Raw genomic sequence first — 247763 nt, forward strand, 5'->3', positions numbered from 1 at the left:
CCGAAAAGAATGTTACCTTTTCATCGAAATGCACATGCATCACAAAAACACATTGACAGAAAAAGTAAAATAGACATGTTTAAAGAACTGACGTAGAAATATCGTATTTGGCGTGAAGCAATGGGTATCAGTAAACGAAATGGTGATTCAAAGCGCCGCGCTGTGGACGAATCAGGATCCACGTATTGTGCATTAAAAGCACAGGGCCGTAGGTGCACTAACGGAAATGGAACGGTTTACACCATGAAAACCTTTCCCGATCCTTACGAAACTGATATTCCAGTATTTCCTTGCCTGTCGGATAAGTTGACTGAAACTTTATTCTTACGCGAGTGAACATGTGGCGACACGCTCACTTTGTTTAATATATTCAGGGTGTTAATTGCAGCAGTTGAAATTTTTATCAGTAACTTCAGTTAGTATAACTGTGTGGTGTGCAGACGGGTCAGGTACCTTTTGCTTAATCATCAAGTATTATAGCTCAACGGGGATATGGCCTCAGTACTTTACTCAAAAGACTGTTTTCCTGAATTATCCAGTTGCACGAGAGGAAGCTTGCGTGTGTGTGTGCGTGTGTGTGTGTGTGTGTGTGTGTGTGTCAAGTCTGTTAAACTAATGTCGCTTCTCTGTGTGTTCTAGAAGTCTGCTTATTTTCCATTCCTTGTGATCGCGGGTTGTTTGTGACGGCGGGTGACTTGGGGCAGGCTTGACCAGTCTGTGTCCGGCCCAAGGGAAAAGGGCGTACTCAAAACAAGCCTCTACTAGTTGTAAAAAAGGACAACCATTACTGCGATTGCAGTCTTTCTCGGCGTATTCCACTAATGAATTCTTCTCGGGTTATCAGCCGAGAGGTGGCGTCGTCTTGTCGCAACGTTTCGATGAGTTTCGTACCCATCATCTTCTGGCGAAGTGAAGGTGATGGGTACGAAACTCATCGAAACGTTGCGACAAGACGACGCCACCACTAGGCGAATAGCCCGAGAAGAATTCATCAGAAAAGCATTACTGTTTATGAACTGGATATGTTGGTTTCTGTAACTTTTTCTACAACTTTTTTACTCTTCTAGTGTAGTTAATGTCAATAATGCGACTGTTGGCTAAGGTTGAATGCCATGTTTGTGGCCTAAAGGTATCTAACTGGAATTCTACAGTAACTATGAGTTTTATTTTGTCATGTCTTGTGAGCTGTTATTGGCGTTTTTGAGAATCTCCTGAGAAGTTCTAGTTACAGAGGTTCTATGGGCAACCAGTGTTGGTTAAACTATCTTTGTTCGGGAGTAACTGGTTTTGAACTTTCTTTTATTATGACATTTGTATCCTTGAAATTCAGCCCAGTGCCAGATTTTATTTCAAGGTTTTTTTTAATTGTTAGAGTGAAAGCATGTATATTATATATATTTGCTTCCTGTTTTTTTTTTTAATTCAAAGTGAATCTTTCTTAATTATTAGAATGATGAATACCTTTACAATGATTGAAGCTGGTGTAAAATTCCAGTAGAAATTACGTGCCTTTGTGTTTGTAGCGAGTAAGTACCAAATAATGAAAAAAAACTCTATCATGAAGAGATTTTATAATAAATTTTATTTTTGAACATTTTGGTCCAGCACCTTTCCTCAATATAACCATGTTCACTAACGTTTATAAACGGAGCAGCCGTTTCGGCTATGAGAGACGTGGCAGCATCATCCCGGCAGATCGCACAGTTGACTGTATTACTAAGACTGCAGAACGACTGGTGACGAGAGCCACGCCAATGCGACTGTAGATGAAAGGTCACAGGAAGCAGCAGTCTTCGACGACCATACTTCTCCAGCATTTGGAATCATGGTGTGTCGAGAAATAGGGTATAACGATGGGTCTGGTAATTATTGAGAGGAGGCTAAATGCTCACCTAAGAGTGGTAACAATGGTAAATTCTGTTGCCGTACCTTCATGACCAGGATACCACGTGGCATACTCCTTAAGGATGATACACAACTCCACACTGCAGCGCACATCATAAACACATTGATAAATGTACAATTCCTGGCTGACCTGCATGGTCCGCATATATGACACCCGTAAATCGTGTCTGGGATACGATGGGAAGACGTACACTGTGGTACCAGCCCCCAGCCAACAATCACCACCACTTTGTCGAAAGCCGGGAGTGCTGTGAGCGCGATCTCTTGCTCATCAGGTGCTCCGTGGGTATGCAGATTAGATTGATGCTGAATTTATTACCCGAGGTCATATAAAATGATAGATTATCCCCATGATAGCCCGCCCGGTTGGCCGTGCGGTCTCACGCACGGCTTTCCGGGCGGGAAGCAGCGCCTCTTCAAATGGTTCAAATGGCTCTGAGCACTATGGGACTCAACTGCTGTGGTCATTAGTCCCCTAGAACTTAGAACTACTTAAACCTAACTAACCTAAGGACATCACACACATTCATGCCCGAGGCAGGATTCGAACCTGCGACCGTAGCAGTCGCACGGTTCCGGACTGCGCGCCTAGAACCGCGAGACCACCGCGAGTGCCTCTTCCCCGGCACGAATCCGCACGGCGGATTTGTGTCGAGGTCCGGTGAACCTGCCAGTCTGTGGATGGGTTTTAGGCGGTTTTCCATCTGCCTCGGCGAATGCGGGCTGGTTCCCCTCATTCCGCCTCAGTTACACTATGTCGGCGATTGCTGCGCAAATAAGTTCTCCACGTACGCGTACACCACCATTACTCTACCACGCAAACGTAGGGGTTACACTCGTCTGGTGTGAGACGTTCCCTGGGGGGTCCACCGGGGACCGAACCGCACAATAACCCTGGGTTCGGTGTGGGGCGGCGGAGGGGTGAAGTGGACTGCGGTAGTCGTCGTGGGGTTGTGGACCACTGCGGCTACGGCGGGGACGGAGCCTCTCCGTCGTTTTTAGGTCCCCGGTTAACATACACTACAATACAAGCCCCATGATGCTAACAGGTTACGCGAAAAATCAACTGCCGCGCACGTCGGAAAACATTATTTGATAAGTTCCTGAACTCGTCAGGAGCCTGGCCAATTGCTTATGGTTGCAGGACCTGAGTATTTCAGTCTGATAATTTTCTTTAATGGTTTCTGAACGATAGAGTTTGTTCTGGTAAAATAATGTTTATTCAAGCAATAGGTAAAGTTACACAGGACACATAAACATCGACGTCATAAAATAATGTCAGAAAAAATTTTGTTTAATTAGAATAGAACAATGATAAGAAAATTAATGGTTGTTGTGGTCGCCACCAGCATGATACTGGACGGTTACGATCGAAGTAGTGCCCAGACACTTTAAAGACACGAATTACATTTTCAACTGTGATTATATAATTACGCAAAAATGGAGTATGAACCCGAACAGAGCACACAACAGATCAATGAATAAACGGAGAGTCATAAAGAAACATCATCAGGTCAGTGAACTCCAATGAATTAACTCGATAACGAAACAAATATGAATTTTTATAGAAAAGATCCCCTTTGAAGTAAGAATTAGAATGCAGAAAAAGTTACATCCAGTGCGTGAAGCGCGTAGATCAAGATAGGAAGACTAGGAACAGAAACCAAAAATGACTCCTCTCCTCCCACTATATCGTGATTTCCGAAGAAGGAGGTGCGCATTGCAAATGCTGTCGTACCGTGACTGTAGTCGAGGCATTTGCGGAAAAGTCGCCGTGTGCCAAATTGCTGCTGTTAACTGTTGCTGGGGTGAGATGATGTGATGCCATTGCGAAACACAGATCTCACCATCTTCCTGAATACTCATCGCGGATGTGCGTTAAGTTCAAACTGTAACTTCGAAGACTTAGCAGAAGGCCGAAGTGAAACACCCACGAGCGTGGAGTTCAGAGTAGAGTTACCAAGCAGATGTTTGTCTCCTAATCGAATGCCTCTCTGATTTTTGATAGCCTTCCTTCAGATCTTGCAAAAGCATCCGGCACAATCTTCATAGCCAATACCAAAAACTGCCAAAGTGCTCTTCCAGTGACAGATCTGCACGTCCGTTCACTAGCTCCCACCACAAATTTAAAGCTGTATCCACCAATGAGATATGTGTATATGGAAAGGGGAAACGAGTGTCGCAACGTTCCCAAGTCCAGGCTTATTTGTCAGAAATTCTGGAAACTTAGTTGGGCGTCGCACAGTGTCCCAGTGGGAAGGGTAAAGTTTAGAAATTTGCAGATGCACTAGAGGCTATATATTTTCCTTGAGGATCCGTGTCTGGAGAACTCACGTAGTGAGATAACTGCAAGTGAACAGCTGAGGATTCGACACAAAGTTTATTAGCAGGCAGCTCTCACCCCTTCCACCAGTGGTTCAAAATGGCTCTGAGCACTATGGGACTTAACATCTGAGGTCATCAGTCCCCTCCACCAGTGGTTTCCTGTTCTGATGTAGAGGACACCAGTGTTCCATTCCGCGGCTCACTGTCTGCGGAGGCTGAGCCAGAAGGATAATCCCTGACTCGCTCGCTCAACTGTCCGTGTGATCTCCTGAGTGAAAGATGCTTTCTAAGTGAGCGGCAGCTCTTCCGGACTGTGCGAAAGTTCCTCGTGATTCGTCCCAACCAAAGGAATTCACCTGGTCAAGACCAAATGCATTTAATGCAAAAATGTATCATCAGAATGACAGGTTAGGTACAGTGAGGTGGGTAACCCACGTTGCTGTAAGCTACCCCTTAATCAATGATGTAATCAGCGTGCAATACAGGTAAAACGTCAACAAGTAAAAGCTGAATCACAAATTCAATAAAGCAATAGAGTCTTGTTTGCAATTAAAAATGCAAATTGCATAAAATGTGAAGAGAAAGGCCTGAAACAGGCCGCCACCTCGCATCACCCCATACTCCGATTTGAAATTGTTGCCAGGAGAGATTTCACTGGGAAACATGGTAACATCTTTCACAAAATAATTTATCTCATCCCGGCAATCAATGGAGAAAGAAAAGTAACGAGTAAAGTTTAAAACACAACAAGAAAAAGGAGAGAACATAGAGAGAGCGTCTTTTGTGTCTGCTCGATATCTTCCATTCATTCTAATTACAAGATTTCCCTATACAGTAATTCTGAAGTCTTACGTGAAAGCGATACAAATAAAACTCAACATATGCTTCAGATTACCACACATTCATCCTAATGATTGTGAACTAACTTAGATATGTGAGGATTTAATTTTTTTTCCTAAATGAAGGTTGAAACGCAGAACAGTAATGAAATATGCAACTACACTCCTGGAAATTGAAATAAGAACACCGTGAATTCATTGTCCCAGGAAGGGGAAACTTTATTGACACATTCCTGGGGTCAGATACATCACATGATCACACTGACAGAACCACAGGCACATAGACACAGGCAACAGAGCATGCACAATGTCGGCACTAGTACAGTGTATATCCACCTTTCGCAGCAATGCAGGCTGCTATTCTCCCATGGAGACGATCGTAGAGATGCTGGATGTAGTCCTGTGGAACGGCTTGCCATGCCATTTCCACCTGGCGCCTCAGTTGGACCAGCGTTCGTGCTGGACGTGCAGACCGCGTGAGACGACGCTTCATCCAGTCCCAAACATGCTCAATGGGGGACAGATCCGGAGATCTTGCTGGCCAGGGTAGTTGACTTACACCTTCTAGAGCACGTTGGGTGGCACGGGATACATGCGGACGTGCATTGTCCTGTTGGAACAGCAAGTTCCCTTGCCGGTCTAGGAATGGTAGAACGATGGGTTCGATGACGGTTTGGATGTACCGTGCACTATTCAGTGTCCCCTCGACGATCACCAGTGGTGTACGGCCAGTGTAGGAGATCGCTCCCCACACCATGATGCCGGGTGTTGGCCCTGTGTGCCTCGGTCGTATGCAGTCCTGATTGTGGCGCTCACCTGCACGTCGCCAAACACGCATACGACCATCATTGGCACCAAGGCAGAAGCGACTCTCATGGCTGAAGACGACACGTCTCCATTCGTCCCTCCATTCACGCCTGTCGCGACACCACTGGAGGCGGGCTGCACGATGTTGGGGCGTGAGCGGAAGACGGCCTAACGGTGTGCGGGACCGTAGCCCAGCTTCATGGAGACGGTTGCGAATGGTCCTCGCCGATACCCCAGGAGCAACAGTGTCCCTAATTTGCTGGGAAGTGGCGGTGCGGTCCCCTACGGCACTGCGTAGGATCCTACGGTCTTGGCGTGCATCCGTGCGTCGCTGCGGTCCGGTCCCAGGTCGACGGGCACGTGCACCTTCCGCCGACCACTGGCGACAACATCGATGTACTGTGGAGACCTCACGCCCCACGTGTTGAGCAATTCGGCGGTACGTCCACCCGGCCTCCCGCATGCCCACTATACGCCCTCGCTCAAAGTCCGTCAACTGCACATACGGTTCACGTCCACGCTGTCGCGGCATGCTACCAGTGTTAAAGACTGCGATGGAGCTCCGTATGCCACGACAAACTGGCTGACACTGACGGCGGCGGTGCACAAATGCTGCGCAGCTAGCGCCATTCGACGGCCAACACCGCGGTTCCTGGTGTGTCCGCTGTGCCGTGCGTGTGATCATTGCTTGTACAGCCCTCTCGCAGTGTCCGGAGCAAGTATGGTGGGTCTGACACACCGGTGTCAATGTGTTCTTTTTTCCATTTCCAGGAGTGTATATACAAAAATCTTATCGTTTATCACCACTATCACTGTGTAAAAAGGAGGTTATAAGTACATGCCAAGTACATACGTACGTTGTGTACAACAAAATATGAACATTCGGAACACATGGTGCACTGAGACATTGGTGTGTATCTCAAAAGCCACATGAATGTACAGAATACTAAAAGACTTAAATAACGTGGAATGATCGTGAGACATATGAATCTGAGCACATTTATAAATAGCAAGCATGAACACTTGATGTGACATGTGTCACTGTACTAAAATGTCGGCTAAGTGTGACGAAAACGTGACACAACAGCAAACAATAACAGGAACACAAGTCGTAACAAATGTACATATGTAAAAATGATTAACGAAATCACAAAACCGCAACATTCTATAGCCAAATATTTAGTACAAGATTCCTTTGAAAACAATTCGTGTGACAGCACGACAACAATTAAAAAGAAACAAAAATTTGGCATACCTCATAGTGAGATCCAAGATTTAGCACATGAATGCTTTGAAAAACAGATCGTAGAACAGAACGAAAGCAGTTAATGAGAATAAAAACTTGTAAAGCTTCGTAATGATTTCTCTTAACAACAGATCGGGGAACAGAACAAAAACAATCAAGGCAGCAACAATTTGTAAAGCCTCGTAATGAGGACCAAAATATAGCACGTGATTACTTTGAAAAAATATCGTCGAACAGCACGAAAAACAAATTAAAAAACGACTTGTAATGCCTCGCAATGAGGCCGCATATTGAGCTCTAAACCCTACGTAACAGTGTTTGAGGATAGGCACACGATTTAGTAACTGAACTATCACTGCACTCGCACATTTCGTTGAATCGACGTTGTGTTTGAACACAGTTTGTGGGATCGTGTGAGTGGCTAATGACATCTGGCGAGAAACGTCTAGCGACGTCAACTGGAACATCGAAACTCATCTTCTTTGGCAGAAATGAGTGTGGCAGCTCGCGTATGAGAACATTTGTATGGTGTGGTAACAGTGTAACTTGGACAGAAATAGCACGTTTGATATCAGGCAGTCAACTGTCAACAAAGCGCGTGTTTGTGCGTCTCTGCACATGATTACCACCGTGAGATCTCTCTGGGAGAAAACAACTTGCATTAAGCTATCGTTGAACTTGTGGCAAACCAGACATCAGAGAGGAGTTCTCTTACGAGAACAAACAATCCAACTTTGTTACTGCGTGACCATGGTGCGTGACGAGTAACATGGAATATACTTCTGAATCTGTGAGATAAACGATTCTTAAACGGTGTGGCGTGCCTACCGCCGTTACCTCACTGTTGTTGATGGTCGATGCATGTTGAGGAAACGTCAGTGGTACGGAACGGCTACGGTTTAAGTGTCCTGCCAACTTCTTAACATGTTTATTCACCAAATAGGTGGTTCTCATTGTGATGATATTAGATGCCCATTGTGAAGGCATGCACCGCAGATTTTGCTAAATGGGCTAAGGCCGGGAGAACTCACCTGTCTCTGGTGATAACACCACGTTCACGAGTGCCAATGCTCATGCCGAATTCCTCTATATGTACACACATACACAAATCAATTAACCGTCGTGCCTCCGATGTCTTACAAAAATATAGCGTACGAGCACATACTACTGAAAATCAACCAATCAATGAACTTCACAAACAAGAAAATTAAACAAAATCACCTTTATAATTACTGTATCATATTATTTAATTCACCAAAAATAAACTATACCATCTCGGTGAAATATTCTTTACTTTCACAGAAAAAAATTGTTAAACATACCTTGAGTTTACCAGGAAATTAACTTGATAATGAAACAAAATGTTTGCCGCCACCACTGTATACAGTCATTAATCGGGCTGACATAAATTCTTTACAGAATACTATGTGTTAAAATGAACGTGAGAGGATTTACAATTATGAAACTATAGGCGAAAAGATCTTTACAGCTTAAACAAAACACTTGCAGAGAAGTGAAAGGAACAGAAACGAAAACACCTGGAGAAATATATCACTCTCATACTCTCATCCATACATGCATCCACATGGTTAGTTGTGTAGTGTAGGATTTGTGTAATTAATCACATTTCGTAATAGTATCCCATTGATCATCCTCTTAAATCCAAGTTAGTTGCATATAGGCGTCGGAAATGTCTACTGCTTATCTTGAAATAAGCAATCTATTTACAACAGCGCTCGCGAGCATCACTGCTAAACATGCACCAAAGAAAGAAAACCTCAAATAATACTCCCTTGATGTAGCTCAAACGCGTTGCCTTATGGATTTCCCCTCAACTATTGAGCTAAATTGGCCAGCCAACCTCGACTTTTTACCATTCCCTTTTCCTACTGTTGTCGTTGTGAGCAACGTCGACCATCAATAACATATACTCGCATTCTCTTCCCCATCTGGAACAAAACTTAATCAAACACGCACGTACAACTTCACAATATCTACAAAAGTAACAACACTGATCCAGTCTCGGAAACTGACATACGGCCGGGAGAGCGGTGTGCTGACCACATGCCCCTCCATATCCGCGTCCAGTGACGCCTGTGAGCTGAGGATGACACGGCGGCCGGTCAGTACCGTTGGGATTTCATGGCCTGTTCGGGAGGAGTTTAGTTTTTACAACACTGAAATGGTACTTTTGTGACACCTATAATCACCCCGATTGCCACAAACATCAATGGGACAAAATATCTGCGTTTAAAATCATTGAAGAGATTCAATAAGTTCCGAAAAAAGGAAACTTGTCTATTTTTGATACCCATCTCTTTAGCCATGAAGTTGTTCGTTGCCTCCTTGTGTTGTGAATAATATTTCCTCGCATACCAGCAGGACTGACATCATGGCTTTGCCGGGGTCTTTCTTCCTGTCACCTAGGATTATCCCTCATAATGTTACGCTGCATATCGTCCTGTAGCAAAATCCTAAAACACAACTTGACAGAAAACACTTTAAAAAACTCTTACGTGTCCTGACGACAATGGCATCATCTTACTAATAGTATAACTTATGGCTAGGTGTTGTGCCTAATGTCCGTTGCAAATAGTAGTAATGGACCCTTGTTGTTTCTCTAGTGCAGTGCGCCGCGCGCGGTAGCCGCGCGGTCTTGGGCGCCTTATCACGATACGCGCGGCTCCCCTCGTTCGGAGGTACGAATCTTCCCTCGAGCATGGGAGGGTGTGTGTTGTCCTTAGCGTAAGTTACTTTAGGTTAGATTAAGTAGTGCGTAAGCTTAGGGACCGATGACCTCAGCAGTTTGGTCCCATAAGACCTTACCACAAATTTCCAAAATTTCCAGTGCAATAGGATCAGATAGCAGCAAATGAAAAACAAATCTCGTAATGGATCCCTAACCTTCTGGAAAGCTACTGATGGTTCCAATGCACAACGACGTGGATTGCACATAAACATAACCCTCATAAAAACCTCAATGGTCTAGGCACACTGTGAGGCGGACTAAAATCAACCCTGACACCTCATGGTGGTCCGCGTCACCTTCGACGTGGATACACAAAGGAACTTCCATATGCATCATCTATGACAGTGATCGAACTACTGTCCTGCTCCCCTATTAAACGCACCTATTGAGTTCATCCGCTCCTGCTAATCCAGCTTGACAGAGCCATATTCTGTTTTCTTTCTGTTACCCCATTATTGTGCAGAGTGAAACATGTGTCGTGCTGCAATATTTGTAGTGTGGATGTATCTCAAGTGCATACTGACCCCGAAATACACTCCTGGAAATGGAGAAAAGAACACATTGACACCGGTGTGTCAGACCCACCATACTTGCTCCGGACACTGCGAGAGGGCTGTACAAGCAATGATCACACGCACGGCACAGCGGACACACCAGGAACCGCGGTGTTGGCAGTCGAATGGCGCTAGCTGCGCAGCATTTGTGCACCGTCGCCGTCAGTGTCAGCCAGTTTGCCGTGGCATACGGAGCTCCATCGCAGTCTTTAACACTGGTAGCATGCCGCGACAGCGTGGACGTGAACCGTATGTGCAGTTGACGGACTTTGAGCGAGGGCGTATAGTGGGCATGCGGGAGGCCGGGTGGACGTACCGCCGAATTGCTCAACACGTGGGGCGTGAGGTCTCCACAGTACATCGATGTTGTCGCCAGTGGTCGGCGGAAGGTGCACGTGCCCGTCGACCTGGGACCGGACCGCAGCGACGCACGGATGCACGCCAAGACCGTAGGATCCTACGCAGTGCCGTAGGGGACCGCACCGCCACTTCCCAGCAAATTAGGGACACTGTTGCTCCTGGGGTATCGGCGAGGACCATTCGCAACCGTCTCCATGAAGCTGGGCTACGGTCCCGCACACCGTTAGGCCGTCTTCCGCTCACGCCCCAACATCGTGCAGCCCGCCTCCAGTGGTGTCGCGACAGGCGTGAATGGAGGGACGAATGGAGACGTGTCGTCTTCAGCCATGAGAGTCGCTTCTGCCTTGGTGCCAATGATGGTCGTATGCGTGTTTGGCGACGTGCAGGTGAGCGCCACAATCAGGACTGCATACGACCAAGGCACACAGGGCCAACACCCGGCATCATGGTGTGGGGAGCGATCTCCTACACTGGCCGTACACCACTGGTGATCGTCGAGGGGACACTGAATAGTGCACGGTACATCCAAACCGTCATCGAACCCATCGTTCTACCATTCCTAGACCGGCAAGGGAACTTGCTGTTCCAACAGGACAATGCACGTCCGCATGTATCCCGTGCCACCCAACGTGCTCTACAAGGTGTAAGTCAACTACCCTGGCCAGCAAGATCTCCGGATCTGTCCCCCATTGAGCATGTTTGGGACTGGATGAAGCGTCGTCTCACGCGGTCTGCACGTCCAGCACGAACGCTGGTCCAACTGAGGCGCCAGGTGGAAATGGCATGGCAAGCCGTTCCACAGGACTACATCCAGCATCTCTACGATCGTCTCCATGGGAGAATAGCAGCCTGCATTGCTGCGAAAGGTGGATATACACTGTACTAGTGCCGACATTGTGCATGCTCTGTTGCCTGTGTGTATGTGCCTGTGGTTCTGTCAGTGTGATCATGTGATGTATCTGACCCCAGGAATGTGTCAATAAAGTTTCCCCTTCCTGGGACAATGAATTCACGGTGTTCTTATTTCAATTTCCAGGAGTGTATATCCTCTCTCATTGTCAAACATACGAAAATGTACGGACCTGTGCGCCGTCTCATGCCTCCTGCCTCTTTCTCTAAAAATTCCACCATATTAGTTTGCTAAACAGCGTAGCGTAGAGGACATTGCCAAAAAACATCATTCATTCCCCTCAGCACTCTCATTTATCGAAATTGTTAAATAAGCAGACTACAAGAGCATAATGAAAAGAGAAACATAAATTATTGTTCATTACGATTCCAAAGACACACAGAGCAAAAAACGGAAAGAAAAACACGTCATAAAACAAATTACACACGATCCCCAACAATATTTCCCTGAATAAACTTACGTATATCGTAGGTAAACACAATGTACCAGTTTCCTGTGAACTGAAATTACGAACTGCGTACTCTAAACTAACTCCTCCACTTGTCCGCAGTCGTGTCCGCTGTAATCTACCACGGGTTCCTTTGTCGGCTCCGTACGCGTGGTCGATTCCAATCATTGTTAGTTTGTACCAATTTGCGGCTGAGTGCGCAGCGGGTCGGGCGCTCTCAGTTCCACAGTCTGTGCACCGCGCCTCTGGTGGTTGTGGTCCTGTGTGCTTTCATTCCCTCGATTACAATCATTATTGTTGCCACGACCGTTCCGCCAATTTCCTCTGTCACGGTGATTACCGTGGTACTTCCGTTTCGCCCGTGAGTGGAACCTGTCGTCCCGACGTTCCTTGTGGAAACAGTGTGGACTGTAACGCGTTGTTCAGTGTTGTGAGTTGGGTTGTTATTCCCGTTCCACCAATAATGTGTTCAAGTATTTGTAATAGGGCCTTGGATGTTTCCTCGTTGTCTACACAACGTTCTACAAGTGTGTACTGATAAGTGTGTGACAACTTGCCGTAGCAGAAGCGTATAAAATCAGTTCGTTCAAAAGTCGTGTTAAGAAACTGGTTCTTTTGACACATTTTCTCGAAAAATTTAAGGTTGCTGCGTATACCCAAGTTTCCAAAATTTTTGCCCAACATGATTTGGTCTTCAACAAATACTTGAGCCTCCTGCGACCAAGAAGTCTCGAGGAACTTCTCCCAATACTCTCGGGCAGAGTGGCAATTCTGTGCTACTGTACGCATCTTCGACGCCTCTTCACCTTCGAGAAAATTTCAAACTAAGTCTAGTTGAAAGCGAACAGGCCACGACGGTTATAATGAATAATCAAAATGTTCCGCCCAGGCTTTGGGATGGAGGTTTGAATTATTTTCCCTAAACACCTGCAATTAACGAATTTTCAGGCAGGAGTTACAGTCGAAGCCTTCCCCTTCCGTTGCACTCGAATCGTTGTTGAACGGCGGACGCGGCTCCTAGTTTGCGCTCTCGGTGTGTATGATGGTACGCTCCTATTACTTGTGAGCGAGCGATTTAGGCCATTGCGTACCATCACGTCAAGTAAAGACGGGATGCTGAACTCGGTTGCGCCGGCGCCACTCACTGCACCTAACGCTTGTCACACTTTCATTCGCAGATTGTCGAGTTCCTCGATCATTATTTCTTCCTGCTGCTTGCAGACACTGTTGATATTTTACTGCGCTTCTTTAAACTTCAACAGTTCACGCACTTCAGCTGCATCGAAAACCGGTACAGGGGACCACCTGTCGGATGCTGCTTCTTTGTTTTCTACTGCGTCTTTCACTGCGTGTTCTATTTCGCTCGGAATGGAGCGTACTGCCGCTTCCACCATTTCACTTCTCTGTACTTCATTTGCAATTTTACCTTCTTGTTCACGCTGACGCTCTTCTGTCTCATAAACCGTCAGTTCTGACACTTTCAAAATTTCTCGTCGATCTCCAGTGCATCTGAGATTTCCTTATTAATTTCGGTCTGTTTCGTCTGGAAAGCTTCGTTGGTTTTCTGGTGTTCCTCAGTGATTTGGTATTCATATTTACTTGTTTTTGTATCGTCTCAGTAGCTGGCTGTAGACTCGCCTCAGTCCTCATAGTATGTGCCCCCATGAACTCCTTATATTCCCTGTCTCGTTCTTTCTGTGACTTCTTATGCTCCCTGCTGTCAGCCTCCACATGCTGCCGCTGCCGCTTATGAAATCGTCACCGCCAACTGTGTCTATTGCAATTTCCGTGCGGTGCGTGTTTTCTACGCTATTGTTTGTCTCGACACTATTTTAGCCACCCATTGTGGCTGTCTGATCCTGATTTGTAGCAGATAGGGTATTTTCCACATTACTACTATCTTCCCCTTGAGATTGGTCCCCATTTATTGTCATATCTACGGTATCGCGTGCTTCCGCATGAACAAAAGCTGTCACGGTTTCCATATTGTCTAATTGTCTCGTCTGACTTCTACTCCCCATTCGCTAGAAAAAGCGATGCATCTGCCTATTCTTATGACATGCAGTGCGCAGAGACACTCACCCACCTAATTAGTGATACGCAGAAAGAACAAGAGAAACAATGTGGACAGCAACCATAAGATGCTAGGAAAAAATTTACACTTGAAAAGCGCTGCAGTATTAGCTAACATAAAAAGTACCCCAAAAAAATTTAAATATGTTCACTGACAGTTGCGTGCTGTTGTTCGTTACTCACCTGAGCATTGGTTCCACCCATTTATTTATCTGAGTGTGAGAAAAAATTATATCTGACTGTGGGTCAAAAGAAATCATGTTCGCATCCCTGAAGCAAAAGGAATGGCAGGGACGCCAATTTATGCCAGAAGCTCGGTGTGCTATGAACACGACCACTTGCTCATCAGGTGCTCCGTGGATATGCATAGATTATCCCCATGAAGCTAACAGCCTACTTGAAAAATCACCTGCCGTGCACATCGGAAACGACGAGGTTATATAGAAACGGGAAACGAGTGTCACCCCTTTCCCATGTCCAGACTTGTTTATCGGTAATTCTGTAAACTTTGTTGGGCGTCGCACAGTGTCCCAATGGGAAGGTTAAAGCGTAGAAATTAGCAGATGCGCGAGTGTTTATGTATTTTCCTTGAAGATCTTCCTGTTTTCGTCCCAGCGAAAAGGAGTTACTCTGGTGAAGACCTTGACCACTGATGTAATTAGTGTGCAGTACAGGTGAAATGTCGACAAATAAAAACTCAATAGGATAGTAAATGAAGCAAGAATGGCTCGTACGCAAATTCAATATGCAAATAGCATAAAATGTGAGGATAAAGACCTAAAACAGGCCACCGCCTGGCAACCTGATACTGCATGTGGTTCAAGCATGGCAAGAAGTTTCTCAAGATTCAGAGGCAGTTTGCTTCAGTTCCACAAGGAATGAGTACGAGAATTTATTCGTGACTGCAGGTGTCAATCCTCATAGTGATGTTGGCAATGCACATTAGTTCCAAATGGAATGGAAGTTTAGCCATCTGATTCCAGCTATGTGATAACAATGTCCAAAATGTTTGATAATGGAATGGATCTTCGTGATGCAATACTTTCCTTTCCTGTCAATGTATTATAGTTTGTATGTTCACAGAGCGGCGTGCTGCTTTGAGCAACCGCAGATATAGAAACACTAGACTTTCCAGGACGACTTAGACGAGCTCGGGCTGTGCAACCACTTAATTTCTGCGAGGTCCGCTATTCGAACAGCTCCACACGGAGGACGAGAGGTATCTATTGTTTATCTGTGTTGATGCTTACCGCTCGTGCCACATGGCCAGTGGCGTGCTTCCGGATGGCATGACGTCCGAGTTGCCCCACCAGACGAGCGGCTATTGATAATCTCTTGGCGACCGTTGCACAACTTGGTACTATTGTTGTATCAGAACTATGGGAAACACGTTTTACTGAAAATGGAGCAACGACTGAGTTTCACTTGCTGGGATCACTCTCATAACTGAACACAATGGATCGTGCCTACGGTCATGTGGGGAAATTAGCAGGTGGGGGACATGGATAGCGTCGTTTAATGAGAAGGGCTCGACCTCGACGCAGTAATGGTCGTATGCGTGCGCAGACTGGACGGAGATCGGCAGCCTTTCTGAGTTATATGAGACTCATAATTATTTGTTACATTTTCTCCGTTTCCATATGTATGCAGGATGAGCGCCACAATTACAGATGCCACCGCCAAGTATCCGGTATCGAAGGCTTTCACAAACGCACTGACAGGATAACGATCCACAGTTCACCTAGCAGACTTTTCGAATCTTTTGTAAACTGCACGAGACCACACATCTATTCGCAGCACCTTCCTACCCCTCGGCAAACAGCGAAGCTGGAAACTCCGTGAGGCTGTTTACAGAATAAGTTGTTGTACGTACAACGTAAGACAGCTAAGACAGACCTATCGAAATATGTCCAAAACGAGTAAATACATCGGGCTGTGTTTATAGCGGACAGGGTGGCAGTTTCTGACGTAGCCTACGCACCTAATTTTTAACATTCATAACTGCCGAACTGAACAACGATTTTTAAATGGAACTACATGTTTTCCCTGTAGCATTGGAAAGAAGCTTTGAAGAAGATATCAATGACGTAACATGCGTAGAACATGACGAGGTGGTAACAATAATAGCGCCACAAATCACTGTCACGATGCCAGCAGAAGACGTCCCACATTCTTCTTCCCTTTAGTATCAAATACAAGAAACCACGTAATTCGGGTACCACTTGGGTGTTCTTTTTTTATTATTATAAGTGTAGCATCAAATGACCAAAATGTTGATCTTGATATTAATAGGTGCTATAAAGCGATCCCTGAGAGACATTAATGCAAGCTGGATTTCATCTGACCTATCCAAGCACAGGCCAGTGTTACACGGCACACATGTCCTCGGACGTCGTCGGTGTTTCCCTGTAGAACTCTTGTTTTAGTTTTCCCCACATATAAAACTCGTGAGGTTGTAGGCCACAGTTTGTTTCCAAAATGACTCATCAACGATCCCCAAACTTACTGTTTAGAAGGTCTGTAACAATTTATGCGGAATGAGAGGGTTTTTCTTCGTGAAGGTGCAGAATGGATTGTTTTATGACCAGTGGGATGTCTTCCAACAACTGTGGCAACACATCTGTTAGGAACCGCCGATGCTTCTGGTTATCTGCAGTCTCAGAGACCAATAATGCTGTTTGTAAAACACGGGTACCACACTTGACAGACCAATTTCATTGGTTATCCACATGTCTCAGGAAGCTTGGATTTTCAACTGACATGTCGTGTATAGCGCGAAAGCTGACTTGCCCATGGTTTTTAAACGAAGCTTCATCCACATCACTTTGCAGTATTCACAGGCACTCTCGGAGAACCGTAATCGATTCATTGCCTTGAAGGTGTTGATGGAGCAAAATGTGGAGAGGATGGAATGCGTTGGAATGTAGAATTCGCAGAATACTCTTTTGGCTGATAACCTTCATCCACTCAAACCGTCTTGAAGTGGCATGTGAACTGAGTTGTACGTCTACTAAAATGTTAGTTGCATTTCTCTCATCGGTTACTATCCTAGTTTGTTGGAGTATTTTATCCTTTCACGCGTGAAGTCTGTTTACACGTTTTTGTACCTTTTACGAAGGTAGACCGTCAAAGGCTGGCTCGATCAGGATATCTTCCGACTTACAACCTCAGCGCTGCTCTAAAAGTTTGCCAACATCCGCCATAAACGAAAACCACATCCAGTTTTTCAAGTGTCGTGTACGTTTTAAATGTCTAAATACCTTCATGGGCATGTTGTCTGGCTGTTACAGGAGCAAAGCACAGAACGACGGACATGAACTACAAAGGTAGATACACGAACCACCCCTGAGTTACGTTTTAGTTTGCTCACATTTGGCACAGTATGGCCGGTGTCTGTGGTTTCTCTTCTTCTCACGGCGGAACAATGAATTGTGGAGCCATTCTTTTGCCACTATGTCTTCAAGTTCCACACATTATGAAGTCCATTTCTAAGGCTCTTTTTAATGTCACCAAATAAGTGTAGAATTCCATGAAAAACAGTGTCAGTGTCATAATTCAGTAGTTATAAACGTTAAAAGTTACTTGTGTATGTCAGAAAATTCTGCACATTTTCCGACAGCGCTTAGCGAAAGCCGTACTTCGATATGTTTACTGACGATAAAAATGAAGCAGCAAGAAGGAGAGGAGGAAGCGGAATGAAACTTCGCGTGTAGAGTGTGTATGCGATGTTATTTCACGGATTAAAAATTGAGGCAAAGTTATGAATAACTTGACAGTATGAGCCCACTTACCAATATGAACGCTGCGCCGGCCGGAGTGGCCGTGTGGTTCTAGGCGCCACAGTCTGGAACCGAGCGACCGCTACGGTCGCAGGTTCGAATCCTGCCTCGGGCATGGATATGTGTGATGTCCTTAGGTTAGTTAGGTTTAATTAGGTCTAAGTTCTATGCGACTGATGACCTCAGAAGTTAAGTTGTATAGTGCTCAGAGCCATTTGACCCATTTGAACGCTGCATCCCCTCTGGCCCGCATGCAAAAAACTGAAATTTGTGGTTAAGGTCTTAGGGGACCAAACTGCTGAGGTCATCGGTCCCTAAGCCTACACACTACTTAATCTAACTTAAACTAACTTACGCTATGGACAACACACACACCCATGCCCGAGGGAGGACTCGAACCTCCGACGGGGGAGCCGCACGGGCCGTGACAAGGCGCCCTAGACCGCGCAGCATGCACAGATACAGTTGGGAAGAGTGTCACAAAGCCGGTGTGTCCTCTCCTGAGGCAAGCTGGCCCACAACTGTCGTAACTGGTCCTCGATATCGTGGACGCTGGGACTGGGAACGAGTTGACGTCCGATCTGGTCCCACAGATTCGGGGTCTTGCTGGCCACTGGAGTACCATAACATCGCGCAGACACTTCATAGAGACACGGACCATATATGGGTTAGCATCGTCCTATTGAAAAGTGGTACCACGATACTGTCGAATGAGGAGGAACAGCCGGCCGGAGTGGCCGAGCGGTTCTAGGCGCTGCAGTCTGGAACCGCGTGACCGCTACGGTCGCAGGTTCGAATCCTGCCTGCCTCGGGCATGGATGTGTGTCATGTCCTTAGGTTAGTTAGGTATAAGTAGTTCTAAGTTCTAGGGGACTGATGACCACAGCAGTTAAGTCCCATAGTGCTCAGAGCCATTTGAACCATTTGAGGAGGAACACACGAGGAAGTAAGACGTCCGTGACGTACCGTTGTGGTTCAAATGGCTCTGAGCACTATGGGACTCAACCGCTGAGGTCATTAGTCCCCTAGAACTTAGAACTAGTTAAACCTAACTAACCTAAGGACATCACAAACATCCATGTCCGAGGCAGGATTCGAACCTGCGACCATAGCGGTCTCGCGGTTCCAGACTGCAGCGCCTTTAACCGCACGGCCACTTCGGCCGGCTGACGTACCGTTGTGCCGCCAGAGTTCCGTCAATCACTCCCAGCCGTGACCTGCAGTCATACTCGATGGCTCCCCACACCACGACGCTAGGAATAACATCACTATGCCTCCCGGAAACATTAGGAGGATGAGACCTCTATTCAGGTCGCCACCATACGCATCGATGATGGTCATCCGGTATAGTGTAGAACCTCGATTCAGCGGCGGACACAGTGCGACGTCATTCATTAGCAGTTCATGCTTCCCGATCACGGCTCCTCCAGATTCAGCCAGTTGTGTTGTAGAGTAAACGGCATCCAACTCGGGGACGGCAACTGCCTAGTCCGGATGCTGCTAGCTTTTGACCAATGGTGCGGCAGCACGCAGAAGGTTAATGAGTCCATTACTTGTTCTCGCATGGTAGACGCTGATGTGAAGAGGTTTTATGATGTTGTCGTGCACAATACAGCGATCTTCCCTTAAGTTTGTCAGACGTAGTGATCCGTAATTGGGCCACGTATGTGCCTGTCCTCACGTTCCCATCCAGTCCAACATCGGGCCAGTGACACATACGAATGCACCGCAAATCTGAACATTGCACGATCCGACTAATCGGCCAAATGGAAGCCTCTTTCAAACTCCTTCGGCCCTGATAACGCTGTCTCGCACGATTACGCAGCATCTCCATGTCCGTCACAGTCATCACTCAACATCTGTCGCTGTTCACGCACCTTATAAACCCTACAGGACCTGGTAACAACACCAAACGCGAAAACACTAATGCACTTTGCTGGTGGTCGCAGAGAATTGCACCTCTATTCTTTTACTTACCCGACGAAGCTGCGTACATTGAAACGTCCCCTTTGAACAATTATACAAGACTGTGCTTAAACTGACACACAATATTTTTAGCGCAACGCAATCTGACTTTCAAAAATCCCTACAAAAGAATGGCCCTGACTAACATTAACCTATACCTTTCACAAATCACTTACCTCACAAAAATCTTCGTTACTCGAACTACCGCAATACAGCGAGCGCCATTACTGCCAGCTAAATAAACGATTCAAACTGCGGAAGGCACTAACTACTGATAGGCATAGTTAGCAAATGAAAGATTTTAATAGAGAACAACAACGTATTTACCTTAATAGTGTTGATAAATCATAATATACACTCCTGGAAATGGAAAAAAGAACACATTGACACCGGTGTGTCAGACCCACCATACTTGCTCCGTACACTGCGAGAGGGCTGTACAAGCAATGATCACACGCACGGCACAGCGGACACACCAGGAACCGCGGTGTTGGCCGTCGAATGGCGCTAGCTGCGCAGCATTTGTGCACCGCCGCCGTCAGTGTCAGCCAGTTTGCCGTGGCATACGGAGCTCCATCGCAGTCTTTAACACTGGTAGCATGCCGCGACAGCGTGGACGTGAACCGTATGTGCAGTTGACGGACTTTGAGAGAGGGCGTATAGTGGGCATGCGGGAGGCCGGGTGGACGTACCGCCGAATTGCTCAACACGTGGGGCGTGAGGTCTCCACAGTACATCGATGTTGTCGCCAGTGGTCGGCGGAAGGTGCACGTGCCCGTCGACCTGGGACCGGACCGCAGCGACGCACGGATGCACGCCAAGACCGTAGGATCCTACGCAGTGCCGTAGGGGACCGCACCGCCACTTCCCAGCAAATTAGGGACACTGTTGCTCCTGGGGTATCGGCGAGGACCATTCGCAACCGTCTCCATGAAGCTGGGCTACGGTCCCGCACACCGTTAGGCCGTCTTCCGCTCACGCCCCAACATCGTGCAGCCCGCCTCCAGTGGTGTCGCGACAGGCGTGAATGGAGGGACGAATGGAGACGTGTCGTCTTCAGCGATGAGAGTCGCTTCTGCCTTGGTGCCAATGATGGTCGTATGCGTGTTTGGCGCCGTGCAGGTGAGCGCCACAATCAGGACTGCATACGACCGAGGCACACAGGGCCAACACCCGGCATCATGGTGTGGGGAGCGATCTCCTACACTGGCCGTACACCACTGGTGATCGTCGAGGGGACACTGAATAGTGCACGGTACATCCAAACCGTCATCGAACCCATCGTTCTACCATTCCTAGACCGGCAAGGGAACTTGCTGTTCCAACAGGACAATGCACGTCCGCATGTATCCCGTGCCACCCAACGTGCTCTACAAGGTGTAAGTCAACTACCCTGGCCAGCAAGATCTCCGGATCTGTCCCCCATTGAGCATGTTTGGGACTGGATGAAGTGTCGTCTCACGCGGTCTGCACGTCCAGCACGAACGCTGGTCCAACTGAGGCGCCAGGTGGAAATGGCATGGCAAGCCGTTCTACAGGACTACATCCAGCATCTCTACGATCGTCTCCATGGGAGAATAGCAGCCTGCATTGCTGCGAAAGGTGGATATACACTGTACTAGTGCCGACATTGTGCATGCTCTGTTGCCTGTGTCTATGTGCCTGTGGTTCTGTCAGTGTGATCATGTGATGTATCTGACCCCAGGAATGTGTCAATAAAGTTTCCCCTTCCTGGGACAATGAATTCACGGTGTTCTTATTTCAATTTCCAGGAGTGTACATAGCAGTTCATGACATCCAGTCTTACAAATTTCCAAACTCCGCCATTTCTCTCCCCACATCCACCACTGCTGGCGGCTTACCTCCAACTGCGCAACGCTACGCGCTGTTAACAGCCAACAGCCCAACACTACAGTCTGGAACCGCGCGACCACTACGGTCGCAGGTTCGAATCCTGCCTCGGGCATGGATGTGTGTGATGTCCTTAGGGTAGTTAGGTTTTAGTAGTTCTAAGTTCTAGGGGACTGATGACCTCAGAAGTTAAGTCCCATAGTGCTCAGAGCCATTTGAACCATTTTGAACCCAACACTACAATGGCAGACAACAATGCAAACTAGCCACAGACTGCACACAGCACAGCCAGTGATTTTCATACAGAGCGCTACGTGGCGTTACCAATAAAAACTAAACAGCCTACTTACATAGCCCCCATGCTCCCCACAAAAAATTTTACAAATTGTTTTGGGCCATGGCCAATACAGGTTTGAAGAAATTTTTCATAATTACAATAACAAAGATATCAAATGCACACACTTATTGATACAGTGTTGGTCAAAAGCTAAAATTTTTTTTCTCAAAGTCTGAGCAGTAAAAGAGAATGCACACGGAAGTAGTGGATTTCCATGCAGTCTTGAAGAAGTAGTGTTGTCCTTCCAACGGAAAGACAGTGCTGACTCTTGACATGCAGACAGGTAATGGGCCACAACAGAGCAAACCCACAGCAGAGTCAGTCGAAGTTTTGAAGAATATTGGTAGGTAGGTCATCACAGAGTAGACCCACTGTAGTCCTGGTAGAGATTACGGTATTGGTGGGCCACCAGAGGTGTAGACCCACTGCAGTCCTTGTAGAGACAGCCAGCAACCATCTGTTGCGACTGTGTAGGTGCACGATCACCATCGAAGAGTCTTGCGGACAGTATAGCAAGTCCATAAACCACCACTTGTGCACTCACAAATTTTTTTTTTGAAATGTCTTTAGAACCAGCAATGCTGTTATCCAGTCCCTTGCTGAATTATCAACACACGTGCAAGCACTAACAGTCCCAGCTTCTCACATACTGTGCATATATTATGACCAACAGAAACGTGTGCAGTGAAGTGATGCTTAATTTGAAGAACTGGTAACAATTAAAATTTGATAACATAAAAATACAATAACAAGGCACAAAATATATCATTAAAGAACATAACAATACAGATAACATTTGTAGTAACACAGGCTTTACAAAAGAATAGAAATAAACATATACATCAGTGTTACAAAAATAATGACATAAGTACATACATAAAGATCAGAATAACTTTTGAAACATCACCTTCACATATGAGCAACAAAACAGAATAAATAATGTCTAAACATCTTTACAAAGTAAATAACATATTATTAGAAAAGTTCTACAACATAGCTCTCATCAGCTAAACACATAAAGACAGGAAAACACAAATACACAAGGGTACACAAACACATAGAGGGATGACACAAAAGGAAAGGACAGGGTTTGTTTTACTGCAGTATTTTGCATGGAGATCTCCCTTCGTTCATCATTATTCCCAAAAGTCCTATCTAAAGTAACTAAGTCATTAAAAAATTATTTATGCAATTCCTGTGAAGGAAAATGTCTATTTGTGCTCTCTTTTCTAAGAAAGTACATCATAAACGTATTCTTTACTGGGTCTGTAGACAGAAAATAGTGATATTAGTACATCTATTAAATTTTATTTTAACCAATGCAGCAGTGCAGCTAGAAACTTGATATTAAACAAAATGAGCAAATATATATATGAAGCAACATATGAAACGTCATTCACTAGGCAAATGGCGTCTCCAAAGGCAAAAAAATTGTCTCAACTAGAAAGACAATAGATGTAAAATGTTTCTCATCATTTCATAAGGCATTTTAGTAAATATCATAAATTAAGAGCTCCACAGTGTAATCATATGTTTTCAAGTTTGAGCGTGTCGCATTTGCGATGCTTTCTACAAAGGAATGTCAATAGCGAGGTTAATGGACCCTTTTTTTTCACCTGTGCCTCTGAAAGGCACACACTAACGGCTTTTTTCCAGGCAACTGTCACGCAGCTGGGTGCCCACTACTCATTACGTGAAGGTGGTCACTTAACTTTCTTACTGAAATATTTACGACACCAGTTTGCATTACAATGACAGTCTCATATAAAAATTTCATAGGCCGCGAATTTGCGTTTCAAATCTGTAGAAACAAAATCCTGTAAATATAACAGTGTCCAAAAAATTTTCGTCGGCATTGTGGTACATTCACGCATTTACACAGATTACATAACTCTTAAAGTATGATTCTTGGTTTCCAACATCCTTTTTCACAAGTCAGACTCCCTAACCACTACTCATTATTCCTTACCTTATTACACATATAAATATTCGTCGACACTTCTTCAATATTTCATAATAATAAATATGTAGCATAATCAAATTCCTCATATATGGTAGCATCATCTTATTGATGGTAAACATACCTCAACAGCATAATACACATCGTCGTCGTAAAAATAACATCATAACACCTCAGTCAAATCTCAAAAACGTCATAGCTTTCTGCAATAATATCAAAACCTAAAAAAATTCTCTGCTCATTTCAATAGTGTCATCTACCTCAAACGTACTTTAAAAATCATGCTCCCATACCAAATACATCATTCAAAGCTCTCATAGTATTACAAGTGTCCAAGGAATAGAAAAGCAACTGGAATCACTCAACAGAGGAAAGTCCACTGGACCTGACGGGATACCAATTCGATTCTACACGGAGTACGCGAAAGAACTTGCCCCCCTTCTAACAGCCGTGTACTGCAAGTCTCTAGAGGAACGGAAGGTTCCCAATGATTGGAAAAGAGCACAGGTAGTCCCAGTCTTCAAGAAGGGTCGTCGAGCAGATGCGCAAAACTATAAACCTATATCTCTGACGTCAATCTGTTGTAGAATTTTAGAACATGTTTTTTGCTCGAGTATCATGTCGTTTTTGGAAACCCAGAATCTACTATGTAGGAATCAACATGGATTCTGGAAACAGCGATAGTGTGAGACCCAACTCGCTTTATTTGTTCATGAGACCCAGAAAATATTAGATACAGGCTCCCAGGTAGATGCTATTTTTCTTGACTTCCGGAAGGTGTTCAATACAGTTCCGCACTGTCGCCTGATAAACAAAGTAAGAGCCTACGGAATATCAGACCAGCTGTGTGGCTGGATTGAAGAGCTTTTAGCAAACAGAACACAGTATGTTGTTATCAATGGAGAGACGTCTACAGACGTTAAAGTAACCTCTGGCGTGCCACAGGGGAGTGTTATGGGACCATTGCTTTTCACAATATATATATAAATGACCTAGTAGATAGTGTCGGAAGTTCCATGCGGATTTTCGCGGGTGATGCTGTAGTATACAGAGAAGTTGCAGCATTAGAAAAATGTAGCGAAATGCAGGAAGATCGGCAGCGGATAGGCACTTGGTGCAGGGAGTGGCAACTGTCCCTTAACACAGACAAATGTAATGTATTGCGAATACATAGAAAGAAGGATCCTTTATTGTATGATTATATGATAGTGGAACAATCACTGGTAGCAGTTACTTCTGTAAAATATCTGGGAGTATGCGTGTGAAATGATTTGAAGTGGAATGATCATATAAAAGTAATTGTTGGTAAGGTGGGTACCAGATTGAGATTCATTGGGAGAGTGCTTAGAAAATGTAGTCCATCAACAAAGGAGGTGGCTTACAAAACACTCGTTCGACCTATACTTGAGTATTGCTCATCAGTGTGGGATCTGTACCAGATGGGGTTGACGGAGGAGATAGAGAAGATCCAAAGAAGAGCGGCACGTTTCGTCACAGGGTTATTTGGTAACCGTGATAGCGTTACGGAGATGTTTAATAAACTCAAGTGGCAGACTCTGCAAGAGAGGCGCTCTGCATCGCGGTGTAGCTTGCTCGCCAGGTTTCGAGAGGGTGCGTTTCTGGATGAGGTATCGAATATATTGCTTCCCCCCACTTATACCTCCCGAGGAGATCACGAATGTAAAATTAGAGAGATTAGAGCGCGCACGGAGGCTTTCAGACAGTCGTTCTTCCCGCGAACCATACGCGACTGGAACAGGAAAGGGAGGTAATGACAGTGGCACGTAAAGTGCCCTCCGCCACACACCATTGGGTGGCTTGCGGAGTATAAATGTAGATGTAGATGTAGATGAATGGTTCCGAAAAGTATGAACAGTTCACAAAGTACAGACAAAATACAATTTCATAAGTGTGAAGTTACCCAACTGTGTAATTGCGTAAACATGTGTCACTGATGTAGTAAAAAAAAATGTTTATCTCTCAGTTAAATGATCAGATAGCTGTTTAATTCTGTGTTAGAGAAATATGGTACCGATGTGTAAAGTTGTATAAGCAAATACCATATTAGCTAGGGCTCCTTGTGCTTGCCACACACATGGAACATAAAGTAAGCGTGCACCCCCCCTGAGGATTAATGTAATTATACCCTCAGGTGTTACAGATTACAGCAATGGAATGAGATGTATCACGGAAAACTTTCTTTGTAATTCACAAATCTTGAAAAATAAATGGTTTAAGTACAAAATTAATCACTCGAATACGTGTTCTTTAGCGCTAAATGTGCGTCTTGCTGTAAGATAATTCTGTGGAAGTGTCGTAGTTATCGTCCTCTGTAAGCAAAGTACTGTAGAAGTCAATGTACTTACCTCATCATAAACAAAAGTGAAATGCTATGCATATAGATATCGTAGTTATTACGTACATTACCGTGATCAAGAAAGTACTATAATGTAACGTATTGTTGTGCTACGGAAAAGGCTGCCTCATTGTAGCTATACCACAAAAGTTACTACTAAAACATGTTTTACTTTCCAGAAGAATTCAGGAAAACTGAGCAGATATAAAGCAGATACAGCACAAAAGCAACAATGTAAATTGTGTCACACATTAGTAGCGTCGTGATGTAATCGTGTAGCTGTCAAAGAAACCAAATACTAAGTCATCTTTAATCTCAGAAAAACTACTTCAAATAAGGAATGTCTTTTCAAGTAAACCAGAATGTTGCATTAAAATCTCGTCAGCAGTACTGGTATATGCTCTAAGTATGTGAGCCTTATGGTCGTTACGTAATCATACAACTAACAAGCAAGAATGTACACACACAGTAACACTGTGTCCTCTGTTCACTATGACAATGCAGTGGTAATTACTGTCTAAATAAGTTCTCTTGATTCTTGACTGGATATTTAACTTCAAACATTGTTGCATGTTAACAGATTCTAAGTTAGACAAAGCATACTAGTAATGTAAAGTGAAAAATTTTATAGCAAAGACTAAGTTAAAAAGCAGATTATCTCTCAATAAACAGTTTTACATGTGAAATGTGATGCAATCCTTTACCCTTTCTAGTACGCAGAGTTTCAACTTCAAAGTAATTATCATGTTGTATACGTCGGTAAGAAATGCTAAAATTTTTCTCAAGGTTAACGTCTATGTTATTTTTCTCTGAGCCAGCCGGCGCACGTGGCTGCCTACGGTGCGCGTCATTGTCTGTTTCTTTGTTGGCGTGCATCGTTATTGGGATTTGGAGATCTAACTTCTACAAATTCACCTTGTTGAGAGGGCCCTGCCCTGTTTGAATCCCGCCAGTTCTGATGCAATTCAGGTCTGTCGTTACGATTATATCGTCTGTCGTCATGTCGGTAGATTCCATTATTTCTTTCTTGTCGGTCACGTGGTGGAGAATTTCTCCCGGAATCATAACTGCGCGGTGGACCGTTGCATCTGAAGTTATTCTGTCTCCCTTGATAATAATTATTTTGGTTCCCATATTGTCTGTTTCTCTGATTGTCTCTGTGATAGTCATTACTGCGGAGAGGTGATCTTTCCCTGTAATTATTACTACTCTGCCAACGGCTGTCATTTGGGCGATGTCTATTTTGGTCAAGATTTACGTTGTAAGAATAGCCTTGTCGTGTCCATTTATTATTTCTGTCGTCGCGGAATTGTGACGGATGTGACCTGTAATTGTTGTGTTCCTGTTTTCGCATTCCGCGATTATCAGTGTCAATTTCTAATTCTTGTAAGAGTCCCTGAAAAGCTTCAATGTCGTCTTTGCAACGTCCTGCCAAAATAATATGTCGTAAATGTTCAGGTAATTTGATTAAGCAAATGCGGGTGAGTTATGAGGGGCTGTATGGGTTTGACAGGTACTGATTCTTGTGCAACATGTCTTCAAAATATTTCACAAGACTGGAAAATTCAGATTGTTCGAAATGTTTCATCATTATGATGCTATGTTTTACTCGGTCTTGTGTGGCTTGAGACCAATATGCTGAGAGGAAGGCATGGCAAAATTCTCCTTCACTGTGGCAATCGTGAATGACCGATCGCATTCTTACAGCTGGTTCATTCTCTAAGTAGCCACTCATAAATTCTAATCTGTGCTCTAATGACCAGTTGGGAGGAAAACAATGAGAGAATTGATGGAGCCATGCTTGTGGATGAATGTCGTTGCCAGAATTCTTAAATGTTTTGAATTTACGTGTAGTAATGAACAGCTTATAGTCAAAATCATCATGTCGGCGAGTCGCATGTCGGTCATTGTTACGTCGTTTCGGCGGTTCCATCTCAAAATTCGGCGTACCTTGCCAATTTCTTTCATAATTTCCGAAGTGCCCTGTGTTATTATTTTGTGGCTGTTCCGTATTTCTATGTCCCTCTTCCCGTATTGGAGCGCGAGTGTCCTCTGAAATACGTAATTCTTGCATTACCTGTGTCAGCTGATCTTGTGCTTCCCGAATTTCTCTTTGGTATTGCGTATTAATTTGATTCTGATTTTGTTTGAATTTCCTAATTTGTTCGCACTCTTCTGTGTCATTAAAGACTACCGGTTTTGTGTCATTCAGATTATCATCTACCTTCGTAGATAAATTATTTAGCTGATCCGAAAGTTCAACTACTTTCTCTGATAATTTCCTCCATGTGTCTTTCTGCACCAATTTCCAGAGTATGTACTGTGTCCTTTAAGTTTTCCTGAGTTTTTGCAAGTTGCGTAGCCCAATCGGTAGATGCAAGTGAGTCAATTTTAGCTTGCAAGGTCTCATGATTTTCATGAACAATAGTTTGCAGTTCTTTTATGGCTGCTTCGTGATTCTGTAATGCATTTTCATGCCGCGAAAAAATAGGTTGAAAATGCTCACCAATTTGTGTTTTTACGTCATTACAGACTTTTTCACATTTCGATTGAACGCTATGTAACTCAGTAGTTAAATCTTCACGTGTTTGTTCAAGTGTGGTGCCTAACTTTTGAAGATTTTGTTCCATTATATCTAACTTTGAAGCTTTTGCTGTGTTTGCCTCTGATTTTGTTCCATTGTGTCTAACTGTTGCTGTGTTTGTCTCTGATTTTGTTCCATTGTGTCTAACTTTTGAAGCTTTTGCTGTGTTTGTCTCTGATTTTGTTCCATTTGTTGCATTAATTGCAATAATAATGTATTAGTGTCTGGAATCTGTTTCTCTATGCTTTTTGGCAGTGCATTTTCACCGGTAACATTCACATTTTGACAAGCAGAAAATGTGTCTTGACTCATTTGAGAAAACGGTGAGGACCCAAAACCTGAGTCTACAGTATTTGCAATATTGTGTTCTGTCATTTCGGATTCCTGAGGCGAGCTGTTGCTGAACGATCGATCGATAATGCTTCCCTGTTCACTAATTGTTTCACTGCCTACACCATTATTTGCAGCCCGCTCCATTTCCCTATGCACAATTACCAAATTACTACTCTGAACATTAGTTAATTCATTACTCTGCGGCGCTAACACACTGCTTTCGTCTTCACTGTCATTTCTCAGTTTACTTTAAAGCCTAGTATTGCGTTTTTCACACGCCATTATTGTCACAATATTTCACACGACAACACAGAAAAGCACAATTTGAAGAGCAAAATAACAAAACACATTAACATAGCATTGAATATAATATCTAGTTAATTGAAAGCGCAGCTGCGAAATACTTGGTGCAAATCTACATGCATGCCACAACTGTGTACAACAATGAAAAACTACAACTACAAAGGAAATTATCTCTATAATTACGCGCTAGCAATAAACAAAAGCTACACTAATTACACAAACTAAAAGAAAAAATCAGACGATTCCAGTGAGGTATTCTCGGCTAAGGGTCGACATATGTAACGTCCCCTTAGAAAAATTATACATGACTGCTTAAACCGACACACAATACTTTTAGCGCAACGCAATCTGACTTTCAAAAATCCCTACAAAAGAATGGCCCTGACTAACATTAACCTATACCTTTCACAAATCACTTACCTCACAAAAATCTTCGTTACTCGAACTACTGCAATACAGCGAGCGCCATTACTTCCAGCTAAATAAAAGATTCAAACTACGGAAGGCACTAACTACTGATGGGCATAGTTAGCAAATGAAAGATTTTAATAGAGAACAAACAACGTATTTACCTTAATAGTGTTGATAAATCATAATATACATAGCAGTTCATGACATCCAGTTTTACAAATTTCCAAACTCCGCCATTTCTCTCCCCACATCCACCACTGCTGGCGGCTTACCTCCAACTGCGCAACGCTACGCGCTGTTAACAGCCAACAGCCCAACACTACAATGGCAGACAACAATGCAAACTAGCCACAGACTGCACACAGCACAGCCAGTGATTTTCATATAGAGCGCTACGTGGCGTTACCAATAAAAACTAAACAGCCTACTTACAACGTGTACGAGGTTACTTTGACGTCTGACCGTGTCTTCTTGGTGATTCAGTTTTTTTTATCAGGCTGTGTATTTTGGTAGGCATATCTTAGCTGCTTCACCTTTTGTGGCTGCGGAACTGATTACGAATTGGACATTAACTCTCGATGGACTTTGTCATGTACTCTGCCGATGCTTCTACAGTAATCTGTTCAGTACACTTCTTTCAGTGCTTCAAGTGTATTTTGTCTTGTGTTCAACAAATTGTGTTACGTACACACCACAACAGCAAATTCCGCTCCAAAAATATCAAAGGGATGTGTTCTTTGAACAGTGCAGTGCCCACGTACACCTTTCTGTAAGGGTTAGTCAAACAAAAATGAGACACATGGAAAAAGTAAGTAAACTGTTTATTATTTCAAAAATATTTGCCGTAACTGTTAATACATTTACCCTCTGTGGGATAAGTGGACTTGTGCACATGTTGCCAATGTTGTTTGGAATAACCTGCAGAAGTTTCGCTGGGGGGCCCTTGCACATCCCCCACATTTTCCCGATCCCTCCCGATGAGATTTCCGTATTTTTGGAGCCCTGAAGAAAGACATTCGTGGCCGTCGATATGCCTCAGACGACGAGGTGCACGTCTGCGTACGTATATGGTTTCATAGGCAACCACAAACTTTTTCTGTGGGATAAATGTACTAACAGTTATGCCTATTACTTTAGAAACAATAAACAGTTTCCTTACTTTTCTTCCATCCATCTCGTTTTCATTTGACTACCTCTTATATATCCACACTATCTGAGTACCCAGCATTGCCCAGATATGTATTTATTCGAATCTTTTATTAGTCCATCTCCCCTTTTCCTCTTTCACTGTCAAACTAGTCCTCCGCCTCCCTACTCGCAGTCCATTTCCTCCTCCCCCTCACCCTCTCTCCACCTCCTCCACCCACCACTCCTCCTTCCCCCCTCTGCCTCTCGCTTATCCTCCCTAAGTCCATCTCCTCCCCTCTCTTTGTCTATCTCCTCTTCCCACTTCTCTCTATCCATCACCTCAGCACACCCTCTCTGTCAAACCCTCTCACTACGCAGCACCTCCTCTCCGTCTCTCTTTCCATCTCTTCCTTCCCCTGTCTTTCTCCATCTGCTCCTCCACCTTCTGCCCATCTGCTCCTTCCCTCCTAGTCCATCTCCTCCTCACCCCTCTAAATACATCTCCTCTTCCCCCTGTCTCCTTCTGACCCCCTCTAAGCCCATCTCCTCTTCCTTCCTCTCTCTGTTCGACTCCTCCTCCCCTTCTATCCCCTCCTTACCCTCTCCAAGTCTATCTACTCCTTCCCTATCTTTGTCCATCTCTTCCTCCCCCTCCTGTGTCCATCTCCTTCCCCTCTTTCTGTCCATCTCCTCTTCTCCTCTCTCTCTATCCAAGTCCTCTAGTTTCCTTTCTCTGTCCATCTCCTCCTCTCCTCTCTCTCTATCCAGCTCCCCCTCATCACTTTCTGTCCATTTACCCTCCTGTCAAATTCCTCCTCCCCGCTATCTGTGTCCGTCTTCTTCTTCCACCTCTCTTTCTCTCCATCTCCTCCTCCCCCATTCTGCCTCCACGTTATCACCCCCACGCGAATATCAGGTTGCTGGTTCTTACCGCTACAGTATATCTTTCCACATACTAAGTAATATGTGTACCAAGGTTGATTGAACTCGATGCAGGGGGCTGAGAGGACCTTTTACTCGTGACTTTGGCTGCATACGCTCGTGTCACATACAGGTTGATTCAGGTGACGCTACCGATGTCGTTTTATACAACCCGAAATATTATACCTAGCCTTCATAAACCACACGTGATATTTTCGTATTCTCTCATTCACTACGGGCAAACTATTAGCCCTACACAAAAATGAATGCCACCTTTTCTTAGAAAATTTAATGTAGTTAAATTTTGTACTTGGATAAGTTATTGCTGGAGGGAGTAGTTTTCGAGTTATTCAAGAAAGACGTACAAAAGTGACCTTCAAACGCACCCTCACTTCCACACTCAGCCCCCACGAGTCACGATTCGCAGCATGTTGTTCATCGCACCCCCTTCTACCACTGTATAAACATTTTCGGCTGAACAAATTATTTCACACATTCGACCTCTTTTGGTCTTCATTGCCTCCCCTTATTATTCCACCGGCTCAGTCGACCGCTTACAAACTGTGAAACTGACGCTTGTGTAACTTTTACCTAACAGTTTCGTGAATTTTAACGCAGTTCTTTGTTTATGACGTCGTATCTCTTGAACGATGCACCGTACAGTGATATAATCAAAATGGTTCAAATGGCTCTGAGCACTATGGGACTTAACACCTGAGGTCATCAGTCCCCTAGAACTTAGAACTACTTAAACCTAACTAACCTAAGGACATCACACACATCCATGCCCGAGGCAGGATTCGAACCTGCGACCGTAGTGGTCGCGCGGTTCCAGACTGAAGCGCCTAGAACCGCTCGGCCACGACGGCCGGCGTGATATAATCTTCGAGTTACATCCAGTGGTATATGTAGATGTCGGTTGCTTAATCTGTTGCGAACAGAGTCGGTAGGAAAGATGCAATACATTAAAACGTCATGCATGATGCGGCAGTTTTTCATGCATCTCAGTCTTTACAGCTTCATATCTGCTGAGCTATGTGTCATACAACGACATGTTTTTGCAAGTAGTTTCAGTGGTATATGTGGATACTGTCAGCAAAATGTGTTGCAAGTAGAGTCAGTAGTAAGGAATTAGCAAATTAAACGGCCATGGCTGATGCGACAGTGTTAGTGCATAAAGAGGGAAAATGTAGAAAGAGATAAACTTTTTATCTTTCATCATTTTGTGGATGGGGCCAGCGAGAAAAAGTCTCGTAAAGGCTTAAATTGTGCGTAAAGTTTATTGCGAGTCACTAAGTGTTCTCATTCATAAATACACGATGGTTATAATTAAACTTTCGTTACTTGAGCAAGTGTAGATGGAAAACTATTTACCACGTGAGTACCCAACCTATAGGCATGATGTTCAGATTGTGCGCTGCAGGATTTGCGTTATTAGTAGTGTTAGTGTCATGTCTTACGGTACGCCGACATAGGATTAAAACCCAAGCATCTAAGTGCACTACAATTGCAGAGGCTCATTTTGTCGTCTTCCGTTCCGTTATAGTGGTGGTAAACGAGCATTTAGGCAGACAACTTCGTCCCATCAATTGATTTCACCTAGGACTGAATCTTTTTAGGGATTTTTGACAAAAAATCTTTGGAATTCATTGTACGCTTCTCGCATAGCTGTCCACGTCGCGTGGCTGCAAGTCTGCTGCAAATCGTAGAATACGGCGTCACTTCGATAGCCTGGGCATTAATTTCACTGCTTATATATTAGAGGAGTTACTCATCTGTCGTCACGAAACTTAGTGGGTCTGTTTCCAGATGTTTCCACCTCAGTAAAGTCGCAGTAATCAGTTGGAAGATCTGCTTTTGCAGCCAGTAACACAAAATACTACACCTCACTGAACAATAAGTACCGGTACTAACGTAGTAGTGTTTCTTCCGTAGTACGATTCTGTTAAACAGTGGTGCGTACATTCACAATCTTTTCTTTGTTTTAATTATAGATTAAAACTGTGTGCCGGACCGAGACTCGAACCTCGAACCTTGCCTTTCCCGGGCGGTGCTCTTACCGACTGAGGAATCCAGGCACACATCTTCACTTCTGCCAGTCACGTTTTAACCTGCCAGTCCGTCTTTAATCAGTCAGAAAGTTTCAAAAAGCGCACTCTCCACCGCAAAATGAAACATTCATTCAAAATATTAACGATCGGTTGCTGAGTAATAGCTCCGCGAAACGTTCTACCGCTTCTCTTGCTGCATACCGCCTTATTTCATCTGTCGCCATTTTACTCGCTACACCGCAAACCCCTCGACTTCGGCTGCCCGCTTCGGGCAGAGTTTCATATCTGTGGGAGTATTATGTTCGTTCGCGCTGTCCTCGCAGCTTTTGTTTCTGGTTTTGCTCGCTATTGTGCGAAGGCAGTGAATGGAAAGATGCGTCTCGCTGGAGCGCCGCTCGATTGTTGGCGGCAGCGGCAGCGGCAGCGGCAGCGGCAGCAGTGCGCATGCGCGGCTGGCTCGCGCCAGGGCTGCGGTGCGGTTGCGGCTGCCTTGTGCGCACGCAGTTGGCAACAGACGGTCGCACTGGCACGGGTCGACATGGCGTTCTTCGGCTCCCTTATGAGGGAGTTCCTCGATGATCCCTTCTTCAAGTGAGTCAGGCGGCACGGCTTTCAAATTGAAGCACGAAAACTGCTCCTGCCCTATCGTGTTTTAAACCGCACGTATTCGAAGAGAGCACCAGAGTCAACCGTGCTGATAACTATGCAGCGCGCCACGTCACAGTTCTTTGACCGCTGTCTGTTCGACCGGCTAGACGACTGCTTATATAAATCTCTGATTTCTTGCAAATAGTGTTACACTCTTTGTATTAGCGCTCAACTAAGACAATTCAGATTGCTAACTTATGTTATAAATTTCTCTTGCGAACAGCATCTAAAATATGCTGTTTCGTTTCTCATAAATCAGTAATACGTGAGTTTTGTATCTTCGAATTGTTCTTATAGCCTATCTTGTGTTTTCTTTCCACTGCCTTAATAGCTAATTTACTGCTCTACCAGAAGAGGTTTTTGTCGAACTGGAATCCGTATGATCCCGTCACGCGCAGCGATCGTTGAATATAGACAATGGCGAAAAGAGCAGCAATCGATAGCGAAATCCGTCGTTTCATTACAGCAGATGTAGATTTCAACTATTACGTAGTCATCTTCAGTGGACATTACAACAGATGACATTAGTGGACTAATGTCACCTATTGTTACATACACTAAAGAAGATTATGTTATAGTTGAAATCTTGATCACCTGTAATAAAACGACGGATTCCGCGAACGATTGCTGCTCTTTTGTCCACTGTCTAGAGGTTCTTATATTTCAACAGACGTTTTACGCGTTGAATCATTTTGTTCCAATTCGTCCTCTTCGTTTCTCTCTGTCTCTCTCTCTCTCTCTCTCTCTCTCTCTCTCTCTGTGTGTGTGTGTGTGTGTGTGTGTGTGTGTGTCTGTATGTGATAGGTGAGAGAAAGAGAGAGAGAGACAGAGAGAGAGATAAGAGTCTATGTGAACAACTTCAACCACATTACACGAGATAAAATTCGTACTAGGCTGCTACTAAGCTGTGTCAAACTGCAACTGAGTTATTAACTTTCCTATTTTCGCTTTTGTTCTCGGTTTCATTTAAAATATAACACAAATATCTTTTTCACTTGAGAAGATCACCTGCAACCTTCATCTAACCCGTATCGATACCAACAAAATCTGGAAAACAAATAGAACTACCATCTTTTTACTTGTTCGTGTTTAAAGTCAAATTATGACCCAATAATTCATTGGTTCAATGTTGGCAAGAACGAGCAATGCGCATGGCGCTAGTTGAAGCGCAACAATGTTTCTAGAGAATATTTCAGTAGGTTTAAGATGGTTATACAGCAATTATCGTCCATCAAATGATGAGATTTCTTAAAGAAAAATTTTGCGATTTTCAATTAATCATTTATTCTTTTTTTAATTTCAGCTCCAACCTCCTATGAAGTTTTTCATTAACTTCCCGTTTTATGACTCAATTTACATATGTTTTATATCCTTTTTACGTCATTTTATCGATGTTTTCAGGTCATTTTAGTATTAATTTTCCAGGTTTTTTAGGTCATAAGGCCCGCATCTCGTGGTCGTGCGGTAGCGTTCTCGCTTCCCACGCCCGGGTTCCCGGGTTCGATTCCCGGCGGGGTCAGGGATTTTCTCTGCCTCGTGATGGCTGGGTGTTGTGTGTGATGTCCTTAGGTTAGTTAGGTTTAAGTAGTTCTAAGTTCTAGGGGACTGATGACCATAGATGTTAAGTCCCATAGTGCTCAGAGCCATTTGAACCATTTTTTTAGGTCATAAGAATTCGGGGTTGCGGTTACAGGCCCTTTTTCATGTTCTTGAACTAAATGAATTCTCACTAGGGGAGCTCGCACCGCCTTGTGGGTACCCCTCGTGGATTTTCGCCTGTTGGGCTGGCACTTGCTACCGTATGGTCTCTGCAGCCGTCACTCAATAGCTCTTCATCACTCTTGTGGCTCTTTTTTCATTATACTGACAGCACGATGACAAGCACTGTGGAAGGCTTGTCTTTTTATACCTTGTCATGGTGCCATAATTCTGTGTGAACTGCTACTTCGGATGCTGCCAGCACTCGTATTTCACTCTAGTGCTAGGTAACCAATCATTCTTGTCATTGCCGTGTTTGTCAGCCGTCCAAGTAACCGTTCACTTAGTAGTTTCTTATCGTTTTTCAGCAAGATGCAATTTACGTGCGCTGGTCGCAAAGCGTGCCACTCAGCGAGTTGAGTACCTGACCCTCTCACTAGCGACCTGGCTGGGAAGCAGCTGACTTGCCTCCAATAAGATACACATCTGTCTCGCCTCACCGTTGCCTAGTTGCGTCTATTGATCCAGCGGTGTCATTGTACCGCGCTATATTTGCATCACTGAGTCCGGAGAGTCTTGCGACGACAGTATTGACAAAAACTGCGGCGAGATGGAAGATAATATAGCGTGGGTCACGATACCTGCCATCAGTCTTGTCTCATGTACTCGAACATGTTTCCTTCTTCACTCACTTTTATTCCTCTCTTATAATACAATGTTACGTTGCCTTTCGGCAGTACGCTGGTCTTCTTCGGTGCCTATAGTCACTTAATTCTCTTCCGTTTGTGCTGGTCTGTCTGCGAATCCTCTAAACCTTGTTCTGTGAGTTTACGAGTTTTAACGTGCCTTTGTAATGAAGATCGGTAACAGCCCCGAATGCACAGAATGAGTTGTAAGAAACTGGCGAGAAACAACGCGCCGACTGGCCGGTGTACCATTCCACCGATCGTTAATCCAGGCCACATATTAAATCCGTGCACGACAGTACGTATTAACTAATTACCGGCTGCTATCGGATACCTAATGGAGAGGTACTGGATGGCGGCGAAAAGAAATTTATGACACTACTAGACTAAAAGATGGGGTCGATTGATAGGACCCATCTGAAGGCATCATGGAATCGTTAATTTGGTGTTTTTTGGGGGAGGGGTGAGGGGGTGAGGGGGGGGAGGGTTGGGGAGTGGTATCACAACGGTGAGAAAGTTTAAAATGGCTGATGTTGTAGCAGTCACGCAGAGATGAAGATACTCGCACTGGATATCGTGGAGAGTTGCTTCAGACCATTCTTTGGAGTGAAGACCACACCAATAGTAACAATAGCTGCCCCAAAAAAAAAAAAAAAAAAAGACAGCCGGCCGGTGTGGCCGTGCGGTTAAAGGCGCTTCAGTCTGGAACCGCGTGACCGCTACGGTCGCAGGTTCGAATCCTGCCTCGGGCATGGATGTGTGTGATGTCCTTAGGTTAGTTAGGTTTAATTAGTTCTAATTTCTAGGCGACTGATGACCTCAGAAGTTAAGTCGCATAGTGCTCAGAGCCATTTGAACCATTTGCTCTAAAAACACTTCGTTTTGGTTTCGAAAAACAGTACTCCTGCCTTACGTGGAGTATGGCACAGCCGGCCGGTGTGGCCGAGCGGTTCTAGGCGCTTCAGTCTGGAACCGCGCGACCTCTACGGTCGCAGGTTCGAATCCTGCCTCGGGTATGGATGTGTGTGATGTCCTTAGGTTAGGTTATGTTTAAATAGTTCTAAGTTCTTGAGGACTGATGACCTCCGATGTTAAGTCCCATAGTGCTCAGAGCCAATTGAACCATTTGAGTGTGGGACATACACGTAGCTTTCCAGAACCTCATGTGTCGCTTAACACTCGGTCGACTTCTTGGCGGGTAACTTTCAAGCATCTACTAAAGAGACAGTACTCAGTTAATTTTAGTGTTTCCTTCGCAATTTCACTGGCAAGCTAGGTAAAAAACAATTAATTCGATTCTGGTTTCTAGAATTAGATATCTAACTTCATTATAACAGGAAACGAACAAGCATACTGTTTCTGAAAGGGCTGCTTTTAACAGCATAGTAATTTACGGTATGTCTTTTGTGGCACATGTAACACAGATATGTTGCTCGAAATATCGAAATCTGCATGTTTATTTAGACCGCAATCGTAACTGACAAGAAATATTTTCGTAGTCACATAACAGTAGCCTAGAGAAAGCATTCGCTCATATGTGTATACTACGTACTGTAGACGGACTTCTTAGCATGCTTATAGTCGCAGAACTGTGGTGGAAAATTGTAGGTACTTCTCCAGAGTGCACCAGTGCTATTATATGGAGATCTAATCTGCACGCAGATTTTGAGATATGCACAAAAGAAAAAGATTGGTACATATAATTCTTTAACTATCTGATTCCTTTAATTGTCGGCTGAACACAACCGTCTTCGTTTAGCACCTTTTCTAGATGGCATAGAGTGAGGTGAAAAAAGTCATGCGATACCTCCCAATATCATGTCGGACCTCATTTTGCCTAACGCAGTGCAGCAACTCTACGTAGCGTGGACTCAACAAGTCGCTGGAAGACCCCTGCATAAATATTGAACCATGCTGCCTCTATAGCCGTCCATAACACAGGAAGTGTCACCGGTTCAGGATTTTGTACACGAATAGACCTCTTGATTATGTCCCATAAATAGTCGATAGGACTTATGTCGGGCGGTCAGAGTGATCAAATCATTCGTTCGAATAGTCCAGAATGTTCGTCAAACCAGTCACTAACAATTGTGGCCCGGTGACATGTTTGGGAACATGAAGTCCACGAATGGCTACAAATGGTCTCCAAGTAGCCGAAGATAACCATTTCCAGCCAATGATCAGCTCAGTTGCACCAGAAAACCCAGTCCATTCCATGTAAATCGTGTAAGTATAGCCCACACAATTATGAAGCCACCACCATCTTGCACAGTGCCTTGTTAACAACTTGGGCCCATGGTTTCGTGGGGTCTGTGCCATACTCAGACCTACTCTATGCCATACTCAGATTTACCATAAGCTCTTACCAACTGAAGTAGAGACTCATGTGACCAGGCCACAGTTTTCCAGTAGTCAAGGATCCAACCGATATGGCCACGAGGCCAGGAGAGGTGTTGCAGGCGATGTTGTGCTGTTGCCAAAACCATTCGAGTCGGTCTTGTGCTGCCATAACCCATGAACCCAAAATTTCGAAGCACTGTTCTGAGAATAAAAATGTTCAAATGTGTGTGAAATATTACGGGACTTAACTGCTAAGGTCATCAGTCCCTAAGCTTACACACTACTTAACCTAAATTATCCTAAGGACAAACACACACACACCCATGCCCGAGGGAGGACTCGAACCTCCGCCGGTACCAGCCGCACAGTCCATGAACTGCAGCGCCTCAGACCGCTCGGCTAATCCCGCGCGGCCCTAAACAATACGTTCATCGTATGTCCCTCAGTGATTTCTACGTAGTGTTGTTTGTCTGTTAGCACTGACGACTGTACGCGAACGCTGCTGCTCTCGGACGTTAAGTAAAGGCCGTCGGCCACTGCGTTGTCCGTGGTGAGAGATATCGCCTACAATTTGATATTATCGGCGCACTCTTGACACTGTGGATCTCGGAATGTTGAATTCCCTAACGATTTTGAAATGGAATGTCCCATGCGTCTAGCTCCAACTACCATTCTGCAGTCAAAGTCTGTTAATTCTCGTCGTGCGACCGTAATAACGGTGGAAACCTTTTCAAATGAATCACCTGAGTACAACTGGCAGCTCCGTCAATGCACTGTTCTTTTATACCTTGTAAGTGGTACTACCAAACTTTACATGTACGTATAGCTATACCATGGCTTCCTCACCTAAGGGGATATGAGTCACAACGGTAGTGTTTTTCATGGCATATCATAGTGTGTATTAGTTGTTGCAAACGTGTTCGAGCCAGAAAGGAGCTAACCTTTTATATCTCAAGTGTAATAGGCGTTCCCATATGGCTGATACACTTTAAAGTTTCTCTTAGCTTAGATAAAGCTGGGTAACGTTTAGAGCTTAATATTCGGGAGAGAAAATGTAGAATTGAAAGCCGACGAGAAATACGTTTTTTTCAAAATTTTTATCACCGTCCCTAATGAAGTATAATAGTTGTAATATTGTTGATATTAACGTGCGAATCATTTCTTGTCTCCCATTATATTACTGTCTGTCTGCTGTTACTATTTTATTTAGACAAAATCATGTTCAAAATAAGGTACATCACATTAATGATTTAGAAGTCGATCATGGGAAACTGAATCATCGTAACTGAGAATTACACAGCCAAACTGAGTTCAGTTCGAGTACGAAGTAATTGACAAGTTCCATTGCCAGCACACTGCGGAAGAGTACCAGTCTCCTTCTCTTAAACTGATTATTGCGGATGTGAAAGCATTTCAACAGGAAATAGCAAACCCGGTGAGAGAGAATCCCTAAATATAAGTTGTCAACTACCAGAGTGTTCGCAACCAAGTTCCAGAGCTCACGTCTCTCGTAGAAAGCAGTCACCCCCAAATTACGATAGGAACTGAGAATTCGTTGAAACCTAGAGTACAGAGTGGGAAAATTTTCGACCAGCGTATGTCAGAAAGATAGATTAGGATCCTTAGGAGGAGGAGTGTTTATAGCAATAAGCAGATACACTAACTATAGTGAGGACCGAAATGAATCCGGCGTAACTGGAGTCGATACACATATATTAACAACGGGATGTGTCTATCGATCACCGGGTTCACACAGATCGGTCGTAGAGTCATTCAAAGGTAGGCTAAACACGTTAGCACGGAAATATCCCGAACATACATGTTATCAGTGGTAAGAACAGTCAGTCTTACGAAGTAATACTAAATACATTGTCTGACGAATTCCTCGAACAAGTAGTGCGATTGTTCGTCAACCCACACGCGAAGGAAACCCCATATTTTCGAGGATGACACCAATAAAGGAGGGATTACAAACCACCATGTCAGAAAAGGAACGATGGTCATCAATGGCAAAAATGTCAGCAACATAGCCATGAGAGTGTCCGTGGTCGGTCGAAATAATAAATAGTCACTAACAACTCCCTTAAAGGAACAACTGATAACATTTTCTTCAGATCCGGCAAACTCAGAACAATTGTGCTTAAAGCTGAGACACGTTACAAAACCGCGACCTAGATAAATACGTTCATTTTAAAGTAATAAAGACAGGAAAGACACCCAGCTTGGTTTAATGGTACCATTCGGAGAATGTTGCGAAAACAGGAACAACTCTACCCTCGCTACAGAACAGACTACAGAGAAACTGATGGAGAAAAGTTAGTAGCAAATTGTGCATCCGTAAGAAGAGCCGTGCGTGAAACCTACATTAACCTTCACGGTAAGATCGTGGCGAAAGGCGAATCAGAAAATGTTAGGACGTTCTGGTCATATGTAAAATCAGTAAAGGCTCCAAACCTTCCTAAACTCTGAAGAAAAATTTCAAATAGCCGAGATCGCTACTAAAGCACTTATTTCGATAACCGGTTTCGGTAAGATTACGTTACCATCATGGCTACTTGAAGATTTTTCTAAGTTTAATACCCTGCAGATCGCCCCCATTCTGGTGCAAAGTCAGGAATATACACACATCAAAAAAAGTTTTGCATCACCCCGGTTCTCAGAACTCCTGAAGACAGACATTGACTGTGGATATTGTATCACAGACACAGTCCATTTGACTGTTCAGGGATGTTACTAAATCCGCCCAAAGATGTAAACAACACTGCATGAGCAGCGACTGTTAGACGGAGGGGGTCCGACAGCCGAACAGTTCCAGTCATTCCACCACATTGCAGCACTCGCTGGACAGTGTGTCTAAGGCGTTCAGCCTGATCGGGTTACCTCCAAACACGTCTCCGACGATTGTCTGGTTGAAGGCATATGCGACGCTCATCAATGAAGAGAACGTGATACAATGCTGAGCAGTCCATTCGGAATGTTGGGCCCATCTGTACCGCGCTGCATGCGTCGTGGTTGCAAAGATGGACCTTGCCATGGATATCGGGAGTGAAGTTGTGCATCATGCAGCCTATTGCGCATAGTTTGAGTCGTAACACGACGTCCTGTGGCTGCACGAAAAGCATTATTCAACATGGTGGCGTTGCTGTCAGGGTTCCTCCGAGCCATAATCCATAGGTAACGGTCATCCACTGCGGTAGTAGCCCGTGGGCGGTCTGAGCGACGCATGTCATTAACAGTTCCTGTCTCTTTGTATCTCCTCCATGTCCGAACAACATCGCTTTGGTTCACTCCGAGACGCCTGGAGACTTCCCTTTTTGAGAACCTGTCCTGGCACAAAGTAACAATGCGGATGCGACCGAACCGCGGTATTGACCGTCTAGGCATGGTTGAAGTACAGACAACAGTACGATGTGTCAAAGCCAAATGCTAAGCATGATGGTCTCTCCTCTTAGTAGTCCCACGTAGCCATCGAGAGCCCAGTCTTCTTTCTACCGCACATTCTCGGAACCACCAGCAGTTATGTACAGTGGCTAAATTCCTGCGAAGTCCTTCTGGAATACCGCAGAAGAAACACCCAGCCTCTCGTAGCCGTATAACACCACCTCGTTCAAAATCAGTGGTTTGTTAATAATGTCGTCATTGTCAGCTTAAAGGCATTCTTGACTAACATCAACTCACCACGTCCAGTCTCAAAGAAAACTTACGCTCACCATCGTTGCTGCGTGTATTTAAAGCAAACCTGATTTGCAACCTCGTGATAGTGCTTCTTGTGCCACTCTTACGCGTCTGGCGCTAAATTTGAATAGACATCATCTTTCAGGTGTAGAAACACGCTTACCAACTCCTGTTTGTGTCACAGGACTCCTTTTGGGTGTTGAGTTTTTTTTCCATCAGTGTATTACACAGATGCGTGGGTGAAAGCAGGTCAGCAAAATGAAACATTCACCAACAGTCTAGTCCAGTTTGTCTCATTTTTACCTGTTTTCCAGCCAGTCCTTTCCCCTGGCCACCTTACAGAGCTATAATGGAGCGTAAAACGTCACATTAAATGTTCGCTCTTCAGATCCACTGAATCCAGCATTACTGACTGTAATCGCATCGCCTTTCCCCAATAAAAGAAGATAAATCAAGGGTTAACAATATATTCATATCTCTGTATATATACTTTTACCAATATACAAATCTATATAGCACATATTGTTACGCACTGCCAAGACCACCAGTGTTTTCTAATTTCATTATCATCTTCTTGAAACTTTTTGATGACATCCGGCCTCTCTTCAGACCTTTCAGTCGGCCATACTCTCTCAATACAGCACTGTAATTGCTACAGTTCACAGACAACCGTTTCACTAACAGTATACGGTATCTTTTTTCGGTAGCCATATCGTTCAAATGGCTCTGAGCACTATGGGACTCAACTGCTGTGGTCATCAGTCCCCTAGAACTTAGAGCTACTTAAACCTAACTAAGCTAAGGACGTCACACACATCCATGCCCGAGGCAGGATTCGAACCTGCGACCGTAGCAGTCGCACGGTTCCGGACTGCGCGCCTAGAACCGCGAGACCACCACGGCCGGCTAGCCATATCGTTCACACACGTTAAGGTTTGTCAAATAATATCGTGGATATCGTACCGTCATATAAACAGTGTACAGCGCCATATTTGCACCTGGTGGCCAAAGCTGAAACTAATTTTTTCCAGCGTAAATCAGTTCTTCATTAACGCGTGTCAAATCTACCAAGTTTCGCTACCATACGATAATTACAGCCCACACTGGACCTTCGTCAGTGTAATTATAACCACCAGGCATTTCGCGAGGCGACCCACTTTCACCGTCGCGTTGTCCATGGAGACAGCGGCGGGCGGAGAGCCGACGGCAGCCAAGGCCACCCGAGGGCAAATCGATATTGGTACTGGGGGAGCCAGCTTCCCGCGAAGACTGAAGAGACGGCGGCCACCGCGGCTGCAATTCGGCTGGGAGTCGTAAAGCGACGAAAACAGTTGCAGCAGAACCCGCCTCTTATTCCTGTAAACGTCCTCTTTCAGAGTTCCCACTCACGGGTATGAATTTATATGTACTGTGTCAGAAATAAAACTGTCCTTCGATGATATACATTATTTGTAGCTAGAAGGCACCTACCATGCCTTCCAACACGATGTTCGATTGCGGGTGGAATGGTGAGCTGAACAAGAGCTGGATTATATATCAGCGCTACAAATAAAAAATAAAATGTACAAATGAAAACTAGTTGCCTGTGTTGGTAAATGTAGATCATGGAAAGTCTGTAGCTGCTAATTTTTAACTGAAGACCTTGATCTTAACTTCACCTGTTCCAGAAAATATTTTTACAAATAAAGGGTAATTCAACAGAACATAAAGGAGAGCTGTATTGTGTCCGTCCGCAGGTCGTGGTTGTGCGGTAGCGTTCTCGCTACCCACGCCCGGGTTCCCGGGTTCGATTCCCGGCGGGGTAAGGGATTTTCTCTGCCTCGTGATGACTGGGTGTTGTGTGATGTCCTTAGGTTAGTTAGGTTTAAGTAGTTCTAAGTTCTAGGGGACTGATGACCATAGATGTTAAGTCCCATAGTGCTCAGAGCCATTTGAACCATTTTTTTTGTATTGTGTCCAAGACGAGCCTTGTAAAATCGAGATAATTCTAACCCAATTCTGGTTGGATGTGAGTTAGGGGTGCAAGACTGGGAAGGGATGGACCAATATCGTATTCAACCCACACTATACACTCAACTTGAATGGCATTCGCATAGTGCATTCATTTAGATCATTCTCCCGTGGCTCCTGATTAGCAGTGCAGGAACTTGTAGCACTGGATGACATCCTATGTCCAGCAGTATGATAACGGTGTATGGAGGAGAATGTTCAGGTTGGGCAGAAATATTGGTGGTCCAGTGATATGACCAGTCACATTTGGTGTAGTGGGCTACCTTGCACAAAACTGCGTCGTTCCTCATGACCTGGGTGATTTGCTGCAGCACAATGTGGAAATTTTCTACGGTTTTATGTCGGATTTCATCGAGTTTGAAACATAGTAGTTCTAGAATACGTATGAATCCCTAGTTCATGTTACAGGGCTTATAGTAAATTTTATAGTAGAATCCTAGATATAGAGCCGAAATTTGTAATATCTGTGCAGTTTAGTCTGGCATGTAGCAAGGAGTATTTTGTGACTTACGGCAGATGTTGAATTTTCACAGTGTCATTTGTTACGAGGACTTGTTTTCTTATTTGTGAGTAATTCTTTTGCGAGGGGGAAACTGTCTTAGAAACGAACTCCATTGATTGCAACGGTGCTGTACTGGGAGGACTGAACTGCCGGCAACAGTGACTTTCCTGCTGCGGATTTGTAAGCCAAGGGCCGACTATTGTTTACGCTTGAGCTAAGGAAATTGTTTTGCGAATATACTTAGTTTCTTTTTATTAGCAGTTGATACGAAGTATACATTTTGCGAGTAACCCATAGGTTGGTATACGTGTACCAGTCGATTTCTCCCAGGGACGACTAAAACTTCTCCATGTCGACTATTTAGACAGTCAGTGAATTGGTTCTATATGTTACAGAGAGGTAAATTTCCGTCTTTTGTTTTGAAAATGAACAACAAAAAAGGTGTAGAGCACTTGCCCGCGAAAGACAAAGGTCCCGAGATCGAGTCCCGGTCCAGCCACAGTTTTAATCTGCCAGAGAACACTCCGCTACACAGTGAAAATTTCATTCTAGAAACAAAAAAGTGACTGGTTGCAGTAACTATGTTAATATTTAAAACTGTGATCTACAGTCACAGAGGTATCTACAAATCCCCTATGCATAAAGATTATTAACTGATTTTGAAAGTGCTCTTGGCTTTATACTGACAATGACTGCGTCGAGATAATTTACACGGGCACATGCCCTACATGTGGTGCTAGACGAATCAGTGAAACCTGGAACGCTGAGAATACCAAATGGTTGTCCTTTATGACTCTACAGGACAAGCAGAGTGTTTATGGATAAACATAGGTCAGATTAATTTTCGGAAAACACTCACAGCCACATCATTTCGATTCGTTTCATTTACATATAAACTTCAGTGGTGAAATCCAATTCTACCCATATCGTCCTTAACTGCAAATCTCAAGACGTGGAGAAAGGGACGCGCTTGGGATAATGAAATTTATACGTGCTTCAAAATTGTTTGCTCAACCTAGAGCGGAAGAAAAACTATTGCATGGATGCCGTTATAAGCCGTCAAATTCTTGGATAGATATTTTATCCGAAACGACATGAAACTTCACCTGAATAGCAAAATTAAATATTAAAAAAACAAGACGACATACCTATCGTGTGATTTTTTTATTTTATATGCAGTCTCGTAAGTATCAACCACAACAACAACCACAACCGGTTCGGTCATACACTCTAAGATAAAAAATCGACGCGCCACGAAGAATTAACCTCTAAGGATGCAAATCGTCAGGCGTGATGTACATGTACAGACAAACAAATTATTACAATTTCAGAAAAGTTGGCTGATTTATTCAAGAGAAAGGGATTCAACTTGAGCAAGTCAATAACGCGTTGGTCCACCCCTGGCCCTTATGCAAGCAGTTACTCGGCTTGACATTTGTTGGCAGAAATGTTGGATGTCCACCTGAGGGGTATCATACCAAATTCTGTCCAATTGGCGCGTTAGATCGTCAAAATCTCGAGATGGTTGGAGGGCCCTGCCTACAACCCTCCAAACTTTCTCAACTGGGGAGAGCTCTGGCTGCCTTCCTGACCAAAATAAGGCTTGGCAAGCACGAAGACAAACAATAATCACTCTAGCCGTGTGCAGGCTGGCATTATCTTGCTGAAATGTAAGCCCAGGATAGCTCTCCGTGATGGGCAATAAAACGGAGCGTCGAATATCGTCGACGAAACGCCGTGTTGTAAGGCTGCCGCAGAAGACAACGAAAGGGGTCCTACGGTGAAATGAAATGGCACCCCAGACCATTATCCGTATGGCGGGTGACGGTCAGGCTGGTATCCCATCGCTGTCCAGAGCATCTCCAGACACGTCTTCGCTGGCCTCAAGCGCTGGAATGTCAATGAATGGAGTAGAATTGTCTTCAGTAATGAGTCCAGCTTCTAACATAGCCCTATCGAGTATCGAAGATGTGTCTGGAGACGCACCAAAAACATTTCCCTAGATGCTCAAGTTCCTTACCGACACAGCATAACCAGACAAACTGATTTTAAACGCAGGGTAAGAGTTTTCAGATTGAATTTTTCACTCTGCAGAGGAGAGTGCGCTCATATGAAACTTTCTGGTGGATTAAAACGATGTGCCAGACCGAGACTCGAATCTGGGATCATTGACTTTGGCGGATATGTAAGATGTAAGGACGAGTCGTGAGTCGCGCTTGGCAGAGCACTTGTTCGCGAAAGGCAAGGGTCCCTGGTTTGAGTCCCGGTCAGGCACACAAATTTAATCTACCAGGAAGTTTCACTGTAGGAGTTTTGTTTTTAAAGAAAAGGAAAGTGGAGACGAATCAGTTATTTAGTCGGAAATATGTATAAACATGTGGCTCATCCTTTCTTTTATTTTTTATTGCAAAGCCCGTACACAGTTTTCAAAGTCAGGTTCGCCAGGTTTTGCTTTGCCATTAGAGAATTTGCACTTCGGGCGGAAAGAGTAGGAAGAGCAAGCCACCAGTTGGGGTTTGTCTGCATGTGTTAGCGTTTTGTTCGCCAAATACAAACTTTTATTTTACTGTTACTGAAGATCGTCAATGCGAGGACGAAACCGGTTATGCGATTGTTATCAAATTATATGACTGTAACTCAAATTAAAAGAAGTGCATAAAACCGAGTACAGTGAACATATCGAACCCATAAAGTTATTCAGTTCATTGTGTAAAAGTATAAGTACAGAATTTCGCCAATAATAGTCGATCCAACACGTTATGCAGGGTGGTCAGAAACAGTCTCAAAAGCTTTTAAGCGTGTTGTAGGGGATATTGTGCTCAGAAATATTTGTTAAGAAAAAAGTTCGATAAGCTGAGCTGTTTCCGCGTTATTTCTATTTAGCGCTGAAGTTAGCCACTCAGCTTATTGGGCGCGCAGATTCAAGCACTCGCACGCGCTAAAATGCGGCATTATTGTGCCACCATGAGCTTGCACAGTGACTTATTGACAACCTGGGTCCATGGCTTCGTGGGGCCTGCACCACACTCGACCCCTATCATCAGCTCTTATCATCTGAAATCGGGACTCATCTGACAAAGCCACGTTGTTCCAGTCGTCTGGGGTCCAATCGGTATCGTCACAAGCCCAGAAGAAACGCTGCAGGCGATATTGTGCTGTTATCAAAGGCACTCGATCCGGTCTCTGCTGCCATAACCCATTGACGCCAAATTTCGCCTAAGTGTCCGAACGGATACGTTCGTCATAGGTCCCACATTGACTTCTCCGGTTATCCGACACAATGTTGCTTGTCTGTTATCACTGGCAACACTACGCAAACGCCGCCCCTCTCGGTCGTTATGTGAAGGCCGTCGGCCACTGCGGTGTCCGTGATAAGAGGTAATGCCTGAAATTTGGTACTCTCGGCACGCTCTTCACATTGTACACTGCTGGCCACCGTAAATGCAACACCCTGAAGGAAGCATCCGAATCGAGTGAAATTTACACCATGAGTTTGCAGCGATGAGATATGCAACTGATTAGAATTTCAGCGCAGACGCACATCACGCGCGCCTGTGGCGCCACCTCATAGCGCCATTTAAGGCTTGGCGATTTCGACGAGTGTACGTTCGGCACGTGTGTTTACCTTGTGGTTGTTTCACAAGACGATCAGTTATGCCTCGTAGACAACAGCGAACATCTTTTGATCAAGTATCCGAGTTCGACAGAGGAAGGATAGTGGCTTACCGAGATTGTGGATTATCATACAGAGAAATCGCTAGTCGTGTTGGACGAAACCAAACAACTGTAATGCGGATATGTGACCGTTGGATGCAGGAGGGTACGACGGACCGACGTGGTCGATCGCATTCACCTCGGTGTACCACTGCACGTGCTGATAGGCAAATTGTGCGCATGGCAGTGACGGATCGCTCAGTGACATCCCGAACTATAGCACAGCACATTGCGTCTGTAACGCAACATCCAGTGTCTGCGCGTACCATTCGACGCCGTTTACAGCAGAGTGGTCTGTCCGCAAGACGTCCATTGCTTCGTCTACCATTGACGCAGAACCACAGACGTCTCCGTCGCCAATGGTGTGATGACAGACGGATGTGGACGGCAGAATGGAATGACGTTGTCTTTACTGACGAGGCACGCTTCTGTCTGCAGCACCACGATGGTCAGATTCGAGTGTGGAGACACCGTGGAGAGAGGATGCTGGACAGCTGCATTATGCACCGCCACACTGGTCTTGCACCGGGTATTATGGTATGGGGCGGTATTGGATATTACTCTCGCACGCCTCTAGTACGCATTGCCGGTACTTTAAATAGCTGGCGCTACATATCCGAGGTGCTGGAGCCAGTTGTCATTCCTTACCTTCAGGGCTCGGCCACAGGCATATTTCAACAGGATAATGCGCGACCACACGTGGCACGCATTCTCCAAAGGTTCTTCGTCAATAACCAGATTGAATTGCTTCCCTGGCCGGCTCGCTCTCCGGATCTTTCGCCGATAGAAAACATGTGGTCCATGGTTGCTCAACGAGTGACCCAGATTACATCCCTAGCTGCCACACCAGATGATCTCAACGTGTGGAAGCTGCTTGGGCTGCTGTACCCCAGGAACACATCCAACGTCTCTTTGACTCAATGCCGAGACGTGTGGCAGCGGTGATCTCCAACAATGGCGGCTACTCTGGCTACTGATTCTGCCAGGAACCACATGTCACAGACGTCTGTAAACGTAATCATTTGATACTTGGTCAACATGTTATCTACAAAATAAATTTTGTTGTGCTACCTCTTGTCTTTCTTGGTGTTGCGTTTACGGTGGCCAGCAGTGTAGATCTCGGAATACTGAATTCACTAACGGTTTCCGAAATGGAATGTCCCATGCGTCTAGCTCTAACTACCATTCCGCGTTCAGAGTCTGTTAATCCCCATCGTGCAGTGATAATCATATAGGACACCATTTCACCTGAGTACAAATGACAGCCCTGTTAATGTTCTGCCCTTTCATGCCTTGTGCACGCTATACTACCACCAACTGTATATGTGCATATCGCTATCGCATGTCATTGTACGAGGGTTTTTCGGAAACTAAGGAACGATCGGTCGCGAAATGGAAACCACAGTGAAAATCAAAACTGTTTTCTTTTTGCACATTTAGCTACATCTTCCAGGTACTTCTCTATATAGTCGCCGCTCGGACTTGGACACTTATCGGAGCGTTATATCAAATTTCTAACACCATCGTCATAGAAGGCAGCCGCCTGTCCTTTCCGATAATTCTGTATGCTGGTATATAGCGCGTAGCCTGCGCCCAAGTGTTGCCTTCGTATCCAGCGTTTCATGTGAACAGAGATGATACTCAGGACGAGCCAATTAGGGCTGTGTTGTGGGTGATCGAACACTTCCCATCGAAATGGCTGTAGGAGCGTCTTCAAAAATAGTTCAAATGGCCCTGAGCACTATGGGACTTAACGTCTGAGGTCATCAGTGCCCTAGAACTTAGAACTACTTAAATCTAACTAACGTAAGGGCATCACACACATCCATGCCCGAGGCAGGATTCGAACCTGCGGCCGTAACGGTAGCGCGGAGCGTCTTCACTGCACCTGCGGTGGCTGAGAAATGCCATGAAGAAGGAAGTGCGTGGCAGTTGTGTTAGATGGGCTGCATTCATTAAGGCGAAGCCTCTCAGCAGGCCCTCCTACACTCCTGGAAATTGAAATAAGAACACCGTGAATTCATTGTCCCAGGAAGGGGAAACTTTATTGACACATTCCTGGGGTCAGATACATCACATGATCACACTGACAGAACCACAGGCACATAGACACAGGCAACAGAGCATGCACAATGTCGGCACTAGTACAGTGTATATCCACCTTTCGCAGCAATGCAGGCTGCTATTCTCCCATGGAGACGATCGTAGAGATGCTGGATGTAGTCCTGTGGAACGGCTTGCCATGCCATTTCCACCTGGCGCCTCAGTTGGACCAGCGTTCGTGCTGGACGTGCAGACCGCGTGAGACGACGCTTCATCCAGTCCCAAACATGCTCAATGGGGGACAGATCCGGAGATCTTGCTGGCCAGGGTAGTTGACTTACACCTTCTAGAGCACGTTGGGTGGCACGGGATACATGCGGACGTGCATTGTCCTGTTGGAACAGCAAGTTCCCTTGCCGGTCTAGGAATGGTAGAACGATGGGTTCGATGACGGTTTGGATGTACCGTGCACTATTCAGTGTCCCCTCGACGATCACCAGTGGTGTACGGCCAGTGTAGGAGATCGCTCCCCACACCATGATGCCGGGTGTTGGCCCTGTGTGCCTCGGTCGTATGCAGTCCTGATTGTGGCGCTCACCTGCACGGCGCCAAACACGCATACGACCATCATTGGCACCAAGGCAGAAGCGACTCTCATCGCTGAAGACGACACGTCTCCATTCGTCCCTCCATTCACGCCTGTCGCGACACCACTGGAGGCGGGCTGCACGATGTTGGGGCGTGAGCGGAAGACGGCCTAACGGTGTGCGGGACCGTAGCCCAGCTTCATGGAGACGGTTGCGAATGGTCCTCGCCGATACCCCAGGAGCAACAGTGTCCCTAATTTGCTGGGAAGTGGCGGTGCGGTCCCCTACGGCACTGCGTAGGATCCTACGGTCTTGGCGTGCATCCGTGCGTCGCTGCGGTCCGGTCCCAGGTCGACGGGCACGTGCACCTTGCGCCGACCACTGGCGACAACATCGATGTACTGTGGAGACCTCACGCCCCACGTGTTGAGCAATTCGGCGGTACGTCCACCCGGCCTCCCGCATGCCCACTATACGCCCTCGCTCAACGTCCGTCAACTGCACATACGGTTCACGTCCACGCTGTCGCGGCATGCTACCAGTGTTAAAGACTGCGATGGAGCTCCGTATGCCACGGCAAACTGGCTGACACTGACGGCGGCGGTGCACAAATGCTGCGCAGCTAGCGCCATTCGGCGGCCAACGCCGTGGTTCCTGGTGTGTCCGCTGTGCCGTGCGTGTGATCATTGCTTGTACAGCCCTCTCGCAGTGTCCGGAGCAAGTATGGTGGGTCTGACACACCGGTGTCAATGTGTTCTTTTTTCCATTTCCAGGAGTGTACTTGGCGGGAGACGTTGTTGTTCTAGGCACCTTTACTCGCTCACAGTGCGCTCATAACTGAAAAGAGCGTCTTGGTGCGATCGACGGGCATACTAGAGACACTGCCCAAAACGTCTGTGAAAAGCCTCGACGGATTTTCACAGTGGTTTCCATTTCGCGACCGATCGTTCCTCTCTTTCCGAATAGCCCTTGTATAATCAGAATCCACGAACTGGTTGGTCGACTCCTCGATGACCCCCTGTTCTACTGATATTGAATTATGACAAACAATGAAACTGTGTTATTGTTACGCTGGTACATGTTGGGTATAAGTCAAATGACCATCTGAGCAGCCGAAAAGTTTTGGTTATGAAGGATGAGCCGGAATTCCACCGACAACATTTCAGAGGTGTAAAAGGATATTTTCTGAGTATTTTGGTGTAAGGGACAGTACCGTCGGTGTCTCGTTACAGAGTAATAGCATTTCGTTTTATTCTTAACCCCACTTATCTTTTATATTTGTATTGCATTGTAAATCTGTGCACAGCAGTAAAAATACCGACAGTATGCTCTGCGTGCCTTGTTTAAAAACAAACTTGTTCTGTCCACTCACTATACTTGCTGTTGACGACAATAATGCTCGCTTTAATCTTCGTCTTCAATTCGCATTCAGTGCTGCTCGGTTCATTCTCGGGTTTGTTCTTCTGGTTATTTTGGTTGTACATTAACAGTGACACCTTGCAATGCGGATAGGTTTACTGATGAAGGGTTGACCGATACGCACTTCATGTATGGTTTCACTGATTACAATGGAAGAGCGGTACAACGACGTTTTGCTGAGCTTTTCTCGCAACGACGCCAGCCACATTTCGGTACTTCTGCATTTACACAGGGCGAGTCTAAAGGCGCATTTTCTCTGATGTTTTGGCAGATAACTGAAACATCGTTTTTGCAACGTGTAGCTGGTGTCAGCCCAAACGAATGCTGCTCATCGCGTCTTCGCGACGCCCAGCGTCGACGGAATACGTCGGTTTATTTCCCGTTTCAAACAAAATGATTTTTGAATCGGAAATTAAGGCCCCATTCGATAGAGCGCTACTAGATTAGTTTAGTACGATATTCGTTTCACCGATACTTATTAAGAGGAACAGTAAAACACGAAGAATAATTGGTACACCGGCAGCGACTGAGCACCGCCCTGATGCACGGAGGCAGCATCAGCGCTGGCCACAGCGGTGCTATCGCTGCTGGAATATTGATTAATCTTCTTGTTTGTTGTTGCGTTAATACATATAGTTGAAACTAACATCACACTAGCCTAATTTGATACCGCTCTGTCGAAATGGCACGAAAAATTACACTTTAAAAATAATTTTATTTGTAAGGGGGAAACAAACCGGCGCTTTCCATCGACGCTGGGCGTCGCCTGAAAGACCTGATAAGCAGCATTTGTTTGGGCTGACTCCAGCTACAAGCTGCAGAAACAAAATTGAAATTATCTGCCAAAACACCAGAGAAAATTCGCCCTACAAGAAATCGAATCCTTCATTGTTATTTTCACAGAAACAAAAATAATTGTGGTAACAAACCGATAAAGGGAAATGTAATTAACAGAACTAATGGTGGTAAATATGACAAATCAAAATGATATTACTCTGTTAAGAGCTACTAGAGATGACAGTTCCCTTACACCAAAATATTCCGGAACTGTCTTGGGAATTTTATTGTTTACAGTAGACATCTGCTCCTTCACTTTCAACAAATAAGAAATTAACATCTAAATTCCACATGACCTTACTTCTCTTGAAGATGATCCGTGTGAATAATGTCCAAATACCACAACCATAAATGAAATCCTTGATAAATGCACTATATATCATTGAAAGGTCGGCGATCTAAAACGTATATATGACCAAGAATAATAAGATTAACATAGAAATCAGTCTCCATGGGAGCGATACGAAGGGGCTGAAGTACACTGACGGAAAAAAAAAATCGCAACACCAAGAAGGATTTGTGTGACGTAACCGAAAGTTGGTAGGCGCGTACATATGAAAGACGACGTCTATACAGATTTCGCGCTAAGAGTGGCGCTAGTAGCGCCACTATGGGGATGCACATAAGGTTTCCTTCAAGTACACTCAGAGGTCTTGAGCGTTAGTTACCACTGAGACTGGACGTTCTGAGTTGACCTTAGTTAAGAATCCTTTTAAGGCGACTGAGACGTCATTATCAGCACCTCAGTGAGTTTGAACAAGGTCGCGTTATAGGGCTGCGAGAAGCTGCGATACTGCAGCCACAGCACACGACTGCTGGCAGCGGTGGTCACGAGAATGTATGTTCGCAGAAAGACCGTGCTCCGGACGGCCCTGTTCTAACACAACATGCTTTAAAGCTTGTCGACATGTTGCCTTGGCTTTCTCGATCACCAGATCTCTGTCCAAACAGCCACATATGGGACGTGATTCGCCGACGACAACTCCAGCGTCATCCGCAAACAGCATTAACCGTCCCTGTTATGACCAAACAAATGCAACAGGCGTGGTACCCCACGTCACAAACTAACATCCGGCACCTGTACAACGCAATGCATGCCTGTTTGCATGCTTGCATGCTTTCGTTTAATATTCTGGCGGTTACACCGTTTATTGCTGTACCAGCATTTCACATTTGCAGTGGTTTATCTCGCCCTTACGCTAACCTGTGATCTTGATATATTAATAAATTAAATATGTTACCTGAACAAACGTGTTCCCGAAACTTCATTACTCTACATTACTTATTTTTTGGTGTTACGATTTTTTCCGTCAGTGTATATTCTTAATGTAATGTTGTTTCTCGAAATTTTGCAAGTAGGCTTTTGTAGGATAGTTTACGTCTGTAGGTAGTTTCCCTTGTATAGGATAGGGGAAGGTACCAGTAATACACTGGACTCGATATACAGATATACAGCTTTTATTTGCACACGACACAGCACAATGCGTACACCTGATAACATTTTCTGGAGCGGACTACCAGTCACAGCAGCAGACATTCCACTCCTCCGTGCGAGAGTGCTGGTTGGCGATCCTATTGATGGCGGTGTCCCCACAGAGGCTTCCCCCTCCCCCGCCCACCCACCACCGGAGTGCGGAGCGGCGGAGGGTGTGCTGTGAAGTTGTCATCGAGTGGTGAGCGCCGCCGGCACTCGTCTGTGGCTTTCACCTGACTATAGAGTGGAGATGGCACGGCGCGAGCCGTGCTCGCAATGATGAGGTCGGCCGTACGTGCGGTACTAGGGGCTGGAGGCGATTCTACACCTGCCCTCGAAGGTGGTGGACCGCGTGTGGGCGCCGCAGGTAGCATTGGCGTAACCGTGAGCGGCGAGAGGCGCTGTAAGTTAGTTAGCACGCTGATAGAGAAATCCGGGAAGACACAGCAGCAAAATCCAGAATTTACGGTAGGTGAAAAGTACAGGTGAGATGGTAGCAACTTTCGTACACAGTGAGTCTGGCGCCACATGACTAGCTTCAACAAAAAGTATCGCATCGGCCAGTTTGACAACGACTTCGAAAGTCGCGGACGTCGCCTGTAATAGTCGCTGGTTCGGTAAGTCGCGAGCCTGCTGGGGCGAGTCGTCACAAGCAAAGTCGTCCTGAAGAGCAGCTGGATCGACTACGGTGGAGAGGATCCACGCAGATTTCAGCCTGTTGATGGACATCGTCATAGAAGTACCGTTTATGTCAATATCGAGGATGTGACTACCCCATTACAAAACCCGAAGTGGCTCAGTATAGATCAACTGTAAGGCCAATTCATTGTCATCGCAGAACATGACGCATGCACAGCCTGAGAGCTGCATGTGGATGAATGGCATGGGGTCTGAGTGTGCAGATGGGGGGGGGGGGGGGGGGGGCACTAGCAAATTATGGATGTGGTTTTTGAGATGCTGCACCAGTGTGAGGAGTTCCGTGGAGTCAGTTGTAGAAGTTAGTAGAACGAATTCCACTAGCACCGTGAGAGTCTCACCAAAAGTATTTCCTTTAGCGAGGTGTGTAAGTCGTCTCTGAACGCTGTATGGACGCCGAGTAGCACCCACAGAAGAGCCTCAGTCCATTTACCCCATTGGTCTTAATTGTACAGAGCCATCTTTCACGAGACCATTACTCTAGTGATGGTATACCATGGTACGATGGTGAGAGATGCCACAGAAGTGACAAATGATGCTGAAGAGCAAAGGTTAGAACTGATGACCCTGATCAGCGGTGATGGTATTCAGGAAACCAAAACAGGGTATCGAAGCTGCCACGAAGGCTCAGGCATTGGATTCCAGCGTGACGTCTGTAACCAGCACAGCTTCCACTCAGCGCGGAACACGATCAACCATGGAGAGCCACACGACTAGCTTCAACAAAAAGTCCTGTATCGGCCAGGAGGGGTCCAACGAGGTCCAAGTGTGTGCGACAGAAGCACCTGTGTGGCATGTCGAAGTTATCAAGAGGTGTTTGTGTGTCGCAGACCACCTTACTGTGTTGGCAGTCAGGGCATGGACATGTCCACACACAGCAGTTGTGCCTGACGCCTGGCCAAACAAAGTGCTTAGTGACAAGCTGGATCATCGATCGAACTCCTGGATGAGCGAGCTTGTGGAGATGATCGAAGATTTACCATCGCATTGATGTGGTGATGAGTGATCGAAATATGTGCTGGGACATGTCACAGAGGACGCTATCATCCAAATCAGGAATTCAGTTCTGAGGTTCGTGGAATTGTCATTGAGTAAGACAGAAATTTTCGGGTTCTGCTCTTGTTCCTCAGCCATTCTGCTGTAATTGGGAGTGAGGAAAATCGTGTACACACATGGTAGGTTATAAGTAATGATGTTTCCCACACTGCACAGATGACAGACATCAGTGGAGTACTGGGCAATAAAACTGAGATTATAAAATGTCATAGATTGATAGTTGATAACAGGTGACATATGACATCCACCAGCAGTTTGTGGTCAGTGTAGATGACGACGTGACGACCTCTGAAGCTTTCTCACAGTAGTGTACAGCCTCATATGCAGCAAGTAACTCACGTGCGAATTTAAACCATTCGTTTGAGAGGCTGTGAGTTTCATGGAAAAGGAATGGAGGGGTTGCATGTCACCTACCACCTTTTCCTGTAGGACTGCCCCAGTGGCCAAATTACTCACGTCCATGGTGATGGTTAGCTGGGTATTCAGCGTAGGGCGTGACAAGCAAACAGCCGTAGTGAGACACTACTTGGAGTGATCGAATGCCATTTTCATCTTCGTAGTACAGACAAGTTTCAGTTTGCCCTCTGTGTGTGAGCCTGCAAGGGCATTGCTCAAGGGTGCTTGAACCTCCGCAACGTGTGGTAAGTGTCAGCAGTGAAAACTGAGGCTGTGAGGGAACTGGTGAAGGTAGTGATAGGTTCGAGGCACTGCAGCCGGTGAACATGCTCAGCACGGTATGGTGTTGGTTTGATCTCATTACCATTAAGGGTGTGAGAGAAATATGTTGCCCCCAGCTTCTGCAATTGCGATTTTCCCTCATCGATGGTCACCCCCACATCATGAAGGGCAACGAGAATGAGTTCAAGGTGTTGTTCGTGGCTTTGAGAGTGGGTGGAGAAAATTAAGATATCATCTAGGTAGGGTAACAGCAATTGTGCTTGAAGAAAACCCCATCAATAAATCGTTGCCGCATTTGAGCCGCATTATTCAGTGCATGGGGCCATGACAAGGAACTCGAACAGGCCAAAGAGCGTAATAATAGCCATCTTGGCGACATCGTCAATGTTCATGATGATTTAAATAATAAGCCTTGCCGTAATCAGTCACACTAAAAATGGTTACCCCGCGAGCGAATGCATGAAGTCCTGAAAGTTTGACACAAAGTAGCTGTCATCAATAGTGAGGGAGTTAAAAGTCCTGTAGTCACCCACAATCATGTGGGTTCGGTTTTAAATTTGTCGTGGCTCAGCTACATCACTTTACTGCGTCACTCCAGACTGCAACGATTGTGTGAGTTCCCGGCTTCCGTTTAGCAGCTGTTTTTTGCATATTGTTACCATCAGAGCGCACAAATCATTCGAAACTTCAACTAGAAGACAAGGCCATGCGACACCGATATGAATCCTAACTATCATCAGTTTAAGGCAATTCCTGCTTATTTTAGACTAAGAACGTTTCATTTACCGTATGTAAGGTGTCTAAACACATGCATGAGGTGCCAGTCGGATTTAACACATGTTTGTCTTTTGAGTAGCATGATAACGTTAGTGAGTTCTTGAACAGGCTATCACCACATGAATTTTTTTCAGTATTTTTACCTGACGGGTCATAATGTACGGAAGTTGGTAAATACCTGATAAAGCTTCAAGAAATTTTCTGCCAGGGTGGAAAGGGATAGAGCCAGACAAAACCATTTTTCTTAGTAATCAGTTTAATGGCTGAGGCTCAAGCTCTGTGCAAAGGCCCAAAGATACCCAGGTTTCCACCTTTATCTTATCTGCAAGGAGGAGAGCAGGTGTGAGGCGCCATACTTTGTGATGAAAGAATGGGCAGGCTCAGGGTTGTATTGATGCAGCGTGTCATACCATGCGTAACCCATGTTGCGTCATGCTGCATATTGGAATGTGTTTGCTGAATTGGGAGGGATGACGCGGAAAGCACTGTACTGACCTGTGGCTTGTGTTGTCACGGCGGGTCTTGCGGGGTGGCTTCATCAGGCCATGGCAATGGAGCATGGCCAGACGTCAAGGGCATTGTAACGTTGTCTGAGGTAGCTGGAGCAAGTGATAGGCGTCGGAGTTGCTCGCGCACATGCGCACATCTGCCGATGTAGATTGTCATTGTCGTAGCATAGCAGCTGCGAGTCATTACGAGTTGCGAGGAGACATTCCTGGACTGTGGTGATAGCTTCCAACGCCAAAACACACTTGTGCAGAATTGAAGACTTAGGTCACGGGTGTTCGTGGGCATTGGTCATGGCTCATGGTAGAGCCGGAACAAAAAGCCCCGGGACAGACTGACGTGTTGCATGGTGGAATGAGGCAGCGTGTCAGATTGGGGGAGAGACGAAATCTGTGGGGAAGGTCGATCCCCAGGACAGGTTCAGCAACATCAGCAATGTGATAACTCTGAGGGCAGCGTATCTCGGCCACGAGTTGTATGGCATAATCCGCAATGACGTACATGCAGATGCTAGTGTCGTTAGCCATGTGAAGCTGCAATCCAAGGACTTCGTAGTGTGGTTTGAACATCTGTTGGGGTACGATGCATGCATCTGAACACGTGTCAGTAAGGAAGCATGTGTTTGTGGACTGACCACAAATATACAGACATCCATCAGAGGATGTCAACGTCATGGCAGAGAGGCGACTTGATGTTGTGGCATGAAACAGAGCGCCTGCAATAGCCACGTTTGTCATTTGGGAAAGAAAAGAGCAGAGCTGTCAGCAGCTGCGAGCAGTGACACCAAACTGCAAATGGCACTAGCAGCGGCGTGGCCGCGAGGCGGCGGAATCAACTGACACAGTGTGTGCATTCTGCACTCTGGTGCCCGGGAGATCTGTGTCGTGAGCTTCGAGTGGAATAGGGCGGCGTCGGGTTTCGTTAGGGCGTGTGATGGGTGGGTGGGGAAGAGCTCACCCATATTGATGTGCTGCCTGTGCTGCATAACCATAAACAATCCGTCAGCTCAGGCGAGTTTCTTGTCCAGTGGTTCCTCCTCACGGATGATCATGGCTAGCTGTAGTCGAGGCGGAAGTGTTGGGTCCAGTTTCAAAGTGGATTCCACCAAGGAACTTAGGCGGTGCCACAATTGAGTAGCAGACCTCCCAGCGAGTTTTTCATCACAAATCACTTGAGCACCTGTTGCTCTGGGTTGCGAGCGACCCATTGTAGCAAGGCTGCCTTCACTGTGTCATACTTTTTGTTGGTAATAGGGGAAAGTATGATGTCACTAATTAGTTTAACATGTTCGCCAAGACGGCAGATCAGCATAAAAAACTTCGAATTGTCATCCACAATGCCCAGTGAAGAAAAGACGCACTCTGCCATCGCAAACCGCAATAAGCTGTCGCTTGGTCCGCACGGAAAGGCGTAAGTTTAGGCTGAGGTGTAGATCGGCGTTGTGCTGTATAGTGACAGACGTACGATGGGAGCCGAACAGTAAGGTACCGCTGACGGAATCCGCTACCTGGTTGTAGCACCAAACATGGCGTCGACATTGTACAACGGTTGTGCGTGCGAAGTTGTTGTCTCGAATGACGTAGATCACGGCGCGGTAGGTTTGGAAGACGTGGTTGGCACGATATCCGCCCACACGGACACCACTGAAACTTGCAGGAAGAGGTTCAGGGTGCAAGTTCATTAATAATGGCTCCGTCGACAGCCATTATTGTATCACACTCACGGTGTCTTGCGCAACAACATTTTCCCCAGCATCCTGGTCGGTTTTCTATACTGTCTGCTGTTGAAGACAATGCGGACACTGAGCAGCAGCAGATTCTGATGAAAACAGAGCAGGAGAGGCGCGTGGAACGTCTGCGAAACACTCTTGATGTCCAACTGCTTCCATGTTAATACGCGATAAGGCGACTCAAGACTAAATTTCGCAGTTACTGCGGCGTTCACGATTGTCGGGGTCACCAACGTAGGTAGCTTCCCTTGTATAAGATTGGAAAACGTACCAGTAATACATGGGACACGATACATGAATATAAAGCTTTTATTCGCACATGATACAATACAATTCGTACACCTCGTAACGTGTTGTAGAAGGAACTTCCAGTCACAGTCGCTGACAAAAATGGTTCAAATGGCTCTGAGCACTATGGGACTTAAAATATGAGGTCATCGGTCCCTTAGAACTACTTAAACCTAACTAACCTAAGGACATCACACACATTCATGCCCGAGGCAGAATTCGAACCTGCGACCGTAGCGGTCACGCGGTTACAGACTGAAGCGCCTAGAACCGTTCGGCCACCACGGCCAGCGGTCGCTGACATTCCACTCCTCTGTGCGAGAACTCTGCTAAACGATCGTGTTTATTGGGGTCTCCCCACAAGTCAATCTTCAGGCGTCTGCCATTTAAGGTTTTCCAGCGTCTCCACGACGCTTTAATGTGGGTCAACAAACCAGTGTGCATCTGCCACCCTTCTTACAACAGAATGTTAAAAAAAATGGTATTCCATATTTTGGGAGATGGCAGCATGGACCAAAACAAGAAGAAGCTCCAGTAAATGTGGGCTCTAAAATGCATACCGTAAGAGCTATGAGCATTTGTTGATCTTCGCTACTGTGAATCACATCTACTGCAAGCTTTCTGCTGTTACGAACGACCTACAGAACTGCAGTAAACAAATGCAGACACATTTCTGTTTTATTTTCCATGGATTCAACGTGCAGTAAATATCTGTTACTGTTGTTACTGTATAAGATATTCACAGTTCTGGGTAAGTACATGCGCATTCATTAGTTTTAATGGAACCAGTGTGTGTTTTGATAAGTTTGTTAGTCTGTGGGAAAGATGGCTGAATAATTGTGCAGATGGTATCCTGCTTTCTGGATATTTTTCAGCACATAGGACACTGGCTGCACAGTTGCTTTCGTTTCCCAGATCATAACAGCAGATAATTTCTGTCCTTTGCCCTGTGGAATAATAGGCTTGAATTATGCTGGGAATTGCAAAGATTTAACTACGATGTAAAAGCATTTCACAAATTTATAAAAACACAAACTGGTTCCATCAGAACTAATGCATGTGCTGAACACTAGCCAGAATTGTGTATACGGTTTGCAGCAACAACACTAAGCAATGCTTACTGTATGTTATCCATGGGTAACAACCGTTAGTCCATACTACTACTCCTCAAAATATGAAATGCTTTTCTTTTAACATTCTGTATACGTTCCATATCCCGTGTGAACCATATCAGGTTTGTGTCCCAATATTCTAGGATGTTTCCCACCAATGATTTGTAAGCAATTTCCTTCGAAAATTGAATGTACAGCTGAGCCTGTGTGATCATTCCTCTTTATACAGCTACCAATCGCTACAGCCAGATATTTTTATGAGTTTGCTAATTGTAATTGTTATTTATTCATTCGGGTCAGAAACAATACAGTAATTGGTAATTACAATCAAAAACAAACGAAAGAAAGAATTATCAAACTACACTATTGTTGACCAAAATCTCGCAATTACAACTGCGCTCTGAGTCGCAACCAAAAGTTCTTCTATCCAAGATGCAGGTCACAGTTTGTAATCCAGGAGGTGTCCGTTGTCCTGTGCTTCCCTGCAGCCAGAGTTGGTGGTATCCACAGCTAAGTGCCATTTCCGGCGATTGTTTCTGGATCTTACAACTCCACAACGGGGACAACTGAGTGGCCACAGGATCCAATTCTGTTCATGCAGGATGGATTCAGAAGGGGTAGGCCGGGTAGAATAATTTCAAGTCAAGAAATCCATTGATGCTTCCTTCGTGTAGCGGCTGTTGTTTGTAGGACTGGAGTGGTGCTGATTCCTCGACGTCTAAGGTGCTACGCTGCATCCTCCCTACCAAGCGTCTTCAATCCAGTGACAAATTTGGGTTGAACTTAATATAATCGTACTTTCGTTAATAAGCACTGATTTGTTACTGAATCATCTGTTTTTCCTCATTCAAGTAATACTGCATCTACGTGACTGCAATGCTCCGAAGCCTCCCGGGTAAAATCTGATAAAAAGGGGAGTTTGGTTTCACATGAACGCTGCTTTCGGAATCCATGCTGCTTGACATGGAGGGAGTCACTCTGTTCGACATACATCGTTATGTTCGAATTAGTAATATTTTCTAAACGTTTGTTTTGTGTATACGTCTCTTATCCTTCTTATACACTGAAGAGCCAAAGGAACTGATACACCTGCCTAATATCGTGTAGAGCCTCCGAGAGCACGCAGAAATGCTGCAACACACGTAGAATGGAGTCGACTAATGTCTGAAGTAGTGATGGAGGGAACTGACACCATCAATTCTGCAGGGCTGTCCTTAAAAATGTAAGAGTGCGACGGGGTGGAGATCTTTTCTGAAAATAAAGTTGCAAGGCATCCCAGATATGCTCAACAATGTTCATGTCTGCAGAGTCTGGTGGCCAGCGGAAGAATATAAACTCAGAAGGGTTCCTGGAGCCACTCTGCAGCAATTCTGGACGTGTGAGGTGTCGCATTGTCCTGCTGGAATTGCTCAAGTCCACCGGAATTCATAATGGACATGAATGGATACAGGTGATCAGACGGGATGCTTACGTACGTGTCACCTGTCAGAGTCGTATTTAGACGTTTCAGGGGCCCCATATCATTCCAACTGCACGCACCCCACACCATTACACAGCCTCCACCAGCTTGAACAGTCCCCTGCTGACATACAGGGTCCATGGATTCATGAGGTTGTCTCCACACCCGTACACTTCCATCCACTCGATACAATTAGAAACGAGACTCGTCCGAGTAGGCAACATGTTTCCAGTTATCAACAGTCCAATGTCGGTGTTCACGGGCCCCGGGCGAGACGTAAAACTTTGTGTCGTGCAGCCATTGAGGGTACACGAGTGGGCCTTCGACTCCGAAAGCCCCTATTGATAATGTTTCGTTGAATGGTTCGCACGATCACACTTGTTGATGGGCCAGCATTGAAATCTGCAGGAATCTGTGGAAGGGTTGCACTTCCGTCATGTTGAACGATTCTCTTCAGTCGTCATTGGTCCCTTTCTTGCACGATCTTTTTCCGGCCGCAGCGATGTCCGATGTTTTACCGGATTCCTGATTTCACGGTACACTCGTGAAATGGTCTTACGGGGAAATCCCCACTGTAGCACTACCTCGGAGATGCTGTGACGCATCGCTCGTGCTCAGACTATAACATCACATTCAAACGCACTTAAATCTTGATAACCTGCCACTGTAGCAGCAGTAACCAATCTAACAACTGTGCCAGACACTTGTTGTCTTATATAGGCGTTGCCGACCGCAGCGCCTTATTCTGCCTGTTTACATATCTCTGTATTTGAATACGCATGCCTATACCAATTTCTTTGGCGCTTCCAGCTACTGACCACAGTTCTTGATCGAGGAATTTACGATACATTATCGTCAACAGAGAAGCTAACTTAAACGCAAATTCTGAATAGAATGTGACGGGGATTTTATCGGGATTTGGAACTTTTATTTCTTATCTACATCACTTATCTCTGCAGTGAGGCGTAAATTAATTTGTGGCAGTACTACTTGGTTTTCTTTCATAAAGGAACTTTTCAAAGCGTTTAGGAGTTCTGCTTTTGCTTTGCTACCATCGGTTTCAGTTCTTGTGTCAACCATGAATATCTAGACCCCAACTTTAGTGCCACTGACAACCTTTACATATCACCAGAATTTCTTTGAGTTTTGTGACACCTGACTGTAACAATGTGTAGGGGTGTGAAATGGAGCGAACAGGTAGTCGCAGGTAAAGGAAATGGCAGATCGCGATTCATTGGTTGAATTCTGGGGAAATGCAATTAGACTACAAAGGAGATTGCATGCAAATCACTTGGGTCATACATCATAGAATATTGCTCAAGTGTGTGGGAACCATACCAAATACGTCTGATAAGCGGTATTGAATCAACACAAAAAAGTGCAGTGCGAATGGCCACAGGTTTGTTTCATTCATGGGAATGTTCCACGAAGAGGCTGAAAGAAATGAACTGGAAAGAACTGAACTGGAACACGCTTGAAGATAGGTGCAAGCTATCCAGTGAAAACCTATTTTTAAAGCTGTTAGTATGAACATTAAGTGGCTAATCCAGGAATAATTTACAACGCTCTCCTTACCGCTCCCGTATAGATCGCGAGGACAAGATTAGCCTACTTACAGCGCGCACAGAGGCGTTCAAGGGATTATTCTTCCCAGGCTCCACAAGTGACTCGAAGAGGAAAATGACCTTATAACTGGTACAGTCGGACTTACCCTCTGTTATGCATCTCAAAGTGGTTTGAAGAGTAAGGATGTAGGTATAGATGTCGAGATAGTTAGTTAGTTAGTTTCACGTTCCATCGATTATCTACACGATAAATTGTAATGATGTGGAACGAGTTACTTTAAATTAACACCCAAATTATTTTGTAAATATGACTAGTTGCTAAGGATTTATAAGTTTTTTTTATTGTCTTTACAATGTGCAGTCTCATTAATTTGACTAACTGTCAAAAACCTGAGTAGCCACCTGTTGCAGCTAGGCGTGCAGGAAGAGTGTCAATGAATTTCTGGACGGTATCGACAGGGATGTGGAGCGATGCCGACTCCACTGGTGCAGCCAGTTACGCTAGGTTTCTCGCTTGAGAATCCATGGCGCGAACAATACGATCGATGTGGTCTCACACATTCTCGATTGGGCTTAAATCCCGGAAGTTTGGTAGCCATGGAAGCACGGTAAACTCATCCTGTTGTTCTCAGAACCGTGCACGAACTCTGAGAACTGTGAGACATCTCGTATTGCTCTGCTGTTAGATATCATCGTGTCGAGGAAACTCGAAGTGCATGGAGGGGTGGACATGGTCCCCGAGGATTCTGCAGACTATAACGTTCCCTCCTCCTGCGTGTATCCTTTGGTTTCAGACGTTTCACACTGTACATGCCAACGGCCATCTATCCGATGGAGCGTAAAACGTAATGAATCTGAAAAGGCCACATGTCGCAACTCAGTGGACGTCCATTTGCATTATTGGCGTGAAAATTCCAGCCTTCGTCGCCGATGTACAGCAGCACTGACCAAGCGTCTGCTGCGGGTGCCCATATGCAGCAGCTTGCACTGAGCAGTCGTTGAGCAGACACTGTTGGTGGCCCGAGAGTTCATCTGGTCGATGAAAATGACATTCATTACTTCAAATTAAGCTTGTCTGTAGCACAAAAAAGGGGCACAATGTCGCAACTAAAATTTTTGATAACTTCCCCAATGATATAAAATGTCTGGCAGTAGCAAAGTAAAGTTTGAAAACAAGCTGGAAGTTCCTCCTTGACCAATGCTTCTATTCCACAGAAGAATTTCTGTTATTGTAATATGTAGAACGTCGTGGGTGGGAATTACTAACTCTCGTCTGTATATTTAATAACATACGGTCTACTCAGATTAACGTGACTACTGTTTGTGCTCAACGTCGAAGTGCAGTAACCACTCACAGACGGCAGGTGTCAGCAATAGCGATCGACAGTATGTAAAGAATGTTAGGGATACGAGGAAAACAGTGTAGCCGTTGTCGTGATGCGGAAACGGAATGATTCATCTGCCGTCCAGAAGGACATGATCATTGGCTCTCGGGCTAAGGATGGAACCATTTCCGAAATGGCCAAGTTTGTAAACCTTTCTCGTGCTGCCGCGGTTAAAGTATACCGTGCATTACAAAATGGAGCTATCCTAAACTGTCCCCGACGCAACTGTGGTGCTTGGTTGGTTGGTTGGTTGGTTTGTTTGGGGAAGGAGACCAGACAGCGATGTCATCGGTCTCATCGGATTAGGGAAGGACGGGGAAGGAAGCCGGCCGTGCCCTTTGAAAGGAACCATCCCGGCATTTGCCTGGAGCGATTTAGGGAAATCACGGAAAACCTAAATCGGGATGGCCGGACGTGGGATTGAACCGTCGTCCTCCCGAATGCGAGTCCAGTGTCTAACCACTGCGCCACCTCGCTCGGTAACTGTGGTGCACTATCGGCCATAGATATGGGGTGAACGACGGCTGCGTAGCTATGCACAGGCGAATAGACATGCAATTGTCGCGCAAGGTTTACAAACTTAGCCATTTCGGAAATGGTTCCACCCTTGGCCCGAGAGCCAACGATCATGTCCTTCTGGACGGCAGATAAATCACTCCGTTTCAAATGGCTCTGAGCACTATGGGACATAACATCTTAGGTCATCAGTCCCCTAGAACTTAGAACTACTTAAACCTAACGAACCTAAGGACATCACATACATCCATGCCCGAGGCAGGATTCGAACCTGCGACCGTAGCAGTCCCGCGGTTCCGGACTGGAGCGCCTAGAACCGCACGGCCAACGCGGCCGGCCACTCCGTTTCCGCATCACGACAACGGCTGCACTGTTTTCCTCGTATCCCTAGCATTCTTTACGTACTGTCGACCGCTAGTGCTGACACCTGCCGTCTGTGAGTGGTTACTGCACTTCGACGTTGAGCACAAACAGTAGTCACGTTAATCTGAGTAGACCGTATGTTATTAAATATACAGACGAGAGTTAGTAATTCCCACCCACGACGTTCTACATATTACAATAACAGAAATTCTTCTGTGGAATAGAAGCATTGGTCAAGGAGGAACTTCCAGCTTGTTTTCAAACTTTACTTTGCTACTGTCAGACAATTTATATCATTGGGGAAGTTATCAAAAATTTTAGTTGCGACATTGTGCCCCTTTTTTGTGCTACAGACAAGCTTAATCGCGAAATATGGGAGAGAGTGTTACAGAAATAATACAGGATTTGGGCTGTAAATCATTAAAACAAAGGCGTTTTTCGTTGCGACGGAATCTTCTCACGAAATTCCAATCACCTACTTTCTCCTCCGAATGCGAAAATATTTTTTTTGACACCGACCCACATAGGGCGGAACGATCACCACTATAAAATAAGGGAAATCATAGCTCATACGGAAAGATATAGGTGTTCATTTTTTCCGCGCGCTATACGAGATTGGAATAATAGAGAATTGTGAAGGTGGTTCTATGAACCCTCTGCCAGGCACTTAAATGTGATTTGCAGAGTATCCATGTAGATGCAGATCTAGATGTAGATGTTAATGTGAAGTAATCAATGTAATTTTCTCTTCTGGTATAGTAATTATGTGCATCATTATTCCTTTTGAACTGCAGTGAATTGTTTACAACAAACTTCATGAGGGAATAAATATACTGTGAAGCAGAAGTCGGAATGATCAACTTCGTAACACATGTTTGAAAAGTGATCGTGGATGAGCACCAGTCAGTGTTCTTACGACGCCTCATTTAGCAATAAAACTTTCTTTCTTATAAATGAATTACCACAGAACATTATTCCATATGACATTATTCGAGGTAAGTATGCAAAATATGTCAAATTACTGATTTGTCTCTCCCTCAGATTTGCAATGATTCCAAGTACAAACGTGGCTGACCTAAGTTGTTGCAAGAGTTCCTAAATGTGCTTTCTGCAGTTTACATTCTCGTCAGTATGCACATCTAAGAATTTTGGCTTTTCCACCCCAGTTTTTAGTTCCTCACCATGTGTTACACTTATCAATGGTATAGTACCACTAGAAGTGTCGAACTAAATATGCTGCGTCTTTTTAAAATTGAGGGTGAGATCATTCGCAGAAAACAAGTCAATGACACTTTTAAGAACCTCGTTTGCCATTTCTTCTCCTGCTGTATATATGCTGGACTCATTACAATACTAGTATCATCTGCAGAATTAACTAATTCTGCTTGTTGGGTATTACACGGAAGATTGTTTACATAGATGAGGAATAATAGTGGACCTAAGACTGAGCCTTGGGATCCCCATACGTGTTTCCCTCTGTCATAATAATGCAAATAATAATAAAAAATAAAAAGTATATGGAATGTCTTCCGATACGGTTTTCTATGGTAGTCGTTGAAGCCTTCAAGTAGTACCCTTTTGACAGCCAAACGCATTCGTTTAGTGTTTCTCTAACGATACTCTTACGCTTTTTTTACGTCAATTGCGCAGTATTAACCGTTCGTTTGGAGGTTTTTTTACTGTGACTGTATACTCTGGAGGCTCCCTCCTATCGCGAACTGTTCTGCTAGGTACAATGCTATCCAATACTTTCATCTTTATTCATCTTTATTCGCCATTGACCACAAACACAACGAAATAGGTTTCATCTCTCATACATATCATCAGTGTGGTTTATTATATACACAATTACAGGCATTTACCATTCATTTTAAATTTTAACATATTTTCACAACTTTCTCATCAAAGAATTCTTTTACATTATACACTACTGGCCATTAAAATTGCTACACCACGATGATGACGTGCTACAGACGCGAAATTTAACCGACAGGAGGAAGATGTTGTGACATGCAATTGTTAGATTTCCGCAGCATTCACACAAGATTGGCGCCGGTGGCGACACCGACAACGTGCTGACATGAGGAAAGTTTCCAACCGATTTCTCATACACAAACAGCAGTTGACCGGCGTTGCCTGGTGAAACGTTGTTGTGATGCCTCGTGTAAGGAGGAGAAATGCGTACCATCACGTTTCCGACTTTGATAAAGGTCGGATTGTAGCCTATCGCGATTGCGGTTTATCGTATCGCGACATTGCTGCTCGCGTTGGTCGAGATCCAATGACTGTTTGCAGAATATGGAATCGGTGGGTACAGGAGGGTAATACGGAACGTCGTGCTGGATCCCAACGGCCTCGTATCACTAGCAGTCGAGATGACAGGCATCTTATCCGCGTAGCTGTAACGGATCGTGCAGACACGTCTCGATCCCTGAGTCAACAGATGGGGACGTTTGCAACAAGACAACAACCATCTGCACGAACGGTTCAACGACGTTCGCAGCGGCATGGACTATCAGCTCGGAGACCATGGCTGCGGTTACCCTTGACGCTGCATCACAGACAGGAGCGCCTGCGATGGTGTAGTCAATGACGAACCTGGGTGCACGAATGCCAAAACGTCTTTTTTTCGGATGAATCCAGGTTCTGTTTACAGCATCATGATGGTCGCATCCGTGTTAGGCGACATCGCGGTGAACGCACATTGGAAGCATGTATTCGTCATCGCCATAGTGGCGTATCACCCGAGGTGATGGTATGGGGTGCCATTGGTTACACGTCTCGGCCACCTCGTGTTCGCACTGACGGCACTTTGAACAGTGGACGTTACATTTCAGATGTGTTACGACCCGTGGCTCTACCCTTCATTCGATCCCTGCGAAACCCTACATTTCAGCAGGATAATGCACGACCACATGTTGCAGGTCCTGTACGGGCCTTTCTGGATACAGAAATTGTTCGACTGCTGCCCTGGCCAGCACAGTCTCCATATCTCTCACAATTGAAAATGTCTGGTCAATGGTGGCCGAGCAACTGGCTCGTCACAATACGCCACTCACTACTCTTGATGGACTGTGGTATCGTGTTGAAGCTGCATGGGTAGCTTTACCTCTACACGCCATCCAAGCTCTGTTTGACTCAATGCCCAGGCGTATCAAGGCCGTTATTACGGCCAGAGGTGGTTGTTCTGGGTACTGATTTTTCAGGATCTGTTGTTCTTGTTGTGGTCTTCAGTCCTGAGACTGGTTTGATGCAGCTCTCCATGCTAATCTATCCTGTGCAAGCTCCTTCATCTCCCAGTACCTACTGCAACCTACATCCTTCTGAATCTGCTTAGTGTATCCATCTCTTGATCTCCCTCTACGATTTTTACCCTCCACGCTGCCCTCCAATGCTAAATTTGTGATCCCTTGATGCCTCAGGACATGTCCTACCAACCGATCCCTTCTTCTAGTCAAGTTGTGCCATAAACTTCTCTTCTCCCCAATCCTATTCAATACCTCCTCATTAGTTACGTGATCTACCCACCTAATCTTCAACATTATTCTGTAGCACCACATTTCGAAAGCTTCTATTCTCTTCTTGTCCAAACTATTTATTGTCCATGTTTCACTTCCATACATGGCTACACGCCATACAAACACTTTCAGAAACGACTTCCTGACACTTAAATCTATACTTGATGTTAACAAATTTCTCTTCTTCAGAAACGCTTTCCTTGCCATTGCCAGTCTACATTTTAGATCCTCTCTACTTCGACCATCATCAGTTATTTTGCTCCCCAAATAGCAAAACTCCTTTACTACCTTAAGTCTCTCATTTCCTAATCTAATTCCCTCAGCATCACCCGACTTAATTCGACTACATTCCATTATCCTTGTTTTGCTTTTGTTGATGTTCATCTTATATCCTCCTCTCAAGACACTGTCCATTCCGTTCAACTGCTCTTCCAAGTCCTTTCCTGTCTCTGACAGAATTACAATGTCATCGGCGAACCTCAAAGTTTTTATTTCTTCTCCCTGGATTTTAATACCTACTCCAATTTTTTCTTTTGTTTCCTTTACTGCTTGCTCAATATACAGATTGAATAACATCGGGGAGAGGCTACAACCCTGTCTCACTCCCTTCCCAACCACTGCTTCCCTTTCATGCCCCTCGACTCTCATAACTGCCATCTGGTTTCTGTACAAATTGTAAATAGCATTTCACTCCCTGTATTTTACCCCTGCCACCTTTAGAATTTGAAAGAGAGTATTCCAGTCAACACTGTCAAAAGCTTTCTCTAAGTCTACAAATGCTAGAAACGTAGGTTTGCCTTTCCTTAATCTTTCTTCTAAAATAAGTCGTAAGGTCAGTATTGCCTCACGTGTTCCAACATTTCTACGGAATCCAAACTGATCTTCCCCGAGGTCGGCTTCTACCAGTTTTTCCATTCGTCTGTAAATAATTCGCGTTAGTATTTTGAAGCTGTGACTTATTAAACTGATAGTTCGGTAATTTTCATATCTGTCAACACCTGCTTTCTTTGGGATCGGAAATATTATATTCTTCTTGAAGTCTGAGGGTATTTCGCCTGTCTCGTACATCTTGCTCACCAGATGGTAGAGTTTTGTCAGGACTGGATCTCCCAAGGCCTTCAGTAGTTCTAATGGAATATTGTCTATTCCCGGGGCCTTGTTTCGACTCAGGTCTTTCAGTGCTCTGTCAAACTCTTCACGCAGTATCATATCTCCCATTTCATCTTCATCTACATCCTCTTCCATTTCCATAATATTGTCGTCAAGTACATCGCCCTTGTATAGACCCTCTATATACTCCTTCCACCTTTCTGCTTTCCCCTCTTTGCTTAGAACTGGGTTTTCATCTGAGCTCTTGATATTCATACAAGTGGTTCTCTTTTTTCCAAAGGTCTCTTTAATTTTCCTGTAGGCTGAATCTATCTTACCCCTCGTGAGATAAGCCTCTACATCCTTACGTTTGTCCTCTAGCCATGCCTGCTTAGCCATTTTGCACTTCCTGTCGATCTGTTTGTATTCCTTTTTGCCTGCTTCATTTACTGCATTTTTATATTTTCTCCGTTCATCATTTAAATTCAATATTTCTTCTGTTACCCAAGGATTTCTACTAGCCCTCGTCTTTTTACCTACTTGATCCTCTGCTGCCTTCACTACTTCATCCCTCAGAGCTACCCATTCGTCTTCTACTGTATTTCTTTCCCCCGTTCCTGTCAATTGTTCCGTTATGCTGTCCCTGAAACTCTGTACAACCTCTGGTTTAGTTAGTTTATCCAGGTCCCATCTCCTTAAATTCCCACCTTTTTGCAATTTCTTCAGTTTTAATCTACAGTTCCTAACCAATAGATTGTGATCAGAGTCCACATCTGCTCCTGGAAATGTCCTACAATTTAAAACCTGGTTCCTATATCTCTGTCTTACCATTATATAATCTGATACCTTCTAGTATCTCCAGGATTCTTCCATGTATACAACCTTCTTTTATGATTCTTGAACCAAGTGTTAGCTATGATTAAGTTATGCTCTGTGCAAAATTCTAACAGACGGCATCCTCTTTCATTTCTTAGCCCCAATCCATATTCACCTACTATGTTTCCTTCTCTCCCTTTTCCTACTCTCGAACTCCAGTCACCCATGACTATTAAATTTTCGTCTCCCTTCACTACCTGAATAATTTCTTTTATCTCATCATACATTTCTTCAATTTCTTCGTCATCTGCAGAGCTAGTTGGCATATAAACTTGTACTACTGTAGTAGGCATGGGCTTCGTGTCTATCTTGGCCACTATAATACGTTCCCTATGCTGTTGTAGTAGCTTACCCGCACTCCTATTTTTTTATTCATTATTAAACCTACTCCTGCATTACCCCCAATTGATTTTGTATTTATAACCCTGTATTCACCTGACCAGAAGTCTTGTTCCTCCTGCCACCGAACTTCACTAATTCCCACTATATCTAACTTTAACCTATCCATTTCCCTTTTTAAATTTTCTAACCTGCCTGCCCGATTAAGGGATCTGACATTCCACTCTCCGATCCGTAGAATACCAGTTTTCTTTCTCCTGATAACGACGTCCTCTTGTGTAGTCCCCGCCCGGAGATCCGAATGGGGGACTATTTTACCTCCGGAATATTTTACCCAAGAGGACGCCATCATCATTTAACCATACAGTAAAGCAGTATGCCCTCGGGAAAAATTACCGCTGTAGTTTCCCCTTGCTTTCAGCCGTTCGCAGTACCACAACAGCAAGGCCGTTTTGGTTAATGTTACAAGGCCCGACCAGTCAATCATCCAGACTGTTGCCCCTGCAACTACTGAAAAGGCTGCTGCCCCTCTTCAGGAACCACACGTTTGTCTGGCCTCTCAACAGACACCCCTCCGTTGTGGTTGCACCTACGGTACGGCTATCTGTATCGTTGAGGCACGCAAGCCTCCCCACCAACGGCAAGGTCCATGGTTCATGGGGGGATCTATGCACCCAAATTGCGTGAAAATGTAATCACATGTCAGTTCTAGTATAATATATTTGTCCAATGAATACCCGTTTATCATCTGCATTTCTTCTTGGTGTAGCAGTTTTAATGGCCAGTAGTGTATTATCTCGATATAAATCGTTCTGTCTTTAAATGTGTAACTTATTACCGCAACTTGTGGTCTGTTCAAAAAACAATAGATTCCACGTCTTTCCCCTAAGATATTATTTCTGTTACAGGAGATGTTCAGTCATATAACTGGTCTAGATTTTTTATTGCGCATTCGTTGTCCGAGCATACAGCAAACGTTCCCTCTGGCAATACTAACATGTGGTAGGCAGAGATCGGCAGTGCGCATTTAGCCGACTGGTTGCGGTGTTGCAGCCCGAGGTCGTCGCACTCGGCGCTGCACCAGGTGACGCGGATGATGGACGCGATGACGCTGCTGGAGCCGTTCGCCTTCACCAAGATGACGACGACGCGCTGGCAGCCGCACGCGCCGCCCCCGCAGCCACAGCGCCGGACAGCCGCAACGCAGCACCCCCAGCCCGCTCACCGCCCCCGCGCCCGCCTGCACAGGAACAAGTCACCCGCCACAGGTCAGCCGCCCGCAAACCGCCTACCCCCACTTTGTGGCTGTCAACAGGTACCGTACAATGTGCACATACACTATATGATCAAAAGTATCCAGACACCTATTAGTGGACGTTAATAAGGGATGCGTGCTTCCTTCGCCTTTATAACGACTTCAGTTCTTCTGGGAACACGTTCAATGACGTGTCTCAATGACTGTGGAGGAATGGCATTCTTCCTCGAGAGCCGAAACCAGAGATGGTAGTGATGTTGGATGCTGGGGTCTGGAGCAAAGTTGACGTCCTGACTCACGCTAAAGGTTTTTCTTTGCGTTCATGCCGGCACTCTAAGCAGGCCACTCCATTTTAGGCATATTATAGGCCACAAACCATTACCTCGCAGATGCTGCTTTACGACAGGAAGCATTTTCACGTTGATATAAACCAGGATTGTCTCCTAAGTGTTCCCCTAGTTTACGCAGTACAGCGTTTTCTTAAGTGCAGTAAGGAAACCACACCCTAACCACGAAAAATGCACCCATACGATCATCTGTAACCGTATTTCACCGTAGGCACTATATATGATGCCAAGCTACGTTCTATAGGCACTCACCAAACTAAAACCTCTCTATCGGATTGTCGATGAGTATAGCGTGATTCGTCACTCAAACTCACTCGTTTCCAATAACTCACTCTTCAGCGGAGTCGCACTTTACATCATCTCAAGCGTCTCTTTGGGCTGACTACAGAAATTTGTGACTTAATAGGAATTATTCCATCAGAGTACCCCCATTCTTTTCGACTCCTTACGCAGTCATTGCGCTAGCTGGACTGAGACTCATGAGTGATTTTTACCGCTGATTTCATACGATTTTTTACAATGAGCCTACCGCAGTTCTCGACGGTCCCTGTTGGTTGATACATTGAGTCTGCATGGTCTTGGTTTAGCTGTGGTTGTTCCTTTGCTTTTCCACTTCACAATCGCATCACCAGTCGACTTGTGAAGCTTTGGAAGGGCCGAAATATCCGTGATGGATTCGTTACTCAGGTGACATGCAATGACTATATAGTCCGTGTTTGAAGTCTCTAAGCTCTCCTGACCGAGCCATTCTGCCGTTACTTCTCCTCTACTGACAACACACTCCCCACCTCCGTTTGTACTGGCGGGTGACATCTAGTGGTCAGTTCCATATTATATAAGGGTATCCGTATACTTTCGCTCAGATAGTGAATGTTGATACTGCAGCTATTAGTTGGCCATTTGTTTTCTCTGGAACATGTTTCATGAAATCTCCAGTCACAGCCTTCGCTCTATGAATGATAGTATGCTGGAATAAATGAGAGGAAGGTGAGCGCTTGTGATCCGCCGTCTTCGAGTTCATTAAGATTATGGCAGTACCGTGAGGGGGATGCTGTCTCGGCCGTAGTGAAGCGTCTATCCCACTTGCTAGGGCCAAACCACGGAAAATCTAAATCTGAGCTGAGACTTGTAACTCGATCCTCCGACTCACCAGTCCAGTGAAGAGGGCATCAGCCACTTCCAGTTGGTTTCCACAGTGTGAGGTTCAAAAATGGTTCAAATGACTCTGAGCACTATGGGACTTAACAACTATGGTCATCAGTCTCCTAGAACTTAGAACTACTTAAACCTAACCAACCTAAGGACATCACACAACACCCAGTCATCACGAGGCAGAGAAAATACCTGACCCCGCCGGGAATCGAACCCGGGAACCCGGGCGCGGGAAGCGAGAAAGCTACCGCACGACCGCTAGCTGCGGACACAGTGTGAGGAGCAGACAACTGTTAAGTATTACCTCCAAATCTTCGTAATTCAGGATCCGACGAGTTATCATCAGCGGAACAAAACCAAAACATACTGACATACCATAGTGTCTCAACTGCGCTATTTCTCTCAGCGAGCAAGATACTCCAGTAGCTAGAACTAACCTGATTGAAACCCATCGTTGGACTGGTAGTAGCTGAAAAATGCATCCTCCTCCAGTGACACGATTTACATAGTTTTGATGCACGGCAGTTCTTTAGTTTCACTAACCTTATTCTATTTGCCGTCAACCTCTTTCTCTAATCGTTAGTGTTACTGATTGTTACTAGAAAGTTAGGTAGGAGCGTCATTTCCGGTAACTTTTCTTGAATGGAGAGGTCTGCAATTGGGTCCAAGCCGCGTGAAATGCTGCGCGAATCAGTAAGTGTCAACATTGACACATGAGCCGCCGAAATTGAGTCAGGCTGAAAGGACTTACACCAGGCTGGGTGGTGGGAGTGCTGGCGCCGCTTCCAAATGACAAATCTGTTGCCTGCGTTTGCCACGAATCTTACAAGTTTCTGGCCGGATTTCAACATACATTGAACGACTCAGATATTACTATTTGTCAGTTTTCCTGGATCCTTGATAGAACTTTGGGTTTGACTACATTCTTGCATTTGTATAAGGCGCAGACAAATGAAAACTAGACAGGTGGAAAAAAAGGAAGAAAACGCTTCATTATTTCAAAAGTAATCGCCATAATTGTTAATGCATTTATCCCACTGTGTGACAAGACGGTCAGTGCCTTCCCGGAATAAAGTTTGCGGTTGCTTACGGAACCGTGATTTTACCCGGGCTTGTACCTCTTCGTCCGAAGCAAGTCGACTGCCACGAGTATCTTACTTCAGGGAACCAAAATTATGGAAATCGCATGGGGAGAGATTGGGACTGTATGGAGCATGTGTAAGGGCATCCGAGTGAAGCTTCTGCAGCGTAGTCGAAACGTGTGGGGGGGCATTTTGTTGATAGGTTGTTTTGACTACGTTGCAGTCGTTTCGCTGTGAAGCTCTTACACATAGCCCATACAGTCCCGATCTTTCTCCATGCGATTTCCATATCTTTGGATCCCTGAAGAACGATACTCATGGCCGTAGATTTGCTTCGGACGAAGAGGAGCACGGCTGGGTACAATCATCGATTTGTAGGCAACCGCAATCATTTTTCCGGGAAGGTAGTGACCGCCTTGCCTCGCAGAGGGCTAAATGTATTAACACTTTGCTGACCGGCGACACCACTGTGGTGTCGTGTGCATAGTATCGCTGAGAGGCCGGCGACACCACAGTGGTGTTGTGAGCAGCATAGTATCGCGCAGTGGCTGGCGACAGCACTTTAGTATCTTTTTCATTCTGTTGGTGTTTTGTTTAGGTAACAATAAGTTACACACGTCAACAAGCTTTTTGTTTTTATAAGTACTTGTGCACTTTCATCATGGCGGGCGAAAGGGACGATACGATTATTTACGGTGAATGCGCGGACGTCTTGTCTGACGTTCCGGACGACTTCGGTGATTGGGAAGAAGACATTGGATATCAAAAAAATGAAAGTGAAGCAAAATCGTCAGAAGATAGTGAAATACGTCCAAGAAGAATTCGGCGAACGCTACGGTTGCCATCTGATTCGGATGAATCAGACGAAGAAGACAGACTGTGATTTACTGAGGACCAATAACGAATTTGAAGGATCTTCGGGTCCACACATATTTCCCAAAGATACACAGAGCGTCGTGGATATCATAGAATTCTATATTGGGAACGATCTATTTGAATATATTAGCAACGAAACCAACAAGCATTAAAATTTCAATAGAAGGACTGGATAAAAAAAATGCCAAATTTGTCAACGTTACGGGACCCAAACATCGTTGATAGACACACCGATATTTCGCAAAACGATGTCCCGCAACTGATTCAGACAAATATTATAATTTTTACATTTTTCCGACAGCAACAATAAACCGGATAATGCCGACCGGCTTTTCAAAGTGCAATTCGTAACTGATTATTTTACTAAAAAGTTTAAAGAAACGTTTAATCTAAGTCAAAACATCTCAATTGATGAAGGAATGAAACCGTGGCGTGGACAGTTAAATTTTAAAGTTTACAATCCGTCGAAAATTACCAAATATGGCATACTCATTCGGATGCTGTGTGATTCGAGTACGGGATACATTTCCTCATTCAAGATATATTCCGGCGCTGGGTAACCTTTAGCAAAAACAAAGATGGAACTATTGACACCTTCTTATGGTGAGTGGCATCACCTCTACATGGATAATTATTATAACAGTGTAGAACTTGCAGAGAAATTACTCGAAAAGAAAATTCGAGTTTGTGGAACGATACGGCAAAATGGAGGATTTCCGGAAAAATTAAAGCTCGCAAAAGTCAATGTGTTTGAAGCTTGTCATTAACGGAAAGGTGATAAGCGGCCGGCGACATGCCAAGTAATCCGAATTAGCGCTGCCGGCGCCAAGCGAGTAAATTTATACGAGGCGCGCGGACGGCAAAGTGTTAACATTTATGGCGATTACTTCTGAAATAATGAACACTTTACTTACTTTTATCCATCTGCCTCATTTTCATACAACTGCCCCTTATACTACATTGCGTGACTGAAGATGAACGTGGTATTTGACATTCCATCATAATCTCACGACTGAAATACATAGCACTTTCGACTGCTAATCTCCCCCTAGCCCCTTTTTGTGTTGGTCAGCGTGTCGAACGGTATGAAACATGCTCATTGCTGTGTTCGATCGCGCGATAGATTCAAACGCCGTGCCGGTTCATCTAGAGCCTCGGCGGCCAGAGTTCGCAGCGGATAAGCGTTAGTCGGCACGGGTGCACTGCTCACGACCACCGCAGCGCCACTGCCCGCTTCAGCGGACTTGGCTTGGCTTCACAAGGAGTGCCGGACACGCCTTCCGCCGCCAGATACCAATCATCTGTCGTACAAAGAGTGTGTGTTGTGAGGCCTCACGAGCTTGATGTCGTCGTTGCTGCCGTAGGGCTTGTTTGCCACGCTGTGTAACATTTTTCGAGCGCAATTGTCATGCTTTCGTGGTTGTTTTATTTGCATGTTGCGTTTTTGTGCATTGTCAGTTGTGTTATTTTCGTCTGTGGCGACTTCCTGACGAGTGTAGTTCCATTTGCGCAATTTGCAGGGCCAAGGGTAGCTGGCTCCGATCTTGCCGACCTACTTTCGTCCACTGCCACTGTGAGGCAACCTTTTTGTTCCACCTTAAGCCCATTTTACGCGGGCTACTTCTTGTCTCAGTTGAGTACTCGTGGCAAGTGAGTCTACTGCAGCAACTCGGACGTTTTATTCCTGTACTCTGTCTCGTCCGTCACGAGTGACCGTTTTCGTTTACACGGCAGCACTAAAATGCGTGTGTTGTCAGAGCTGTCTGCTGTGCAGTTTGGCACCTGGACGGTGACGGTGAGGTGACCATCCTTTTCACGGTTTTGTGCTGTACGTGTCCCATCGGAAACAGTGGACCTAGAGATGTTTAGGAGTGTAGAAATATCGCGTACAGACGTATGTCACAACTGACACCCAATCACCTGACCACGTTCGAAGTCCGCAAGGTCCGCAGAGCTCCCCATTCTCCGCTCTCACGATGTATAATGGCTACTGAGTTCGCTGGTATGGAGTACCTGGCAGTAGGTGGCAGCACAATGCATCTAATATGAAAAACGTATGTTTTTGGGGGTATCCGGATACTTTTGATCACATAGTGTATATGAGCAGAGCAGTGACGATTGGGAATCATTCTAGCGACGATAAGTAGCGCAAATGCAGAAATCCACTGACTTGAGCGATTTTGACAAAAATCAAATTGTTTTGGCCCAGTGCCTATGAGTGAGCATCTGGTAAACGGCGAAGCTGGTCGGCTTTTCGCTTCCTGTCGTGACCATCTATGTTCAAAAAATGTTCAAATGTGTGTGAAATCTTATGGGACTTAACTGCTAAGGTCATCAGTCCCTAAGCTCACACACTACTTAACCTAAATTATCCTAATGACAAATACACACACCCATGCACGACGGAGGACTCGAACCTCCGTCGGCATCATGACCATCTATGGAAAGTGGTTGAAGAATGATGAAACCACGAGTAGATTACAATAAGTTTTACAATATGTGGACAAAGAAAAAGCCTGTACAATGCGTAAATAATAACGTAAATGGCTAAACGTCCATACCTCATCACAGAACACAGTGATCGGAGGCTTGCCCGCTCTATAAAGCACGATAGGCGGCGATCTGTGGCAGGTCTAACTACAGAGTACAGTGCTGACGCAGGCACAAGTGTTTTGGAGCACACCATTCACCGCACAGTGATGTCCCGCAGCAGAGAACTCGCACGTTGACTCAACAACGTCGACGGTCATGATTACGGGATCATCGAGACTGGGCAGCGGGTCAATGGAATCGTGTCGCCTCGTCGGATGAATCCCATTTATTGATAAACCAGGTCGATGGTCGTGTCCAGATACGCCGTCATCCAGGCGATCTGCTGCTCGAAACATGCAGCGCGCCACGGACGCAGGCCAGTCTGAGTAGTATTATGGCGTGGGGAAGATTCGCCTGGGCTTCCATGGGACCTGCGGTAGTAGTCGAAGGCACCATGACACATCGGGACTGCGTGAACATTATTAGGGACCACCTGTAACCCCTTATACTTGATGTCTTCCTCAAAAGCGATGGCAACTTGCAGCAGGTTAACAGTACGTGTCAGAAGGCCAGAATAGTGCTGCAATGGTTTGAGGAGCATAACAGCGAACTCACGTTGATGTCTTGGTCATAAAATTCGGCTAATCTGAATCAGATTAAACCCAACTGGGACGCTATCGGGCGCCAGCATTTTTATAAGATTCTTTTCCCAAAACATTGCCTTGTACTTCAGAGTGCCGCCATTTTGTTAAAACCACTTTTTTAAATATCCGTACGTACTACGTTAAACAATATCATCAGTTTCAAAGCAGGCTTTGAAATTTTGTTCTAGATCGAAAATTGTGGCATTCGGAGGTCCCACCAGATGCCTTCGCACTCCGCGAAGATTTTTCGTCGATGTCGTGTAGCGACCTCTGGGTGCAAATCTTTTACTTAAAAAGACAGAAAACAATCTTAAGGGTGTACAATAAAGGTCTAAAGTCAGTTTGTTAATTTGTTTGTTATTTCGTTGAAAAAGAAAAGAAACGTGTATATAGGTTCCAAAATCGAGCGTCAGCCTGGTCTACCTCCCTTAACTTGTGATGTTAGCAGACGACGACATAATCTGTTCTGCGCATGCAAAGTCTGCAACATACTCGAGATTTCACAGCTCCTCACTAGGCACAGCCAGTTGGTCACCGACGTCACTGATCCGCTCCCTACTTGGCTGGCTGCTGATTTACACGCAAGCACAGAATGCGCACCAACAATGAGTAGTCGTTTTTGGTGAGAAAGTCACTGGTGTGAAATGGGGTTTGAGTGTAGGAAACCAGCATACCACAGCCCGTGGCACTACCTGATTACCCGCTTGACGGACTGGCTCTGCTCTGGAAACCTGCTTGCAGGTGCTAACGAAAGTGCAACCAGGTTCACTAGCAGCGTTGAAGTTGGCGACTCTGCCTCAGTTACGGTGGCTAAGAGGGTCTGTGGCCAAAGATTTATGACCTACCGTCCTTAGTTCACTCCTTCCTCCTTCCCTGCTCCAAACCCCCACCACCACTACTCTATGCCACTTGGACTGTTATCCATGGTTTTGTTTCGGACCTAATTTATTACCCTGGAGAGTATCTTATGGGTTGAAGGGCAAATGTTGGTGTTTATTTACAATCTAATATATTACTCAATTAATTATCCTTATCACAACAGTTTATTACCTTATCGCTGATATTTATTACCCAATTGGGATAATTTGTGACTCAATATGGCGGATAAGTACGGCTGACACTATGACATCACAATCAAACTTGACTGAGAGGGTCCTGGGGCAATGATTATGACCTATCATTACTATCTGCCCCCCTCTTATTCCCCCTCCGCCTTCCCCTTTTCCCTGTAGGTTGCTTGTGCTGTTTTCCTGTGTTTTTTGGGGATCTAACTTGTGAATCTGGCGTGTTATCCTATGGGTTGGAGTGCAAATGTTGGTGTGTACTTAGGATCTAATTTATTGCACAGTTTATTATGCCTGTTGCTATAATTTATTACCTTATTAGAACTACTGTATTCCTTGCTCCTATAATTTATCATCCTTATCAGTATTATTTCTTACCCAGTATGGCTGCCAGATTCAAAAACCGCTGCCCAAGAAAAGTCTGGCATTTTGACGTCAAAATGGACATCGCCGAATGTAATAACAGCGGAAAATTAAAAAAATACGAGTGGGATACCTTCAATATGACACAGACTGTTTACTTAGGAATGTTTCTAGGCCCCTCCAGACATGTGTGTATCAGTGTCACGTTAAAAACACGCCAGTACTGTGAAAAAAGCAGGAAATTTTAAATAATCCGAGAAACATATTTTGCATATTGCATAATCTATTTAAAACATTTCGGAATGTTTCTCTGAGTCCCTTCGACATAAATCTAGCAGTATTACTCTGATAGTCCCCTGGTTCTAGATTTAACAGTTACCACTACTTCCTTGGACATACAAGCGGTGATATTTAACTATCACTGATCGTGTGAAAAACCTGCAGCAGATGTATATTAGGCAGCTAAGAGCGCCATGGTGGAAATACATCGCGAGGGTAGCTGCTGCTGGTGGTAGTCTAAATGAAGCGCCCCACCCCACCCCACTCCCTGCATCAATTGTGCATTATATCTGCCCCCATCATCTCCACCGATCCCTGGATCACACACGCAAAATGCACAGCCAACTCCTACAGCCAAACCTGGTAACCTGCTTTCCTAATTATTACGACGAAACGATGAGCGAGTAATGCTGAAAAAGTGGTTCTGCCGAAGACATCGTTGCCACGCACTGCGTGCAACCAGAGTGACTCCAGCTTTGATCGCTGCCATGTGTAATTCTATTAAAATTTATCATTACTCAACACACATAATGTGCAACACATGTTAAACAATTATATATTACCATAACAGTAAGCAATCATGAGATGCAGAGCAATTCCATCATGCACTGTTAATTTTTTTCTCGCGTGCTGTTCAAGAGTGGAATGGTTTTATTTTAAGAAGACAGCATGGAAAGCATCACAATCACCATTGACAGGTCGAAACATGTGCGACATTTAAAAAATAAAATCGTGACAGACTTTGGAATACAGTTATTTTAGAAACAAATCCATTACTTACATTTCGATCCAGAAACGGAACTTCTGTTACCTCTATCATTTAACCCCCATCCCCGTTCCATTTGCGAATGGTGCAAGAAAAGAATGATTGTCGATAAACCTCCGTATTACCTCTAATTCCTCTGCTTTCCTCTATGTGAACATCCCACGAGAGGTATGTAGGAGGAAATAATACGTTGCCTAATTTTGCCCAGAACATACGCTGTCGGATTTTCTACAGTAAACCTCTCTGTGATACATAATGCCCCTCTTGTAATGTCTACCATTGAAGTTTATTTAGAATAACCGTGACGCCAACTAAACGATCGCGTGCATGCCGCCCAACGTTGTATATGATTAAATTTTATTTAATGTGACTTGGGAAAGGTATATGAAGCTTTATATTTTACCATAGACAGAATATGCCAGATAATTGATCAGCATTCAGTGACATGGTGGACAGTATAATACGACAGGAAGTTCGTGTGGATGTAATGTGCATTTTTATTGTGTGCAAGGGGTTACTTTGACAGCTAGGATTGTATTGAGAAACGTTTTCCTGAATAGCGATTTGGAAGAAGATGATAATGGTGAAGATGAAGAAGGAGTGTTCTTGCAAATACTTTGTAGGTACACAGCTTTGGTGGAAGAATCCGAATCTCAACTCGGTGTCAAAGAAATCAACTCATTCTTGATATTGTATTGAACATGAAAAAAAAAATTCTTGTACAAAATCTTTATTAATTGTCGCATACGTATTTACATACAAGAAACATTTCTTCCTTCATCTTTTTTGGCGTAATTTTGATAATGTCCAGCTTAATCTTTAAATTACAATTTAATCTACATCAGAATTTTCTCATTCTTTTTCCAACCAGTAATCTGATCCCGAGTTGTAATATGTACGTAATTATTTTCCTGTAAAAGAATTTATGCTGGAGCAGCACTCGAACTCGAATTTCCCAATGATGACGAGCGGCCGCCTTAACAGCTTCAGCTATCAATGCACACTGCCCGGACTGACCTAAACTTCCATATGCCACACTGTCTGCATCCCTATACCGTGGAAGTTTGGGTCGGTCTATGAGGCACAGCTGATGCCATGCTTTCTAATTAATTCCGGACGGCTGTAAGTCGTCATTAACGTCTGTTCATCCAGACACAGACAATATTACATGCCGCTGTGATCGCAAGGGTCTCGATTCCTCATAGTCGTCTCACCGGTGCGGGAATACAGAGTAAAGCTGTAAGCATTAAGTGATGAATGTACAGGACAATGTCATAGGGATATAGATAGCGGACATATGGAAGTTTGGCGACTTTTCGCGATAAGCAGATTCGAGTCCTTGTCCGGCACAAGTTTTCATCTATCACTAACATGTAGTAAGTCTATACCTGACATAGCTAATGCCAAGATATTTGCAATCAGTGAATTTATTTCGAATTAATTTCCGATGGCTTTCAGTCTTTATTAATGCCTGCTCATATAGACGTGCAAGTAAATATTGTTAAAGCACTCTACGTATTTTTTGATGTACGTTTGCAACTCTTCTTTCGCACATTCTCTTGGAATTTTTTTGTAGAACTGTAAGTTTACAACGTTTTCAAATGAACTACCATTAAATGTAGTTATTCCGTCAGGTTCAAACTCCACTGGTTTGCCTTTTTTATTTGTTTTGTCGCGTTTATTACGTTCTAAACACGTTCATTTCAATTGATCTTCGTATGGGCGCTGATAACCTCGATATTGAGCGCCAATAACCCACAAACAAACAAACACACACACACACACACACAACTCCATAAACAACTTCTGTGTTGCTAGATGCACAATATCAAATCCACCACATTCAAATATAATTTAACCACTCTTTTTTTTTAGGCAGATCCAAATTGGAATATATTTTTTGTGTATTCTTTAACATAGCAAACAGCAAATTTTTCCATAGCTGTGTTTAAAGCCTTGCTTTCAAATCTGCAGTGGCCTCCTCTTTTTCCTGTGTCAGTTCATATTCTTCCTCCATTGCAATTGTTTTTGCCATATGCTGCGATTTTCGTTTATTGACTGCTGGTTTCTCCATTTCCAATTTCCTTTTTCGTACACGTAACGTATTAACTTAGAGTAATTTCCTTAATATGTAATGATTTAAATCTGTTTGACACATTGGTTCTTTTTCTCAATACCTGTGGAATAAATTGGTTTGTGGCAAAAAATCCTAATTCAGTTATACACTGACGAAAAAAATCGCAGCACCCAAAAGTAATTAATGTAGACTAATGAGATGTCGAGAATATGTTTGTCTAGGTAACATATTTAAGTGCTTTACATTTCAAGATCACAGATCCCATGGAACAGTGACGGGGGTTAATGATAGACACAGACTCCAGTCTTTGGAAAGAAATGTAATATTTTTTCACAAAAAACTTTTTCTACTGTCAGTCATGATTTTCTTTTTTCAAATATGGACTACAAACAATTATAGATGCATGTTTTTTTTTTAAATACATTACCGCCCTCTTTCTTTGCATCGCTATTGCCTTTTTTAAATACGGTGTTTGTTCCATGCACTCTATGCCGTCTTCTCCGAATACAATCATTGCTCTCTCGAATAACACGTGAGAAAGAATGAACAATGCGTGTATTAAACACATAAAACTTACCTTAAAGTAGCTCTAAGGATAACAGGTGATAAATCATTGGTCTCGTACCTGCTTAGCGTCCATGCTGAATCACTAGCTGAACGCTACAGAAACTTTGTTTGCCGCGTCCCTTACAGGACTACAGAGCACATTAAGCACAAAGCGTGCGAAATTATTCAGTAAGAGATGGTGGCGTGAAATCGATATGCTGGCACCCAGGGAATAGAAGAGTCTGACTCAACAGACTCTGACGACAACATGGGCACACAGGACACTCCTCAGATGACTGACAACGTCCCAGCAACTAGTTATCACTCCTTGCTGTGGAGTGAATTAACGAAGAGATACGACAAAAGACGGCCGTTGGGAGGGTACCGCCACCTGTCGTACGCGCGACCAGCAACTACGTGCAACTCAGTGAGCTAACCCCTGGTCTCACTGGTCAGCTGAAGACAGTGTTCAAACCTAAAACGTTTCGGTTTCCGGCAGACACATTGAAAGACAATATATTCCTTCTCCAAGGTTTTGGGAAACAATGTTTCTAATTCTACATATATCCTACCGGACAGAAATACAAGATTCAGGTGGTCGTCCGTGACATCCGGCCTGACAGATCTTAAAACAGAGCCGTAGTGGCAGCGCCTCCCAAGAACTTCACCTTTGACAGCGTGAAAGTCATGACCAAGTGTCCACCCCTGAACGTCCAAATGAAGGCAGTATTAGGCAGCTTCTGTTCCTGGCGACCTAACCGAACAACCACAAGACCTTTTCGATCTATCAACTTATTGCACCTTAAGGTGACAGTTATGAACTACGCGGAATCTGAAGGTCCCACGCAGTGCTAACGCTATGAGGTATTTTATCATGACGCACAGCAGTGTCATGTGAAACCCGTGTGCGTAAAGTACGCAGGGAATCACCGGTCTCGAGAATTTACCACACTGAGGAATAAACCAGCAAACGTGCATGCCATGTGGCGAATCACATCCAGCGCATTATCGCCAGTGCCAAATTACGTCAAAATATTGGAAAGTTGACGTCATACCGGTACTGCAACTCACTGCAAGACACACTCACTACTGCAACACGCCTAACTATGTACACCTCAACCCCCTAACAGTTTCCCGCTTTAATGAACTGTCACCAGTCAACAGCAGCGGCCAGAACGAGTCCGCAGCGGACTTAACGCCGAAACTGCTTCCCCACCCCACCGTTCTCAAAACGACACAACTCCGGGACCCACTACCAGTTACAGATACCCTCAGAAATCGCAGGAACCCTGACATAAATCAAAGATTTGTTTAAAGAGTTGAAAATCCCCAAGTTCCGGCGCAAACCATCACGAAACTACGTGCTCTCACTGACAAGTTTTCCTAGGTTGTCACTGTATTCAAATGTGTGTGAAATCTTATGGGACTTAACTGCTAAGGTCATCAGTTCCTAAGCTTACACACTACTTTACCTAAATTATCCTAAGGACAAACACACACACCCATGTCCGAGGAAGCACTCGAACCTCCGCCGTGACCAGCCGAGCAGTCCATGACTGCAGCGCCTGATACCGCTCGGCTAATCCCGCGCGGCTGTCGTCATTGTGGCTGACGCTGTCATAACTTTCTTCAGTGATGGCTCAGGTTAGACTGAGGACATTCCGTACCCTAAAATGGATATCCGCTAGCGTTTCTGACAAGAATCATGAACTGGAGCACTGGCTTCGTCGCAACGGAATTGATGTGGCGTGCCTTTCTGAGCCGCGCCTGACCGACGCTGACAGAGTGACCATCCATAACCACGCACTGCATCGAGTCGACCGCGATGGCTGTAGAGGTGGCGGCGAGGCCGTCCTGATGAAAATATCGACGCCGCTTTAAGATGCTCAGTCCTCCCCAGACTCCCCATATTGATGCCGGAATCGCTTTTGGACACACCACAGTCCACATCATAGTGGCCAACAAATCCTCCTCTTACCCCTCCTAGAAAAACGGACCTTCAGCGTCTCCTGTGGGGGACGTATGATAGCAGCTGGGGCCTCAAACGAAATATGAAGAGTAGGACGGTAATACTGCGAACACGTGTAGCATGGAATTTCGTCAGTTTGTTGAGCTCCGCACTGGTGTTATTGTCATGGCGCCTGACGAACCGACTCACATTCCTCGCAATTCACAACATAATTTGCTGGCTGCAGCTTCTGTGATTCATTAGTTAAGCTCCGATCATAATACGGTTGTCCTGCAACATCCCAATGTTGAAGAAGACACAGGGAGAGCGACAAAACCTTTTTACGTCATGAACTGAGAGAATTATAATAATCCACAGATAGCCCAGTCTGAAGTCAAACGGGAATTATGCCACATGGAACTTCTGTGAGTTTTATCTCACCGATACGTATTCCACTCTCGTGTGTACTGTGCTGCTGACTACTTACCTTACCACAGCGAAGTATTATGGCGATATCTGGATTATGGACTAGTACATATCTTGTTTAGACTTCGAGTTGAACCCAACAGTTTTGTCCTTCTATGTGCCCGAACTGTTGGACACTCGGTGATAACCTATTGTTATTTATACTAAAAAGCATAATCAATTAGCTGTATATGTTTTTGTGCGTTTCATTCAATAAAAGAGGTAGTGGACTACTTCACTCATCAAATACCAGAATCACATATGCGATCAGCTTCTGGAGGATATTTTGTCATTAATGGCGGTCCGTTTCACGGAGGACTTGCGTCCTGTAGCACGCATCCCGTTTTATTTCATGCATTTTCTCTTGTCAGAGACCAGATGACGCTGCTGCTCGTGGTATGTTGTCTCTGACTTGCAGCAACTTCTCTGATATCGCAGATGTGTACGTTTGGTTGTTGTCTGGAAAAACATAACCGAAAATAGTAAGCCCAAAATTTGTAAAGTTACAGGTTGCAAGATGTCTTCAGCAAATGGTTAAGATGCCTTGAATGAATAGCGAAGGTGACTGACATGGTAGCTAGTCGTGTGCCACACACTGGACCTGGTTCTTCGAAAGTGTGGTACTTGACGATCTGTCTCGTCACTTTGCGTAGACCTGGATGCCTCCACATAGGGCTCCACTGATCATCTCCGCCCAGACATAAGCCTGTTCAGAGTAATTCCTCGTTATATATATTCCTAGTTATTGCGCCGCCACAACCCCAGGAAAGTGGGTCGCTCCGATGGTGTCACGAACCGCCTCCTGAAGTTACTGCCCCCGGAACTCCATCAATTGCTGGCGGACACCTTCAACTGCGTTCTCCAATCCGTGATCTAACCTTCCGCGTGGAAACACGCGGAAGTGATGGCTATCCCCAAGGCCGGCAAGGATCCGCGTCGGGCAGAGCACTACCGGCCGATCAGCCTGCTCCCGTCTCTCTCCAAGATCTTTGAGAGACTGTACGTGGAGCGGCTGTGGCGCCACGTCACTGCCGAAGGGCTCCTTCCGGAGGAGCAGTTCGGGTTCCGGCGGGGCCACTCGACCACGCCACTACGCCTGGTGGAACAGGCGATGCGGGCGCTGGAGTCGCGGGAGTACCTCGGGGCGGTGCTTCTCGACGTCTCCAAGGCGTTCGACTGCGTGTGGCACGAGGGCCTCGTGTACGAGCTCCTTGTGCACGGGGTCCCGACGTCACACGCCCTTCTGCTGCGGTCCTACCTCGCGGGCCGCACCTTCCACGTCCGGGCCGCCGGAGGCACCTCCGCCGACCGGCCGATTCGTGCGGGGGTACCGCAGGAGTCGCTTCTCGGCCCCCTGCTGTACTCCTTCTACATCGCTGACGCACCGCGGGTGGCGCACGTGGAGTTGGCTCTTTATGCCGACGACACTGCGCTGTTCACCCGCAGCATGAAAGTGGTCGCGATGTGCCGCCGACTCCAACTAGCGTGCGACGTCCAGGGGGCGTGGTCCACCAAGTGGAGACTCAAGTTTAACGGCGCCAAGAGCCAGGCGGTCGTCTTCACTCGGAGACGACTGCCTCCTGCCCTGCCTCCTGTCACGATCTCGGGAGGTCCCGTCCCGTGGTCACCATCAGGCAAATACCTCGGTGTGACGCTGGACAGGCATCTCACCTGGCTGCCGCACATCTGTGACATCAGGGGGCGAGCGATTGGGCGTCTCCGTGCGCTCTACCCGCTGCTGAACCCCGCATCCACCCTCCCACCTCGGCACGGCCTGACTGTGTACTTGGCCCTTTTCCGGCCAGTACTCGAGTACGCCGCCAAAGTGTGGGGGAATGCAGCCCCGTCGCACGTTGCGATGCTCCAGCGCGTCCAGAATCGGACGCTCCGACTCGCTCTCCACAAGCCGCCTCGTTACTCGACGAGGCTCCTTCATGAGGAAGCAGGCGTCCCGCTGCTGCGGGATCGCTTCAGGCAGTCCGCCAGGGTGTTCTATGCCTCTGCCGACCACTCTGGCAGTCGTCTTATTCGTCGACTGGGACACCAAGTCCACCACAGGCCGACAACGTGTTGGCCTGATCTGCTGCGGGAGTAGTTACTTCCGCAGCCCCGATGTCACTTTTGACGAAGCGTCCGCACCCACGCGGCCGCTCACATAGGCCAATCCTACCCGTGAGGTCAGAAATAGATCTTGAGGTATAAACAGGAACAGCAGCTTCGCTGCTTAGCCTGTCTCACTCCTGGTAGATGTAACCAGAGATTTGCAGTGCAGTGCAGTGCTAGACGCGAAACCATTCATTACTACTCCCGCTGTCGCCTAAGTATCAAAAAAAGGTGGTACACAACCCACTCACATCCTGAGACACACTTCTTCGCTTATCTCTGCATCTGCTTTCCGATGTATGGCGCTCGCTTTTTCTGAACCATTGCTTCCAGCATCGTCAAATGGGCCCATCTGCAAGGTTCAAAAATGGCTCTGAACACTATGGGACTTAACTTCTGAGGTCATAGTCCCCTAGAACTTAGAACTACTTAAACCTAACTAACCTAAGGACATCACACACATCCATGCCCGAGGTAGGATTCGAACCTGCCACCGTAGCGGACGCGCGGTTCCAGTCTGTAGCGCCGAGAACCGCTACGGCCGGCCCCCATCTGCAAAGCTACGGTCGCAGGTTCGAATCCTGCCTCGGGCATGGATGTGTGTGATGTCCTTAGGTTAGTTAGGTTTAAGTAGTTCTAAGGTCTAGGGGACTGATGACCACAGCAGTTGAGTCCCATAGTGCTCAGAGCCATTTGAACCATTTGAACCAACCCATCTGCAAGAACCATGCACGGTACAACATGTGGAAAGGTCATTCCAGTTTTCTAGGAATCCAGGATGCGGAGGCCTCGAACCCATTCACCTGTCCATATAGCGTGTGAACTTCCCTCCAAGGCATGTTCCTCATGAAACGTTGCTCCCACAGTGGACTGCTGGTTCATAGTGATACGAGGGGCGTTCAATAAGTGATGCAATATATTTTTTTCTTGGCAAATTTCAGTTGAAAAAATACGGAATTTGTTGCGGGACATTGTGGAATGTTCACGCTTGGGCCCCTGTAGTTTCATGAAGTTCCTATTATTGGCGGCGCTGTACGTAGTCTTCAAACAGGCGACTGAAACGGAAGTGCGTTCCAAGCAGAGAACTGTTTTGACTTTATTTTGGTGGTAGACCAGAGCATCGCAGATATTCATAGACGCTTGCACCCTAGCAGTGAGCAAAAGCACTGTGAGTCGTTGGGCGAGGCGTCTGTCATCACTGCAACAAAATCGCGCACACCTGTCTGATCTCCCGCGTACCGGCCGGCCACACACAGCTGTGACTCGTCCACTGTTGGAACGTGCGGACATTCTCACTAGAGGTGACTGACAGATCACAGTCAAACACCTCGCTGCTCAACTGGACGTCTCTGTTAGTAGAGCTGACACAATCGTCCACCATTTGGGCTACTCAGAGGAGTGTGCCCACTGGATTCTTAGCCGCCTAACAGAAGACCACAACGAGCAACGAACATCCATCCGTGTGGAATTGCATGCGCGTTAGGAGACTGATCGCGACAAGTTTTTGTCGAACGTCGTCACAAGAGATGAAACGTAGGTTCATCACTTCTAATCGGAAGGAAAATGGCAATCAACTGAATGGCGCAACACCACCTCTCCTCCGAACAAAAAGTTCAAAGCGGTGCCGTCAGCCGGTAAAGTCATAGCGACTGTCTTCCGGGACTCTGAAGTGGTTATTCTGCTTGATGTCCTCCATTATGGTACAACGATCAACTCTGAATTGTATTGTGCTACCCTCAGGAAATTGAAGAAACGACTTCAGCGTGTCCGTCGTCACAAAAATGCAAACGAACTTCTGCTCCATGACAACGCAAGGCCTCACGTAAGTCTGCGCACCCGAAAGGAGCTCATAAAACTTCATTGGTCTGCTCTTTTTCATACACCCTACAGCCCGCACCATCCGACTTCCACCTGTTTGAGCCAAAGAAGGATACACTCCGCAGGAAGCAGTGTGTGATGATGGGGAGGTTATTGACGCGGCAAGACGTAGGCTCCGACGTCGACCAGTAGAGAGGTACCATGTAGGCATACAGGCCCTCCCAGTAAGCTGATGTAAGGCTGTCGCACTGAACAGAGATTGTGTTGAAAAACACGGTTCTGTAACCAGAAGAGTAGGGAGCAATATAGTGTATTGGAATCCCAAATATAACTAAGCTTCTTTCAGAAGAAAATGTATTTCATTACTTATTGAACGACCCTCATACATACATTCCAGTAAAAATCGTCATTGACTACATTTTTATTTATCTACAAATAGAGGATGTGTTGTCCCGAGTGCTAAGAAAGTTAAATTTTCGTGCTATCTCTTCCGAATTTTCATTGTTGGTGATTTTCTCTCATCTTTCCTTTTGTTTTTCGGTCCTTGTTGTATGACTCTTAAACAAAAAATAATGAAATTACAGTACCGAATATCAAGGTTAGTTCGCCCACAGTTGGCGCTACCTTGTAAAGCTGAAGCATTGTATACGGGGCGATCAAAAAGCTTCCTTTCGAGAGCGTTGTTGTAGCACATACGCAACCAAGCGCGATGCCGATGCCGGTACATAAGCACCGACATGTAGGCAAGGGTTAGTGTGACCTTCGAACGGAAACTTTTTGATCATCCCTTATGCTAAGGTATACGCATAGGGGACACTTTGGTTTTGTTGTGTTTCAGATTTCTCATAGAAATCGCACACCTTGTGTCTTAAGGCGTTTACTCTAATTTGCTCCCGCTCCATACGGTCGAAATGGCCATAATCTGCGTCACTCCAGACTACTGAAGGGAAGATTACAGCATAAAATATTGGCGACAAAGTTCTTAGAGACGGTAAGTTAGCTCAGATGAATGTCGAGGAAGGAAAGGGGCTACCCAGGCTTTCGCCCTAATTTGCTTAGGAACGGCGTGGAAAAGCTAAATCAGGGTAGCCAGACGGAGATTTGAACATAGCTCCTACCAAATACGAATCGAGTGTCTTCCTGGTCTGGCACAAAGCTCAGTCCTAACAGTACATACTACCAGGACTGGATGTAGAGATGCCATATAAATGACTTACCCAAGAACTGATGCTGTTATCGAGGTCACTGCGTTGCTATGTGACACCAACTAAGAATCAGGTGATCACATGAAAGCTACTGTTAGCAGATACACACAACGCGACGACCTTTTGTAGGTGTGCTGAGACACGGAGGATGCGCGTACAGGCGTGCTTTTGAATATTCAGGCATTGAATCTAGTTGCAAAGTTTAATATAATTTCGTCTAGTCCTTCGGGATGAACAGTTTCTCTGCCTAGGTACTTATATCATCTACATCTACATCTACATCCATACTCCGCAAGCCACCTGACGGTGTGTGGCGAAGGGTAGTTTGAGTACCTCTATCGGTTCTCCCTTCTATTCCAGTCTCGTATTGTTCGTGGAAAGAAAGATTGTCGTTATGCCTCTGTGTGGGCTCTAATCCCTCTGATTTTATCCTCGTCGTCTCATCGCGAGATATACGTAGGAGGGAGCAATATACTGCTTGACTCCTCGGTGAAGGTATGCTCTCGAAAATTCAACAAAAGCCCGTACCGAGCTACTGAGCGTCTCTCTAGCAGAGTCTTTCACTGGAGTTTATCTGTCATCCCCGTAACGCTTTCGCGATTACTAAATGATCATGTAACGAAGCGCGCTGCTCTCCGTTGGATCTTCTCTATCTCTTCTATCAACCCTATCTGGTACGATCTGGTACGGATCCCACACCGGTGAGCAGTATTCAAGCAGTGGGCAAACAAGTGTGCTGTAACCTACTTCCTTTGTTTTCGGATTGCATTTCCTTAGGATTCTTCCAATGAATCTCAGTCTCGCATCTGCTTTACCGATGATCAACTTTATATGATCATTCCATTTTAAATCACTCCTAATGCCTACTCCCAGTAATTTATAGAATTAACTGCTTCCAGTTGCTGACGTGCTATATTGTAGCTAAATGATAAAGGACCTTTCTTTCCATGTATTCGCAGCACATTACACTTGTGTACATTGAGATTCAATTGCCATTCCCTGCTCCATGCGTCAATTCGTTGCACATCCTCCTGCATTTCAGTACAATTTTCCATTGTTACAACCTCTCGATGTACTACAGCATCATCCGCAAATAGCCTCAGTGAACTACCGATGTTATCCACAAGGTCATTTATGTATATTGTGAATAGCAACGGTCCTACGACACTCCCCTGCAGCACACCTGAAATCACTCTTACTTCGGAAGACTTCTCTCCATTGAGAATGACGTTCTGTTATCTAGGAACTCTTCAATACAATCACACAATTGATATGATAATCCATATGCTCTTACTTTGTTCATTAAACGACTGTAGGGAACTGTATCGAACGCCTTGCGGAAGTCAAGAAACACGGCATCTACCTGGGAACCCGTGTCTATGGCCCTCTGAGTCTCGTGGACGAATAGCACGAGCTGGGTTTCACACGATCGTCTTTTTCGAAACCCATGGTGATTCCTACAGAGTAGATTTCTAGTCTCCAGAAAAGTCATTATACTCGAACATAAGACGTGTTCCAAAATTCTACAACTGATCGACGTTAGTGATATAGATCTATAGTTCTGCACATCTGTTCGACGTCCCTTCTTAAAAACGGGGATGACCTGTGCCCTTTTCCAATCCATTGGAACGCTACGCTCGTCTAGAGACCTACGGTACACCGCTGCAAGAAGGGAGGAAAGTTCCTTCGCGTACTCTGTAAAATCGAACTGGTATCCCATCAGGTCCAGCGGCCTTTCGTCTTTCGAGCGATTTTAATTGTTTTCCTATACCTCTGTCATCTATTTCGATATCTACCATTTTGTCATCTGTGCGACAATCTAGAGAAGGAACTACAGTGCAGTCTTCCTCTGTCAAACAGCTTTGGAAAAAGACATTGGAGTATTAAAATTGAAACATTCGCAACAAATTGACAGAGTTAGAAGGGCTCCTAAGAAATAGTTAAGCTCACATTACACTAGGCAGAGAAAGTTGTTAGAAACATGAAATTGGCAGCAGAGATGTTTGGAGAAAATTTCACCATATATCGAAAGGATGGGCAAATGGGAAATAGAGATTGTGTATTCGTTACAGTAGTCAAAAACTCAAATCCACTAAGAGAGAAAGTGTAGTGCTATGCGAAATTGCTGTTGCAAGAAACAGTATCAGGGGTGTGAATAAAATTGTAACTGGATCCTTCTATCGACCACCAGACTCACCTTCTGATGTAACCAAAGTCTTTAGGGGAAACTTCAGTTAACTGGGATCATTACAGTTTTATTAGAGGTGGCACTGATAAGACATTCAGTGTAACATTCTCAGAGAAGTGCCTACAAGATACGGTTCGGAACCCTATTTTTTTTCCTTTATTGTTCTTTTAAACACCTTGTACAAGGGTGGGCTGTCAGCAACATAGTACGCTGCTCTTCAGCCGCGAGTGGTACAATGTATGACATAAAGGAGGTACAGATAATACAATACAAATGGCGGGCAAGAACTGTAGACACGGAAAACAATATACACGAAGCCGTTCACGCTGGACAAGAAAAAACACTAAAACCTGTTGACATGGCGCACAAAACACGAACGACGGTGACGGCACAGGTGAACGGTGACCTACCAAGTGGGGAAGAAGGGTGGGGGGGGGGGGAGAGGGGAGAACAAAGATGCCAATGGCTGAGGAGATGGGAGGAGGAGTAGAGGGACAGGGGAGGGGAAGCCCGGGGGAGGAGTGGGGAGAAATGGAGGAGGGAGGGAAGGGGGGAGAGAAGGGAGGGAGGGTGCCCAAAGGAGCAAACACAGGAAGAGTGAGGGAAGATCAAAGTTGGTAGGAGGGGTAGATGGAGGAGAGGAGGGCATCATCAGGAAGAGGGAGCTGGTGGAAGTCACCTTGGGAGAGGGTAAGGAGGGTGGAGAGATGGAGACCGGGTGGGATGTGGGAATGCAGGCGCGGCAGCAGGCGGGGGTGGGAGAGGATGGGGGAGACAATCAGGTGAGGAGGGTCGAGTTTTCGGGAGGTGTACAGGAACTGTATCCGTTTGAGGAAAAGGAGGAGGTGGGGGAACGGAATGAGGTCATACAGGATCTGCGTGGGGAAGGGGAGACGGATGCGATAGGCGAGGCGGAGAGCATGGCATTCAAGGATCTGAAGGGATTGGTAAAAGGTAGGGGGGGGTGGAGATCCAGGCTGGATGGGCGTAACAGAGAATAGGGCGGATGAGGGATTTATAGGTGTGGAGTATGGTGGAGGGGTCCAGACCCCACGTACGGCCGGAAAGGAGATTGAGGAGACGGAGTCAGGAGCGTGCCTTGGCTTGGATTGTCCGGAGATGGGGGGTCCAGGAGAGGCGACGGTCGAGGGTGACGGCAAGATACTTAAGGGTGGGGGTGAGGGAGATAGGACGGCTATAGATAGTGAGATAGAAATCAAGGAGGCGGAAGGAAGGGGTGGTTTTGCCTACAATGATCGCCTGGGTTTTGGAGGGATTGACCTTGAGCAACCACTGGTTGCACCAAGCGGTGAACCGGTCAAGATGGGATTGGAGAAGGTGTTGGGAACGCTGCAGGGAGGGGGCGAAGGCAAGGAAGGCGGTGTCATCGGCAAACTGGAGAAGGTGGACGGGGGGGGTGACGGCGGCGGCATGTCCGCCGTATACAAAAGGTACAGAAGGGGGGAGAGGACGGAGCCTTGGCGCACACCGGCGGAGAGAGAAAGGTGTATGAATCCGTGTTATGGATGGTGACGTAGGAAGGACTTCGGAACCCTACTCATGATGTAAATATATTAGAGCTAAAAAAATGGTTCAAATGGCTCTGAGCACTATGGGACTCAACTGCTGTGGTCATCAGTGCCCTAGAACTTAGAACTACTTAAACCTAACTAACCTAAGGACATCACACACATCCATGCCCGAGGCAGGATTCGAACCTGCGACCGTAGCAGTCGCACGGTTCCGGACTGCGCGCCTAGAACCGCGAGACCACCGCGGCCAGCATATTAGAGCTAATCGCAACAAATGGACCTGACCTCCTTCAAGCTAACTGTATCGAAACTACTATCAATTCAAGAGACATTTGTGGTAACATTGATTAACAAAATACAAATGGAAAGGAAAACAAGTAGGAAGATTTACATTTTCAGTAAACTAGACGAAGAAGCAGTAGTATAATATCTCAGTAAGTGTTGTGTACATACACTCCTGGTAATGGAAAAAAGAACACATTGACACCGGTGTGTCAGACCCACCATACTTGCTCCGGACACTGCGAGAGGGCTGTACAAGCAATGATCACACGCACGGCACAGCGGATACACCAGGAACCGCGGTGTTGGCCGTCGAATGGCGCTAGCTGCGCAGCATTTGTGCACCGCCGCCGTCAGTGTCAGCCGGTTTGCCGTGGCATACGGAGTTCCATCGCAGTCTTTAACACTGGTAGCATGCCGCGACAGCGTGGACGTGAACCGTATGTGCAGTTGACGGACTTTGAGCGAGGGCGTATAGTGGGCATGCGGGAGGCCGGGTGGACGTACCGCCGAATTGCACAACACGTGGGGCGTGAGGTCTCCACAGTACATCGATGTTGTCGCCAGTGGTCGGCAGAAGGTGCACGTGCCCGTCGACCTGGGACCGGACCGCAGCGACGCACGGATGCACGCCAAGACCGTAGGATCCTACGCAGTGCCGTAGGGGACCGCACCGCCACTTCCCAGCAAATTAGGGACACTGTTGCTCCTGGGGTATCGGCGAGGACCATTCGCAACCGTCTCCATGAAGCTGGGCTACGGTCCCGCACACCGTTAGGCCGTCTTCCGCTCACGCCCCAACATCGTGCAGCCCGCCTCCAGTGGTGTCGCGACAGGCGTGAATGGAGGGACGAATGGAGACGTGTCGTCTTCAGCGATGAGAGTCGCTTCTGCCTTGGTGCCAATGATGGTCGTATGCGTGTTTGGCGCCGTGCAGGTGAGCGCCACAATCAGGACTGCATACGACCGAGGCACACAGGGCCAACACCCGGCATCATGGTGTGGGGAGCGATCTCCTACACTGGCCGTACACCACTGGTGATCGTCGAGGGGACACTGAATAGTGCACGGTATATCCAAACCGTCATCGAACCCATCGTTCTACCATTCCTAGACCGGCAAGGGAACTGGCTGTTCCAACAGGACAATGCACGTCCGCATGTATCCCGTGCCACCCAACGTGCTCTAGAAGGTGTAAGTCAACTACCCTGGCCAGCAAGATCTCCGGCTCTGTCCCCCATTGAGCATGTTTGGGACTGGATGAAGCGTCGTCTCACGCGGTCTGCACGTCCAGCACGAACGCTGGTCCAACTGAGGCGCCAGGTGGAAATGGCATGGCAAGCCGTTCCACAGGACTACATCCAGCATCTCTACGATCGTCTCCATGGGAGAATAGCAGCCTGCATTGCTGCGAAAGGTGGATATACACTGTACTAGTGCCGACATTGTGCATGCTCTGTTGCCTGTGTCTATGTGCCTGTGGTTCTGTCAGTGTGATCATGTGATGTATCTGACCCCAGGAATGTGTCAATAAAGTTTCCCCTTCCTGGGACAATGAATTCACGGTGTTCTTATTTCAATTTCCAGGAGTGTAGTTCCGCGTAGTCAGCGCGTACACAACTTTCCCACTAGAGCGCGCCCCGCTAAGCACAGCAGCGCAGGCACAGCGCTCGTCCGTCTCCGCACTACGAGATGACGCTGCCATAAAGACGGACCAAATTCTGCTTCCGCCGATCCGCGTGTTAATATGTAATGCAGCCAATAAGATTGCTGCTAACGTAGAACCTTTTCTCCTCGCGGATCACACTCGCGCAGTGATACCTGAACACGCGAGGTATTATAACGACTGTACAGACCTCCGATTGGTCAGTCTATATTTGTCTGCACCAGTCTCCATTAGTCGGTACCAGTCTGCATTAGTCTGTACCAGTCTATAGTGAAGTTTCAGTCTGCTCCTAATAAGATTATCATATTCCGGTACATAGCCATGAAGAGAAATGTATAGACACTTTGTCAAGTATCAGAGATATGTGAGGATAAGATTAACGTACCATGACCAAAGGAACTTCAGCTTGTCAGTTGTAAACAGCATCCAGAATCAAGTTACGCAATGTCTATCCTTTTTATTATTTTAATAAATGTCTGTGAAAATTAATCAAGTTCTGTTTAAAGTTGGTCACCGTCAATCTGCTACTCTAAGCGTGCAAGTGGCATTTCTATCGTCTGACCTAACGGCAGAAGATAAACACGCCACGATAAGACCACGAGACATATTGCTGACACTCGCCTACTTCGTTAGAGCGACAAGTCAAATAATCTGATGCTGTGTGTACCGAAGGTCTTACAGTACGCACACCACAGTAAGAAACTTACAACTTTTTTCTCGCGACAGGAGCATGTAGAGGATCTATGACTCAAGTTTAAAAGAATAGTTGACCACGCACTGGAAAGATATATTTCACTAGAACAGTCATGATGGTAGACGTGCCCCCTGGATTGTAGTTTCTGTAAAGAAACAAGGACTACTGCATAAACACAGGGCTGTTGGTTGAGAGATGTTGAACACAGTGCATTTGGGCTGTTAATAGAACAATGTGGGAAGGCATAAGTAACTACCATAGGAGGATATTGTCAAAAGATCTTTCACAAAACCCAAAGAAATTCTGAACCTGTGTAAAGACTGTTAGCGGCAACAAAGCTAGCGTTTAGTCACCTGAGGTGAGACAGAAACTGAAATAAAGGGCATCAGAGTACAATCAGTAATGCTTAACTCCGTTTTCGAATGATCCCTTACAAAGGAAAACCTATGAGCATTGACGCAATGTAATCCTCGTACCACTAAAAATATGAGTGAAATAGATATTACTGACAGTGACGTTGAGAAACGGCTGAAATCGTTAAAACTGAAAAAAAAAAAAAGTTTCAGAGCCCGGAGGAATCCGTATCACATTCTGTACATTTGCGGCTGACCTAGCCCACCGTAGAAGATAACTCGAACGCAGAATCGTGCCCAGTAGTTGGTAGAAAGCACAGGCTACACACATCTACAGGAAGGATGGTTAAAGTGATCCACGAAAGTACCAACCCATATCTTTGACATCTGTTTGTTGTAGAATCTAGAACATATTCTGAGCTCAAACTTCAAGAGGTATCTCGAACAGAGTAACCTCCTCCATACCAACAAGCATGGATTCCGAGAACATCGTACATGTGAAACCCAAGTCGCACTTTTCTCACGACACACGGAAGGTCATAGATCAAGGCATTCATACGTTTTTCATATTAGGTGCATTGTGCTGCCATCTACTGCCAGGTACTCCATATCAGCGACCTCAGAAGTCATTAGACATCGTGAGAGAGCAGAATGGGGCGCTCCGCGGAACTCACGGACTTCGAACGTGGTCAGGTGATTGGGTGTCACTTGTGTCATACGTCTGTAGGCGAGATTTCCACACTCCTAAACATCCCTAGGTCTACTGTTTACGATGTGATAGTGAACAGACACGTACAGCACAAGAGCATACAGGCCGACCTCATCTGTTGACTGACAGAGACCGCCGACAGTTGAAGAGGGTCGTAATGTGTAATAGGCAAACATGTATTCACCACCTGACCTGAATTCCAAACCGAATCAGGATCTACTGCAAGTACTATGACAGTTAGGAGGGAGGTGAGAAAACTTGGATTTCATGGTCGGCTCATAAGCCACACATCACGCCGGTAAATGCCAAACGACGCCTCGCTTGGTGGTAGGAGTGTAAACATTGGACGATTGGAAAACGTTGAGTGGAGTGACGAATCACGGTGCACAATGTGGCGAACCGATGGCAGGGTGTGGGTATGACGAATGCCCGTTGAACGTCATCTGCCAGCGTGTGTAGTGTCAACGGTAAAATTCGAAGTCGGTGGTTTTATGGTGTGGTCGTGTTTCTCATGGAGAGGGCTTGCACCCCTTGTTGTTTCGCGTATCACTGTCACAGCAGAGGCCTACATTGATATTTCAAGCACCTTCTTGCTTCCCACTGTTGAGGAGCAATTCGGGGATGGCAATTGCATCTTTCAACACGATCGAGTTCATAATGTACGGCCTGTGGTGAAGTGGTCACACGACAATACTATCCCTGTAATGCACTGGCTTGCACAGTGCCCTAACCTGAATCCTATAGAACTCCTTTGGGATGTTTTGGAACGCCGACTTCGTGCCAGGCCTCACCGACCGACATCAATACCTCTCCTCAGTGCAGCACTCCGTGAAGAATGGTCTGCCATTCCCCAAGAGACCTTCCAGCACCTGCCTGAACGTATGCCTGCGAGAGTGGAAGCTGTCATCAAGGCTAAGGGTTGGGCACCACCACATTGAATTCCAGCATTACCGATGGAGGGCGCCACGAACTTGCAAGTTATTTTCATCCAGGTGTCCGGATACTTTTGATCACACATGGTACATGCATTATTTCTCGATATCCGAAAATCAGTTGACTCGGTACCAGTCTACATACTGAATGCTTTTTCAGAAAATTATTTTGAAGAATTAGTTCATGAGCCCACTCGAAGCGTAAATGGTTGCAAAAGCATACTTGACCTATTAGCAACAAATAATCCTGGACAAATAGGGAGTATCACGACGAATACAGGGATTAGCGACTACAAGGCAGTTGCTGCCAGGCTGAATACCATAACACCTACAACCATCAAACAGAAACGCGAAGTTTAAAAAAAAGCTGATAAAAATGCTCTTAACGCCTTTTTAAGAGACAGTCTCCACTTCTTCCGATCTGATCACGTAAGCATAGAAAAGATGTGGAATGATTTCAAAGAGATAATATTGACGGCAGTTGAGAGATATACAGCACATAAATTAATAAGTGATGGTACTGATCCCCCATAGTACACAAAACGGGTCAGATCGCTGTTGCAGAAGCAACGAAAAAAGCATGCCAAATTTAAAAGAACCCAAAATCCCCAAGATTGGCGAAGTTTTGCTGAAGTTCGAAATATATCGCGTACTTGAATGCAAGACACTTTTAATAATTTCCATAACGAAACTCTGTATCGGAACCTGGCAGAAAAGATTCTGGTCATACATAAAGCACACCAGTGGCAAGACGCAGTCAGTACCTTCACTGCGCGATAACAACGGTGAAGTCACTGGTGACAATGCCACTAAAACAGAGTTATTAAACACGGTTTTCCGAAACTCCTTCACCAAAGAAGACGAAGTAAATATTCCTGAATTCCAATCAAGAACAACTGCCAAGATGAGAAACATAGAAGAAGATTTCATCGGTGTAGAAAAGCAGCTTAAATCACTTAATAAAGGCAAGGCCTCCGGTCCAGATTGTATACCAGTCAGGTTCCTTTCAGAGTATGCTGACACAATAGCTCCATATTTAGCAGTTATATACAACTGCTCGCTCACAGAAGGTTCCGTACCTAAAGACTGAAATTGGAAATCGGAAATTTGTGGTAAGGACTGTGGGACCAAACTGCTGAGGTCATCGGTCTCTAGGCTTACGCACTAATTAAACTAACTTACGCTAAGGACAACATACACACCCATGCCCGAGGGAGGCCTCGAACCTCCGACGGGGGGAGCAGCGCGAATAAAGACTGTAAAATTGCTCAACTCACACCAGTACCCGAAAATGGAAATAGGAGTAACCCACTGAATTACAGGCCCAATCACTAACGCCGATTTGCAGTAGGGTTTTGGAACATATACTGTGTTCGAACATTATGCATTACCTCCACGAAAACGATTTATTGACACATAGTCAGCACGGGTTCAGAAAATATCAATCTTGTAAAACACAACTAACTTATTATACTCATAATGTAATGAGTGCTATCGACAAGGGAAGTCAAATTGATTCCATATATTTAGATTTCCAGACGGCTTTAGACGCCGTTCCTCACAAGCGTCTTCTAACCAAACTGCGTGCCTATGGAATATCACCTCAGTCTTGCGACTGGATTCGTGATTTCTTGTCAGAAAGGTCACAGTTCGTAGTAATAGACGGAAAGTCATCGAGTAAAACAGAAATATATCGGGCATTTCCCAAGGAAGTGTTATAGGTCCTCTATTGTTCCTGATCTATATTAACGACATAGGAGACAATCTGAGTAGCCCTCTTAGATTGTTTGCGGATGATGCTGTCATTTACCGTCTTGTAAAGTCATCAGATGACCAAAACGAATTGCAAAACGATATAGATAAAATATCTGCATGGTGCGAAAAGTTGCAACTGACCCTGAATAAAGAGAAGTGTGAATTTATTCACGTGAGTACTAAAAGAAATCCGCTAAAATTAGATTACGCGATAAGTCACACAAATCTGAAGGCTACAAATTCAACTAAATGCTTAGGGATTACAATTTCAAATAGCCTTAATTGGAAAGATCACATAGATTATGTTGTGGGTAGAGCAAACCAAAGACTGCGACTCACTGGCAGAACACCTATAGGGCGCGATTCACTGGCAGAACACCTATAAGGCGCAACAGGTCTACTAAAGAGACGGCTTACACAACGCTTGTGCGCCCTATTTTAGTGTATTGCTGTGCGGCGTGGGATCCGCATCAGGTGGAACTGATGGATGACATCGAAAAAGTTCAAAGAAGGGCGGCTCGTTTTGTACTATCGCGAAATAGAGGAGATATTACCACAGACATGTTACGTGAATTGGAGTGGCAGTGATTAAAACAAAGGCCGGCCGAGGTGGCCGAGCGGTTCTAGGCGCTACAGTCTGGAACTGCGCGACCGCTACGGTCGCAGGTTGGAATCCTGCTTCGGGCATGGATGTGTGTGATGTCTTTAGGTTAGTTAGGTTTAAGTAGTTGTAAGTTCTAGGGGACTGATGACCTCAGAAGTTAAGTCCCATAGTGCTCAGAACCATTTGAACCATTTTGATTAAAACAAAGGCGTTTTCGTTGTGGCGGGATCTTCTCACGAAATTTGAATCACCAGTTTTCTCCTCCGATTGCTAAAACATTCTGTTGGCACCAACCAGCATAGGGAGAAATGATCATCACGATAAAATAAGAGAAATCAGGGCCTGCACAGAAAAATTTAAGTGCTCGTTTTTCCCGCGCGCCGTTCGAGAGTGGAACGCTAAAGAGACAGCTTGAAAGTGGTTCATTGAACCTTCTACCAGGCACTTTATTATGAATAGCAGAATAATCACGTAGATGTAGACGTAGATGTACGCTTATTATAAAAAGTTCGAGGGTATTGTGTATCAAGCAAAGTTAGTGACTGGATTGAGGATGTTTTGGAGGGAGCACGCAGCAGTTATCTTGGAAGCAAAGTCATCAACAGATGTAGACGTAACTTTGGCTGTACTCTAGGAAAGTGTGTTGGAATCCTTATTATTTATATTGTTTATTGATAATACTGCGGACAATATTAACAGTAACCCCGCAGATGATCAGTTATATAATGAAGTACTACCTGAAAGAATCCGCACAAATATTCAGTCAGATATTGATATGATTTCAAAGTGTGCAAACTTGCTCTGAATGTTCCCGAAATGAAACACTGTGCACTTCATAAAACGGAAATACGTAGTTTTCTATGACTATAATATAAAAGAGTCACAGTTGGAAACGGTCATCTCATGCAAACACCTTAATGTAACAGTTTATGTGGGTATGAAATGGGCTAGGTAAAGCAGGCGGCATACTAAGCTATTCACTGGTAGGATACTAGGGAAATGCATTCAATCCACAAAGGACACTGAACTGGCAGACTTCTGCCGATGGACGCAAACTATCCTGTGAAAACCTGTTTGGAAAGTTTCTAGAACCAACTTAAAGTGATGAATCGAGGAATATGTTACAACCTCCTACGTATCACTCCCGTACAGATTGCGAAGGCAGTATTAGACTTGTTACATCATGTACATAGGCAATTAAAAACCACACTTCTCGCGTTCCACAGATGAATGGAAAGGGAAAAAGCGCTAATAACTAGTACAAGGGGACGTGCCCTCTGCATTGCACTTCACAGTGGTTTGCGAATTGTAGATACAGATGTAGAATAACGCATTCATATGACTCAGTAAGGAAAGTATACAGAGTTATTCACAAGTACCTCCGTGCCTCTACAAGACATCACAATAAAATGACGCATACAGAACATCTCTCCAACTTTCGTTTTTTAAAACATGCCGTGGAGTAGTTGCAGAGTGCAGTATCAGGGGGGTAGGCAAATCAGAACATAAAATGATGGAAAAAATCGCAACATCAAAATATAATTAACGTAGATTGACGTACAGTTTTGCAGTCTGGATGCGTGGGATAACAACAAGAGTACTCGCTCTCATACGAAATCGCACCCGAGACCAAACTCCAGTTATAGGTCCAGCGTGTCTAGCACGCAGACAGGTTCAAACACCTCGCTACTCAACTGAACGTCTCTGTTGGTAGTGCTGACACAGTAGTCCGCCATCTGCGGTACTCAGAGGTTTGTGCCCACAGGGTTTCTCGTCACCTAATAGAAGACCATAAAGAGCTTCCATCTATATCTCAATGAAGGATGCACTCCACAGGAAGCAATATGTGGATGATGTGGAGGTTATGATACAGCAATACGTTGGTCCTAACGTACACCAGTGGAGTGGTACCATGGGAGCTTACAGACCCTCCCAGTAGGGTGGCGTAAGATTATCGCATTGAAAGGAGATTATGTTAAAAAAAAAAGGGTTTTATAGCCAAGAGAGTGGAGAATAATATGGTGTATTGGAATCCCGAATAAAACCAACCTGCTTTCAGTAAGAAGTAAGATGCTTTACTTACTGAACGTCCCTAGTATTTAATAAATTAAGTAACAGGACCACTGTTAAAATGAAAGTATTGTAATTTTCTGACTTGTATAGAACATAACTCTTTTATATGTTTATGTAACAATTCATTACAGATCCTTTGTTGGTGTACTCTGACTTCAAACAGGTCATACTTCAAACACTTCTACACAGAAAAGTGAAGCGCCATCTGGGTTCAATAGAATGCCAGCCGACCAGTGGGTAGCCTCACTTCGCAGACGGGATCCAGATTTGCAGCCAGCTTTACCTGCAATAACACCTCAAACACGGTACGTCCACAGCACGAGTAATGTTTCCTGGACTGGTATTTTCTTATAATTCTGTTGCACTGCTCTAAGATCTAGGCTATACTACATTAAACAGAGCTAAAATACAGCTCTGTGTACTGACATTCTACTCTGTGGTCACAGGTGAAATTTTCCCGTCCTACCACAAATACGACTTAGATATCAGCGACATTTTGTATTTCTTATGTTAATACGTATAAGTTGAATATGAACTTGATATGCAGAATAGTTCTTTATGCAGCTTTTTATAGCATTCGTACAAGTTTTGTAGAAGTTGTTGAAATGGAATACTGGTTCACCATAAATATTATATGGTTAATCTTTACTACTATTTTAGAAATCGGCAGTGGCAATTCGTCTAAGATTGATGAAGGCTTATAAGGACTGAGTTTCTTCATTTTCAAGGGTTCAGTAGTAAACGATTGAATTCAAACGTGGCCATACTATTTCGAAAGATTATCTAATGTATCGAAACTGAATCACAGTTGAAAACATCCATACAACGTGTAATTTGAAGACGCAATGAAAGGTGAATGAAATATTTTACCTCATATGTATATGGTATAAAAGTGGAGATTATAGTTTAAGTGGAAAACTGTGAGAACCTTTATGTAATACTAGCTGAGAAACCCAACATTTCTTCGGTATTCATTTACAGCTGTGCCCGAGACTTCGTACGTGTGGAATTCATTTTTCTCTCATAAGGCTTCGATGTTCAAAAATATTCAAATGTGTGTGAATTCCTAAGGGACCAAACTGCTGAGGTCATCGGTCCCTATACTTACACACTACTTAAACTAACTTACACTATGAACAACACACACACCCATGCCCGAGGGAGGACTCGAACCTCCGGCGGGAGCAGCCGCGCAATCTGTGACATGGCACCTCAAACCGCGCGGCAAAGCTTCGATTTATACACTGTTTGAAGTAATATGATACGAGACATGAACGGAGAGGTTGTTTGCTTGACTAACACAGGAGAGAGTCACATAGAGCTGGCGATGAAAAAGAAGCTGACAATAAGGTCAATACCCACAACACACAGCGTCTGGCCTAGTACTTTGTTTATGGTCATGGCGTAACATAAGCTTACGAAGAATTGTACATGTTTAAAGCGAAATCGTGAATTGACAGGAATAACTGTGATCCAGGGTATGAGCACTCGTTCGCCTGTGTCGTTTCCCGTCAAAATTTCCGTTTCTATGATGTTACGTTGAAGAAAAGTAACTTAAACCCTCTGTGAGTGAAAAGTTCTGAGGAGCGAGATGATAATGCATGATGCTCTCGATCAGAGTTATGTTGCACTTCACCTGCAGAGTATGACCCTCAGCTGCAGCAAGTCCCACTTCATAATCTTCACTGGATTCTTCAGACTGTTTTCAGAAAGACTCGACCGTTTTATAGGCGTTTTTAATTCGTAAACAAAACGAAATCAAAATGTAATGAGTAGGCACCCAAATCACATAGCAAATTTAATAAATTCGTTTTTCCTAGCAAAGAATGTAAGTAAAAGCTATCGAAAGAAGCAAAGCAATGTCGTTCAGTTTTAAATTCGCAAAGGGAAACCACTAAATCCATATATCCTAGCCAAGTAAATTCGCTGTTGATTTGTATTTGTAAAGATGAGACTGTGGCACTTAACTCTGTCACTGGCCTAAACTTCCGAAAATCAAAGCCAGCGAGATATACGGGCAGTGCAACGAACTTGGGCCTCACACTAGTAGGCTTGCTTGCCAAACTCCGCGAACTCTCGGCTCTGTACAGGGCCCACAGGAAATATTTAATTGAAATGGTACCTACTATAGTCTTAATTTTGTCGTTTGCTATCGAGATCTTACATGCATTTATACGCGCAGTTAATAATTGTTAAAGTCGTCTGAAATAGTTATTCGCTCCCCCCAAAGACGGCTGCAGGCACTCGTAAAACCTGCAGACACACATACTGTGACGACACGCTACGCCCTCTCTTGCTCGTAGGCCTCGCCGAATCACAGTCCCTAAAAAGATGATTAAACATCCGTACTACTAAGGTGAGACCAGTGAGCTCAAATAAGATAATCTGGAGGCAACACTGTGTGTTACGAAGTCGTGACGCTCGACATCTTTGGCCGCCATTTTGTCTCTCTCTATCCAACTGTCATTATACAGCTGTTCCGCAAGTAGACGAGTAAAATTTTATTTTGCCTTTATTATGGGCACAAAACATCGCATTTTATCTGAATTTTGTATTTTTGACATCCCTGACTGCTGAGTCTGGCAATTATTTGAACAGGAAGTATTAAATACCTACATAAAATAAAGAACCGTAGCCTACTGTTTAAAAATATCCTCTTCACATTATCACCTGAAAAATTGTAAAGCAGAACTTCCTTGAAGTCACAGTAATTCTGTAATTTGATTGTAACTATTATTACACGTTCCGTTAAAAGTTTGACGACCTTCATTCGAAATGTAATGCACTATGTAGGGAGTGGGTGGACTAGTACAGATAGTTTTTATATTTCACGATTTATCTCGAAACAGTCTGAGGCAGATTTTTAAGATTTAATGTATTTCGATTAACCACTTTTCATACTAAAAGAATCATTAAAGTGATTCTATGTTTCTTCAATAGTTTGATCACCAAATGTAAAAATCTAAACAAATCAATTTGTCCACATTTATCCCATTGTAAAGTGTTGCCATTAACTGAAATGGCATGGGGTGGCGGTGGACACCGTTTTTTTATATATAAATAAGACCAGTTTTCCCAAAACAAAAAGATTATTTAATTAAAATTATTTTGTGTCCACTTTTACCATCCCCATTCTCCCCTACTTAAACAAAAGGTTTGGAATGATAAAACTTCTGATACTTTGATCTAGCTTTTGTGGAAAGGGTGAAAAAAACTTAAAAGTAAATAATTTTCAGTTCAACATTAATTTGTATTTTTCATTTACATTAGACATTTGCAAACAAAATAATTTTTGTCATCTTCTGTCGAACGGAACAGTCTTTTCCATTGACCTTAGTTGTTACATTGTTTGCATTTGCTCTAAATCTAACTCCAACATATATTGACGGAATATCTTTAATAAGTTTTGTTTCGTGCATGTCGTCTAGTTCAAATGCAGAATTTACAGAATGTGAATTAGGTAAAAAAAATATTTTTTTCATTAATAGAAAAATTGTGAGACACTGAATTTACGAACTGGGAATAAACCTTACCCAAATCTTCCACATTTGCAAACATACGAAACGTCTTCTCACAACAAAAATTAATTTTGTAAACTACTTCAGAAGCAAACTTAAGTCCTCCCCTAGAAACCTACTGAGTGAAAGCAGTTGGGTCAGACAAAGGCTTTCTGCAATATGTGTGGTCACTTACTTTCTCATTATCAAAAATTAAGAAACTAGCACACTCACAACATTTCAAACCTTTTAACATTTTTTAAACTACAAATCCTTCTATGTAATACAAAATATTATTAACATAATTACTGATGTTTACGTCACTCAGTCTACTACAATAATCTAAACACTGTCTCAATGAAGCATGATTTACGTTATATTTTCTGTTTGAACATGGCGGTACCTAAAGTGAGCAACTGAAAACACACTGTTTGATTCAAAATCAAGTACTTTGTCTTACATTCAGAGCTTATGCTATTTTAATGGCTTTGAGAGCTGACTGGAACTGAATAGCATTTGGATTATTGTTCCAGCCTCTTTTACTTCTAATACATGAAAATAATAATTCCAGTTGATCTTGAGACACTTTATACGTTAAAAATACTGAAATGTGTCTTTGTCATAGAAAAGAAATTCTGTAGCAAGCATTCCTACACTTTAATCGACAGCAAGAAACCCAGAGCAAATGTCTTACGAGGATGCCGTAGAATGGGTAAACCTTCAATGGACATAGACTTCAAAAAATATTCCATCTCTTCATAATAATTATGGCAGAAATTAATGTTGAACTTATTTAATGGTTGTCTGAAGCCTTTAGCAAAAATATTTCTACTATTTAACAAATCGAAAAGTTTCTCTACTTTTCTGATAAAAGAAACAGTTGCAACTGGTCCTTGAAAATCTGTATGTTGATGTGACTCATGAAATTCAATAGCATCTGCTACACTCGAACTCAGAGTTTGAGCAGCAAGAGAGACATTCATCTTCTTATTGTGGAACTTAACATGCTGGTTAGTGACTGAATTAGAAGACATCAAGCCTTCACTCTCCTGTAGTTCATTTAAATTAACTATGTAGCTCCACTGTACTTCACCATCAACTGTCTGCAAAATCTGTTTGTCAGCCTTTCTTGTTAATTTACGCACGTGGAAATGGTCCAAAACTACATAAACATTGCATTCAGCTGAAGCGTGCTTAAAATACGAAATAATATTATCAGGTTCATAGTTGCAGCCCATGTTTTTCAAAGCTTGCAGGTTTACAACTGGGCCGTCACAAGTAACGGACCATACAACTACACCAACTTCATGTAATTTTAGGAGGCACGTATGGATTAATTCAGCTAAGTTCAGCTTGACAACTATTTACAAGAAAAGGTATGCAACTGGACATTTAAATTTTTTCCTGTACGAAACAATTTGGAATACTAATGCTTCTCTAGCTAGTTAATTCAAATCTACTGGCTTAATGCCACCAATATTTACATAACCGCTGTTAAATTTTCTACTATTGTCCCATAACAATTGTTTACGAATCATCATACTGTCAAAAATTAAAGCACATTCTTTTAAGCAGGGTTTTTTCTCTACATTTTCTTTCAAGAAACTGAACACTTCAATGATGAAACCAGGTTCACAGTTGACAGATGAGATCCAACATCTGATGCAGTTTGGATGGGGAAAACTAAATAATGATCTAACATATCAATATGCTTTATGTGAATAAAAATGTAGCGTCGGAGCGAACTGTTTTATAATATCTGAGTATCTTCTAACTTGTTCGTCACACATGGAGCTTTTCAATTCGTTAACGATGAAGTGCAAATTATAATCACTAAAATTAAATTTTAAATGATTCTCTACATCACTGTTCAGGCATCCATTTTTTTTTTAAGTTCATTGATCGGCTGTGCCATTGTAGAAATATTTTTGTTTCGTCGGCATACAGCAATCTGCAATCTTATCTTCTTTCTTAAATTTGTTTTTATTAGTGAAGGGAAGTTTACCTGAATTCCTTTATTTTCAGCAACTGCTTCAGGAGACGTTTCCAGTTGTACACCTGCGTGATTAACATACTGCAAGAAAGGTCATTGTAATTTTGCATTCATCAGAACAGTTCAAAATTATAAAACCTTCATAAGCAGGCTTAAAACAATAATTATAAATATAGGCCTATCGACGTTTATTTTGTTTAGGCCTATACAATTATAATTCAAAGCTTGTAATATATTCCACTTACTTGAGTACTGGCAGTCATCTTTTTCTGCATATGTTTCGGAAAATCAGAGACGGATGGGACGGCATCTTCTTTTAACAGTCTACATGATGTTCCTGGCCTCACTTGATAGCAATTTGCGGTAAAGTGTCTGCTGCATATCGTACTGTACGCAGTAGGTGACCACTTGCCTCTACGAATTGCTTGCACCCACAATTTCAGAATTTCCGGACGAGAAAATGGAAACCTGCATAAACAAGAGGCAAATACAAAACTAAACCCAAGAAATATTATCTGCAGTACCGGTAGTGCAATTTATTTATGAAATACAGTGTGGCAGAAACACTAGTTCTGAACAAAAATATAACTTACCTATGGACAAAAATCCATTGCATTTCCTCTACAGTTCTTTACAACCATAAGCTACACAATATTTCACCATTATAGATTCACAAACTTAATAAATCCCTCTCGAATGAATGATTTTAAAACAGAAAACACAAAACAACACGACCTATACGTACGGAGTTGCCAACCTAACAGAAATTGATCGTCATGATTTCCAAGGAACCAAAGCACAGCAGTTGTGTATCCTGTTTTTATTGAGATCACTGGGTGAGACCGAGCGAAGTGGCGCAGCAGTTAGCACACTGTACTCACATTCGGGAGGATGACGGTTCAAACCCGCATCCAGCCTTCCTGGTTTAGGTTTTCCAAAATATCTCTAAGTCGCTTCAAGAAAATGCCGCGATAATGCCTTTGAAACGGCACAGCCGATTTCCTTCCCCATTCTTGCTCCGTCTCTGGTGATCTACACTCGTGCTTATAAATTAAGGATAATGCTGATACATGGTGAAACAACGCTCTGGTGGGCGGTTTGCGGTCTTAAATCACCTCAGGTTATGACCATGCGGAGCATTTAACCTGCGGTCGTCGCACGGTGGCGCTGGTAGCAGTCCACATACACACCGGTGTGTTGGTGCATGTCAGAGTACTAGTGCAGCGAGCAAGTCTGCCGACGTTTTCAGACGTGCTAATGGTGACTGTGTGTTGAAAATGGCTCAAAGAACACGTATTGATGACGTTCTGAGGGTTAGAATACTAGGGCGAGTGGAGGCTGGTCAAACACAGCAGGTCGTAGCACAGGACCTCCGTGTGCCACAAAGTGTGATCTCAAGGTTATGGCAATGATTCCAGCAGACACAAAACGTGTCCAGGCGCTACAGTACGGCACGTCCACAGTGTACAACACCACAAGAACAACGATATCTCACCATCAGTGCCCACAGACGGCCACGGCGTACTGCAGGTAGCCTTGCTTGGGACCTTACCGCAGCTACTGGAACAGTTGTCTCCAGACACACATGCTGCAGACGACTGAACAGACATGGTTTATTCGCCCGGAGACCTGCACGGTGCATTCCAACCCCTTGGTCACAGGAGAGCCCGTAAAGCCTGGCGTCAAGAACACAGTTCATGGTCATTGGAACAGTGGTCCCAGGTTATGTTCGCGGGCGAGTTCAGGTATAGTCTCAACAGTGATTCCCACCGATTTTTCATCTTGCGTGAACCAGGAACCAGATACCAACCCCTTAATGTCCTTGAAAGGGACCTATATGGAGGTCGTGGTTTGATGGTGTGGAGTGGGATTATGATTGGTGCACATACACTTCTGCATGTCTTTGACAGAGGAACTGTAACAGGTCAGGTGTATCGGGAGGTCATTTTGCAACAGTATGTCCGCCTTTTCAGGGGTGCAGTGGATCCCACCTTCCTCCTGATGGATGATAACGCACGGCCCCACCAAGCTGCTATCGTAGAAGAGTACCTTGAAACAGAAGATATCAGGCGAATGGAGTGGCCTGCCTGTTCTCCAGACCTAAACCCCGTCGAGCCCGTCTGGGATGCTCTCAGTCGATTTATCGCTGCACGTCTTCAAACCCCTACGACACTTCAGGAGCTCTAACAGCCACTGGTGCAAGAATGGGAGGCTATACCCCAGCAGCTGCTCGACCACCTGATCAAGAGTATGCCAGCCCGTTGTGCGGGCCGTGTACATGTTGTGCATGGTGATCATATCCAATATTGATGTCGGGGTACATGCGTAAGAAACAGTGGCGTTTTGTAGCACATGTGTTTCGGGACGGTTTCCTCAACTTATCACCAATACCGTGGACTTACAGATCTGTGTCGTGTGTGTTCCCTATGTGCCTATTCTATTAGCGCCAGTTTTTGTAGTGCCACGTTGTGTGGCATCACATTCTGCAATTATCCTTAATTTATGAGCATGAGTGTAGTTGTCGATGGTACGTTAAACAATAGTCTGCTCCTCTTCTCCTTTTAGGTGAGCAGACGATTTCAGATAGAACTTTAAATTCCGATATCTTTTTTCCACGATCCGATTTTAATGAAATAAAGCTGACATGTTGCCAAACCCCATGAAAATTCGTGTAGTAGTTTTGAAAATTAGCGTGTACAAACAAACAGACACACACGACAGTTTTAGATAAAACTTTAAGTCATACTACAATTTTTTTCCGTTATCTGATATGGATGAAATAAAGTGCATGCGTTGCACCAAGCGAATTTCGTGCTTTCGTGTTACTTGTGAAAACCCCACGAAAATTCTTCTAATAGTTTTGGAGATTAACGTGTTTAACTGGAGAAACAGAGATACATGAGGGTTTCACCATTCTATTATTAGCATAAAAGGTTGCCACATGGTTTGAATGATAACCAAAATCAAATGCAAAACCGAATTTCTCAACAATGTTTGCATAATTTTGAAAACAATCAAACTGCCTTCATTTATTTCCCAGACAGAACACAGCATCGTGACAATTTATATTACACAAGTCCAATGGTTTCCTCAATCCATTTTATTAGCTTCATCTTGTAGAGAGCAAATTGCATAGTCCCACTTCATGGATCATTTATACGGTACATCCCCTCTCCTATCAGCTGTTGTTAATAATTGCTGGACGCCAGATCACTGAAGGTAAATTAACAACGATCAGGTATGTGGTGTTGGGAAAACGTTAAAGGAAAGAAAGCGAGTTAATAGCGTACCACATATATTAAAAGAAACAAATGCGTTATTCATCTTTAATGCCCAGAGTATCTCAGAGCACGTGATCTTGATATAATTATTGATTGTATGTTACTGTTTCATATTGGACCTTGAATACATTGTACGCCACAATCTTCTTCGAGCTGTGAGTGAGGAATTGTGTTATTATCTCTGGTGGAGAGCGATGAATTTCTACTGTGGTGTAGGCAGGTACCAGTGACCACTTCTCCACAGTCGGCCACAATTCTGGAGGTGCAGTCTCTTCGACCGGTAAAAATGGTAGACGGTAGCTAGCCACCACCTGCCATATTAATGCATTCTGTGCCAGCCGACAGATGACCATTCGACGAAGACCGTCACTCATCAAAGGTACATTGTGCAGTTACAAGCGATAATCCCGAAGTATAGATGAATCGTGGAAAGGGAAGGCTGAGGTAAGTGCCACGTTGCTACCTGATTGCAGAGAGGAAGCAAAATCAGGTGTGTGAGAAGCGTTGTGGCTGAAAGTGTCTGGGGTCCGCCAGATGCCAGACCGCTCAGTGGTAGCAAGCTGGCAATCACATGTCGTTATGTTTCCGATACTTGCCATCGTCGAGCTAATATGACAGAAGTCTGACAGCAGCAAAGTCCCAAATATTCTTCAAAAATACTAAACTGATTCCAAACAAGCTTCAAAGACATGCTTAAAAGTAATGTATCCGAATTTAAACAAACAGGATGGCACTGATAGTGTGGGCTAGAAGTCGCTGCTGAGTGAGTATGTCGGGCAACTGAAGAAGGTCCTATGATTGTTACAATAACCTCTTTAATGAGGCTTGATTACAATAATTAGTGTGTGGCATGTAGAGTATGACGGCGTCTCGCCAGAGATGATGGCCTCAGGCAACTGATGGCAGGTTCCACTGCTGGGCGGCAGGTGCTGCATCGCCAGGTTCCCGTATTTCCTCGCTGTAGTGAGTGTGGTTGGCGGCAGCTAACACAGGGACATTAGCCTGCATCACGGAAAATATCAGTCTTCTGTCAATACCCTGGCGTGGTCAGACATGACCTATCATACTCCCGGGATGGTGGTCAAGTGTGGAGTCGCCCCTGGTGCCCAGAGGCTTAGGCATCAGGCAGCGGTTAATGTCCCAGCTGTGGCAGAAGTATCTGCGTCATTGACACAGAGTAGCATAGCCTCAACGTCATAGCAGTAGCCACCTGTTCGAAGACGACAGGCTGCTTTGAGCGTCCTTAAATACTGATTCTCCGTGCTGTTCACCACGGCTAGTGTGCCACACTGAACTGTCCGTAACGTGTCAATGACTTTCCGGCTGTCATAACTGAGTTTCAGTAATTGTGCAGGTTACGTCAAGAGGCACGTGTCGTCTGTCGTCACTGTACTGATGCGAAGTTGCTGACCGTGCAGCCCCTTTGCCAACTACAAATGAAATAGCGGTGCCCTGGTTTCGTCATGATGCACTGTTGCTGGTTCCAAGACTCGCTTGTAACCAGAATGAGATTTTCACTCTGCAGCGGAGTGTGCGCTGATATGAAACTTCCTGGCAGATTAAAACTGCGTGCCCGACCGAGACTCGTAACTTTATCCCTTTATATTCCTCCCTGCCACGAAGAAAATTCGGCCTCAAATTTTACTGCAATAAAAACACTAGTTATTTACAAATATTTACTCTTCGGATTTATTTCCCCACTGATGGTATCACACTGTACATTATTTGCTCGGATTCAGTAGCACTTATTTCTGTGCAGAGGTCTATGTTCAAGGTACACTTTGTCCCTCATATCATTGCTTCTGGTTGATGCCATTGCGACAAGTTTGAACTCATAGATGGAAGTCGGCAGGGATGGGATTGGGTTTACTTTCCACATAAGTTGGTAGTATATGATTCCAGTTACTGTGAAAATTATAGTGGCAACTGAGGTCTACACAGGTGACAGAAGTCATGGGATGCCTCCTAATAACGTGTTGGACCTTCTTTTGCCCCCTGTGGTGCAGCAACTCGGTGTGGCATGGCCGCAACAAGTCGTTGGAAATACCCTGCAGAAATGCTGAGCCGTGCTGCCTCTGTAGCCGTCCATAACTGCGAAAGTGTTGACAGTGCAGAATTTTGTGCACAAACTGACCTTTCGATTATGTCCCATAAATATTTGATGGCATTCGTATCATATGATCTGGATGGCCAAATCATCCACTCGAATTGGCCAAATCATCTACTCGAATTGTTGGCAACACTGCGCCGACGCGGACTCTTCGAGTATTTGCTGCATTAAATAATTAAAAAAAACGTTGTTAGTAAGCTGTTTTTAAACGTTTACAGTTGTTATAAATATAATCTAAGTGTTGTTAAATTAGTAGGAGTGTTAGTGAAGTATAAAATAAAATTAAACGGGGTAAGAAGCGTATTTTTCTTCTCGCGCCTATAGCACGAATCGTAGGCCTAATTTCACGCGTGCGTATCGTAAGTAAGCAGTGAATTAAACTTATAGGTAAACGTTTTCTGAGGGTATAAATATAAGTGTTGTTACATTAGTGGAAGTGTTGGTAAAGTGTTAAAGAAGATTAAACGGGGTAAGAAGTTTATTTTCCTTCTCGCGCCTATAGCGCGGATTTTAGGCTTAATTTCAAGCGCGCGTATCGTAAGTAAACAGTGGCTTAAACTTATATGTAATCACCAGTTTCTTTATTCAGTAATCTTTCAATTTATTTATATCTGCTTGAATAGTTTCTAGGATCCTTTGTTTACGTTTTAGTCAGTACTTAAATCAGTTTATACGATTTCTGTTTTTACCATGAGTGAGAAGTGTGTGACATGCCGTAGGATCGTTTGTTCCGGGGTGTGGTGTGATGGGTGCTGTAGTTTCTTTCATTGGGGCGAATGTATTGGCGTGGGAAATGGGGACATAAATGAGGCTCACCAGTGGTATTGTAGGATCTGCAGTAGAGACAGGAAAATACTGGAACAGAAAGGGAAAATTGCAGCTCTTCAAGCTGACTTAGACGAGGCAAGGGAGGAACTGGACAGGTTAAAGAGGGAGAAGGCTGAACCGAGGTGGGAAGTGGCAACAGGTAATAGGGGGAACAGGCAAAGGAGAGCATCAGACAGCATTTTCAGAAATCTTGAAAATAGATTTGACCTGTTGCTTCAGTCAGAATCGGATGAGCCACATGTAGTGAAGCTGTAGAAAGGGCACAACAAGCTTTCAAGGACTTGAAAAAGATAGGGAAATTTTTAAAGAAAAAGAAAGTTCTGTTGTTAGGTAGCTCCCATGGTAGAGGTGTTGGCCAACTACTGCAGGAAAATCTAGATCCAGAGTACCAGGTCACAAACGTTTTCAAGCCTAGTGCAGATCTGGGTCAGGTACCAGAGGATGTAGGTTCTTTATGCAAAGAATTCAAGAAGGCGGATGCCGTGGTTATAGTGGGTGGTCTGGGAAATAGCACTGATAGAGACTCTGAATATTCCATAGAGAGTGAGCTGCTGAAGATAGCATCAGCAACGAAGCATACGAGTGTGGGATTTGTGTCTGTGTTGAGACGCCATGATCGGCCTCATTTGAACTCTTCCGTCAGGAGGGTGAACTTGGAGTTGGAGTGGCTGCTTGGGACGGATATAGGGTCCCATATTGGTTTGATTCCTGTGGATGCTATCGATAGGTCGGACTACACTAGGCATGGCCTTCACCTCAATAAGAAAGGGAAGGGAAAACTGTCTGGGTTGATTGCAGAAAACGTAAGAGGGGGCACTGTCACAAGTGGTAAAATACCAGTGGTCACAGGTGTCAGAGGAATGCCTTTTTTAGGATAGGGAATGGGGAAAGAAAACGAGTTTAAGAGAGATTGGCAGACACACTCAGTTTGAGAAAACAGATGAACAGGAGTCAGATTTTAGCATACAGATTCCATTTAAACAATGTTTACCAGAAAGTAATCAGAAACTGCCAGTTCATCTTCGCCAAAGCAGTTATAATCCCATTAGTATGCAGTATCAGTTATCTTTATTACACCAGAACATTCCGGGACTCAGAAATAAAATTGATGAACTACTCATTTGTATTGATGAAATGAATTCATCTAACCAAATTGACATAATCTGCCTCCCTGAACATCAAGTGACCACTGGCATAGATATGTTAAACATTTCAGGATTTAAGCTAGCTTCCTACTTCTGCAGAGTAGATATGGATGGAGGAGGAGTTGCCACATTTATCAAAAACTGCCATAAATTCAAGAACATTGACATTAATAAATTCTGTTTAGACCAGCATCTAGAAGCATGTGCAACAGAAGTAGAGTTCCATAACAGATCCTATATAATAGTAACTATTTACCGAGCACCTGCAGGAAATTATAATCTATTCATAAATAATCTAGAAGCTCTTTTGGGTTATTTAACAGGAAGAAACAAAGACATTTTGATTGCTGGTGACTTTAATACATATTTTCTAATGCAATCTTCCAGTAAACATTTACTGCAGTTAGTAATGTTGTCTTTCAATCTAACTCACACTGTAAACTTTCCAACTAGGATCACTAAATCCTCAAGGACAGCCATTGATAACATTTTTATAGACAAATCAAAGGAACAAAATCATATCATAAAACCTGTAATAAATGGACTATCAGATCATGACATGCAGCTGCTTGTTTTAGATGTAAATTCTGAGCAGATTATCAAGACTGCTATGTCTGAGTACAGGAGAGTAGTCAGTCAACCAAAAATTGAGTGTTTTAGAAAACTGCTCAAAGATATGAACTGGAAAAATGTTTATAGTGCCCATGACATGAATAAAAAGTATAATACATTCATGAACAATGTCAGTACCATGTTTGAAAACTGTTTTCCTCTAAAAATTACTCAAATTAAGCAGAAGTCTATAATAAAACCATGGATTGCACAAGGAATAAATATTTCCTGTAAGACAAAAAGGAAAATGTATCTGTCAACTAAGAATAGCTCCAATACTGATGATTTAGCTAAATACAAGGAATACTGTAAAATATTAAAAAATTTAATTCAGACATCTAAACAAATGCACTACGAGAAGAAGATGCAATGTCAGGGAATAAAATAAAAACAATATGGGCTATAGTGAAAGAGGAGACTGGTAGAACCAGAAAGGAACAGGAGCAAATAGCATTAAGGGTAGATGACACATTAGTAACCGATGGGCATAGTGTGGCAAATCTATTTAACAAGTACTTTATATCTGTTACTGATAGAATGGGTTGTCAGGATCAGTAAATAATGCCCTTGAATATCTGAAACTAGCCTTTACAAATAGCTTCAGCTACATGAATATGTCACTCACTTCACCAAAAAAAAATAACTTCCATAATAAAATCTTTGAAAACAAAGCATTCTAGTGGTTACGATGAAATATCAACAAAGTTAATTAAGGCATGTTCTTGTGAGTTTAGTACAATTCTAAGTTACTTGTGTAACCAGTCAATTATAACTGGGACATTTCCTGACTGGCTAAAATATGCAGATGTTAAGCCTCTATTCAAGAAAGGGGATAAAGAGATACCATCAAACTACAGACCGATTTCACTTTTGCCAGCATTCTCAAAAATTTTAGAAAAAGTAATGTACAGGAAGCTTCTCAACCATCTGACCACAAATAACATATTATCAAGAACACAGGTTGATTTCTGAAGGGTTCTGATGTCGAGAAGGCTATTTACACCTACAGTGAAAATGTACTTAATTCATTAAATAACAAATTACAAGCAGCAGGTATTTTCTGTGATTTGTCAAAGGCATTTGATTGTGTAAACCACAACATCCTTTTAAATAAATTAGAATTCTATGGTGTCATGGGCAGTGCTGCAAAATGGTTCAAGTCATACCTAGCTAACAGGAAACAAAGGGTGTCAGTACAAGGGACTAGTGAATTAAGTCATCAGTCATCATCATAATGGGAAGAAATTACATGTGGTGTCCCACAAGGATCCATCTTAGGACCATTGCTTTTTCTTGTGTACATTAATGATCTCTCATCAGTTACACTGCCAGAAGCAGAGTTCGTTTTGTTTGCGGATGACACAAGTATTGCAATAAATAGTATGTCGAGTGTAGTTCTAGAAAGATCTGCTAATGATATTTTCATGGATATTAATAAATGGTTTAAAGCCAACTCATTGACATTAAACTTTGAAAAGACTCACTACATGCAATTCAGAACCTGTAAGAGGTTTCCACCCAGCATATGCATAAAGTATGAAGAAGAGCAGATATAAGAGGTTGACAGTCTTAAATTCCTGGGATTACAACTTGATAATAAATTCAATTGGGAGGAGCACACCACAGAACTGCAGAAACGCCTTAACAAATCTGTATTTGCAATTCGAGTGTTAGCAGACATAGGCGACATAAAAATGAAAAAGCTTGCATACTTTGCCTACTTTCATTCCATAATGTCATATGGTATAATATTTTGGGGTAACTCTTCAAGTCAAACAAAAGTTTTCAGAGTCCAAAAGCGTGTAATACGTATTATTTGTGGAGTAAATTCACGGACGTCATGTAGAAACCTCTTCAAAGAACTGGGTATACTAACCACTGCCTCTCAGTATATTTACTCCTTAATGAAATATGCCCTAAATAATATATCTCTTTTTCCAACAAACAGCTCAGTTCATACGTACAATACCAGGAACAAAAATGATCTGCACAAAGACTTAAAAGCACTTACTTTAGTTCAAAAAGGGATCCACTACTCAGGAACACTCATCTTCAATAATTTGCCAGCAAACATAAAAAATTTAGTTACAAATAAAGATCAAATGAAAAGGAACCTGAAAGACTTACTAGTGGCCAACTCCATCTACTCCATAGACGAATTTTTTAATAGAAACAAATGATGTATTGTATATATTCATACTATTAGTATTGTTATTTCATCTAAAAAAAAAAAAAAGTTGACATCTTCCACATCCACGAGGATCTCTTCAGCATGGATCTATGGAACGAAAAACTAATCTAATCTAATTGTTCAGAATGTTCTTCAAACCAATCACGAGGTCGCCACTGACCTAGGGGTGAATCTTGCGACAGTAATGGTATTCTGGTCATGGAGCAAAGATGAAACGATGCTCCATCCATTTCTACTATATGCCATTCAATGTCAACTTTGGTGTGATGTGCAACCAGGCAGTCTAAACCGAGAATGGCAATGTAGCCACTGCCGAACACAGGAAAAACGTCTACACCAACCCAGAAGTTATCTTCCCCAACTCAGAAACCAAATAAAGTTGAACCAGTTGAATCTACAATACCCCAGCTTATGCTGCTTAGCGACCAACATGCCGGATTTACTTTCACTTTATCAAGTATAGCCTTATTTGCCACTGATACCTGCAATCCGGTGTCTTACAAAAATTTACAAATTCCCCTTTCATGTAACTGGTCAGAAAAGGGTCTGCCACTGATTTTGCACTTGCGCTGACTTTTACTGGCTGTCTTGTTTAACTGAGAGGAGCGAGGTCTGGCCTGTGGCTGTCTTCCATACCTCTGCGGATTTCTGTCCATACAATTTAGTTCACCGAGCGAAGTGGCGCAGTTGTTCAGACACTGGACTTGCATTCGGGAGGACGACGGTTCAATCAAAAATGGTTCAAATGGCCCTGAGCACTATGGGACTCAACTGCTGTGGTCATAAGTCCCCTAGAACTTAGAACTACTTAAACCTAACTAACCTAAGGACAGCACACAACACCCAGCCATCACGAGGCAGAGAAAATCCCTGACCCCGCCGGGAATCGAACCCGGGCGTGGGAAGCGAGAACGCTACCGCACGACCACGAGATGCGGGCTCGACGGTTCAATCCCGCGTCCGGCCATCCTGATTTCGGTTTTCCGTGATTTCCCTAAAATGCTCCAGGCAAATGCCGGGATGGTTCCTTTCAAAGGGCACGGCGGACTTCCTTCCCCGTCCTTCCCTAATCTGATAAGACCGATGACCTCGGTATCTGGTCTCCTTCCTCAAAACAACCCAACCCCAATTCAGTTCAGAATGTCCAAGCCATGTACATATCTGGCACTGCCATTCTCTGCAATCAGGCCTCATATGCCTCATATACCCACATGTAAAACACTTAAGATCTGTGTTAAATAGGACCTTATTTTTTCAAGGTTTGGTGACCACATCAGTTTTGGCTAGCACCAACACTGTTTCTACTGATTTGTTTAGAGTCTTCGGAAATTCCATCGCGACTCTACGAGACATTTTTGGGTTTAAACCCAGTAATAAGGCGTCAAGTTTTGTTTGCTCACCTTCTTGCAAGTAGGCTTCATTAGCATTATCGTCCTCCATGAGCTCTTACGTATTGACATTAATTTTGTGAATACGATCTACAAAACACTCTACTTATTTCCCATGCTTTTGAAACAAGCTGTTAAGTTGCTCACGGTAGTATCTCGATGTATTCTTCCTCTTACATCTGTCTACTGACTCTTCCCTGAAGACATCAAACAACAGCGTTTTGCTTAAATTCCTGTTGTACATCATATGTGTCCCAATGTCCCCCAGTAGTTTTAATTTGGCTATACTCAACAATTGCTCATTACTCCAATTTCCTAACATAGCAGCTGTGTCCAAACTATCGACAAACGCCAAAATATGCTCTCCAGATTTTCCTGAAAATGGTGTTACCAATTCAGCAGTGCTGGTGCCCAGGACAAGTGTACTAGGAAGTGTCTGTTCCCTCCTTTCCTCCTTTAGTTGCCGTGATTCAGTTAGTAGCTGAGCTACCTGGTTTATTAACTTCTAAATAAGCGCCCTGAGCCGAAATTTGTTCCACCATGTTGCCTACTAAGAGAGGGTAGAAAAACAACCATACAGGCTCAAACAAAAATTGTGTTGTTGCATAGGATGTCCCTGCTGCAGAAGATCCAAGGTTATGGCTGCTGTCGTCTGGCTGTTCATCTTCTTCTTTATGTTCATCCCTAGCAGTCCCCCTAACATAAGTTGTAACATGACGGCTCTGATAGCTTAGTGGGGGCTAGGATTCGCTGCTGAGGGAGAATGTGGTGCAGCTGAAGAAGGTACAGTGATGGATACAATGACTTCTTTATTGAGGTTTGATTTCAATCATTAGTGTGTGACATGGAGAATGTGACAGCATCTTCCCAGAGGCGACGGTCTCCAGCTGCTGTGCGTTCTGCTGCTATACAGCTGTTGCTGCGTCACCAAATTCCTGTGCTTCCTGTCTGTAGTGAGTGTGTCTGGCGGTGGCGACCACAAGCGCATCAGGCTGCACCACGATCCCTGGCTTGGAGCGTAGTGGTCTTCTGTTGGTGCAAGAACAAAAATGCAACTTACATAATGCTTTATTTGCAAAAATGAAAACAAAAAAACTTTCTGCTACTGTGGCCCTCTACGGGCTGCTTTTTCTTTTTTTTTTCAATTTAGACATCCCAAAACGTTATTTTAAAGCTTTCTTTTGTCAGAGGTACCGGTATTGGGTACTGAATCGTACTGTCACAAATCAATCACTGTGCTTGTACGTGTGTGCGTGTGCGTGTGCGTGTGCGTGTGCGTGTGCGTGTATGAGATAGAGACAGACAGAAAGGGAGTGAGAGAGAGTTTGTGTTTACATACAATGGGATGGACACAGAGAGTGGTGAGGAAGAAATGTGCTGAATATGTATACATGAGCGAAGGTGGGGGAAAGGACTAGTGTATATACACTGATCAGCCAGAACATTATGACCACCAACCTACTACTGATATAAACCCATCCAGACGATACCAGCATTATCTGGCAAGGAGTGACTGCTAGTCAGACACACGCATGGTGCATGCAGTATCAGTGAATGTGTTATCCGTGTGTAGAGTGGGGATGCCCTGGAGGCTCAGCTTGAGCATTTTGGAAACTGCACTACTTGTCGTGTGTTCGGCGAGTGCTATCGTGAGTGTTTTCAACACATGGCGGAACCAAGGTGAAATCACTTCCAAACATCATGGGGCTGGGTGGCCACCCTTCATTATAGATGTTGAAAAGCTGAAACCACTTCCAGACATCGTTGGGTTGGGCAGCCACCCTTCAGTACAGATATCGGATGTTGCAGACTGGGAAAACAGAACAGGCAGTGAAATGTGGTGGAAATAACATCAGACTTTAATGTTGGGCACAGTACAAGTGAGTCTGAACAAATAGTGCACCAAACACTTCTAACGATGGGCTTCCTCAGCCAATGACCTACGCATGTGCCAATGTTAACCACGAGATTAGCGACTATGACTGAAATGGGCACGTGATCATCAGCACTGGACAATGGCACAGTGGCAATGCTCTGCACGGTCTGATGAACCCCAATGCTGATGGGAGGGCACGAATCCATCATCTTCCAGGGGAACATTTCCTTGACACCTGTACTGTGGGACGGAGACAATCTGGTGGCAGCTCCAGTATGCTTAGGAGAACATTCAAGTGGGCATTCATTGATCCAGTGGAGCTCGTGCAAGGCACCATGATTGCCAAGCAGGATCTTACACCGCTTCATGACGATCATGTTTCCTGACAACAGTGGCATACTTCAACAAGATAATGCGCCATGTCACAAGGCCAGGAATTTGACGGAGTGATTCAAGGAATACAGTGCCTAGTTCCAATTGATGTGCTGGCCCCCAATTCCCCAGATCTGAACCCGATCGAACACTTCTGGGATGTGATTGAATATGGAGTCAGAGCTTGTTGCCCCCATCCTTGGAGTTTATGGGCATTAGGTGACATGTGGGCAGATGTGGAGCCAGCTCCCTCCAGCGACCTGCCAAGGCTTTATTGCTTCCATACCGTGAAACATTGCCACTCTATCCATGCCAAATGTGGACGTACCGGCGGTTAGGTAGGTGGTCATAATGATAATGTTCTGGCTGTTCAGTGTACATGACCCAGTCACACTAATGTAACCACTACCTACGTTCGACATTAAAGTGCTATAGCCACTCATAGACAGCAGGTGGCAGCATTAGCAGTGTAGAGTATCCAAAGTGTGTCGGGGTATGCAGCAACAGTGTAATCTTTGTCAGTGCAGAAATGGTGTGATTTATCTAATGTCTAAAAGGGCCCGATCACTTGCTTTCAGGCCTTATTCAGTAGTAACAACTGTACTTCAAAGTATCTAATTCTGTCTGCCGCCACACATACTGGTTATAACATCATACTTTGTAGCTTATATTTTAGACGTTGTTAGCCGTATTTTCATCCCCCTATACTGAATATTTATCGTTACTGTATTACAGGGATTTGAGCCCGATGGTCCGAGGAAAAGGCTAAAAGGGGTTGTCAAGAAATAAAAAATCTGAAAATGTGATCGAGACTGTTTTCTGCTGATTTTTAACATTTTATACCAATCACTGTGCTCCAGTCAAAAATGCTTTCTAAAATTTTAAAAGAGTGGAAGCATTTCCGAAATGGCTATGTTTGTAAACTGTTCATGTGCCACCATGGTTAAAGCATACCATGCATGGCAAAATTGCAATATCCAAAACTGATGCTAAGGCAACTGTGGTGCGTCATGCACTATAGATGACAGGGCTGAACGATGCCTGCAGAGATGTGTACAGACAAATAGATGTAAAACTGTTGAGCAATTGACAAGATGAACCAAGGGGCTACCAACAGTGTCTCCTCATTGACCATTTAGTGCATGTAGCTCCATACGGGTCTCTGCAGCAGGTGCATGGTTCGTGCATAGGTGTTCATTTTTTATGCGTGCTGTTCTAGAGTGGAGTAATAGAGAATTAGAGTGCACTTTGTTTGATTAATCTTCTGCCAGAACCTTAAATGTTGTATGAAGCATAACCATGTAGATGCAGATGTAGGTGCACCCATGTGGACTGCTGTTCATCAGCGACGAAGGCTGGAATTTGCTTGCCAATAGCACCACTGGACATCCACTAAGTGGTGACAGAAGGACTTTCAGATAAATCAGTTTTACGCTCCGTTATGTCAAACTTCTGAAAGCAAACACTCTGCAACAATCGTCAGGCGGGTCCAGGATAGAGAAGCGAATGTGACGGTCTGGGGAATGTCTTCGTGGCTTCCCTGGGTGATCTTGTCATGTCGGAAGACACAGTGGATTAACACAGTTATCCATCTTTTCTCGGGAACCACATATACCCCTACATGCAGTTTGTTCTTCCTTGGCACGCAGTTCATTGGAATGTACAGAGGAACGTGTATCACCCTGCACTACTATACCAGACATTGGAAGTCACTGAGTGGACTGAAGGGACATCAAAACCACATTTATGGTTCTAATCCTCATCAATTTACATTTTTATTTTTTAGATGTTTGTTCCCTACTCCTTATCATTTCTTATCATTTATAATCAGGACATTGTTCTATGTGTCCACTAACTGGGCAGTGCACAACCATAACTAGTCCTGTCCAGTTCATGTAGGGTGACTTCCAGATGGAGTAGACAAACAATGAATACATCACTATGCTTTTGATACTGGGTGTATTCGATAACCAAGCTGCTATTGCTGCTCGTACGTATACTGCACAATACCCTCAAAGGTGACATCCAGATAAGAATTTTTTTGTCTCCTGGAGCAATGTCATCAGGGAAGCAGTAGTCTTTGTCCACAGGTAATGGACAGGTGTCATTCAAGGACTAGACATGCTCCACAAACACAGGATGCAATTCTTGGTACCGTTCACCATTCACCTCAGTAAAATACCCATGATATTGCAAGGCACTTCAGATATTTCAACAATTGGTTGTTAAAGTGTTGCTTAGTGAAGAATTGCATCTGTATCATTACACATTTACTCAACACCAGTGGCCAGAAGACATCACTCAACGAATGCAGTTTTGTGAATGGCTTTTGCAAAAAGTGGAAGATAATGAACATTTTATGAAGAGTGCGATATGGACTGACAAATCTAGCTTCACTCGCGAAGGTATTTTTAACCTCCACAACAGACATTATTGGTCACAACACAACCAACATGTCACACATAAACATGACTTTCAGCCACGCTTTGCCATAAATCTGTGGCCTGGAATCATGGGAGAAGTGCTTTTGGGCCCTTACGTATTGCTGGACAAGTTGAATGTGCTCCTGTATTGTATGTTTCTTTACAACACTTTGCCTGACTCGTAGAAAACATCCCACTTGGTTTTCGGCGAAAGCTATGGTTTCAACGTGATGGTGCACAGCCACACTTCAGAATGAATGTGCGTAACTATTGAAATTAAGCGTTTTCAGGGAAATAGATTTGTCATTGAGGTCAAATATTCTGGCCTTCACGTTCCCTGGACCTTAATCCACTAGCTTTTTATTTGTGGGGACACTTAAAGGAACAAGTTTATAGTACTCCACCCATGGATGAAAACAACCTAACAGCTTGTGTGCATGCTGCTTTAGCAATGGTGGATGCAGGTGTGTTGGGTAGCATGTTGAAAAGTATTTTGACTCTAGTGGGAATGGCAAAGAATGCAAACAAAGCATTTCTTGCATTGGATTTAACACAGTGTATAAAGAAGAAAAGAAAACGAGATGCTAGTCCAGGGAATGGTTGAGACTGAGAGACATATAGCTATGAAAATCCCCTAAAGGAAATTTTTATATTTTTTTTTTTACTTGGCCCTCACACTGAAAAAGAAGACACAAGTAAGCAAAAATTTATTTTCATCTAGTTTGTTGCATAACGACAGTTTATTAAAATATCACATTGTGGGAACATATACATTGTGTTTGGAAGAAGATGTGAATTTTTATTTTTTTATTTTATTGCACTCCTTCTTGTAAGTTGTGCAGAAAATATTGATCTTTTTTGTAACTCTTCCAGCATAATACGGTATATGGCTGGGAAAGAGGCAAGACGTCTACCATTTTGGTAATTGCCGGTACTGTTTTGTCTTTATCCTTGATCATAGTTTCCACAATTGTAGAAACTTGTGATAGTGAGATGTATTGTAATAATCTCTTTTTTGATAAACCTGCACAGTGAAGCATCAACACCAAAAATCAAAACTTCTCTCAAACACATCAAACACTCGAAATGTTTGACAAATACATCAGACAAAGCCACACATGGTAAATTATTTAAAAAGCTACTAAAAGTTGACTAACTGTTTGTTCACGTATGGGGGCATTTGAAAATTTGATATCCTGTCATACAACAACTGTACACAGTAGGAGTTCATATGAACAATTTATATTATGTTTGTAAAATGATAACTGACTACGGAGTGAATCACATCATAAGAGTAGATTTGAATGGAATCATTTAGTTGACCAATAGTATATTTTAATTGAGAACAGCCATAAGATTTTAACCTGGACTGATCGGCTAAAAGAAGCTCACAAAGATATTTACACATAAGTGCCTGGTGGCTAAACTAGGAGTAACTGGAACACTGTTCTGCACAGTTAGTCCACAAATTTTGCTAATCAGACAAAGAAGTGTCATTAACTATGTATTGTTTATCAGGGAAAATGACAATATTATAAGAATTATGTTGTAAAAATCATATATACACCCATTGGGATCCATAAATCCTACCAAATATACCTAAAATTTCGAATTTTGCAGATAGAATAAATAGTAAATTAACAAGTTTTGCTAGTGAGAGAGGCATTTTTGAAATCAGACAAATCAGAGCTACAAAACTGTGGAACTGAATTTTGAAAACAGTCACTGATTAAAAATCAAAAATCAAACAAGGATTTTAAGTACAAATATTTGGGGAACTTTGGCATTTTAGTAGAAATAAAGATGTTCACTAAAAAGGGGAGGGTGAAAGCTTTAAACTAATAATAATCTTTTAGTCAAAATCACTTATTAGTTCACAATAAGTACCGTCTCTACAAGTTGTTGAAATTTTATTTCCAGGTTATTTAATATAAGTATGACTGTCAGTGATTTGAAAACTATATTGTCACGTAGAGGAAGGTGTAAGTAGATGAATAACGAACACTAATTTTACTTAACGAAGATTTATTCAGCGCTTGCACATATAAGAACGCAGAGCGAACTGCCTCCGGCCAGAACACATACGGTATATATACAGCTACAGAACATTCCACTACAATGATTCTTGCCATTTGTGGATACTTCTAGAATGGCAATGTTTCAGTTCATGTGGGTTTTGAACTCATGACCCTCTATGCAACAATCTAGTATGATAACCACTGCACTATAGCGACTGCGCGACTCTGCTTCTTCTGCGACATTGCTCCCTCCTTAAGAGAACAGCATCTCGGTGTTACAGCCTCCTAGTCTGGAAACAAGTCATCGGTCCTTCATACTCCAACTCCCGATGACTGATGTTCGCCCTTGCGGTGATCTTCTTAGAACTTCCCTTGCTGCTACGTTCTTCGTTACCTTCCCGCTTGTTGCCTGCTGCTGGAGCTTCGAATGTACCCTGGGTTGCAGGATCCTTATAGGACTTCATTTGAAGGATGTGGACCGCATCTCTGATCTTTCGTCGTCTTGTGTCGGGGCTGGAATCTTCAACTTCGTAAGTAACATCAGACGACTGTCTTACAACCTTATAAGGTCCAAAGTAGCGCCTGAGGAGCTTCTCAGAGAGACCAACCTTCCGAACAGGAGTGAAAATCCAGACGAGGTCACCAGGCTGGTACACAACAGGTCGATGGCTCCCATCATATCCTCGGCGATCGTTTTCTCGAGCCTGTAGCTTACGAAATCGGGCTAACTGCCGAGCTTCCTCAGCTCTGGTTAACACCTGGACGATGTAGTCGTCGTCCACGTCATCAGGATGTACCGGAAACAGTGTCCACCGTCGTAGTCGCCTCACGCCCATGCACCAGGAAAAATGGCATAAATCCTGTGGTGTCTTGCTTGCCGGTGTTGTAGGCAAACGTAACCAAAGGTGACGAACATTGATAGCATGTCGGCCAAGGTCTTATTAAGGCGTTCAGTAAGCCCACTAGTTTGCGGATGGTAGGCAGTCGTCATGTGGTGAGTAATAGTGCACCGACGATTTATCTCTGTCACAAGATTCGATTGAAAAATTAACGACCTTGTGGCACCGTGTTTTAATAAAATGTGTTCTACGATGAATTTGGCTACCTCGAATGCTTCGGCTGTTTTCAGGGCTTTTGTAATGGCATAGAGCGTCAGATAATCTGTGCAAACAATAATCCATCTAATGCCAATAGCAGACGTTGGAAATCGTCCGAGGAGGTCAATCCCAACACGCTGGAAAGGCGTTTCGGCTGGTGGAATTGGTATGAGTCGGCCAGGGGCTTTCTGAGGATCTGCCTTTCTCCTCTGGCACTCTCGACAGTGTGACACATAGTGACCGACACGCCTAAATAAACCGCCGGCCGCGGTGGTCTAGCGGTTCTAGGTGCTCAGTCCGGAGCCGCGCGACTGCTACGGTCGCAGGTTCGAATCCTGCCTCGGGCATGGATGTGTGTGATGTCCTTAGGTTAGTTAGGTTTAAGTAGTTCTAAGTTCTAGGGGACTGATGACCATAGATGTTAAGTCCCATAGTGCTCAGAGCCATTTGAACCATTTTGAACCTAAATAAACCTGGCAAGAAAAATCCCTTGCAGATCCTATCGTATGTCTTAATAAATCCTAAATGTCCGGCCTCAGGTGTGTCATGGAATTTCTGTAGAACATCTAAGCGCGTGTGTTTAGGAATCACTGGTAGCCACCTCTTTCCAAACGGATCAGAGTTTTTCTTGCAAAGTAATCCATTAACTACCTTAAATTGTCCTTTCGCATCCTCTGGCCGATTTAAGGCAAGCATAATTTGAGATATCTTGGCGTCCTTCTTCTGTTCAGCAGAGAGATCCTGGAGTGCAGCGAGACAGTCACTATCTTCATCAAAGTCTTGATGGTCTTGCACAGGGTTTCTTGAGAGACAGTCAGCATCTTAGTGTTTTCTCCCACTTTTGTACACTATGGTAATGTCATACTCTTGAAGACGTAGTGCCCACCTGGCCAGTCGCCCTGTTGGATCCTTAAGACCTGTCAACCGACATGGTGAATGATGGTCTGTAACAACTGTGAATGGCCTTCCATAGAGATACTGTCGAAATTTGCACATGCCCCAGATCACAGCAAGACATTCTCTTTCTGTAGTTGAGTAGTTTCTCTCGACTTTTGTAATTGTCCTAGAATCATAGGCTATAACCTTCTCATTTCTATCCGAAATCTGCACCAGAATAGCACCGATCCCATACCCACTGGCATCTGTGTGTAGTTCTGTAGGTGATCTCTCATCATACAGACCAAGTACAGGGTCAGTCTTCAGAGCTTTTCGCAGCACATCGAAAGAATCTTCTTGAGCACCATCCCAGGTAAATTTAGCATTGGCTTTTAAATACTCTTGGAGTGGCCTCGCTTTGATACAAAAGTCTCTGATAAAACGACGGTAATAAGAACACAATCCAAGGAAGCTGCTCACATCTCTAATACTTTTAGGAATAGGTAATTCCGTTATAGCTGTCACCTTTTCTGAGTCTGGCTGCACACCTTTGTTTGACACAAGGTCTCCAAGTATTTTCATTTCTTTTGCTCCAAAGAGACACTGTAATGGATTAAGTTTCAGTCGGGCTTGTTGGTTCAATCCAGCTTGTTGGGGACCCTTAAGAATGGCCCTCAGTCTTTTTGTGTGTTCATCAAATGTCTCTGAGAACACTATAATGTCATCTAAATAACAAAGGCACATCGTCCACTTCAGATGCCTTAGAAGATTATCCATCATTCGTTCAAAAGTTGCTGGTACATTACACAAACCAAACGGCATTACCTTAAACTCATACAGGCCCTCAGGGATGATGAATGCAGTTTTCTCACGATCAGCCTCATCTACTTCGATTTGCCAGTATCTCAAGTACATGTCCATGGTTGAGAATAACTTAGCCCCTTTTAGACAATCTAGCGTATCATCAATTAGTGGAAGAGGGTAAATGTCCTTTTTAGTTATCTTATTAAGCTTCCTGTAATCAATACAAAAGCGCCAACTGCCATCCTTCTTCCTGGCGAGAACCACTGGTGACGACCATGGGCTCTGCGAAGGCTGAATAATGTCATTCTTCTTCATTTTCTCTACCTCGTCGCGAACGATTCGACGATCCGTTGCTGACACTGCTCACTGGCTTATTGGTTGATGGGCTCCAGTGCTAATCGGGTGCTTCACCATCGATTTGTCTAATTTGCTCTTCACCTGTGGATTGCAGCATTCTGAGAACTCTTTAAGAATGGCAAGTAGCTTCCTCTATTGTTGCTTAGTGAGATCTTGTGATAGTCGAGGTAGATCTTGCCTCGTGGTGGTAGCGCTAATTTCGTCCACGGACTCAGCATGGGAGATTTCTATGACGCTCAGCTGTTCTGCAATTGACGGCTCAGTGTTTGCTAAGCACATGCCTCTTGGAAGGATCTGCAGTTCTCGGCGACAGTCAACTATCCACAATTCACCGAATCCGTTCTTAAACGAGACGAAAGAAGCTGGGATGACAAAGTTATTATTCAGTGGTATGCTTCTCTTACATTCCACTACAAGATCCATGGGTTGATGCATGGCATGACACATGACAGTTACCTTTCTAGCGCTGACTGCAGGAATGATCACTTCATCCAACACACAGTCTCCACACACTCGAATGCGCATCTTCCTGCTCACAGTATCTCATCTCGTCTAGCATAATCTTTGAGTGACCACAATCTATAATTGCTTGAGAAGCTTTCAAAAAGTCCCATCCGAGAATGACGTCATGACTACACTCTTGTAAGATGATGAATTCTAAGGGCTGTGTATGGCCACTTATAACCACATGAATGACACATCTTCCTGTAGGTTTTACATATTTTCCATTAGCCATCTTCAGCAGAGATGTTTTGCTGTCGACGAATACGGTTTTATGCAACTGGCGACGGTACTTCTCCGAAATGACTGAATATGATGCTCCAGAGTCCAGAAGAGCTTGGGCTGGGTGGCCATCCATGAGGATATCGACGTAGTTTCCTATCATTTTTGTAGTGATCGACGGCGGAGGATTTTTCTCTTCGGCAGCCTCACCTCCAATGAAGGTCGCACCCTTTAGTTTTCCAGGTTGTGGCGGGTAGGTGATCGGCTGGAGCTTCTTAACGGCGATGGAGACCTTGATCGGCGTGTTGGGGAGCGTCTTCTCCAGCGGCTAGCTTGCGGCGATGGTGACCTACGTTGACCGGCACCCACCTCTTCTTGTTCATCTTCGTCGTCACGGAGTTGGCGTCGGCTAAGATCAGTCTGCTGTGTTCTGGCGCGGGCGTCCGCTGCCTTTCTCGACAATAGCACACCACATGTCCCGGTCGTCCGCAGTGGAAACATACTGGTTGGTTACCATGGGTCCTCCAGACATCAGTCTTCCTTGGTGCCCAAATAGGTTCCTCAAGCGGCACTGTTGGAATGTAATTTCACCTGGGTCTCGAAGGACGAGAGGTTGGGTTCAATGTCTGTTCCACTTCCTCCCTTATGACCTCTTGAAGCCTCTCGGTTTTTTGTTCGCCGTGCAATCCAAGAGCCTTATGAACTTCCTCTATCACTATCTGACAAAGAACACTTGTGAAATCAGATTCTTCCTCCGTCACAGACATCGATGCGACGTTTGGAAGCCATTCAAACGTCTTGCGTGTAATTCTTTTTTGTTGCACTGTCTCGATATACTGGCACCATTTTATGAAGTCGTCTACTTTATAAACCTCCATCAGGAGTGGGGCTTGATACATATCCTTAGCGACACCATTCATGAGGTGTGCAACCTTATCTTCCTCCTTCATTCGAGGATCCACTATTTTACACAGCTCCAAGACGCCTTGAATGTAAGATGCTGTAGTTTCTCCTGGACGCTGTGCCCTGCACTTTAATTTATCTTCAGCCTTGCACTTCTGTCGTTGTGTGTCGCCGAAATACTTGCGCAGTTGCGCCTGGAATGCTTCCCAGCTTGTGAACTTCTCCTCGTTGTTCCCACACCATTGCTTGGCAGTGGCCTCCAAGTAGAAAAATACGTTAGCCAAACACACGGTGTCATCCCATTTGTTAAATTTGGCTATAAGCTCATATACCTTCAGCCACTTGTTTGGATCTTGTCCCTCGTCACCAGAGAACCCGGAAGGATGTCTCGTGTGGTGGCATACAGCTGCTGTCATCGTAACATCCTCTACTTCTTCTGTTTCTGATAGATTGCGATCTGTAGAATATTGCTCAAACTCTGGTTTCTCGTCACGTAAACGGCAGCTCTGTCGTGGCCTGATGGGAGCCACTGTGTCGTTTATAATGTGCGATATCGCAAGTTCCAATACCCAGCGCCTCCACCAGAATAATATCACGTAGAGGAAGGTGTATGTAGATGAATGATGAACACTAATTTTATTTAACAAAGGTTTATTCAGCACTTGCACATACAAGAGCTCGGAGCGAACTGCCTCTGGTCAGAACACATACGGAATATATACAGCTACAGAACATTCCACTACAATGATTCTTGCCATTTGTGGATAGTTCTAGAATGTCAGTGTTTCAGTTCAGGTGAGTTTTGAACTCACAACTCTCCATGCAACAATCTAGTATCATAACCACTATACTACGGCGACTGTGCTACTCGGCTTCTTCTGCAACAAAGTTTTGAACAATTAATTCTGATAAAATACAACCAGAATACAAAATTAACTATTTTGTGAAATTGTCCCCTGTGTGTCATTTACAAATTGCAATCAAATAAAGAAAAATTTACCTATATATTACTGTCAGGAATGATATAAGAATAAGTCAATAGTTCCATCTTCCTCCATTACAGCTAGTTCCAATATAAATCAGTGTTGAACTTCCCACTTAGAAATATTGATTTCTTGTATAGCTATCGACGTAAGCAACACCTGTATTTGCACCACTAACTTCAAAGTCTTTTAGATAGATCTCTGTGTATTAAGAATTTTATAATAGCTTTGCATTTCTACTATATTTTAGTCTCATAACTGCTTTTATACGAATAATCTGACAGTATGTAGCCTTGTGTAGAAATTTAAACTAACTGATCTACCTATGTCCAATTTTCTAAGGGGCATAGAACACTAATAAAACTTAGTTCAGTACTAGTACTTGGTGTTGCCTTTTCCATACTACTGATGTCTTGTCATACCAGATCACTTCCACAACCTATGTAAGTTCGTTCAAAATCATTTACTCTCCCCTTTACATAGATTTCTGTCACATCTGGGACAGCTGAATGTTTCTTGAATCATAATCTCTCCATTGTCACAGACAGGCCCTGTTTAAGGTCCAAGGGCCACACTAGGCCACACTAGAGGTGCTTCTGGTGAAAAATTTTCACACAGAGTGTATCATAATTAGTAGGAAAAACAATCCATTTCCACATTCACTAGATTTAGGTTTATTTTGACAGGTTGTATGAAGAGCTCAAGGAATTGCAGCTTGGCATGTAATGTATGTGTGAAGGAGGCAGAAGGAAAAGGGGGCACAAAATATTTCTTGTGCGGGAAAAACGGGAGGGGGGGGGGGGGCAATGACATTTAGTCAGTTGTGTGGAAAAATGTTCCTTGGACGGGCCCTTGTCACAGGTTTTGGTAGAAAGATGCACCTATTTAATTTTCTGGTTTCTTTCAATCAGTGTGGTATATTTGTGTGATATGGTAATTTTTGTTTGACCTTTTGTGGTCTGCTTTCAGCTGAGGTTTGACAGGGTGCCTGAGTGTTCATCAAACCAGGAACATATGCTTGCAGACCTGTGAACATAGCTGTTGTCATGAAAGATGGTAGTGCCCATGACATATTACCATGAATGTATAGAAGAAAGGAAGATAACTGTTTGCCAAGAATGTTGAAATATACATCCATAGCCTGACTGAATGGGCTCAAGCCATGGTACAAGAAAACATCCGTAGAAGATCACAGAACCATCTCCATCCTGAACTACACCCTCAGCACATTATAGTTTAAATGCCTTATTGAGCCACCAACGCACTCAGCACCTTGCATCATTTGAAAAGAGGAAAAACTATGACTCATCAGGCCACACTATGTGCCTCCAGTCTTCTGTGTTGTTTGACTCATTAAAGACATGTAGATTTATGTGCATTTGTGAGTAATGGCCTTTTGTGAGGTACCACTCTGCTCCAAATGTCCACTGCACTCCTTTCACAACTTACTGAGATGAAACTGCATTCACTGTCAACATAATTTCCTGGCAAGTTTGAAACTGATCATCATTGACAGGGCATGACACTCATCTTTGGTCCTTGTTAGTTAAGACCTTATCATGACCACATTTAACATGCTGTTACTTTGCTGTGAATGGTACACTATTCCCTCTAAACACATTTGACATTCCACATTAATACACTAACAAACTGGGCAACTTCCCTCACATTGTGGTTATGTGCACATCCAAATACAATATTTCCTTTTCCATTCTATCACCTCTCCTTCTCAACCTAACTTACTGCACTGATACGTACAACTGACGTCACTTGACTGAAATTATTTTTCAGTGGTGGAGGGTCACATGAGTGCCTGCTACTAGTTCTATGTCATCTACAGCACTCCAAAGTGACCATAGTGCTCTTTTATGAGGATAACTAATATCTTTCCCTGTGAGCTGAACCATTTGTGGACAGAATTATTGATCAATAAAACCAAAATATTGTATGTGCTCTGTTTGCAATATACAAGGTACATTAAAAGATATTTTGCTATTTGATAAAAATATAATATATTATGCAGTGTTATTTATTTGTTACAGAAATAATTTTACAGATGAATTAAATGTTGGCTTCTTAGTAGTTATATATACTGCCTGACAAAACAGTGAAGCACCCAGAAGACATGGTCGGCTGTCAAACATATAAAACACGAGTGTTTGTGCAAAAGATTATAGTTGCATTTCTCTGTGACAGGTAGAACAGCCACCGTAGTTCATTAGTGCACCAAGCACACTGTAACCCCTCCACATCTGTGCCTGCCATCCAGGAACAAGTGCCGGCCGGTGTGGCCGAGCGGTTCTAAGCGCTTCAGTCTGGAACCGCGCGACCGCCACGGTCGCAGGTTCGAATCCTGCCTGGGGCATGGATGTCTGTGATGTCCTTAGGTTCATTAGGTTTAAGTAGTTCTAAGTTCTAGGGGACTGATGACCTCAGATGTTAAGTCCCATAATGCTCAGAGCAATTTGAACCATTTTTGAACCAAGAACAAGTAATGGATTCCCTACAACGTTCTGTATCATCCTGCATCATTCAGTAGAGATTAGCAGCCTCCAGACTAGGGAACTACTTTCCCATATGTAGGCTGCCATTGAAACCACAACACAAACAGCAGTGTTTGGTGAGGTGCCACGAACAGGGAACCTAGACTGCCAATGAAAGATGTCACATCGTACTCTGTGATGGATCACGAGTCTACACTACGCTAGATGATCATCGTCGACAAGTATGATAGTGACATGGGAAGACGTCCCAGTCTTCCAATGTTTTGGAGAGGCATAGTGGTATTAACCTTGGCATCATGGTGTGTAGAGCCATCGGGTATGACTTTACATCATAGGTGGTACTGATTACAGAACTGTGATGGCATAATGGTACATAATAACATCCTGCATTCTTGTATATTATCACTCCTACTACAGTATTGTGGTGCTGTTTTCAACAGAACAATTCTCATGCACACAATTCAAGGGCCTCTGTGAACTCTCTGCGTGATGTTTAGGTATTCCTGTTCCAGCAACATCAAGATCTGTTGTCGATAGAAAATGCTGAGGACCAGCTCAGCATCAACTCTGTCACAGTGCCAGTATCCAGGATACCAAGGAATGACTTGCCATAGGAGAGGGTACAATGGCCCTTGACAATTGAATCAGTACATAAAGCCAGGCAAAAGATAGTGCAATGTCATACTGACTGGTGGGTCCACTTTACTGTCAACTACTTTGTAAATTTGCCGCAATCTTGTGATCACTGAAATAATATCACATACCCTCTCAGCCCATGAAGTTTCATTTTGTTCCCTCCTCCCCTACTGGGTGCTTCACTATTTTTGTCAGGCAGTGTATATACACGTTTCTGACACATGGAAATACACAAGAATGAGATACTTGTGACCTGTATAGCCATTATCTTTTTTGTAAGTCCAGAAAACAGTTCCTTATTGTCTTACATTGTTTTGATGGACAACTCATCTCTGAGAGCTACATAAAAGGTATACAGAAAACTACTATTGCAGAAACAATTTTAAATAATGCTGCAGAGCAAATGTGGAGATAAAAGTCAAAACCTTACCATTTTCAGAAATTTTTCTTGTAGCTCACCAATTTGTTAGCACAAAACAGCTGCAGTATCATTAAAGGAGCCACTCAAGTAACTGTTGCCACCCTCTCCATCTGCTCTGCCTGCCACACAAGCAAATACACTACTCTTCTTTGCATAAAATGCTGTATGGCTGATTTTATATAAAAACAACTTTTCTTGTGAATGCCTAAGTTAACAAATTTGTAATTCTTAAAGAAAATAATCACAATGTTTTGGAATAATATCTACCATAGTAATTTTTTTATCCAGATATTTCTCAAAATTATCCACTTTGTGTAGAATTTCTTAAAAGTTCACAGCTTACCCTTTTTAAGATCATTCATAATAAGTATAAAGAGCTGAAACAAATGTTTCCATATTCCCAAGACGCAATTGCTCAAGTGATTCAACAAATTGTCACAGCACTATTTTATTTCCTTTACTTGTCATCTTTAGCATTACAGATCTGAAACAAGTGCAACTCTGAGAAAATGGTGCTCACTGTTTAAGTAAAACAATGTATTGGAAGCTTACAAACTTGTTAAGCACAACCATAGAGGGTTATATCCTGTTGTTAATATACTGTAACTCATATCTGTATGGTACAGTTTATAAAATAGTTTTAATGTCGCTAAGTTTGGATTTTTTTTACTAAAAGTAGTTCTCAAGGAGCATACCACCACAGTCACACTTTTGACATGAGCCACTTTTAGTTAAGGGACAGCACCATTTCTTACTTAGTGATTCTTAAACTGCAATGCATCTCCTCCATTACTGGCAGTTTATGAAGCCATACTGTCACATGCTTTCATGTTTTCACTGTGTTTGTTGGTTCTTCATTGACTAAGAGTTTGTTACAGTGGCCTATGTTTAAATTGACTCTCACACAGTATATCACCTCTTCTAAGATGGTTTAGAAAGCTATTCATTAATGAAAATGTGGTTAAGATGTGTCTGAATTTTGATTCCCACAAATTTTGCAATGACTGAAAATGTGGAAAGATAGGAAAGAAGTACCATCAATATTTTCTGAAAGTTTGAATCATAAATGTGCTCCATAATTAATTCTTATAAACAAAAAAGCATACCACAACTTCAGTTTTGAGCTAGTTGTCATAGTATTATATTAGTCAATATCTAAATTCATTACACATTTAACAATAAGTCATTACAATTTCACCAAGTAAATTTTTCATTAAGACTTCTGACTTCTTTCATTGTAGCCGATCCAGGAAGTCTCATTCAATGGACCGCACTCCATGCCTGACAAAGCGGTCACATCCTGGAGCAGCAGTGAGTGTGAAAACACAAGGACCTGTAAGACGGAGCAATGAGGGACCGCCTTCATTACCATCTGCAACACCTTCACAAGATAGTGATTCTCATGAAACCCCGCCAAAAGTGTTCCAGGCTGCCCAGTATGAACAGCATCTTGTAGAGACACTTGAAAAGGATATCATTCATAGAAATCCTAATGTGCAGTGGAACCGTGTCGCTGGGCTGAGTGAAGCAAAGGCAATACTTCAGGTGATGAACAATATTCAGTTACACACTTATTTTAGACAGTAATATTTTGTTGAGTTACATGTTATTACTAACACAACTCAAGAATAATCAAAAATTTCAGTGAAATATGATGAAAGTATTAAAAAACCAGAAGAAGTTGTACATGAGAAATGTTTCTCTACTACTTGAATAAGTTTTTGTATTTAAAATATACTCTGGATGTGTGGTATCAGAAATTATGTTTTATATCTCCTGCTTAATAAAAATAACAGTTTAATACTAAATTATTACATCAGACATGAGAGCAAATACCCTCCCCTCGGGTGCCCTGGATATTGATTGATTGACATCTGCACTCTTCATGCCACTGGTTACTGGTTGTCAGGTACTGCTTAACACGACCACCATTCTCTTCCTCCTGTGTTTTATATGTAGAGGAAGCATGATGAGACCTATGTGTGTCCTACTGCTTCTTATCTTGCTCATGTGGATTTTCCCTGAAATGTACAAAAACAACAAAGTAAAACCAGATTTCTTAACACACCGGTGTTCAAAAGTTTCCTTAACAACTTTCCACAGAAAGAACATCCAAAATTTAACATTCTATGTTATAAATCTTCTGAAAGACTTTCACTTGGACCAGACATGCTATTGGGAGTTACAGTATTCATCTCTGAATGTCATGTATATGCTTTGCCAATGCAGCCTTGCCAGAGCCGTACTTATTTTTAATCTCCTGTATATGCTGAATTTTATCAGTAGTATTTCATTTAAATGGGCTACACCATTTCCTGTCTCCATTTTTAAGTACATAACATAGTTAGACTTCCACTACTGCTTCATGTAATCATCACTAACTAGCGAGACAATGAATGTTTCTCATGATGATGTGCAATTACGCAGAGACAGCCACAATTTACCTTTAAAAATAGTACTGAGTGACAGTAAGGCACACAAAAAAATGGAGGTTTCTACTTGCTGAGCGGTAAGACCTATTGTTTCCTCAAAGAAAAAGGTTATCAGGAAGATAAACATAATTTTGAGGTTGCTGATATATTGCTTTGGATACTGGAACAAAATAAAAACATAATATTTAAATAAATATCAAATTAAATAACTACTAATGTAAAAAGTGAGTTACATACATAAAATTTAGAGGTATTCAGAAAAATATCAGTCTATAAAACCAATGTTAGGGAGGACTGGAATAGTAATAGGAAGAAGAAAGAAGAGTAGTGTGACAGAGTCAGTGGTGTGAAAGCAGAAGGAGCTAGGCAGATTACATAATATTGTTGAAGTTCAGACAAAGGATAATGTAGGAATGTAGGGTGTTCTATATGGACATTATCCATTTATGTAGAACATTTTGCATCTGTGTAGAAGATCTGGCCTTTAGTTGGAAGTTACAGATGGTATGGGTTCTGAACACATTGAAGTCTGACAGTTTCATAATCTAGTTAATACAGGGATCCTGAGTGAATTTTCTGTACTTGCTACTTTAGGAATCATATCAATTTAAACATTAATTTTTTTCTTCAGGAATACATATATGTTAATCACACATAAGACACATGGGAATTTCTAATAGTATTCTAAGGATACTGGTTTAGAAAATCCTTATTTTTTCTTACATGCAGAATATTCCCATAATTCATAATGAAGAATAGGTTACTGAACTGAAATCACTCATGTGTACAACAATGGATACACCAGGTTGAAATATCAACTGTATAAGAAAAGGATAAAGTGCTACTCACCATAAAGATGACATGTTGAGCTGGAGACAGGCACAATGAAAATATTATTACACATTTAGATTTTGACCAAAGCCTTTTTTAGTACGAAAACACACACACATTCATTCACACAAGCAAGCACACCTCACACATACATGACAGCCATCTCTTGCAGTTCAGACTTGTGAATAGTTGCCCCATAATCGCAAATATTAATGTATGGTGCTTCACCTGGAAGAGTGACCTTCTCAGTTCTCAACAAACAGATAGATCTCATTTCTTCACAGAGTAATAGTAAGCTAGGGAAAATAGACATTTTATACTACTCACAGTTCTGCATGTAATTACTTTAGGCTGATAAGACTACAAAATTTATACTGAAACCAACTTTTTATCAACTGAATATAATGTTGATGTGATCCATACTTCATTCTTGATAACTCATTCGATAATGAATATAGAAAGCTGCTCTTGCTTTTAAGGTGACATGTAAAAACATGATATGACAAATAGCTTAGACTAGTCAGCATAAATTAAATTTTAGTGTTTTTCAACAATACGGCAATAGCAACAGAGAAAAAAATTAAACATTTAGTGTGAAATTATTGTTGCAGATGACAGTCCTCTGAAACTCTTTGGCAGTGACTAAACATTTATCAGTGTTTACAGCAATATGTAGGAAAAGTTCCTATGCCTACCAAGTGAGCAGCTTGGGGTATCAGAAAAACCAAAGGACATCATATCCTACACTCCTGGAAATTGAAATAAGAACACCGTGAATTCATTGTCCCAGGAAGGGGAAACTTTATTGACACATTCCTGGGGTCAGATACATCACATGATCACACTGACAGAACCACAGGCACATAGACACAGGCAACAGAGCATGCACAATGTCGGCACTAGTACAGTGTATATCCACCTTTCGCAGCAGTGCAGGCTGCTATTCTCCCATGGAGATGATCGTAGAGATGCTGGATGTAGTCCTGTGGAACGGCTTGCCATGCCATTTCCACCTGGCGCCTCAGTTGGACCAGCGTTCGTGCTGGACGTGCAGACCGCGTGAGACGACGCTTCATCCAGTCCCAAACATGCTCAATGGGGGGACAGATCCGGAGATCTTGCTGGCCAGGGTAGTTGACTTACACCTTCTAGAGCACGTTGGGTGGCACGGGATACATGCGGACGTGCATTGTCCTGTTGGAACAGCAAGTTCCCTTGCCGGTCTAGGAATGGTAGAACGATGGGTTCGATGACGGTTTGGATGTACCGTGCACTATTCAGTGTCCCCTCGACGATCACCAGTGGTGTACGGCCAGTGTAGGAGATCGCTCCCCACACCATGATGCCGGGTGTTGGCCCTGTGTGCTTCGGTCGTATGCAGTCCTGATTGTGGCGCTCACCTGCACGGCGCCAAACACGCATACGACCATCATTGGCACCAAGGCAGAAGCGACTCTCATCGCTGAAGACGACACGTCTCCATTCATCCCTCCATTCACGCCTGTCGCGACACCACTGGAGGCGGGCTGCACGATGTTGGGGCGTGAGCGGAAGACGGCCTAACGGTGTGCGGGACCGTAGCCCAGCTTCATGGAGACGGTTGCGAATGGTCCTCGCCGATACCCCAGGAGCAACAGTGTCCCTAATTTGCTGGGAAGTGGCGATGCGGTCCCCTATGGCACTGCGTAGGATCCTACAGTCTTGGCGTGCATCCGTGCGTTGCTGCGGTCCGGTCCCAGGTCGACGGGCACGTGCACCTTCCGCCAACCACTGGCGACAACATCGATGTACTGTGGAGACCTCATGCCCCACGTGTTGAGCAATTCGGCGGTACGTCCACCCGGCCTCCCGCATGCCCACTATACGCCCTCGCTCAAAGTCCGTCAACTGCACATACGGTTCACGTCCACGCTGTCGCGGCATGCTACCAGTGTTAAAGACTGCGATGGAGCTCCGTATGCCACGGCAAACTGGCTGACACTGACGGCGGCGGTGCACAAATGCTGCGCAGCTAGCGCCATTCGACGGCCAACACCGCGGTTCCTGGTGTGTCCGCTGTGCCGTGCGTGTGATCATTGCTTGTACAGCCCTCTCGCAGTGTCCGGAGCAAGTATGGTGGGTCTGACACACCGGTGTCAATGTGTTCTTTTTTCCATTTCCAGGAGTGTATATTAACATATTTATAACAGCATTGCTGTTTATTTAAACATTATCAATCATCTTACACTGCCATATTCATACATGTTAGGGAAAACTGTCTTTCATGGTAATTTCTTCATGACACATGCACCATGTAGCATAAATTGATTGTGGTGGATATTATGTGAAAGCTTACCTAGACCTCTGTGAGACCTATGGTCATTTCAGAAAGTAACATAACTACTATGAACTGTGTCAATATTACTGCTAACATTCATGGCTGACACATACATTTTGAACCCTATCCAGGTATGCGTAGTCTAAATTTGCACTTTATTATTAACCACAAATAATGTTAGGAAGTAAATTTATTGGTGCACCAGTATAAAAATCCCAGAGTCTATGAAGAGGGTTCTGCAAAATGTTTGGTTAGAAACTTTACAAAATATTTTAACTGCACATGCCCTTAGAAAAAATACTTTTCTAACCTTTCCTGCACTGTCCCAGGAAATTATGTCACTGCACCATAGTACAGTACTGAATGAGAGTATGTAAACACAATCTGCAGATCTACACAATGGCAGAGATTTTCAAATGCCAAGCAGACAGATAGGAGCTATTTGGAGAACTTACCCTTTATGCTGGTGCAACTCAGTTTATTATCCATCTGAATGCTTAGACTTTTACATAGAGTTTAATTTAGTGTTTTCCCATTGATATCTATTTCTAACCAGTAACTGTAACATTTTTAACTGATTTAAATTGCATAATATAAGATTTGTAAGATAAAGTAAAATAATGGTAAGAATATCATGGGAGACTGTCAGTTCACCTGCCCAACGAACAACATCCTTGCATAACATGTGTCAGTAGACATTGAGTTATAAACACAATGTTTATGTCTGGCATAGTGGTTAAAAGAAAAATGTGCAGTAATACATTTACAAAGGTGTAAAAAACAATCAGAAATTTTAAAATCTTTTGCTGTTCAAAATAGCAACCCTGGTGTGCAACCTCAGTTATTAAATTAACAGAATATACACTGAAGCACCAAATAATATGGTAAAGGTGTGCATGCTCAGGTACAGAGATATGCAAATAGGCAGAATACAGTGCTGCAGTTGGAAACACTTACATAAGACAACAAGTGTCTGGTGCAGTTGTTAGATTGGTTACTGCTGCAACAATGGCAGGTTATCAAGATAAGTGACTTTGAACATGGTGTTGTTGTCAGCACATGAGCAATGGGACACAGCATCTCCAAGGTAGAGATGAAGTGGGGATTTTACTGTATGACCATTTCATCAGTGTACTGTGAATATCAGGAATCCGGTAAAACATCAAATCTCCAACATTGCTGCGGTCATAAAAAGGTCCTTCAAGAACAGGACCAACAATGACTGAAGAGAATTGTTCAGTGTGATAGAAGTGCAATCCTTCTGCACATTGCTGCAGATTTCAATGCTGGGCCATCAACAAGTGTCGATGTGAACCATTCAACGAAACATCACAACACAAAGCTTTAGGCCAGTCAGTACCAACATTGGACTGTTGATGATTGGAAATATGTTGCCTGCTCAGAGGAGTCTCATTTCAAATTGTATCAAGTAGATAGACACCTATGGGTATGGAGACAACCTCAAAAATCCATGGACCTTGTGTGTCAGCAGGGGACTGCTCAAGCTGGTGGTGGCTCTGTAATGGTGTGGGGCATGTGCAGTTGGAGTGATATGGGACCCCTGATATGTCTAGATACAACTCTGACAGGTGAGATGTATGTAGGCATCCTGTCTGATCACCTGCATCCATTCATGTCCATTGTGCATTCCATCAACACCCAACACACCCAGAATTGATACAGAGTGCCTCCAGGAACATGTCTGAGTTCAAACACTTCTGCTGGCCACAAAACTCCCCAGACATGAACATTATTGAGCATATCTGGTATGCCTTGCAACATGCTGTTCAGAAGAGATCTCCACCCCCCACCCCCCGCCCCCCGTACTCTTACATATTTATGGACAGCCCTGCAGGATTCAGATTTCAGTTCCTTCCATCACTACTTGAGACATTAGTCAAGTCCATGCCACATTGTTTTGTGGCACTTCTGCATGCTTTTGGGGGGCCTACATGATATTAGACAGGTGTACTAGTTTCTTTGGCTCATAAGTGTATTTAGTAGCACTTGAAGAAAATAAGTAAAGGTACAAGAAGCTGCTTTCATTTTAGAAAGTATGGCATAAAGTTCGTGATGTTTCAGATGACAGGCTAAAATTTCAGATGGTTAACTTTGCATATAAGTACAATACACAAAATTTGTCAGCAAAAAACCTAATAATAAAGTTTCGTGGTTAACATCTGTGATATAAAGATCATGATGAAGAACTAAGATATAGGAGAACAAGTGTGGAGGTACTTAGACATTCACATACTGTGCATTATTTCTTGTTTATGAAGGTGTATACATCAATGAAATAGACACTGAAGAGTAATGGAATGATACACATTTCCTTAGTAACATACAGCACCATAATGATGGTGGACACTTGTAATGGCATGGGGTTTGCAAGACACTAGTTGCCCCATGAACTCTTACTGATTGATGATTCACATCTGGTGGAAACTAGTCTAATGATGTGTAGAATCCCAGGCTTGCTCAATAGGACTGAAATCAGACCATACTCTAATATCCATGGAGAACCACTCTGACAACATTCAAGAGTGATGTGATGATGTGGGTATTTACACACATCATAAAAAGTTTTGCATCACCCCAGTTCCCAGAACTCCTGAAGATAGACATTGACTGTGGATATTGTATCACAGACACAGTCCATTTGGCTGTTCAGAGATGTCACTAAACCTGCCTGAAGATGTAAACAACCACGCATGAGCAGTGCCTATTAGATGGAGGGGGTCCGGCTGCCGATCAGTTCCAGTCATTCCACCAGGAAGGAGGTACATGGCTCGTGTTGTCTGTAGTTCAACCAAGCCTAGATGGTCAATACCACAGTTTGATCATGTCCACATTGTTACTTTCAGCCAGGAAGGGCTCTCAACAAGGAAAGTGTCCAGGAGTCTCAGAGTGAACAAAAGTGATGTTGTTTGGACATGGAGGAGATACAGGGAGACAGGAACTGTTCATGACATGCATTGCTCAGGCCACCCAAGAGCTACTACTGCAGTGGATGACTGCTATCTATGGATTATGGCTCAGAGGAACCGTGACAGCAACGCCACCATGTGCAATAATGCTTTTCATGCAGCTACAGGACGTCGTGTTACGGCTCAAACTGCACACAATAGGCTGCATGATGAGCATCTTCACTCCCAACGTCCATGGCGAGGTCCATCATTGCAACCATGGCACCATGCAATGTGGTACAGATAGGCCCAACAACATGCTGAACAGACCGCTCAGGATTGGCATCATGTTCTCTTCACTGATGAGTGTCACATATGCCTTCAACCAGACAATTGTCGGAGACCTGTATGGAGGCAACCCAGTCAGGTTGAATGCACTCTGTAAATCAAGTACAGCAAGGCAGAGGTTCCCTGATGTTTTAGGGTGGCATTATGTGGGGCTGACATACGCCGCTGGAGGTCATGGAAGGCTCTGTAATAGCTGTACAATACGTGTATGACATCCTCCAACTGATAGTGCAACCATATCGGCACCCCAATCGTGCACATCTTGTGAATGACTTCTTTCATGATAATGACTTTGCTTGACTAGAGTGACCAGCATGTTCTCCAGACATGAACCCTACTGAACATGCCTGGGATAGATTGAAAAGGGCTGTTTATGGACAACGAGACCCATCAACCACTCTGAGGGATCTACACCAAATCGCCATTGAGGAGTGGGACAATCTGGACCAACAGTGCCTTGATGAACTTGTGGCTAGTATGCCATGACAAATACAGGCATGCATCAATGCAACAGGACATGCTACTGGGTATTAGATGTACCAGTGTGTACAGAAATCTGGACCACCACCTCTGAAGGTCTCGCTGTGTGGTGGTACAACATGCAATATGTGGTCTTTATGAGCAACAAAAAGGGCAGAAATTATGTTTATGTTGATCTCTATTCCAATTTTCTGTACAGGTTCTGGAACTCTTGGAACCGAGGTGATGCAAAACTTTTTTTGATGGGTGTATTATTATCATGCTGAAAATACATATCTACAGTAGGACCCTATAAATGATAAATATAAACACATGATCTGCCAGCCACTACCTCAATCCTTAGCCTATGAATGATAGGAGTACATGTACCAGAGGTCATGTTGAGTCTCATATGAATTTCATCACATGAAGAGACTACCACTTATTAGACTGCATCTTGATCGTTATAGGAATACACACACATTTTGAAATATGCAATTCTGTACTGGAACTCATCTGCCTTAGTGACCTTCTACCTTTTGTTGAGCATCCATTTGCAGTGTTTTTGCCCTTATGCTAATTGCTCTGGTCTGTGAGGTGTGGTTTGCAAATTGTTTACTGTGTGATGGCGGTTTTTGTACCTTATGGTGATGCAATAGGTCTTGATGGTATTGTTTCCCAAATATTGTGTACAAAAATAGCAAGTGATCTGGAGGACTGTGGTTTGTCTATCTAAGGTTAAATTCTCAGCCCAGTGATGGAAATCCCTACCAGCTAAATTTTGATAACAGTAGTTGCAGTATTACCTGGATCAACATAGTCACTGTATATACAGGAAATTGTGGCCAATGAAAGCTCCAGTACCTGTATAGCTTCAGGGATGAAGCTGTCCCTCACATCTGACTTGTGTCACTTGTCAGTCAAACATGTTGCCTTTCTGTGTGCAGCTGTTCTGTGTACAGCCAGTGCATGGTCTGACTACATTTCAGTCATGTACCATACTGGAACACTCCATTCAGTGAAACAACGAAAGTGCTATTACTCCAATGTGGTAGCAATCAGTTTCCCATCAGCATATATATCTGACCTCATACAGATGCAAATATTCTGTTGTAGAAAAACTGGCTCTGTAAACCTGTGCTATTAAGAAACCTGTTTTACTTACTTTATTTTAATTGAGTCATTTTTAGTTACTTAACTGAGTAGGACATACAGTGAGAAAGTTGGCGTAACTAAATTAATTTTGAAGCCAAAAAATCCACAATGAGAATGTTACAAATATTCTTTCCAAGATCCTCAAAGGACATGCATCAGTCAAGTGAAATTATTTCTATTTTCGGAACATACATTGCCATTAAATCTACTTTATTATTAATTTACAAACTCATTTCTTTCTGATAAATGGAGAACTTCCAGAATTAATGTTCTATATAATCATCAATTACTGATCAGTGAATGGCATATTGACATTTACATAGGCTGAAAAAGCACTCTATGTTTCAGGAAGCCATGGTACTCCCAATGCTGATGCCTGATTTCTTCTGTGGAATAAGAAGACCATGGAAAGGAATTCTTATGGTGGGACCTCCAGGAACAGGGAAGACTATGTTGGCTAAGGCAGTTGCAACTGAGTGTGGTTCAACATTCTTCAATATTTCTTCAGCAACACTTACCTCAAAATACCGCGGAGACTCAGAAAAGCTTGTGCGACTATTATTTGAAATGGTACACTTATACAATAATGGAAATTCACTTAAGTTTTCACTAACTGCGTAAAAATCACTTTTAATCAGTCAAAGTAGCAACCTGGTTTTAGAAGTCAATATAGCACAATCAACCATTTATAAGTCATGAAAGCAGTTGCACTTTGCTTAAGATTCACAGATTTTGAGAAAGCTTTAAATTTAATTTCAGTAAATTCTCTCCTGACAGTCCTTAACAGACAACACATTGATTCAACCTCTGTTATTATACTGATGAATGCATAAACCACTGCAATGACTATCATTAGATTTAACCAGGATAATGGGAATTTTAAAATTGAGAAAAGAAGCATGTACAGAGTTTTGTATCACCGATGCTATTCACAGCAGCCCTAGGTGATGTTTTCAGGTACATATGGTGAAAAATATTTGTTAATGGAATGTAACTGAACAATCTTCATTTTGCTGATGACATTGTGTTGTTTGCCTGCAAATGATTTGTAATCAGTACACAGGAAAAAGAATTGTACAAATTAACAATGAAGTTATAGAACCAGTTGAAAAGTTGTATTTCAGACATTTAAAGACAATGGCAGTGTATGCAGCAAAAGAAAAAAAAATAGGAACAAAAGTGGCCTGGGTTGCTTTGGTACACTAGATTTCGAAAGTAAGCATCTGACATGTATGAAAAGTAAAGCTTGCAGTTTGTGTATTTATCAGTTATGTTTATGTTAGTGAGATAATGCGGAATCTGTACAAAACTTGTGGTTTTTCAGAGAGCAATAGAAATATGCATACCATAGACCATAATGGTCTAAATAAAGTAACTTTCCTTTTTTCCAGTTCATGGATAATAATTTATTTTTTAGAAGTAAGCAGATTTTTAAAAAGTAGTGCCCCCTCTTGTATATGGGTAAATACTCATTTGCAGTTGTCCTAATTATATAAAGAACAAATCAGTTCTATCACTGTCATAAAAGTAGACTTAACACTACATATATTTACATTTGACATTATAATGAAGAATCCTGTCTTCAACACATCTAGTAGGGAAGACAGCACTGTTAGTGTTACAGAGCCTGAAGAGATTATAGAGCATATTTCTACAAACAAACCGTGCAGCACAGTATGTCTTTTTGGAGCTGGTTTTGTATAATTTGCTATTAATCTCAAGAATAGGACAGTTGAGTTAAAAAACTGAAACTGTGCAGATTCTAATAGTACATTTTAATACTCTCTACTCCATTTGAATTCAAGCTGGAACAATCTAGATCACAGTGCTGGCAAAACTAAATTATTACTCTGTAGTATAACATTTATTGCAGAGAAATATTCCTGGCAGGTTAAAATTATGTGACTTATGTGGAAGGCAGGCAAAGATCTATACTCAGGTCTCAGTCTGACATAGCTTCAACCCATTGGGAATTTTTATTGTTGCTTAAAGTTTGCTTAAAGTTTACTTCAGGTTTAATGTTTCATTCTGAGAACAACTTCAAGGCATTTACATTGTACACTGTTTTGTTTTTAATAACATTTCATTAATTTCTTCAGAATTGATATGCTTGTTGCTACACTCTGATTTTTTTATGTCCTCTGAGCTGATTCTTTCAGTGCATCATCCTTCTCACACTTTATTTTACAGGTTTCAATGCATTTTCCTCCCTTCCCTTCCCTTTGCTAAAATCCTTGGAATTTGTAAAATAAGTTAATATTCTTTGTTCTCAGTTCAACTAATATTAGTGTGAATATAGATAATTTTTTCAATCAGTGCAACTGACAAGAGTCTATGACAATGGAAATTCTAAACTGAAATGGAAAATTGACACTTATGAGGTTCCAGCAGAAAAACAGAAGAATAGCATATGATAAAGATAGTAGCCTTTGGAATCAGATGTTCCTTTATTGACTAAAATAAAAGAAAGGGCTGAAAGAAAAGGGTCAATTTAAGAGATATGCAGGAGACCCAACCAGGTTCCCAAGTCAAAAAAGTCATATTGTGACAGGATAAGAAATAAATAAATAATGAAACCAATGGGTAAGATTTAAAAACTAGAAGACAAAAGTGGTGTAGAAAAAAGTGGAGCATAGTGTGAAACTAGAAATATAGATAATCAAGTATGGCAAATCCAGATTGAATATTAAGAAACTAAAGAGGGTATTCATTGTACACCTAGACTCTGATACCCATAGTTAGGAAAATGCTCAGTGCTACTGGCCTGTCAGACTGGATATAAATATCAAAAATATTAATTATTTAAAAATAGTTGAGAGTAACTTTGACACAAGCATCTCCACATCATAATGCCCCATTAAAGTGTCTCTGAAAAGCAGTGTTTCAGGAGATCCACTGCATATGCTGTGGCCTGTACTTTATAACAAATAATTCTGTTCATATGATCACATAAAGCTAATTTGTTGCCTACATGTTTCAATATTGGTAGAACAAGTTTATCTAAAATATATGCCAATCAACTCATTTCTTATAATATACTGTATATTCTAGGCTAACAGCTCATACTGCTACATTACAAATACACAAGTACATTTCAAAATATAGTGACATGTAAAAAAAAGGCGATATGATTGGAATAGTGATTGAATACTTACATTAATTTTTCAAAGTGGTTTTGTTTTTTCTGGGTCTCACTCATACCAGTTTTTCAACTTGCACATTTTAATTTGTTGCAATGAATAAGATATTTCCTTAATAATATACATTATATTTCAGGCTCACTTTTATGCCCCAAGCACTATTTTTATAGATGAAATAGATTCACTGTGTTCACAACGTGGTACAGATTCAGAACATGAAGCTTCCCGAAGATTTAAGGCAGAACTGTTGATTCAAATGGATGGTCTTAATTCTAACAGGTATGAACACCATATTTACTTTAAATGGTAAAGAAACATCCATTAATTAAGTTATATGGACAAGTGTTGCCTGTGTGAATGAAGATATAAGTTGGTTGACACTGCAATCAGTGTTTGAGTAGAGTCTGAGAAAAGAAAAAGGTTAGGGTACAGGCACATTGGAAGATTAATAATACAGAGATTGTGGAACATATGTAGTCCATAAGCCATTGTTGTGAATTCCAGATGAGCTGACAGTGTGAAAATTTTGCACATAAAATACAATAAACAGTTTTGAAAAACACACACACACACACACACACACACACACACACACACACACACACACAGGGCGGGGGGGGGGGAGAGAGGGAGAGAGGGAGAGAGAGAGAGAGAGAGAGAGAGAGAGAGAGAGAGAGAGAGAGAGAGAGAGAGAGAGAGAGAGAGAGGGGGGGGGGGGGAGAAAATTTAACTGTTTATTATTGTGTCACTCCTCAGCATACTGTTTTGGCACTAAATAGATTCCTGTCCTCATCTGAGACTTTTTTTTAACTGATAAACTCTCAGATGACATGATTCAGTGTGCCGACTTCTTGATACTCTCAAGAATCTGTTGAGTGTTCATGTATTTTTAGTAAATACAAGGGATATTAAATATAGCCTATATTTTCCCAGGTAGTGTATTGGATTTTTGGGTGTCCCAGCTGTTATGCACTCTTGGTCACTACAACTGCTACTCTACAAATTAAAGAATGTCTGACCAGATTTTTTCCTTGAAACAAAAAGTGCTTCATTCTGTCACAGAAAAGGCCAAACTACTCCACTGGTGTTTAAAAGTCAAAATAAGAACAAGTTTGAAAACACTCTGAAAAATAACAGACTGTGCACTGCACATGTCCACTATTTTTTAGTTAGTTAGCTGAGTTTGCTAGTGAGTGTAACCCCAGAAAACAAATTCTTTCAGGAAATCAGCAGATTTTATCCCAGGTTTTCCTTTTGTCATAATAGAAATGTCTTCCTTGGGTGTTAATTGATTCAGTTCTTAATGGGCACTTGTAATACTTGTAGCATAACAAATCCAAAAAGTAAACACAAATCAGCAAGCTTCATTTAAAGTTATAAGTTTACTATTTTGTGAAACATTCCATGAGTCACAATATGCTCAACTGTGAATGTTGTTGTCAGGCCTGCAATGAGTTACTTACTGTTTGTAAACAGCTGGAAACAGATCTGACAACTGTTAGATGACTGGAGCTGCACCAAACAGGTGTACTTAGAGGGCTACAGAGAAACATGTACCAAAGATACCAATGGTACCTTGAATACAATCCTCCCATGTTTCCTCTACAGCAAGTACAGGATCTATCACTACTCGCCATTGTGGATGGTGTGGTAGGTCTCAGGGCCCTGTACAGAGTAGACAGGGACCAGAGAGAACTCAGGGTTTTACAGCCACCCACTCCACACCCAACCAATGAATTCAAGGTGCTGCCTTTCACTGAAACTGAAACTGAGCCAGTAAGACTCACTTCACTTATTTGTGAATCTGCTGGGTCCCATGTCAAGGGGAGAAAATTTAAAAGAGTATGGGGTCTATTAAGCACTGACATTTATAACATACAGGAATACTTGTACCCTTAGGAAAATTGCAGCAAGGGATGGGAAGGATCACCACACGCACTCCACACGTATGCCCATTCAACATTCTGAGGAGGCTGTTCCAGCACCCATTGAGGGAACAGATAACTGTGTATTGTGGAGCATATTTGAACAAACAGTGCTTGTTAGGCAAGCTTCAAAATCATACTTGAATCCTTCCATGACTGGAAGGAAAGGCTGAAAAGAATAGCCATTTTCACAGACATACATTCTGCAGCATTTCCCCTGGTTCTCAGTTGAGTAGGTGGCTTGAACCACTTTGACTTTGGAGGTTCTGTGACAAGTTAGGCTACAACTTCTTAGAATTGCACCATAGAGTAGAGAAATCTATGGTCTGTCTAGATGTGTCAGGTGTGCACTACACATCAGAAGCTGTTACCAAGACAGTTGATGGTTTGTGGGGTGCACAAAAGATTTTTTTTATATTACATGACTCTTCATGCAGTCTGGGTAATGACAGCTGTAAAAGCATCAGTGTAAGGTCAAAATTAATGCACTCCCCTTGCCCCCTTCCCCCTATCCACTCAAAAAAGTGTAGAAGTCCTAGTTATCAGTATCAATTGCTGAAGCACTTGCAACAAAGCACCAGGGTTAATAGCACTCCTAAAAAGCAGAAATGCTGAACTCCAGGAGTACTATCCCAATTTAATGCTTGCACCACTGCCAAGATTGGTGATATAGATATTAGGGTCACTACTATTGAGAAGAAATCTAAACCACTACGACTGAATGAAATTCCATGACCTGATAGAATTCCTGTTAGATTCTATACAGAATTTGTGGCTGAGTTAGTGCCCCTTGTAAAAATATTATATACCATACATCCCTCAAACAAAAAAACTGTGTCCAGTAGTTGGCAGGAAGCACAGCTCTCACCCATCTACAAGGAGGATAGCAAAAGTTATCTACAAAACTACTGTCCAATATCATTGACATGCATCATTATAGAAACTTAGAACATATTCTGAGTTCAGACATAACTAGGACTTCAAACAAAATCACCTCTTGCAAGGCAACCAGCATGGATTAAAAAGCATTGTTCATGCAAACCCAACTCACACTTTTCTCACATGAAATCTGGAAACTTATGGAGCAAAGCAGTCAGGCAGATGCATTATTTCTTGAATTTTGAAAAGCATTTGACTCAGTACCTCACCTAAACTTGTTATCCAAAGTATGATTCTGTGGGATATCAATTGAAATTTATGACTTACTGAGGATTTCGTGGTGGAGAGGATGAAGCATGTTATCTTGGCTAGAGGGCCATCAACAAATGTAAAAGTATCTTCAGGCAACTCATAGGTAGGTTTCTTGGTATGCTTGCTGTTCATGTTGCATATTAATGACCTATCAGACAATACTCATAATAACCTCAAACACTAACCGTCATGGCCGAGCAGGTTCAAATCCTGCCTTGGGCATGGATGTGTGTGATGTCCTTAGGTTAGTTAGGTTTAAGTTCAAATGGTTCAAATGACTCTGAGCACTATGGGACTTAACATCTGAGGTCATCAGTCCTCTAGAACTTAGATCTACTTAAACCTATGGGAATAGCGTTGTAGGGTTGCCGATTCCAATGATGCACGCTACACCACATGTAATAAACACTGTTTTTATTTCTCGTAAGCACACATATACAGTTGTTTACATTCTGAATTCTCGGTACACGTCCGTACACTTTCGCGCGCGACCACGGACTAGGCAAAGAGCTTGCCAAAAACAAAGATATTAACCGCGACTTGGTCGATAGTCGCCACATTAGCCCCCCCCCCCCCCTAGAGTGTGGAGCACAAACATAAATATTGGGGCATACATGTAAAGGGAACACCCAGGGGGGAGGGAGAGGGTGTTTAATCAGAAACCATACCTTACATTACATTACGTTAGTAATTGAAGTCTTCGAGCCAGCGAGGGGGGCGGATGGTCCTGCCTGACCGGGTGAATCCTCGTACAGCAGTTGAGGGATCTGGGGAGGGGATGGTGGGTTGTGAGGGGCCAGGATAGCGGATCTGAATGCCTGTGGCGGTACGTAGGACTTTGACCGTTGATGGGTCAGTACCAACAGGCAAGGGGACAGACTGGAGGAGATGAATGTGAGTTAAGTTGTCACTGGGGAAGCTGGCTTGTTCGTAGAAGATGTACACATTACCCGGCTGTATAACAAAAAACACTTTAGAGCTGCAAATAAGATCAGTGTTGACATTCACTACCACTTCCTGATACGGGTTGACAGAATCTCCACACGAGTCATCATCGGTGACATCACACGCTCTGAGGCTGGTCCCTGATACATCACTGAATCCTAACAGGGGAGAGGCGAGGGGCTGCCTGTAGGAGGGTAAGTCATCACACGCATCACTCTGCATAGGAATGTCACACGCACCTGTAGCACTGTCACACGACTGGGAGTGGGGAACGTCACACGTGTGGGAATGGGCGTCGCTCATCCATGGACTGTCGGTAGATGCCTCATGTGAGGTGGGTGCAGCAGGGGATGGGGTCTGACTGGGTGGGGTATCGGGCAGTTCTCCCAGAGTCCATGCAGGTTTGAGGCGGCAGACGGATACCGTTTGAGGCGTGCTGTTAATGAGCACTTCGAACGTGTTGGTACGCCGTGATATGACTCTGTGCGGGCCCGTATATGGAGGTCTGAGTGCCGGTCGGATGGTGTCATCTCGCACCATGATATGAGTGCATGACGCCAAGTCCTTATGCAGAAATACGGGAGGGGGCGTGTGTGGTCGAGGAGGCGGCACGCGGATGTTAGCAATTAGCTCCTTGACCTGCCCGACGAATGTCGAGTCGCAGATTTGATCTGGAGGAAGTGAAGGCTCGACTAACTCTGCTGGGAGTGTGAGGGGTTCTCCATACAGTACCTCTGCCAGGGATGCGCCAAGGTCCTCTTTGTACGCGGCCCGAACGCCTAACATTACCCATGGTAAGGCATCGGCCCACTCACCTCCGTGGCACATCAGGGAAGCTTTAAGCGTTCGGTGCCAGCGTTCCACAAGCCCATTGCTCTGGGGGTGGTATGCTGTAGTCCTAAATCGTTTCACCCCACACAGTTCACAAAGCTGTTGGAAGAGGGCAGACTCGAACTGGCGGCCCTGGTCGGTGGTGACAGAGACTGGGCAGCCGAAGCGCGAGATCCACATTAACAGCAGGGCCCGGGCCACTGCATCGGCTGTGATATTAGTGAGAGGAATTACCTCTACCCAGCGGGTAAACCTGTCAATTGCGGACAGTATGTAACGGAAGGGGCCTGAGGGGGGTAAGGGCCCGACTATATCGATGTGTATGTGCTGGAATCTTCTTTTTGCCACATCGAACGTACCCATGGGGGGCTGTGCATGACGTCCTACTTTTGCGCGCTGACAAGCCACACATGCTCGTGCCCAACTGCGACACTGTTTTATCACCCCGGGCCAAACAAAACGTTCAGATACCAGACATGCGGAGGCGCGAATGCCAGGGTGTGCCAAGTCGTGGATACTATTAAATATGTCCCGGCGGAGAGGTGCAGGAATCACCGGGCGTATGCGTCCTGTTGAAATGTCACACCAGATGGGTGATGAAAACCCAGGAAGTGTCCGTAACTCTAGTTTGAGTCCTGTTTTGATATCGGAACGCAATGCTGCGAGTTCAGTATCCTCTGTCTGCAATTTAGGGAGCTCACTGAGGTCCAGTTGTGAAGATAAAACCGACACCCGAGACAGAAAATCAGCGACGACATTGTCTGCGCCTCTGACGTAACGTATGTCATTCATAAACTGACATATAAGGTCCATATGCCTAAAACGTCTCGGGGATGAGTCCTTACCTGGGTTACGGAAAGCGTAAACCAATGGCTCGTGGTCGGTAAATACCACGAGATGGCGACCTTCGATATCGTCTTGGAAATATTTGATAGCAGCGTAAATAGCAAACAGTTCCCGGTCGAAGGTCGACCATTTACGTTGGGAAGCGGTCAGTTTGTGGGAGAAAAATCTGAGCGGCTGTACAACAGAACCCACGGATTGCTGAAGTACTGCCCCCACTGCTGTATCACTTGCGTCTGTAGTAAGCGAGATGGGAGCATCAGGAATGGGGTGAGCAAGCGTAACAGCTGTCTGTAAGGCTGACTTTAGATTATCAAATGCGCGACGCATATCTGGAGTCCACGTGACCGCCCGAGACCCTGATGTGTTTTTTCCTGCGAGGGCATCCGTCAGTGGGGCTTGTATGTCGGCGGCGCGGGGAATATGTTTACGGTAGTAATTTACCGTTCCAAGGAAGCGGCGGAGACCCTGAAAATCTTTGGGCAAAGGCACCGTACTAATGGCCTCCACCCGTTCAGTTAGGGGGCGGATGCCGTCGCCAGAAACTCTGTGGCCCAGAAAAGTGACACTGGTGCGGCGGAGTTGTGACTTAGTATTGTTCACTGCGATACCGTTTGCTTTTAATAGTTGGAGCACTGTATTTAAATGTTGTTCATGTTCCTCGAGGGAGGAAGAAAAAATTAACAAGTCGTCCAGGTACGCATATGCAAAGTCCAGTTTTCCAACCAGCGAGTCGATGAACCGTTGCCACGTCTGTGCAGCATTTTTAAGGCCGAATGGCATAAACAAATACTCGAACAACCCGAACGGGGTGATGATAGCGGTCTTTTCAACGTCCTCAGGTGCCATTGGCAGTTGGTGGTACGCCTTATGACAATCGACTACACTGAAAATTTGTGCCCCATGCAGCTGGGAAGCAAAGTCTTGAATATTTGGGACGGGATAATTATCTAAAATTGTTCTGGCGTTAAGCGCCCGATAGTCACCGCAGAGGCAGAAAGTGTCATCTTTCTTAGGCACCAAATGAATGGGTGACGACCAACAACTAGAAGAAGGGCGGATAGTCTTATTATCTAAAAGTTCCTGAACAATAGCTTTAGCGTGTTTAAGTTTTTCCGGATTTAAACGCCTAGCCTTTGCACGTACCGGTGGGCCTTCTGTGGTATTTATTCTGTGGACAGTACCGTTATTGATCGCGAACACCGATGGGGATGCTGGACCAGCACCCGTTGCACTGTGACTAACCTGTAATGCACACGTGTGTGTGTGTCCAAGGCCGGCAGTTCAGCAGCGGTGGCGGTGATCCACTGGTAGTCCTTGTCGAAGAGCTCGGTGGGGTACCTGGTAGCGTCGCGGGTACAGCTTCCGTCCGGCAGTAGAAATGTCACGCGGCGTCGGCTGCCGGTGCGAGGAAGCGGTGCGGGGGTTGGGGGCGTGGCCGTGTGCGACAGCTGGGCGGTCCGCTTACGCGTGTCCGTGAGCTTGGCTTGCACGGCGGCGATGCGTAAGCGGAGGGCCCCATTGCTGTCCCGAAGTTCGTCGTTGTGTGATCTAAGAGAAAGCACTGCAACAGCAGTTTCCGCTAGCTCACACAGCAGAATGGCGCTTTCGGATGAGAGGGGTAAGATATCTGAACCGGTGGTACGGTCTCCCGAATTAAAGGTTAGTGTACCTCGTTGTAGGTCGGGTGACAGTGCATGGGCTAAGAGAAAATCTACCCCAAGCACGGGTTCATCCACATCCGCGATAACGAAAGTCCACTGTAAGGGCGTATTAATGTCCTGCAGTTTAAGGCTTAAATTCGTTATTCCATGAGAGCGGATCAGGGAATTATTGGCGGCTTGAAGCGGGGGGCAAGGCTGAAGCTCGAATTTAATACCTGCGGACAAAGGTATCACACTAACCTTGGCCCCCGTGTCGACTAGAAATGAAAGGCAAGACACTGCATCTTTCACGTACGAGCGTCCTGGCGCGTGAGGAGAAGAAGTATTTAGTGATAGGCGTCTGTGCGGTTCAACGCGGCCCGTAGCGCCTGAATTGGGTCGAGTTATTAGTTTGGGAACGCGCATGGAGAACGACAGTTCTTAGCCGCGTCGCCAAAGCGGGAGTGGAAATAACACCAAGCGGGGCGGCGCGTGGCGTCGCCCGTCGTGCTGGTTGAGGTCGAAGCGGCAGTGGAGGGGGACTTGTTTGTAGTTCCCTCCGATGGCGACGCTGCAGTAGTGCTGGTAGGAGAGGAGTTACTGTGGCGGTTGCCAGGCGGCGTTGGCTCCGCGCGCATGCGTGGAGCGAGTCGTGCGCACTCTGTACTGCAGGATGGGAACTGCCGCGCAGGTGTGCCAACCCCTGAAGCCTGAGGGCACCCTGGGGGGGTATGCGGGGGGGGGGGGGGGGGGGGGGGGCAGAATGTTGTGAACCTGGTCTGCGATCTTCAGTTTGGCATCTAGTGGGGCCGAAGTTACATGTAGAAGGTGAAGTTGAACTTGCTGGGGAAGTTTCAGCAACCAGATGGTCCAAAGCGTAATGTCCGGCATGTGATGCGTGTCAATCATAGCGCGGAGATGACGCCAGAGTTGCGACGGGGACCTGGATCCCAGCGATTCCTGACTGATGAGGCGGATAGCTTCCTCTGGCGATGTGGATAGTCGCTCGAGGATGGTGCGTCGGGCGAACGCATATTTGTCCGTAGCGGGGGGCGAAGCCACAATGTCACAGATCAGATCCAGTTCGTCATGGAGGTGACACAGTAAGCATAGGAACTTCGAATTGTCGTCGGCGATGCCGTGTAGCTGCAGGACGTGGTCGACCAAGGCAAACCATGTGCGTGGGTGATCCTTGCGAAGGGGTGGTAGCTTCGGCCAACGGGTGGGAAAGTCTTGACGTAAATGTTTATCAGAAACTGTCTCTCCCTGTCCATAGTACTGCAACGTAATTGTCTCGGGTGCAGTAGCGGCGCACCAGCTTCCGCCACTGTCAGTGGCACACGGCACGGTAGGCGCGGCTGGCTCGACCTTGGTCGAGAAATCAACGAATTGGGCGGTCGACTGAGTAACGCCGACGGGCGTAGAATGGACCGGCGCGGTAGAATCGACCGTAGTCGACCGATGGGCGGTGAACGAGGGAATACAGTTTCCGGGCCCCTCCCCTACAGGTGCATTAAAATAGTTAAAATCACCTAATGTTTGTGGAACACACGCGGCAGGAACGGCGTGTGCCGTCGGAAACACTCGTAAAGCGGACGCTGGTGGTGTAGGGGGGGTTGGTGCAAAATCCGGAGTTCCGGCAGAAATATGAACTCTCCTGTCTTGAGTGTCCGGCTCGATTTGTACCATCACTGATTCGGGTGGAAAATTCACTCTTGCACTTGGGAAACCTGTAAACATAGTCACTGGGGTTTGAGCACATTGTGTCGGCTGTTGAGCACTCGGAACACATGGCTGTGGAATTGTATAAACACTGTCCTGTTGAGTACAGCTAGTAGAACTATTGCGGACGCCCGGTGGATAATTGTAAAACCATGCCGAAGCGTCCGTTGGAACACTTAGTTGGCACGTGGTCGGTGTAGCAGGCGGCAAGCGCTCCATTGTGTACTGTTCGACGGTATAAGATTTCGATGTAGCACTCGCGAACAAAATTCGGGGTCACCAGTATGGGAATAGCGTTGTAGGGTTGCCGATTCCAATGATGCACGCTACACCACATGTAATAAACACTGTTTTTATTTCTCGTAAGCACACATATACAGTTGTTTACATTCTGAATTCTTGGTACACGTCCGTACACTTTCGCGCGCGACCACGGACTAGGCAAAGAGCTTGCCAAAAACAAAGATATTAACCGCGACTTGGTCGATAGTCGCCACAAACCTAACTAATGTAAGGACATCACACACATCCATGCCCGAGGCAGGATTCGAACCTGCGACCATAGCAGTCACGTGGTACCGGACTGAAGCACCTAGAACCGCTCAGCGACCACAGCCAGCTAGGTTTAAGTTGTTCTAACTCTAGAGGATTGATGACCTCAGATGTTAAGTCCCATAGTGCTCAGAGCCATTTTTTTAACCTCAAACTTTCACAGATGATGCATTTATGTGTAATGAAGAACTGCCTGAAAAAATTGCACAGTTATTGAGATAAATCTTAATAAGATTTAAAAGTGGTGTAAGGATTCACATCTTGCTTTAAATTTTCAGAAATATAAAACTGTACATTTCTCAAAATGAAGAAAGTCATATCCATCAACTTCAATAACAATCAGTCACAACTCGAAACAGTCAACTTGTACAAATACAAGGTTGTAACAATTTGTAGTTATATTACATGGAGAAATTGCCTAAGCATAGTTGTAGATAAAGTAAGTGGCAGACTTTGTCTCATTGGTAGTATACTAAGAATACATAATCTGTTTACAAAGGAGGTTGCTTACAAAACACTCAAGCTATGCAGTAGTTCTATAATGCTCTTCCATGGGTCTAATAAATCTGTGACCATTTGTGCTGTCCTTGGTGTAAGGACAGTATGAATTGTCATAGATTTGTCAGATCCACAGAAGAATTGTTAATGGTGGTACAATGTTAATGATATCTTAAAGAAGCAACACTGTTTACCTTTGATTTGTGTTATCTACCATTTTAAATGCTTTGGCATTTGCTGTTTATTCTGTGTTTGTATTGTTGTGTGCCATTAGTTGTAAGCTGTTACACATTGCAATAACCTCTGCACAAACAGGGTTATTTTCATGATTCATTTACTGTTCCTGATCACAGGTTATGGTTCTAGGTGCATAAGTCTGTTTTTCATTGTAGTGGCAGAGAGTTGTTTCCTGGTGTCATGCATAACAGCAAACTTTTGCTGTCACCGGCATAGTGTTGGCATGGCACAATGGAACAATCTACACATAAGTTTCATTTAATGTTGTCTGCAGGGGACAATTAGGTGGTGTAGAAATTGCAAATGGATGTGATATTAAGAGGAAAAGACCTTTTAGATACTACCAATAGCATTGTTACTAAGTCACCACAGGAGAGAGAAGCAGAAGTAAAAACATGGCGGGAAAAGGACACAAAAACACAGGAGCTTATTGTGACATGGATGGAGGTAGCACCACTCACTCATCAGCTGGCATGTGGACAAAACTGAGACTGTGTATGAAAAAGAGTCCACAGTATTTACCTACTTCAGAAAAAGTGTTTCTTGCTCCAGTTTTATGATGACGCAGTGGTTACCATTGTGTCGAAAATACAAAAAAATCAACACAATATTGAAGCAAGAGGGAGCACCACTTTCGGATAAAATGATCATAACAAAAGTGGTAATGTCATTGCCAGGGCAATATAAACATTTCTGTTCAGCATGGGAGTCAATATCCTTTGAGAAAGAAATGTTTAATGACTTAATTTCAAGATTGCTCATTGTGGAAGAGAGAAATAATCAGTGCAATCAGCCGGCGGTAGCTTTAGTCAGTCTAAGCAGGCAACAAAAATTACATGTTATGCTTGTGGTAAGGAGAGCTACTATGCACAGGACAGTAAAAGCAAAGCAAATAGAGAACTAAGAAGTTGCAATTATTGTAAGGAAAGATGTCATTTGAAGTGAGATTGCAGGCTGTTGAAATCAAAGGAAGGCAAAAAGGCTCAGAATGTAAATGCCTTTATGTGTATGAATCAAGGAGTTGACCTAGAAAATTATTGGATGAGGTGCTAGCGAGCATATGTGCAACTAACTGAGAACTGTTTACAAAACTGGACAGTGAGCAAAGCTCAATGAAAGTTACTGTGGGTGACAGTAAACTTCTTGATGTGATTGAGCATGGTACTGTGGAACTGTATGCATCGATCAGAGTTAAATTTATCAAAGCAGTAGTTAGTAGAGTGCTTTTTGTTCCAGAACTGAAATTCAATCTGTTTTCTGTAAGAACTGTGTTACACAAAGGTATGTGTTTAGTTTCAAACAAGCAACAATGTGAATTCTTGAAGAGTAAAGGTGAAGTTTGTGCATTATTCAAACATGTCAACAAAATGTATCGTACGTTGTTTTCACTAAACGGAACACAGTCACAACTGTCAATGGTTTCTTTTATGCATGTGGATGAAACACACACTGTGTTTGACAGTAATAACATGTCAGTTTGTCTATATTTATATTGAAAACTTGCGTGTCTGGCACAAATAATTGAACATCAGAGCACTATGCAAGTGAAAGAGTTTATCATATAAAGGAGTGAGATTCATTGAAAACATTTGTGAAGAATGTAAACAACATCACTTGCTTTCCCTGTCAGTTCCTATGCAGCTAATGCCTCACTTGAACTGATTCGTACAGATGTCTGTGGACCCATGGAGATGCATTAGCTTGGAGGAGCTGGTTCAAATGGCTCTGAGCACTATGCAACTTAACATCTGAGGTCATCAGTCCCCTAGAACTTAGAACTACTTAAACCTAACTAACCTAAGGACATCACACACATCCATGCCCGAGGCAGGATTCGAGCCTGCGACCTTAGCAGTCGCGTGGTTCCAGACTGAAGCACCTAGAACCGCTCGGCCACTGCGGCCGGCTGCTTGGAGGAGCAAAATATTTTTTGCATTTGAAGGATGACAACTGTGGTTAACACAAAGTATTCTTTATGAAACAGGAGAATTAAGTTAAATGTTTGATTAGTAATTTTATGCAAACACTGAGAGAGAAAATGGTCGGAAAATTAAAGTTCTAAGGGGTCATAATGGACTGGAGTTTATGAGTACTGACTTAGGTACATTTTTGAGTGGAAATGGCATAACTCATCAAAGATGTGTTGTGTACACTCCACAGAAAAATTGAAGAGCTGAAAGGGAACTGCACACCTTGGTTAAAGCTGCTCATTCAATGATTTCAGGAATTCCCAAACATTTCTGGGCTGAAGCAGTTAACATGGTGGCTTATTTATTAAATCAAACTGGTCCAAGCCCCATAGAAAGTAAAACTCCTTCTGAAGCTTTTTATGGCAGAGAATTGCCCTTAGCAGATTTTAAAATATTTGGAACTCATATGTCTGTCCCCATACCCAAGGAAAAGTGACAAACTAGGCCCCAAAAACAAGATAGATTTATTTGTGGGTTATGATAATGATGTGAAGGGCTACAGAATATTTATACCTCCCACAAAGAGAACTGAGATGCAGCAAGACATTATTTTTTGCCACCAGCAGTATCCAAAAGGGAGAAGAAAGCTGATGTTCATGTAAAATAGTCAGATACTATTCATTGTGATGAAAAGAACATAGATGAAGCTTCAGATTTAGAGGAATTGAAAGAAGAAATGAGGACTGATGTGGAAGAAAATAAAAGTCAGCCTAGAGCAGAACAAGAAATCATTGAAGACAGTGAAAACAGAATTTTTTTAGAGGTTGCAGAGGACAAGGACACATACAATCTTAGATCCAGGAGGAAAATTCAACACCCAAATCAATTGGAGGATTATGAGTCAGGCCTGTTGACAGCAGTGATTGACAAAGACCCCAGCACCTATGCTGAAGCAATGTCTTGTAGTGAAGCTGAAAATTTGAAAATGCTAAAGCAAGTGATCTGCAAGCCCTAGAAGAAAACATCACATGAGATTATGTATGTAAGCCAAATGATTGTGATGTTATTGACAGAAAGTGGGTTTTTAGGCAAAAAAGGGATGAAAAGGGTAATGTTTCTCACAAAGCTTGTCTTGTAGCAAAGGTTTCCAAAAAAGCTTGTCTTGTGACTCTTCAAGCTTTCCTGGTGGATGTGTTGTAAATACTCTTAGACTATTTACAAAGCTTGTCTTATTTAGAGGTATACGGTGCAGTAGCAAAACTGGTTTCATTGAAATTTTTTCTGGTTAATTGTAATGAGAATAACTTTCCCATCTATCAACTGGATATCTGTAGTGCATTTCTCTATGGAGAGATAGTTGGAGACTACTGGTTATTGCAGTAAAATTAATGGCAAAATTTGTAAACATACAAAGGCTCTGTATTGTTTAAAGAACTTACAAATAACTGTGCCTGATGTTACATTTTATTCTGTCATGCTAAAAAAGTACTTTATGTAAATAATTATTCTTAATTTTACTTTATTTTCAACATGATTATTTTAAATAATTTTGTGGTACTTAAAATCACAAAATACCTGTAATTATTACGTATACTTACAATTAGAAAATAGCTTTAAACTGACGAGTCACCATCTGATTGTATATGACATGTTATGAGACAATAAAGTTTCTATTCTATTCTACCAAGCAAGTAAAAGTTTCAAAAAAAAGATGGCTCTGAGCACTATGGGACTTAACATCTATGGTCATCAGTCCCCTAGAACTTAGTACTACTTAAACCTAACTAACCTAAGGACATCAGACAACACCCAGTCATCACGAGGCAGAGAAAATCCCTGACCCCGCCGGGAATCGAACCCGGGAACCCGGGCGCGGAAAGCGAGAACACAACCGCACAACCATGAGCTGTGGACTGAAAGTTTCAATTCTGCCATAAAAACAGGTAGCCTATTTATGGGGATTATGATAGTCAAATTGAAAGAATGCATTACAAATTTAGAAAAAAAATGTGGGCTTTATAAGACATAAGATTTTGCATGTAATAAATGAAAATTCTGAGCTGCAGAATGTCTCCCCAACTTGGCGTTAAGCGCCAACAATCAGTCGAATTGCTCGACAAACAAAAGTAAACTATGAGCAAATACCAAAAGCTACGGAAAAGAGACATGTAGAATCGGAGAAATTCGAGAGTACAGAAGCGAACAAAATGCAATGTAAGTCTAAGAGTTTCAGGTCTTTGCTACTGTGGAAATCATTCCTTTAAAGGAATTGTGTGCATCAAATATAAAACTGCTTCATTTCTCTTGTGCAAATGATGGTACTTACATTTTTTCAGTATGCTCATTGATGAAGTTAAAGATTTAAGAAGTAAATTTGACAAACTCCGATGACAGAAGCTACAAAATGATCGCGAAATATGCAGAGACAAAAAAATTGGCGCTAAATTATGCAAAAACCAATTCCCTGCAAAGAAAACCTTTACGAGAACTGAACAATATATTACAACTGAAAAAACATTTAAAGCTGTGAAAAGAATTGCGAATGATTCTTCCTTAATTATTACAAAAAGTGACAGGTTTCTAGTGCTTCAAAAAGGATAAAATCATTAACAACAAAGTACCTGTACTGAAAATATGGTATTAATTTTACAACTGAAGCAAACAAAATAAATAACAAGAAATATTCACACAACAGAAACAGCAATGGCATAGCAGCAGTCACAGTTGAAGTCAGTCAATTCATCCTGTTAAGTGGGTGTAATAATGTGTGTGATAATGTAACTGGCCAGAAAATGTATAGGCCTAGGTAAAATGCTATCAGTTTACAAAGGTGACTGCTTCCAAAACACTTGTGTGTTCCACAGCAGAATATTGTTGAAGTGTGTGGAAATCATACCAAACAGGACTTATAGGGGATATTGAACTTTTACAAATGGTCACATGTTTGTTTGACTTGAAGGGGACCATTGAAAATGCTGAAAAACTTGAATTGGCAGATGCTTTAAAATAGACACCAAGTATCCTGTGAAAGCCTATTTACAAAGTTTCAAGAACTATTAATATACACGGAATCTAGGAATATATTACAGATGCCTAAAAAATTCACTCATATACCAACTGCAAATACAAAATTAGTTTAATTGGGACGTACACAAAGTCATTCTTCCCACACTGCATATGCAAATTAACTGGGAAGAAACTGTAGTGTGTGATACTGTGAGAAATACCCTCTGTCTTGCATGTCAAAGTAGTTGGCAGAGTGTGTGTGTGTAGATGTATATTTGGACAATTCCATTTATACCATATAACAGTTGAATAGACAATATTTATCAGAATTTTGAGACACATCTGGTTACTGTGGTTATGCAAGCCTATCCAGTTATGTCTCCAAGAGTGACCCAAAGCCTCAGTATGATTGATATTCCCCTTGTATTTCTTCTGAACATTACAACAAGAGATTCTTCCAAGGCATATGTGGTAGCAGCATCACAGGGGTAATGGACATTGTACGCTATACCACCAACCCAAGGATGTTAACATCCATGGAAACATGAAAACTATGAAACAGATTCATTAATCAAGTTACAACTGTATTATTATTTATGGGTCTAATTTAAATCCAGGTTCAAGTACTAGTCTGTTACAATTCTTCTGTTGTCACAATAGAAAAATGATTTTGCAGGAACTGTTAATTAACTGATTTAATTTTTTAATTTCAATGTTTCTATTGAAATAGATTATGTATTAATAAATATAGGTTAAAACCAATAAGTAAACAGTGTGCATGTTTCGTGAAATAAAAAATAATTGTAGGGCAATGACTGAAAAAAATTTGTTATTTTTCTGTCTTTTATTATACCAGACAATCACTGATTGTGTTTATACAATTATTGATTTCAAGTGTGATCTACAGCCATCTCTAAATCAGTATTGGAGCATAAGAAGCTTTGTTACACAGTGATGCAAATGTAGCATACTTTGCTACATGTAATTCTCTTTGACCATGTGATCAAACTAACAAGAAGAATTGTCACTACAAAATGTGCACTGTAACCTTTTACACTGCGCTAGGAGTAATGGAGAGGATTATACCTACTCCCCTGCTTCCTGCATCCCCCATGTAAAATGCCAAATTACATTGCACATACATTAAATAAAGCCTCCAAGCACACAAAAACTTCACTTTTACCTTGCATATAATTCTTCCAATGATAACAAATATAAATTTTCTCATCAGGGTACAGCTGAAGATCAAATATGAATACATAACAATCTTTAAATCAGGTCTTAAAGGGCATTATAGCCATAGTGTAGTAAATATCATACGTGTCCATTTGTCTTTTCATGTGTGTGCACATGCATCAAGTCTATGATCATTTCTTAGGTGTGTGTGTGTGTGTGTGTGTGTGTGTGTGTGTGTGTGTGTGTGTGTGTGTGTGTGTGTGTGTGTCTGTAATTCTTCCATCATACAGAAATAACAAAAGTGCTCTCAAAAATTTTTCAGTTCAGATAACAAGGTGATAATGGTATTAGCAGCAACCAACCATCCATGGAACATTGACGAGGCATTTCGCCGAAGATTTGAGAAAAGGATATATGTTCCTCTTCCAAACGGTAAATCTGCATTCATAACTCATCATAATAATGATATTCATACAGCTGTGTATTTGATTCACAGGGATGTACTTAAACCCAAATCATTGAGCTATGACACACAGTATTGTTACACATACTCTAGCATCACTTGATTGAAAAATATTAACATTCTCCTTGTTATATTCCTAAAATCAATACACATATACACTCAGATCTACATTTAATGTACAACTGTGCATGTACATGCGATATCAATAACTGAAAATCCAGGAATAGAGATAGTATGTATGTAGGATAGAACACTGCCCGCCAAATAGAGGCAATTCTGAGCAGTAGGTAGTTTCTTATAAAAGACGAAAATGCTTTATTTTTGGAGAATGTCCTTTATTAGGACTAACAAATGCACATGCTCAACTCAGCACAGGCTCTTGTATTGCAATGCTGTTTATCTAAATGAGGTCAGCAATGATGTCAAATGGGATAAGTGGTGGAGGAACAGAGATATATGTAGAGTGAGGAGATGGATGAATGGTACAGTAGGTGGGGTGGGGGGGTGGGGGGTTATGAAGGATAGTGCTGGGATGGAACATGTAACTGTTTTACGGGGTCAAGTTAGGCATAGGTGTGCCAGGATGAAAACAGAGAGGAAAATGGGAGAGTACTGGGGTAACAATACAAAGTAGGAGATACATATAGGAGATATGGAAAGGTTCAAAGTTATGAGCAAGGATGGAGTAGTAGATAGAGGAAACAGGAAAAGTAAGAACATGTTATGGGAACAATGGGTGAAATCAGTTGATAACATGAAGGGTTAGCAAAGGGTTAGCAAATATTGAAATCTTAACTGGAATGAACGATATGTAGAAGGGAGATTTCCCACCCACAACATTCAGAAAAACTTAAGGCTGTTGGTAAGAATCCAAGTAGCATGGCTTGTAAAACAAATGTTGAGGACAACCACTTGTATAGCACGCTAACTTTCAGTCACGGTTTGTCAATTTCTGTTCATGTGAGTGGATAGTTTAGTGCTCATATCTACATAGAATGCTGCATAGTACTTTCAACATAGTTATATGGTGTGACTGCTTCCATGTGTGGCTCTAGTTGTGATGAGTGATGCCAGTGATAGAATTGGTCTAGGAATGGTTGGCAGATGTACAGGACAGGTCTTGCATCTGGATCTTATACAGGAATGTCACCCAGGGGTCAAGGGATTGAAAACAAGATGGCCATAAGGACACACAAAGATACTGCATAATTTTGGTGGACAACTGAATAGGGGTACAGGAGTTCTGTTTAAGTCAAGGTTGGAAGGGTTGATATACTCTGTTGATGCTTCAGTAAGATCCTCAGTACCCTAGGAAAAGAACTGCTTGTCACTGAAAATTTGGTATCCACTAGTTGCCAGTCTGTGTGGGGGAGGGAGGTGAGACCTTTTTTATGTAAGACGGGTAGCAGCTGCAGAGTGGATGTACTTCTGGTGAGTGACGGGTTTAATTTAAATAGTCTGAAAGTGGCCATCCGTGAAGTGAAGGTTAACACCCCAATAGGTGGCTCTAGGGGCCAAGGAGGACAATATAAAACAGGTGGTAGATCGGTGTTAAGATTTTGAATGAATGACAGTGGGATGTCTTCAATGGGTCTCTAAATCATAAATATGTCATCAGGAAAGGGAAGGGGAAACTGGCTGGGGTAATAGCAGGAAATTTAATGGTGGAGGCACTGCCATGAATGGTAAAATACCAGTGGTTACAGGTGTTGGAGCAGCACCTTTTTTAGGACAGGTAAGACAGAAATATGTCAAGTTCTACGAGAGGTCAGGATTGAAACAAATCTTCAGTTTAGGAAAGAAATTAAACAACACAATTCTAGCAAATTGGATCACCAGTCACAGCTGTCAATTATAAATTTTCACCAATCACCAGAAATTTTATCTCCACCAAGTTGTATCTCAGTCCTAGGTAATTGCATTGATGAATTAAAGTCAGCCAACCTAGTTGACATAATCTGCCTCTCTGAACACCATGTGAGCACTGGTATAGGAACTAGGCCTAAGCACAATGAGAAACTCAGACAGGAGAGTACTGCAAATGTTAGAACAAGGAAAGGTTCTCATACAAGTATAATTAAAAATAATGTACGTATATTTCATCAAAATATTGGGAGTTTAAAGAATAAAATAGATGAGCTTCTGGTTTGTTTAGAAGATTTAGAAGCTGAGGATGAAATATATATACTATGCCTGTCTGAGCATCACATTGTTACTGATATGGATAAGGTAAATGTAAGTGGATATAAGCTCTCTGCACATGTAATGAGAGAAAATATGGAGAAAGGAGGAGTTGCCATATATGTCAAAAGTTATCATTGTGCAAAAAGTATAGAAACAAAAAAATTTTGTTTAGAGAAACATATAGAAGCATGTGCCTGTGAGCTTAAATTAAAGAAAGGCACATTTATAATTGTAACTGTATATAGGTCCCCATCAGGAAATTTTCATCTATTTCTGAAAAATTTGGACTCCTTGTTGTGCTATCTGTCACACAGGGGGAAGCAAATTATTATTTGTGGGGACTTCAATGTAGATTCTCTGAAAGAGAGTAATAGGAAAAATGACCTTGAAGTATTACTCTGTTCTTTCAATTTGACACCCGTTATTGATTTTCCTACTCGGGTGGTAAAGGATAGCAGCTCACAGATAGATAACTTCATTATAGACCAAGATAAATTTAACCAGATAAATGCTCAGCCTGTTGAGAATGGTCTTTCTGATCATGGTGCACAGCTAGTTACAATATATGACATAGCTCCCTCCATTCAGCAATACTAAACAGTCCTCCAAAGTAGTACGTTCGGTCAATGATTTAACAATTGCAAATTTCAGGGAAAGCCTACAGCAGTTAGACTGGGATGAGGTGTACCGTGAACCTGATGCCAATTTAAAATATAATTTATTTCATGACATTTTTGTAAATGCATTTGAAAACTGCTTCCCCAAGAAAATAGTTAAATATACTTGTAAGAAACCTTGTAACAAACCATGGCTTACTAAGGGTATAAAAATATCTTGTAATCAGAAAAGGGAAATCTATCTGACAGCAAGAAAGAGTAGTGACCCAGAAACTATCAAACATTATAAAAACTACTGTGTTATATCAAGAAAAGTTATTAAAAAATCCAGAAGTATGTGTATCATGTCTGAAATCAGCAACTCTGATAATAAAATTAAAACAATTTGGAATATTATTAAACGAGAAACAGGTCAACCAAGAGCACAGGAAGACAGTATTACCATCAAATTGAATGAAAACTTTACGAACAAAAAGTCAGAAGTTGAAAATATTTTTAATATTCATTTTCTAAATGTTGTGGATATAGTAGGATCCAGGTGTTCATTAGAAGATGCTAGGCTGTTAATGGAATTTGATACAATTGAAATCTCACCCACTTCTCCCTCTGAAATTAGGAAAATAATAAACTTGTTTAAAAGCAAAAACTCACATGGAATTGATGGCATTTCCAGCAAAATACTAAAAGCTTGTTCTCAACAGATAAGTAAGATTCTCAGCCACCTGTGTAATAGCTCTCTGGAACAGGGCATTTTCCCTGATAGACTGAAATATGCTATTGTTATACCTTTGCATAAAAAGGGGGATAGATCTGATGTCAACAATTACCGTCCAATCTCCCTTCTAACAGCTTTACCCAAAATTTTTGAGAAAGTAATGTATTCTAGAGTAGCTTCACATATCTGTAAAAATGAAGTACTAACAAAATGTCTGTTTGGTTTCCAGAAAGGTTTTTCAACAGAAAATGCCATATATGCTTTCACCAATTAAATTTTGAATGACCTTAATAACCGAACACCACCCATTGTGATTTTTTGTGATCTCTCAAAGGCTTTTGATTGTGTAAATCATGAAATTCTGCTAGACAAGCTCAAGTATTGTGGCATGAGTGGGACAGTGCACAAATGGTTTAATTCATACCTAACTGGAAGAGCGCAGAAAGTTGAAATAAGCAGTGCTCATAATATGCAAAGATCAGCACATCCCTCAAACTGGGGAACTATCAAGAATGGGGTTCCACAAGGGTCAGTCTTGGGTCCTTTGTTGTTCTTGATATATATTAATGACTTGCCATTCTATATTCATGAAGAGGCAAAGTTAGTTCTCTTTGCTGATGATACAAGTATAGTAATCACACCTGACAAACAAGAATTAACTGATGAGATTGTCAATACTGTCTTAAAGAAAATTACTAAGTGGTTCTTTGTAAACAGACTCTCACTGAATTTTGATAAGACACAGTACATACAGTTCCGTACAGTGAATGGTATGATGCCATTAATAAATATAGACCTTAATGAGAAGCATATAGCTGAGGTAGAATATTCCAAATTTTTAGGTGTGTCCATTGATGAGAGATTAAATTGGAAGAAACACATTGATGATCTGCTGAAACGTTTGAGTTCAGCTACTTATGCAATAAGGGTCATTGCAAATTTTGGTGATAAACATCTTAGTAAATTAGCTTACTACGCCTATTTTCACTCATTGCTTTCATATGGCATCATATTTTGGGGTAATTCATCACTGAGGAATAAAGTATTTATTGCACAAAAGCGTGTAATCAGAATAATAGCTGGAGTCCACCAAAGATCATCCTGCAGACATTTATTTAAGGATCTAGGGATATTCACAGTAGCTTCTCAGTATACATACACTCTTATGAAATTTGTTATTAACAACCAAACCCAATTCAAAAATAATAGCGGTGTGCATAACTACAATACTAGGAGAAAGGATGATCTTCACTATTCAAGATTAAATCTAACTTTGGTACAGAAAGGGGTTAATTATACTGCCACTAAAGTCTTTGGTCACTTACCAAATAGTATCAAAAGTCTGACAGATAACCAACAAGTATTTAAGAAGAAATTAAAAGAATTTCTGAATGACAACTCCATCTACTCCATAGAGGAATATTTAGATATAAATTAAGAAAAAAAAAAAAAACAAAAAAAATTATAAAAAAGCAAAAAATATAAAATATAAAAAAATAAAAAGTTGTTATATTAACTTAAGTATGTTGTTAAATTAACTTAATTATGTCATGTATTGGAAAATTTGAGTCGTTCCACATCATTACAAAATATCGTATTCATGATCCATGGAACTAGTATTAATCTAATCTAATCTAGTAAATCAGAACTAAGGGTTTCAGGACTGTGAGTGATTAGAAAGGATTCCTCATGAAGGCTCTTGAACAGGTTGACACAGAACATATAGATGTAATATGAGTTTCTTAACATCCTTTGACCATTGATATGGGAATGCTTAATATGGGCAGAAATAATTGCAGGTCAAGTATGGAGAAAGGAGGAGATGCCAGTTACATTAAGAAGGCATGAAACTATAAAAACACTGATACCCATATACTTTACAGTGATCAGTGTTTTAAAACTTATGCTGCAAAAGTAGATTTTCTTGCAAAGTTAATAATAATAATAATAATAATAATAATAATAAAAGAATAGGCCTCCGGTATGTTCTGCCAGTCGTAAAAGGCGACGAAAAGAACAAACCACTAATAGGGCTAACCCCCCTTTTAGTGTGATTAGTTGGTTCAGGACAGAACTAAAGAAGCCTTGGACAAGCGCCGTCATGGTCGGGGACGACGCTTGAACCCTATGCCCGCCCACAATGGTAACGACACTGCTAGCCAACTGGAAAATGATTTAAATCCAAATAGAGGTGTTTTGCAGGATATGCTTCCTGCAACCACCCTAGAAGGAACACAAAGACAGAGGATGAGATGGTCAGATGAAGTTAATCGACACCTCATGTTCTGTTATTACCAAGCAACAAACCTAGGAACCAACACAACTGGATACAGATCACAAGTATACACAACATTTATTACCAGATACCCAGAATTAAAATTTTTAACAGAACAACGACTAGCTGATCAGATCCGTGTAATAATCAAAAATAACAGGATACCCCAGTCAGAATTAGAAAACATCAAACAAGAAGTACAACAAATACTGGAACAAAATAATGTGCAATCAGAAGAAGAAGAAAATACAGTAATGGACTCAAACATCCCAGAGCAAACAAACAAAGAACAACACGCACCAATTAAACAATCAGAGGAAAACGAAATCTTAAGACAGCCACCAGAACAAGCACAAATAGAACACGAAGTGACACAGATGCTAGATATAGAAGAAAAATTTCAGCTAACATATATAGAATACAAAGACACAAATACAGACATTAGACCATTCTTGCATAGACCACCAAATAACCCACAAGTCGAAACAACAATAAAAACTATCAACACAATCATACACAACAAAATAAATGAAAACACAACTATGGAAGAGTTACAACTACTGGTTTATATAGGAGCACTCACTACACTAAATATACACACTAGACAGAGATCAGAACCAACCAACATACAGAAGAAAACCACAAAACCAGCATGGCAACACAGGCTACAGATCAGAATAGAAAAACTGAGAAAAGACATCGGACAGCTAACACAATTTATAAGAAATGAAATCTCGGAAAAAAAACGAAAAAGGTTAGGTAAAATCTCACAACAAGAAGCGACAGAGCAATTAGACGAAAAGAAGCAGAAATTACAAGCATTAGCCAAACGACTCAGAAGATACAAAAAAAGTGAAAATAGAAGGAAACAAAACCAAACATTCAACACAAACCAAAAGAAATTTTACCAGACAATAGATAACACACACATTAAAATAAACAATCCACCAAACATAACAGACATGGAACACTTCTGGAGCAACATATGGTCAAACCCGGTACAACATAACAGGCATGCACGGTGGATACAAGCAGAAACAGACACATACAAGATGATACCACAAATGCCTGAAGTGATAATTTTGCAACATGAAGTCACCCAAGCAATTAATTCTACTCACAATTGGAAAGCCCCTGGAAATGATAAAATAGCAAATTTCTGGTTAAAGAAGTTCACCTCAACACATTCACATCTAACTAAATTATTTAACAGTTACATTGCAGACCCATACACATTCCCTGATACACTTACACATGGAATAACTTATCTGAAACCTAAAGATCAAGCAGACACAGCGAACCCAGCTAAATATCGCCCCATAACATGCCTACCAACAATATACAAAATATTAACTTCAATCATTAAACAGAAATTAATTACACATACAACACAGAACAAAATTATAAATGAAGAGCAAAAAGGCTGTTGCAAAGGAGCACAAGGATGTAAAGAGCAACTGATAATAGATGCAGAGGTGACATATCAAGCTAAAACTAAACAGAGGTCGCTACACTACGCATACATTGATTACCAAAAAGCTTTTGATAGTGTACCCCACTCATGGTTACTACAAATATTGGAAATATACAAAGTAGATCCTAAATTGATACAGTTCCTAAACATAGTAATGAAAAATTGGAAAACCACACTTAATATCCAAACAAATTCAAATAATATCACATCACAGCCAATACAGATTAAGCGTGGAATATACCAAGGAGACTCATTAAGTCCTTTCTGGTTCTGCCTTGCTCTGAACCCACTATCCAACATGCTAAATAATACAAATTATGGATACAATATTACTGGAACATACCCACACAAAATCACACATTTGCTATACATGGATGATCTAAAACTACTGGCAGCAACGAATCAACAACTCAACCAATTACTAAAGATAACAGAAGTATTCAGCAATGATATAAGTATGGCTTTTGGAACAGACAAATGTAAGAAAAATAGCATAGTCAAGGGAAAACACACTAAACAAGAAGATTACATATTGGATAACCACAGCGACTGCATAGAAGCGATGGAAAAAACGGATGCCTATAAATATCTAGGATACAGACAAAAAATAGGAATAGATAATACAAATATTAAAGAAGAACTAAAAGAAAAATATAGACAAAGACTAACAAAAATACTGAAAACAGAATTGACAGCAAGAAACAAGACAAAAGCTATAAATACTTATGCCATACCAATATTGACCTACTCATTTGGAGTAGTGAAATGGAGTAACACAGACCTAGAAGCACTCAATACACTTACACGATCACAATGCCACAAATATAGAATACATCACATACATTCAGCAACAGAAAGATTCACATTAAGCAGAAAGGAAGGAGGAAGGGGATTTATCGATATAAAAAATCTACATTATGGACAGGTAGACAATTTAAGAAAATTCTTTATAGAACGAGCAGAAACTAGCAAAATACACAAAGCAATCACTCATATAAATACATCGGCTACACCACTACAATTTCATAACCACCTCTACAACCCTTTAGACCACATAACATCAACAGATACGAAGAAAGTAAATTGGAAAAAGAAAACACTTCATGGCAAGCACCCGTATCATCTAACACAGCCACACATCGATCAAGACGCATCCAACACATGGCTAAGAAAAGGCAATATATACAGTGAGACAGAAGGATTCATGATTGCAATACAGGATCAAACAATAAACACCAGGTATTACAGCAAGCATATTATTAAAGATCCCAATACCACAACAGATAAATGCAGACTTTGTAAACAACAAATAGAAACAGTAGATCACATCACAAGCGGATGTACAATACTAGCAAATACAGAATACCCCAGAAGACATGACAATGTCACAAAAATAATACATCAACAGCTTGCCTTACAACATAAACTTTTAAAACAACAAGTTCCTACATACAAGTATGCACCACAAAATGTACTGGAGAATGATGAATACAAATTATACTGGAACAGAACCATTATAACAGATAAAACAACACCACATAACAAACCTGACATCATACTCACCAATAAAAAGAAGAAATTAACACAACTAATCGAAATATCCATACCAAATACAACAAATATACAAAAGAAAACAGGAGAAAAAATTGAGAAATACATCCAACTGGCTGAGGAAGTCAAAGACATGTGGCATCAGGATAAAGTTGACATCATACCAATTATACTATCAACTACAGGAGTCATACCACACAATATCCACCAGTACATCAATGCAATACAGCTACATCCAAACATATATATACAACTACAGAAATCCGTAATTATTGATACATGTTCAATTACCCGAAAGTTCCTAAATGCAATATAACACATACCGTACAGTTAATAGGAAGTGACGCTTGATCAAGGTCCGCGTCACTTTCCATTCTCAACCAGACTTAACGTCTGAGAAAGTAAAGAAATAATAATAATAACATACAGGACTCCATCTGTTAATTTTGAATTATTTATGAAATATTGATGCATTATTAAACTTCTTGACTTCCAAGCAAAATAAGGTAATATTATGTGGAAATATAATTTTTCAGAGAACACCTGTTCTAGAGCTTTACTTAAGTTCCTTGCCATTTTATGTGATCCAGCTCCTTTATGCAATTTGCAACAAGAGTTATGGGAATGAGCACTATTGCTACTGACCACATTTTTATAGATGCGTTGAGATTACAAAGTGCTATTGAAATTCCCATATTTAATGGCCTCTCAGAATATTATACTCAATTGCTGATGTTTAATATCAGAGTGCACCACATAAATAAAAATAATTGGAAAATACAAGGGTGATAAATGGACAAGAAATTGTCAGATACAAACTGGAGAGATATGTACAACACTCCTGGTGTTAATGAAAAACATAATGTATTCTGTAACATTGAAATAGGCTACTAATAGAAACTGCTTTCCTAAGAAATTAAAATATGGAAGCAGATTAAATGCATCTGAACCTTGGGTTACACATGTAATCAGAATATCATGCAGAACTATGAGAAAAGTCTACTAGTCATCAAGGGACATGGATGATGATAGGATTAAAGCCCATTTCAAACTGTGCTGTAAAAGTCCAAGTAAAGTCATCTAAGTGCCAAATGGTATGTATTATCAATAAAAAAAATAAGCTCCTTAAAGAACAAGATAAGAACTGTTTGGAACCTACCAAAAAAATGAGACAGGAGAAAATAATCCAGAAAACGGAGAAATTTCTTTAAAAAATGAGGAATTTCTGCATAAATTTATTTGGCCAATAACAGATAGATTAGGTTTGAATATTTCCATAGAATACTTTCCAAAACAAGTTACATAAAATTCAGCATCCTCCTACATTTCCAAAATAAGTTTCCAAATTTTATTAATTCTCTTACAAATAAATGGTCAAGTGGTTATGAAGAAATCAAAAGTAAAATAATGGAATGTTGTTCAGCTGAGCTTACAATTAGTAATATATTGGCTTGCTGATGCAACAAATCTTTTCCTAGAGAGACAAGCATTCTGTTTTTGGTAACTTCACAAAAAAAGGAGGCAAGACACTATTACAAATTGCCAGTATTTTCAAAAAAAATTTTAGAAGATCATATAAGTTGTAAACACTTTTGTTTGTTTATTAATTTGTCCATCTTCAAGCATCTGCATGCAAAGGATGCCTAGACATTTGTAAGTACACTATTTTATTTAGTTGAGTTTTATGTATTTCTATTTTTAATGTTTGACAAGAATTATCTTGGTGTACAGGTTGCCTTAGGCTATTCCTTCTATAATTTACTTCTACATGCAAGAGGTAACTGCATATGAAAAGAAATAAACTTAATATATTTAACTGTGTGGAATAAGGCCCATAAGGTATTTTAGTCATGGAAATTCCAGATGTGCACCTTTTGGTCTTGTTCAAACAGATGTGCCCCCCCCCCCCCTTCCTTTCTCTCTCTCTCAATTTTTCTCTCCTTTTTTTTTCTTCCTCACGGAGAATCGCCCTAAAATCAGTACCTTATTTTAAATGAAAGTGGAAGATGTCATAATAGGAACTAAGCAATAGTTGTTTAAAAACATATGTGCATTGTTTCCCCAACAAATAAATAACAACTGACAGAATTATAGATATACAGTCTGTGTGACTATTCAAAGTAAATTTAGTCTAAATGTATGCCAAGGAGTTCAGCAGATGTGCACTCATTTCAGCATAGGATTAACTGAAAATAATGTTCAGTCTTTTCCTTGGTATACAATATACTAAAATCAGTAAAATAGAAGCTACTACCATTGGGAAATTTTGTGACTTAGCTAAGGGAACCATAGTATTCTCAAGGAAATGTTTAAATATTATGAAGTAGTAGACACAGCAGGTTGCTGGTTTTTATCTTATGTGAATGACAGAAAGCAATGTGTATCTGTTGCCTGTCAGTCACTTAACAATAGGCATTCAGAATTAGAACCAATCAGACATGGTGTACTGTAAGGTTCAAGTTTGGGTCCTCTGTTGTTTCTGATCTACCAGTACATAAACAATCCATTTGCAGTTTCAAAAAATACAAATTTTATTATTTTCTGTAGATGATATAAGTGTAGAAATAAAAGGTAATATCAATTTCCTAAGTGAAAAGGCAGCTGTTGAAAGATTAGAAAACATCAGCAGTTGTTTCAACACAAATGCAATGCAATGTAATGAAATTTATGCTATGTTGAGTACATTCAGTTCAGTACATCTCATATAACTCTACAAGGTACAGAAATAGTCTACTGAAACAATGAAGAACAAGAAATAGAAAGTGTTCACTTTTTTGGATCACAACTTTAATTGGAGAACCGTGGCCTGGAATTATTTTAGTGCATTAGTTCAGCTATGTTTCCATTCCTACTGCCATATGTAATTTAAAAATGAAGAAACTAGTTTTTTCTGCACATTTTCATTCAATAATGAGTTGTGGCATCATTTTATGGGGATGCTCTACTTATATGAGCAATATTATTTTCAGATGATGGTAGTGTGTTATAAGAATTATGTGTGGTGTTATCACCGTTCCTTCGATAAGGCTGCTTTTGTTTTTATATACATCATTTCCTTCTCTGATGACACAGTTTACATCACTTTTTACTGCAGTTTCACGGTTTTTCAGCACTTCTTGTAATTGAGCTCCAGGCTTTCAAATTCTACTCACTTTATATTCTGACTTAATATCAGGTAGGACTGTGACTAGTCCCCTACCATGACTCACTGATAATATGTATGTTTCTTCTTTCTTATTCACTGTCTGGTTTTCTGCACTGCATTTGATTTCATCATTTGTTGCACTAATACAATTTTTACTTCTAATAGTACTGTACATGGTGGTAATGAGTTTCCATTGGCAGTTTTTTGGTCAACAGATTTTTCTGAGCAGTTTCCTCTGACACTGAATTTTTTTTTTACTTTTTTGGGCTGCCTGCACTTCGAACACTGTACTCGCTCATTAGTGGAACACAAAAAACGTTCGTTCTTAACACAGGATGAGAGAATTTCTTATGCCTAATATATATAGTACACATTCTTGTTTACAGCTTTGCATCTCTGTGGGAATGTCCACAACTGCATCAAACTTTTCAACATACTGTCTGGCTTAACTCAAGTTGTTTTGCAGCCCTTCCCCGACAATTACTTCGAGTCTGGTGTATTACTTTACTGTATCTTATTTAGACCTATTCAGTTGTTTGTATAACCTTCAGGGCCTACTGCATGTTAAATCTGGACCAGTAAAATTTCAATACAATACAGCACAATGAAATTGGTGGTATGCTAAGTGAACAGATGGGCTAAATAAAACATAGCAGTAGTTCATACTGTGTTGTGAGAAAGACATGAACGCTTTGTCCCTTAGAAAACAGTTACTATTAGAAGTATATATAATTCCTAGCATTTGTGTTCATAATGACAACAGATGGGGCCCTGTCCCACTGTTTGTTTTTCTGTCTAAAAAAATTTTTTTTGGCCAAATTACATACAGTTTGCCAACTATAACCCACTTTGTAACCTTTCCCAGAAAGTTTTGATACTCACTACTACCTCCCAATACATGTTTTCTACCATGATATTCATAGTGGACAAATTGTTGCACAGTGAAACTAAGAAATACACTATAATTACAACACAAGAACATAAGTTGACCAGCATTGTGCTCTGCTGAAACTAAGTGTTGTCCTGTGTATACAACAATATCATGTGACCATTCATGAAATTTTATGTCATAACATTGCATTATTCATAAATGATTGTTGTCAAGATAGGACTATTACACTGAGGTGACAAAAGTCAGTGGATAGCAATACACATGTACAGATGGTAGTAGTATTGCATACACAAAGTATGAAAGGGCAGTGCATTTGCAGAGCTGTCATTTGTACTACGCTAATTGATGTGAAAATGTTTCCGATGTGATTATGATCACACAACAGAAATTAACAGGGTTTTAACATGGAATGGTGGTTGGAGCTAGAAGCATTGGACATTCCATTTTGGAAATCGTTATGGAATCCAACATTCCGAGATCCACAGTGTCACAAGTGTGCTGACAATACCAAATTTTAGGCAACCCCTCTCACCACAGACAACGCAGTGGCCGATGGCTTCCACTTAATGACTGAGGGCAGTGACGTTTGCATAGGGTTGTCAGTCCTAACAGACGAGCAACACTATCTGAAATAACCACAGGAATCAATGCATGATGTACAAAGAACATATTCATTGGGACAGTGTGGTGAAATATGGCATTAGTGGGCTATGGCAGCTGATTAGACCCTAGAAGTCTGAAAGATCATGGCCAGAGTCAGATGAGTCCAGATTTCAGACAGGAAGAACATGGCCTGGTCCGATGAGTCCCAATTTCAGCCGGCAAGAGCTGATAGTAGCGTTTGAATGTGGTGCATACCCCATGAAGCCATGGATACAAGTTGTCAACAAGGTGCTGTGCAAGTTGTTGGTGGTTCCATAATGGTGTGGGCTGTGCTTACATGGAATGGAATGCGTTCTCTGGTCCAACTAAACCAATTATCGACTGAAAATGGCTAAGTTTGGCTAGTTCGAGACCATTTGGAGCCATTCATGGACTTTACATTCTCAAACAATGATGGAATTTTTGTGGGTGACAATGCACAATGTTACCGGGCCACTTTTTTTGCGACTGGTTTGAAGAACATTCTGTACAATTCAAGTGAATGATTTGACCACCCAGATCAATTGACATGAATCCCATTGAATTTTTATTGGATACAGTCAAGAGATCAGTTCGTGCACAAATTCTTGCATTGGCAACACTTTCACAAATATGGACAGCTGTAGGGGCAGCATGGCTCAGTATTTCTGCAGTGGACTTCCAATGACTTGTTGAGGCTATCCCATGTCAAGTTGCTGCACTACACCGGGCCAAAGTAAGTCTGGTATAATATTAGGTAGTGTCTCATGACTTTTGTCACCTCAGTATATGTTGTTGAAGAACAACATGACTGCTGTATCTCAGTGTTTTTATGCAATATATTTCCAAGATTCTCTCTGTGCAGGCAATTAAAAAATTAAATGCTAAAACAGGTGCAAGAGAGGTATTACAAGAAACATTATCAGACTCAAATTTAATAAATGTTGCCTCTCGTAGGGTGTAATGCCATTCTATGCAAAACAAACTACATAGGGTTTCAACTGTTGCTCTCAAGATCAAACATTGTTTTCAAATAGCTTTGTCCTTTGATGACGGCACCGGTCGCTGTGTCCGAGCAGTTCTAGGAGCTTCAGTCTGGAACCTCATGACCATACGGTCGCAGGTTCGAATCCTGCCTCGGGCATGGATGTGTGTGATGTCCTTAGGTTAGTTAGGTTTAAGTAGTTCTAAGTTCTAGGGGACTGATGATCTCAAATGTTAAGTCCCATAGTGCTCAGAGCTATTTTGAACTTTGAGGACAGCCCAGTGGCCAAAATGTGTAAGAAGTGATTAAAAATTATTTGGAGTCAAAAGAGAAAAATTGTATTATAAAAGCTCTGTCACAGCAATATCTTACATGAGTCAGTGTTTTGAGAGTTTTATCACCTGGTAAAGAATATTTTCTACCGTTATTACTAAGACCCTGTCCTGCCAAATTTGTAAATTTAGAGAGAGAGAAAAACACTCAGAACATATCTGTCTGATTCCTTAATCCCAATTTTCTCATTGTTACGACATTCACATGAAATATGAGCACCATTAGGGCATACCAAGATGGACTGGGAAGCAGATGGAGATGATCCAAGTCATTTGTCTTTTACTTTATTCACAGTTTGGATAGGATAGTGAGACATGAAAGACAGGTGTGGCTAGACATATGGTGGTTTGACAGGTGACACATCTTGATGGAGCAGGAGTCCCAACACAGATGTGCGTAGTCCATAAGGAGTTAGCACGTGGAGCTGTCTGTCTGAGAAGCAGACCATAAATCTACCCCTGCTACTGGAACAGTATGTGATTGCCATGAAATGATCCAGCTGTCATAAGGGCACCAGGTAACCTGAGGGGTTATTGTCAACATCTACACTATATTCTGCAAGCACCCTCATCATGTGTGGTGGAGGGTACTTCGTGTACCAGTGACACTTCCTCCTTTTTCTCTCACAGTCACAAAAGGAAGAAAAATTTGCTGGTAAGCCTCCATGTTGGCTCCAATCTTTCTGATTTTATCTTCATGGTCTTTTCATGAGCTAAACATAGGAGGAAGCACTATATGGCTGAGTCTTCAAGGAACATGCACTTTTGGAATTTTAGCAGTAAACCACACTGTGATCCAAAATGACTCTCTCACAGTGTCTGTGACTGGAGTTGGCTGAGTATCTGACACTTTCATGCATACTAAATGAACGTGTAACTAAACAATCTGCTCTTCTTTGGATCTTTTCTGTTTCCTCTAATAGTCCTGTTTGATACCCATCTCAGACTAATGACAATGCATGTTCTTCGCAGTGGTTTGCAAAGTACAGATACAGATGTTTAGATTAATTCAAGTGTTGGTCAAACGAGTGTTTTGTAACCCAACTTCTTTATCGATGGACTACATTTACTAAGAATTGCTCTAATGGGTCTGCCTGGTATCTGCCGTGCTCCCTAGCATATTGCTTTCCAGTGATTGTTCTGCAATTGTGTAATCATACAATAATGGGTCTTTCTATGTATTCACAATATGTTACATTTGTTTATGTTCATGGCCAATTAACACTTCCTGCACCTAGCGTTGATCCTCTGCAGGTCTTCTCGCTACAGTTTTCTAGCTTTACGATTTCTCTGTCTATAACAGCATCATCCACGATCAACCTCACAGAACTTCCGACGTTATCTACTAGGTCGTTTATGTATATTGTGAGAAGTAATGGTCCTATAACACTTCCTTGTGTTGCATCCAAAGTTACTTTTATGTCTGTAGATTTCTCGTCAGTGAGAATGACATGATGTGTTCTGTTTCCTAGAAACTTGTCCCTAAAGTCACGCAATTGCTGTGATATTCCGTATGATCATATTTTGTTCACTAGGTGACATTACGGAATTCTGTCAAACGCCTTCAGGAAGTCAAGAAACACAGCATCACTTGTGCACCTCCATCTACTACTTTCTGGGTCTCGTGGACGAACAGAGTGAGCTGGGTTTCACATGATAGCTGTTTTCATAAACCGTGTTCATTCCTACAGAGGATATTGTCGGTCGCCAGAGATGTTATAATACGCGAGCATAAATTCTACAACAGACCGACATCAGAGTTATAGGCCTATAGTTCTGTGTATTTGTTCGACGACCTTTCTTCAAAATTGGAGTGACTTGTGCTTTTTTTTCAATCATTAGGAATGCTTTGCTTCTCAAGAGACCAAAGTAGGCTGCTAGAAGAGGGGCAAGTGCATTTGCATACTCTATGTACAATCGAATTGGTATTCCTTTAGGTCCATTGGTCTTTCTTCTGTTGAGTAATTCCAGTTGCTTTTCTATCCCATGGTCACTTATTTCGACATCTGTCATTTTGTGCAACAATTTAAAGGAGGAACTACAGTGCTCTTTTTCTCTGTGAAAAATTTTCAGAAAAAGTCATTTCCGCCTTTTCTGTGTCATCCTCCATTTCATTCTCATTACGCTCACAGTGTGAATGAACAAAACTTCTTAGGATTTTCTGTCAAATCGGTCAACAGAATTTTACTTTCAGATTCATTGAACTCTTCACGCATGGTGCTCCTGTGCTGATTTTGGCTTCGTTTAGTTTTTGTTTGTGTGTGAGGCTTTTGCTGGTTTTAAATTTGCAGTCAAACTCTCGTTGCTTTCGTAAGAGCTTTCTAACAGGGTTGTCGAACTTTGGCTGGACTTTTCCATCCCTCACAACTTTGCTCGGCATGCACATGTCTAAAGCCTAGGCCTATTGTACAACAGTGGCAGCTCGTGACTGGGAAGTTAGGTGGAGAGCTATCAGGAAAGAAAACTATACCTAGATTCATACAAGCTTATCAAAATAATTGAATTTATTTCTTTGTTGTACTCCAAATCAATTCTTGGACCCTTTAAGGGTGCAAACTTGTCGGTGATGTCTTCATAGAATGCTGTGTTTATATTAACTGCACTAGAAGTTCCTTCTGAATTGAAATATTCGCTAAAGAGGAAAGTCTTTCTTCTGAAGCTGCATTCCTCGTGTACATTTTTATATGCTTCAGCCAAGGAAAGCGTGTTTCCGTAGTTTCCCTTGTACAAGGGATGGACAGAATGAAGGAGAACAGTTTATAAGTATCAGGGAGAATGTCCTTAGCCTCATTAACCATTTCTAACATCCTGTGGGAATCTTTCTCATTGCCATACAAAATAATAAAATACATACTGCATCATCAGCGGGGTTCAGATTTAATACATATAGCACCAAATGCATTATGCATGTTCCACACACACAACAAACTCTGCTTTACAGCCTTGAGCTGGAAGCAGCTGGGAATAAAATTCCCATCTTCATCACTGCATGCCACCTCCACAGAAAAACTCAAGAAGGCGACATCATAGTTGCTATAGTAACCATACAGTCACGCTTGACCTGACCTGTGGCTCCGCCCACGAGGTGGAGCTGCAAGAAAGGAAGGCCACTGCACATTGCCTGGTCCGAATCGTGTGCTTGCTGCTAGAAGAGAATTCCACACAGTATAAAACATGGGAATGCATTTGGAGTAAAAACCAGCATACATGGTAAAATAAATAAACTTTTTTAAAGAGTGGAAATGGTTGCGGATGCAGGGGGTTAAGGGGCTCAAGGCCCCCCCCCCCCCCCCCCAAAAAAAGCATCTGGGTCTACCAATGACAAATCTCAAATTAAACTTCATATTGTCCTACTTTCTTAGTACAATTTTCATTACTTATCCTAACGTAATCGATTTTAAGTAGGTATAATATGTTGTCAACTTTTAAATTACTAAAGAAGCTGTTTACATGACGAGTCTTTAATCTGCACGCTACTCATTGGCAATGCACCAACAGTGACGCCCAACTGCTACCACCGCATACCCGCCACAACGGGGTCCCGCATGGTACTTAGAGTAGTGTGCAGTAAACAACACGTCTTTTTTTTGAGAGAGAGAAAGAAAAGGGCGAATAGCACAAAAATGAACCAATTACATCCTTCTGATTATTTTATATGTTTTAAATAAAATTCATATAAACGTGAATAGTTGGGTTTGTGACTTTTTATTCGGTTGAGTTCATTGATCTTCCGATAGGTGTGGTGTGGGTGACTGTGGATACAAGTCTGAGCACTCGTTCCTCCCTGCCTGCCCTACAAGGTACAGCGTGAAGTAATACTTAATGTAAATAATATAATATAACATAAATCATCGGGTTTCTTCATTTTGTAATTCTTTTTAAACTAGCTTTCTTCGCACACCTGCAATTGCTCTGAATTTCATAGTTTTGTACTCCATTATTTACCTAAAATCAGTGAATAATCTTTTACGGGTTAAAGTACTCATCTATAATAACAACTTTTACTATTGGACCTACTTTGAAATCGCGCAAAGCATCAGTTGTCTCATACATTTTGATCAAGTAGGTTATCAGATGTGTAACTTTTGTGCAGCTGATTTTTTCGGGATTTTGAAGCTGATGGGTATTATTCTAACCTCTTACAAGGATTTTTGACTATTTTTAAATAACCCTGTAGAGTAGCTCTGCAGAGTTAGTTTAGTTGTTGGTAAGTTGTTGATTTCATAGTGCATGATTCTCTACTTTGTGTACAAGCCATAGTTTGTTGTTGGCTGCTGTTAACAGAGCCCAACCCAGTGCTAGAGGGAGTGGCTAGTACATTCTGGGTGATCAAAGAGTCAGTATAAATTTGAAAACTGAATAAATCACGGAATAATGTAGATAGAGGTACAAATTGACACACATGCTTGGAACGACACGGGGTTTTATTAGAACCAAAAAAATACAAAAGTTCAAAAAATGTCCGAAAGATGGTGCTTCATTTGATCAGAATAGCAATAATTAGCATAACAAAGTAAGACAAAGCAAAGATGATGTTCTTTACAGGAAATGCTCAATATGTCCACCATCATTCCTCAACAATAGATGTAGTCAAGGAATAAGGTTGTGAACAGCTCTGTAAAGCATGTCTGGAGTTATGGTGAGGCATTGGCGTCAGATGTTGTCTTTCAGCATCCCTAGAGATGTCGGTTGATCACGATACACTTGCAGCTTCAGATAACCCCAAAGCCAATAATGGCACGGACTGAGGTCTGGGGACTTGGGAGGCCAAGCATGACGAAAGTGGCGGCTGCGACATATGACTGCATGAGCACTGACTTCCTCATGCATAGACGAACCCGCTACAGTCTCTATATCTTCCTGAACTGTCTCAGCAGCATTACGCCTTGTGCACAGTCAGCCACTATGGGGTCTATCATCTAAACAACCCGTGGCTTCGAACTTTGAAATCATTCTCACCACAGCTGCATTTGTCAACGGACCTTTACCTGTTCGAATCCCCTTCCTATGGTGATAGGATCTTAACGCCGAACTAGCACATTCCCCATTGTGATAATACAGCTTCACTAAAAGGGCCTTTTCAGGTAACGTCAACATGCTGCGACTGCTGGCGCATCTGATTCTCTCTCTCATTAGAGCTCCTTTTATACATGATTGTCATGCGCAGTCATTGACGTTTTGCTGTCCAGCACCATCTGTTGGACATTTTGTGAACTTTGGGTTTTTTTTGTTCTAATAAAACCCCATGTCATTCCAAACATGTGTCAATTTTTACCTCTCTATCAACATTATTCCATAGTTTATTAAGTTTTCCAATTTATACTGACTTTTGATCACCCGGTACATTAACTGACCTGAAAATCATTTTGATATTTCTTATGTAACAGGAAAAGCACTAAGTGATGAGGAAAAGTATTAACATCTGACACAGTCTTCAGAACCACGTTGAATTATGAATATCCACAGTAGGCAGAGGGTAGACAAGAAAGAGTTTCAGTTGGATTGGCTAAAGGAATACTCGTGGCTAGTCTGTAGCCAAAAACAGCATGGTGCATAATGTTTGTCTTGCATACTATTTTCTGGTCTAGGTAATAGGGGAAATCATTCTGTAGCTCTAGGATCCTTAGCACTCGTCCACTTTGCAAATACACTCTGATATAAAATGAAAAAGAATTCTGAATATGACAGAAATCAGTAGATGTTCTGTGCATCTACAGACAAACAAACGATTACAGTTTCAGAAAATTTGGACAATTTATTCAAGAGAATATGTGCTCATATTCTTCTTTATTTTTGCATGCATCTATAATATTATGTGGAATAATTGATTTCATGTTTGTTTTTGTTTCATGTAGGACTAAAATAGAAACTGTTTCATTGCATAGTGTAGTATGAACTCATGTAAAGTTGTTCCTGCTTACTAATCTGTGTGTGCACTGCTCATTTTAAAGGTATTACAAGTTTATTCCTCATATTCTGCTTTACTTTAGATTGCATCCATTTTTATACTTTCTCACATTTAATGGAATACTCCATGTTACCAGCTTTTGACATAATTGGTAGTCAGCTTTATTACATCTTGTCATGGAGTGAGTATGTATTTCTGCTTTGTATTGTATGCTTCTTGCCACTAAGTGTCGTTTGTAATCATAGTAATGGACACCCTTAACAGTGACTACTGACAATACATTTTAGCAGAAGTCAATGAACTACAATCATCCTTCCACACCAGCAAAAATTTGAAAGAAATTGAAAGGAAATAAAACACACACACACAAACTTTCATAATTTGATCTACTAGTGAATCCTGTATAACTAGAGTTTGCTAAATGCAGTAGTATTCAGTTCAGTGAAAATGTTTTCACAATATAGCACACAATCCGATGTACAAATATGCACTTCAATGTAGAATATTTTTTTCTAATTATAATATCTTGCACAATAACCACAAACTCTGTCACTAATATTACAAAACATACTCAGTGGCAAGAAGCAACACAGTTCAATGCAGAAATACATCCTCATTGCATGAAAAGATGTAATAAAGTTGAATACCATTTCTGTCAAAAGCTGCTAAATGGAGGTCCCCATTAATCCACTGGATTATACAACTTATACAGTTGGCACACAGCCAGCCACAGGTTTCAAGTCTGTTATTAAATTGCCAGCTGTGAGACGGGCTGAGCAGCTATAGCGCCTCCTTAGTGTTTCTTCTTCGCTGTTACTAGATGGCATGAACGTAATATACCATTGGAAAGCTGAGAAATCGGTCTGTTTCACAGTGAGTAACACTATTTCTTTCGATATTTTACGAGTTATAAGCAATCACTTTCAGGTTTTGTTTGGTTTATTCTCCCCAGTCCCATCGAGAAAACACCCCCCCCCCCCCCCAAGAAGTTGTGCAGTGTGCAAAGCAAGGAAGAAGAAAAGTGATACATGATATGAATGTGAGAAACTCTAGTGGCGTTGAACATGCCTACATTTTTTGGTTATATCACACCAACAAAAACTTCTAAAACAGTATTATCTTCATTCCTCAACAATTCAATAAATAGTGAGAATAGATTTATAAAGGACTGTTATCAAAAATATATATAATTTTGAGGAAAGTGTGTAAGACAACATATGATGATTTTCGGAAATTTAAATAGTAAATGTAGGGTCAACTATGGGAAAAATATTAGTAAGTCGCTGGGTGAAATGGGAGAAAGTGTGAAAAATGGATGTGAACTAAAATAAAGTAGAATATGAGCAATATACTTACAATGCACTTAAACTGAGCAGTTCACATTCGTATCTGTAGGCAGGAACAAATGTCAACAGAACACTATGCAGCAAAACCAATTTCTGTTTTATGTGAAACAAAAACAAATATGGAAATATTTACTCCAACAAATAATACAGATGCAAGCAAAATACAATCAGAATATTCACAGTGCAGTTCAAAGAATTTAATACACACAGGAAGACATATCAGGAACACAATGCGATGAAACCCACTTCTGTTTACTGTGAAACAAAATCAAATACGGAAGACATTAAATCACTCGATAAGAAAGCGAGATGTTGAACTGATAAATTTGCAGTGCTCCAAATGTCATGGCAGAGAATCGAGGTCATGTCACACACACACACACACACACACACACACACACACACACACACACACTAGAATGTTGGCACCCACAAAGATAATATACTAAGATTTATACAAAAAACTTAAGATAGTAAACACTAGTCTAGAAAGTAAAATACAAAGGTACAATTCACTTCTTCAAAGAAATACATGGAAACAAAAATGAAACTAAACACTGTGAATAAAACAGAAACTAATATTGCTCCAGGTGCGTCTGTGGAAGTGGTGCCCCAAAAATGCGTGAAACGACCAGAGCTGTCACGACCATCCCAAGTGGCGCGCACGCATGTGAGTCACCAGAAGAAGCAACGGCAGTGCGAACTGAGCTGTTGCACAGTACAGACGCAAATTTCGAGATTGTGTCATTTCAGTCCCGGGACCAGGAGGGTTGAGCTTAATGCGAGCTCCCCACAGACTCATACGGATCTTTGTTTTTCACTCTCCCTTGGTATTCACCTTTGCTTCATCATGTTTGCAAAACACACAGCACCCCCCACGATCATGAGAAAAGTTTCGTTTTGCTCCAGACATGCTTCCACGGTTATCCTGCCCCCACACGACCAGACGACACGCTCGTCACTGAGGAGGGTACACCATCTGGGGTCGGTATACGAGCGGAACTGTTATGCAAAGACAATTATCACGATCAGCAGTTAATGGACATTGCAGACCAATTTCATCTTTGTCACTTGTTCATTTACTTATTTGGCAAAATAATTTTCGGAAAGTGTACTTATCAATTCCTGTTACCACACCGTTGAACAAAGTGTGTGGGTGTGTCAGTAAAATCGGATCACTCTACAACTGACATGTAAGCGGCAATACCCACACGTTCCCGCTTCACTGGTGCCCTCAACATGATCGCTACGCTAAATACGTGGTGATCAACTTTCATCAGTGTGAGTGATGCAGAACCACAAGTGATCTAACACTTTCATCCTCGTGTATGAAGAGAGAGTTCACGAACAAACCGTCATGAACTAGGCGCTAAAGCAAGGCGACAGCTTTGGAAGAACTGCAAAAGACAATAGACAGTGTACAACAGACAATACATGAGCTGCTAGTGTGGAACCAGAGACTGGAGAACAAGTTTACGGGAGTGGCGGAAAGCACAGGATGTGTGTTTTGGTTAGGCTGTCATCCATTTGGCCCCGTGGCCCAATCATGTGGTTCAGCCAAGTGGAGGAGGTTTTCCTGAGCAACAACATCACCTGTGACCTTGCCAAATTTGGATATGTCATGAGCCAGCTAGATCAAGTCTATGCAGCCAAAGTGGGGGATATCACCACCATGCCGACATAGTCTTCATATAAGTGACTAAAAGAGGAGTTAATAAGGTGAATTTCATCATTGCGGGAACAGGTGAATCAGTTGCTGCGCCAACAGGAGTGCAATGACAGGAGGCCATCTCAGTTCCTGCGCCATTTGCGGAGCCTCGCACAGTCAGACATGGTCCTAGACTTGCTATTGCATGCTGTCTGGATGCACAGCCTTCCAGCAAAAGTGCAGGCAGCCATTGCTGCACAAACAGAAATGCAGCTGGACACTGTCATGGACTTGGCTGATAAGGTATGTGATGCACCGGCAACAACACCCAATACCACCGCCGTGGCAGCCTACAATGCTGTTGCCGTGCCTGCAAATTTGACTTTGTAGTGATACGTGTCTCCCATAGTTACCGGTACAGATGCCAACCTGCCCTACCTAGTTCAAGACCTGGCCGCAAAGGTGGCAGCACACAGGTCAACCGGTTGGCACACTCACAAACAGAGAGCAGCAGTCCCCATAGTGGCACAGATTTCGATACCGCCGATCTGGCTCCCACCACCAGCAGCGTGTTACCATCCATTCTGGTGGTAAGCCGACAACATTAGAGCATCAGCTGAGTGGGCACTGCTGGTATCATTCCTGCTTTAGCTACAAAGTGACAAAATGTCGGCCTCCCTGCTTGCACCGAAATGCCAGCTGCAAATGGGCCTAGGTTCACCCAACTGCAGTGCAATATCCAGGCATCTCCTCATAATGGAATGGCCTAGCAGCGTGAAGTACCTCATCTGCATGGGTTCCAATCTGTCTCTTTCCCCTTAATTTATGCTAAGACCTTACTGGAAGGCCTAGACAATCTCTTATGGTGGCAAACAACTCAACAATAAAAATGTACAGCACTTGTCACAGAAATTTGGATCCTGGACTGTGTCACACCTTTCCCTGTAAGTTTGTTGTGGCTGATGTCAACAAACCAATCCTGGTTGCGAATTTCCTTGGTCACAACAACATATTAGCTGACATTACAAGTGCCCTGCTGATTTGACAACAAATTTGGAAATAGTGGGACAGTAACAGCTCGCTGCCTCGTTCAGTGTTGAACTAGTGAAGTTCCCCAGACCATATGCAGACATACTGGACAAATTTCCAGAGTGCACTTGTCTGCCTTGTCCACTGAGACATGTCAAACATTCAGCAGTCCACCACATTATGACTACGCGTGGACCACCAACCTCATACTTTTTCTTTTTTTTTTGTTTGGTTTTAGGGTGCAAAACTGCTATGGTCATTAGCGCCCAGCCTGTGACTTAGGAAACAGTAAAAAAACCTAAACTGAAAATCAGCAGCAATGGGAACAAAGTCATAAAATTGGAGAAACTAAAAGCAGAAGGAAGGCTTAAAAATCCACTACAGAAAGGGGGTGGTTGTCCCCAAAAAAAGCTTCAAATAACTGACGTCATTTCACTAGCACTAATAAACTGGAGAACGCGGTCGGCTGAGCGCGTGTCATCTGCTAAAATCGACGATAGATCAGGCGATAGCTGTAGACGGGCGCGTAACGGATTAAAATAGGGGCATTCAATTAAAAGGTGTCTTACCGTCCACAGCTGAGAGCAGTGGGGACAGAGTGGGGGAGGATCGCCGCTTAAAAGATGTCGATGGCTAAAAAGACAGTGCCCTATCCGGAGTCGAGTTAAAATTACCTCCTCCCGACGACGCGTTCGGGAGGAAGAAGTCCAAGCGCAAGGAAGAGCTTTCACTTCCCGCAATTTATTATTGGGAAGTGTTGACCAATGCGCATGCCATAAATGAGCAACTTTGCGACATAAACCGCTCCGTACATCGGTGAAGGGAAGCAACGGAATAGCTGGCCGAGGAAGAGAGACTGCAGCCTTGGCCGCTATATCGGCCGCCTCATTCCCACAGACACCAGCGTGTCCCGGGAGCCAGAGGAACGCCACCGAGACGCCCCCCAGATGGAGCAAGCGCAGACAGTCCTGAATCCGGTGGACCAGAGGGTGCACAGGGTAAAGAGCTTGGAGACTGAGGAGAGAGCTGAGAGAATCGGAGCAGATAACGTACTGTATCCGCCGATGGCGGCGGATGTAGTGGACAGCCTGGAGAACAGCGTAAAGCTCCGCAGTATACACCGAACACTGGTCGGGAAGCCGAAATTGATTTGGGGAGTCGCCAACAATATAGGCACTCCCTACACTTAACGATGTTTTCGAGCCGTCGGTGTAAATAAATGTGGCGTCCGTCAGTTGTGCACATAGAGCAGCAAATGCCCGACGATAAACAAGTGTAGGGGTACCATCCTTGGGAAATCGACAAAGGTCACGGAGCAGGCAGATCCGGGGACGGAGCCAAGGCGGTGCTGTACCCCAAGTTGTCAAGAAGGTTTTAGGAAAGCGGAAGGAAAGAGAATGGAGCAGTTGACGGAAGCGGACTCCCGGGGGTAGTAGGGAGGAGGAGCGGCCAGCATACCCTACATCAAATGAGGTGTCGAAAAAAAGGGCATGGGCTGGATTAGCAGGCATGGAAGACAGATGGCTAGCATAACGACTTAGAAGGACCGCTCGCCGATTGGACAACGGAGGTTCAGCAGTCTCAGCATAAAGGCTTTCCACAGGGCTAGTGTAAAAAGCTCCAGACACTAAACGTAATCCACGGTGGTGGATAGAGTCGAGACGCCGAAGAATAGACGGCCGAGCAGAGGAGTAGACTATGCTTCCATAATCCAATTTCGAGCGCACTAAGGCGCGATAGAGGCGGAGAAGGACCACTCGGTCCGCTCCCCAGGAGGTACCATTCAGGACACGGAGGGTGTTAAGTGATCGCAGACAGCGAGCCGAAAGATAGGAAACGTGGGAGGACCAGCACAGTTTTCTGTCAAACATAAGACCCAAGAATTTAGCGACGTCTGAAAATGGAAGGTTGACAGGTCCTAGATGTAAGGAGGGCGGAAGAAACTCCTTACGTCGCCAAAAATTAACACAAACGGTCTTACTGGGAGAGAAACGGAAGCCTGTTTCGATGCTCCAAGAGTGGAGGCGGTCGAGACATCCTTGAAGACGTCGTTCAAGAAGGCTGGTCCGTTGAGAGCTGTAGTAGATCGCAAAATCATCCACAAAGAGGGAGCCTGAGACATCGGGAAGGAGACAATCCATAATTGGATTTATAGCGATGGCAAACAGTACAACACTCAGCACGGAGCCCTGGGGTACCCCGTTTTCTTGGGAGAAAGTGCGGGAGAGAGTAGTGTTCACCCGCACCCTAAATGTGTGCTCTGCCATAAATTCGCGAAGAAAAAGGGGCAGCCGGCCTCGAAAGCCCCAAGAGAACAGTGTGCGGAGGATGCCTGTCCTCCAACAGGTATCGTATGCTCTCTCCAGATCAAAAAATATTGCTACCGTTTGGCGTTTCCGGAGAAAATTGTTCATGATATAAGTGGAGAGAGCAACAAGATGGTCAACTGCAGAACGATGCTTTCGGAATCCGCACCAACCAACCTCATACTGTCCACATTGACTTGCACCTGAGTGACTTGCTGTAGTAAAGGCTGAGTTCGAGGCCGTGTTGTGACAGTGCACTGTTCGTCCATCATGCAGCCAATGGTCCTCTGCCTTGCACTTTGTGCCAAAGAAAGATAATTTTTGGTGCCCATAAGGAGACTACCTACCTTAAATGCACAAACGGTGCCAGACCAATACCTCAAACCACACCTGTAGAATTGTAGCCATGCCTTGGTGGGCTCTGTTATACTTAGCAAAATTAACTGCATGAATGTGTTCATGCAGATCCTTGTGGCACCTGAAGACATTCAGAAAACAGTAATTATAATGCCCTTCATTCTTTTTGGAACCTTATACTTGTCATTCGGTCTACAGAATACTGCCCAGACATAGCAGCATTTAGTGGATGGCATTTTACGAGGCATATTTGTGGTATTTTATGTACCTCACTGACATCCTCGTCTATTCGAAGTCATCTGAATGCCCTCACTGCCACGTAACAACCATCATTCAGTGGCTGAGTGAGGCCGGAATAGTCATTAATCCCTCAAAAATTATGTTTGGGGTCACAGAAATTGAGTTTAAAGGGCATTTACTCAGAGCCACCACTGGGTAAGGTGCAGGGGATGTTGAACAAGCCGTGCCCACAGACTGACAAAGGCTTATGCCACTATCTTGACATGATAAATTTTTATCGGTGCCATCTGCCTAATGCCACCACATTGCTGGAACCTCTGACTGTGGTGCTACGTGGTCCTACCATGAAGCCGGCCAGTGTGGCTGTGCAGTTCTAGGTGCTTCAATCTGGAACCGCGTGACCGCTACGGTCGCAGGTTCGAATCCTGCCTCGGGCATGGATGTATGTGATGTCCTTAGGTTAATTAGGTTTAAGTAGTTCTAAGTTCTAGGGGACTGATGACCACAGATGTTAAGTCCCATAGTGCTCAGAGCCATTTGAACCATTTTTTCCTACCTTGAAGGGAGAGACTCTTGTTAACTGGGTGCATGCAATGGAGAGAGGCTTTATTAACTCCAAACGAATCCTTGCAGAAGTGACACTGCTCTCTCATCTGGTGCACGATGCTCAACTGGCCGTGGTCATGAATGCTAGCCAGACAGCTATAGGTGCAGTGCTTCAACAACGCATTGGTGGCAGCTGGCAGATGCTCAGTTTCTTCTCATGGAAGCTTTCAGAGTGGCAACACACATGGAGTGCTTAGGATTGTGAGTTGCTTGCATTCTTCAAGGCAGTAAAATTCTTCCGCCCATTGGTAGAAGCTTGTCCTTTTGTAATTTTCACCAACCACAAGCCCCTAACTCACATATTTTGGTACAATAATACCACATGTACGCCACACCAATACTAGCAGTTGGAGTACGTGTCACAGTTCTTCACAGACATCCTCCATTACCGCAATAAAGAAAAATTTTTATGGAGCAAAAAATAGTACATTCATAGTGAAAAATGCAACAGGAAATGACAGTGAAAGGAAGTTTGTTGACATTAATCAATAGCAGTTGAAACAGAAACAGCAGTATCTTTCATAAATATAATACAACAGCGAAAAATGACATTTCCTAACATTTATACAAACCTAGCAATGCACAGGAAGGAGTAAATTATCCAGCTGTAGGCTCTCTTCCAAGATTTATGTAGTGATCTTGAGGATGTAATGCATATAAAATAATTTTAAAAACAAATTACTCTACACAGAGTATATGCAGAGTTTGTTCTACTGGACAAGTGAAGACCATGTTATGTATCTTAAACCCACTGTATCATTTGAGCACATTCCATAAACTGACTTAGAGACAGTGGATGTCGTAAAGAGTTTGGTGTATCCACACAGTCTGTGTTACTGATGAGAATTAATTCGCCTTCATTACACAGAATAAATCCTATATTATTTGTATGTGGCAGTTTCTTCCTTTCCAATTTCTCTTTCACAAAATTTGTGTAATGGACCCTTTTTTACACAGATTGTCATTACTGATGTCAGGATGTTTCATGTTGTTTCAGATGAAACAAGATCTGCCTTGGTGAAACTATGCCTGGAAGGAGTAAATGTTGATCCCTCTCTAGATACTAACAAAGTTGCTGACAGCCTTAAGGGCTACACAGGATCAGACATAAGTAATGTATGTAGGTAAGTAAAATACAATTTGTTGAAAATCAAAGTACACTAATAAGGCAGAACATTATGACCATCTTTCTTCCATTTAAATGAGGGAAGCTGATAACTGAAGCAACTTGACAAATATGATTTTCCAGTGAATATCACAGATGCGACATGGCTTGAAAAATGAAACAGTGCTGGAGGAGATAAAAGTGCTTGAGAGCACACAATTTATCATTCATGATTGCTCATATCTCTCTGCACCCATGTGTGTGCACTAATTTATCCGTTGACACCAATACATATTATGTCATTCAGCATTACAGGATTCACCTTAGAAAATAGTGTAAAAGAAATGTGTTATCTTCTCTAATAAATCAGGCTTCTTGTTTCCTTATGTTAAATTATGCACCAGAACATACTGGCATCTTGGAGATCACCCGAACAACACACGCATCATGAGACATAAATAAATAGGCCAGTGATCACAATACTATGTTATGAATGGCATCCATCTGTGTTTAGCTCAGCATTACAGAAGGCAATTAGTAATATCCCTGTTATGATCAAGTTTTTATGCCAGTGGTTGACTCACAGAAAATTACATGAATGATCAGTATATTCTTGCTTATAAATGTAGACTGTCACTAATAAAATACTAAATGAAATAGTTAAACATATTAGTAATAGTATTAACTGAAAGAAATTGAATATTATGTACTACTGTCAATCATGCTGCATGGCAGCTTATGTAACAGTGACCCAACTGCTAATGGTTCATACAGTAATTTCATTTCATAAATAACAACAGGTCATACTTATCTCTGTAACATAATAGACCATTATATGAATAAATCACTGCACACTGTTATGATTTAAGCTACTTCATGAAACCATCATTCTCTCATATATCATATAACAAATTAGAGTTAATAAGTCCGACAGACAACAAGCAGCCTTGTTTAACTTTCAAAAAGGAAAAATTCTGCACAGTATGAAGCATGACTTATGGATGCCAGTATGGAATCAGAGGACAATTGAGCCACAGGCTAAAATCCTACCTACATGACAGACAAGAGAAAATAATCTCAGATGGAATCAACATGTAGGTAAGAGGGCTGGAGTCCAAATGGGGAATGGTAAATTATGGAGCCCTACAAGACTCTATCCTGAGTCACCTGCTATTTCTTATCCACAAGCATTGTGATACACTATAAAACATCCCACAAACTTAGAGTTTGATGCCATGTTATTACTTGCAGATGTTCTGAACTGATTCACAGTAAATTCCCTGACAATAAACCTCATCAAAACCAATTATATTTACCTCCATTCTAATCAGGAAAGCCCATAAGAAATTAACACTGCACTTGAGCGCCATCAGATACAGTGGGCATACTGTTTGAAATAATTAGGCATATTAATGAATAACAGGTTTAACTATGAACATCACATCCTTCAAATCTTGAAAAGGATAATCTCCCAACTCTGAGACATCAATGTTTCAAAATCTGCTTATTTTGGTTACTTCCAGTCACTCATCTTGTGGGGCAGTTCACTGATACTGAAAAAAGTCTATCATCCAGAGAAAGATTATCAGAGTGGTGTCTGGAGTGCCTCTAAGAATTTCATGTCCTAATCTTTTGAAGCAAATAGAGATATTAACTACTACCTCTCAAAATCTCTTTTTGATCATGCCATTCATGCTTCACAATACTTCTCAATATGAAATAAATGAATGAGTATGGCCACCGTCAAAACACAAGAAGGAAATGTGGCATACAATGCAACTTGAAGAATTTTCTCTAGTGCAAAAATGTGTAAAATGCACTAGCACAAAAATCTTGAATTCACCTCCAAGTCATATTAAATCCCTACAAGGCAGTAACTGAATATTTAAAAGTAAGCTGAAGCAGTTTCATCTTGAAAAAGTTTGTTCTCTAGAAAAATTCTTTAACAGACACAGGTAAGAGTATTTTCCATATCTATCTGTGCTTTGCTGTTTTATTGTTTCTTTCTTCTTTAATTAGATCTTATAAATCACATTGTGTCCTGTAAGTTATAAAGATGGTTACTGTATTTTATAAATCAAAGGCTGTGTTTAGGTAATATATGAAATTTACATTTTAAACTCTGTAATGACATAAACATACAAAATGAGTTAACAGTTTCAAGTCATTCCACAAGCATGTGTGATCATACAATAATGGGTAAATGGAATGTGTATCAGAATAAATAAATAAAAACACGTTCCACCATTTCTCTGGCAATTTCAGTTTCTGTCTACTGTGAGAGGAATTTTTCATTACATAATAAGTATTCTCAATGGCTTACAACTTAGATGACATTGCAGGCCAATGGATAGATATCATAGCTTTTCAGCAAGCTGTGTGTTAAGTAAACATTGGAATTAAAATGGTGAAAAATTGCGGTGTATATCATGCAATGAAATAGCAATAAATGGTACAGTTGGACAGTTGTAATATATCACCGTCTATCCCACAGCCTTTAGTGAACACAATAAGTGATAAACAGTAACTGGTGTCACATAAGACTGTAGCACTTGATATTTCTGACACATGATGCTTATGAACCAGTACTAATTATCTGTTGTGCTTTGCAGTGACAATCATTGCTGTTGTCAGAATGGTATAGAAACTTGAAGTGGGCAAGATCAGAGAAAATAATGCTTGCTCAGTTTAGTTGTACCAAACATTTGAGTATTGACTCAGATGCAAATTGATGCTGAGGATTCAAACACAAATGGCAGAAGGTCACCTATGTTGTGGTACTGAGTTATGGATTCTAATGTGTTATAGATTTCAGAGCTCAGTATAAAACGCATGAAATGTTACTAAAAAAACCACCCCACTTGATCCTGAAACAGTAAATTAAACCTTTGTGTAATTATTCATGTTTTGTGTGCTCTTCTCAGGGATGCTGCCCTTATGGCAATGAGGCATAAAATATGTGGCAGGAGTCCAGAAGAAATTAAGAAAATCAAGAAAGAAGATGTTGATCTACCAGTAACTATGCAGGATTTTGATGAAGCATTAACAAGATGTAAAAAAAGTGTATCAGCAGGAGACATTGCAAAATATGAAGTTTGGATGGAAGAATTTGGATCTTGCTAGAAACCTTGAAGTGATGATTATTTTTTATGAAGTGTAAAATGACATGTGATATAATTTTCTAGCATGTTTGGACTGAAATAAAGATTATCCATGTATGGTATTCTTAACCTAATCTTTCCCATACTCACTAACCATTATTACTGATTTGCTCATTTTTTGAAACAAAATATTTACTAATTGTGTCTGAACTATTTGTTAAGATTTACTGTGGTGTGTTCTATAGAATCGAACAAAGATATGAAAATTCTTTTGCCTCAATCTCATTCAACAAAAAATTCTCATTAAGAAGAAAGAATTCTTATTGTAGCTTTTGGCTGTCAGCGTTAGTCCTATGTACTTTATATGGGCAGTTTTCTGGTATTAGAATGAGCCCAAGGAGCTTTAGAGTGCATAATATATTTTTTCCTTATCCCTCTTCATACATTATTTTTTAACTTAATCATTTTTCATTGTTGCATATTCTAAACTTTTTTTAAATTGTTGTTCCTAACCAACCAATGGTATACAATAAAAGAGATATGAGATAAATGATATATTAGCATCATAAATACCAGAAATGTGTGTGTGAAATGGATGAGTAACCCAAAAATATGTAGTTTACATGTCTTGTTGAACTTCATGCATATATGTTAAGTTATTGAGCCAGCCATGCAGTTTGTATACAAATGCACTGTGCTAACACCCAAACCTGTACATAAATCAAAATGAACCAAATCCAAAGAAAACACATTAGGTTGACTAATGATGGTGTCACACACTGTGTGGTGCCTAGTGGAGTACAAGTGTAAATGACATACACATTAATAGGACCAAAATTGATAAAGTACAAGAAATTCCAGAACATATTAGCTTAAAAATATGTTGTAGAAAACTTAAGTAATGACCATTACTATTGGTGATGCACCACAAATTTGTATAAAATACAAAGATAACAAAGTACACAAATTTAAGTACCTTGGGAAGATCATCACAGAAAATTGAGTGAAAAAAGAAGCACTTTGGAAGTGAATGCAAGAACTCAACGAAGCACATCAGGCATAAAAGGAATCTAAAACACAAAGACATCTCCTGAAAGACATGGATAAATTATTGTGAAACCATTTTGTATTGTCTCAGACAGAACCAAATGGACGATTCCCAATCTTTTTTTCCCATCATTTTACACTTAGGAGAACTGTCCAACTTCCGCAGTGATGTCAAAGGGGTGGGGGGAAAACTCTGTAGCAAAAATTGGCTCTTTTGAGTTTCCCACCACCTTTTGATTTTCGCATGATATTGCACTTATGGCAGTTTACCTATGTCAGAAGGATGGGGGAGGGGACAAAATCTGTCAGAGTTGCATGGCATCATTAACGATGACATAGATGAGGGGGAAATCTAGCAAAAATGCAGACTATCCTGAAACTGGCCTAGCCCAACTACTGAAGAATTCATTAATCAGCAGTTACGGGCATTATTGAGGAAAGTATCAATCTGGTGGAGCACCTGCGGTGATCATCCCAAAAAAAAAAAAAGTATGAATAGCTCAAAATCATATCAGTTTTCTTTTAGTTACAGATATCTCAGTAGTCGCATGATTACAGATGCTTATCTGATCTCAAATATAACAGAAACTATAGATACTTTTGGAGAGACTCCACCATGGACTTAAAGAGTGGCTATCATCAGCTAGAAGCAATACTGGAAGACCAGCCAAAAATGCATTTATTGTTCCTATGGGTAACTACCAATACTGGTATATGCCATTTGGATTAAAGAATGTGGCAGCCACATTTCAGCATTTGCCACATGGATTTTAGCAAGGTTTGAAAGCAAGGACGTGTATGGTACATTTGGATGACGTAGCTGACCTTGCTCAGGATATGGAATAACAAGTGCAACTGTTAATGAAGGTGTCTGACGGTTGCGCACAGCACATCTAATACTGAGTATTGAAACATGTGATTAATCATGAAGAGGTCTGAACTGATGCTAGTTGGTAAGGGCCATGCAAGATTTTCCTGCACTGTGTTCTGAGGAAGGGCTATAGTCGTTTTTGGTTTTATTGAATTGTTATAGAAAGTTCAATGTGAAATTTACAGAGGCAGCATGGCCACTTACTCACCAACTGAGAAAAGGAGTGATGTGTCATTGTACATCAGAGTGCAGGGATGCATTCAGTAAATTAAAAGAATTGTTAAGATCTTGTGCAGTGTTGATTTTTTTCAAACTTTGAAAATGAATTTGTATTGTCATATGATGCAAGCAATAATTTGCTTAGCTGTTTATTGAGTCAGAAAGTGGACAGAGCAAACAGAGCATGTAGTTGCCTATTCCTCACATTGATTGAATACATTGTAAAGAATTTACTCTAAATCAAAAAAGGAAATGCTTAAGCCTCATATGTGGCATAACATACTTTTGATGTTACTCACATTGTAGTATACTAAAAGTAATAACAGGTCATGTGGTGTTGACATGGATATTAAGTTTAAGGATCCATCAAGCAGATTGATGCACTGGGTACTGAAGCTTAGCGAGTTCAATTTTGAGGTAATCCATGAACCAGACAGAACACAAGGGAACGCAGATGGCCTCAGTCTCAAGGTTTGTGTATTATGGTGAGTGGGTCTAACAGCTGCAGAGTGACAGAAAGCACAAGAGCTGATGAAGACTGCAAGTTATGCAGCTACAGTTCATTCAGCATGATGGAGTGTTATGCAAGAAAAGAAAACAAGGACCCCATCTTGTGATTCCAGCCATGCTGTGGAAGGAAGTGTTGAGACAGGTACATGATCATTTTTTAGCCAGCCATGGGGGCCGAAGAACCATGGAGCTGCATATAGCGAAACAGTACTGGCAGTGTACCCTTAAAGAAGATGTAAGACAGTACATGTATCAATTGCACAGTGGGTTGAATTAAGCCATCAGCATATTCCACTGCAAAGATTAACAGAGGCTAGTAAATCATTTGCAATGATTGATATGGAGATCTTAGGCTCTTCTAAGGTTTCTGAGAGTAGAAGTCTGTCACACTGTGAGGTAGTATATGGCCAGAAAATGCCTTCACTATTTAAGGTAGTGAAGGCTAAAGTAGGGAGGAATGGAGAATAGGTATGGAATTCCACAAGAGCTTTACAAAAGGTATGGAATGAAGTGTGCAGGAACGGCTCTGCTAGGATGGGCTAAGGTGGTGGGCAAATTTGTTGAAAGAAATTGTTCTGACACCTTTTCTTGAAATGAGGCCATTTATTGGCAGAAAAACCAACAGATGCAAATTCAAATGGGCAACATGAGTCAGGCCTGGGGAGGCGAGGGTGAGCCAAGATGTAGTGGTGGACGAAACATAATTTGCAGAAAACTTAGGTGAGGTTAAAGAAAAGTGGTGGCTGCCATTCGGACAAGTCCGAATGGTGTGGCAGCTACAGAAACAAAGTCCTCAGTGCGGCAGCACCAGGAAGAGAAGATGATGTTCACAGCCACAGGGCGCATGGCAGAGAGCGTTTTCAGCCGACGGGCAGCAGGGTACCTCCAGCACAGCCATGCAATTTCCTCCACCCTGATTGGCCAGAAGCCGAGAAAACCACAGCAGCACCATGGAAAGTTCCAAAGCGTGACTTGGTCAGCTTTGCCTAAGCAGTATTACCTCATCAGCACACGAGGGAGGTGCGTGATCAAGATTGCCCACCTCGGTGGTGACTTGCTGCTGCCAGACCGTGGGACGAGAAAATTACAGGCAGCTGAAGCTACTGGCTAATGCTTGACCATAACAAGAGAATGAAATAAACCTTTTGAAATAAAATAAAGATAGAATCCCCTACTATCTGGCTCAACCTTACAGAAGTGCAAAGAGCAAATACAAAGGCCCCAGAACATCTTCAGTGGATGGGGTAATGAAATGCTAAGTTACCTGAATACCTTGTAGGACAGCTGGTACACTAACAAGCTATTACACCCCAGCGGGAAAGGTAAAGAAATTCTTTGCTTATTACCAAGGTCCATACTTCATTAGTGAACATGAAGCTACAACCTCCTCCAAGTACACGAGTCATCCATATTGGGCATATCCATCTGCTTTAGGGTGTGCTCGACTCTTTACTGCCATTACTGGTGTCATTTTCAAAAAATGGGAAGATGTAGGAAGGAGAATGTAACACAAGTAGAGTGGATTACTTCTGTACAATCTGCACACAAGTCGCTTTCACATTAAGACAGACAGTTAAGCAAATGTATAGAGGAAAGGACAGTGTAGTAAATTTTCTTATAGTTTTATAAGATGCATTTTATAGCTCATATCATGTATCACATCCAGCTCCATAGCTAAGAAGTCAGCATGATTGATTACCATACAGAGGACTTGGTTTCGATTCCCCATACTGCCGGAGATTTTTCCATTGGTGGGAGGACTGGAACAGGTTACACGCAGGTTCATGATGCCAGTAACTGAGGAGATACTGGACCACATCATAATGACACCATATTTATTCAAAACAATGGCTGGGGGTTAGGTATGTTGGCCCCCGCTCCTCCATACCACATCCACATGATGCCATTAGTTGATAAATGACACAGTGGTTGGTCAGGCACAATTCACTCATCTGTGGCAAGAACAGCAGTGCTTATATTTTATTGTTTCATGTACCATGATAATGAGAGTATCTGAATGGATTATGTGCACATGATGAATGAGTTTTGTTTTAATTTGTATGTATTTTGACTGAGATGTTAATTTGGTGGTTACAATTGTGGATGAATTTCATTCTTGTGATATTTTAACAGCTATGCAGGAAATATCTTTTGGGTTGTCTGAATTGATTCTAATGTTTCGTTTGTATAGTAATTTGGGGATTTCTATTGTTTTGCGATGTTGGGAGATGGTATTTGCTTATTTTGCTGTATAAATATAGTGTAAGTGAGGTATAGCTACTAATGTTTTCAGGTTGTAGATTTAGATGGAACGTTGGGAGAGGAAGTAACCCACACAGTTGGTACATGGTACAGCATTAGAGAAATTGTATTACTGGAATGGGGTGGTGTGCAGTGATTTTGTGACAATGGTTCAAACTGTCACAGAGATGTGCACAATAGAGCTGTTTCTCAAGGGGACAGGAGCAAGAAGATGCCCACAGGCATCCTCACAACACAAGCATATTTGCAAAACGCAGGAACCTACTGGGCACAATCTGTGTATGACCTAATTAAAGTTATCTGCACTTGCTATGAGCAGGGATGTTCAAGGGGAACAGAGTGCTTAGAGCTATGTAAGAGTGGGACACTGTTGAATGGTACAAAATGTGACATCTTGGAACTGACTTTTCAGCTCCCAGCAACAATAACAAGGGCTATGGCTCTGAACATAAGAAATTTACTGCTGTGTTTTCTTGATAATCCTCTACATCACTCCATACTGAGATCACTTAATGATCATATAGCTGCACAGAAAGGGGCACCTAAGTGTGGAACACATGTTCCAATACATTCAGTAATGCTGCAGCAGGTACCAGCACAGGGTCATGGTAATTGTAATTTAATCCTGGGGCACCACCTTAATCCCAGTCCGAGCCTATGTTTATGAATGCTAGAGAACCATCTGTCCACCCGAACTTCCAGTCTATTACATACTGATCAAGTGTGTCAGCCCCAGAGTTCTCAACAATTGTGGATCTACCAGCCTCCATAAACCATGTGATCAAGTGAACAAAGAAAGAAGGTGCTCAATGTAGAAATTGTAAATAATGGTGTCAGAGGACAGAGATGCTACAGTGTTAGGTTATTTTAAATGATTAACAGGCTTAGAACGAGCCAGGGATTCAGAGGACTGAATATTCCTGAAGAGAAAGATGTTTTGTGTAACAGTCCAGACTTCACAACCCATTGAGAGTCAGGCAGGTGAGCTGAATATGAAATCTTGTTACTGGGTGCTAGAATTCTGCTGGCACAGCATGCTGCAAGACCACAGTCTGCCACAGTGGTGGGCTGAAATTCCACATGTCATGACATAATTCTACACTTTCATGGTCACCTACATGACTGGAGACAGGGCCCTATCACACCGTAGCTGTGCAGAGTTACTATACATACTCATTACTCAGCACCTACCAGCACTTTTATTCATACTATGATTGGCTCTGGGATGTCCATCTACAGCTGACACCGCCTCTAGGTCACAGCTGCCTCTGTGGGGCAAATCAGCTTCAACTTCACCTAGCCCATTGTAGGAACCACTGCTAGAACTGATAGTTCTGGGCCTGGAACTGGGACTACCAAGGGAAGACCTCCTTTAGGGTGTCTTCATCTGCTACCCCAGCCGCCATCAAGAGCCCTGGGCCAAGTGCTGGGCATCTGTGCATCTGACCTGCTGTTCACAGTCATTGCCTCATAAGCCTGCTGGCTGCCATAGGTGCCTACCATACATAGCATAGCTGGGGCACTAGCTGTGGTCTTCTGCTGAGGCAAGCATCATTGCCTTTAGTACACAAACACTCCTTTGAGCTGGACATGTAGTATGGAGCTATGCTGAAATAGTGACCATTGCCTGGGTGACCACTGGGATGCTGTCATCAACCTCTGTACAGAAGTCTTGCAGCATAAAGAATATTATTACTGATTGAGTTCTCCTGATCTGCACTTGCTGTGATACTGGTAGAACACAAACCACACTTCCCACACACTTCATTCTAGGGCAGAAGTGGACATCCGGCTGATAATGGTGTCCACACCCTGAAAGCATTACACTGTGTGTGTGTGTGTGTGTGTGTGTGTGTGTGTGTGTGTGTGTGTGTGTGAGAGAGAGAGAGAGAGAGAGAGAGAGAGAGAGAGAGAGAGAGAGAGAGAGAGAGTTGTTGTTGTTGTGGTCTTCAGTCCTGAGACTGGTTGGTGCAGCTCTCCATGCTACTCTATCCTGTGCAAGCTTCTTCATCTCCCAGTACCTACTGCAACCTACATCCTTCTGAATCTGCTTAGTGTATTCATCTCTTGGTCTCCCCCTACAAGTTTTACCCTCCACGCTGCCCTCCAATACTAAATTGGTGATCCCTTGATGCCTCAGAACATGTCCTACCAACCTATCCCTTCTTCTGGTCAAGTTGTGCCACAAACTCCTCTTCTCCCCAATCCTATTCAGTACCTCCTCATTAGTTATGTGATCTACCCATCTAATCGTCAGCATTCTTCTGTAGCACCACATTTCGAAAGCTTCTATTCTCTTCTTGTCCAAACTATTTACCGTCCATGTTTCACTTCCATACATGGCTACACTCCATACAAATACTTTCAGAAATTACTTCCTGACATTTAAATCTATACTCGATGTTAAATTCCTCTTCTTCAGAAACGCTTTCCTTGCCATTGCCAGTCTACATTTTATATCCTCTCTACTTCGACCATCATCAGTTATTTTGCTCCCCAAATAGCAGAACTCCTTTGCTACTTTAAGTGTCTCATTTCCTAATCTAATACCCTCAACATCACCCGACTTAATTCGACTACATTCCATTATCCTCATTTTGCTTTTGTTGATGTTCATCTTATATCCTCCCTTCAAGACACCATCCATTCCGTTCAACTGCTCTTCCAAGTCCTTTGGTGTCTCTGACAGAATTACAATGTCATCGGCAAACCTCAAAGTTTTTATTTCTTCTCCATGGATTTTAATACCTACTCCGAATTTTTCTTTTGTTTCCTTTACTGCTTGCTCAATATACAGATTGAATAACATCGGGGAGAGGCTACAACCCTGTCTTACTCCCTTCCCAACCACTGCTTCCCTTTCATGTCCCTCGACTCTTATAACTGCCATCTGGTTTCTGTACAAATTGTAAATAGCCTTTCGCTCCCTGTATTTTACCCCTGCCACCTTTAGAATTTGAAAGAGAGTATTCCAGTTAACATTGTCAAAAGCTTTCTCTAAGTCTACAAATGCTAGAAACGTAGGTTTGCCTTTCCTTAATCTTTCTTCTAAGATAAGTAAGGTCAGTATTGCCTCACGTGTTCCATTATCATTAGAAGGTCTGTACCAGTCATTCTGACTGGTGAGCATTGTTTAACATTCAATAAATAGTGTATGTCTTTATTTTAATGTAATTTGGTGGTTTATAGTTTCTGTAAAAGACAAAAATCTATTACAAAAAGTGGATGAACAATAAACATTTTTATCATAAAATGGCACCCAGTTATATTGTCTGCAGAGTATTTTTTACATTTATCATCTCTACATGTGCAAAAATGGATTTTTACATCTGCTTAGCTTATTTTATTTCATTCTTCTGATCATCCCTCTCTTTCTTTCCATTTTACTTGATGTAGTGGAAGTGCAAACATGTGTTTCTTGCTGTTCTCTGTCAGTATATTGTTGTGCTCTGCAGAAGTTCAGGGCTCCTAATTATTGTGGCTCATTGGTGTTTCCACATGTGTAGAGAATTACTGAATTACTTGAACAGTTTACCAGAAGAAGAGTCTGCAGGAGAAGATATTTATGATTCTGATGAGTTGGATGATAAAGATGTCAAAGATGACACAGAATATCAGCTTCATGAAACAGAACATGATGAATCATCCGAGGTGTAAGATGAATATTCAGAACCTGTAAAACAGCACACAAATAATCCAGTTCTTATAGATTCAGTTACTGTGGTGCCTCAAACCCCTACTCACAGTCAAGGAAGAAAATGGAAATAATCACATTCATCTCAGCATCTGGAAGCTAGAGTGAGGAGACTGCACCCAGTGGAAAAGTGTGGACTTGACTGCACCCTGTCATGCACCTGGAAGATCAGTGCATCATAACATGTTGGAAACTATAGGGCCAACATGTAATGCTAAGAAACTTATAGACAGATGGTGATACACAGAGGGTGTTACTTGAGTGCATTGTGAGTGCTAATAGACAATAATATTCTATAAATCATAAAAACCTTTACAGAAATTATAACCCAAGAAGTTCATCAAGATGCTTCTGTGGTGGCAAATGTGGGGCCCACCATTTTCTTCTCGCACTATGGGAAAACTTGGTAGGAGTAATGAGTAGGTTAACAAGTAGAGGTAGTATACAAAGTATGTTGCTGATGATCTCATTGATGATGCACTTGATGGGTCATGAGATGATCCCATCCCCACCCCTCCCTTGCCTGACAAAGGTCAATTGCCCCATGCATAAAGTGGTCAAAAGTTCAAATTTTGGCAGGAAATTCAAATTTTGATGGGCAATTCCAAACATAGCCCAACTGTGTTAGCATCTTTCCTGTTTAAGTAGGACATTATCCTAATTCAAAAATGCAAGATGGCGACCAGGCCATACTGGGAAGAGCTCTACAACATCAGAATCTAAGAACTGGAATTCTGGCACTGTCTGTATTACATCACAATCTGGCTCAGACCTTTTGGGCTATTTCCAACAGCTTGGTGGGTTTCCTATGGAAGGAGGGCTGTGGTCCAAAATATAAATTTGAAGGAAATTAAAAATGGTGCATTGTCATGCTGGCTGACCTGGAATACTGGAACAGGTGCTATAACATCATAATCCAGCTCAGATCTGTTGAGCTGAAACTTCCTGGCAGATTAAAACTGTGTGCCAGACCGAGACTCAAACTCGGGACTTTTGCCTTTCGTGGGCAAGTGCTCTACCAACTAAGCTACCCAAGCATGACTCACAGTCCATCCTCACAGCTTTACTTCTGCCAGTATCTCGTCTCCTACCTTCCAAACTTTACAGAAGCTCCCCAGCGAACCCCCAACCATGGGGTAACTTTGACCAGTGACACAAAAAAAATTATTAGGTAAATTAATCAGTAGCTAGCTACAATATTCAGTTTCAGGAAACTGTGTGTTCTGATATTACACTTAAATTGAAAATTTAGGTCTAAGTATCCCCATTCGATGGTACTACCTTCCCACCTGAATGAATTTTAGTAGAAAACAGAGCAAAGAAGAACAACACAAGATAAACAAGGTCAGGGCTTTATTGGAGGTGAACGGTTCATCAGAAATGATTAAAAGCAGTAGCTGCAGTAAGCAAATTAAATCCAACATTCTGCCATTTCATATAATGTATCATAATGTTCAGTCTCCGACTAACAAATTGCAAGAACTAGAAATAATACTACACTCCTGGAAATGGAAAAAAGAACACATTGACACCGGTGTGTCAGACCCACCATACTTGCTCCGGACACTGCGAGAGGGCTGTACAAGCAATGATCACACGCACGGCACAGCGGACACACCAGGAACCGCGGTGTTGGCCGTCGAATGGCGCTAGCTGCGCAGCATTTGTGCACCGCCGCCGTCAGTGTCAGCCAGTTTGCCGTGGCATACGGAGCTCCATCGCAGTCTTTAACACTGGTAGCATGCCGCGACTGTGTGGACGTGAACCGTATGTGCAGTTGACGGACTTTGAGCGAGGGCATATAGCGGGCATGCGGGAGGCCGGGTGGACGTACCGCCGAATTGCTCAACACGTGGGGGCGTGAGGTCTCCACAGTACATCGATGTTGTCGCCAGTGGTCGGTGGAAGGTGCACGTGCCCGTCGACCTGGGACCGGACCGCAGCGACGCACGGATGCACGCCAAGACCGTAGGATCCTACGCAGTGCCGTAGGGGACCGCACCGCCACTTCCCAGCAAATTAGGGACACTGTTGCTCCTGGGGTATCGGCGAGGACCATTCGCAACCGTCTCCATGAAGCTGGGCTACGGTCCCGCACACCGTTAGGCCGTCTTCTGCTCACGCCCCAACATCGTGCAGCCCGCCTCCAGTGGTATCGTGACAGGCGTGAATGGAGGGACGAATGGAGACGTGTCGTCTTCAGCGATGAGAGTCGCTTCTGCCTTGGTGCCAATGATGGTCGTATGCGTGTTTGGCGCCGTGCAGGTGAGCGCCACAATCAGGACTGCATACGACCGAGGCACACAGGGCCAACACCCGGCATCATGGTGTGGGGAGCGATCTCCTACACTGGCCGTACACCACTGGTGATCGTCGAGGGGACACTGAATAGTGCACGGTACACCCAAACCGTCATCGAACCCATCGTTCTACCATTCCTAGACCGGCAAGGGAACTTGCTGTTCCAACAGGACAATGCACGTCTGCATGTATCCCGTGCCACCCAATGTGCTCTAGAAGGTGTAAGTCAACTACCCTGGCCAGCAAGATCTCCGGATCTGTCCCCCATTGAGCATGTTTGGGACTGGATGAAGCGTCGTCTCACGCGGTCTGCACGTCCAGCACGAACGCTGGTCCAACTGAGGTGCCAGGTGGAAATGGCATGGCAAGCCGTTCCACAGGACTACATCCAGCATCTCTACGATTGTCTCCAATGGAGAATAGCAGCCTGCATTGCTGCGAAAGGTGGATATACACTGTACTAGTGCCGACATTATGCATGCTCTGTTGCCTGTGTCTATGTGCCTGTGGTTCTGTCAGTGTGATCATGTGATGTATCTGACCCCAGGAATGTGTCAATAAAGTTTCCCCTTCCTGGGACGATGAATTCACGGTGTTCTTATTTCAATTTCCAGGAGTGTATGTTCCGACCTAAATTTTGATGTCATCTGCATAACATAACATTGGCTAGAAGAACCACAAATAGAAACACTAAAGATCCCTGGTTTTTCCCTAGTCAGTTCATTTTGCAGGTCTTACTATAAACATGGAGGGAGAGCTATCTTTGCAAAGCAGAATTTGAGGTATAAAGCAATCCAAACATATTCTGAACTGAATAAAGAAAAAGTCTTTGAAACGGTGGCTATTGAACTTACTGACATTCAACTAGTTATTATAACTATATACAGATCCCCTGATGCTGACAGAAGAATTCCTGTGTAAATTTGAAATGATGTTAAATATTGTAGAACTAAAGAAAAGAAAATCATTTGTGGAGACTTCAACATAGACTTTTTGAAACCCTCAAACTACAAAGATGAATTACTATACATGACAAAGAGTTTCAAGTTAATCCCAACAGTAAATACACCAACACGAATCACTAGGCATAGTAAAACTGCACCAGACCAAATTTTTATTCAAGAAGCCTTTACTCACTACAGTAGTGAAGCAGTTAAGATGGGATACAGTGATCATGATGCTGTGTTGTTATCACTGGAATTATGTTCAGAGAAAATATCTCCCATTAAAATAACTGAGTGCAGGGATTTCAGTGATGGCATTATAGCAAACTTTTGCAACATAATAAGCCGAGAAACATGGGCTGAAGTGTTTAATGAAACAGATATAAATAGAATGTTTCATAACTTTCATGGATCATATAAGTACTATTTTGACATAGTCTTCCCACTAAAGCAACATAAATTAAAACCAACCAGAAACAAACGTCGGATTACTAACGGCATAAAAATCTCCAGTGCAAGGAAAATATTTCTACATTTGTATAAAAAACAAAATATATCATTAGAAACGCAAAATTATATCAAAGAATACAGTAAGATCTACCATAAAGTTATTAAAGAGGCAAAGAAAAGGGGAAATGATGAATATATCTGCAAATCAAAAAACAAAACACGGGCCACATGGAACATCATCAGATTTGAAACACACACAAAACCATTGGCAAAAAATATTAACTTAAAGCTGGAAAACAAACAATTATCTCTACATAATATCTTCAATGAGTACTTTGGCAAAGCTGCAAATGATCTTATCCAAAGCAACTTTCAGAATACTAATATGCACTACTTGAGAACTATAAACGTCTGATTGGGGCTATGTTACCCAAGCAGGTCTCACAGAGTGAGCTCATACTGGCAATGAGCTCATTAAGGAAACTTTATGTGGTTTTGATGAGATTCCAGATTGTATTATAAACCAAACAAGATATCATATTGTAGAACCTCTGAAGCATATTGTTAATCACTCCTTTTCCAAAGGTACCTTTCCAAATTTTCTTAAGACTGCAAAAGTAACACCCTTGCACAAAAATGGAGCCACAGAAAATGTTAACAATTACAGACCTGTAGCACAGCTTAGTGGCTTCACAAAGTTGTTTGAGAAGCTCTTTTATAATAGGTTGCTAGAGTTTGTTAACAAAAACTTATTGCTGTCAAATCATCAATCTAGATCCACAACCACAACAGTTTATGAATATTTCCACACCATTCTAAAACTTGTAGATGAAAAGGAAATGGCTACTGGAATATTCTTGGACCTATCAAAAGCATTTGACATTTTAGATCATGGTATCCTACTACGTAAGTTGGAAAGAAAGGGAATTAGAGGTATTCCAAATGAATGGATTAGATCATATCTTACTAGCCAGCAATTAAAAGTTGTTCTCAGGCAAGACACAATAACTAAAAACATTTCAAAAAGAACAACATACACTTCAGAAAAAACTACCATTAAATATGGTGTGCCACAAGGATCAACATTAGGTCCTATCCTCTTTCTTTTGTATATTGATGCCCTGAATGACATTGTCCATGCCAAACAGAAAACTTTATTTGCTGATGATACCATTATTTCGATTACAGGGTCAGACCGAAAAGAGCTTCAGTTAACTACAGATGCATCATTGCTGGAGCTAACACATTGGTTTGAGAAAAATAAACTTATAATTAACACTGGGAAAATGGTGGAAATGAACTTTCATATGTCCCACTATAAACAACAAAATGAACACGCATTGAAAATAAACAAAAAGATTGTAAAATTAATGGTGATGTTAAGTTCCTTGGAATATATCTGCAGAGTGATCTCAAGTGGAATACACACATTAAAGCTCTTACAACCAAGCTATCATCAATCTGTTGCATGCTACGGATACCCTGCACAAGGTGCAATAGAGAAATAGTAATACAGGCACATCACGCACATTTCCAGTCAGCAATCAGATATGGAATAATATGCACCCTGTAGTCTATTTGTTTTCAAAACCTAGAAACGAGCTATCAGAATCATCTGCTACATGAAGATCCAAGGATCATGTCACTCTCTTTTTCCTACTCTAAAAATACTGAACCTTGCATGCCTATATATATTTGAAACAATAGTCTTTGTAACATAATATTTAAGAACCTCCTATGCCTATCAGCTGAACAGCTCTGTGCACAATTACACAAGAAGAAATGGCAATAACATTCATGTCTCCTATGCCAGAACATCAGCCTACCAGAAGAGTGTCCTTCATAGAGGTACACAATCGTATAACCACCTTCCTAACAACATCAAGTTGGTGAAGCAAGACAGCTTGTTCAAAAAAAAGCTGACGTCATTTCTGATGGACCACAGTTTCTACTCTGTAAATGAATACCACTCAGAATGAAACAGAATTTTATAATGTTAAATTAATAAACAATTTATGGCAATTATTTGTTTATTAAAGTGTACTAGTTGTACATTTAACGTTGTTTGAATGTAGATATTTTAAGTCCACAGCATTGTATTGGTCTTATTATATATATATATATATATATATATATATATATATATATATATATATATATATATATATACAGGGTGGTCCATTGATAGTGACTGGGCCAAATATCTCACGAAATAAGCATCAAACGAAAAACCTACAAAGAATGAAACTCGTCTAGCTTGAAGGGGGTAACCAGATGGCGCTATGGTTGGCCCGCTAGATGGCGCTGCCATAGGTCAAATGGATATAAACTGCGTTTTTTAAAATAGGAACTCCCATGTGTTATTGTGGCAACGGCCTTGCCGCAGTGCATACACCGGTTCCTGTGAGATCACCGAAGTTAAGTGCTGTTGTGCGTGGCCGGCACTTGGATGGGTGACCATCCAGCCGCCATGCGCTGTTGCCATTTTTTCAGGGTGTACTTAGCCTTGTGATGCCAATTGAGGAGCTACTCGACCGAATAGTAGTGGCTTCGGACAAGAATACCATCATAACAACCGGGAGAGCGGTGTGCTAACCCCACGCCCCTCCCATCCGCATCTCCAATGAGGATGACATGGCGACGGATGGTCCCGGTAGGCCACTCGTGGGCAGAAGACAGAGTGAGTGCATTTTTTATTACATATTCATGAAGTACGTAAGAAAATATGAATGTTTTAGTTAGACCACTTTTTTCGCTTTGTGACAGGTGGCGCTGTAGTAGCCACAAACGTATCAGTACATGGTATCACGTAACATTCCGCCAGTGAGGACAGTACCGGTATTTGCTTCATGATACATTACCCGTGTTAAAATGGACCGTTTACCAATTGTGGAAAAGGTCGATATCATGTTGATGTATGGCTATTGTGTTCAAAATGCCCAACGGGCGGGTGGTATGTATGCTGCTCGGTATCCTGGATGACATCATCCAGGTGTCTGGACCGTTCGCCAGATAGTTACGTTATTTAAGGAAACAGGAAGTGTTCCGCCACATGTGAAACGTCAACCATGACCTGCAACAAATGATGATGCCCAAGTTGTTTTAGCTGCTAATCCGCAAATCAGTAGCAAACAAATTGCACGAGAATCGGGAATCTCAAAAACGTCGGTGTTGAGAATGCTACATCAACATCGATTGCACCTGTACCATATTTCTATGCACCAGGAATTGCATGGCAATGGCGACGACTTGGAAGGTTGTGTACAGTTCTACCACTGGGCAAAAGAGAAATTACGGGATGACAGATTTTTTGCACGCGTTCTATTTAGCGACGAAGCGTCATTCACGAACAGCGGTAACGTAAACCGGCATAATACGCTCTATTGGTCAACAGAAAATCCACGATGGCTGCGACAAGTGGAACATCAGTGACCTTGGCGGATTAATGTATGGTACGGCATTATGGGAGGAAGGATAATTGGCCCCCATTTTATCGATGGAAATCTAAATGGTGCAATGTATGCTGATTTCCTACGTAATGTTCTACCAATGTTACTACAAGATGTTTCTCTGCATGACAGAATGGCGATGTACTTCCAACATGATGGATGTCAGGCACATAATTCGCGTGCGGTTGAAGCGATATTGAACAGCATATTTCATGACAGGTGGATTGGTCGTCAAAGCACCATACCATCGCTCGCACGTTCACCGGATATGACGTCCCCGGATTTCTTTCTGTGGGGAAAGTTGAAGGATATTTGCCATCGTGATCCACTGACAATTCTTGACTACATGCATCAGCACATTGTCAATGCACTTGCGAACATTAGGCTACAGAAGGCGAACTACTCACTGTTGAGAGGAATGTTGTTACATGTATAGCCAAATGCATTGAGGTTGAAGAACATCATTTTGAGCATTTATTGCACTAATGTGGTATTTACAAGTAATCACGCTGTAACAGAATGTGTTCTCAGAAATGATAAGTTCACAAAGGTACATGTATCACATTGGAACAACCGATATAAAATGTTCAAACGTACCTACGTTCTGTATTTTAATTTAAAAAACCTACCTGTTACCAACTGTTCGTCTAAAATTGTGAGCCATATGTTTGTGACTATTACAGCACCATCTATCACAAAGCGAAAAAAGTGGTCCAACCAATACATCCATATTTCTTTATGTACTACACGAATATGTAATAAAAAATAGGGGCTCCTATTTACAAAAACGCAGTTGATATCCGTTTGACCTATGGCAGTGCCATCTAGCAGGCCACTGGCCCGGTCATGATCAATGGTCCACCCTGTGTGTGTGTGTGTGTGTGTGTGTGTGTGTGTGTGTGTGTGTGTGTGTGTGTGTGTGTGTGTGTGTGTGTGTGTGTGTAATTTTTAACTTTGTGTATCATTTATTGACCTGTCCTATATCTGTACAAGATGTCACAGGACCAAAGCTAAATACAAACAGTAGATAAATAAATAAACATAATCAAAGAGCAGTTTAAGCTATGTCCACCACAGACTGAGTCTTCCATAGCGACCCATATTGAAGAGTACAAATCACGTAGCCTCGCAACAATTGAATGCTTGAAGGTACTTAACAGAGGCATGTATTTGTTCTCCCATTGCTCCATAAGCACATGGAGTAGCAAAAGGGTCCAAACCCCTCCCCCCCCCCCCCCCAGGCTCTCTCACTCTCTCTGTCTCTCACTCTCTCTGTCTCTCACTCTCTCTGTCTCTCACTCTCTCTGTCTCTCACTCTCTCTGTCTCTCACTCTCTCTGTCTCTCACTCTCTCTGTCTCTCACTCTCTCTGTCTCTCACTCTCTCTGTCTCTCACTCTCTCTGTCTCTCACTCTCTCTGTCTCTCACTCTCTCTGTCTCTCACTCTCTCTGTCTCTCACTCTCTCTGTCTCTCACTCTCTCTGTCTCTCACTCTCTCTGTCTCTCACTCTCTCTGTCTCTCACTCTCTCTGTCTCTCACTCTCTCTGTCTCTCACTCTCTCTGTCTCTCACTCTCTCTGTCTCTCACTCTCTCTGTCTCTCACTCTCTCTGTCTCTCTACATGTCAAGAACTCCAACAAATACTTGACATAAAAGAACAGCAGATCAGATATGTCGACCATAAGTAGTATCTCCTTAACGATCCATATTTCAGAGTACAAGTCACATGTGTTCACCCCATTTGAACACTTAAAGGTACTTGTCAGTGGTACATATTCATTCTTCCACTGCTCCATATGCAAGTAGAATAGCAAAAGGGGCCAATTAGCAGTAATTGAGAATATCTTAAATATAATATTGTCCACAATGTGTTGTATGTAGCCTTGCAGACTATACACAGCAATCTTTCTAAGGTTTGAGGCATAGCAGAAGCAACATCAAAGTTTTTAACACCACACGCAACATATTTGTAAAGGTTCTTGTGCAAGAAAAAGTGCTATAATAGTCCATGCAGATGTGTGGAACACTTTGGCTCAGCCTACCATATACTTGTTTCAAATACACGGGACACCTACAAAAATACTCCAGTGTCACCCTCTGAGACAAAGATGACCTAGACATCCACTAAAACAACTTATTGATGCTATTTAACTGGAGCTGAAATGGACCAACAATTGCTTTTTGTGACTGGAATATGATAATGATGACTTTTACCATCGATATTCATGTAAGGATATTGCATTTCAAAGATAATAAAAAGCCATTGTTATTTATATAAAACTAGTAATAAGTAGTTAAAAGAAAGAACACTATCACATTTAAAACCATTTAACATTTTTACAAATCTTTTGTGTATAGTGGAAATCTCATGCAGTCATTCATGTTTGCTTGTTTACATATTTTGCACTGAAGTGAATATTTTCACAAATGTTTCTGAGACTCAACTCTCTGTTATACATTTCTGTGCATGGGAAAGTGAAATTACATTGTAGCATTAAAGAATTCACGATCATAGATTCCAAAACATTGGTCTTTTTACATGACCAGCACTTATTCATTTTTGAAAAAATCCGTTATATGAGTGCATTTGAGCCTGGAAGGCAAATGATAAATTCTTTAACCTTAGGGAGGATTGCTATTGGAATGGTTTTCTCCTTAAATAGATCGAAAATTTCCACCCACCTATCTACTCTGTAGGAATCAACATGGATTCCAGAAATAGCAATCGTGTGAGACCCAACTCGCCTTATTTGTTCATGAGACCCAGAAAATATTAGATACAGGCTCCCAGGTAGATGCTATTTTCCTTGACTTCCGGAAGGCGTTCGATACAGTTCCGCACTGTCGCCTGATAAAGTAAGAACCTACAGAATATCGGACCTTCTGTGTGGCTGGATTGAAGAGTTTTTAGCAAACAGATCGCAGCATGTTGTTCTCAATGGAGAGACGTCTACAGACGTTAAAGTAACCTCTGGCATGCCACAGGGAAGTGTTATGGGACCATTGCTTTTCACAATATATACAGGGTGTTTCAAAAATGACCGGTATATTTGAAACGGCAATAAAAACTAAACGAGCAGCGATAGAAATACACCGTTTGTTGCAATATGCTTGGGACAACAGTACATTTTCAGGCGGACAAACTTTCGAAATTACAGTAGTTACAATTTTCAACAACAGATGGCGCTGCAAGTGATGTGAAAAGTATAGAAGACAACGCAGTCTGTGGGTGCGCCATTCTGTACGTCGTCTTTCTGCTGTAAGCGTGTGCTGTTCACAACGTGCACGTGTGCTGTAGACAACATGGTTTATTCCTTAGAACAGAGGATTTTTCTGGTGTTGGAATTCCACCGCCTAGAACACAGTGTTGTTGCAACAAGACGAAGTTTTCAACGGAGGTTTAATGTAACCAAAGGACCGAAAAGCGATACAATAAAGGATCTGTTTGAAAAATTTCAACGGACTGGGAACGTGACGGATGAACGTGCTGGAAAGGTAGGGCAACCGCGTACGGCAACCACAGAGGGCAACGCGCAGCTAGTGCAGCAGGTGATCCAACAGCGGCCTCGGGTTTCCGTTCGCCGTGTTGCAGCTGCGGTCCAAATGACGCCAACGTCCACGTATCCTCTCATGCGCCAGAGTTTACACCTCTATCCATACAAAATTCAAACGTGGCAACCCCTCAGCGCCGCTACCATTGCTGCACGAGAGACATTCGCTAACGATATAGTGCACAGGATTGATGACGGCGATATGCATGTGGGCAGCATTTGGTTTACTGACGAAGCTTATTTTTACCTGGAGGGCTTCATCAATAAACAGAACTGGCGCATATGGGGAACCGAAAAGCCCCATGTTGCAGTCCCATCGTCCCTGCATCCTCAAAAAGTACTGGTCTGGGCCGCCATTTCTTCCAAAGGAATCATTGGCCCATTTTTCAGATCCGAAACGATTACTGCATCACGCTATCTGGACATTCTTCGTGAATTTGTGGCGGTACAAACTGCCTTAGACGACACTGCGAACACCTCGTGGTTTATGCAAGATGGTGCCCGGCCACATCGCACGGCCGACGTCTTTAATTTCCTGAATGAATATTTCGATGATCGTGTGATTGCTTTGGGCTATCCGAAACATACAGGAGGCGGCGTGGATTGGCCTCCCTATTCGCCAGACATGAACCCCTGTAACTTCTTTCTGTGGGGACACTTGAAAGACCAGGGACACTTGAAAGACCAGGTGTACCGCCAGAATCCAGAAACAATTGAACAGCTGAAGCAGTACATCTCATCTGCACGTGAAGCCATTCCGCCAGACACGTTGTCAAAGGTTTCGGGTAATTTCATTCAGAGACTACGCCATATTATTGCTACGCATGGTGGATATGTGGAAAATATCGTACTATAGAGTTTCCCAGACCGCAGCGCCATCTGTTGTTGAAAATTGTAACTACTGTAATTTCGAAAGTTTGTCTGCCTGAAAATGTACTGTTGTCCCAAGCATATTGCAACAAACGGTGTATTTCTATCGCTGCTCGTTTAGTTTTTATTGCCGTTTCAAATATACCGGTCATTTTTGAAACACCCTGTATAAATGACCTAGTAGATAGTGTTGGAAGTTCCATGCGGCTTTTCGCGGATGATGCTGTAGTATACAGAGAAGCTGCAGCATTAGACCATTGCAGCGAACTGCAGGAAGATCTGCACTGGATAGGCACTTGGTGCAGGGAGTGGCAACTGACCCTTAACATAGACAAATGTAACATATTGCGAATACATAGAAGGATCCTTTATTGTATGACAGCAGAACAAACACTGGTAGCAGTTACTTCTGTAAAATATCTGGGAGTATGTGTACGGAACGATTTGAAGTGGAATGATCATATAAAATTAATTGTTGGTAAGGCAGGTGCCAGGTTGAGATTTATTGGGAGAGTCCTTAGAAAATGTAGTCCATCACCAAAGAACGTGGCTTACAAAACACTCGTTCGACCTATACTTTAGTATTGCTCATCAGTGTGGGATCCGTACCATGTCAGGTTGATAGAGGAGATAGAGAAGGTCCAAAGAAGAGCGGCGCGTTTCATCACAGGCATATCTGGTAAGCGTGGTAGCGTTACGGAGATGTTTAGCAAACAAAAGAGGCGCTCTGCATCGCGGTGTAGCTTGCTGTCCAGGTTTCGAGAGGGTGTGTTTCTGGGTAAGGTATCGAATATATTGCTTCCCCCTACTTATACCTCCCGAGGAGATCACGAATATAAAATTAAAGCAATTCGAACGCGCACGGAGGCTTTCCGGCAGTCGTTCTTCCCCCGAACCATACGCGACTGGAACAGGAAAGGGAGGTAATGACAGTGGCACGTGAAGTGCCCTCTGCACACACACACCGTTGGGTGGCTTGCGGAGTATAAATGTAGATGTAGATTTTTTACCTTTGTTTTTAGTAGCTCATAATGCAATGCTTACGCAACACAAATATTCTGCCTTTCAGTTTCTAGAATGCTTGTTCAAAAGATATTTAGCTGACTGTGCACAAAGCATAACCATAATTCTGATTCCTTATTACTGAAAAATGAATGCAAAGTAGCAGAACACCCTGGTTCTGACTGGAAAAATGATTTTAAAGCAGGATACAATTTCATAATCCTTACAAGTGCAGGCAATAATCCTAACCACCTTGCTCTGCTGTAACTCAGTACTTGCTAATATTCAATATTCACAACTTCACAGAATTCTTTAGTCGTTCCACCAGAACACTGCATATGTGGAAATACTTATAAATTTTACACACGTTGTTTTCTACACCAGTGGGCTACTGCTGATACTGTGGTGTTGTGAATTATATGTTACATGCAACCAATCCCTATAGGAGACTTTTTAAGACTGACTTTTGATTTGCTGGAAACATTTTGTTTAGCTCCTCTCTTAACCCCACCAAACATACTATTCATTTTATCAGCTGAGAGACACACAAATTTTGACTTCCAGTTATTGGTCTGTAGAACATGTAGTACATGCTGATAAGACAACTGATGTTTCATTTTCAACAGAACAGAAATCTGTCAACTTTACGTGTACACCACTTACAGGTTTGAAATATCTGACACTGAGAGGAAGTAATTTAGTTGATTTATGATTGCTGGTATCAATAGAAATGCTTATAAAATTCATTTCATTAAGGTCCCCAGTAAGAAGCTCTTTGCACGATGGATCCAATAGATGATGAACTATATATTCTGTTTTTGCCCTTGCACAACTAAACTTGGTATCAAAGTTTCTTAATCATTTTCAATGTGCAGTCCATGGAACTATAGCTGTGTCTGCGATGCACAGTGTGGTATGTAAATGTTCCTTCTACGCAGCCAATTTTGATTCTTCATTGCGTGAGACAGAATGAATTTGTAAAAGTTACTAACAAAGTAAAAAAAAATTGCAGTAGTTAAGAACCAAAGTATAAGATTTCAATATTACAGTATTCTGTTAACATATGTAATGCTCTACTGGGTACAAAGGTGCTCATTTTTAATGATGTTGCAGCAGCTATTGAACCCAATTTATGTTTCTTACAAGGGTACCTCCCCATCGCACCCCCTCAGATTTAGTTATAAGTTGGCACAATGGTTAGGCCTCGAAAAACTGAACACAGATCAATTGAGAAAACAGGAAGAAGTTGTGGGGAACTATGAAAAAAATAAGCAAAATATACAAACTGAGTAGTCCATGAGCAAGATAGGCAACATCAAGGAGAATGTGAGCTGAGGAGCGCCGTGGTTCCGTGGTTAGCGTGAGCAGCTGCGGACCGAGAGGTCCTTGTTTCAAGTCTTCCATCGAGTTAAAAGTTTAATTTTTTTATTTTCAGACAATTATCAAAGTTCAGGCACTCACACATAATCAACTTCAATCTCCAAAATTCCAGAACATGTTCAGATTTGTTTGGACATATGCAGGATTTGACGGACTACAGACGGAAAAATTTGAAAGCGTTAAAAACATATGTTTTGACAGAGCACAGGGAAAACTGTGCGACTGTGAAATTGTTGCATTCATTTGTTGCAGTTTATGTGACAAACTCTTATGTTTTCATCACTTTTTTGGGAGTGATTATCACATCCACAAGAAAACCTAAATCGGTCAAGGTAGAAGAATCTTGTCACCCATTCGCCAAGTGTACAAGTTAGGTGGGTCGACAACATATTCCTGTCATTTGACGCACATGATGTCACCAGTGTCGTTTAGAATATATCAGACGTGTTTTCCTGTGGAGGAATCGGTTGACCTATGACCTTGCGATCAAATATTTTCGGTTCCCATTGGAGAGTCGGCCGCGGTGGTCGTGCGGTTCTAGGCGCTGCAGTCCGGAACCGCGGGACTGCTACGGTCTCAGGTTCGAATCCTGCCTTGGGCATGGATGTGTGTGATGTCCTTAGGTTAGTTAGGTTTAAGTAGTTCTAAGTTCTAGGGGACTGATGACCTCAGAAGTTAAGTCCCATAGTGCTCAGAGCCATTTGAACCATTTGAACAGGCACGTCCTTTCGTCTACTAATCACACGGTTTTGCGGTGCGGTCGCAAAACACAGACACTAAACTTATTACAGTGAACAGAGACGTCAATGAACGAACGGACAGATCATAACTTTGCGAAAATATAAAATGTAAACTTTTCACTCGAGGGAAAACTTGAACCTACCTCTTGTTCCGCAGCTGCTCACACTAACCACGGGACCACGGCGCTCCTGAGCTCACATTCTCCTTGATGCTGCGTATCTTACACATGGACACCGCAGTTTGTATATTTTGCTTATTTTTTTCATAGTTCCACACAACTTCTTCCTGTTTTCTCGATTGATCTGTGTTCAGTTTTTCAAGGCCTAGCCACTGTGCCAACTTATAACTAAATCTGAGGGGGGTGCGATAGGGAGGTTCCCTTGTTAGTTTTCTCATGCTGTAAAATGTTTGAAATTCCACCATGTGCAAGTAAAATGTGTTGTGGAAAGATGTGCAATAAACTTCACAATTTATTTTGGTACCTACTTTTCCTTGAGTTTATATGAAAACATGCAATTGCATTTAGGCATAATTTGAAGGAATGTTGTATTGCAGTAGGGTAGAGAAAGATTCTCTGAAATTGAATGTGAATACAATACTGTAATGATTATTCACAAAACTTAACAAGAACACGCACACTTGTTAAAGCAGTGAACACTCAACAGTCAGCACTGAGCTGAGGTTGGCACAAGACTACACAGAAAATAAGTAAGAATTGTTGATAATCAAATAAAGAAACAAAACATATGATTAAATTTAAAGATTTGTTCGACAATAATTTTACTTCTCAGCTAAGTCATGCATTGTTGCTGTTTGAAAGTAAATATTAACATTGTTTAGTGCAATCAGAATGTAGGAGGTGTGAAAGGGGTGGAAGGAGGGGAGGCAATTGTTGACCATTTTAATGTTGTGTGGAAGCATACAGATACTTCTACAGAAACCTTACAAAATTTTAATATGTGGGACATTTGTGCATCCTGACAAAAGTTATGGGGATCAGACATCTCGGCCAGAAAAGGGGAGTGGCCCGTTTTTTATGGGATGTGTGATAGGCTTAGCCCAGCTAGTATAGTACCATACTAGCATTTGTAGAAGTAGTAATAGTATTAGTAGTATTAGTAGTAGTAGTAGTAGTAGTAGTAGTAGTAGTAGTAGTAACAGTAGTATCAGCAGCAGCAGATTCAATAGACTCAAATGGTAAGTGCCATGGGGAATTCAGATTGCAATAGGTTCCCAACTAACTATAGGATTCCCAGCAAGTGTACCATAGTGACACACACACTTGTTTGATAGGTGGCAGTATAAACTTTTAATTAACACTAATTTTCATTGTAGACTGTAGACATGATCATTTGATATCAATGTAGATGAAACTCGAACCACCCTTTCCATAAATAGAATGTGATCTAATGTCCAGGCTAGCACTGCGTTTATAAGCGATTCCTCACATAACTTATAAGCGTTTTGGAGGACCAGTGCAAGGTATGTGCAAAACACACAGGGGATCGAATGTCTGTGGGGCAGTGACCCAGTGGCAAGTTTGCCACTCCTGTTGGACAAAGCAAGAGAGACAGAGGAGAATTAAGTGAGAACCCAGTTCTTCCTTGCTTTGTTTTGAGAGCAGCCATTGTTATGTTTCTGAGGCAGCTTGTTGTTGTCTTTATTTTTAGAAGAACCACAGTAGCTATTGTGTTCTGTATGACTTTTTGGCAGTTGATAGATGTTATAACTTCAAATTGAACAAATATATTTTAAGGAAGACGCAATACATGAAAGTCACAGATCAAGTAAACAGAGTAAAAGGTGTGTACACTTTAACAGTCAAATAATACCTGAGTCCGCTAGCAGCCGCTGGCTGGCTGGCCGCTTAGGTGGCGCTGCTGCTGCACGGCTGGCAGACAGCGCCACATGTAGAGGATGAGCGTAACTGCGCGGCGGCACTTTGAAAGATGGGCGAGCCACAACACTTTTCCCCCCTTTGAATTTTTTGCACAGGTCTTGGTGGAGGTGGCTTGTAGATTGCTAACGTCCATAGGTGTTGTTTGACTGGCCGTAAAGTCTCAAGGAGAAGGCTTCCCTTACGGACGGAAGTGTCCCCAATGATAACGGGTCGAGATGACAGGAGACGTGGGGGTCGAATCTGCTAGGGCCTTGTGCACCAATCTGCCTGTTGCGGCATGTCCGGTTGTTATAACAGGAGATATGGGTGATGTGTCCTCGTCCGTAAGAGAAGGACGCGAGTAGAGTTGCTCTGACAAATGATGGTCCTCTGGTTCCTGCATGGGCACGTCTCCTGATGGCGTCAGTTCTTGTGCTGGCACTGATATGATGGTGAAAGGACTGCATTGTGAGTAATGAGAGATCCCGAGCGTCAGGTAGAGCCGAAAGTGGTGTAGCGGCATCCGAACAGGTGTTGCTGGCACACGAGGCCGAAGCTGGTCTGAATGACGCACTGCAACACCCGTGTCCGTCTGGATTTCATAAAGGCGTAGGCCACGGTGTCGTAAGATGCGGCCAGGACTCCATTTTGGCCTCCTGCCATATCCCCGTACACATACAAGGTCGTCGGCCGTGAACCGGCCAAGCGAAGGCACCCACGGCGGTGAGGTGGAAGGCTGCAGAAGATGAAGTAGCTTGCTGGACTGTCAGCCATGTAAGAGCTCAGCTGGGCTGTGGTCGCCCATAGGGGTGAAACGGTAAGAAGCCAGAAATTGGAGAAGCACATCATCAACAGCAGAAGTCAGGAGTTTCCTCATCTGAGCCTTAAATGTGCGGACCAGCCGTTCAGCCTCACCGTTTGACTCTGGATGGAACAGAGGGGTCGTGACATGCATGACGCCGTGACGGGCTGAAAAATCCGCAAAATCGGAAGAGGCAAATTGCGGATCATTATCAGTAACAAGAGTAGAGGGAAGGCCTTCCAAACAAAAAATGCGAGCTAGAGCATTGGTGGTTGCCGCGGTGGTAGGCGACGTGCAATGGATAATGACAGGAAAGTTAGAGTAGGCGTCAATAACGAGAAGCCAATAAGTACCTAAAAAAGGTCCCACGAAGTCAGCATGAATACGCTCCCAGGGCTTCTCAGGCGAATGCCACGGTGACAAAGATGACTTCGGGGCGGCGGCCGGTGACACACAAGGGCCGCAGGCAGCGACCATGTGTGTGATTTCAGAGTCAATTTTGTGTGAGAGACACCCCAGTGCCCTTGGTGAAGGAGGCGCAAGACCGAAGCATGCAAGGACGCAGGTACCACAACACGTGACGAAGCATTTTCGGTGGAAAGGAGGGTAACGTCATCCCTAGCCGTGAGGCGGTAACGTAAAGCGTAGTAGTTCCGCGATGGATCAGAAGTGTTAGCGGACGGACGATCTGGCCAACCCTTCTGAATACAGCGTAAAACCCAGGAGAGGGTAGGGTTAGAACCCGTAGCAGCCGCCAGCCGGTCCCCGGTGATGGGGAACCCGACCACAACGCGCTGCTCAGCAACATCCAGGTGGAAACACAGAAGTTCGTCCCTATCGAATGCCAGATCAGGACCCATGGGAAGGCGAGACAGTGCATCAGCATTCGCATGTTCAGCCGTCGGCCAGAAAAGAATCTCATAATTGAAACGAGACAAGTAAAGAGCCCAACGCTGGAGGCAGTGTGCAGCCTTGTCAGGAAGTCACGTTGTTGGATGAAACAAGGAAACAAGTGGTTTGTGATCCGTAACAAGATGAAATTTGGATCCATAGAGAAAAACTCCAAACTTATGAAGAGCATAAATAATGGCCAAAGCTTCTTTTTCAATTTGAGAATACTTTTGTTGCGCATCCGTGAGCGTTTTGGAGACATAAGCAATGGGTATGTTCAGAACGGTCAGAAAAACGGTGCGCAAGGACTGCACCAACCCCGTATTGAGGCGTCGGTGTCAAGAACAAGATGTTGGCCAGGTCGATAAGTAGCCAGGCACGGGGCCTGTTTCAGCATAGTCTTCAATTTCTGGAAAGCCGCATTGCATGACGCGGACCAGTGAAAAGGCACGTTTTTATTCAACAGGCGATGCAACGGCTGAGCCACCGAGGCAGCAGATGGTAAAAACCTTGAGATATTATGCTACTTTCCCCAAGAAGGCCTGCAGTTCCTTAACAGATGTAGGGCGAGGAAGGGCATCGATCGCAGCGACAGTTTGCTGAAGCGGACGAATACCATCCCGAGAGAGTTGAAACCCCAAGTACGTGATAGATGCCTGAAAAAGTGGTGATTTCTGAAGATTACACTTAAGACCAGCAGTCTGTAAGACATGAAAAAGTGTGCGGAGATTGTGAAAATGTTCGTCAGTGGTGGAGCCAGTGACAATGTCGTCCATGTAATTGATACACCCAGGAACAGTGAGCAACAATTGTTCCAAGAATCGCTGAAATAGAGCAGGGGTGCTGGCAACCCCGAATGGCGGACGTTGGTATTCATAGAGGCCGAAAGGCGTATTAAGGACCAGAAACTGCCGGGAAGCAGCGTCGAGAATGTTGATAAGCTTCCGACAGGTCAAGTTTAGAAAAATACTGGCCTCCAGCGAGTTTAGTGAACAGTTCTTCAGGTCGAGGCATAGGGTAAGTGTCGATAAGGCATTGAGCATTTACAGTGGCTTTGAAATCGCCACAGAGACGAATATCACCATTTGACTTAGCAACAACATTGACAGTAGAGGACCACTCACTGGAAGTGACAGGAAGCAAGACCCCTGAAGCAGTGAGACGATCCAGCTCCCGTTTGACCTGATCACGAAGGGCCACAGGAATGGGCCGAGCCCGAAAAAATTTAGGCCGAGCTGTGGGTTTGAGCGTGATATGAGCTTCAAAGTCGTTTGCACGGCCTAACCCAGGAGAAAAAAGGGAAGAAAATGTCGTCGACAAGGAATCCAATTGAGCATAAGGAATAGCATCAGAGAAGATATTGACAGAATCATCTATGGAGAAGCCAAAAACGCGAAAGGCATCGAAACCAAAAAGATTCTCCGCGTTACTATGGTCGACCACAAATATGGGAACAGTGCGAACGACAGATTTGTAAGATACCTCAGCATCAAATTGTCCCAAGAGAGAAATCTTCTGTTTATTGTACGTCCGTAATTGTCTACTGACAGGTGACAGGATTGGAGAACCCAACTGAAGATACGTCTGAGAATTGATAGTGGCAGCAGAACCAGTATCCACCTGCATGCGAACATCTCGACCAAGAATTTGGACTGTGAGGAATAACTTCCCTGAAAGGGAAGAAGTGTAATTGACAGACAACACAGAAGCAGAATCAGCTTCATGTTCATGAACATCATGTATGCGGTCGGATTTGCAAACGGATGACACATGACCCCCTTTTTTTTTGCATTTGTGACATGGCCCAACGTTTAGGACAATCTTCTCGTGAATGATTCGTAAAACACCGCGGACATGAAGGAAGATGCCGGGAGTTTTGCTGCAGTTTCTTAGAGGTTTGTTTATGGTTAGGCCGAGGCTGCGCTTGGGAGCGTACTCCGCCCACGTCGGCCGGTATGGACACGCCACACGCTTCGTCAACATCTCACAGAGGTTGTATTTCCCCGACGTCGCCCCATGCCTCTATTTGCGCTCCAGCGGCGCGAGAAATATCAAAAGACTGAGTGATGGATAGGACTTCATCTAGAGTCGGATTTGCCAACTGAAGGGCACGTTGCCTAACTTCTTTGTCGGGCGCCGATCGGATAATGGCATCCCGTACAATGGAATCGGCGTATGATTCTTTGTGAACTTCAGCAACAAATTGACACTTTCTACTGAGGCCGTGAAGTTCAGCAGCCCAAGCGCGATAAGATTGATTCGGTTGTTTTTGACAACGATAAAAGGCAACACGAGAGGCTACCACATGCATTAGCTTATGAAAATAGACCGACAGAAGTGAGCACATTTCAGCTAAGGACAAAGACGCAGGATCTTTCAAAGGAGCCAATTGCGACAAAAATCTATACATTTGAGGTGAAATCCATGAAAGGAACAGACTTACATGTTTGTTCGTCTGTGACATGAAATGCCAAGAAGTGCTGTCGAAGACGTTTTTCGTAATCAGACCAGTCTTCCGCCGTCTCGTCGTAAGGAGGAAAAGCAGGTAGAGACAACGACGAGAGACGCCCCGCATTTGATGCCGCGACGAAATCACGAATCGCATTTGTGAGAAGCGTTTGCTGTTCTATGAGACCTTGCAGTAGTTGCTCTTATTTAGTAGCCATGGAAACATGTGGGTCAACGATGGAAAAGAAAATTCAATACCTCGTCGCCAATTGTTATAACTTCAAGTTGAACAGGTATATTTCAAGGAAGACGCAATACATGAAAGTCACAGATCAAGTAAACAGAGTAAGACGTGTGTACACTTTAACAGTCAAATCATAACTGAGTCCGAGTCTATCTGCCGCTGGCTGGCTGGCCGCTTAGGTGGCGCGGCTGCTGCATGGCTGGCATGTAGAGGATGAGCGTAACTGCGTGGCGGCACTTTGAAAGATCGGCGAGTCACAACAATAGAGAGAGTCAAGACTGATCTGATGTACATTTATTGCTTTCCCTAACCACAGAAAAATCTTGTTATAAATTGGGATTATATAATTTAAACTGATGTAATAGGTAAATGTTTTTCATGTACAGTACAATTAGCATTGTGCTTGTATGTTGCTCAGAAGTTAAGACATTTTTCCTTCAATGTTGCAGAAAGGAAAATTTTGTTTTCTTATGATCTATTACTTAAAAATGGCAGGGCTGCAAATAAGCATGTATTATCCCAATAGCAAGAATGAAAATAAAGGGAAGAAAAGTGAAATTATATGATGGTGAAGACTAGTTTGTAACCCTTTATTGAATAGTCAGACATGAAATACCTACCTCATAATTCATGGTAAGGATGACATATGTCCAGTGGTAGTTCTTTCTAATTAGTGACTGTGGTGCTCTTAATTTCAGAACTATAAAGCAAAAAGGTAAAGAACATCATCCAGTTTGCTTCCCATTGCGAGAAATCTTTTCCTTATCTCTGAAGATGCCACTATGAATCACATAGTCTCCACTACGTGCTACATATGAAACAGCAACTTCCAAAGAAAGTGATACAAATTTATGAAATTGAGCCTTATTGAATCACGAAGCCAGATCCTCTCAGCAGGCTGCACTTGTCTGAAATTCTTGCTTTGCTGTTGCATGAGAAGTTTAGAAAAATATTATAGGAATGAGGAGGAAAAGACTATGTTTCACAGGGTGGACAAAAAGGCAACTGGAGAGAGGGATTTATGTTGATTTTAACATCATAATATTATATATTTTGGTTATCAGAAATCAAATTTTATATCATGTAGTCAATCAAGAGTACAGGTTGTTGGGATGACAGCTTTAAGTGGTTATTCCTCCTAAAGTATTTGATTGAGAAACGTAATTTTTTATATTTATAGGAATTACTAGTGAACCCAGGGAGCCGTGTGCGTATGCATTTTTTTTCCCCCAACAAAAAATATGCTGAAATCAAACTGAACAGCCTAGCTGTTTGAATAGAATTTTAAATTTAAATTGTTGTACCAACAAGTTATTTATTATGTTCCCTGTACTTCAGCTCACTCCTTGTATACATTTTGACTTGTTACATCATTAATAATTCATGGTATGAAGTTCTATAATATTCTGATTAGATTTGTTAATGTGTGAGTTCATGAAATTTTAATTCAGAAAAAATTATTTCTAAGAACTGCCAGAAAACCAATCTACATAAAATTCCAAGGGCCTAATTAGTAAGTTAGAAAGAAAAGTCTATGGGTATGATGAAATGGGAAATAATCGCAATAAATGGTAAGAAAAGAAAAGGATTCCTCAGCTCCATGACACCAATGCCGAAATCAGTCCTTCGTTTCCACCAGGGGCCATCCTTCCCACTTTTCTTTAATTTTTTAGTTTAAAAAAGGGGCAAAGTGGAGATGATGAAAGCCAAATGAAGATAAATCATAAAGTAGCACTGACATCAACAGTTAGTTTTATGTAATCATTCTTTACAAGCAGGATCAAGACATGTGCAACATAGGAGACAATGAGAAGTAAAAAGATGCACTACAAAGATATTTCAGCCCAAAGAGAGACCAATCCAGGAGCATCAAGGATGGAAAGATGTATGCTGAGCCATAGACAAAAGAGACTGGCAAAACTATTGAATCTACTAAGACGTGGTTCTTCAGGACAGCGCCACAAAGCTGGCAAAAACATCCTTGTGACCAGTGAAGACAGCAGCAATGTTGAGAGTGGGCCATCCACAAGATGTTCTACAGGCCTCCACTCGACTGAAGACCTGCTTTATGAGGGAAGCTCCGAGAATGACACATCATGCAGAAAGGAAATCAGATGACTCGACTTGTAAAATACCAGGGGGAAATCAGCTTTAGCAGGCATCACCACAGGTGGGATTGAAGGCAAGCCTAAACTTGAAGACACAATGGACTCCGATACCAGAAGATGGCTGGAAATTATTAATGATTGCATTTGAATGATCTTGGTCATACAAGGTCCTCCCAAGCATATTAAAGAAGCTGAAAAACGTCCTAAAAACGTGGGCAACTGTCACTTCAACCCTGTACATTACAGCTATTCTTTAACAAATCTAGCAAAAGCAGACAGAAATTGCTTGGTGAACTCCAAGAGCTATCTTCTGCTTTTGTTGCAAACTTTTTTTGTCATCTGCAGTAAAACTTGCAAGGACCAGTATAAGCAACTGGTGTCATCTTACTTCTTATCTCAAAACTCATGGGCAGTCTACTGATCATTTGAATTCACACAAAAAGGTGATTGTGTTTTCTAAAGGACTCAAAAATTCATGAACTGTTGACACCCATCATAAAAGGCTATTGAATATTGAAAGCAAACACTGGAAAAATGTTCTTCAGCATTTAATAATGATAATAAATTTCCTAGACCAACAATGTCTGTCCTTGAGAAGAAGTACTGATACACTTTTTCAGCATGACAATGGAAAGTTCTTTAAACTCATTGAATTATTTGAATAAGTTTGGAACTGTGATGATAGAGCACCTGTATAGAACAAAGAAAGGTAAAAAAGGGTCATTATTTTATTAATGATGATGTCTGCAAAGTATTACAGTATCACTCTGGATTGCACACCAGGGATTTTAAATGTTGAGCTTATGACAACTGTGGTATGCTTCATCCAGGAGACATGACTTAGATGGGTATACGACACCCGAGCTCTGGGGTATTTCCTGAGATTCCTTTCAATATCCAATTCTTCAAGCTCCACTCTGATGCAGATCATACTCAAGTCCTTGGAAGATAAAAAAATTTCATTGTAGAATATGAGAGGTCAAGGGTGTGACAGTGGGGTGACCATGAATGGTAAGTATTCTGGTCTCCAGAAAAGAATTTTAGATTTGAAGAAAAGAGCATTTTATGTACCATGTAGCAGTCAGTCATTCATCCTTGTGGTAAAGGATTCTGCTATGTCTTCCCAATATGCTGTTTCCATGTTTTTGACAGTTAATAGCTTATACGATTTCTTCTCCTCCTCCATTCAGTATTGGACTACCTTGAAGAAGTATCTTATTACTAACTTGACACTGAAACTGACGAGCAACACTAGGCGGGAAAGCTATATTGATGCACTCACTCCCCTGAAGTTTCAGGCTGGAAGAGTTTATGTCACGTTTGTTCACATATCAGAAGAATTCAATGGTATGACTGCTCACAAAGCTATGGGACTTGTGAATCAAATAAAAAATTACACCTTTCTAGCTTCTCCAGTAATCTGATATGATGTACTGCTTCACATCAGTGTAGTCAGTACGACCCACCTGCAGAGTACTGACATAAATATTTCTGAGGCTGTAGAAATACTTGAAAGTATGAAAGTATATTTCGAGAACTGCAAAACAGAAGAAAAGTTTGTGTCTTTCTTGACAAATTCCAAAGAACATGCCACAGAATTAGAGCTAGAAGATCTAACGTTACTATTACTGAAACTTTTGGTTCTAGACATGCAACTACATTTAGAGGTACAATTTTTTTACCATTTTAAGCAACAAGCCAAGTCACTTTACCTATCACGGAAAGAATGATACAATACAGTGAAATATTATACAATTTAATCCTACTATTATCTTTTAAATGCAGTTACCACATCTTTGGATGAGAGATTCACGAAGTTGAAGTCTCATTGTGACCATTTTGATCATCTGTACATCAGCAAACCGAAGAATACACCTCCTGGTAGCCTAGACAAAAAGCATAGAAACCTCACGGTGGTTTTACAAGACAATGAGTCAAGCAACATTGATGTGCTGGAGTTGAGGCAAGAATTTAAAGTGCTTTCAGCGTTGGCAAAACCCAGAATAAGTCCAACAGAAACTTTGAAGTTTATAGAAAGACATAATTTTTTGTCCCAGTATTAACATTTCTCAAAGAATTCTCCAAACACTTCTGGTGACAGTTGTTGAAACCATTGTACAAGAAGGATGACAGAAACGAAGTAACCAATTATCGTTCTATTTCACCCTTAACTTGTTTCTCCAAGATTCTCAAGAAACTTGTACACAGAAGGATTCTTGAACATCGTAGTAAATACAATACTCTCAATAAAAGCCAATTCGGTTTCCAGAAAACATCTCAACAGAAGATGCAATATATACTTTCACAAATGCAATTCTTGAATCAATCAATAATAAAATGTCTCCAACTGGCATTTTTCGTGACCTTTCTAAGGCGTTCGGATGTGTGAACCATGAGATTTTTCTGAGAAAGGCAGAATTTTATGGGTTAACTGCAGAAGCAGGAATGTGGCTTGCCTCCTATTTAAAGGACCGGAAACACTAAGTCATTGTAAACAACACTAATGGGGAACCAGTGTCCTCTTCTTAGGGTACAGTAAACTGTGGAGTCCCACAGGGCTCTATTCTGGGTCCTCTACTTTTCCTTATTTTCATAAATGACCTTCCAATGTGTACAATGGCTAAGGTAAAATTTACTTTCTTTGTTGATGACACAACGATTGTGGTAGACAATTCAACAAATACTTATCTTGAGATCACTGTAAATGCAGTTTTTCAGGAGACCTCTAAAAGGTTTACCTCTAATGGACAATCACTAAATTTTGAAAAAACTCAATTGATTCAGTTCCATACAAGCCAAAATATCGAAGGTGAGATTAATGTTAAATACAATGATGGGAATTTAGCAAGAGTGGAGTCAACAAAGTTCGTGGATCTACTTGTTAATAGCAATCTAAACTGGTCCTTACACATTCCTTACCTAAATAAAAAACGAAGCTCAGCAGTTTATGCTATTCATGCGATTGCATCCTTCAGTGACTTAAATACTTTGAAAGCTGCCTATTTTGGTTATTTTCATGCCCTGATGGCCTATGGAATTGTATTCTGGGGAAACCAGTCAAATGCAAACAAAATCCTCAGAACCCAGAAAAAGAGTCATTAGGATTCTGTGTGGTGTCAATTACAGACATTCCTGCAGAAAACTCTTCAAAGAGCTGAGAATACTCACAACAGTATCTCACTACATTTTCTCTCTCATGTGTTTCTTGTGTAAAAACCATTCCCTTTTTGAAATGAACAGCATGTATCATAACTATGACACTAGGGTAAAAAATGATCTACATCTTGAACAAAAGAATCTAAGTATGGTACAAAAAGGAGTACACTACTTTTGCATAAAAAAAATTTAACATTCTCCCTCAGGCAATAAAAATGTCAGTTACTGATCCACCTACTTTTAAAGATCAACTTAAACAATATCTTCTAAGTAAAACCATTTACTCCCTGGACGAATTTATGTAAGAGAATATGTGAATTGATTTTGATCTATTGTAAGTCTGTTCCATGTAATTTGTAACTTTTTGCAAAAAAAAAATTCTTGTAAACATTTTTTCTATGTAATATATTATTCATTGTACAACCTATTATTATAAACAAATGTCTCAAATTTATCTAAATGATACGTTCTACACCCAAGTGATTTATCGCTACTGGGTCTACAGAACTTGAATGAAATAAATAAATAAATAAATAAATAAAAGTTTCTCAAAACTGAAATTGATGAAAGCATATCTCAGTTCAACAATGAGCCAATCTCATTTAAGTGAACCTCCAACAATATCTACTGAGCACAAGCTTGCAGAGGACTTAAATTATGTGGATCAAGTGAAAGAGTTTCTTTTCCTTTTTTTAGTATTCAGAGGCATAGTTCTTTACAATATTATGCTTTATTTTGTTCAATGTGAAATAAATTATTATTTATACCTTATTCTTCAAAGCAAATTAACATGAAAATTTTAAACTGTGTTGTAATATATTTTGTTTTCCACAGAATAGATTATTGACACAAAACTGTAAAAAATGTTCATTTATGGTAACAATAGATTCACATTGTTTATCAAAATAACTATTTAAGTCAAATTACCACATATACCAAATAATGGACTTTTTTAACATTACACGAACTTTTTTTTAAATGGCGGTGGAGGGGGGAGGCGGCAATTTTGCAGCTCACATAGGGTGGCAGTGAGGCTTGTATGTATGACATCTAAGATTTCCAGCAGATTTCTATCTACTCCTTACCTGTAGCATCCAGGCTTCCTACCCATCAAGAATGAAGGCTCTGCTATGAATTTCTAGCACTTCCCCAACACAGTAAACTACTGAGGAGGATATCATTATTCCCGCACAAGTACACAAGTACTAACCTGCATGGTTCAGAATACAAGATGGCAATCATGACATCTTCAGTGATGTTAGAAAGGAAGATGGCTGACCTGTTGATATGAATGCAGTCCAAACTAGTAGATCCAATTCCTCTGGCACTGCAGTCACCTACCCCCATGATTCATCCACATTGGAGGCTACCTAGCCATCAAACAAACCAACCACTTGTGCTCTGTACTTGTTAAATTGTGTAACTGAGTGGCCCAAAATCGTATGTATGAATTATACAGCATTGTGACTTCTTCGGCAAATAAAACACTATTCAATACAGTTCTATACAACATCATGCACAGATGACGTAAGTATAGGCTCACCTGTGTTTTGTATTTTTTTAGATGCAGTTTTACTCCAGGGTGCAGAACACGACAGAAAACAAAAAACTGGATGTCAAATAAGTTAAAAAGCCTTAAATATATGTTCATTTAAGTGGTACGGGGTGACAATTATTGAACTATATGAAGTAAAATCATCATAACTTCTGAATGGTTTGCATTAGGAAGTTCAAACTGTGTTGTTTGCTATGGGTCATGATGAGAATTAGCATGCACTGTATGGTTTGATTTAGCGATGAAGCTCATTTCATTTGTATGGGTTCATCAATAAGCAAAATTGGCACATTTGGGGGACTGAGAATCAGCAATTTATGATCAAGATGTCTCTTAACCCACAATGGGTGACTATGTGGTGTGCAATGTCCAGTCACGGAATAATTGGTGTGATGTTCCTTGATGGCACAGACAGAGCTTGACCCCACCAAAGCAGGAGAATGTTTGATGTCCTGGAGGAGCACTTTCGGGACTGCATTCTGGCTCTGAGGTACCCAGAAGCCACTGGCATGGGCCTCAATTGGCTGCCATATTCTCCAGATCTGAACTTGTGTACTTCTTTTTTGGGCTATATTAAAGACAAGGTGTACAGCAATAACCCCAAAACCAATGTTGAGCTGAAACAGCCATTCAGGAGGTCATCAACAGCATCGATGTTCCAACACTTCAGCAGGTCATTCAGAATTTTGCTATTCATTTGCGCAACGTCGTCATCAATGATGTCAGGCATATCGAACAAGTCATAAACTAAATCTGAATATATATAGTGACGTTTACATGTTGAACAAAGTATGGACATGCTGTAGTTTGTAACTAATTTACTTATTTTTAAATATAGTTCAATAATATTGTCGCCCTGTAATAACAAACTTGTTACTATACATGTAAATGTCTAATACACTGAGGTGAATAAAATAATTCTTAGGCTGTTATAGCAATGCACCATCAGATAGAAAAGTCATTTTACAACACTTATTTACAGTGACTGCATTATTGCACCGAATTTGTAGAGAAGTCTGAATGTACGTAACACTCACATTATTTGATATTATTTTGTAACATATGCACATCAATCTGTTCTGCTAAGAAATTCATCAGTGGAGCTGATGGACTTAGTCATCAATAAATTCTTTAGGCTCCTCTTAAACTGAACGTTATTGGCTGCTGGCAAGTTATTGAAAAAGTGCATTCCTGAATAATGCATACCTTTCTTGACCAAAGTGGTTGACTGCATATGTTTGTCAAGGTTATTCATATTTGTAATATTAATTCCATAAACTAAGTACATCATTTGAAAAAGAGATATATAATTTTTAATTACAAATTTCATTAAGGAATGAGTATATGGGGATGCAGTAGTTGGTATACTTTGTTTCCTAGACAGGCATCTGTAGGATGATCTTGATTTCACATTAGACAATGATTCTAATTATACATTTTTTGTACTCAGAAAACTTTAGCTTGACTTGATGAGTTACCACAAAGGAGTACTGCAGGACAACCTTGTTTGTGACTGTAAAGGCCAAGATGAAGCAGTGAAATGACATGAAATTATGGAGTAAACCACTAGAATATTATTAAATCTGAGCCATCTATGGTAACAATATTTACAAGCAAAAAAGAAGGGACTGGGGGAAATCAATGTAGATAATAACATCACTGTCCTTGTCATTGACAAAGGGAATGCCACAGCTGTAATGAATAGTGAAGATTATCATAAGAAGATTAATGATCTTTTGGAGTCAACTACTTATAAAAAGCTTTGTAAATACCTACAACAAATGTTTTAAGAATTACCAGTCAACTGGTAAAAGTGTCTTCTTTCTTTTTGGCCATAAGAAATGACTCTGCAGGACAGAAGCTTCTTTGCCCAGACCGTATGGCCTACGAAAAGTGCACACACCGGAAGCTCTTTTGAGACTTATTGTGAGTGCAATGGGGTCATCCATGCTTGATTTGCTGTTATATCTAGTGCCACTAGTGCAGTTGCACTCTGACAGAACTTACAGTTGTATTAAAAACTCAGTACATGTTATTGAAAAACTAGATGACACGAACATGGGCCCAGGTGATCATCTTACCAGCTTTGATACTGTGTTTTTATTTTTGATGGTTCTTTTGAATGAAGATATTTCAGATGTAGATATTTTTCTGACTGATACAGTAGCTTTATTTAGACACTGTCTCACTACAAACTATTTCCACTGCAAAAAATGAATTTTATGAGAATATTGATGGGGTAATGCTGGGCAGCTTTCTTAATTTAGCTACTGTCTATTTGTTTATATAGATTTTCTAGCAAAGAACACTGCAGACAGCCAGTAAAACACCAGCTCAGTGGCACCATTATATGGATGACACATTTCTAGTGTGGTCATACAGTGAAGAGGAGTAAGCAGTCTAATTGGTGTATCTTAGTAAGTTCAACCCAAAAATTTAATTTACAATGAAAAAAAAAATAAAAGGGCAACTTAATTTCCTGGATGTATCTGTGATCAAATGGGTGGATGGGACTTTGGACCATAAGGCATACAGGAAAGCTACACACACTGATTCATACCTCCATAAGGATTCCAATCATCTTCCAAGACAATGAAGGTGCCATTAAAACCTTGATGGACAGAGTTAATGAAATTTGTAAAATGGTTTATTTACAAGATGAACTGAATCACTTACAGTCAGTTTTCAAGAAGAATGGTTTGTCCAGAAAGGAGGTGTACCAAGCACTCCAACCAAGAGGAGAGAAAGTCATGTACAATGACGAGCAATGGCTATCTAATGGGAAAGTTTTCCTTCTGTATCTTAACAAACTTTTGGATTGACTGGGAAAGTTTTGGACAAGAATGGATCTGAAATGCACCTTCAGGTCCACCAAGAAGATAAAGGAACGCTTAAGATCAGCAGAAGATGTAGGGCATACACTAAGACACCTGGGGTGTATAAAATTCCATATAAATATAGGTAAGTGTGCAATGGAACCACAAAAAGAAGTGTTAACAACCATTTAGTTGAACACAAAAGGAACTGCTATCTGAAACATATTGACAAATCAGCCATAGCAGGACATATTTTTTGAGATGAAAATCACAAAATAAAATTCAGTGATACAAGTATTTTAGGAAAGATAATGTATTATCATGAGCCCATGTACAAAGTGGCCATAGAGATTCACAATCACCTTAATAATTTCAGTAGCAAAGAATAAGATGTTAATTTAGAGAAAATATGAATGTCAACTCTGTACCAACAGAATGATGATTGATTACTTTTAATCGGGAATTACAGTTCCATCCAGAGATAATCATACAATTTGTATGACATGACAAATGTGGTGCCCTCAACATCTATGTCTATATCTATACTATGCAAACCACTGTGAAAGGCACGGCAGACAGTACATTCTATTGTACCAGTTATTAGGCTTTCTCCCCATCCATTCACACATGGAGCACAGAATGAATGACAGTTTTAATGCCTCTGTTCATGCCATAATTAAACTGCCACAACATCTAGGTGGGGGGGGTTGATGCTATCAGCAATGGAAAATAAAACGTAGAAACGAAGGCTCTGCAGGCAACACGAATGGTACACAACGTTGTGTACTGGCGTCGTTTTTTCTCTTAACTCTTTCAATGAGTGAATGGAATTAACTTGGTGTTCATTTGCTGCTGTTACCACAAAATCCGAAGTAAGTTCCTAATTTTAAATTTCTTCGTTTTGAACAACTATGTCTTGAAGAAGAACATTAAAGAGTCGGACTGAAAGACAAAGAGCTGGAGAGAGACAGTCTTCGCATAGACAAATTAATAGGAATAATGTGGATACTGATAATGATAAGTCTATTGTTAACACAAAATTTCGTAGGTGACTGTCTACAGACATTAAATAATTTGGAAAAAGCATATTTATGCCATCAGTTGTACATTTCATGTTTATTCTCTTCTGGTTTCCGTTGTTACAATCATCAACAATGAGAACCACATGTACATCAATGGATCAGCCATCCGTTTCTGTCACTGTACCACTGTAATTTTGCCATGACACAGTGTGTTCATATGGGCTGTGTTAAGGCAGACTATTATGACAAATAGACGTGTTCTACATTTGTATGGCTCATTATATACATATATGACGCAGATGTATGGTTGCTCCATTGGTGTACAGTGTTTTTATCCTTGAAGATGATTGTGACAATTAAAATCAGTAGAGAATAAACATTAAATTGTTCAGCTGATGGCACAAACGTGTTTTCCAAATTCTATTGTTGTTTTGAAAGATACATTTAAATGTGCACTGATCTTAGTTCCAAATAATTTTGTGATTTATAGCTGCAGATTTTTTTCTGGAAATTGTCTCAATGGTTAATTATATCATTTTATGCTCCCGGCATACCTTTTTCCCCCTTCAATTTCAGTATTCTTTTATAAAAACGGAAATTAAATTCAAATAATTTGAACGCTCGCTACAACGCTCCATTTGAATCATGTGATCCCTGTGATGTCACTGGTTAGCTCGCTCCTCCTACTGTCATAATGCCAATTCACAGTGATGTCTTGTTTTGGAAAATGGGTTACAAATTGTGTGTTGTACCATACTGTACAAATACATCTAAAAAAAATAGTGGGAAATGGTTTTTGAATGTTCCCCAGTATGAGAAGATGCGTAATATGTGGTTGGCCTGTACCAGCAAACTTCCAACACGTCGACGTTCAAGTTTACTAACTTAATTAAAAATTGTTGCATTTTGAAGTTTACATTAACTCATCTCCGAGGTATGCTCTCCCACTGTTACAACGAAGGATGTCGTTATTCAACGAAATTAAATTCCAACTGAAAACTGACGTTTTACCTAACTACACATCAATTATTCGGTAGCTCATTTCTTAGAGGGGTAAACCGTCGAATTTTATAAGACAATGTCCATAGATCACTGGTGCGAAACCTGAAACAACATTTTAATTTGTTTAACGACTCGACAGTCCTCTCATACTAAAACCAAATCTCAATTACAAAACTTAACCATGCCGATCAGAAACAGGATAGTACTCTTTTCCTTGCTGTTCACATGCGCTTATATTTGCAATCACTGTTCACATGCATCACGTTAAAAAAAGATATTTCTAGTTAATGTGACCACACATTTTTTACTATATTGAAACTATGTTTTTTATCTTTGTGCTGTCTAGTTTGCATCCTTACTGTTTTAAGTTTTGCAGTTTCATCATCTTACATGAAGATGAAATACGGTAAGTCTGCTTCAGACGCTAACGTTAATTTACGCTCACAAACATCACAGCCCTTACGTTTGTGTCACCTGAATGTCGTACACGTTTTTATATCTCTCCGTATAACCTCATCGTCCTACATTTCGTTGTACTGTAGACGTAGGGTTATACCATCACTACTAACAATGCTTTCCAAAAACAGTGAATTGTTTGTTCACATAGTAAATGCATTTATCCTCTGTTGCCGGTTTCTCAGACCAGTGTGCGATTTGCGCTTTTACCAGTGGGGGGGATGTCTTAGGGGGTTAGTATAATTACATATGTTACTAGCTTGAACCGTGGTGTTACCCATGGTTAAACAGTTATTTATAAATAGATGTTAATGCCGAAACTCACTATTCACGCGTATGCACTATCAGAAAAGCCATCCCTTGTTATATCTTTAAAAGTACATTATAGGTAAAGCTTATTTACAAAATCATCTACATACAGGTATATGACGGGAATTCAAAAAGTAAAGGCACATTTGTGAAAAGCTGTACTTATTCTGCTGATAGAAACCTGAAACATGCGTTATTTTTCTACGTAACCTCCCTGGACTTCAACGCAGTTTTCCTGACGTTTTATGAGGGTTTTTTTTTATTTCATCAGAAAATACGTTTTTCGGTGGCATCTGTAACCAAATTTGCACCGCAGCAATGACGTCTTCATCACTTCAAATCTTCTTCCCTGTAGTGCTTCCGTTAAGGGTCCAAACATGTGAACATCACTTGGAGCCAGGTCTGTACTGTATGGTGGATGTTCCAGCACCTCGAATCTCAACTCCTGTATTGCGTCGGCTGTCCGTTTGGCAGAATGTGGGCGAGCGTTATCTTGCTGCAGGATGACACCTCTTCACAGTTTTCCACCATACAATACAGACCTGGCTCTAAAGCCTCGTTTACGCTGGGGCGACGTCTTGCAACATTGTGGCATGCTACGGAAATGTGGCGTGCGTCATCTTGTAGCATGGTACAACAGGCAACATCTTGCGGCGTATGTTGCATGCGGCAGGTTAATTTATACCGAAGCAACAGAATTTGTGCCACACATGTGTCGGCCTTGCAGTATAATGGATGATAAAGTATCGCAGCGGCGGCCTGCTTGGTACTTGCACATGCACCTAACAACGGAAATGATAACCAAAGGAAAAGAAAACTATGGTGGAAAAGAAGAGTATTTAAAGAAGGTCCACGAAATAGTATCCTAGGAACTAGAAGCAGACGGTGGTGCGTTATTTAGTAATGTGTGCTTTCGTCCCAGGCGCGTTAGTCCGCGCCATACCGTTGCCTAAAGGTGGCCTAACGGTAAATGTTGGCACAGGTACCGTGCCGGACTCTGCGGTACGACTGCTGCGGTATGACTGCCACACTACTTCCCTCGCAAGCTCGCAAGTAAACGGATAACGCACCTTAGACGAAAGCAACAATAACAACATGAGAATGATGATTTAGTTCTAAATGTTTTGAAATACTTAACTACTAGATAACACCTTTTCAAAATTAATAAGCAAACATATTAATAGTATTAATAGTAAGACTGTATTAAAAACTTTCAGTGTTCGGCTCCACAAATTTAAATTATATGTAAAGTTTTACTCCAGTGCGTGGGAAATAAACATCCCAGGTTGGGATGCATAAACTAAAGCCAGAGGAGGGGATGGTCTGATGCAGAGGGGGAGGGGGGAAATCCACCCCATCCACCCCTGCAAATCGCACACTGTCTCAGACTAAGATTAATGTGAAGCTGTGTATAATAGATCCCACATTCGAAACAACTGCAACAATCAGTTCTTTATAATGCTATTTTCGTATTTCGTGTAAAGCTTTTAAAAATATATGATCTTCCCAGGATTCTTTTTTTTTACCTCATTTTGTTCGTTGTATTTGTCTGTATCGGACGTCCCATGACACCCGTTCACTTTCATCACTGATCCTTTCATTCAGTTTTTTGTTACAGAGGGCGGCTAGTCCTCTGATCGAACACGCTGAGCTACCATGCTGGCAAGGATTCGAACTTCTTATACTGCAGTCGAATGCGCTGTCACTTGCGCGACAGAACGGCTGACAGGTACAGAATCTTTGCTGAGTGCCTTCTTGGCAGGAAATTAGTTTTACCAAGAATAATTTGCGCTTTGGGTCGTAGTTCATGACTGATAGTCGACAATCTATTTATAAAATATGTATTCATGTGCCAAAGTTATACAATTCCTTAGTTTTGAGCGAGTTTAATGACGTTGCAGGACGCGGGGAAAACTATGTACATCGTTGCACATATCGCAGTTCTAAATGGGTGAAGCATCAACGCATCAACTTTCGCAAGGCTTCCATTATCAGCGTTCACAAAATTCCTTTCTGTTGTTACTTAAAAGTTGTAATTGCGTTTTCCGTCACTACATAGCTAAACCGTTTTCAGTAAAAGTAAGTAAAAACCTCATAACTTCATCTAACGCTCCAATAACACAAGGATCTTTTTATAGCCTGTGACGTGCTCAGAGCATCAGTCAATAACAGCGTTTTCGATCACTCGACCAGATCTTGATATTTAATAACTTTTTAAGCTTTAATTACATAAAAGTAACAGATATTTAGTAAGAATATTGATCATAGATGCCATTGAAATATTATAATCTATCAGAATAACAATAATTCGAACCATATTTATAACAGCGGAAAATGGCGCATTGCTGTTTGATAAGTTTATAGTGCAGACAGTGCAAAACATTGTGCCATTTTGCGTGTGAGGTTATTTTGCCTGATTCATTTTGTATTGTCATAAGAGCAAAGTTAATTTGCCGCTGTCAACACAAAATATATTTTTCAAGGCGCTGTATCAAGGACTTCAAATGATCGAACAATTAAAGAGAAATCAAAGTATTATTTCAGTAATATTCGCAGCTACAATGCAGCATTTGCTATCGTCAGTTCTGAAACTAAAATTTCACACACTTTTATGTGGAACGTACGACTTTCAGATGTATGACCTTTTTTATCATAGATCAGTGACTTCTACATATGGTAATTCACCATG

At 42.5% G+C, this 247763-nt stretch overlaps 1 protein-coding gene across 1 annotated transcript; it reads left to right on the top strand.

Annotated features, from left to right (window-relative positions):
* The first annotated feature begins 34710 nt into the window (after positions 1 to 34710).
* LOC126249697 (katanin p60 ATPase-containing subunit A-like 1) lies at positions 34711 to 203213 on the top strand. The gene is made up of 9 exons (XM_049951375.1): positions 34711 to 34786; positions 74835 to 75049; positions 107255 to 107396; positions 141371 to 141674; positions 150926 to 151147; positions 153854 to 153996; positions 170519 to 170628; positions 199888 to 200014; positions 202920 to 203213. The coding sequence occupies exons 1-9, from the start codon at positions 34734 to 34736 to the stop codon at positions 203116 to 203118; spliced, it is 1515 nt and encodes a 504-aa protein (XP_049807332.1). The 5' UTR covers positions 34711 to 34733; the 3' UTR covers positions 203119 to 203213.
* Positions 203214 to 247763: the final 44550 nt, after the last annotated feature.

The sequence above is a fragment of the Schistocerca nitens genome, chromosome 3 (genome assembly GCF_023898315.1).
Source record: "Schistocerca nitens isolate TAMUIC-IGC-003100 chromosome 3, iqSchNite1.1, whole genome shotgun sequence".
Taxonomy (NCBI): Eukaryota; Metazoa; Arthropoda; class Insecta; order Orthoptera; family Acrididae; genus Schistocerca; species Schistocerca nitens.

Coding starts and splice junctions, on each gene's coding strand:
- LOC126249697 (XM_049951375.1), top strand. CDS start 34,734: ATGGCGTTCTTCGGCTCCCTTATGAGGGAGTTCCTCGATGATCCCTTC. Junction 34,787..74,834: donor CTCGATGATCCCTTCTTCAA/GTGAGTCAGGCG, acceptor GCGGTGTTGCAG/CCCGAGGTCGTCGCACTCGG. Junction 141,675..150,925: donor AAGCAAAGGCAATACTTCAG/GTGATGAACAAT, acceptor TCTATGTTTCAG/GAAGCCATGGTACTCCCAAT.